The sequence below is a fragment of the Molothrus ater genome, chromosome 1, assembly GCF_012460135.2.
Source record: "Molothrus ater isolate BHLD 08-10-18 breed brown headed cowbird chromosome 1, BPBGC_Mater_1.1, whole genome shotgun sequence".
Lineage (NCBI taxonomy): Eukaryota > Metazoa > Chordata > Aves > Passeriformes > Icteridae > Molothrus > Molothrus ater.
This window is the reverse complement of record NC_050478.2, coordinates 116,539,455-116,783,247: the sequence shown is the minus strand read 5'-3', so window position 1 is coordinate 116,783,247 and position 243,793 is coordinate 116,539,455. Positions and strand designations below refer to the sequence as shown.

The 243,793-nt window shown below is 39.1% G+C and overlaps 3 protein-coding genes and 1 long non-coding RNA gene across 8 annotated transcripts; 1 reads left to right on the top strand and 3 right to left on the bottom strand.

Moving 5' to 3' along the window:
- The first annotated feature begins 445 nt into the window (after nt 1–445).
- Nucleotides 446–123,683, top strand: ASPH (aspartate beta-hydroxylase). Of its 5 annotated transcripts, none has more exons than XM_054518550.1 (27): nt 446–613; nt 17,181–17,330; nt 18,071–18,115; nt 19,377–19,445; nt 39,921–40,010; nt 41,511–41,585; nt 42,206–42,367; nt 44,013–44,072; nt 45,953–46,009; nt 46,521–46,565; nt 47,354–47,389; nt 50,569–50,607; nt 51,940–51,981; nt 53,382–53,435; nt 54,417–54,461; nt 72,854–72,895; nt 84,741–84,829; nt 87,052–87,138; nt 90,205–90,355; nt 91,387–91,523; nt 96,187–96,285; nt 96,973–97,062; nt 100,510–100,647; nt 107,065–107,200; nt 108,050–108,141; nt 112,773–112,906; nt 119,482–123,683. In XM_054518550.1, exons 1-27 carry the CDS (start codon nt 553–555, stop codon nt 119,630–119,632), a joined length of 2,376 nt encoding a protein of 791 aa, XP_054374525.1. In that variant the 5' UTR covers nt 446–552; the 3' UTR covers nt 119,633–123,683. The 5 variants fall into 5 exon arrangements, with proteins under 5 accessions (XP_054374525.1, XP_036253503.2, XP_054374527.1 ...); XM_054518551.1 differs by lacking the exon at nt 446–613 and adding an exon at nt 13,956–14,183; XM_036397610.2 differs by lacking the exon at nt 18,071–18,115.
- Nucleotides 57,329–62,762, bottom strand: LOC118695829 (eukaryotic translation initiation factor 3 subunit F-like). The gene is made up of 2 exons (XM_036397634.2): nt 62,169–62,762; nt 57,329–57,823 (listed from the first exon to the last, which is right to left on the bottom strand). The coding sequence occupies exons 1-2, from the start codon at nt 62,634–62,636 to the stop codon at nt 57,644–57,646; spliced, it is 648 nt and encodes a 215-aa protein (XP_036253527.2). The 5' UTR covers nt 62,637–62,762; the 3' UTR covers nt 57,329–57,643.
- LOC118695857 (uncharacterized) lies at nt 106,937–108,066 on the bottom strand. Its single transcript, XR_004981598.1, has 2 exons — nt 107,941–108,066; nt 106,937–107,154 (listed from the first exon to the last, which is right to left on the bottom strand). It is a non-coding gene; the product is annotated as an uncharacterized LOC118695857 (long non-coding RNA).
- Nucleotides 123,676–222,244, bottom strand: CLVS1 (clavesin 1). Its single transcript, XM_036397622.2, has 6 exons — nt 221,885–222,244; nt 211,185–211,801; nt 188,518–188,692; nt 143,285–143,395; nt 141,924–142,159; nt 123,676–124,927 (listed from the first exon to the last, which is right to left on the bottom strand). Exons 2-6 carry the CDS (start codon nt 211,571–211,573, stop codon nt 124,840–124,842), a joined length of 999 nt encoding a protein of 332 aa, XP_036253515.1. The 5' UTR covers nt 211,574–211,801; nt 221,885–222,244; the 3' UTR covers nt 123,676–124,839.
- Nucleotides 222,245–243,793: the final 21,549 nt, after the last annotated feature.

The window sequence follows — 243,793 nt, the reverse complement described above, 5'->3', positions numbered from 1 at the left end:
CATTGCCTCTTGTCCTATTATTTGGCACCGTCGAAAAGAGCCTGGCTCCGTCCTCTTACACCATTAGACGCTTATACACATCAACGATGTGTTCCCACAACCTGGGCGTTTAACTGGATGCGGAGAGCGGTTTAGGGCACAGGGCGGGATGCTTTAGGCGGTATCGCCATGTAAAGGTCGCCCCTCACCTTCCTCCCTGCCTCCCTCCCTCAGCGCCAGGGGCGCGCCCAAACCCTCGCGAGAGGCCGCCGCTCGCGCCCGCCTGTGCCACGTTCAAATGGGCCGGCGGCGGCGGGAGAGCGCGGCGGGCGCGCGCAACCGGCGGGCCGCCGCCCCGCCCCCTCACGGCACCGCCGCCAATCGGAGGCGAGCGGCGCCACGCCTCTCTGACACGATTGGCTAGAGGCGGGCTCGGGGGGCGGGGGCCGCGGAGCGCTCGGGGTCGCGCTGCCGGGGCCTAGGCGCGCTCCCGCCGCACGCAGGGCTCGAGTGGCGGCGGCGGCTCTCGACGCGCTCCCGCTCCGCCCCCTGCGCTGCCCGACGGGACGTGCGATGGCTTCCCGCAAGAGCTCCAGAGCCACCGGCGGCAGCCCCAGCCCCGGCTCCAAAAGAGGTGAGCGGCGCTGCTGCGGGAGCGAGGCAGTAGCTCTGCGGGGAAGGGGCGGGGGCTCCAGCAGCGGCCGCAGCCGGAGGGAGGGAAGGGCCCTTCCCGCGATGCGGGGCAGCCACCAGGCAAAGCGCTGGGATGCTGCGCCTTCTCCCTGCCTCTACTGCCCTTCCCTTCCCTCCTGCCGGCCCCTCTGGTTCCTCCCGCGCTGTGGGAGCTGGGGAGGGGGACGCAGGGTTGGTGGCCGTGATGTGTCCCTCGCGTTCCCGCCGTTCCCTATCCAGGGAGTTCGCGTGGAGGAGAAAGTTGTGGGCCTGGGCGGCGGGGACTACCCTCGAAACCTCCGTAGAAGGGATGAGATGAGCACGGGCAGGCCGCAGCATCTGTGGGTACCCCCGAGACCGCTTCCTCCCGGAGATGAGGTGGAACAGGGATGCCCCAATCTCAAGTCTTTCATACTCTCGTATCCAAATTGTGATGTGGAATATCTCCTCAGACTGACCCGGTTAGGTCAAAATTATTAGGTCTGTCGTAGGTGGAGCACCTAAGCTGGTGGTTTCTGTGACTATCGAGGCAAGGAGGAAGAGTCTCAGAAAAATGCAAGCAGGATGTTTTTTTAAGGCAGTGATCCCCCACCCCTCCAATAAGGAACCCCTTGACAGATCTGGCTGCTCACAGACCGCTGTGTGCGGACAGTTTATGTAGGGAAAGTTTTGTGTTCATTGGCATTTCCCAGCATAGCAGTACGCGCCTGAAAGGGGAGAAAAGTGTCTGTACTTCTGGAGTCACTCCGCAGCCATGCGCACTGTACTGGAGAAAGGAGGTTTTTTACCACACACCGAGTGTTTACGTGTCCTGGCTTCTTAGGATTCGAGTTTGGTGGGCACAGAGCTCCAGTGATAAAATGTGGTGATGACACAGAAATAATATCTGTAGTCCCTCTTTGAATGTGGCAATCATAGTGAGACCAATGTTCATTAAAGGCTGAGCCATATAGGATTAGTTTGCCTATCACATAATGAATTAAGAGGGAAAGATTTCAAATATACTTAAGCTTAAAAGAGTTTAGATATTGCAATATTTGTAGAAGTGGGATTTTTTTAAATTTTATTTTAAAATCTTTTTTTTCAATTGCTGACCTATGCTGTGCAGTGTGTGTTAATTAAATCTAGTTTTTGCTTGGACTGGACATGCTATGATCATCACCCAGTATTAAGCATGCTAAATACAGATTTTCAATTTTAATGCCTTAAAAACCTGCATCCCTGTTGTAATTTTGAATACCGAATATGGTAGTTAATATTTTAAATATCACTTTACATGTTTGTCAATATCTGAAAAATAAATTTATTGCTAAACTGAATCTCTGACTGAATAAAGAAAGCATTCCATGGGTTTTTATTTGTAGTCTGAGTAAAATTTTCTCTCTTTATATTAAAAGATGTCTTTGGGGGGGATGAAGCAGTATGGGTAATATGTTAGGCACTCTACTGACATGTAACCTCTTTAATTTGTTAGTGTACAACAAACACTCCTAGTTAGAGTCCCTTAGACAGCCATAGCAATTACAGCGTGAAGCTGATGCTGTTTTCACAGTTGCAGCTGCAGGGAGAGGTGAGGGATGGTAACTCCTGTGTGAATAAAGGAACAGCTGGAGGAGCAGAGTGCTCACAGCAGCCAGTCAGCTTTCCACAGTCAAGGGATGTGAAAGTCAGATGAGGAAATGATTTTGAGACAGCAAGTAATTGAGACTGAGAAGTATGAAAACCTCAAATCTGAGGCACTTTTTGCTTGATAGAAATATTCACTTTCACAGCAGTTCTTAAAAGAGGATGTGGCTTCTTGCCAGGGCCTTGCTCACAGCTCAAGCCACTGAGGCTAACAGCTTATTTCAAAATCTCTGCACTCAAGACAATGCCAGCATCAATAATCTGCTTTTAGGTCTCTCTATCAGAAAATATGTACAGTAAACTACAAATAGATTAAGTTCTAACTGTAGTTTATATAGGTGTTTTCAGGTACACTGTATTGTCCAAAGTGGAACTAAACATCTTTTAGAAATAAAACTCTAGGTTTTACTTTCAGAAGTCATATACTAGAAGCTCTCAAATCGGTCCTAATTTAAAAAAATCATCACTTTATTTTAGCTTTGTAGTGCTACTTATTCTTTGAAAATTACATTTACAGACTCTTATGACTATACCAATGATTTTATTTAGAGTACAGAAGTGAAAACCAGGGAAAAATTCGACAGTGTGGGGATACTTAGAGAGGGAAACGTGTTTGTTATTTGTCTTTACTGGAAAGTTTGGCTGCTTATTACTAGCTTGCAGAATCCATACTAAAGATGTGGCCTCTCAAAAGGAGGAGTATCAGTTTTAAAGACTAGACAAAGTAACAGATACTTGCTGCATTGTTACTTGAAGCATCGTTAGATGAAGGACGGTTTTGTTACAGAAACAAATGCATAACACCTGGTCATGAATCAACTCCCTCAGATTTCATGAGATGTGAAATGTGGAAATGTCTTGGACATTGGCAGGTGCCTGTGGAGAAGCCTTCCAGCAAGACTGAGGATCAGCATCCCAGCTAACTTTTGAAATAAAGATGGCTGAACAATTATGGATTACTTTGTAACCTATGCTTACCTAGACCAGATCATAGGACAGCAATCATTATGCTGCTGTGTGGGTACATTGTGTCTTACAGTATGTAAGTGAGGACTTACTTAAACGTGATTGTTATTGAAGATAGGTTGTGCAATAATTGTTTTCTTTGCATCTCTGATGTTAAGTGGGAGAGTTTTCCATTAGGCTAGGCACCATACAAACCACACATTTACAACCTAAAGCATTGTCTGTATCTACAGAGAACTGTATCTTATATTAAAAACCCCACAGTCCTGTCTCTGTTCTGAGGTCGTGTTGCCTTCAGTGTCTATGATGACAAAGAACTCTAACATTGCTTTGATAAATTTTCTTTAATCTCTACAGTGATGACTGAGAATCTTCTGACATCCTCTACTTTTCTCTGCAAGATCCCGGGAGATGGTTTTTTTCTCATTTTGCTGTTTTAACCATGTGGTTTCCTTATATGTGTGAATGCATTGCCATGTTTTTAACTCCTTTCACTCATCCTTTGGATCCTCTAGTGCCCCTTGCTGTAATTCTTTGATTTTTGGTGTTTCAACTTTTTTCAGATTTGTTTGGGGCTTTTTTTGATATGCATTCAAGGTGACCTGATGTACTTATCCAAATGTAATTTTGTGTTATTACAACTTTTTTTAGTTCACTGTATTACTTTTAGAAAGAAGTTGTGCTGTTAATTTGCAAGAATTTCCACTTTTTATCTCATCTCTGTTGTAAAGACTACTTTAGAATGTGCTTTTATCTGGGTGAGGATCTCCATTAGCACTCTAGCTAACCCAAAGAGCAGAAAAAATTCATCAACTAAACAGGTTGCGTTTTGCTACTGCAGTTCTTTTGCTGGGAACACTGAACTTCATGTCAGTGCTTCCAGTGCTTGAAGTGGGATTGCCCATCCATTCTGTGATGTCTTCAGCTACCCAGCTGTGCTATGGTATAACATCTCATTTTTTTACACTGTGGATTCTGTTTAAATATGATGCTTTTATCTATATAAAAATTTGGTCTCTCTAATTTCTGACCTCAGCTGCTGTCCAGTGTGGTTGTTTATGCTCTTTACAGTTGTGTAGTATATCATCTGATTTCTTGTATTACAATCTATCCATTATTTACTTCTTTATGTTAATTGAAACCCTTAGGAAAAAGAGTGTTAAGGTGTTGGAGGTCCTAAGTGAGATGTAAATTTGGGATGCTCTGTGGAGCTTAACAAATGTTTTGACTTGTCAAACTGTTTGCTGACCAAAAGTGTCCAAAGTCCAAGAGTTTGCTGAAGCAAAAAGACTTCTCATGATTCAGTTAGTGTGCTCCTCTGTGCTTTGATTTGGCTTTTTAAATTCAATGTCAAAGTGTTTTCTTGTAACATTTTTGGTCTTCAGAAATATACAGCAAATTGTTATTACTATGTTAGAGTTTCTGTAGGTCTATTGTGGGCAAATGAAAAATAATTTGTGTCTTAGTGGTAGAAACTTTGTATACTGTTTAAGAAATTCTGCAGTGATTTCTTTTGTAAGTTTATCCTATTGCCTAGTTTATTTGCTTGCAACTATATGAAGAGCTTGCATTTTTATCATTAATGCCAGATGTTAATAAAAATAGCAAAACCATGGAAATGTAGACATCTCTTTATAGTTCATCTGTCTGCCTTGGGTCTTATTCAGGTTGGCCTTTCTGGAAGACATTTTAAAATATTGTAAAGTGGTCTGCCAAATTAAAAAATTGTGGCAACAGTAATGGTTCAAGCATCACTAAATTGCATGGTACCTTGCAGCAGTTCTACTGGTGAAATTACTACACTTGCTGATTGTCCTCAATTCTTCTCTTTTTTTCTTCTTTTTTTCCTTTTATTTTCTAAATGTTTTGTACAAAACTGGAGGCAGTAACTCTTCAATCAAGTCAGTTTTCTAGCTCTGATTCAATGGAAGTGATATAAAAAAAGTCTTAAAATGGTTAACATAGCTATTTCTCAGCTCACTTGAGCAGATTTGCATTGAAATAGTGAATCCTCAATAGACTCTTGATTAATTTGTCTAATACTAGAGTCAAGTGAGCTCTAGAAGGACAACCCTTAAGGTTTACCTGAATGAAACTTTCTCTACACCATTAACTATTGACAGGTGCAGTAGCTGATTGCCAAAGTTACTCTGGAAGTAGAAACAATCAGTTTGAACACAGTATATGTTTTTAAGCCTTTCTGGTTTTCTCACGTTGCTAGGTATTTGTATTTACTTCTTTTACTTTTTCTCAAGGATGTATTATTTTAGGTTTTAAGATTGATACTTGAGTGTAGCAGGATGGACATAAATACAAAGCACTTGGTACATTCCTCTCAGTTCTTTTTTTCCTGAAGAGTTCTGAAACACTGGGAGAATCCTCTCCAAACTTCCAGAGATGCTACCACTTGATGAAGACACCAAAGCTCTCATGCCCCTTTTGATTCAGTGTGGGCTGAAATCTTGGGCCTGCTCTGTGTTTTCTAATGGATCTTATGTGTATGCAGGAAGTTACTGTGGGCTAAAAGAAATTATTCTCAGTGCTTCAAATATGGAGGAAGGTTGCACTTCACATCTGCAAGGATGTTTGCTTCAATGTACTTTTTGAGCATTTTGTGAAGTGTTTAAATGATAACCTTTTGAGGATAAGGCTTGTTTAAAATGCTAGGTGGAAAACCTAAAGTATCTCTGGTATCAGGGAGACAGGAAGCTGGAGGATGTTTTCTCACATTTTGGCAATTACTCTGAAAATGCACATGAGGATTCCCATCAGGGGTCATAGCTACTCAGTGCTCAGTCACCAAGGATGTATCTCATATTGGGGGAATAAGAAGTTAAATTTTTTTAACAGTTTGAGCTGCAGGTCTGTAGTCAGCTTAATCTAGTTTGAGGTTGCTCTGCAGCTTTCCTCTTTTCAATGCCCCTTCCTGGTACCTGAATTTTTGGCTGTGCAGGTGCAAGGTGAAGCACACAGGGAACTGATAAGCAGGAAGCTGATTTTTTTATTTCCCTCCCTAGACTGGCTCAATGCATGGCTTTATGGAAGGTCATCTGGGAAGAGGGAGGAGATGACAATGAGTGGGTGGGCATTAGGGGAGGGTGAGGTTAAATCCAGAGTTTTATGTTCAATGATGTAATCATGGAGCCATGGAGTGAACACTGAAAGGTGACTGGTTTGGTTGGCTATGCTGATGTAATAGCTGGATATATAAGGACTTCACTAAAGATAACAAAATTTACTAGCAGGGGAAGGCCTACATGTCAAGATTATTTCTAATTACAGAGTGCATAAAGAGGTGACATTTGAATAATGCTGTCTTTTTGAACTGAAAACCACTTGGCTGATGACCTGTATGAAAAGAAAGGGTTCGTTTTCAGCTGGAATCACTTTGAAACATATAATAAGAATTCCTGTGCTAATTTGTATGTTGAATTCTTCATTGTAGAGAACTTGAGCAATGAAGTTCTGATTTGCCCCAAGCAGTTCTTTCCTGATGAAGATCACAATCCGGTAATCTGTGTGATAGCCTGCAGCAATCTTTTCCCTAACTGCATCTGTGGGTTAGCTCTTTGCATGGAAAAGTTTTGAGCTATGCTTTGAAGTGGAACTCATAATGTTACATGTCTTGAAACATGTTGGAAATTAAGTATGCAGATAACTATGTATTGAGTTTGAACATACCGTGGTATGTGTGGTTCAACTTTGTTAGAACTTCAAAGATTAAACCAATTGCAGTTTTCTTCATGTGGAGTTGCACTCTTACTATGCATGTACTTAACCTGATGTAACAAATGCTACCAAGTTGTTTGCTTAAAGACTTTCTTTACACAACATCTAATAGCTAGAGGGAATTGTAACTACTCAGTAGTGGTTTTCTGGTTTAGCAGTTTTATTTCCTGAGGTTTTGTTTGTTAACTGACAATTAATTACTAATGCAACATATCTCACTTTCTCATTCCTCATGCTGGTGTTTTTTAAATTTAAAAATTCCTAAAGAAAGTTCATGTAGTAGTTTGTAACTGCAGTCCTGTTTCTTTCTATAGTAGCTAGAGGACACATAGTGACTAGAAGACACAGACATATCTTTTGAAGCCAGAAGGTTCTACAAGCAGCAATTTCTCTGCAACTGAGGTCTCCTAAAAACATATTTTAGTAACATATGAGATACCTAAAACCTGTTTTGTACTCCATAAGAGTTGCAGATGCATAGCACTCCATGGACAAACACCTAATTAAATTGGCTTAGTATCAGACTTGAAAACACTGATAAGTTTTTGGAATTTTAAGCATTTTGAAGTGTTCTTTCTTTCCATGAGCAGAAACCTGTGAAAAGCAGAGTTGTAGGTGCTTGCATGACAACTGGAGTTTTTCTATTTGAACTCCCTCAAAGCATGAGAAAAATTTAAAGAACTAAACCAACATAGTCTGTTTTCTTTATTTTGTGGCTTAATTAGGACTTGTTGCTAAAACAAATTGATGTGACCCACATTACAGGATAGGAAAATGGAACAAGGAAAAAATACCCTTAAATTAATGCCAGCATGTTATGTACGGCGATGAGGATTTTCAACCTTATGTAATAGAATCTTTTTTAAAGGTCACCACCAGCAAAATTTGCATGTTCTAGGCCCAAGTATTTCTTGTATTTCCTCTCTACATTTACCTTCCCTGAACTCTGCTCCGTCCTAAATGCAACCATCTATTTAATTAACCTAGTAATTATGTAGGACTGTTGGCTACATTAAATCATTCAAATGCAAGATAGGTAGATTGTATAATTTTAGATCTTATTTCCAAATGTTCTGTGGGAGAGAGCTGGTTAATCAAAATAGCAGCTATTAAAAATCCTTAAGTAATTTGTACAGTTAAAATCAGTATTTTGTCTGCTCATTGGTGTTACAGAGATTTTGTTCCTACAGCAGGAGGCAAACAAGAATTTCTTTTTAAGTATGTGATCTTAACCTTGAACCTCTTGGTTTGATGTTTGAGTCAAGGAAGTTTACAAGAGGCATGTTCTACATAGTTTTGACTTTAATTCAATGCTGTGCTTGTGTACACATAAAAACAAAACTAGAGACAATTGACAGAAGTGTTTGGGGAAAATATGGACTTTTCTGTACAAATCTATTTAGATTAGATAAATGTATAATATAACATTTTTATTCTGTCTTTACACGACTCCTGTTTTTGGATTTTTTCTTCCAGTGCTAATTGTCTAAGCTTGTTATTGTACTATCTTTAAGTTTGTGGAGAAAAGGTTTAAAAGAAAAAGTCCAGAGTATTCAGATAGTGATAGATGCACTAAATATTGATTTAAATATCTTGCTGTTGATAGTATTTATTATAAAAGTTAAGTTGTAAACAATGTTGGTTTTAGTCATTTAAGCTGTGTGCACATGTGTGTGTATTTCTTCCTTGTAATAAATGCTTCTCGAGGAACTACCCAAAAAATAGTCATCCAAATAACCAAGAACTAAAATAAAAAGCCAAAACATGGCTTGGACAAAATTTGACTAGGTTTTGGAAGTGATCGTCTTTCTATCACATTTAGAAAAGAAGCAAGTACAGATTCAGGATTTTATCTTTTGAATATACATCTCTGTCTTCTTTTCTCCTTCTCTGACTTGATCAGTTATGCTTAGATAAACAAGACTTGAGAAGAAAGTGGTTAACAGCAGCAGCTCATATGGGGCAAACAGCTGGTCTCTCCAAATCTCACTACTGAGCAGGGTGGAGCCAGCACTGCAAGTAGAGTCCACTGCTCTGCTGTATTTAGATCAAATGCTTTTGACAAGTCTCTTGAAACTGTGCAACCTCCTAGGACAGAATTTCTCACTAAATTTCTCCTTTTCTTTCATTTGTGACTGTTTTTCTCATAGAGACAAATCCATAGGGTTTTAAAAAAACCACAACCAACCAACAACCCTGAGGCTAGTCATTATTATGATGGGTTTTCTGAGTAGATTTATTTGGTATAAATTTTATTATTTTTGTTGTGTATGTCTTTGAAGAATCATGAAATGGAAAGCAATAGGATTTGTTTATTGTCAGAAAAAATGTAACTACTGAAAAAAATAAATAAATGTAAAAAACCCCACCCTGAGGATGACACTTCAGTCAGCCAGATGATAATCTTATTCTTGTTTTGGAATTTTTTTTTCTGAAGAATAAATAATTCTGACTTAGTAACACATAAGCTTGCAGCTAAAAAAACTCTTCTAAATATTGTGATGTTCCCTGTGAGTCAGAAAGCTATCTCTAGGCCTAAAAGTACTTTGAAATATAGCAGCTTGTATTCAGAAATGGACTTGTTGACCATCTCTTTATAAACTGAATATAAAACAGCTAAAAACCTATATGTGTCTCTTGTACTTGAAGCATATTTTCAGATAATAGGATCTCAGATCTGATTTTTGAGGGACTAAAATGGCTTTGATCTTATACCTTTGGGTGTACTTAAAAATGTCTTTTAGACCTACAAAGAAGTTCAAACAGTGTTCCCTAGAGGACAGAACTGAATCTGATCTTTCACATCCTAAGTGAGGAATTCAAGGAGATGTTTCAACGGAATCACTCCATCTCTTGAAGGGAGGAGCTTCCTTTCACTAGGGAAGTTCAGCAGGATGCTTATGATCCTAGAGGCTTTTTACATATTTTGTGATGCATCCCCTTTTTTTTGCCAACTATTTTTCCCCCCTTCAGTTGGCCATTCCCAGCATCTCCACAATCAGCCTGCTTTGTTGTCTAATCCTGAATTTATGACTTTTCTCTTGCTTTCAGTATTTATGTTTTTAGATTGTTTGTATAGTGGGTTATTTTACTGTGAGAAATCTTGTAGGGATTGAAAATTAAGGACATAAAGGTTTATGTTTGGATTGATGATATGTGAAATAAGGAAAAGTTCCTCAAATACTAAGATAAAAATCTGTTAAGTGTCAGCAGGAGAGCCAAAATTGCATTCAGTTAGTGAATTTTTATTTCAAATTTATGTTCTGGTCTTTGTATTTCCTTTGAAGTTAGTTCTTTTTCTGTTCCATCAGTTTCCCCATTCCTAATCAGTAAGTTTCTGATATAGATTATTAAAGTCTTCTGGCAGCCTGCCGAGGTATCTTTATAACTGTATAGTCTAGATTATACAAAGTTCAGATCAGAGATCTAGTTTTTAATGAGAAAATAGTAATTAAAAAAGCTATTTCCTCTCCTCCTAATTTCCCTTTAAGGTTGTAGTGCTGAAGAAAATTTCTTAGAAACTAAAAGGAAGAATCAATTTTAATTTGCAAAGATTTTTTATTGAAAGTGAACCTTTACCTTAAACTTTATATCTTATCTTTAAAGACCCTGCTGCCATGACTGTGCAAGAAACAAAAATTTCTGAGTATGGATGTTAGTGAAAATTTAAGGTTGGAATATTTCATAAATGATATAAGTATTTTAGTAAAAATCTCTGTTCCATCTGTAAAGTAAACACAGAGAAAATAGTTACCCTGTCACCCTTTAAAAAATTATATAGTTCATAAAAGCACAGATTTGTCCATTGAAAGTGTATTATTCTACCTGTGATGTAGAGTAACACTAAGTAAAAATTAAAGATGAAAATAATTTTGATTTTGGATTAGCACTTGGAATCATTATGGTGTGGGGACTTCTTGGAATGCAACTGTTCAATATGTGCTTATTGAGTCAATTATAAAATACATATTACAAAAAGTCGGTGTGTGTGTGTATACACTCACATGACCTGTTTCTCTGTAGTGAGAGACTGAAAAAAACCCTTGTATTTTAATATAAAGGGGAAAATAGGGGAAAATCAACAGAGAAAGCTCTGAATTTCCTGAGACACTTCAGTCAAAATTCTTGCTACAGACCCAATCCAATAAACCCCTCTGTGTAAAATCAGTTTAAAATCTGCAGATCTGCAGTTTAGATCTGAAGATCTATTAATGGATGGGGCTTGCAGCAGTTGCTTTATCATTAATCATATTGGACAAGATAATTTGGCAAAAATTTCAAGCAGTAGTAGGCTGTGCTTGTAAAATAGAGGTTGTTTTTTGTTTTTGCACTGCTACTAGTTCTGCTCTGTTGGTGATAAGATGGTTCTTGTGTACCTTATTTTAGCCTCTTAATTCTCTCCTGTATCTGCTTTTTATCACACTGCATTTTGTTTTTAAAAGCATGTGTTCTAAAGTCTCCCTTTAATCTAGCTGATTGATAGTTTTTACTTCTGAAATGTGATTTTTAGTTGTTTCTTTGAGGGTAGTGTTTTATTGCTTTTTCTTTTAGTGTGTATTTCTAGTTTCTAGTGACTACTTGCTTTTGTGCACCCGTATCTTCAAGTGATAAATCATAATTTCTTCTATATAACTTCCTAATCACCTTTGTGAAAAGGCTTAGCTTGATGATTTGAAGCCTGACATTTTGTGTTCATAATTGACTATTTTTCCTCTCTAAATTTCTTTGCTTACACTTTGGTAGTGATGTAGAGGTGAAACTAATGCTGCTAGTCTGAATTGTCAATTATGCTTTTGTAAAATTAATTAAAATACATAGGCTGCATAGTTGTAGCACAACTACCTTGAAGATAGTTTTTGAATTTTGGAATGGTTAGATTGGTTGTGGTTATTATTCTTCACCACTTAAATCAGGTGAAGAACAATAACTTTGAATGTTAGGGAAGCAATGTGAATTACTTCAAAAAGAAGCAGCAGTCTCAGCATCTGAACACAGTAGAGATGAGACATTGTAAGAAGTCTCCACTGTTGACTTTGCTGTCTCAATGTCAAATTGCATTCCAAGTAGGTACATATTCAACTTAACCTTTGTCTTTTATAAAACTAACAAAAATGATATTGTGTGGTATTTTGAGCTAACCTTGATCCATCCATCTCTTGGTCCTTTTTCCTTTTGATGAATTTGAAGAGTTTCCCCATTTTAGCTGTAGCTTCCCCTCTCAGGAAGGAAGATGTTTGTCTTTCTTGCAATCAATTAATTTTTAAAGGGCACAAGAATAAAACTCTGGGTACTCAGCCAGAGGTCAACATGTATGTGTTAGTTCAGATTTGGAGTGCGCATTTGAAATTAATTTCTTGATTCTCTCAACTCACTTTCCTTATAAGCCTTGTGCTTGTTGTCCCCGAATGGAATTTGCTCACTTAGGTCTGAGTGAAAGGTACTAAAAGGTGTGCTGAAATCATTATGGGCATTCAGCCAGGTAAGGTCTGGTTCAGAGCAATCCCCCCAAAATACCTATCAGTGGATGGCAAGGTTCCCAGCATCACTTAAATGCTTTTTCAGTGCCCTTATGGTAAGATCTGGTGTCTGCAAATGCAGGTGCAGCTGAAGTGAATTTCCTCTAGGTTGCCTATTCTGATGTGGTTTATATACTATAAAATAAATATCATTGCATGTAAAATTAATTTGAATTTTTTTTTTTTTTTTGATTTCTCCATGTTCGGTTACTTTCAATCTGTGTAAATTTCTCCATGTTCTGCTCTTAATTGCTTGTGCATCAGGTATGTTACTGAAGTGTACTAGTCAGGAGGTCTTTCTTAAAGCGTCTGATCCATTTAATGTATTCAAATGGATAGTAGATACTTTAAAGAGATACTAGTGACATAAAAAGATACCAGTGTATCTTTTAAAGTTAAAAGATACACTAGTTGTAGAATCAACCGCCTGTAGTTCCTTTTCATCCATATGAGAAGTCTTTTCATCCATATGAAAAGCTCTAGTGCTGTTTCTCAATTTTTCTCCCTTGAACTCTTGGGAATTGCATTTGCTGGATGTTAAAACCACAGGAGATATGTGTGGTTTTTCAAAGTAGTTGTAGCATTCTTCTGTTCACTCTCTCTACCTAGTAGCTGTGTTATTTAAAGAAGCATAGGGATAGGAGTGCAGAGTGGTAGATCCCAAAGCTTTTTTTTATGGTTGTAGTGAGTGAGAAATTAGGTTTTTTTCTGACTTCCACCTAAAAGAAGCTGGCTTTTGTTTGATAAGCAATGGGAAAATAATAGTTTGATAAAATTGAATATGGAAAAAAATGTTGAAAAGTGTATTAGTGGGTTTTTGGTTTTTTCTGGTCCTTAAGAAGAGGGTGTATTGGTGATTTAATTTATTTTAGCTTTAAATTGTACAGGCAGTATGCATTTTGTCAGAATTTAAGGGAGGGGTGAGTGAGATAATTTAGTGTTAACCCTTTCTGAAAAGGGTTTGCCAGAACTAAATACAATGTGTTACACTTCTGGTATGAAAATCCCTTGGCAAGAATGCATGAGGTTGGTTTCAAGTAATTCTTTTAGAAGACTCAAAACTACATTGTAGAAAGTAGTTGTCTCTTTTTTTCTTAAAATAGTTAGCAAGTTTCAAATGAGCAATCTCTGCAGGATACTCAGAGCCTGGTAGGGGAATGCCAACATGGAGAAAGTTTCTTGGATGAGGGCCAACGTAACAAATGCAAGCAGGCAAGCTTTGTGTCCAGACTTGTGTTTCAGCTTATGTGAATGGATTTAATGTCCTGAGAGATCAGGCACTGTGGCATAAATTGCAGCAGAAGTACTAGAGTACAATGTGCTTGGTTTCATTTGCTGTTGTTTTTGATGTTGGAGGATTAAGGGGAGGGGAAAGGATCAACTACCCAGGATGCTCTGTTAGGAGGAGTAAGTGAATTTCATTGTCGTCAGAACTAGATTGCCATATGAGTTCTGAAAAGCGTTTGGCTCCTGAGGATAACTGCTCTAAAAATAGATTTGGAGGAGAGGTTTCTCTTGGGTCCAGTTTCAGGTTCCAGCTGAGCTGGCTTTAGGAAACCTGTTCGCTCCTGTTGCAAGCAGGAGGATAACAGTGAGGATATTTCTTATTCTGCCTTCAGCATTAATTTTTGGATATACTGACACACTCGCTCTGTTGGTGGAAATCAAGCACTAATGTTATGGCTGACGACACAGGTATAATCCTAACCTTTTTTTTTGTGAGCAAATGGAAAATGTGTACTTGCAAATAGCAGTTATGTCTGATTTTATGATCAGCAAAATAACTGGCTTACTGTTGAATGTTTTCTTGCCAGTTTGCTGTCTAGTGTGTGTTACAGGCTGCTTCTGTTCTCTTTGATTACGTGTTCTCTGGACTAGAGGTATTCCATGAATTTATGGCCGGTGGTTAATTGTAAATAATATTTTGCCTAATAGAGCATAAATTAACATAAGACATACTGTTTTGTCTTCAAATATTTGACTTCTAAGTTATCTTTAGAGAATGTAAAATTGTAAGATGTCTTGAAGGTAAGCTAAAGTAAAAAGTTTTCATACATTTTTAGCTAGATGTGACTTATTGGGGGGGTGAGTGAGGTATAGGATTTTATAGATTTGCTGTTGAGCGGTAGACCGTGCTTTAAGACTTTCTGATGTCTGCATAAAGACATCTGGTGGTGTAAGCACAGGCTTACCAGATATGGCAAGTGACCTACTTCTGGCATGGCTGGCAGCATGTGTAGGGAAAGGGCTTGAGTTGAGAATTAACTGTTTGGAATGAGGTCTGAGCCAGCTTCAGTTCTTGCAATGTTTTGTTCTGACCCTGCATGTAGCATTATTTGTGCAGATCATAGGTAAATTTTTTTGTTACATAACCTCCATTTATATAAAAGTGTTGCGTGATCAAGCTGCCATGCTTGAGTTGTTATTCAAGAGTTTGGTAGATTATTTTGCTATAAGATAGAAAGCCCCAGAATAAAAATATGCCTTTGTGACTATTGTGAACTACATTCTTATAGCAGAATCTATTTGTGAGGAATTTGCATGAAACAATCTCTTATACTGGAAAAAATATGAATAGTTCTGCTTGATTATTTAAATAAGTTGTATTTTCTTTCATTTCTCTGTTCTTCTGATAAGTAAAGCTTCTTCCTTGGAATGCAAATAGCAGTAAATGGTAGAAAACAGTAAGGCAAATAGTGTGAAATGCAGTAAGATCCTCTTTCCTGTTTGCTCTAGAACCAAGTTGCAATCTGGAATAATTTAAACTGTTTTTAACCTAAGGATTTAATTTTAAATATATGCAAAGCTTTCATTGACTGCCCTGCTACACAGGTGTAGTGAAGCCCTGCTGTTACATACCATAATTGTTTATTTCTCAGTATCAACATTACAGTTCAAGAGTACTGTAAGTAATTTTCATAGAGTTGAGCATATTTCTGAATGCAGACGCTGCTTGTCTGTCCTTCAGGCTACCCCTACATTTCCCACAAGAGAAATGTTTCAGTGAGCTGTGTGTATAAACCCTGCACATATGTAATTAGAGGACTGTGCAGTAGCAAATGATATATGCCTGATGTGAGGCTAAGTTACCTCAGTTTCTCTCTGAATATAATTGGGCATTTATGTTTAATATAGAAAAGAAACTAAATAGTTGGTGTTTGATCTTTGAAGGGAGTAGTGTTAATAAAATAATTCTTTTTTTCATTAAAATGCTGAGCTGAATAAGAGTTGGCATGGGTCAGTGGTTTTTATATTGGTCTGAACTTTGTATAAAGCACAATGAATGTAATAAAAGAGTATTTTATTACAGCTGTAAACCTGCTGGCAAGCAGGGTCAGAGAGTACTTATATATAGTTCCTGTTACAAAAACAAGTCAGTCACCCATCTCATTACTTATCTTTCAGATACACCAATTTATTTTAAAAAACAATTGTGTTGATATTTAGTTTCTAAGAACATTTTTTTGTCTTTTTCTTTGATCAGTGTTGATAAATACATCTAACATTACTTTCAATTAGTATAAAGATAACTCCTTAGCTTATCACAATATTCATGACAAAGCTTCTTGCAATGTTCTTTACATCATGTAAGAAATAGTTTTTCTTGAATTACTGGGCCTGCATGTGGCTGAGCAGGCAAAAGTTGGTTTTTAGAACGGAATGCAGTGGAATAGATGAATGGACTTGAAACTGCAGCCAAGTGCCTGCCACCCTTTCAGTAGTAAAGTCAGGGGGCAGAAGAGCAGACCTTGAGCTTTGGAGAAGGCCACAGGCAGGCATCATTTTGTGTACATATTGATTTAGTTTTATATATGTATATGCATATCCCTCTTTCACTAAAGCAATCCTAAAACAACAGACTAAGCAATTTATGTCTTCTGTGGTGATGATGCCCATTTGAAACTTGCTACACATATGCTGGGTCAAAGTCTTTTGCAGTCATTTATTTATAGTTATGTGTATTTTTTATATATGTCTGCTTTCCATATGTGCAGTTTATAAGTGAAACCATGATTTGTGTTATGTCTTTGTGTCATCCTTTTACTTGTACGTTCCATAGGACTGAAATTCTAGAGTTGTATAGCATGGAGTGAATTTGCTTAGTACTAAGCATCAGGGAGGATGGTTTTAGTTGGCAAAGTGTTCTGAATTTGAAGTCTTACCCTTAATATAGTTCAGGTTTTAGAGTTTTCTTAGGCTATTTGAATTGTCACGTTGGTTCTGTGAGCTATTTTGACTAGTTTTGAAGCTCGATTTAGGAGAAATGCTTCTCTTGCAAAGCTTTTCTGCTGGCCATACTGGCCTCTGGTGGCAGTCTGGGAACTGCCAGGGAACAAATGCAAAGCATCTCAAAAATGTGAAGCTCTGTGTAAATAGACATCAAAGGGGAGCAAGGCAGAATTTTCAGCTAACTTGTAAGACAAATTAGATCAGGGCTTTTGGTGTTTGGTTGGTTTGAGGCTTTTGCTTAGATAATCATCAAGCTTCTCACAGTAATTCACAGTGAAATGGAGAGCAAATAAAGGTGGTAAAGTTTTAAAAAACCCAACCAACCAAAAAACTTCACAACAACAACAAAACCCACCATTGTTATTGAAATGTTTTGTATTCTGTGTAATCTTTATAATTGTATCTTCAATAATAATTTTCTAACTCTCACATCCATTTTTTCTTCTTGTTTTATTTTAACAGAGACTAAGCATGGAGGAGGCAAGAATGGAAAGAAAGAAGGCCTCTCTGGAAGCTCATTTTTCACCTGGTTTATGGTAATTGCTTTGCTGGGAGTTTGGACATCAGTAGCAGTTGTCTGGTTTGAACTTGTAGATTATGAAGAAGTTCTAGGTAAGAGTTCTAAATCTTAAGATTTTTCTAATAATGTTAATATGCATTAAATGAATGCCATTTTATATTTTTAGATAGATGATATGTTTACTGTAGTGTTTGCAAATTATCTACGCGATAAGAATAGGCAGTGTAGTTCAAAATGTATGTTTTAATGCTGAGCACTATTATAATGTTAAAATGGGGTTTTCATAAAAGGGTATGAACATCCTGTAGGATGTCTTTGTAACATGTATACTGCAGTTAATTTGAGAGGTCAGCTAAATATGCTTAAATATTTGAATTTAAGCTCTCAGAAACTCACAGCAGTGGTTGAAAGTAGGCAGTTAATGTTAGCTTTGCTCCAATGGACTGTGATGCCTGTAGGGTCAGGACAACTGATCAGTCATCCTCTCATGAGTGAGATGTTGAATGACCTCAGTTTTAAGCTTATAGCAGTGATAATTCTATCTCAATGAGACAATTTTAAGACAGTACTATTAATATAATATTTAAGGTTATAAAGTAATTTCTCAAATTTCAAGATGTATGTCCATAGGTACATCTGTTTTCCCTGATGTTGTAGGATTCAACATGCACTTTTGCACCTGGTGGCTTTACAAAATTTACACATCTGTCGGTACATGCTTTTTTTTTTTTTGATTTGGACTGATTTTTTCAGAAAAAAAATCTTCTGGTTTGAAACTTAACTGGGTCTAGTGATGCAAATAATGTTTTTTGTATTTTTACCATGCATGCAGCCAAAGCAAAGGATTTCCGTTATAACTTGTCAGAGGTCCTACAAGGTAGGATATTAGAGAAGTAAGCTTGCTTTACAGTGCCTTGGCTGAAAGTTTTGGTTTACTTTATTATGGTTTTAATTTTTCTTTAAGAATTACTCTTCTTCTGCAGTGACATGAAGCTCAGCTATTTCTCGTCTGTCTCATTCTTCATGGTTTTGAAGATGATATAATTCTTATTTCTAGGGAGTTACATTTTTGCACCAGTCTGCTGGTTTATCCATAAACAGATATGGCTCCTTTCTAATGGATTGCTTCCATACAATGGTGATGAACATATTTTTCTATTCTAGACCCAAGTCTAAATTTTTTCTTCCACAAAACTGATTTCTAATTTTCTAAGTACCATATTAAGAACTGAATTTCATTTATTTTGATAGCAAGAAAGTTCTACCTTCATTTAGAGAATGACAAGTGTAGTAAACTGTCAGACTATAAGGACACAAAGTTCTGCAAGCTCTGCAGAGTTTGATCCTGTTAAAAGTTGTGTCTGAATTTTATCAAGCCTATAATTAGATAACTTTCTACTAGTTTGGTGGTCCCAGGATACTTCAAATCTTGGACACCATGCTTCTATGCTGAAAATTCTCTTTTAATAGAAAAGGAGTTTTTCTTTTGCATATACTTAGGGCTGATAGAGCTGCAGTTTCAAAAACAAAAAGTGAGAAAACTGTTTTATTAGTCTAACATGAAAGGATAAACATCTTATTTTGTCTGCATGGAAAGTTATACAATTGTTGGTAGAATTTGTGAATGGTTTTCCTTTGTCTAGGAAGTAGGCTGCTTACTTTCTATAAACTTGGCTCTAAAAACTACATCCCTATATAGCTATCTCTTTCCCATGAATTTAGATTTGCAGGAAGCATGCAATCAGAAAACAAATGACCATTATTTTACAAATTTTTGTTTTATTATTTTCCCTCAAACATGTTGAATGTTTCTTGTGAACTTAAATTTTATTCTGAGCAAAGCATGTTAATGTCAAATATATATTACAGACTTTCTTTAACTCTACTGGCTGCAAAATCAACGCAGGAAAAAGACAAATATGTGTTTGATCTCAAGTGCAGGAAGTACAGAAAGAAATTTGAAATATTTGTAGTATTTCCCAGAAATTTAAAATGTGGTTAAGAATATTACAGCTAGATTGTTAAAAACAGATGGTCACAACCTAGCATTGACAGTCAACTATCACACATTGAAAACTGTGCTGGGCACAAATGGCCAAATCCCTAATTGTCTTTTCTTCCTCTCTTTGCACTTCTAGGAAAGCTTGGGATATATGATGCTGATGGAGATGGAGATTTTGATGTGGAAGATGCTAAAGTATTGCTAGGCAAGTACAAATAAAGGGGGAGCAATGTATATAGTTTAGTTGGCATGTTCATGTTTCGCTTTTTTATTTCTAAGTCAAAACAATATTTCTGGTTTGTTTGTTTGTTTTTTCCTAGTTTGAAAACTTAAATTGATTTCATTGTGATGGGTTTTTTCCTTAATGCAAGATGTAGGATTGGGTGTGTACCTCACAGCAATTCCTGTTCTTTTTCTTCTAATGTAGCAATGTTAGTGGAAAGCATTTAATCTTACAGAATGTTTTTGAAATTTGGTGGTTGATGCTACTCTATTGAATGTTGAAAGGTGGTTGTGATTATCAATAAAGTTATCAGATGCAGGACCTAAGATGCTTCTAGAGTGAAAACATTGTTTATGTTGACATGTTAAGCCAGGTCCATTTTAAAATTACTTTAAACGTGCCTTTGTACTTCTTAGATTACTATTTGTGTAGTGTATTTTTGTATTGTCTTTCCTCTATTCTGAATTCTTCACAAGTCTGTTCATTTTTTTGCCCTTCAGAAACAATACATGACAGTAATTTTTCTTCTCTGGCATTGAAACACTGGGTTTAGGCTTCTGTTCTTTGTAAGCTGTGAGATGTCTTTCTGCTGGCTGTGTATCTTCAAAGGGAAATTTCAATTTCTTGACATGCTTTATGGTATTGTTGTTTACTTACTCTTTTAAAGCACTGCCTTTTTCAGCTTCAATCAAGCCTTGGATAGATACTTCTTGCATACCTGATGGTAGAAATTTTAGTTAAGTTTACTTTTCTTTATATTTTCTTTAGTTGGTTTGTTCAAATTTAAACCTCTGCTGAGCGCACAAACCTGTAGAATTAAACAAATGAACAAAGCAACGAAGCCCCCAGCATAGTAACTAACACTTGGGCAGAGGACAAAATTGAATGTATCAAACTAGTCAAAGTTAGCAGTAGTTTAGGATGTTATGGTTTGCTATTTCAAATTCATACTCCGTAAAAATCACCTTGTCATAATTTTATTTTCCCTACTTTTATCTGGAGAAATAAACAAGTCTTTGGAAGGATGTGTGTTCATTTGCTTAATCCCTTCACGGTTTATAGAAATCCCATGTAATCAACTGAATCAGTTTGCAGTGGTGTGAATGTGAGAGTCACTCCAAAGAATCTCCAGCACTCTGAATAGATACAGAGCTACAGATTGGGTGTTAATTATAATTGGTGACTAAGATAATACTTGGGATAATTATAATCCTAATTTTTCTTTGTCTATTACATAGTGTATAGCAATTGGATAGCCTTTTCTTGACAGTGGTATACAGGCAGAAACATTCTGCTGCTTTGTTCCATTTCTGTTTTATGCAGCCTGATATAGCTGGGAGTTCTGCCAGTACATGAAAGTGTTTCTATTCTAAGCTTGTCTTATCATGCATTCAAACTTTGTACTTCAAGTGTGACCTTAAAAGGTCACATATAAAATTTATTTTTATTATTTTTGACAAGTTGCTTAGCAATACAATTTATTTTGATTTAAATTTGAGAATAATTTTTGCAGTATAAAAGAAATGATAAATTTTTAAGTTTTGTGACACTGAAAAAATTATGAATATAAAAAGATATTTCTTCCAAGAGCAGGCATGTTATATTATTAACTGAACTTCTCTGTAAGTTACAGTGCTTGTTTACCTTTAAAATTAAATATGAAATAAAAAATGAGCACCACAATGCAGACTGAAATTATTTCATTGATGCAGAAACTGGAAGACTGGATTCCCTCTTGAGGAATTTGTCTTCCAGAATTAAGTCATTGTAGTAAAGGAAACTGAATAGTAAGCCTACTTTCTTAATATTGAGTGCAAAGCTCCTTTTATTTGTGAGGATTTTGTTAGGAAGGCTTATTACTTTCTGGAATTTTTTTCTGGGTCAGAATGCCATAACAGCAAGTGGTTTCTCTGGTACAAAAGGAGTTATTGCAGTTTGGTGTTTAATGATAGGAATTCATATGCTTCTTTCCTCCTCTGTTCTTTAGCTATTACAGCATTCGTATTGTGTATTGAAGTTGTGATATGTACAGTGGTTTAATGTTGTCCACTTCCATAACTTTTAGTTTTCCCTACAAATTTCAAGATTTCATGTTAATTGTAAATATCTTTTAAATTTAAATTAATTTAATTAACATTTTGAGAAATGCTTCTACCAGCATGAGTTTATTTTGTATTTCAAATAATGGTTTTAATAATTTTCTGTACTACTTTGCCATATCTAAATAGAATAATTAAAATTTATTCTTTTATTTCTTGTTTGTATAAGGTATGATAGGATCTTTTTTATTTGTTGGAATCAAAGTGGGTTTCATGATTAGGTTCTCTTGAAGGATTTGTGTAATTTTCAAAAGGATGTGCGAGAAGTTTGTTCTTCCCCTCTTCCCTTACTCCCCGTTAAGAGAAGTAAAAAAAAACCAAAAAAACTCCAAACCACCTGCACCCCTCCAGTCAACCAGCCCCAAGTTGGTTGACTTCCCAGTTTTTGTCCACTTCACTCTAATTGTTCTCAGAAGGGTGTTATTCTTAGAGGGAGTGCTACACATCTGACCTTGCTTTACATCAGTACAGTGAAGCAGTGGCTTGAGTGGTATTACCAAAAAAGTGGCATGTATAGGGGTACCGATGTCTGTTGTAATAGTTACTTTGGAGCCAAGGTGTTTCTTGTACTTCTGTCCCTTTTAACAAGCAACAATATCCTTAGAAATTCTCCTTAAATGGTTGCAGTAGTTAGTACAGTTTTGGAACTGCAGCTACAGAAAACAATCCCTTTATTGTTCTTGTGCATTTAGTTCAGAGTAGTCCAGCTATGCAGAAAATGGCAAAACTCCATCCTTGTGTGTCAGCAGTCAAATGGTAATAAGCAGTAAAATTCAAGTAAGAAATCTTCTTTTCCTCTGGTTCACCTACAGAAGAAAAATATGTTTGCAGGCAGTCATGCTGAGATTGCACGTTCAAAAAATCTGTAGTGAGATAATAGGTGTTAAAAGAATGCTTTTGCACAGTTCAGCTGTTTAGGATAAGTTTCATGCTCTTTCCTATTTCTCTTGTGTTCTACTGTAGCACTTTCACATATTAAAGGTTGGCTTGTGCTCGTTTTCATAAGAAGAGATATTTACAGGAGAAGAAAAGCTTTGTCTTGTTAAATGCATGTAGGGAAGTCCTGTGCCCTACTGCTTGTGGTAACTACTTGAATGGACAAATATTTTGACTCCTTCATTCACTTGGCTTTAAGCTGTCATGTTAAGACTTCTCTTGAGATAAAGTAGCTATATCTTTTGAGTCCCTGCTCTAGTAGGGTATGGTTGCTCTGCTTTGGTCACCATTTTCAGATACTTGTTACGATGGTTTTGTGAGCTTATTAGTTTTTCCTTTGAAAAGCAGTTCTTCTTGATTATGGGGGTGAATGAAGATGAAGATGAAGAGTATTAATGAGTTGGCAGTTTTTCTGTACTCTTTGTTAGAAACCAAGATAAACATATGAAATTCTATGGTTTTTTTTCTTTAACTCAGGCTGAAGTGTTGCCTGAGGGTTTTTTTGGTTTTGTTCTTAGGTTTATTTTGTTAAATTCAAAGGCCATTATCTTCATCTTGGATAATTTTTGCAAAGAATTGTAGAGAAAAGATTTAGGTTTTGTTGATTGTGGGGTGGTTTTTTTTGACAAAGACTGTAAGACATATTCTTCCAATTTCTGTGGTTCCCTTTGGAGTCCTAGTATTTTCAAAAAAAATATGCTGCTGTACTCTGTTTTATAAAAGTAATTGCCCAAAAGTCTTATTCTAGACTTTATGTAATAACAGGGGCATCTGTACGATTCTGTACATGTGTACAAAAATGACTTCTTGAGATCTTTTGGGAGTAGTGTGTTGTTCTTTTTCTTTTGTTGGATTTTTTTTTCTGTTTTTTTTCCCCATTTTGTTTTTATATGAGATTCTGACAGACTAGAATGACAGAAGTATTAATTCTGCATTTATAACTTAGATTGTACTTTTAGGACTTTTAGATTCAAGTTTCCATTCTTATATTGAGATTTTGTTCTTCAATAAATATCCTTACTTCAGATTATGTCTTTATATCTTGTATTATCCAAATTTTGAAAACAAATTAGAATAATTGAGTACTGTGCATAAAGTTGTTTATAAAATTTAATTTTTATAGACCTAAGCCATGGAAGAAGTTGGAGAGGGATATTTATAATACCTTGATTGCCTTCTGGATTCAATCTGTCATTTTTAAACCTTTGGGCTATCCAGTGAAAAGTTAAAGAGAATGACTGGTCACTCAAGTAGAGGTTCTGGACATCCAGGTGCAAGGATGTGGAATATCATGGACTTGGAAGTTTCTTCAGAATTATCATTGATAATTTCACTATGTGCTGTAAGAAAAACGTGTTGAAATGTGTTAAATGTCTCTGCCATGAACTTCTCTATCTTGAATGTTTCATTAACCTGCATCTAATATTGCTTTGTAATCTGCATGTGCAACACGTTCACTTAATTTTACGTTTCAATAATCTGTCTTCACCTTTAGCTCACCTTTCTGCTTGTCTTTTCAAAACAAATGAAAATTTGTTCTGGTTAGAAGTGGGGGAAATTCCTCCCTCTGCAGCTTTAAAGCGTACCAGTAATTGTGTGTTGTTGTCTGGTCATTTTGTTGTGCTTTTCCTAGAATGGAAAATTTGAAATGTTATTTAGTAACAATTGTAAAACAGTGATTTTAATTTTAAAAACCCAAACAAATGTAGGCAAGACCTCCCCCAAAGCAGGAGGGGGAAAAAGCATTAGCCATGGCTTATTTGCACTTTTCAAATGCCATTTGGATCAGTAGGTCTTGTAACATAAAATAGTAACTTCCAATATTAGGGTCTTTAGCAGTGATGAGCTCACTCTTTGCTGTTCTGGCCTTCTCTACCTCAGCTCTTTACCTTGCTTTAGATTTTCTATATAACAAAACTTATACCCTGTATAGGCTACCTACTCATTTTTATCTGGTGTATCCTGTATATCCTCAGGTGTGGAAATAATTCCTGAGGATCATGTGCATCCTATAGAAATCTATCACAAAAAAAATTGGTTGAGAAACATGTTTAAAAAATGCAAAGCAAACAAACTTCAAATCCAGCAATTAGAGTCCTCACTTCTAAGCAAAATCAAAATTCTGCATGGATAAGAATGTTATCCTTAACAGTGTGCCTGTGAAGAGTTTGTTTATATACTCTTTGCTTTTAAATGTTATTCTCGGCCATCAGTTGCTAGCTCTCAAAATTGAACATAATGGTTTAAAAAATAAAGAAAACAAATTTAGTGATTTTAAAGTAGTAAAAGATTACTGATAAAGAACTGTCTAAACTAGGGTAGAAAACCTAAATATAAATCGATTTAGTTTTAGGACTAGGAAGAAAGGAAAGCAAAGCTACTGCTTTTTTTTCTCCTTTTTTTTTTAGTAAAATTCTGGCATAATATTTTGCATGTTTATTGCCCAAATTATAGTCTGTATTGGAAAGAATCAACTTTCTTAACGTCCTTCTATTTCCTAGTTAGCATTCCTGTAAAGACTTCTGTCTATGACAAGAGATGTCTTTCACAGATCCTCCTTTTACAGTTTCCTCTTTCCACCTAACTGCTGTCTCTTTTTTCCCCCTTCCCTCTCTCTCTCTTTCCTCTATTCTTGTATAGGCCTGACCAAAGATGGCAGTAATGAAAATATTGATTCCCTTGAGGAAGTCCTTAATATTTTAGCAGAGGAAAGCTCTGATTGGTTTTATGGCTTTCTCTCATTTCTCTATGATGTATTGACTCCTTTTGAAATACTAGAAGAAGAAGAGAGCGAAGCTGCAGATGATGTTGATGGTACGTCACAGAATGAAGGGGTTCAGGGAAAAAAGACTTGTGTTATTTTGGATTTACAGAACCAGTGACTGAAAGACTAATTTGATTGGCTTTCGAAAATGTCCATGAAATCATCAACCTTAATATAGCAAGAATTTATGGCATTAAGGGGAACCTCCCAAATGGACACTCTAAAGATTGAACTAAAGTTAGCCATGCAATGCTGTTTCAGTAGTTGAAAGCCTTTCAATAATTTTTCCATTTTTGTGACAGGATGGCAAGTATTATGCAGGTGTGTAAATATATGTAGAATAAAATGTGTATCTGTGGTTGTGTAGTTGGTTTCTGTATGTGCTTCATTTTGTGCATTTTGTGCACAAAACTTACAAAGCTTAAGTGTAATAATCTCTACTGTTAACACTATAACATTTGTCTTTTTAGCAAACATTAACTGAAGCATTTTGTAATAGCCTTGATGATAAAGTATTCTAGCATGAATGCATTTTGTAAATACATATTTTTATGTTAATCCTTAATATAGTCATGACAATGATAATTCTATTGTGAAATATAATTTTAATAAATAATTTATTTTGTGATTCACTGGTTTCTCAGATAGGTTATTTTTACTTGTTCAAAGAAAAGCACTAATTTATAAGTGCTTGAAAATTCTGCAGGAACATTTATTTCTAAGTTGGCTAACATCATGTATTCAGAAGCTACAGTGTCATATGGTTTATTCCCACTGATTTGTCTGTTTTCAAACTAAAACTTCAGTCATTTCTTTAATATGACAATCAAATCACAAGGGCTGTTCCAAATTTCTTTTAGTTTATAAGGTGGGCCTTCTGTGAAAGTGGGAAGCTATGATTATGTATTTCTAATGTAATACTGAATATATTAAAGACTAATTGGAAATTAGAATTTTATGTCTTCTATTCCTTGAGAAATTTAAGTATTTAATGTAGTTTTGCACATTTGAATCTTTTTCTTGTGAAACTGTTCTATGGCAGTTGTTCCAGAAATACTTTCCATGTATGTGAATTCTGTCTGCTATCATGAAGTTACTGGTATAGAAAGGGCAGTTTATAATTGTGTCCTGCAGTTTGTATCAGGTATCAAAAGCTGAAACTAAGCTGTCCTTTTAAAACATTAATAATGTACTCCAAAAAATTAATATTAAAATTGTATCAAATTGGTTTTTGTAATGCCTGCTTTGCTGAAGTTTGTATTGGTTTCCTATATGAAGATGATACCCAAGTTTAAACACTAGTAGTTGCAGGCTGAAATTTTAACATCTTTTTAAAATAAATAAAATTTCACTTACTTTGGCATGCCATTTTTAAAGCAATTTAATATGCCTGTTTGAAAAAACTTCCTCTAGATCGTGCAATTCAAGGTTCTATATAATCTTTTAAAAGTAATAAAAATGTGCTAGTGTTAAGCAAGTGAAATGTTGTGATGGGCTGATACTGCTACTCAAGTTTTATGAATTAAGTAGAGCCATGAGAGCCTTGGTCACATTTTCTTCCAAATATTTGGGTATTAGGATATAAAAAAGCTAACAAAATATAAATTTAATGGGTTTTGAAACAAGATATATGAAGTGTAAGGCAAAGAAAATAAATTAACAAACCCCTAAACATTATAAAAATAAATGCTAGTAGATCTGGAATATTACTCAGCAATTGTTAGCAAGTGCAAGAAACTTGCAGTGTCTGAGATGTAGGAAATAAGTAAGCTTGGGTTGTTTTGTTTTGTTTGAGAATTTTATTTATCTTAATTTAGAAGAAGATTTCTTCTTAATTAGAAGAAGATTTGAATTAGAAATAAGAGTTTCATCACTGTTTTGGGATAATATTACCTCTCAATGTGACTTACTAATTTGTCATATAACATTGAATTCTATTGTAGATACTTCAGTAATGGAAATAAATAGCCAAAAAGAGAAGGGAAACATCTGCTATAAGAATTCCATATAATGAAGTTTATACAAAATTTTTAAAAAATGAATTGATAAACTGGGAATATTTCAGGTGCATTTGAGGTGGATTGCTTGAACCACTAGAAGGCTAAAGGCACTGAGGTGATCAGTAAACAGAGTATTAGTTTAATGTGGGCTGCAGATATGAAAGGTGGGCCAACAGTTCTGATTTGATATCATGCAACTTCCTTGTTGGTTTTATTAAGTGTGTAGACATCTGCTCAAAAACAATTAGGTGGGAATGAAGAATTTGTCAGGGGAGAAGGGATGAGGGGTGGATGCAAAGACCTAGTGTAAGGAAATATCTTTGTCAGATACTTCCTTTCTGGAAAACAGTCCTCTCAGAAGTGTTCAGTCTTGCCTGGGGTTGTTCCTGTTGAGTTAACAATTGAACCCTCACCTGCGGTTCTCTCTGGAAGTTTGGAATAGAGGAGTTTGGTTTTCATGTATTCTCTTAATGGTTGTGTTTACAAGCAGAACTTGGCTAGTAAGGACAGTGATAAGATGTAGTTGAATGTTCAGTTATATCAGCATGGCAGGCTTTTTTGGTTTGTTTGTTCATTTGTTTTATAAAGGACATTTAAAAGCAAAAAACATTAAGCTGAGTATGATGTGCAAATAAGCAAAGAAAACTGAACAGTATCCCAATTTGCTTGTGAGTCTGCCCACTTAGTTTGAAATTAGTTGAGGAACTTGAAAACTAGATTTTTAGTTTGATTGTTCGTGACTCTAAAAATACAGTCATTACATTTTTTTAAAGTATTTTTAAAGTGTGGGTTGAAAGCTGTGGCATTTTGACTTCAATTATCTTAGAATAATTGTTTTAGAGAGCAAGGCTGCTGCTTTCTCCTGAAGTTTCTGGTTTGAGAATTTAAAACAGGAGAAAATTAGTAGCAAACAATGTTTTTTTGGAATGTGTGTTTTTTCCAGTGTGTGGAAAATATATTGTTTAAGTGATCAGAACTTGCTGGGTTTTATACCTGGCAAGGAATGAAGCTTTACTGATTTTATATTAAATTGGACATGTGGGTTTTATTAGATACCCTCATATACCTTACAATTAATTTATATTTAGTTTTCGGAATGCCAGAAATAAATATCTGTGACTAAAATTGTAGTCTTCCAGTTTGTCCAGTGCTTTTAGAAATCTGTGGGCTATTTTACTTTGTCATTTGTTGGTAAATGTTTGGTATTTTAATTGCTAGTCTTCAAACAAAATACTGCATTAACCTTTATAGCAAAGCTTTTTCTTGCTTTCTTGTGATACTAATCAAAATAAATTTATAGGGGTAAAAACTCTTAATACCCATGCATCTGAAATGGCCAAAAACTTTTGGAAGCTTTGAACCCCAGATTTCTGTGACCACCTTCAGCAGTATTTAATTTGAAGGTAAAAGAGTGTTATATGGCAGAGAGAAATCACAATGCTCATAATGTATAGAATAACTTTGAATTGAAGGGTATAAAGGGTACGGAGATTGTTTGCATATCTGTTAAAATTTTTATTGCAAAGATTTTTACCGGTATTTCCCCCCGCCCCCTTTAAAACATTTTCATTATGAGTTAGCCTCAATTGACTGACTATAGAAGAAATCAAATTTTCATGAATGTTATTGGTATATGTTGCATTTAGATGGCAGCATAGAAGAAGAGTATATTGACGCATGAGAAAGATTTTAATTTCATTTCATGGTCAGATGGGAGAGGTAAAACCCACCTGTATTGTAAATGTAATTTGGGAGCTGGGGAAAGCTGCTGTGTACAGATCAGTCATTTTGGAGAGATGTGTTGCTGAATTCCCTGTTTGGTTTCCATCAGATAAGCAGCTATCATAATGATGTCCCAGTAGCATGAAATAAATTAGGTATTGTCTTTCTCATGGTCAGTTAGGATGTGTGTCTCAAGATGAGGCTAATAAAGGCAAAATTTGCTTGTTGGTTTCTTATATCTGCTCATGCAGGATGCAGCATAAACATCCATGACTTCAGGGAACAAAAATGCTTTCTGCCATGTGTATCTGATCTGGATTTTCTTCTGACATTAGGCAGTTAAATAAGCAAGAGATATTAAAGCAACATGTGGAGAATATACTGAAGTTTGGTGTTTGGTTGTTTGAGGGGTTTTTATGCTAGTTGTATGAATTAAAATTTGCACTTGGAGAGTTACAGGCTTTGGTAAAACAAGCACTCTGAGCTCAGTTAAAGGTAAGTGGGTGTTAGCTTTCTGTCAGTAAACTAATTTTGTTTAGCAGATGACCTTGTATATCTAATATAGCATATTATAAATGCACAATCATAGTTATAATTATGTGCAGGGGGATATACAAACAATCATCTTTTCTTCTGACTTGCAGCTCTTCTGGAAAAGGAAAATAAAAAAAAAGAGAGAAAAAATGTTAATAATGATTTTGTCTTACAGATTTGTATTTCCTCTTTTAGTACTGCAACTTTAACATCTTTTGCTAATTTTTTGTGTGGCTAAGGAGGTTCTTGATGGAACATCATAAATTAAGGCAAGAGTTTGAACACCAGCCCTAGTGTTTTAAAACATGACACTTTATATTCTATTTTCCGGGCTTTGCATAAATTACAGAAGGGTAGCAAGTGCTGTGTCAGCTGCTTGGTGCTAACCTGGCCCATTTGCTTTCTGCAGTAAATGCAAAGTAGCCTCTCCCTTTTTCACATCTAAGTGGATAAACTACTTTAGTTAGCTTTATTTGTTTCCTGGTGCTGCAGGTTAAAAATATTTATGCAGGTAGAGGTTGTGGAGAAATTGACTTAGAGGAAATTTTTCACATGGCAAAGCCTTTTGTCTAGCAAGGCTATTAAAGTTTACAGGATTATTAAGTGAATAAAATAGTATTTGCACATGCCAGGTTGCTCAATATATTATTAAATATGTGAGTGCTATTTGTCAACATCTGGGAAACTGCTAAAAAATTGAGAGCTTTTTGCCTTTTTTTTTTTTGCAATGCTTATCTTTCTAAGTAAAAATAGTATTTATATATTTTTCTTCTGATGCTCAACTTCTAAATCTCTGTTCTCACTTCGTGGTTGTTTGTGGATAATGTTCTTGAATGTTTTTATGGGGAAAAATAGAAGAAATGACTGGACTTTGTTGCAGAATAAGAATGCTTTTAATATTCCTGAGCTTCAAAAGGTCAGTTAAGATAGCTGACCACCTTTAAGCACTGTATGAAAATGACCACTCTGAGAGAATTATTTAATTTATAGAATGACCATTGGAAGGAGTTATTTAAAAATATTGTAGACCTATGTTAACTTTGAACTCAACTTTTTAATTAACTAACTCAAATAATGGCCATTTCCAAACTTCCATTATACCCACGTTTGATGTTATAAATTGTATATTTTCTTCTTGCATTGCCAGCATTGGACATTTATGATGTGGGATTGAATGGAAAAAAAAAGAAGGAACTTTAAAACTAGCTCAAAACAATTGTGAAGCCGCTTGAATCGGACTTTAGAAAAGAGTCCACAAGTTCAACTACATGATTTATAGAATTCTGGACATTTGCTTGTGTGTCCCTGTGCTGTAATAGCCTAAGTCTTGGATGAATTCCATTAGGTGCCAGATTTTGTCACAAGCCCTGGACATTGCTATCTTGGAAAACCAAGTGGTTTGCACCCATCTTGCTTCAGCATAACTGGGGCTGACAAGTAAAACTTCCCTGGGCTGTAGGGATTTCCCTTTTAGGGATCATGATCGGTTGGGAATCAAGATGTAGCAGGATTTTGGTCTTGTGATTATTGCATAATACTAATGCTTTAAAATATATTATTTTACATACTTCTCTTGTGAACAGATGTATTATTATGTTAAAGTTTACATGATTTCTATAGTAATGTCATGAATTGATAATTTGCTGAGAACTTTAGTGCTATTCATTGCATAAAAGCAGAATTACTACTTATGTGAATATTTAACAAGTGGAATAACAGTAATCAGTAAACAAGCTATTTTGTAATCTTTCAACATAGTGCATATATGTTAATTTTAAAATAATTTGAAATATCTGTATGATAATTGTTGTGTATATTGATACTTGCAAAATTTTACCATTTTCTTTGTCAACATATGCTTTTAAGAGTATCTCAAAATATCCAGTAATGTTAATTCTAATATGAAAAGTGGGCAGAGGGTGTAAATTTAAATATGGCTTTATGCAACTTTTCTGAGTACCTTTTATTGTTTATATTTTCACTGATGATGTAAATGAAAGTTGGAGTCTATTTTTCCTTTTATATGAAAAAAAAAGTTAACTTATTCTTCCATACACTGCTTAGAAATAGTAAGGCCGAATAATGATTTTAGTCAAGTTAGAGCTCTGGACTTCAGCAATGGTGGTAATCTATGAGGGAGGAGCTCGAAAAGACTCATATCCCAGGTATGAATTTGTAAGGAAATTAATCTTAAGCCTGTATTTTCACTGATTAACCTTTTTTAAAACAATTTTGGCCATAATGTCAGCACTTGATATTTTGAAAACATGTAGTATAGAAGTTAGATGCAAGGTGATTACAGTGACTTTGCATTTAAATTCTTTAATTTTATAATTTCATTTTTTTAGTATAGGCTATTAGAGTATTGTTTGTTTTTTCAGATTAAATGTTTATATATGCCACAGTTTAGGTAAGTACTGTTTTCTGGAAATCTAAGCTCATGGTGCGGATGTTCAGTGTAGGTGTTTTGTATGTCTGAATGAGAAGCCTAGTGTTGAGACATAGGAATATCTCTTCTCATTTAATAAGATTATGTATGAGTTTAAAAATACATAGTTACTGTATCTTTTCAGCTTTTCTTTACTTTCTAGTTAGCTTTTAGATAGCAACTTACATGATTTTTGTGATTAAAATTGCTGTGTTTGTGGGATTTAAGTCTTAATCCACAGCATCATGATAGTGATAATCCAGTCTCTTTTAATGGTATTAAAAAGGGGAAGCTAAATGTTACTTGTAGTTTTGGAAAGGCTTCTGCCTTTATGCCTCTTGTGGTACTAGCTATAGAGTACAAGCAAGAGGCTGACTGCTCTCAGTTTGTTAGCTGCAATGGTAAAAGACTAACGGTCTTAAGGAGTTTGAAGTAATGCAGTTAAATATTTTAACTTATGAACTGGTAACTGCTTTTTAGACCTGAGAAATACCTTTGCCAAAACATTTATTTTCCTTTGGATAAAGAAACATATGTTGTAATTTACTGTAAGAAAACAGTCAGTTTATATACTGTGCAATACCTGTGTACTTGAAGGCCTTTTGAGTTAATATGTTAATAAAATACTTATAAAATTTTATAGAAGCATAAATTAGTGCATTTAAGAGGCAACTGGCAAATACGTTGCAGAGAAATCAGAGGGGGTTGTTGGTTATAATTATGTGTCAGCACTTGTCTGGAGAGAACTGAGCAATCTCCAAGTCAAGATGCTTCACAAGTAGCATCTGGTAATGTGGTACTTTTCTTTGCTTAGTCTTTCACATCAGTACTTGTGATGGTCCTGCAACTGAAGTTGCTTTATTTTTAATGAGTTAATATTTTGTATTTTTCCATAGCATTGTAGTGTGCTATGTAAAGTGAACTTTTTACATAAGATGGCAGGTTGGAAAATTTAATGTCAAGTTTATTAAATACCACAAATATGCTCATAACCTATTTCCATTTTGCAACTAATTAGGTGAGGAGCCAGGAGGGGTAGCCAAGAAAAAAACTAAACTCAAAGGTATTTTTAATGTTCTTTTTCATGCGGAACTTTATGCAGATAAGGATGTATGAAATGCATGTGCATTACAAATACCTACTGTGGGTTATAATGTTTACTAATACTAGCTATGTTGGCTAAATATTTTCTAATGGTGCAGCAAATATTGTTCTTGCAATTTCTCAGTATTTTCTTTTACTACTGATTGAAATTCAGTGGCAATGCGAGCGCTTTCCTAACTAGAAATGATATTTTGTTTGTGTGGATTTTTTTTACAACAAATGTCTTGTTTGGATTGTAAGTAGTTTATGATAACCTGATATTCTGCATGTTTTTAAGTAAGATTTTGCTCCGTATGAAATCCTCTTTGTTATCTTCCATGAATTCATGATACCATTACTATATTACAATTGGCCTTGAGTGCCTTAATTCTTCTAAGGCTGTACTTTAATGGTTTAATCTATTTTTTTTTTCCTGTGAGAATTGAAATTCAGGCAAAGTCCAATAACTTCCCCTTTAATATTATTTGCAGGATTGATTGCAACATTTTCTGAAAGCTTAGCGTGGGATAGCTTGCAACCAATTTATGCCATATATTTATTTATAATTACATTGCTGTATGAACAGGTCATATTGTTGAAGACAAAAAAAGCTAATTAGCAACAGCAAACACCAAGGTACCAGGTGTACTTCAGGTGTGTAGCTTTTTATATCTGCTCAGTTATCTCTGGGCACCATGAGGCTATGGAAACAGTCTCTATGTCACATTAACCACATACAAACTGCAAGGTGTTTTTTCCTAGCAGTATATGAAAAGTGCATGCTATTCACCATACAAACCTTCACGAGGAAAAACGTGTATTTGCTAAGGAAAGTTTGCTGCTCATTCCAGGGTGGCTTTTCTCAGCATCTTGCATCAAGTTGAAATTTTTAGCATTTGTTCCACATTGTGCTTGGTATAACTTGGTTGCAAACTGCACGTTTCAGAGACTGTAATAACTGTCACTTAGCAATTCTTTCCTGAGTTTTGGATTATTTTTCAATGTTTGATATGAGAATTAAAAAATGGCATATTTCAAATGTTTTATGTCAAAAACCATTTGGAAGGAAATATGATGTCATTCCCTTTAGACTGAACTATGTAATTGAATTGCTCACTCCACAGAAACGTTACACAGCAGCTAGAGGCAGACCTGCTTTTTTGCCTCAACAGACTGCAGTTTCTCGCAAAAGTCTGAATAAAAATACAGCTGTTTACATGTAGAAGTCATTATCACTTTCTTAATAATGTGGGAGTATTAATTTCAAAATTAAATGCAAATACTGCATACAGATTTAATGAAAAATCTCTGAATTTTATTGAATTAAAATTCCTTATTCTAGAGAATTCTATTGGTACTGACAAATATTTTCAAAACTATGGCAAAATGGAAGTAAATATTGAACATTAAACATATTGAATATAAATTTCAAGGCTTCTGTTCTTGTTTTATGACATATTATCTGTATACCCTGTCACAGCCAAATGTTAATTGAAGTAGAGAAGCACAAGTGACACAACTTCAAAAGTAAAATAAAGAAAAAAATGTTACTGATAACTGAAAAACAAAGTTGTAAGAACCAATTTACAATTATTGCTTTGATTTATTTCACTGAGTTTAGTCTAACCCAGCTAACTTTTTTGGACTTGATTTAATTCATCAAGACATTGCTGTTTCTTATTACTTGTACTTCTCAATATGTACTTCAGTTGCCTTTTTTAAGTCTTTGCTTAATATGAGGTAGCAATATCAGTAAACCATTGTATTATAAATTTGTGTAATAACGTTTGTAACTGTTACGCTCTTGTCCAAGGTTCAAAATTTATTCTGATTTTCCACGCTCACAGGCAAAAGTGGTTTTAGCATTCTGCAGAAGTTAGCAGTAAGATAATAGAGGCATGGTTTTCTCTAGATTAACACTTCATTTGGATGCAGCTGCAGTATAAGACAAGGTTATTTGCTGGCTGCATGGTGTGAGATCTTCCTAAAAGTTTAAAACTAATTTTTTTAAATTGCTTAAAGCTTAGGAGTTAACTATACAAGTTTAAATCTAACAAACATTAAATAATAATTTGATGTAAGCTTCTACATGGCTGTTCATGAGATGTGTTTTGGCCTAAGAATGGTTCTCTTATTGAACATTTCCTCTTTTTTAAATGAAAAATTAAAAAGTAAAAGAAGCTATTAAAGAATCACTCAAGAAGTTAAGGGAGAAGCAGGAATCCAAAAAGGAGGAAAATGAAGAAGAAAAAAAGAAAACCAGGAAAGGAAAAGATGCCACTGATCAAAAGGACAAGAAAGCTGTTGATATGAATAAATTAAAGAAAGATTCTGACAAGGCTAAAAGAGACAGAGGAAAGGAAAAAGGCCTAGACAAAAGTATGAAATCCAAGGAGACTACAAAAAGATCAGCCAGTGAAAAGGATGGCACCGTTCAGGTGGGGAAAAGACAAAGAAACAAAAAAGATAGTTAAAGGCAATCCAAGGAAGACAAGAAAGAAAAGAAATAAACAAGAGTTCCTGTTCTGCTAATGAGGAACAGACCTCAAGAATGTAAAATTCAGCATATTATATGAATGTAGTAAAAATGGCAATAAGAAAATAATGTTTTCTGGAAATAAGTGTGAACAAAGGCTATATATAATATTTTTTTAAAAACTGTTCAGTGTGTACTGATATTATAAACACAAAGCAGAAACATCTGCTGTGAAACTTAAGTATGTACATGTGTTAATGTGCCTGGCTACCAATGTGTATTGAAAACATTCAAATGTCAGATTGATGCCAGTTACTTCAAGTCTACTCTAAATATGGGTTTGGGGTCTTCTGATTGTTTTTTTTTCTTTCCATGTTTACTTGTATTTGCTTGATGTGGAGATGAAAGTCGAATGTTCTATATAAAATGCAAGTTTAAAAGCAATATTAACAGGCTTATCTGGACACATGTAGTGGAAACTCATAAAATATTTCTATTTCACAGAAACAACCAAGAGGTGCATTAGTGGACTGTAGTGTCCATTATTAACCCAATAAATGTAACTTATTCTCTGCCAAATTCTTTCCCTAAGGAAACTGGGTTTTTTTCCTGAAAAAACTATTTTGTACACAAATAGTCAAACCAACTTCAGAGTTGCACTTTATTGTGAGACCTTAGGGTATACTCAATCAAAATGTTCCTACATTTTGTCATTTGATCCCTAATATGTTTCTGGTTTTCTTCCATTCCCTATTTACTTATTTTATTTCTCTATATTTGTGTTGGAAATCTTGATTCATTATCACTTTTTTTATTCAACTGTGTCCTGATTTTTTTCCAAGTTTGACAGCCTTTTGGTAAGGAATACTGATGAAAATTAGGCCATCTATTTCATCATGTGATAAGTATTGTTGTATTCCAATTACATGTAAGATGTGATATGCTAGTACTACTCTATTCTGGTTGAACTTGTTTAGAGAACAGCTTGGGTATTTTGCAGCTATTATCTTCTTCAACACTTTCAAGTGCATGATGCTTCTATAAGCAAAATCTTGTGTTAGTTTGTTCTTACAGCTTCTGTATTTTCAGCATCAATGAAGGATTTATTCAGCAGTCTCATTAGAGTAAATAAAGTTGCAAAAACATTTCTGCAGAGATAATAGAGAGATTTCAGAATATTTTGAATCTATGGTTGCTGTCAAGTTTGTCTAGAAATGAATATTTTCCAAATAAATTTGAAAGCAAGTATATTGTATGGAACCGCACAATATAATTACACAGGATTCAGAACAACATTTGTAATGGAAGTTTAAGATTGTTTCTTGAGGTACTGCAGTGTAAGTTTCAGGAAAACAAAACAAAGGAGTGAAATTGAGAATGAGTATATATATGCATGTGGATGGTAATTTAAGATTGAAGTCCTGAAGGTTAATTCTCTTTTTGGTTTTGCTAAAATTTTGTGTATAACATTTGGCAATACACTTAGCTCAGCCGTTCCATACATATGTCTGCATCATGCTTTGATCCCTAGAGTTCTAAGGTGTGATAATAAGGTTAAAGATGATTTGATTTTTTTTTTTAGAGAAAATGAAACCTTCAAGCAGTTGTGAAAAATAGTTCAAATTAAAGCTGTAGAAAACAGTACAGTATCTTAAGATCCTGGCTGTGATAATTAACAGAGGTGATCTACTCTGAGGTATATTCTAAATACTTATAAATTCATGAAGGGGGACGGAAGAGATGTGCATTGTGAACATTACAATTCTTAGCAAAAAATATGAGAGAATGAAGATCTAATAAATGCACCTTCATAATGAACATTCTCTGTTAGGTTTTGGTGATGATAGATATACTTTTTACCCTTGCTCTGCTAAGTGTTAAAATGCATATTTGACCAGAGGAGCATTCAAATCACACTTCTCAAGGATGGTGGCACAATGGTATCATGCACATCACTTTTTATTTTCTCCTGTAATGTGCCTGAACTTTTAGCTGTGTGGGAGTGAAATTTCAAATGAATTGCTGTTCTGATTAACATATTGTATCTGTGACCCAAAGTTTTATGTGGTTCTGGAAAGATTGGGTTGTTTTATTTTTTCCTTTCCAAAGAAACTTTTATTTGAGCAGCACTCAGGGGTTTACAGACAGCCACAAAATAAAGTATTTTTGCTCCAGACATCTGTTGTCTTGTTGTATATCTCTATGAAGCATTGTCATTAAACTGAATGCAACAAGTCACCACATTAGCTCAAAAAATGCACCAGGCAAGTAAAAGCTAAATGCAATTTTAATAAACAGAGAAGAAAAAATAATATCTTACAAAAAGTAAATTATTTGGTATATTACCTACTTGACAAGATTGAATAGAAATCATTGTTAAGCACAATAGACGTGTATAAAAAGCTTGAAGGTTAAATTGAGAAATGTGCAAGTGAAACAAAGACACTCTTGTTGGTTCCTTCTTTCCTTTTAAGTACCCATAGTTCTTGTTTGGTGTGGAGTATTGGCTGTCTTTTGAAATGCTTTGAATTCATTTTTGTTCATGAAGCAGAGTATGTGGATCTGAACATGGGGGTGGCTTATTGAAGATACAAAAACTTATTTAAAGCAGTGTATGTGTAAAGTAACTGAACTGTGTTTGTGAAAGCAAGGTGGCTGTTTCCATGCTTATGGATTCTGGAGTGTGAGAGCAGTTAATATGACTTACTGGTTTTGTCTCCATCCTAAGATGATTGTAGAAGGAAGTAACTTCTTAATCTTGTAGCCATTAATAGTCCTGCAGGAAAAGATGAATGTCTTAATAATATTTTTTAATATTCTAAGTGGGTGGTTTTTTAATGACAGAAGAAAATTGGCCAAAAATTAAGTGTAAATTTGACATTTTTCTTTAGCTTCTCATTTTGACTCCAAAGTGGTGGACTCTTAGTTACACTACTTTTGGATGCAGCCCAACTACCCATCTTCAAATAATTGAAATTTAAATAATAAAATAAATATAAAATAATTTATTTAAATAATATTAAATAATAAGATAGACCTGATTCTGTTATCCTGTCACCATTACTTGAAATAAATACATGCTTTTCTCACAATGCATAAAATTATATCTCTACACAAATTTGGTTTGAGACATATTAGTCCAATTTGCATTGAGATATGTTTGACTCCAATAGAAATGTGGTAATTACTATTTTTAACTGTACTTACTTGAAATATATTTATCCACTTAAGAGTTGCTCTTACAAGATTGCTAGTACTACAGGAGTGTTCATTATAGTTTAGCCTCTGCTTTCTTACATTCTATCTTTTCTATTGATTTCCATATATACAGCTGTTGAAAAACTAGTTTGCTTTGGGCAGTGGTGTTTGTTGAGAAGGGAGTCTTACCTTAATTGACCTTGGATGTAGGATTATGAGCAAATGCCATTTGGAAGGGACTTTGGGAGATCCTTATTCCAACATCTTGCTCAAAACAGGGTCATTTCAGAGGAATGACCAGGTTGCTCTGGCCATTTCCCAGTGTGGTCTTTCAAACCTCCAAGGATGGGAATGCACAGCCTCTCTGCAGTCCTTTCCACTGATTTCAGTGCCCTCATAGAGGAGGGGGGTTGTGGGTGTGTTTTTTCTTATGCCCAGTCTGAACCTCTTGTAGAAGTTTTGCTTGAACCCTCTTAAAGGAGAGTTGAGAGGAGAATTAGTCTAATACCAACACATTCTTGACCATATGGTGTCTTAAGATGAGACATGATCTATCACAACTGTATCTTTATCTCCTGCCATGATGATGGTATTGATCGTTGCATTTATTGATTGCTTTCTTTTCATTGTGTTTTGATCTAGAAAGAGACTGTGATAAAGTCACAATCTTAGTGATAAAATTGCATCAGTCATACTTTTTCGATAGTCATTTAGTTGTCAAACTAATCTTAATCATGTCTTCTAAGATGTAGCACATGAATTTTAAGTAATTCTTATTATGTGCAGCTTTTTGTAAAGTTCAAATTAGTTCTTCATAGAACCTGTAAAATTTATCATATGAAGCACTTTTTGCCACTTATTTTAGGGCAGAAACAGAGAAAAATTTGCTGCCTTTTTTTTTACTGGATACTGAATAAATGTTGAGAATACCATAGTCATTTGTTCAGTTACTTTGAAATAAAAGCAAGTGCTTAAATTTCTGTCCCTTTTTACCTCCTCATTCTATGTTTGTCTTCTAAACATCTTTGTTTACTATCTGAATATGCTTTAGTCTTTTTGTATATCACTGTATATTATGACAACCCTGTAATTGTGATTGTTTGAATGCATTTTTGGAGAGTGTAACATCAGTTAATTTAATTGAAAGAACTTTCTTATGTTATAACTGAATCAGTTCAAAAAGGGCATAAAGTTAACTTTATAACTGAAAAATGCAGGCCTTAAAGAAAGATCTGTCCCAGCACAGCCAGCATCACCAGAATCTGAGGAGAATGTCCAGCCTGCTGAAAAGTCGTATGTCGAATCAGGTAAGACCTTTTGTCAATTTTAGATGAAACAAAGACATGATACTTCATTTGAACTATAGTTCTGTGTCATTAACATGCAAACTCTTTTATAGATTTTGTGTTGCTTTTTTACTGAAGTTTATTTAACAGGAATCATTGTTTATAACTTTGTATAAGTCACTGACCGTGAAAACTGTAAAATTTCATGGTTACTATTGTAGGCACATCACATCAGAATAACTTTCTGATGATGTATGGTTGTGGTTTAGATTGATTTCCAACTTATATCCAGCCAGAATAACAGCAAATTCTTCACCTTAAAAAGAAACAAAACCCTCTCAACAACCAACTTAGTAAGATAATAAAGTATTCACTTTTCTGCTAAAACTACTAATATATAATAAATACAATAAATGGAGCTCCTACTGTTAAAAAAATAATCTAGACATTTCTAAAGCCCTATTCTATTAGTGGGAGGTTTTACCATTTAGAGGGATTCAAGAATAAATATTTTACATGTCACATTTCACATGAGTGATTTTCATTAGTGTTATTCAGAGAGTACTTGTTTTTTCCATGTTATTGAAGAGGCTTGTCCTATGTGATGTTTATGTGAACCTGATGCATAAATATATAAATTTGGAGCATATGGCCAGTGGAATCTATGGAATATAGATTTTGCTTCAAAAGACTTGCATTACTTTTCTTAGGATATCAATTATAAAATATATCAAGATATGGTTTCCTGGTTGGGTGGGTTTTTTTATGTGTGTGTGGTTTTTGGTTTTGTGAGACCAGTTTTTCGTAACTGGTGCCATTTTGGATCCTTATTTGAAAATGCAGCTGTTACCTGGTTTACAGCTTTTTTGTCAGATGTGTCATTGTAGGGTTTCTCAATGTTAATTTCAGGACATTTATATGAAGACAACACTTCATACAAATTCCTATTATGTCCTGAGCTGGTGTGTTGGATGGCAATCACTTGTCCATGAAACCAGTTTGTGATTTCTCCTGGCAGTTCGTAGCAGAACAAGACCTTGATACTGTAATGTATCTATTTTCCCTGTTTATAAAGTTGACAGGACCCTACTTCTGCAACTCACATTTTGTTGTCAAATATGACTTCCTAGTGCTGCTGCCTAAATTGTAGGAAGATAATGGATGAAAGTATTAGTAAATTAATTCCTTAGAAGAGAGTTCTTGGTTTGAATAGTTACCTGATGTTGTTACTACCCCTGGAAAAATATATGTGAAAAAATGCAGTGTAGATAAATTCTTCCAATTCATCTTCAGATGGACGAATCTGATGTGATTGTTGCATACTTTCTATATTGGAAAATAAGCAAGACAAATTTGTTTTTCTAATTGTGTGAGTTGCAGAGGTTCACCAGGTCAGTCTCTAGGGAACTTTGTGAAAGGGATTAAGAACATTATGGAGCCTACTAAAAGCTGCAAGCCTTGAGTTAATGTTTAGATTTTGCCTTTTGCGCTTAACTTCACTGCAATTTATAATCCTTTTAGAGCACAAGACTGCTGACATAGAATTGGAAGAGGAGATTCAATCTGTTCTTCATGAAGCTCTCCATTCCCATCCTGGTAATGTATTAACACTTAGAAATCACTGAAGAGTTTATAAATACTGCCATAGGATAGATGAATCTCAGAGTCTGGTTTTGGTATGCACTTAAAGCACTTTTGCCTGCATAAAACATTCAAATCAGCTCATTTGTCATTTTCAAAAAAATTCAGAAAGTTCAGTCCAAATCCTAAAACTGTGTCTTCTTACCCAGACTTGTTTGGCAGTAATAGCTGAAATAATTTATTTAACAAAAGCTTTTTTTTATTTTAAACTTTTTATTTTAAAACATTTAAAACGTTTTTATTTTAAACCATTTTATTTAAAACTCTGTCTTCTTACCCAGACTTGTTTGGCAGTAATAGCTGAAATCATTTATTTAACAAAAGCTTCCTCAAAACACTGTATAGAGGGCAAGAGTGGACAGGGCAGAGTTGGCCTTTACGGTGAGCAAAGAAGGTCCTGGCAAGTTGGGTTTAATGCTGGACTGTGCAGATAAGTTTTCTGTAACTCCCCATTCCCTTTGGAGACTAGCTGGAAAGCACAAAGGGTGTACTGAGGACTGAATATTTGCTGGTAATAGAATATACCAAAGAGAATGTATTCAATTTATTCACTAACAATCTGCATTATTGATTAGGAGAGAGACATGAAGATGTAGATGAAAGTGTAAGTGACCAGTGGCAAGTAAAGGAAGAAATACATGGAGAAACTTTTGAAGCTCCTGCAACAGATGACATGCTCAGAGAATTTGAGACTGAAATTTCAGAAGCATATGAGACACCAGACTCAGTTCAGAAAGGTATCTGAATGACTAAATACATTTAAAATAAATCTATAAAAGAAACCCCAAACCAAACAAATGAAAATGTGTCTCATTAAAACCTGGACTTGTAATTTCTGCTTAAAACAGAGCCTTAGGAAGTGTCAACCACAGCATTATTTAGCAAATGCATATATTTTAAGTCAAAATGGGATATTTTATTGCTATGTGTTTTGCAATCCAGATAATTGTATATTATTAATTGCTACTCTATGGGCTTTCAACAAAATTATTCTGTGCTCCAATATGCATATCTCTTCTCAGTAGAGGCATGAATATAATCATATAGAATGGTGTTGGTTGAAAGAGGCTTTAAAGATCACCTTGTTCTAACCCTTCTGGCACAAAGGACACCTTTCTCTAGACCAGATTATTCCAAGCCCCATCTAGCCTGGCCTTGAACACTCCAGGAATGAGGCATTCTCAGCCTCTCTGGGCAACTGTTTCCTGTAGCACTGTTCCAGTGCTTCATCACCCTGACAGTGAAGAAGTTTTACTTTATATACAATCTAAACCTGCTCCCTTTCAGTTTGAAGCCAGAACCCCTTTCCTATCAATACATGTCCTTGTAAAAAAAATCCCTCTTCAGCTTCTTTGTCCCCTTAAGATACTGAAAGGCTGCAATTAGGTCATCCCAGAGTATTTTTTCCTCCAGGCTGAACCTCAGTTCTCAGCCTTTTCTCACACCTTTGCAGATGAGTTCCATGTCTAGTTTTTCATCTACCAGCACCCCCAAGTGCTTCTTGGTGTGTTCATTCCCCATCAGTAAAACCTGTATGGAGTCTGCTTCTGGACCTTTGGGTTTATTAAACTGAATTTGAAAGTTTATTAACACTGTCTTTTCTATACTTTATTCTCATTCTTCTTTCATTCAAATATGGCTCCCTAAGAGCATTAATTAAAGTCCTGCAGAGATGAATACATCATATAAAGATGCTCCTATTTTGTCATGTTGGGGCATTTACTGGATGATGAAAATTGAAGTCAAAATATTAAAGCAGTTATATGATCTAAATCCAACTAGGGGGAAATTTTTCTGAATGCTCTTTATTTGTACTGTTGAAATTTTTACCTATCTCTTAATATCTCTTGATACCTTTTGATAAAACCCATGTTATCGATGTCATATAAAAGTTTTGATGTCTGGAAGTGCACTGAGATTCTTTCTTCACAAGCAAACTCTTCAGTCTGAGTCTATTAAACCTCTTTGTTTCTGTATCTCTCTTACTCATCCCACAGCACAAGTCAAAGTAGAAGACTTTGACTAGAGGAGAAATTCAAATTCCATTTACTTTAAGTCTTTGCAATTAAGAAGGCAAAATGAATATATTCTTCTTTCCTCCAGTTTATTCAGAAATTTCTGTGGAGTGTCTTCTTTTTTTGAGAAAATGAGTATAGAGTTTATTCATATAGACACATGCTCAATATTGTATATAAATAAAATAGTAACTTTTCTTCAGTCTATGTATACATATCCTGCTGCCATTAGGGGAAATTTGCTTAGAATTACAGCTTAGAAATATTACTGTTCTTACATAATATCTGTGTTATTGTTTACTGATTGGTGTTATTGTTTACTGATTTAAAAAATGTTAAAATTTGTGCAAATGTATTTATTTCTCAGATGCTGATCCTATGGTGGAGGATATTGGAGCAGTGGAGTCTGAATCATACGAAATTCCAGGTATCATTTTGTTTTTCAGTACTTGGTAATAATGGTTTTCTGCCTCAATATAACAAATTATTTGAGAGAGAAAAATAGAAAAGGTTAGACTGGTTTAGAAATAGATCCTTTTGAATTTGGTCTTTTTCTCTCAATAACTAGTTGTTTTTGTCTTGGAGAATTTTGCTTTGAGATGACTGTATCATACTTGCTGTTGAAAATCTTTATTACAAATAACAGATGACAGGTATGGAAACTGCTTTCATTGGTGCAAAAACATTTTATTTACTATGTGTTCCTGGCTGTTATGTATTATTGGGGACTAGGTAGGCAAATGATCTGTGGTTGTACAGTCTAAAAAGAGAGATTAGATTTATTGCTTATATTGTCTTCAGACAGTCTATATTACTAAGGTTCTTCTAGAATATTTTTCTTGGCATTAGGAGCATCCAGTTTTTTGTACCTTTCCTTCAGGACTGTTTGTTCTTTGTGGCTAACTCTGCTATCAGAGAGTGAGTCAACAGCAAGGATGTAATTCCGAACTATGCTTGTTCTGTCTTTCTGCACATCCTAATTAATCTTGAAAGCTTTTTGAAATTTGGCTTGGACTAATCTGATTACCTTATAGTCATCTTGATGTTATGCTTGATACCATGTACAATGGCATTAGCTCATCTTTCCCATGATGAAGAAGCATTAAGTGGATATTAAAATTTCCCTACTGTCCGATAAGTATTTTCTTCAGGATTCTAACCATGTTTCTTTACAGTATGGACAGTCTCTTGCATTTACATTAAACATTGAATTCTACTTGTACCAGGCTTCTTATGTTTGATTCAGTGTTAGCTCTAGACTTTGCAGTTGTGTTTGGTGTCACAGATGTGACAGAAAAATAGTTGTATTTGTTTGATACAGCTAAAACTATTTCTTCCAAACTGTTTGTGGGATAACTGGTTTAGAATCCAAGCTATTATATTTCCAAAGTAAAAGGATAAGCTACTCTACCTTCACTACTGTGTTTTCTCAGATGCGTCATAGTGAGTATATTAACAACATTGAAAAGAATTGTAGTTATACAGGAAAATAACCCCCAAATTTAGCTAGGTAATGAAAGGAAGTAAATTGCTCTGAGATGACAAAAATAAAGTATGTATTGTCCATGGTCAGTTTCTGGTTCATATCCCATCTTCTATAGATCCATCACCAAGGAAGCCTCCTGCACATTAGTAAAGAAGATACTTCACAATTTGAAGATGGAGGATGTTTGCATTTTTTATTCATATAAAAATATGTCAGCATTTAAAAAATACTGACAGAGACCAATGGCTCTCATTGCTCTAGTTTTGTTGTCATCTTATCACAGGGTTTCCATACTGTTTTCTCCTATCGCAAAAGTTTCATACTTTCTTGGTGTTTCTTGTGGGCAGCTCCTCAGAGCACTATCTCTTTCTTCTTCACAAAGCAGCCAACTGACTCCAATTCCCTACTCAACCAGCCACCCCACTCTTTCATAGCACTCTTATTCTCATTGGTTACAGCTGTGGCCTGTTAAAGTCAGGCCTGTTCCTAATCTTTGATAATTGGCTCAGCTGCAACTCTTTAGGGGTAAGATTACTTTTTACACTATCTTTATTTTCTTATATTCTATCCCCCTACATAGTTTTCCTATGGAGAGTATAGCAGAAAGCTGGGAGAGAGAGTGGCCCAACACTTTCCATTAGATTGCCATGTGTCAAGTTGCAAGTGTCAGTATATAGAGTTTTAGTTTTTCACTTCTCAGCTAAGCAGCTACATTTAGCCATTGACAGACTCATTATGGATACAAATTAAAACAACGAAATAGTAAACATATTTCATATTTTTAATTTCAAGATATTTATTTGTTCATATTTAATTTACAGCCTTAGATGATTATGTTGCAGATTTGGAAGAGAGAGTAAGCGATCCAGACACTCCAGGTTTGTAAATCTTCATTACTTCAAATGATAATAAAATCACACGTTTTAAAATGTGCTACAAAGTGATGTGTCATATTGACTGTTTCTTCACAGTTTTGTTTTCAAATGGTTTTTAGATAGTTTAAAGTAGGCCTGATTTTTATGCCACTGTTACCATTACATTTGTGAGCACAGCACTCCATGAATCCAATCTACAAATACTTACATAAGTATTTTGTTCTGTCAGGAGTTTCCCAGTCTGATCAATGGATTGATTTTTCAACACATACTTATATTCCTAACTATAAGCCTAAATACAAATATGCATAAACTTATTGTTTCATGGTGTAGTTCCTGGCTGTATTTTATAATTCAGCTGTTACTTTCAAATAAGATATTGTAGTCTTAAGTCAGTATGATTGTTTCTTTCATTTTTGAGCTAAGTATGCGACCTTTTTAAGCTCTCTTGTGTTATTTAGCTGTTGCATGAATATTCAATTGGAATATAAAATATTAAATATTTCTATTTAAGGTGACTCTGAGATAATGCCAGAAGATGCTGTGGAACATTATGCAGGTACAGTCCAAAACTCTTCTTTCTTTTTATTGAAGATTCACTGAATTTTGGCCCCAAACCAAGACAATCACATACCAAAAAAAAAAAGCAAACCAAACCAACCAATCAAAGAAAACAAACCACAAACAACACACAAGACTTTGGAGCTTCTAGGTAATATTTTTTCAGAATGTAAATTAAAAATGTAGACATAATAACTTCCTAAGGAAATGATGCTAAAGCCTACATGAGTACTACATCACTGTAATGTCAGCCAAATGGGCTGAATAATATTTTGAGGGTTGAATTTCCAGGAGAATGGGTATTGGTATTTTAAATTGTATAGAAGTGATTTTGTGGATAAAAAATAATTTAAATATGCCAGAGATGTTGTTGATAGTGTGATGTCAAGAAGAAAGTAGTATCTCTAAGTTTTTTTAAAAGCAAGTAAGCCATAACAAGTAGATGCTGAAATTATTCTGTAGAAGTTAGCTGTAAATATAAATAATTTATAAATAATTCAGAATCAAAATATTTATGAATATTTATGAACCGTATAAGAAAGCCTGCTGATATTGCTTTCTTTTTTAAGTCTATCTTTTGATGCCAGAAAATCAATCAGCTCTTCTACAGGATCTGTTAGAAATCTTCACCTTTGCACTTTTATTAACTTTATTACTATATGAACTACTATAGTTTCAAATATTTTTTAACCGAATAATCTTGACACTGTATTGTATTGTTTATGTGTATTTATTGTCTTAAAATTCCATTAATTTTCCTCCTCGTTTTTCTTTCTCTTTAAACAGAGGATAGAGTGCATGAAGATTACAGTGAAGACCAAGGTATGAATGCTGCTGTATTTAGTGAAATTACAGGATCAAAATCTTTTGTTAATATGCAAGTGGAATTACTTTAAAAAGATAATTCCTATGCTGCCACATTACTTTGCAAGTTCTCAGCTAAGATTTTGGGCTGTCTGTTCAAACTCCCAGTGTTTGTAATCAGTCAATCAGTCTTTTAACACTGGTCCAAGTGTAGAGTATGCATACTCATTATATTCCCATACTGGTCCTAATGCCATAGTTTGTACATATGTGGAAGAAGAATGTTGAAGGCTTTGCCATGCCTTTTTCCTTGTGAAATCCTGCCCAGGTCAGATGTGGTTTACTGCATCTGTTTAGCTCAGTATCACCTTTTCATCTTGTCTCTGCTACTAGTTCTTTGGCAATTACCATTTTAGTTTGATTTGGTTGATGATTTGCTAATGATTGCTGAGACCAAATCAAAAAGTAAACAAGAAGAATAGTAGTCACAGCCTTGAAACAAAGGTGTGTGATTGTGATTCCCGCTGTGATATCCTTCTGGAGACTACCACACTTCAGAAGAGTTAAACATACCTTTAAGGCACTATTGTTTATTTCCCATGTTTATGTAACCTGAGCAAAGGACAGGGTTTCTTCAAAATATTTGCAACAGAAAACCTTGAGGTACATTCTTTGTTATCAGGAGGTAAATTCCAACATCCTCCTTTGGGATAGAAGTCAAAATTCCACTGAAAGACTTTCAGTGGCCCAAAGGTGTCCTTAGCCTGTGCAGAAAATAATTATTTGCCTCAGTTATGGTGCCCTTGACAAAATGCCTCAGCAGTAATCGGATAGAAAGGCAAGTGACTCTAGGTTTTTCCCAGGGCTTATTTTTTACTTGCCTTTCCAGGACATAGTTATTTTATGATCAATTCCTAATCAAGGGTCACTTCTCTTGCTTCTCACACTTTGATATGAAGAAGTGCAACTTCTAATCTTTTCTTTTCATGCTCTTTCATATGTGGTGGTAACACAAACAGAAAATGCTTCCATGCCCTTATGAAGAGACATCTATATCTCCTTTTTGACTAAGTTGATCAGGAAGGTTACAAAGTAAATTGCATCAGCTTTTTTTAAAATCAGTTCCAAAAGCATTTAATATTCTGCAATCTCTTCTGGCACCCCAACACAGTAACAGTGAATCACCGTATTTTGTGACTCACAAAATACAGTGATTCATTTACTTCAGGAGGCAGCAGTGCCTCTCTGGACTGTAATGAGAGTTTTAAATAGTATCAGATAAATCCCCCTACACTTTCTTTATTCTTGCCAGTCCTCTGATTTGGACAATAAGGAGAATAGGAACTTCCATTCTTTTTCTCAAAAAGAAATTGTAAGGTAGCATGTGACTGTCAAAAAAACTATTATTCTTGGCTATTAAATTGTCAAGCTTCTTTATGTAGTAGATTATTTCCACAGTTCAACATAATCCATGGAAAACTGCTTTCCTCTTGATAAAATTTGCCTTTTCACAACATAATTTTACCTTGCTTTCAAGTTCCACCTTGAAGGCATTCTGGTTGTGAGAGAAAGCACAATGCGTCCTTTGTACTTTTTAGAGGAATTTCATTTCAGAGCTCCAGCCTGGAGCAGTGGAGAAGAAAAAGACCAGTGAGATGAGGCTGCCTTTCTGTCACACACCATTTTTTTTCCTTCTCAGTTCAGTCTGAGTTCAGTCCATGGAGTTTCAGGGCATGTTCATGTGCTAGACACCATTTTAGCAGTTACACCTGTTTTTCATCCCTTTTGTCTCTAGGCCTATCTTTCTTGTACCTTTTGACATGGTTTTGGTTGGATTGAAAGTGAAACAGATTCACTTTGTTTTTGGAGAAGAGAGATTTTGGTTCCGTTTTTCTGAAGTGAGAGAATGCTTGGAGGCCATTGTGGAGATCTGAAATCCTTCCTCTCAAATGTGAAGATTGTGGTTTTGGCATGGGCTCCAAAACTGCAGTTGAACCCCACGAGAAGATTCACATTAAAGCCTTCAGATGCAGTTGTCTGTGAAATCAGCAGCAGTACTGCTTTGAGTCAATTTCTCTTCCCCATTTCTAACACACGCTTCCCCTCTTCTGGCAAGATCTTCTGGTGAAATAATTTCTTCAATCCTGGTGCTTTCTAGAGTTCTCAAAGCTAAAGACAGTGCAAGATGATTGCTGGCCAGAGCAGTCCAATTTCTTTTGTGACTCTGGCTTTGTGAGGCTTGGTTCTTAATTCAGATCAGGATCTGCTCTAATAGGATCGCTGTAATCACATCACTGAGGTTACTGCTAATCTTAAAAATTCTTTAGTGGAAATAAGTGCCCACAGTGGAGTGTGTAAATGATTGATCATAGCATTTGGAATACAAGAACTCAGTCATTGTACATAACTTCCAGTTTTATGAAGAGTTTCCTACATTTTCTGGCCATGAAACTAGAGAAAGAAAGCAACCTTGAGATTTTCATTAGAAAGAAAGAGTTCTGAATGTTTTTTAAGGATATTCTATAAGAACTCTTTTTCAAAGGAGTATGGGGAGAGCCACACAACAATTAGTAACATAAAACAATATCTTAAATGATACAGCGATAATATAAAGGTGGGGTTTTTTTTTTGGTTTTTTTAATGTTATGTAAATGGCCTTTTTCAGATGAGGATTAGTACCTGTTAGATGATTACATTATCCAAACTGAACAAACCTTTTTCAGTCTAAAATTCACAGTAAGTGTATATTGAAAATTCAGACAATGGATAGCATTTTGTCTATTTTCAGACATTATCTAAAATTAAATAATGAATATTCTTGATCTATTTCTTCTTCAGAATTACAAAAATTAGACTGTGCAAAGATTAAATCTATGCAAAGATTAAGAATGTAGAAGAATTGCAGCAACTGTACAGAATGATAGATTTGTTGTAATTGTTTTCAACATTTCATCTGTGTGATAGAAGGTCTTGAAATTCCAGCTATATGTACACATATGGTTTGGGGTTTTTAATGTAGAATTTCTACTACAAGCTCCAGAAAGGCTTCATATATCTATTCAGGCCCTCAAACCAGGGAAAGTTTTTTTTAATGCTTTTGCTTTTGTCATTAACAAAATAACTGTACGTTTAACCAAATTTTTAGAATACTTCGTGCATATCAACCACCCAGGAACTTTATTTTTCTTTCCTTTCAGAACCAAAACATGAAAAGCAGACTGAGACTCAAGATACAGGTATATACCTATATATATATACACAAAAAATATTTTAGGCAAATTAGCATAAAGATAATAGATTTAATCTTGCTGTTTATATGTATTGAAGCACACAATCTGTGTGTGACCTTCAGTCATGCCATTGCTAGTTATGGCAAAGGTTCATTGCAGCCTGTATCGTTATGAAGTCAGATTTTTGACTGTGAACTGAGAAACTTTGTTCTAATATGCCATCCTTGAGGATTCATCTTGAAGGTCTCAGCTGACACAGAGTCTGAGGCTTTTAGTGGACACCTGGACCACAGTAGTTCATCACAGACACTGCTTCTTGTAATGAGCCCTCCTGATAACCCTGCAACCAGTGTGGAAGATCATTCAAAATGTACAGGCTGTCAGTGCTTGCTCTGCTGTGATGCAGACCTCTTGCTGGAACTTTTGTCTAATTAGTAGAAGTAATTTCAAATTATTTGTTTGTAGTATTCTCTCTGAGTTCTGTATACTTTGTTGTCTTGAAATGCCTGCTCTTTTGAGGGTCATCTCAGACAGCTGACTGAAAAAAACCCACAATCATTTAGTTTAGAAGGAAGTCAAGAAGTTCTCTAGTGCAAATAAATGGTAACAATCTGTTTTGTCACCTTTGTTATCATAATCTTAAGAGGACAGTCAAATGAATTTAAAAAGTGCCATATTAAGAGAAAACAAAAATAAATTATTTTTTCTGTAGAATCCATTAAGTTGTTGAGTTCCTTTGTTGTGCTTCAAGAAAGAAATTAGGACTCACAAATTAATTGCATGTTTATCCAAATAAGACTTTTAAAGTTTATAGGTATGCAGGTTTTTTGGTTGGTTTTCACTGTGTCTAGGAGATGGAGTTGATGCTGCAAAGCAAGAACATGGGAGTACTTGAATGTATTTAGAAAGATGAAGAAGTGGTTTTAAAATTTCAGTTATCCTATCATAATCCAGGCAACAATTGTTGAAAAGGTACAATTGAAATAACTAGCTGATGAATAGAAGAGCTATTTAGTGAAGCAGAAAAGAATATTTAAGGTGTATTTTTTCCCCTGGAATTCATCAAAGTGTCTGCTTGTTAATGTCAGGTAAACATGTCAACCTGCTAGCTCTGTTCTTTTGTGTAGTGTGTAAGTTCCATTGCTTGAGGGCTTGACTTCATTATTGCTCCAAATTGAATGTATTCTTAGCTGTTGAGGATGGGGTGAATGAAGCCACAGGGCCAGGTATATATTTTATAATTGTGATCTTAGTGTTTTGATGAAATAGTTATGTTTGAAAAACAGATTTTAAAAAAACCAAGCTGATTATACACTTTTTTCCTTTTTATACTTATAGAGGAAATTAATGAAGATTTTGATATTGCTAAAGACCTCTCAGGTATGAAATTTTATAGCTTGAAAAAGCTTTTTTCTTCCACTTATACTTTATTAATATAATTGTAAAAAAATAACAAAACAAAAACACAGCTGAGAATAGAAGAGTGGAATAGTTTGGATTAGAAGGGATATTTAAAGATCATCTAGTTCAAATTCCCTGCCATGTCTAGGGACATCTTATTCTTAGTCAGCTTGCTCAAAACTCTGTCCAGCCTGACTTTAAACACTTCCAGGGATGGAGCATCCACTACTGCGCTGGTCAACCTGTTCCAGTGTCTCACCACACTCATCATATAAAGTCTCCTTATGTCCAATCTCTATCTCCTCTTTTTCACTTCTAAATCTGTTGTCCTGTTGCTACAGGTATGAGTAAAAAAAATCTCTCTCCATCTCTTTTACAAGATCCCTTATTGAAACCTGTGGAAAGGTCTCACTGGAGTCTTCTTTTGTCCAGGCTGAGCAGTCCCAGCCTGTCAGCCTGCCTTCCTAGGAGAGGTGCTCCAGCCCTCTGATCATCTTCATGGACCTCATCTGAACCTGTTCTAACAGGTTCATGTCTGTCTTGTACTAAAAACTCCAGAGCTGGATGCAGCACTCTGTAGGGGATCTGGGAACAGACTCCTCTTTAGATGCATCCACAGATGCAGTTGGCCTTCTGGGCTGGGGGTGCACACTTTTGGCTCATGTCCAGTGTTTTATCCACCAGAATACCTAAGTCATTCTCCACAGGGATGCTCTCAATCTCTTCTTCCCCCAGTATTCATTGATTTTGGAGGTTGCCCTGACCCTGGTCTTGTTGAACTTCATGGCATTTTTATGAAGTGCTTATTCCATTGCTCAAATTGGAGCTCTCTGGTAATTTCCCTCATGGCTACTCAGAAAGGTTATGTTGTAAATTTTTGTTTGCTGTATTGTTCTTGAAGAATTTTAAATGAGTACTGTGTTAAATGTAATTTAAAGATCTGCTCTAAGAAGTTTAAAATTTTGTTAAGAAGTTTTTCTCAAACATGATGTTGGTTGAGTCAGCTAGAGGAAAGTGATCTAAACAGTTTAGTCTGAGCACTGTGTGTAGGATTTAATGCTATATTTATTTAGGTTTTCAATTTTAACAAATGCATTATTTTATGATTAAAAGAGATAACATATTGTTTCACACAAACAACAATTGTAACTAAAATCCTTCTGGTGTGTGCAGTAGAAGTCCTACTTCTAGCAGGTAAACTTTTGGATGTGAAATGCATTTAGTACCATTTTTCCTACTCTTCAGTTAACTGAACTTGTTTTAGTTTGTAATTTAAGTATTCCTTTTTGTTTGATACTAATTAAATTGTGTGGTTGCTGGGATAAAAACAAAATTATGAATGTAACGTGAATAACTTTCAACACTTCTTTTCTATCTAGGGATAGAAAGTAAGCAAACAGAAGATGATGTGTCCATTGAACCAGAGGAATCAGGTTTGTATATTGTGTTTTCCATGCGTTTGCTACTTTAAAAAATTAATAAATGAGAATGATAAATACTATGGAATAAGATTCTATGTTGCAATAAAAATACATTAATAAGTTTTTCTACAGTTGTTTTCTTTCAAGGACAAATATGTCTGTGCTCTTGGAATCTAGCATCTTGGGCTTTTTAATGACATATTTAATGGCTTAGAAAGCACTCTTCAGTTTTAGAAGTCAGGAGTGCTTTTTTACAGAAAAACTGGTACCGATAAAAATGACCGTATTTGGTTATATGATGGAACTGAAAATATCTTTTCCATGCTCTGTTTCCCATCAGCCAGTCAGGTGTGCATACTCAGGAAAGAGGGTATATGTAAGGAATCAAGTGGAATGTATCCTAAGCTTTGAGCTCTTTATTTATGGGCTTCTCAAATCAGAGAATGTATTTCCCCTCCTCAGTTCTTCCTGTTATTTACAACCAGCATCCTGGCTATTGTGAAGTTTTTCTGGTGAGCCTGTGTCCTTCCAAGCATGTGTGCAGACTTCAGTCTGTTAGCAATAGTAGCACTAGGTGATGTGTGACATGTCTAATTTAAACATACATATAGAAATAAAAAGTAACTGAATTTTGAAGTCAAGTATTTCACACTTACAGCTAGAAAAATAATAGGTATATATGGATGTTTTCTAAGCCCATACTGTAGTAGCATGTGAAACTGATATATGTGTGCTTTTGATAGTACAGTTTCAGAAATCTGAAGTATCGTTTTTGAAACTATACAGTCCTACAATAGGCTCATTGGCCTACTTAAGTATGAGTCTTTCTCTTGGAAAAAATTAGCCAAAGAAGAAGTTTGCATCCCACTTCTGCAAAAATAGTATTACAGAGCAGTCTTAATAGGTCACTGTGGAAAAAAAATAAAAGGGGGCTTTTTGTAAGTATTTGGGAAGCAGTTGAGTTTGAATTACATTTAGATTTTTTATTTACAGAAAATCCTGTTAAAGCTGAAGATTATTCAGATGATGTTCAAGTGGGTAAGTCAATATTGGATGCTTGGTTTTTTTCCTAAAAAAGTGAAGCTGTAGCTACATGGAAATTAGTAATCAAATTACTTTGCAAAGGGATATCATTATTGTCAAAGTTGCTTCTTGGTTTAGAAGCATTAATTTTTCTGTTATACTTGATAAATGCCAATGATAGTTACTGGGTTATATAAAAGCATTCCAAATAAACTAGGTAGTTTTAATTTAGAATTTATTTTAATGATTTCAGATAGAACTGAATACTTTTGAAAGGGAAATACAACAATTTCAGGTCTCAATATGCATGTGCTTCCTCTCCAGAGCAATTATCATGGACAATGACAGTGTTACTTCTCTGTGTGTCAGTTGGATCTATTGGAATCTGACTGTGACACATTCTTTGGGCACTGATATGGAAACAGGGACTGTTTTGTCATGGCATCACATTTTTCTTGGCATAACTAATTTTAAGAACAAGAGCACTTCCAGTTTTTCCATCTGTTGCCTGACAGTAGTAGACATGGATTTTACCAAAACCATTTTTAGCACACATAAGTGGCTTCTAAATTCAAGAACTGCATATTGTTGCATTTCTTGGAGTTAACTATTGCAATTTGCTAATTTGATGGCTGTACCAAACTAGTTGTGTTGCGTGGAACACCGAGTTGTATCTCAGGGCAGTATATCAGAGAACCTGCAATCCAAGACCTCTAACAGCTGTATTTTTGTTTTGTGCTGGTTAGCCTGACTCCCTTTCTGGGTTAGTTATTCTTTGTACTATGCAGGAGCTCTTACAAGATGTAGTGCCCAGGGAGTTCTGCATTGTTGTTTTTTTCTTCCTTACAGTATTTGTAGGTTCTTAGTCATGCCAAAAATAGCCAGAGAAGTGATGAAAATCCAGGAGGCCTTTTGTGGTTGTCCAGTACAGATTGGAGGCATAGTTTAGTTCATGTTTGAGTTTGTATGCTGAACCTTAGCTGAGGTGGTTTGAAATGCTTCTATTGGTGCATAACTGTGTTGTCTGCAAGGTCTTTCCAAGCTGTTTATCACAACAGCCATGTGGTGTGTTGGAAAGTTTGAAGCCATAGCTATTATTTAATAGATGCATTAACTGAAAGTGTTTTGTTTCATAATGAACATGAAGTATTCTTAACCAAAGCTTATAATCAGTGTAGGAACAAACAGTAGTTATCTTTGACAGTATGGGCAAGAAGTTCAGCAAAGGTAATCTTCACTCAGTTTGTTATGCATTAATTTGGAACTGGAGAAGAGGAAAAGATGTTTTATCTTTGACAGTATGGGCAAGAAGTTCAGCAAAGATAATTGAAGCTGTGGCTGTTTTTAAGGGGGGCCCGGCTGAAGGGATTTAGAGAATCCAGCCACCTTCAGCTACACCGGCACTCCCCTGGCACGAAGCCAGAAGCATGTGCCGACCGTGGGTGGGGTGAGAGGAAACAGTCACCGATATTGAAGCAACCACGCCGCAGGAGTGAAGAAAAGAGACGGCCCTCCTCTGCTGGGTGAATTAACTTGGTTTAATCCAGGGTAGGGGAAGTGCAGGGTGGCCACCCAAAGGTGGCGAGCGGAGGAGGAGCCCCGGGCCCCTCCGGGGACCAGGTTTTACAGGGAAGGGGTGGGTACACAAGAAACCAATCACAGAACGAAAATTTGCATACATTGAAGACTGATGGGTGGTGTGGATCAATGGGGATAGGTCAGGGGAGGAGCCCAGGCCAACCAGCCAGTCACTCGACACCCTAGCTGGAAGATTCTGGAACTTGGGGCGGGGTGCCAGTGATTGGCAGAAGGCCTGGGGAGGGGATACAAGGACAAATAAGGGATAATGAGGGAAAATGAGGAGGGGAAAACCGTGATTGACATAACTGGGGGTTTGAGCCAGACCAACTTGCCAAGCTAGGAGAGGGGGGAACGGAACAAACCAAACACAAACCACAACATCTCCCCCTTTTTTGTTTTAAAAAGAAAAGGAAGGGAGAAAACAAACAGTCCCTTATAATCAGGCGGCAGTTGTCTCTTGTGCTGTTTTAAAGTCCAGGCTTCCACCGCTCATGCTTTCAGAGTCTGAAGTCGAGGCAGGGTCCTCCTCGACATCTGAAAGCTCCAGATGGTTTATGTTGGCCGCTGAGGCATTCAGCAGAAGTCTCTTAACCAATCCCCACATTAGGGAGCAGGCGATGACAATTATGAATATAACTAAAACAAAATATAAGACAGACCGAACTATGGACCCGGCCCATCCTGACAGTCCCCAGCCCTTGAACAGGTTCCCCAGCCAGTCCGATGTCTCACTCTTAACCTCGTGGACGAGCTCTTTCATCTTGCGTATGGAGACCCTCGCATCTTCTGCCTTGGATGACAGATTTAAACAGCACAGGCCCTCGAATTCCTCACAGCTGTGGTGGTGGAGTAGCAGGAGGAAGTCGATGGCCGCCCGATTTTGCAAGGTCGCCTTCCTAGTTGTTTCCTCGTCTGCGAGGAGGTCAGTCAAGGCAGCCGAGGTAAAATTTGCTTGCTTTGCCACCCAACACTCCAGGCGGCCCAATTCACCCAGAGACTTCGCGATCGACACCCACGGCAAAAAGAGAGTGAGCGCGACCGATTTTGGTTTGGCCCAATGTTCAATTTTGGAGTCGCAGTCTGGGTCGAAATCACGAAGATCTCTTTTGGATATTGCCAATTTAGACTGCGATCTCTTATATTTCCAATCCCTAATTTGAGTGACGTTGGGGTTAAGCAGCGTCAGCTTGCCAAACGTACAGACGCCTCCGGCCAGACGAGGGGGGATGCCAGCCCATGCCCGGTCTCCGCAAATGAAAAATGTTCCTCGGGGCAGCGCCAGCGGTTTGGTGTCCGAGGTAGATGCAAAGGGCAACCGGATGGTGAAATTGCACCATTGCGCTGCTTGGTACTCCGGGCTAGGCGGCCCGATGAAGGAGTACCTCGAGGAACCGAAAAGGGGGGAATACTGAAACCAGATACAAGCCGATGCTCTAGCGGAGCCGACTAGATGGAGCTCTGGGGGGTCGGACTGCAGGGGGGTCAATTTCCTGAGCCCGTCCCTCCAGGCGTTCTGGGCGTCTACCATGAGGGGCGGATTGTAAGTAACATTAAAGGGGTAAGGAAACTCAAAAGGAGGGAGAGGGATCCCCACTAGGCAGGACGACATCGGGTCTTCAGCAGAGCCAAGGTCCAGGCAGATGTGCTCCTGCCCCATGGCTTGAGCGAGGGTCCTCCACACGTTCGCCTTTGGCTGGGGAACTATCCAGGGGTTCGCAGGTGGTGGTAGAGTCTCGATAAGGAGGACTGTCAGGAGGGTAATGATGGTCATCGGGTCCATGCAGGCGGGAGATCAACTAAAAAGAAACAGAAATATAAATTAAGAAGGTCTGGCTTGAGAGGGGGGGGGTCAGGACCGTGGTCAATGGTGGCTCGCCCACCAGTTCCGCCGTTTCCGCCGCCAGCACGCCTCTGCTACCTGTGGGACCGGTTCCGGTTTTGCACCCCGCTTAGGGCGGTAGGGCTTGACCCACTTTGATGGAATCCATCTCGGACCTGAGGGAGTGGACACGCAAGCGTAACCCCTACCCCAGGTCACGAGATCAAATGGCCCTTCCGTTTTCCAGGTCTCCGGATCCTTAATGAGGACCGGGGGCCTGGCCCTAGGTCGCAGCTCCTCGTGCTTCCCGAAGTGTCGCACTATGGGCGGGTTGAGATTTTCAAAGGAGCAATTTAGAAAGTTGATAGTATACAACGCCCGTGCGAGACGGATGTGAGGGGACTCCACCTTCACTGCCGAATGCTGTTGCTCCAAAACCCTTTTAAGGCTCTGGTGGGTCCTCTCCACCACGGCTTGGCCTGTCGGGGAATAGGGGATGCCGGTCTTGTGTTCTATTCCCCATTGCTGTAGGAAGCTCCGCAGTTCCTTGGATTTGTAAGCTGGGCCGTTATCTGTTTTGATTACCTTAGGGATGCCCAGGACCGCGAATGCCTGAAGCATATGCTTCCTGCAATCTGCAGCCCTCTCACCTGTGTGGGCAGAGGCAAAGACAGCACTAGAGAAAGTGTCCACAGAGACATGTACAAACTTAAAGCGGCCGAATGATGGATAATGGGTTACGTCCATCTGCCACACCTCGCAGCTGGACAAACCACGGGGGTTAGCTCCGAGAGGGACAGAAGGGAGCTGGTGGGACTGGCAGTGAGGACATGTAGCCACAATGGCCTTGGCCTGTTCGCGCGTCAGATGGAACTGCCGAACCAGGCCAGGCGCATTCTGATGGAACAACTGGTGGCTGATCTTGGCTTGACTGAAGAGATCAGGGAGCGGGGCCACTTGAACAGGGGCGGCAAGGGCATCGGCTCGCCGGTTGCCCTCCGCTATGAACCCCGGCAAATCGGTGTGTGATCTCACGTGCATGACATAAAAGGGTTGCTCTCGGTGGGAGACCAATTGAACCAATTTGGAGAGCAAGTCGTACAATTTTGGGTTTGACACCTCCTGCAGCACAGCATTTTCAGCTCTGGACACTACACCTGCTACATAGGCTGAATCCGTAACTAAATTGAAAGGTCCAGGGAACCTCTCAAAGGCTCTGACGACTGCGTCCAACTCGGCAATTTGAGGTGAACCTTCAACCTCGGTGACATCGGACTCCCACTCCCGAGTTTGGGGATTCCTCCAAGTCATGACTGACTTATGGGATCTTCCAGACGCGTCAGTAAAAATGGTCATTGCCTTTAGAGGAGTTCTGCTCTGGATCGATTTTATAGATAATACGAACTCCTGATTGAATAATTTATGGGCCGGCCGATCAACACTAATTTGGCCGGAGTAGCTATCTAGAGCGAACTGCAAAGCTGCATTCGTTTGCAGGAGGCTGTCAATTACCTTTTGTTTTAGGTGGCCCGAATTTAATTTAAGAGGAATGTATATGCACGCAAGATCAACGCCTGCCAGCTCTCTGATCCTCAGCCTAGCTTTCCGGATCAACTCTGCCACCAGTTCAGCAGGCTGTGTCATTCTCTTGGACCGATGGTGGCTGAGGAACACCCACTCAATGATTAAGAGGGGGTCACTCGAGCCCCGGTCCCTGCCTTTGGTGGCGTTGTCCCACTGAAAAATCACCCCGTGGAGGTGTGGCAGTTTGCCGCAAATAATGAATTTAAATGGCAGGCCCGGATGACAGCGGTGGGCCTGCCTAGCCGAAATGAGTCTCTGGATTTTCTCTAGTGCAATCCTCGCCTCTGGGGTAAGGGTCCTGGGAGAACTTAGCTCCTCTCCCCCTCTCAATAAATTGAAAAGGGGGGCCAGGTCTTCTGTTGGTATGCCCAGCCAAGGTCTTACCCAATTCAAAGATCCACACAGCTGGTGAACATCCGCCAAGGTTTTGATAGTTGTTACAATAGCCAATTTCTGAGGAACAATGGTCCTCTTAGTAATTTCCAGGCCCAGATACTTCCAAGGCGGCACGCTTTGAATTTTTTCCTGTTGGAGCTCGAACCCTGCAGCAACCAGCGCATCGACTGTCAGGTCAAGGGCGTGGCCAAGTATGTCAGCGGTCGGGGCACACACCAGGATGTCATCCATGTAATGGTAAATGATGGCATCGTTTACCACTGCACGTATTGGGGACAGCAAGGAAGCGACGTACCATTGGCAGATCACTGGGCTGCACTTTAGGCCTTGTGGAAGGACCCGCCAATGGTAGCGCTTGCTTGGGGACTCACGGTTGATGGAAGGAACCGTGAACGCAAAACGCGGGGCATCGTCCGGGTGGAGGGGAATTTGAAAAAAGCAATCCTTTATATCAATCACAGCCAATTCCCAATTTTGTGGGAGCATCGTTGGGGAGGGCATCCCTGGTTGGAGAGGCCCCATATCTTCTATAATGTTGTTGATTTGGCGGAGGTCGTGGAGAAGCCGCCACTTGTCCTTATTGGGCTTTTTGATGACAAACACGGGAGAATTCCACGGTGACGTGGTCTCCACGATATTGCCCTTAAGTAGTTGCTCCTCAACGAGCTCCTTGAGCGCCGCCAATTTCTGTTTATTAAGCGGCCACTGCACTACCTGGACTGGCTTATCTGATTTCCAATTGAGCTTCCAGGTAGGGCGCTCATCAGTGACCGCCGCCCGAAAAACCTGGGGAGCCGCTGGAAGGTCAATTCGGGCTCCCCACTGGGCTAGGAGGTCTCTCCCCCACAGGGGCTCCGTATAATCTAAAACGAATGGGCGTATAGAAGCCAATTGCCCATCAGGCCCCGTAATTTGCACGATGCTCTTAGATTGTCTGGCCAATTGTAAACCCCCAACACCACGGACGTGTCCAGGCGCGGTTTGCAACTCCCAATGCGACGGCCACTCCCGAGAAGGAATGACCGTGACATCCGCCCCAGTGTCCAAAAGGCCTTTTAGCTGTTTGCCTTCCCCCCCTTTTGTAATATAACAATTGAGGCAAGGTCTTTCGTGCCCCAAAACCTGGGCCCATGCGATGGTCGGCGTGGTGTTTTCTGATGTTTGATATAAATCCCAGGTTATTTCAGGCACTGGGATTGCCTGAGCTACAATCTGCCCTTTAGGCAAAAAGATGGGGGGCTGGACACAGTGCAGGCCGACGGCGAACACCCCCGGGTCCGATGGTAAGAGGCCCGGGATAATGTTCACCGTCGGTGGCGTGTGCTTAGTATCACCGACCACAACATACTTGCAGCGAATCCGTCCCCAGTTACCTGGGCACTCCGGGTTGACAGCAACGAGTTGAAGGTCGGAGGTCCTCAGGTGGAGAGCCTCCGAGAGCCGCAACCTATAGGGTGCAAAAGCAGAAGCGGTCGTTAGCACAGGTCTTGTTTGAATTGGTAAAACAGAAGTCAAGTCCGGTAAGTATTGGTCACATTTAGTTGGCGGCGGTCCCTGATCTCCCTTCCCCCTACGCGATGATGATAAATGGCCCGCCTGATTTTTGTCAGCGCGCAGGGGGGCACTGCGCTCCGATTTTAGTTTTTTGGGGGGTTGGCCCCCAACTGTCCCTGCTCCCTTTTAAATTTGTAAAATTCTGCCCGTAGGGGGCAGTCCGGCATCCAATGTCCAGTCCTCCCACACAAATGGCAAGGTGCGGAGGACTTCGACGAAACAGCTGCTGCAACACCCTGCTCGGTGGAGGGCTCTTCTGCCGCGGCGACCCGGGGAGGTTGAATCCTCCTCTTTTCGCTGTCCCTGGTGGTCAGTAGCGGGACCTTACGCGCGCACACTTCCAACATATCAGCCATCTGCGGTGCCGGGTGGAGGGGCAGGCTGAGGATGGCATCCCTGCATGCCTGGTTGGCATTTGAGGACGCCACCTCCCGCAAGATGGTGCTTCTAGCTCCTTCGTCCGACACCTGATGTTCAATGGCCTTCCTCAACTTCTCCACGAAGTCAAGGAAGGCCTCGTCTGGACCCTGAAAGATTCTAGAAAAGGCAGTTGGGGGCGCGCCCCCCGGCAGCAACAAAAAGGCTTTTTCTGCGGCAGCTGCCGACGCTTTAAGAGCCTCCCGGGGAAGGGTACTCGCCTGGGAGTACCCATCTTCCCAGTCCCCGGTCCCCAGGAGCTGGTCGATGGCCAAAGGGCGACCTGTGAAATCAACTCCCGATTGGGGTTGACTCCACAGGCTTGGGAGGGCTTCAGTCACCCCCCTCCTCCAGGCGGCTTCCCACATTACCCGCTCGGATGGATTCAGCAGGCAAGTGAAAAGCCGCCGGACATCGAAGGGGGTGATCTCTGCTTCGGAGAGTGTTGCTTCCAAAACTCCCCGGAAGTATTCACTCTCCCGGCCGTACTCCTTTTGGGCTTTGACCAGCTCCTTAATTTGTGAATGACTTAATGGGACCCATTGGCGACGCACTCCCCCACCCGCTTCTGGCTGGTAAACAACCGGAGCCGCCGATGGTACCATGGCCGGCTCCGGTTCCCGGCCTTTGGCCCCCCCCCCCCCGGGCCCCGAACCGTGGGAACCGGAGGGAGGGGCGTGGGAACCGGAAGAAGGGGAGGAGGGGGCGTGGCGGGAGACTGGGCGGCCCGATGACGAGGGGCCGTCCCCGGAGGCGGGAGCAGGAGGCGGGGCACAGTGGCAAGCGGTGGGCGGGGAAAGGGGCGGGATTGTGGGAGGAACGATGGGAGGAGCTATCATGGGAAAGGGAGGCGGGGAAACGAGATGGGAGGGGTCAGATAGAGGGTGGAGCTGGGGGGAGGTCGGGAGGGAAGGGGCGGGGAAAGGGGAGTGGCCGAGAGGCAGGAAGGGGTTGGAACTTGGAAGAAAAGGATTCTGGGATGATGGGGGTTTTCCCGCCATCTCGACCATGCGGTCGCCTCCATTTTGGGCCACGCCGCGGCCATCTTGTGAAACCAGAGGCGACCCGGGGCAAACTGGGGATTCAACGAACTGGGGTACATAACTCTGGGGTTTGGGGACAGGAGCAGGGGAGGCAGGACAAGTCGAGGAGCCCCCGAGAGTTTGGCCAGAACTCTCGGGGCGGGGGGACCGGGTATTCTGGAGAGGGCCAGGGGATGATGGAACTCCCTGCGCCTGGCTGGTCTGGGGGGGTGCCCCCTTCAGAATCCCGGTTTTAAGTTTGGGCGTACGGGAAGGGGTATTCGGGACAGAGGGTGAGGAAACCGAACTGGGGCAACGTTTTACTCGAACTGTGGCCTGTTCTGAGCTCCCTTCTTCTTTTAATATTTTTCTAATTTGGGCAACAAGCCTGGCCAATTGTATGAGGGAAGCGTCGCCTGGCCTGAACAACTCCGAGAGTCGAGTTTTAACCCTCCGCCAAAAGGCCGGATTTTTGATCAGGTCAGGCGAAACCTCCGGGAACTCAGAAGAGACCCATTTTATTAATTTTCCAACAACAGGTTTTTCATAAACAATTCCCCCCCCAACAAGGATTCCCTCAACTTGGATAATAAGTCTCTTTTGGGCAGTGGACAGCTTAGCACCCATAGCTAGTAGAGACTTCCCACGAAGTCAAATGTCCACTACTAAGAACTTCGAGCCCAATCTGCCACGCAAAAGGAAAAACGAAAACTAAAAGGTGACCACCCACCGGCCCCTGCCTGTAAAATCAAGGGAGGGCGGCAGAACACCCTGGGGACTGGGGAGGACGACAGGGAGAGCGGCGAAACACTCACGTGTCCGGTGGGCGATCAAAGGAAAGCGCGGCGAAGCGGGTCCTGCGGCCGGACGGCTCGGGGTGCTCGAGGTCCCGTCCGGTCCCCGGGGAGCGCTGCCTCAGAGGGCCTGCTCACCTCGGGGTGCTGCTGCGTCCAAAGGACGGAGTCCAAAATCCGTAGGGTCCTTGCGAAGATTGTAAGTCCAGGCTCTACTGGTCCCGAATCCGGCCGACCAGGAGCAGGCAATCGATGCAGAGGGGCCCCGCGTGGGCGCCAGCAACTGAAGCTGTGGCTGTTTTTAAGGGGGGCCCGGCTGAAGGGATTTAGAGAATCCAGCCACCTTCAGCTACACCGGCACTCCCCTGGCACGAAGCCAGAAGCATGTGCCGACCGTGGGTGGGGTGAGAGGAAACAGTCACCGATATTGAAGCAACCACGCCGCAGGAGTGAAGAAAAGAGACGGCCCTCCTCTGCTGGGTGAATTAACTTGGTTTAATCCAGGGTAGGGGAAGTGCAGGGTGGCCACCCAAAGGTGGCGAGCGGAGGAGGAGCCCCGGGCCCCTCCGGGGACCAGGTTTTACAGGGAAGGGGTGGGTACACAAGAAACCAATCACAGAACGAAAATTTGCATACATTGAAGACTGATGGGTGGTGTGGATCAATGGGGATAGGTCAGGGGAGGAGCCCAGGCCAACCAGCCAGTCACTCGACACCCTAGCTGGAAGATTCTGGAACTTGGGGCGGGGTGCCAGTGATTGGCAGAAGGCCTGGGGAGGGGATACAAGGACAAATAAGGGATAATGAGGGAAAATGAGGAGGGGAAAACCGTGATTGACATAACTGGGGGTTTGAGCCAGACCAACTTGCCAAGCTAGGAGAGGGGGGAACGGAACAAACCAAACACAAACCACAACAATAATCTTCACTCAGTTTGTTATGCATTAATTTGGAACTGGAGAAGAGGAAAAGATGTTTTCTCTCAGAAGAGGTTGCTGTTTAAAGTTAAAATAACAAAAAGACCCTTAAGAAGTATTACAAAATTTCAACAGTAGATAATTCCTCCACACAATGTCAGTTGAGGATATTGAGATGATTTCTTGAATTAAAGATACTATTTTAAAATTCAATTCAGCATAGAAGTGCCAAGTTGAAATCTTGGGGTTTTGGATCATATTTCTATCAATTTTTTGTATTGTAATTTATGGCTCAGTCTTGCAGCTGTAAGTTAATTTTTCTACCTTCACAAAAAAAAAAAACAACTTAGGTGTTTTATATAGTGGTGATGGATTTCAAAATAGGCCATTGAATCATAGCATCATTTAGATTGGAAAAGACCCTTAACCCTTTAGACCTAAAACTGGCAAGTCCACCACTAAACCATGTCCCAAGCGTCATATCTACACATCTTTTAAATGCCTCCAGGCTGGGGACTCTACCTCTTCCTTGGGCAGCCTGTTCCAATGTTTGACCACCCTTTTGGGGAAGAAATTTTTCCTCACACCCAATCCAAACCTCTCCTGGTGCAAGTCAATGCTGCTTTCTCAAACTATCTCTTGCTACTTGACAGAAGAGACTGACCCTCACCTGGCTACAACCTCTTTTCAGACATTTATGGAGAGCAGTAAGGTTCCTCCTGAGCCTTCTTGACTCCAGGCTAAACAACGCCAGCTCCCTCAGCTTATGACACTTTGCTCCAGACCCACCCCCAGCTCTGTCCTTCTCTGGACAAGCTGCAGCACCTCAGTGTCCTTCTTGCAGTGTGGGGCCCAAAACTGAGCACAGGATTTGAGATACAGCCTCCCCAGTGCCAAGCGGAGGGCAATGATCACTCCTCTAATTGCAGATGTATTTGCAAATAAGATGGTAGAATTGAACCTAGTTATCCACTCTCCTTTTGTCGTATTGTGATACTGAGAGACTCCTTGCCATTTTCAAACACTGCTAGAATGAGAAATAGCTTGTTCTACTTGGAAATTGAAGGCATTTCTGAATAAATCTTTTAGATGTATTCTTTTTTTTACCTGTGGTTGTTTTCAAAATTAGTGCAACACACCATTTAAATCACAAAATTATCTTGACATATATCCTGGCACAGCTTTTGGAAACACATAATAGCAGCAGCACTCGAAGGAAGGAATTATTTTCTTCTTCCCTTCATAGGGAAAAAGTAAGAGAATCAATCAAAATGTGTTTTAAAGATAGTTATTACAGTTATTAAAGACACAAGTAATTATTAGATGTAGTACAATGTTCATGATCATTTGTTTAGGAGGTAGAAAATGAAAATAATTTGATCAGCACAAATTCTGAGCACTGCACTAAGTTAGGAATCCTTATGATTTGTGTAGTTGTCTGGGAGCCTCTCTGAAGGCAGAAGAACCAGTATTTATAACTTTTCCTAAAAATCTTATTGTTTCAACACATAAAGTTCAAGTAGCATTTTGGGAAACTGACAAAAGAAACATAGGACATAAACTACTGACAACGAATAAAATTCTATTAAATTATTAGTTCTTCTGCTATTAAGTATATTTACCTGGGTTTTTTTTTTTAATTTGAATATTTCATTTTGAAAGCAACATCTCTCTCAAATTTTCCTCTCAGATTATGACTTTCACGTTTCCTGGTTTTCTCTTATATCTTCTTTGTGATGGAGGATTCAGTATGGGAGATTTTGTTGTCAGGAGACTTTCTTCTTTGTTTGTGATTTTATTTCATCAGTTGTTCAAAGCTAATATTTCCTGTTCTTTAAGCAGTAGCAAACATAACTTCAGGTAGTGTAAAAGAAATTCAGGAATGTCACTATGCATTCCTTATTCTTTAGTAGTTTAAATTATGCAACTGCATTTGAATCATGGTGGCACCAGTTTGTATCAAGTTTGGAGTAGTTTGGTTTTTAGCTAAAACATAAGAACTTAGTTTTTTGGAAAGAAAGCAGGAGATAGCTCAGAGATTGAATTTAGCTATTAGGAACATTCTGATATCACCAGGGAAAACACTGGGTGTGGGATTTGAATATGCTGGAGTGCAAGTCAAAAGTTTTTTGCTGACTTCAGGGCACACAAGAAAGTTCATACTAGTCAAGTACATCCTTAGGTACCTGTAAGTCCGGTTTTCCAATTCTCTGAGTTTACTTTTGAAATTATTGCCAGTATTCTCTTCCAGATGTAGGATACTTCTGCTGTTATAATCTGCACTTTTATAAACCAATGGACTTTATAAACTAATGGTTTGATAAACTAGCTTGAAGTATTACTGATTTGGATTTTCTGGCTAATCATGCTTTACACTGGCACATAAATTGCAATGGTTGTGATAGAGTGGTACTTGCTGGACACATATTTTAGGGACACATTGCAGGTTTGGGGGATACCATTACTCTCTATATTTGCTTGTATGTGTTTAGATTTAAAATATCTAAGTGTTGCTCCACTCCTCCCCTTTGCCTTGTATCCTTGCCATTTTTAAAACTCTACATTTATTTTACCAACTGCTGAAACCCCTTATATGTAGGGAAGTTTCCACTTTAGAACCTTGACCCTTCCTCATTCCCTGGCTCCTCTTTTCTGGTTGCCTTTGACTTTAACAAATAAAACCCAAAGTGAAACCAACACTAAAAACCAAACCAAAACCAAAATCAAAATATTTAAATGGATTTCTGGCCTGGCCTAGATATTCTTTACAAGGTAAATAAAGTGCCATATGGTGATAAAAAAATTACTGCCTGGAAAAATACTTAAAAGTTTGTTTCCCACCTTATACAGCAACTTTGTAAATATTCAATAAAATAGCTCTTAGAAATGATAGCTTTTTCATATTAACTAGTCTGATACAAAGTTGCATTTTTTAGCATTTAAGATTTTTTTGTTGTTGTTTTAGAGGAAGTTGTGTTTTGGTTGGTCCTTTAATATAGATTTCCCCTTATTTTTTCAGATACTTAAAGCTTCAAAAGAAAAGTCCCTACATCAGGAGGACCAGTCCTAACCATACGCTACAAAAGGGGAGCAGATGGTTGAAATAGACCTTATGATGTAATTACCAAGCAGTTCAGGGTTTGGGGAATGAACACTAAGATGTTGTAAATGGGTTTTAGCCAACTGTCATTTTAGTAAGCATTTTTAACACTTGGATGTTTAGTTTACATTCCTGTCTGATATTTTTTTTCCCTTGGTCAAGTTTAGTGAAGTCATTATTTTTCTTCTGTGTTTGTGACAAAGTTACAGCTTAGAGCTGCATTTCATGTACTGTTTAAGCAACTGGTAATATTCTATTTATAACATAGCAGCAGGTACATTTTTTTCAGATTTTAATATATATCTTTTGTTGTGGATTCATACAGTATGTGCAGAGCAGTTTGGTCAAATGAAACATATGATGTTATGAATTTTTAAATGTTTCATAACTGCTGATATAGAATACAGCCTAATTGCATTTTATTAAAGAACACTAATCAGGCACACACTATGCTGTGAAGTTTGACATATATCTTTTTGCACTGATGTTATGTCAAAAGTTAACGACATGAATTTCAGGTGATTTTTAAAATACCCTAACAAGGTATAAAATGTGTGTTTAATTCATACTAGTAAAAGGCCAGATTACAAAATTAGAGTTTTCAAAAACCTGTTATGCATGAATTAGCACTTTTTATTTATGCTCATCTGAATTTTTCAAGCAAAAATTTCTCGAGACTACTAGATGCTAGCCTGACCGAGAGTCAGTGGAGATTGCAACAAGACTGAGTTGCTGGAATCAGGTTGAATTCAGTTAAATTATTCCATTTTGGTTCACCTACCAATATAATGATCTCAAAAGCTGGCTTTAATAAGCTTTATATTCAGTAAATTATTTTAAAAGTCAAATTTGCATAAATACTTGATTTGCAAATTTTATTTTAAAAAAGTACTTGGAAATTCAACCTTAAAAAAAATATGATGTCAGAATTTAAGACCTACTGTTATGAATGCTCTTAAAAATGGTACATCTGAAATTTAGGTACTGTGAGTGATTTAGAATTTTAATATAACAGGTGTGCTTTTTACCTGTTCTGTGCTGCTGTTCCACAATTACAAAGACATATTTTATTCTTTGATATTTTGCATGTGTTCCTTTTTGGCTCAGGAATAATTGCTGTGATTTTAGGAAGTTGCCAAGCCTGTTACAGGACCTTAGGAGAAGTAAAGTAAGATAAATTTATAAAAAGAAAAACCAATTTGGTAACCCTAACAGCTGGTTGCCTTTTGGTTTACAGGAAGACTTTCAATTTCTGTAACACCGTTTTGAAGTCAGGGTTTTAGATGCTTACATTTGTAGTGAAAGGGGCATCATATATGCTTGCCCTTGTTTTGGGCTTGGGATGTCAGTAAGACTCCATATGTTACATCTGATCAACAAATACACATGTCCCAAAGTGGTATCTTTAGACTTTTCAGGAAAGCAATAATACTCTTAGACTGTGATGTGTTTTGGGATGGGATATTCTAGTAAAATTACCTGTGATTGTGAATTGCAGAGCAATAATTTTTACAAAGCCATATTTTGTGAGATATCTTGGGAATTATTTTAGAATGGTGAATGGAGGACTTTTTATATAACAGTGGCAGCCTATTTGTAGAATTATGGGACTGTGAGAGTATATTACGCTGTGATTGAATTTTAGTATTTTGTAACTGGGTATGTGATTTTACGTGCTTCATGTTTACAAAAAAATGCCAAGCTAAGCAAGGTCAAGTGGACTATTAAGAATATGTATATTTAAACCATTTTAATGTTTGGCTGCAATAAAACACAGAAGAATATCTTTGTCGTTCTAGTGTCATTATTTATTCCCAAATGTATTAAATATTAGCTATAGGGATAAATATTTGACTCAGCCACTGATTAGTATTTTTTTAATTGTGAATTTGAATATTAAAAAATATATTTGAAAGTATTGTTTACAAGGGGCAAGTAGCAAGTAAAATAAATTAATTTTATTTCTGGCTGCTGTTATGTGAAGGAAATAGACAGTATGCTAAGGTCTGTGTCTTCTATAATTGTGTTGTGATTGTCTTTTTGGAGTATTGACATTCTGCAACCAGCTAGGCCTGAATTTTTTCCATGAAACATCATTTCTGTTTGTAACTTATAATGGATGAGATAGCATTTCTTAACAAACACAAATGTCTGGGAAAAGTGATATATCTGTTTTGCATACAGAATATTATGGTTATGGTCCATAGTTTAAACCAGAAATCTGATAAGGTCCATGCACTTCTGTGAAAGCAAAATTCTTCCTTGACTTTTTCAGTTTTCAGACACCTCCATAGCTTTAATGGTCTGGTATTGCTGAATAGTAGTTTAAGAAAAAGTCAGAAGATTACCTTTTCCTTAATATTTTCACATTGCTACCTACTTGTTATATGTCAGTGAATCTATGAAATCTTGGATTCAGTTCCTTTTTTTTTGAAATCACAGGAAGAAATAGCAGTAAGCAAAGAGTAGAATACTAAAGTTGTATTTTAATACTGCCAATTTACTACAGTTTAAGTGACTTTGTAACATTCTCTGTAATTGAAAAAGTACCATATCATTGCACTTCTTTCTAGGAAGTAAGGAAAATGGCTAAGATTTCATATAGTAAAGATACTGAAAAATGTGATGATTTAATCGAACATCATTTGTAATTTTACATGTTTCAAAAATTACATATCTGTAAATAAATTGTGTTGGGCATTTATAGTGTTGATTGAGATTCCTGTAAAATCTACAAGGTCTGAAACACATTTTTAATTGTGACTTGGGTTGTTCTCATATGCAGTCAAACATTTAGTTGTAATATGAAAAATAAATTTATTCTTCCTGGTAGAAACCTGCTTGGGAGTCCCTGGTGCCTTCGTTATATACTGATAGCACTCCTAGCCTGCAGAGATTAGCTAAAACTGTTTTGTCAGTGATTTTCAGCTTTGAATTATTTTGCTGGATATGAAGACATTGCATAAAGGATGAGAGTGGGTTGAAAAGCTAAGTTTTTTTTGTTTGTTTGCTTGAGCTACAGTTGGTTTAAGTTGATGAAAAAATAGTCTCAAGATTTATTATCATATCCCTGTCTTTGAGAGAGCACATTTTTAAGCCTTTGTCAAAAATAGCATAATTAAAACCTTTTGCACCATTGAAATATGCTAGGGATCAGTGTGGAAGGAACAAAGCAATATGTGCTGAATATGATGCTGAAGTGAATTCTTACTGAAGTGTGAATTCTTAGCTTCAGAGCTAACAAGATCAAGTTGTGATGAATTTCAAAAGCAGCTACATAGGAGGAAAAGTGGGAGTATTTAAAGATCATTGGAGAGGCTTTGGTGAAGTCAATGGCAACTAATCTAGCAGAATACAGGTTGAAAATAGTCTGAGATTTTAGAGAACTGATTCTAGTGCATAAATAGCTATAGAGGGCTGTAGGTTATGTTGCATGAGTCTCAGGAATAAAGATATGTGAAGCCAGACAAGAAGTGGGAGATAGGAGCAGGCTTTAGAGTGATGAGGTCATATACATTTTTCTTGCTGTAATGGCAAAGAAGTTGCAGAAGTAACATGAATGTCCAAGATTGGACAAGGTGTGGAAGCAGGTTATCCAGTGACCTAGAATGAGGTAGAGAGAACAGGTCAGGTGAAAATCTCAAGTGTTGCCGATAAAGGAGAGGATACGTGGAAAATGGGTGGGTAACTAGCATGATGTGTCATGGTAATGGGAGGTGGTAAAAATAGAAATATGAGTATATGAACTGGTTTGTGTGAAAACTGTAAAACTAAACTATTATTTCATCTGGGGCTGCATTGTTGCTCTTTTTAAAATGTAGTGTTTTGGATGACATATAACAATTTTATTGATTGTATGATATGTGCCAAAAAATACAGAGGCCAGGGTTTTAGGAAGTACTGCACAATGCTTTCATTGATATACTGCTACAGTAATAATTGTTCCTAGTATGTAATTGATCCTATAGATCTTTTGTCATTCCTTACAATTTAATTGACAATCTAGATCTCATGATGTAATTGAAGAGGTGAATGACTTTCAGCATGACCATATTTATTTAATTTACCGTATAATCAAGTTAATGCTCATTCTGCCTTGTACTGAATATAAATTAGAGTTATAGTGTCCCTACATTCAGGAATAGCAGTTGTCAGCCTATAGTAAAGGGTGAAATTAGAGTGTTAAAAAATTTGCTTTCATGTGTGTGCATAATCCAGTTTCTTCACTAAAAAATGCAATGTTTTTCTGCATTTTAAAATGTCATATTCACACTATAATGCTTCTGAGCAGTCAGTTTAAAAAGCAGTAAAGACTGAGTATTCAGAGAAGGTGTCTCTAAATGACTTGGAAATTAAAGAAAATGTTTTTTATATATGTAAGAATACCTCAAAATTAACCACTATATGTTAAAGAGGATAGTAACTAGCTAAAAAGGCAACAGACCTCCCTATTTAGTGTTCTCTAAGTTTATCAGGAGGAAACACTGGAAGCTTATTGGGAAAAAATGGAAATGGAAACAGAATAACAGTGTTAGAATTGTGAGGCAAGATGCTTTTTATGCTGTAGAGTAGGGCACGATCAAAAAGTGGTTTTGGGGGGGGGGGGGGGGAAGATCTTTCTGTATCTACCACCTTCATGGTACACATACATGATTTTTGTCCAGGATTTAGTTTGCCTTTGCTACAGGCTGTCCTGATGCTTAGTTAACATCTACCTCTGCAGTCAGATGTTTGCAAAACACCTGTTACATTGTTTTAGAAGTTGAAAAAAGACAAAAGCTTCCAAGTGCCCAAGTCACTTCTAAAAATGAGACTTAAGTACCTGATTGATTTGGTTTTTCACATTTTAACCAAATGTATTGTGTATTAAGTTAGTGTTTCCAGTATCTTTTAATTAGTAAACAGATTTTGTTTCTTGCAAAATAGCTTGCATTGTAAGTGTATATCAACAAAATCTATTAAATATCTAGAGGAGAAATTCTGTGAAATGTTTTGTGATGGAAGCAATATTGTCATATTTGAAGCATCTGCAGGGAAAGACCTTTTAGGTAACTATAGTTCAGAAAATGATCTATGGTTATTTTAAAAAATAAAAATGAAACAAAAAATTCCTGTTGACTCAATTATGTTTTGAGTATAAATTGTAATTTTCTTGTATCTCTTTCCTATCATAAAATGTTAGCATAAATTTATTTCAATGCAATTATATTTTTAATGTTCTAGGGAAAAGTGAAAAAGAAACTGAACAAGACAAAACAGAAAAAGGTAAGTCTGAAAGTAACATTCTGTTCTGAATTCAAAGCCATGCTTTCTGGGAGGATTGATTTAAATCACACTAAAGACTAGTGAAGCTTTGCTTCAGTACATCTCATGTAGATAAACTGGAGTTGAATAAACATCCAGAGAGCATGTACTTTTATAGGTGACCGCTTGATTTTTTCCAAGGCAGTTGGCACCAAAGTATGCCAATCAATCTTACCTGGTTGCAGAATGGAATGATAGAATTGTTTAGCTTAGAAAAGACCTTTAAAGTAATTGAGTCCAACTCATAACCTAACACTGAACCATGTCCCTAAGTAACACATCTTTTAAATGCTACCAGGACAGCCTGGCAACCTTTCTGGTGAAAAAATTTTTCCTCATGTCCACTCTAAACCTATCCTGGAGCAACTTGAGGCCATGGCCTCTTGTTCTGTCCCTTGTTACCTGTGGAAAGAGACCAACCTCCACCTCACCACACTTACTCCAATCTCCTTTCAGGATGCTGTAGAGAGCAATAAGGTCCTTCCTGAGCCTTCTTTTCTCCAGGTTAAACACCCCTAAACACTCCCAGCTGCCTCATCAGATTTGTGCTCCGGACCCTTCACCAGCTCCGTTGCCCTTCTCTAGACATATGCCAGGACCTCAATGTCTTTCTTTTAGTGAGGGGCTCAAAACTGACCCCAGGATTTGGGTGCAACCTCACCAGTGCTGAGTAGAGGGGGATGATCAGTGCCCTGCTCCTGCTGGCCACACTAATGCTGATACAGGCCAGGATGCCATTGGCCTTCTTGGCCACCTGGGAACAGACTGGCTCATCAGCTGCTGTAGACCATTGCCCCCGGCTGCTTTTCTGAAGGGCAGCTTTCCAGCCACTCTGCCCCAAGCCTGTAGCATTGCACTGAGTCATGGGATGGTTGTGACAACTCCTGCAGTTTCAGGCCTAGAATGTTCAGTGTCATACTCCTAGATTAGTATTCTGGAGGTCAGAGTTCCACCAAGCCCTTTGTACCTCTGAGGGCCAAGAGGCAATGTGAGCTACCTGGCCCCTGGGGCTGGGGTCAGCACTGCCAGCTATGCTAAGTGTGAAGAGACAAATGACATGGTCATGGTTTGACACTGGCACACAAGCCAGTGCCCCCATGAGAATACCCTCTCCCTGGTTTCTGCTGTGAGATGTGACCAGGAGTAAGCAAAGCAGGCTCCCACTTAGGGAAAAAAATTTATTAACTAAACTACAAGGGAAAGGAAAAAAAAAAGAAACACACAAGGAAAAGGAAAACTTCACAAATACATCTCCTCCTCCTCCCCACCAAATTCCCAATACAATGCATCCCCCAAATCATCGACTCTCGGTCTGGCACCACCCTTCAGAATACTCAATCCTCAGTTCATCAAGAGGAGGAGGAGTCCTTCTTGTGCCAATGGTGACCTCTTCCTTTCATGTCCAGCGCTCTCACCACTGAACATGGACCAGAGCTGCTTCTAGGGTCGACTTTTAAGGATGCTTCGTCCCACTCCAAAAAGGCACAGTCTCAACTTTGGGACATTTGTCCCCCCCATATTTTTCACCCCCTGGGGCTGAGGGGTACCAACACTGAACCCTCTTGGTTCTGAGGCCATTGCCTCCCCCTAGAATGCAGTCTCTGTATCACAGGGAACATGGTTCTGTCCATGGCTATACAAAAAGAGTCCAGCAAAAGCCACTCTATCATCTCTTCCCACTAAGATTCTTCTCTACTCTTCCAACATCTCTCACTTGCCCAGACCTCCCTCACACTTGCCCATTTCCTTCTTCATCATCCACCCTATCTCTCTTCTAGGAAAGGTCAATGTTCTGTAAAGTCTCATTCTCCAAAAAGAAAAAAGCTCCTACAAGCAGCCGGCTGCACCCCCCCCCCCTTCTTCTCCGTCCCAGCCGTGCTGCCGGCACAGGCCCATGTTTATCCAGTTTCAAAGTTACAGTCCCAGGCAGCGGCTCGCTCTCTCTGTCTCTCTCTCTCTTTCTCTCTCTCTCTGTGTCTCTCAGGGGGGGCTGCCCGATGGCTCCCGGTGTCTCTCTCTCTCTCTCTCTCTTCCACCCTTCCACCCCGGGGCTCAGGCCTACCTCTCTCGGACACATGGCTTTCCCCTCCCCCTGCCCAGCCAGCAGCTGGGCCAGGGGAGAGACCCAAACTCTTTCCCGCTGGAACCCAAGAGAGCCTCCCAGAGGAGAGCTCTGCTTTTAACCCCGTGTTCTCAGAGGCAGATCCAATGTCCCAATGGCCACATTAGGTGCCAATATTAAAATCTGAGCACCAATTGACCTGACCACAGTATTCCAGAAAACATATTTCCTGTCAAACCACCACAGACATGCAAATCAGTCCTTGTTGAGACCATGATTGCATAGCCTGTCTTAGGTTAGGTAGGAAGGTGCAGAGACAGATTAGATGGAAAAGAAGTGAGGTTTTGCTGAAGAGCACTGTGAATCTGCTCTCCCTGCAGTGACATTTGTTCTGGCCCCATGCGTTCCATGTCACTGCACAAAGCTTGCAAAACCTCCTTCACTGGGATCATGGCTGGTTGCTGGCAATGCCCAGAAACCTCAGGGCCTGTGCCAAAGGATTCAGTAGCTCTACTCCTTTTTCATTCTGTTTCCATTTTCTTTTTGGCTGTTATTTTATATTTGAATATTTAGAAATGCTGCTTTTCCAATATTTTGATATGGTTTATTTGGTTTGGATTTGTATATTTGTAGTTTAAACATAAGTTTCTAGGACTGGCAAATTTCAGACTTTTAAGTATTTTAAATATGTCACATGTAAGCGTAACATATAAAAAGTAAAAAAACCAACCAAAACAACTTGGAAAGCTTGGCAATTATGCCTACACTTCCATTTATTGGCAGGGAGTATCTTACTGCAATGTATTTACCTACTTGACAGTAGGAAAAAAATCACCATTATGTGCTGCTTTTACTGACCTGTTAGAAAAGTATAATAAAATCATGTACAAGAGCCATCCAGTTTGGGAAAAAAGCAGTCATAGGTAAAAATGCCAGCTTGTGTAAGAGACGTACTAATATGCAACATTACTCGTCAGAGCCTGTACTAAGAGCTTTACATTCTGAAAGTATGACAGAGTGGAGCAACTTCCCTTTTTTACCCTAGGTGCTTTGTGGTTTTGTTTCTTTTTAAACATCAACTAAATAAATGTCACTGCAGATTACAGAATTTCTCTAAAGTAGGAAAAGGATAGTTTTTTTTTTCCAGGTTAAATTGCTGGAATTTTTCATCCTACCAGGAAAAACAACCCTGCATTTTAATGAACTTTGTTTATGGGTACACTGCTTGTATGATTTTCATACAAGCTGAATTTTGTTGAACTTTTTTGATAGTTTAAACTGGTTTAGTTTCCATTTTCAATAAAAGTGGTTAGGTATAGATGTCCTAGTCACAGGAAGTGGTATAAGGTTCTATTCACTTTGTTTATTTTAAATTACCCTAATAAAATGCAGCAATAAATTGATGAGAGATGGATTATAAAATATACTGTACTGTGACTGGTATATGTAGGAAACTTGGAAATCTAAGGAGCTGGGAATTGGAAACTTCATATTTGGCTTGTGTTTAGGGTTTGGTTCTGATTCTGAGAGTACATTCTGATGTGCAAGTCTGCATTTGTTTTGTGGTATTTGAACATACATGCTCTGAAGAGCTTCTGTGCAGAAAGTATTTATAGCTTTGAGTAGCTCTTGCAACATAAATATTTTTTCCTACTGCAGCCTTGAAAGTACTTGGTTAGCAAAGTGTCCTCCTAAGAATTATGTAAATTTTAGTATTCAACAGTAATTCATCAAGTTTATTAAAAGTCTTACTGAAAATTCTTTGATATTAACAAAACCCCTCTCTGGAAAGTTCTCTAAAGAAATAAAAATGAAAATAAACTTATTTCTACTATACAGTTGCTTCAAAGTTTCTCTGTTATATTTAATTGAGGTGGATTCTTCATCTTCTCCATAAGAATGTAATTAGACTTTAAACAAGTAATTGAAATACAATGGGTATTCCAGGTGAATATGAGAAGTAATTCTTTAAAAGGTTTCACAGGTAGTACAATGCAGCACATATATGCCACATCCATAAGTTGTCTTTCCATCTGAGGTGGTTTTAGTTGATTTGATCACACAGACTACAAAAAAATTAACTAAGAAGCCTAATTTTTCAAATTTGATTTATATTGGACATATATTAAATATTTATATTGATGAACAGATATAAAAAATGAAAAAATAATTTTCAGCTATGGACATGTTTGTTTCATATAGTGAAATTCAGCATAGGTGCTATTATTATATGTAATAATTTTTCCTTTTCAAAACTGACAAAACATGACAGTAGAAAGGAATGCTGTTTGGTTGGAACACTCAGCTGCATTGCATTTGGAACAGAAGTACATTAAAAGTACATTAAGCCAGGCTTAGGACAATATCATTCCACACGTGGCCCTGCCCCTTGGTGTCATTTTGATAACAGGTCAGTATTCACCACTGTTCACTCTAGGCATTTACCTTTGAAGATATGTAGGATTCCACTGTGATACTAGTAGAGGTCTAATCTGGGGAGATTAAAGCGCTGTTCTTCTGACTAAATGTAGGGCTTTGCTGCAGGGGTTTGCCCTAAATTCCATTGGGAACAGAGCTCTGTTGTCTGGAGAAAGGGCTTACACGGTTAGGTCACCTCCAGCATTGTCTCCTGGAGTTAGGTGGGCTGAGTTCCACCCTTTCGAGCCCTGCTTATAACAGTATACATATTACCTATTGATTTGCAAATTTGATACAATTAAATATTTGTGAGCTGTGTGCAGAATGACCAACGCAGAAGTGTAGTTGTCAAAGTCCAAAACTGCTGCATAATGCTATTCTGAGCTAAATGTACAGGACATTAGAATGTTACAGTGTATTTTTAATAGAAAGTCAATGCAGAAATTTCTTTCTGGTTTTGTCAGAGGATTGCTTAAGTCTAGCCTTTGAGTGAATCCAAAAGTCTTAATGGTGAAAGAGAGGTGAATGATGGAAATACATGCCAAAACCAAAATTATCATTCTGCTGTTGTTTCTTATGATCAACATCTAACCAACCAACCAACCAACAATAATTTCATATAGAAAGCCCTGTAGAATACTTTTTACTGCAAGGGAAATTGTTCTGGAATAACTGCAGTTTAAGATTTATTATAGTAATTAGATTCCAGCTTTATTAGTCTCTAAAATGCCTCAGTTTTTATTGTCTGATTACTTCCCCAGATAAGTTGATTATAGTGGTTTTGCCTGTTCTACCAATAGAGTTTAGAAAGATCTTTTAATTATTCTAGTGCTCCTGGCTTTAAATTGTGTAGCTGCAGTTTACTTGGTTTTATACCTTCTAAGTTATCATTTCTAGAAGCCCATAATACAAGTAGATAACTTACACTCTCTGTATCTCACCTAATGAGCTTCCCAAACAACAGGACAATGACAGGAGTTTTTCACCATCATCAAATTCTCATTCAAGTGTCCAGTGAGATGCAGCACAATTTCCAAAACTAATTTGGGTAATGATATGGGGCTGGTATCAGGAGGGAGGACAATTACTTGAGAAAATTTTGAATTCCAAGTAAAAGTCTACTAATATATATATATGTTCTTCAGAACATAATTGAAACTTTGAACTGGGAAGGTGTAGGGTTGATAGTGGGTAGCAAAGGGAATTAGTAAAACAGAAGGTCATGAAATTTGTTGGAAAACAACTACAGACCATCATCATCAATATCTACTTGTCATTGACCCACATTCAGAAGTTGCTATTCACAAGTTGCCAAGAGCATTATTATTGAATTTGTATCCCAGCAGGGATGGGAGGGTGTTTGGAAAACAAAGCCTATGACCCCCTCTAGAAATTGCTTCCTTAGTTTTTCAAAGTTTAAGACAGAGAACTGACAGGAGGAGCCTTTGCTGCAAGTGACTGATGAGACTGTATCATATGAAGGGGTTTTTATTTCAGATCAGCTTTAGAGATGGCATAACATAAGGAGACATAACTGTATAGTTATAGTCTCTACAATTAAATAATTATAATGTCTATTAAAACTTCATTTAAGACTCAAATCATAAAATTATAGAACAGTTTGGGTTGGAAAGGACCTTTAAAAGGCCATTTTGTCCAACCCCTGTATCGAGGTCATTCAATTTTCTGGCTAGCAGTAAGCACAACATACAGTCTGTGGAGTAGGATTGTTCCAGTGTACTTTTCAAATCAGTAACTGGGGACCATGTGTCCTCAAGGTGGCTGTAAAGACCAGCCTTTATCTTGAATCACTTATATCTAACAGAGTAATTAAAACTGGAGTCCTAACTCCTCTCTGTTTTGCATGTGAGTAATAGCAGATGTGATATCAAGGAAGCCACCAGGAATGCTCCCTTAACATCATAGTGACAATGTGAATGAATCAATAAGTGAATAAAAAAATCTAATTACAAGAACCAAACCACATTTATGAGGTGGTTTGTTAGATAGTGAATAGTGTCTTTCCATCCTCAGGTTTTCTCCCCCAAGTCCACAGAGGGATTGTAATGTTGTTGTCTCACCATTTCTGAGGACCTAGAAATTTCATTAAAGACAAGATTAACAAGAAATACTTATGCTAATATGTAATATGGACTCTCACAGAGCAGGCCCCTCTCAATTGACTGTAATTCTCACAGCATTAGTTTCCAAAGACTGAAGCAAGAGTGTTTATCCTGTGTGGAAGGCAACCTTTCCCCCAAAACCCCAAGTCAGTCCAGCCAGGCTGTCACTCATTGCTCTCAGTGAACAGACCAGGTTCAAAATGTCAGCTCCAGCGCTGGAGGTAAGCCTGCCCCCACCACACCACTATTCTTAGGCTCTGAATATAAGAAAGGGAGCAGAAAGCCTAGGAAGGGAATCATTAGTACTGAGAGCAAGAGGGAGGAGGAGAAAAGGGCAGCAAGTGGAAAACTGCCTAAGGTGGTCCTAGTTGTGATTTCCTCCTGGTCATGGTTGCACATCAGCTAACAAGCTCTCTGTTTGAGGTGTCCTTCCTGGCATGTCCATTGGGACAGAATAAAATCATAGAATTGTGGAATATCTGCTCCAAATATTTTACAAAGCACAAGAGTGAGAGATGATTTGTATTAAGTGTATGGAAGTGCATACTGGTTTTTAGATACAAACACTAATTGTTCTGGAAGTGTTAATAGCAGCATGATGTTATCTCCTAGTCACTTTGCTCAGGAAGAAAACTGTACATGCATCCTTTGATCAGACGCTCAGAGTATGGCAGCAAGGACAAAACAATTCATGCTATGTGTTGTGGTAAAGATACCCTATCTTTTAAATTATCTTCTCAGGAAACAACAATTTGAAGCCTTTACAGTGTAGAAAATACCTTCACCCACTTAAATTTGCTATCTGTTAAAATGCCAGGTGTGTGGCGTCTCTCTAGGGTAAAAGATGTGTGTTAATTGTGAAAGCATCATGATAGCATGATAGCATTCAATATTTTTTGTCCAGTTCTGGCTAATGTTAACTGTTTTGATGTACCAGACTGATATCTTATCAGGCAGGTTATCAGTGTTTTCTCTCTTAGGAGAATGAGATTTTCCTTAGCCTGGATGATGGTGTTATATTTCAGATGAAAAGATGAAATGGAGAGATTTCACACACACAGCCATTTCCACTTGTCTGGAAGCTAGAGAGGATTCATTTGCTTCATTATAGAAGTAGTTTTATTAGTTATTTGTGACATTTCTGAGTTTTTTCTCTATTGCTTTGGACTTAGGGTCATATGTAATCAATTTTTTTGTCATGTACTAGTTATCTTTTTTTGTTTTCCTTGTTTCTATGTAACTGCCTTAACATAATTGTCTACATGGTGTTTTATACCAATTTCCAACCTTGGATTCTGCTCAGTTACACAAGAATTTGCAGACATTTGATCATGTGAGGACATTTGTCTAGAAATTCTAGAAAGTTTTAATTCCTTTATTATTATATCTTTAGCAGCTTTTTACATTAAAAGTTATCAAGTATCAAGAAATGTAATTTTGTGTATAAATCAACAGTTTGCAAAATTGTTTTTCTGATGCTGTTTAGATGCTTTCTTAAGGTAAAAAGATCTGCTTCAAATGAAGATTTACAGAACTTGATTTTTTGAATGTTATTAGTATTTCCTTTTTTACAGAAAAAGCTAATAAGAGCAGTGGGAATTGAGATTGCTTTCTATCACAAGACAGTGTTTTTAATCACTTATGGCTTTTCTGGAATTATAGCGCTGAGGTGAAATTTTGCATTGTGAAAATTTTTGGAGCTTCAATATTCCATTGCTGGCATTGAGCTAGGAGGAATCTCAGCTACTGAGATGATTGGCACAGTGAGCTCCTGTGAGGGTTTCTTTGGTTGTCAAATGAGGGAGTGAAAGTTACTTGTGTAGGTACAGTGTTGGCACTAAAGCACATTGACTTATAATAATACATTATAGAAATTGTAGAACATATGACTAAGTGGGACCCTAAAGCTTACTTTGTCTCTTTGGTTGACTGAAGGCCTTATTAACTGTGTGCATTGTTCTTGGCAGATGCTTACACATCTTGTTAATTCAAATAAACAGAATTTTCAGTAATTAGAATTCCACAATTGCCCTCAGCAACCTGTTCTACTGTGCTTTCTCAGAGATAGTAGCTCCAGATGTTCAAGCCAAATTTTCTGTTATAGCCATTTTAAGCCTTCTCTTCCTTATCCTAACTATGATGATACAGAAAATAAATTATTCTTTTCATCTCTGTAGCTGTGTTTTACAGAGTAGTGTGTACCTGTCTTCTCATAGCAAACTCTTTATTACTGCCTTTTTATGCTTTGTTTCTATTGTCGCTCCCCTCCCCAGTCAGTTAAAGGCAAAATATTTTGAAACCAGTCTTCAAGTGTGATTCAATTCTGTTTATTAATTTGTTTACTTTTCCTTAATTTTGATGTGATTCTCTTGTGGTCTGAAGAGTATCTAGCAATGTGTTCATTATTATTCAGAAGGAATTTCTCTGTCCCTTGTAGAAGTAAGACTGTCACTGCTTTTGGTGATGACAAGGTGCTTTTCAACATAAAACCAAAATATGCCTGGTATTTTAGTTTTCATTTACCAAAACAGTTATATGGAATATTTTATCAAATTTCATTGGATTATATATACAGTTTACTGTACATTTAATGTAATACATTGTAATACATTGCTACTTCTATTTTTTTTTTATTCTGTATCCTGTTAAATGAGATATGAGATTGCTTGTCATCACTGGTACTTGTTTGTCTTGTCTCCAGCAAAAGAACTAACATACAGTTTCTTGTGAGACTTCAGTTTCCACTGAACTGTTTCCTGAATCCTATGACAGCAGTCGTAGGATTCAGGATCCTATGACAGCAGTCCTAGATAGAATGCCTATTCTCCAAGGCTATTATTGAAAATCCTCAGTAGTATTCTTGAAACTCCAGGATTATTACCATTAGGTAAAAGGATTATTACTATTTTAATGCTCAACCTGATTTGGACCACAAACCGACCAAGCAGTTGTGTGATCATGCACGACTTCAGTGTCATGGTGAAATTTGTCATTGAAGAAAAATTACATATATTTTCCTCTGAAAACAGATAAGTTAACTTCTTTGTATCATTGAGTTTAATATATTGGGTCACATCTGCTAAAGGATTATTGCACTAGAAGGAGGCGATGGATAATTTATTAAAATACCCCTGCAGGGAGATAGCAGGCTATCTGCTTAATATAGAGGAATGCTTGATGGTTACACTGAAAGCTCCCTGGTGAATCCTTTAACATAGAATAGAATGGGGGATGAAAATGATTGCTCGTTATATAATGTTTACTGTGTTATATTGGTGCCTAGCAGATGAATAATATTTATGTTAACAACTCCTTTCCAGCTTTTTATATTGATCTCCTGCTGGTCTAGGGCTGATATATAATTGTACTGAAAATAGGAAGATAGTACTTTTTTTTTTTAATGGAGGGTGGTAAATAGGTTCTTCCAACATATCACCCAAGTTGGATATGAAAAGGAAGATATTGTATATTTGTGCCACAGACTTGTAAGATTTTAATTTACTTTTTTAATTTACTTTTTTTTTCTGAGCTCTTTCTCATGTCCTTGTAAACTTAAATGAAGTGTAGAGAGTGTCCCACAGGCAGTGGGAGTTTCCTGGTGGGTGGGAAAGCTTCTTTCCTTTGCCTCAAAGGAACCTCACTGTTGCCATGCTTACTGAGTTTCAGAAAGACCAAATGACTGTCTTTCCATGAATGCTCAAAGCTAAAAAGCTGACTAATAGCTGTCCTGCCTCACTGAAATACAGTTCCTGTGTAGCTGGCCGACCTTAAATAAAGATTTTCATTCATGCCGTAAGTACTGAGAACTCACATTTTAGTTGCTGTTTATGTTACTTAGAGAACAGAAAATAAACCAAGTGTTTTGGTGGCAATATCCCATTGGAAGCTCCCCAGATATTGTACCCAGAGGAACTGACAGGCCTCAGTTTTCTTGCTAACAGCAAAGGACAGTTTCACATGGCAGCTAAGAGCAAAATGGACCTAAAAAGTCCTCAAGGTCACTTGCTTTCATTGGTTCCTTGGGTTGATGTTTCTGGGTTCTTCCACTGCTGCTGTTAAGCAAGCCAGGCCTTAGAAATAGCAATGGTTTCTTGAAAAACTGAGCTGGCATATTTCTTAGAAAGAAAAAAACAAACACAAAACCCAAGAAACTTTTTGCATGTTATGGGTTGTTCTTTTCAGGCCCAATGACATTATGTGAGAAACTTCTCACCACACCTGTCAGTCACTATGGACTGAGGGTTTGGAGTGGAGGGATCCTCACACTTGTAATAAGAGCTGTTTGTATGAATTTCACTGCATTTTACCTGGAAGAGAGTTGGTGCTGTGCTCCTTAACCATTACTATCATTAAATGCATGAAAAGGCAGTGAAGACATTGCTTTCCTATGAAATGGAGGATAATAAATAAAACAGAAAAAGACTGGCATCAGTGACAGATTATTATACTTGGTGATCTGCACAGTAAAGTTCTTCCTTATGGTCAGGTGGAACTTCCATGCATCAGTTTCCGCCTGTTGCCTCTTGTCCTATTGTTTGGCAGCACTGAGAAGACCCTGACTCCATCCTCTTGTCATCTACTTTTAAGATATTTATATACATTGATGAGGTCCCCTCTCAGTCATTTCTTCTCAAGGCTGAACAGGCCCAACTCCCTCAGCCTTTCCTCATAAAAGAGACATTCTAGTCCCTTATCATCCATCTTTATTGCCCTCCACTGGACCCACTCCAGGAGTTCCATGTCTCTCTTGTCCTGAGGAGCCCAGAACTGCACACAGCACTCCAGATGCAGCCTCAGTAATTGCTCTAGGCAAAGCAGATAGTCACAACTTTTAGAAATGACTAGTGTGCTCTGATGATCATGTTTTTCATGATACCATATAAATGTAGGAAAATAACAGTTCCCTTTGCTCTTCCACCTCAGTTGAACCATTTGGGAAAAAAGGATTCTTGACTGTAATGTGATGAAAAATGCTTTATTCTAAACTTAACTGCCAAGTTACTCAATTTGAATGACTGAAGTTTGCTTTTCCATATAGGAGTTTGTGACTGTAATAAGTAAGAAATCAGTTTCTTTTCAGTGTAATTTGAAACTGCCTTACTTGAAAATGATGCACTTTGCCACACAGTCCCTAGCTAAGTGTTACTCCAGGCAATTGAAATACGAAAAAAGTAATGAACTGTCTGTTTGTTAAATCTTCTAGCTAAAAAGAAGAAGAAGCCAAAGCTCTTAAACAAGTTTGATAAGACCATTAAAGCTGAACTAGATGCTGCAGAAAAACTACGTAAAAAAGTAAGTTTTGAATATTTCATTCGGGACTGTACACAGTGGATAAAAATCAATAAATTAAATACTTGTAAAAAGGGAGAATTAATTTTAGATTACTTTTTTGAAATTAACTTTTTGAAATAGTCAGTGTATATTTGTCCTTCAAGTTTAATTTCTGCTGGATAGTTTGTCTAAAATTTTTTAAAGTTGTAAGTGAATGTCTGTTCACATGTGTTTGTTAACCTTGAAGATACGTAGAATAGTCATTGAATTTCTGCTGAAATGGATCACATCAAACAGGTCAGTTCTGTCCTATCACTCTTGTCCAGTTGACTACTGAAGTCAAGTGCTGCCAGATAACTCTGTGTCTGTTATCAGTGATCTCTCAGTGAGAGTTCTGATGCCTCATGAGCATTAGGTGCAGATCACTGGAGTAGGTGCTGTTTCTGTTGAGATTCTGAGTCCTGGGAGTGCCTAGGCTGCTGTACAGCTGCTTAGAGGATGAAACAGATGTTCCTGCTTCTCACCAGGGGCAGCAGGACCTTAACATCAATCATTCAGTTTGGATAGTTCTGAATTTAATAATTTGACCATGAAAAAGAAACAAAAAGCCCCCCAAGCTCTTCAGTCATCTCCCCCTTATAGCTTCCAATTTTATACTTTCATTTGAATATTTCAGAAAATAATACCTTTGCAGAGATGTCTCTTTTCCAGATAGGAGATTAAGTTAAAAAGTGAAGCAAGATTGTGGCTGTTAAAAATGAGGAACTTCAAGTCTTTTGAATGTATTTCTTGTTAAAACTCTGATAGATAGCAGATTAAGCAGTGAAGCAAGATTGTGGCTGTTAAAAATGAGGAACTTCAAGTCTTTTGAATGTCTTTCTTGTTAAAACTCTGATAAATAGGAGATTAAGTAGTGAAGCAAGATTGTGGCTGTTAAAAATGAGGAACTTCAAGTCTTTTGAATGTATTTCTTGTTAAAACTCTGATATGTCTCACAGAGAGTCCTAGAACATAAAGAAAATCTGCAACTCTTTGCTGTACCCTAGATTTGAGGTGGATGAGCAGTGAGATATAATATTTTCAGTACAGTAAAATAAAAGCCAATTTGGTCATTGCAGGTGCAGGATTATATTTGATTTTCAGGACAAACTGTGCAGTTTTGACTTTATCTTGCCATCTATGCAGCCCCAGAGTTCTGGTAGACTGGAGGGCTCTTGCATAGGGAGCACTAACCTCTGGCTGCCACTGCTGCTGTTCCTCACTAGAAACCTTCTTTACATGTTAGAATACAAAAACAAAACAAATTTTCATGCTTCTTGTTACTTAAGCAATTGGTTAATCAGAAATAGGCATAATAGACACATTTGATGAATCTGTAGGGTCAGGAGGTTGACTCTCTTTTCCTGCTGTATTTCTTGATAAGTTACAGACAGTCATACATGTCATGTAGGGATCAGAATAAATTTAGGAGCAAATCAGGCATGTATAATATTTGAAGATAGCACAGTAGTTGTGTATAATTCATACACATATAACTCATATTTATAAAGCTGTAAAGAGGTGGAAGTGGCAGCAAGATCTATTGCCAAATGTTGCCAAGCAATGCTAGTACCTATTTGACAGTGGGGCTGGTTCTTCTCAACATCCATCTGAACTTGCTACTCAGTGTCCATCATGGGATCATCATCATCCATCATGAGAATACCACAGTTACATTTGGAATTGTGTGACATGTCCTGAGGGACGTTGTCATGCAAAAACTTGGGGGAAACAGCCATACATTGTGGTTGAGTCTACAGTATTTCCCTTAGAAGAACTGTACTTACGATGCTGTTCATCATGAGAGGTATGCAGAGGGAAAATTTCCACCTGTCTCCAGAATTTTCTTCCCGTTCTCTATTATTTCTGGTCTGGAATTTGTTATTAGCAGTAGGGTCTTTACTTTTGTATACAGACAGGTTATTTTCATCTCAGCATTTTGTCCAGCAAACAAGGAAAAGTGGGTAAAGTATGAAAAACCAAGTTATTAATTTTCACCATGAAAATTAGATTATATTGTTTCATTAAATAATGACAATTCCTCTTAAAAAGGCAATCCCAACAAAAGTATGAGTGAAAGCTGTTGATTCAGTCTGCATTGTTTTGTGTTTGTTCTTTAATTGTAAAACTAATGTGTTATTGGGTCTTGCATCCTTCAGCATTTTTATTAGATAGAATTGCTAATAAATATCTCTGCTTTTCAGGGAAAAGTTGAAGAAGCTCTAAGGGCCTTTGAAGCATTAGTGAATCAATATCCACAAAGTCCTCGAGCAAGATACGGGAAAGCACAGGTACTTAAAAAAAAAAAGATGGGTGTTGAAAAAAGCTAAAATAATCATTTTGTTTTACCAATAGAGCTATAAACACCAGTTGAAACTAATTTTTAAATTTATGCTGGTTTTCTAGGTAAAAAGAATCATGTGATCTGTCATATGTATCTCTTCAGTCAACTGTCCTTCCCCAATTGCTTTGGCAGCTTTTGTGGAACTTCAGTGGGAAGTACTGTAAATAACAAAAAAAAATAAGGTACATCCTGTAGATCTCAGGAGAACTGTCAGGTGAATGGCAAGAGATAAATACCAACTAATGCCCAGTGCAGGAACTACAGGCAGAACCTACCTGTTACATACTATTTGCTGTAGCTGGGAAATCAACACATCTGTCAGCCTGGGATAAATGCTGCTTTTTGCTCTAGTGGGAATAGAGAAGAGGATTTGGAGTTTTTAGAGAGAGAGAGTTAAAGGATAAAGAACACAAATTCTCAGGCAGTGAGGCTTAATTAGCTTTACTTGTAGAGTGAGTTATGTTTCAGGTGTTTCCCTTCAAAAAAAAACTTAAAGAACCCAACCAAAACCCAGAAGGCACCAGAAAATAATCTCTGCATTTATAATACTTTTAGGCTGTGTTGAGATGTCTCAAAATTGAATAATAAAAGGATAATCCTGCTGCACTAGGAATAATAAAAACTCCTTGAACTCATGTTAATCAGGATAAAAAAGTGAAGCCCTCACTGCAGGAAGGACTGGTGCTGTTAGACAATTGATGAGGACCTTGGAGTCACAACCAGTTTCCACTTGGTTAATAAAAGTCATGATAAAACCAAAGCTGTGATTATCCAAAAATCTATCACACAAGCACTTGATACAGAGCAGACCAAATGCTTCAGTGCTCTCTGTGGTGACAGTTTGCTGAACTCTTTGCCTCTTTACAGTAGGAGACCACTTTGTTCATACACATGATGACTCCTCTCTGTTAAGTTACACTTTTAATATTTACCAATTTATACAAATCTACTCATTATATCTAGTAGAATATGCTTCCTGCCTCTTGAATGGCTTTAGGGAGAAGGGCAGATCACTGCAGCCAGTTGTGAAATTTATTCTCATTCAGAATTCCCATCTCAGTGACCCAACTTCATTTGTCCATTTACAGCAATTTGTAGTTGCCTACTGCTACTTTAGTAATCCATGAAAGGTCAATACAGACCAAGATCTGAAGAAATAATTAGGTGCATTTCCTGGGAGTGTGTAAAAGCAATGATAAATTCATTTTTGTAGCCTTTGAAGGTTCATACTAGTCATTTTACTGAACAGTCATATTAATATTATCAATGGCAATTTTATTGAACCCAGTATGTTTAAGTTTAAGCTGTTTGAAGGAATAGGAAAACCATTCAGACAGATGAATTATTCTTAACATTTGCATTGTAGCACAGTATTATTTTTAAATAGGGATTCATACCAACAAAATCAATTTAAATTTGCTATTTCTCATCATTAACTAAAACTGCAAAGGGTAAGGTTAAAGGCCTTGAAAGTTGAAGCTGAAGAAGGTCAAGAATTCACCACAAAAGTGTAGTTTTCCTTTTCTTTGAAGTATGAACCAGCACTACATGCTAATTTTGTAGATTCAGTTTTTTAAAAGACATGAGGATTGATTTTTCTGGATCCTTTAATGGTTTAAAAGGCAACTGTTTTCAAAAATACCTGCAAAATATTTCATTGTTGGTGTGTTTTTCAGAAATATGAGCAATTCTTTATTTGCTGTCTGAATTACACGTGAGCCAGATAAAATGATACTCCACAGAATTCTTTGACATCTTTACAGCTGAAAAGAACAATGGATAGGTTTTTAACCTCTTTATATTATTTATACTGGTGGAGTTATGCAGATTTTATGCTGAAAATTTTTGCTTCTTTGTTATATATCTGTAATATTCTTTGCCCTGCAATTCCTTTGAGAAAAGGAGAAATAAATTTCCTAGTGAATGTACATCAGAAAAAGTAAGTTATTGCTTAAAACTGATTTCTGAAGTTGTCTCTGAAAGCTGCTTGATGAACTGTTTGGCTGAATAGCCATATTTTTTGGTATTTCCAATACTAAGTTTTAAAACCACTCAAGGAAAAAATTAAAGGACAGAAGTGCAAAAAGATTTCAGATACTTGTTATAACATATAGAGATAACACAGTTGAAGGAATTTCATTTAATGTGTGCATCTTTGATGCAACAGTGAATTTAAATAGACCAACAACAGCTTCTGCGCCATCATGCTTGTGATACATCCTCTGTGGCTCTTGTCTTAAAAACAAATATAAGCCAATAAATTTAGAAATATTTGAGAAGAATGCATCAAACACGTGAAAATGCATGTATTTATATAACCAATTCAAAGTAAGGCTTTAAAAATTCTGCATTTGAGACATAGTCTTTTTCAGCTATGGAAGCAAAGTATGAACGTGCCTTACCACAGGTGAGATCAGTTACAGCTTCTGTTAGATCACTGAAACTGTAATTTCACTGTAGAGAGCTCATATATCCTTTGGTCTGCTTCTGAATTTGATGAACAAATTTAAGTTTTGAAGGAGTTGTAGGGTACATGTTCTATCAAAGTATGCAAGGCAAAAGGCAATTCCTAATTCATTTTGCAATAAAGAGTGTAAATAAATGGGTCAGAACAGATAAAAATGTTTGTGGGTGTGTTTAACCTGTGTATTGCTTTCAAAGTAAGGCTTAGTATACAAATAGTCCATAGGGAAAATTTTGCAGTTCTTCTATGTTATTAAAACAGATTGCTTCATCTGCTTTTGAAAGCAGAAGTTATGAATTCTACAAATATCAAACAAAAATCTGTATTAATGTATGTTTTAGGTGCAAATTTTCTCATCCTTCTCCTTTCAAATAGTTTATAGGTAACTGTTATATTGCACTAAAAGATTTAATGGTAATTCTATTGTGCTTTCCCATAAAGCAGAATCCATATTCTAACAAATGCATAGTTTGCCTGGTAAGAAAATAGTTGGTTTTAAGCCTTATGGATTATTACAAGTTCTAATAATGATTTTGTTGTTCTTTCTAGTCTGAAGATGACTTAGCTGAGAAAATGAGGAGCAATGAGATGCTGCAACAAGCTATCAATACCTATGATGAGGTGGTTAGTCTGCCAAATGTCCCTTCAGACCTGATAAAACTGAGCTTGAAGCGAGAAGCAGACAGGCAACAGTTCCTTGGTAAGTTTTGAGGATGGTATAAAAATTACAGAAGTTGTCTGCGCAAGGATTTCAAGACACCACTAAGGATTTTAAGATGACAATTCCATTGAATTTTTGTTTGGACTTGTCTTCCTAGTATCTTAAATGAAAACCATTTTTACATTATTTAATTTTTTTCTAGGTAACTAGTGTCTATAATTGAGGATAATAGTACCTATTGAAAGCTGCAGCAGGTGCTCTGAGAAGCTATGATGATAGGTAGTCAAAAATTTTTGTTGACAGACAAAAAAGAAACTTTTCTTTTTCTACAGAAGCTGAAGAAAATCAAGAGGAAATTACTGGCATAAGCAGAGTAAATACACTCAGAATAAACTTTCACTAAACATAGAGAAGAATGGAGTTGAACATGGGGAGAACAGCCCTAAGATTAGGTTTAGATTCTACTTTTAGATCTCAATTCTGTGATGTATGAGAGGTGATTATTAGAATATGAGGCAAAATCAAGAGTTCTGTTCCCATGGGTTGGATTTTTAATATCAAGATATTTAGTTCTTGCTTTTCTTTAGCAAGACCTTATTTAGGAATCCAAGGAACATACTTAATTTTAAGCACATAAAGCATGATAAACTTCATAACAGAAGTAGAGTAGAACTATTACTTAACACTATAAATCAATAGAATTTATTTAAATAAGGTGAAGTTTTTTACTATATGTTTACTTAGTTTTTTTCCAGTGCTTTGCTATCTGTGTATGATAGAGCAACCAAAGCTTAAATTATGTTATTTCTGCACTGTGAAGGGTCCTCCACAAGAGGCTGCCATAACACTGTGTGATTGCAGTGATTCTCTGAGATATTCCTGCTACACCCACAGTGACAGCCAGGCAGCTGAATGTGCTCCTTTCTGCTCAAGTTTTTCCAGGTTCTCCTTGATTGTCAGTGAAAGTGAACCACTTGCCTCTGATTTGTGTTTCCTTAGATGTTGTGTAAACATCTTGCAACTGTTCCTTATATCTGCACTGGTAATTAAGTCTTGTTCAATCAAATCAGGTCGCATGAGGGGTTCCCTGGTTACTCTACAGAAATTAGTGCAGCTGTTTCCCAGTGAGACTTCATTCAAGAATGACCTTGGTGTTGGTTACCTCTTGATAGGAGATAACAGCAATGCTAAGAAAGTGTATGAAGAGGTGAGTTTCCATTCCAGCCAAGGAAAATTACTATTTACATTCCTATGTTCATTTGAAAGATTGATTGATTCTAACTTTTTTAGTTGTTAAACATGTCACGTGAGAGATTTTTGAAGGGTTAATACAGATATAAGTTTTTTTCTAATGCGGTTATCCTCTAATTTTAATTTATATTTTCTGATACTGTCATACTAACTTTTTTCTCATTGACAGAGGAATGCAGGTTATTTCCATATGCTTAATAATAAAAATCTTCTATCTTCTGGTAATCAGGTCTGGAATATATTGACAACACATCTAGGTGTGTTGTATATAACATCTAATACGGAATGCATACTATAAAAATGATAACCAATCTTCAAGACAAGGGAAGGAGAAGTAAGCCAGCTTATTTACAGGAAGAGCATTTCTAACCATGTAATCAAGTAGTTCAGTTCTCACAAATCTATTTTACCTTAGTTTTTTCATCTTTTTATAAGTAGCTTAAAATCTGCTTTCCTTTCATGTTTGTAGTGTGGACAATTCACTGGATTTATATTTCTGTCTTGTACTGTGGTTATCTGGCTGGGGGAACTTCACTGCCAGGAAAGGCCACTCTGCTCCTGTGATCTAGAAACCCTGTTAACATCTGGAAACTGTCTGACAGATGTGGAGCCTGACATCATTGGTAGAGCACAAATCATCACACCTGACCAGGAATGGTCCTGTTGATGTTGGCACGCTCATGGTGCTTGTGTAGGGCAGGCTTGCTAATTGTCTGGTTATGGAGGCTGGAAAGGGATCAGCAGGATTAGTGCCACCTCCTGAGAATAAAGGCTCATTTTCCATCCCCCACATCTGGGGGTCCGAAGAGATTCTCATCTCTGATTGCTTCTCAAAGAGAAGGATGATGTTCAACCACATGGTGCGAAGCAGAAGCCAAACACTAGGAATACCATTTTTTTTCCTCAAGCTCCTCTGATAGTCTCAGATGTTGCCAGAATAATGTTTGCTTTGCTACTTTGGTTACTTTTTAGGTCCTTCCATAAAACATTTCGGTCCAATAATTTTTGGCTTGCTGTCAAAATTTCTCAGAGGATTGGAAATATTGGCTTTTTAATGGTAGAATTTATTAAACAAACCTGCTTGTCAAGCTGCAAGGAATTTGAGAAAACAAAACCATACTCCTTTTGGGCAAGATTTTCCCGTGCAATTATTCAGTGTTTTTGTTGCAAACAACATAATTGTTAGAATTTCTCAATAATCACAGGGATTTTTATACATGGAGGAAGGTCATGAATTTGCTATATAATTACTTTGATACTGAATTTTATATACTTCAGAAGAAATACATAGGGCTCTGATTAAGAATAGATATGCAACTGGTGTGCTTTTAACATACTGTTTTCCATTCTTCTTTATCCAGTGTAATTACTCTGTTCTGCAGTTCACTAACACTGAAATAGAATAGAGCATAGTGATGTTCTGTCATTGTAAAAGGAGGATAAATATGTTTTTAAGGATTTGGATTAATTTTTAAAAAATCATGGTGGGTTTGTCTGTATTTTAGGTATTACTCAGGCTGAATTCCAACACAATAATGTATTTTTTTTTGTTGTAATTCAGGATAAGTTTACACTAAGGATTTTAAGAAATAGTACCCAAAGAAACAGGGAGAATCTCATGTGTACCTGCTTTGGTTCTTGGTCCTACTGAAGGCTTCTTGGATGACTTTGGGCAGATTGCTTAGGGGCTACATGGCCTGCTCTGGGATCACAGTACATGCCATTTCAGACCAGACTAACCCAAGCTTCCATAATCTCCAAGGAATTGAATAGAAGCCCAGGGAATCCTAGAAGATGAAAACTTTCTGCTATGCTTTGCATTTAATAGCCAGTTTACTTATTTGCCAGTCAAGTCTTATTTTTCTTTCCAAATTTGTTACATCTTAGCAGCTTATTTTAAAAGTCTTTAATATATGTTTCTTCTTTTAGCTACAGAAGCAATGTGTATAAACACTGAACCTCAGACCAAGAGAATTTTTTGCTTCCAACTGTAGTGTGGTATAGTATAACTTGCCCAAAATACACTTTTCTAGTTTGTGTTTGCCAGAATTTTTTGCTGAACCACAGATAGAAAATGGTGTCCAGCTGGAGAGGATCTCAGTTTTGCCTCTAATATTAAATAATTTTCTTTTGAATTCACTTAGGGACATGGAAACATTATGTTAAGGATAATCCTAGTAGAATTCAGAACTATTTCTATTTTCAAAGAAAACATAACTTTAAAAGTAGTCCTGGTAGAATTAGAGCTATTTTTGGCTCAAACATCCACAGATTACAAAAAAAAAAAAAAACACACAGCAAAAGAGAACATTGTAGGACTGGTTACTCAGCTAATATCTCTTTTTCTGCCTCCATGCTGCGCCATGTGTGCATAGTTCAGTGCAGCATTATAGAGACAGGCATAAGCCAGCTCTGATTGAGCTATCTCAGGTACCAAAACCAGAATATCCACATTAACACACTACTCTGCCATGGCTAATTAGTCTCTGATAGCCCCAGAGGTTAATTTCTATATTCATGATTAATATTTAATGGGCTATGAGCAGTTTAGTAAAACTTATTTCTAAACATAATTAATATTGCACGCAGCAACAGCAACAGAGTAATACAATTTACATTAAATACTTCCAGTGTAATTTCTGCTGATTGTATCTCTTTGCTTCTCTTTAGGGGCTCTGAATGTAGATCATTCCTTAATGCAACTCGGCATAGTTTAAATGAACCGTAATACAGAAAATTCTATTCTGTCTTAATTAATCAGATAGCTTTGTCCTATAGTTAAAGAAACTGTAACGAAATTATGTGGCTAATAAATATTTCTGTCAGTCATTTCATTTCACCCTGCAGGTACAGATTCTTGGATCAAAATAATTATACACAGAATCCTGTAGTCAAAGGCATAAGATGCAGAAGGTGGTAGTGTAGTCTTATACTAGGGATCAAGCTCATCCTTACTGTGGTACTTTTCCTAATAATGTCTCATACCATGGACTTCCAATAGATTCTCAAATTGTTTGTTCCTTCATAATAAGCATTTTCTGTGAAATGAAGTAAAATGTTGCTATTTTTAACTCATAACATTTTGTACCTTTGTGGCTGTGATTTTTGGTTTTGCTTGGATGTAGTTGGTGTGTTTAAGATTTGAGAAAAGAGAGAAATTGGTCCAGAAAACTTCTTATGATTTTGCTTGTAATTATTTTGATTGAAAAATTATGTCAGACAGTAACTGGAAAAGGCAGAGGGAAATAACTATAATGTATGCAGGCATTTTATCCACAGCATAAGTTTAGTAGCTTCAAAAATGGATTTAGGCAAGAGAAATTGCTCATCTGTCTGTTGTTTTGCAATTAGCAGCTGTCTAGACATTCAGTGAATATCAGCCTCTGTAATTCCACTGCCTGCCAGGCTCCTGTGATGATCCTCACATGCTGGGGGTCTATCCTGATAAGACTGTCCACCCTTATTTTAAGGAAAAAAGAGATGTAAAAATAGATTAACTTAACCATGTAATTGATATTGCATAGAGCTACAAATTATATTGAATATAATGACATCACAGAAATGCAGAGCTGGAAAGTAGATCAAGACATTCTCTCTAATTTTTGCCCTCGGCTGAGGCAGACCAAATGCACTTAAATTATCTGACTGGTGTTGGGGGTGCATATTTCAGAATTCAGGTTGGCAGCTTCACACTTCCTTCCCCTGAAACACTGCCCCGTACACTGATCCTTCCCTACATCTGTCCCTGTACTCACAAATCCTTCTCTTCCACAGTCCCCATGAAATATCCATCTCTGGACATTTTCCCATGAGTTTCCCTTTTCTGCAAAATTAAACCAGTTTGTAAACTCAGATATGATCTGAATCTTGTTGGTTCAAAATCTTTTAGCTGAATTTAGCATGCTTGGTCTTAGTCAAAGAGTGCAGCCCACAACTACACAAGAATAATTTATCCATCACCTTCTAGTGTGAAAGCACATTGAGTCACTACTGCAGTACTCTTTTTATTACCTTCTTCTCATGGCCAGAAAAGTGCACCCTGTTCCAGAGAGTGCTCCAGTCCACCACTGTGCTGGGAGTGCCCTTGGTGTTCCAGGGTTTGCACATCCCCATATCACGATGCTGGCATTACATTGCAGCTTCTTTCTGAATTGTAGTTGTTATGCTTCATGTATTTATTCCTGCAAAAACTTGTTTGCCACCACTGGAAATCTATCTAATTTAAAACTATTTCAGGTATGTTTCTGCTGCAGATTTTTTCAAGAGTAGCTGCTTTCCTTCTGATTAGTCCAACCTGGTATATGTAACTTAACTGTTGGTAGTGGGTTTAATTCTGTCATGAAACATGCTATAACTCAAGAGAGAAGTGTAGAAAAGGACAAGTGAAAAATAAAGCAATTTCTGTTGAAATAATTTTACTTCTGAGACTTCAAAGTTTGGTTTGTCTGGAGAAAGCACAAAAGTGAATGAGGAAAAGAAAGCACAGACAAGCCAAGGGTTTACCTGAGAATCTGTAATGGAAGAAAATACAATTGCATTACTAAATAGTATTATGTAGACAGGTTTGTTAATTTGCATAGATTCATACAGGTGTATTTAATTCATTTTCTCTCAAACAGGTTCTAAGTCTGGCTCCAAATGATGGCTTTGCCAAAGTACATTATGGCTTCATCCTGAAGGCAGAAAACAAGATAGCAGAGAGCATACCTTATCTACAGGTACTTTTTCACCCACAGTAAATGTTTTACCAGCAAACAGTAGAATTGGAATGTATAAAATGTGTCAGACTAGAAATGTGCTAATTACAAATCACTGCTTAAGTTATTTGTTGGAGTTATACTGGTGTATCACTACCTATGAACTGGAACAAATTGTACATTGAAAATCATCAATTCTTAAACAACAAGTATTTGTTTTATTAATGGTTAACCTGAAGTACAGAGCTCTGAGCCTCAAATTCTTTGAGGTTGGTAGTATGCTGCAAATCTAGGGTTCTTGAAAGATCCAGAGAAGCCTTACGTATACTTCTGAGTGTTTGGGAAGAAATACTACAAAATAAAACCTTAATCCAGCTGTATAAAATGCTTGTGTACATATTTATAGGGTTAGGGGCAAGTATCCATCTCTGAATATGCCTCTGTCTTGGAGGGATTGAAGGGAGAGGCTGGGGAATTTGGAAAACTGGTAAAGTTTCTCAGTGACTTTCTACTGACATATTGTGGTCATTCAGCTTAAATTCCAGGTTACCATGGTGGTTACATTTGTACCTAATTTCATAGCCTGTCTCTTGCACAGGATTGACAGACTATTTACAGCAATCAAATGAATTCTTTTAGAACTCCTATTGAGGTTTACTTACATCTTTCATTTCTATTTATTTATTTATTTATTTATGTAATTTTTAGGAAGGACTGGAGTCTGGTGACCCTGGCACAGATGATGGACGTTTTTATTTTCACCTGGGTGACGCATTACAGAGAATGGGAGACAAAGAGGTACATGTTTAACCTGTTCTTGCTTTAAAATCTAAATCTCTGAGTGGCTGCAGACTCCAGGAAAGCATTTAATGATGGGCTTAATGTTGCAAACAAGAGTAGTTTGATTGCAACAACAATCCAGCATGTGTGAGTAGAAGTCAAGATGATCAACAGCAAAAAATCAGTTGTAGGCATTACAATACAATGTGTTAGCATCCCTTGCTTTAGATTTTACTGAAAATGTTGAAGCTGGCATAGGGCAGTTTGAAACAAGGGGCTAAAAATTTACAAAAATTTTAAATGTCTCTAGAAACTGTTCTATATATCACCTTTCAACACAGATTTTAATGAGAGTTAAAATAATCAGTTACATGTATATTACTATATAAAAGTTCTTGTATAACACTATTTTGTAAATCTTCCTTTCTTTCCAAGGAAAAAACACCAATGAGGTTGAGATAAAAGAGGATCATGAGAGGACTGAATGTGTGGGCTGAGTTCTGAAATTTTTTCCGTAACTAAATTAGCAAATCTATCAGGAAAACAGAAATTTGTCCTATGTATCTGTTGAGAGGCCAAAAAAAGCAAACATATGATGCTGGAAGCCATAAGAGTTTCTCTTTTGTTTATTTGAAATCAAATTACACTTAAAAGTGAAATTTAAGTGTATGACTTTCCACTACAGTCATGGAAGGATAGCAAAGGATCTTTTTTGAAGACTCTGATTAGTCATGGACTTTAATATGGGCATGAATTTAAAAACAACAGCAAAAAAAAAAATCCAATTCCTTGGTGGGAAATATGAAGAGAATAAGCAAAAAAATATGCGTAGAAATAGCCATGAAAATCACTGCTTTTTAATTACTTAACTAGTAATGTGTGCAATATCAATACCTAAAAAACTGTAAAAATAGCTGACCCCTTTAGTGCTGTGGCCCAGTCAGTAGGTGGTTCTCCAGTATGAACTGCAGACAAGTGGGCTGTGGTGAAGCCACTGTATGTGACCTTTCTCAAGTCTAGTTCATCAGTTTACTTTTTTTTTAATAATTCCTGGAACTTTTATTACAATACTTTATACATACAGTAGATCTAGAATGTAATATCTGAATTTTAAGCTAGATTGCCTTCCCTCAATACACTTCCAATGACATTTTTTTTAATTGTTCATTTATAAGTGAGAATTAGTTTACTTCATTTTACTTAAAAACACATGCACACACAGAGTCTGCTTTCACACTCTATCTGACTCTGTCTCCTTCTCTCAAATCCCTGTACATTTGGGATTTGAGACATTCTGAGTTGAGTTGCTGAGCCTAGAACATCCCATTGCCATTTGTTTAATACCATGCAGGTGTAATTAATGTACAGCATCTCTAACCCCAGGATAATTATATGTTAATGTTTATGGAGTTAATGGCCAAATCTGCTGTAGGAAAAGTTTAATTAATGACAAATGAACTTCTTGGGATAGAGGAGACTTCTAAATTTATCAGTGGAAAGTCCATTGTTCAGCTAAATTTTCCTCACTGACCTTGCTAGACTTGCTGAATTTCAAGATTTAATCAAGGAAACAGATCAATATTTAAGTTAGATGTGAAATTGCTATCACTGAAGGTTTGTTGAAGGGAGATATTCATCTATTAGAGCTAAATTAGGAATTATAAATGTGGCCTTGGGAAATGTTTGGGGAACAGTATTGATTTTGCCCTTTCCAACTATAATTTGATAAAATGCCATATTGGCTTAAGAAAAGAGAAATTAAAACCGTTGAAGTTGTTATACCACAAAGCACTCTTCACACAGAATGTATAAACTGAGTGCATCTCAAACAATTTCTGTCCTGGAAAGGAGAGCTACACTGTTGTAGCTGTCCATGTTCCCCTGCCAAGACCTGCATGAGAAAAGAAATTTTTGACTGAGTCTTGGGAATGGAAAGGATGAGTGAGGCAGCCTGACCCTATTCCATCTTGGTAAAGGCAATTTCCATAGCACAATCCTTCTAATAAATAAAAATTAATTGTATTACACATCATAATTAGAGCTGATGTATCTTAAACAACAGCAACATTCATACTCATCACTCAGAGGCTGAAACAAATAATTCATTCCCCTTATCACTTGGGCTAACTCCAGACACTGCAATTGAGTGCAGGCAGTCAGCATGAACCATCTATTGATATCTCACTGGTATTTCAACTTTGGGGAACAAATGTTATAAATCCTAATGACATTTCAGACAGTTAACCAAAATAACATCAACATTTAAAGATATATTGTGTATTACCTTTGTGTGTTACCTTATTTTTTTTGACCCATGCACAATTTTACTGAGCTTCTCTAGGGAGGAAAAGATGACAGTTTATACATGATCTGCTGTTATTCTGTTCACCCACACTACTTTTGTGTACTTCAAATAAATACTGTAGGGCAAAATGTATTGGCACACTTTGCTCCATACTTTGGGTGACTTATAAAGATCAGAGTACCACATTTTTCAAAAACCTGAAGAAAATTTACAAAATCTACTCTCAACAAGGACTTTCACCAGTTTCTGTTCAAGGCATAGATTGCTGCCTGCCTCAGTCCCTCAGCTCTGGAATTATTGTTCTCATATTTCCCTACTTAGCTGTCCTGAGTTTTTTTTAGTTTTTGGTAGGTTTTTTTTGGTTTTTTTGGGTTGTTTTTTTTGGGGGGAGGGGGAGGGTTGTTGTTTATTTTTTTGTTTATTGGAGGATTTTTTTAAGTTATGTTGTCTGAAATATTGCAGCTGTAGCAGCAATGCTGGACAGGAAGGAGGCAGCTCTGCGTAACTTTCTCTGCATGTGGTTTCTCACAGTACTACAAATGCTGGATCTTTTTCTCCAAGAATCTAATTTTCTTTTTTTGCTGCTATGCAGGGGTAAAATAAGTTGTGTAAAGGGAGAGTAAAGACAAGGAAAGGTCCAATAATAACTTCAGCAGGTTTCTGTCATGGGATCAGTTAGGGTGTGGCAAAAAACATTTGAAGAAACTCGTGTGCATTTAAGTATTAGACAATTAACACTTCAAGTCATCATTGTTTTCATCATCACAGCATCTCCACTGGCAGCAGAACACAGTCATCTTTCACTTGTAGGTAGAGGATTGAAACAGAAAATTAAATTGACCAAGATGAGAAACAATTGGATATTCCAAGTCCAAGGACAGGGCATGAATTACAAGCCCATATTTGATGTGAATGGTTGTGAGAAGATTATCCTGTTTTGTTAATGTTGCACTGGACTCTCTTGGCCAGCTGATCTATTTTGTTATTTGGGACTTTTTGTTTGTGGGGTTTTTTTCCTTAAAGTATTCATTAGTACATTTTATTGAAAGAATAACCCCAGCATCTGAAGAGACAGTTTGCTACCTTGCCAGGAAGTGTTACTTTTTTCCTGTAGGAGCTTGGCTGAAATGAATTTGGTTGTTTACACTGCAATGTTCTAGGCATACAAGTGGTATGAACTTGGATACCAAAGAGGTCACTTTGCATCAGTTTGGCAGCGTTCCCTCTACAATGTCAAGGGACTGAAAGCTCAGCCTTGGTGGACAGCAAGGGAAACTGGGTATACAGAACTGGTGAAGGTAAGGCTTCAGTATACTTTTGTTTTTATTAAAATTACAGCTATAATTTCATTTATTAAGCAGAGAAAATGCTAATCAATAAGGTCAGAACTACTGACTGTGAATTCCAGACAGCACTCTCAGACTGAGCACAAGAATTAAATAAGATACTATAAAATAAGCTTAGACAAATTTGAGAATGGGACAGGATGGCTGAAATTATTAATAAATACAAAATTTGCATGGTAGACAAATGTAACATCTCAAGTGGAAAATGACAGCACAATTTGGTAATGTCTGGAATACCCATTGTGAATTTTTAATTAGTCAGGAAAGGCTGTGCTTTTGTGCCCTTGTGTCATATTTAGTGATTTTAGGGGCTTTTAATTGCATGAGAGAAACAAGTGTAGATTCCCAGTGATGGATTTAACAAAAGATAATAATACAGAATTTAAATTCTTTAAAAGGTTTTTTGTTTATTTAATGCAAGGCAAGTAGTGTGGTTATTGTTTATAACAATAGCTTTTATTTCCAAAATCGCATTGATTTTTATTAATTTACTACCTTTCTAATAATAATTCCTAAAAAGTTAGGAAGAGCCTTTTTAGGCTCTTTTTAGGAGTTTTAGGAAGAGCCTTATTGGTGTGTGGTTTAGAGAAACCATTATGGATAAATGATTTAAACCCAAAAACGTATATTTGTAAGGAACAAATTCCTTCAGAATGCTTGTTTCTTTATACTTAGTTACATAGCATTCAAAAAAAAAAACACCATGGAAGGATGGTTATTTAAAAAAAATAAAAATAGTTTAAAAAGGAAGATTGCTCTTTGTTATGGTTTTGATGGCAACAAAAATAAGGCTAGACATTTAGATTAAAGTGTGATTCTCCACTGCGATCTCAGCCACACCAAAAAGCAGTGAGCTTTATGGGCTAGCACATGAAATGTGCTCATATTGAACTAATTCTTGAGGTATGTGGGGAATGGATGCTTCTTGCTATAAAAGATATGGAGAAACTGGGAACTTAATATGTTTCTGTCAAACAAAAAGGAAATATGCATATTATTTGACTGATGTTTCAGAGCTACATGCAGTGTTGTTTTACAGTTCCTTACATGTAAACCTTTCAAATTCCTAGGTCACAGAAGGTAATGATCCATTCACCCTTGGCATGAGTCAGCTTTGAAGGGCTTTGAAGGGTGAAATCAGTTGATATTATAAAATGGCCAGAGCTTCACCTTGAAGGTTTTTTTCAGGTGAATCAGGCCATATATGAAGGCCTTGGTCTGGATCAGCATCTTGAGTGGCTTCTAGAAGAGCTGCTCAGAAAACCAGCAGGATAAAAATTCACCCCGACCTCCACAGTACAACTGCCTCTCTGGAATTCAAGAATACCTTTTCATTCCAATCATTTGGTAGTACATGTTTTAGCTGTTTTATTAGCAATATGTCAGTGAATCTAAATTTAATTGTTACTGGTAAATTACTTGTACAGGTACTATAATTTGGCAGCAGTAAGATCTTTAAAACGGCACTCACAGTTTAAAGTATAAAGCCAAAATGTAGTTATATGCATCAGGACAAATATTTGTATTGTTGTTTTTTTTGTAGGCTCGAGAAAATACTTGAAGTTTTGAAAGAAAGCAGGTTCAATTCTAATTACATGCAATGCTGTAAGCAAGCAAGCAAGACTAGAGGTAGTATTCTTCAGGAAGCAGCAAAAAACTATTGATGACATTAGTTTTCTAATTTCTGAAGTACTCCAACTTCTGTACATGGTTTAGTTAAAAAAAATTATTTCCCCTTCTCACAAAGTAGAAACCAATCAACAGTTAGTTCCTACTGCTTCATTTCATTACATTCCTCTTCTGTCTGTGTGGGAAATGTGGGAAATGCTTCCAAATCACCATGATACAATTCAATATGGATATATACTGTATACATTGATATATGCTGTACACACTGATATATACTGTAGACAGCACTGGAGGCCCTGACCTTCTCTCTGACTTTCACTGCTTGTTAAATGGGAATGAACTATTTTCAATTGCTTGGTGTCTTAATAATGCTAACTGAGCATTTATCTGGGGCTGGGGCAGTAGTAAGGCTGAACTCCCTCTGGTTCATTCCATTAACCAGCACAGCTGTGGTCAGTGGCATCTTACAGCACAGTCCTGGTTTGATTTTCTTATGAAGGGCCATCTAGTTTCTTAGACCTAGAGATGGAGATGTGAATTTTGACACTGTCTTGCTTCTTCCCTAGAAAGCCCTAAAGAGAAAATTATCTTTTTGCAGTATTCTCAGTTAAATAATTTCCTTCTGAGGGGAATTCAGCTTAACTAGCTGTAATCATACAGATTGAGACATACTGTCCATGCTAGTGGCTTTGTTTGCAAGTGAAAAAAAAGGGTATTTCCACAGGATGATTCATTTTTACAATGCTAAATAACTGTGTAAACATGGCATGTCTCCTTTTCTGGTGTTAACTGTCCTACTGCTTTACTTAAAAAATGGGTCCTGATGCTTAATTTCCTGATGAGTAAGGTTGAAAAAAGACAATCTCCTACTTTATCTCTTATAAAATTACGTGCTTGCTTGGATGTCTTAAGGAAGAGGGTTTTGGGTTAGATTTTTTTTGTGGGGGGAGGCAGGGAAGACTGAGAATATCTCAGTAACACTTATCAGAACATTGTAGACCTTAATTAGTGGAACTGTGCTGAAGGGAAGTGGAGTTTTGGATCTCTCTGCAGCCCACTGAGGCTTAATGTTTTTCCTTCAAAGACTGGGGAGAGGCACCTGATTTCTCAGGGAGAAGAAAATGTAAACCTTTATATTAGGAAGGGTGTGGTGAGTGATTTATGTAGAGATGTTCTACTAATGTTTCTGATTTACAGGCATTTTAGGCCTTTGGATCTGGGAATTCAAGAAACTGTCTTCCTCTTTTGACCTCAGTTGAAAGGAAACCTTACTTTCATCTTTGAAAGCCCATCCTTTTCCCTTGGAATGCTTAGCTTTTCCTCAGCCAGTCTTACTGAGTCATTGCATCTTTCTCCAGTACCTTCTGCAGAACCTCATTAATAGCATTATTCTATTCTGGTGCTCATTTAAAAAAATAATAAAAGAGATACAATGGTGTTGGATCCTAGAGACTTTCCACTGGTCTGAAATGATTATGTAGGCAATCACTTAATTAACTTTGTCCTTTCTGCATGTTGTGTCCTTTGACATTTGGAAAGGTCCCAGATAATGCTTTGCCAATAATTTACTACAAGTTACTGATGATTAAAGTAGATCTTGTATTGTTGCTTTTCTCTGATGTCTTAGATTTTATTATATAAATTTTCAAGTGCATCAAGAAAAGTGTAGAAAGACAATGAAAGTATTGGCAACAAAACATATCTTTATAGTTTTCCATAGGTTGACAGCTGTGCCTTAATGGTTTAGGTAATAGTAGCTAAACATTCATAGCTAAGGGAGAAATTAAATTAAAATATGTATTTAAAGTGTGGTTGGATGCTTTAAGGGGAGCCTTGTGTTGGAAAGAGCAAAGATGATGCATACAAGTGCTGATGTTTAAGCTCTGTGAGTGATTGTATGGGTGCAAGGAATCTATTTTGAACAGTTTAAAACACTGCCCCTTGCTTGGAGGTTACCAGCATTACCCAGTGGAGATGTGGTAACTGATGGTGAATGCTTTCCTATTCTGTTTCAGGAACAAAGTGAAGTACATTAAACTCTTTGCCACGATCTTATTTTATAGTTCAGTGAATTAAAATGGATGTGTGGTCAGTAGTTATGCCTCACAGGAGGGGTAGCCACCTCTTAATCTCTTCCTGTGTCATTTATAACCATGCTTTGAAAGGGTTTGACAGAACAGAGTAAGGATATTTTCAATGTAATAGTCTCACATAAAAACCTCCCATATTAAACAATCCCTATTTAAATAAAATCTACATTATTGCCAGATGTACAGCAACTGTAAACTTCAATTGTTATTAGAAACTGTATTTAAAAAGCCATATGGAGGTTTATGGGAATCAGCTGCTAGCAAACAAGTACATATGCTCCCAGTGCTTGTTGACTCCTGATTTTTCAGTTGTATTCAGGATACTGCACCAAATATAATATTAATGTTTTGCTCTAACCTGGAGCTTGAATCTTTGCATATCATGGAGGCATAAGTACATTTAACATTTTTCCTGCAGATACCAACTCTTAGATCAGGAGCTGTCAGTCCAAGTCCTGGACTTAAACATGCTTGAATGTTTTCTCATGTTCTTACTGTTCAAGATATCCCTGAGAGTCTGTAGTATCAGGGAGACCAAGGCTGGGTAGTGTTTGAACTCCCCATTTTATTTCTCCCAAGACTTGTCTGTTGGTCATTATAAAGCACTGTCTGTGTTTTACAGATGGGGGTCTGTGTTTTCAGGACAGAAACCCTATTGATATGTGAGCAATTTATGTCTACAACCATTAAGGATTTAGCATCCTCATTGAGGATTTTAACATCTCAAAATTGCTGAGATGTATTCAAATAAATTTGTATCTAACATGTTGGGGAGGGAGCCTTTAAACACAAGGACAAACACTCACCTTTATAGGTTAACCTTCAACCTCTGGCACTTGACAGAGAGCAGAGGTGACAGAGCAGCTGCTGCCTACAATGCCTTGGACCACCAGTGCTCTTCATGTGTTCTTACCTTTTTTCAGCTGAGGAAGTAGGAGGAGTTTGAGGAAGCACAGAAGAACTTGGAATATCTTTGAACCTTTTCCAGCTTTGTTGCTCTATATCACTTTAAATTGAGGCTGCTGTGAGTGTAGGTTATTCTTTTCTTTTTCTTCTCCAGCCAGTGCAAAACCAGGTTCTCAAGCTGGCATTTCCTTTTGTAGATAGGATAGTGCTGAATAAGTAGCGGCACTGTTCTCACATACATCTCTGATTAGGTGGAAATTTTCAATCTTTTTTTGTACCCTACATTTTGGAAAAGTCAGTTTTCCAAAGATATTTCATAAAAAAAAAATACCAAACAACTCTAAAACAAGTCTTTGCAATTTTACTTAATGCTAGCTGTTAAATGAGTGTTATAGAAACCATCAGTGAGGGAGAATAACATGAATACACTAGGAAAAATAAGTGTTCTTCTCCATTTTTTGATAGCTGAGAGAAAAAAAACAATTTGTTATGATAGAAATTACTGTAATAACAGAATTGAAATAGATATTTTCATACATTTTAGCCTAGCTAAAATTGTTCTAGTGGGAGAAAATAGCTGTATTATAGATAACGTGTTCTAGGCAAAGTTTGCTTTGTTGAGCCATTTATGATCTAGCAATACAAACCAATTTTGTCAGAACAACTTTTCCTTTAAGTAAAAAAAACTCAAGTGGAAAATGTAACTCTTTATTTTACATGAGGATGGCTAATAAACATATGAAGTTTATAGCTAGGGGGCTCTAGCTATATCACCTTTTACTCATCATATAAGGAGGTAGTGTGGGAACATACCATAGCTTATTTCAGTGTGAAATGGATTGAAAATGTCTTACAGAAATGCATTGTTCAAGAGCACAAAGGAGTAATGAAAACTATTCACCCAAAATAAGGTTTAGTGAAAAAAGTAAGCTGCTGGGAAATTGAAGTTACTTTTATCCAGATCCATTGTTATACTGTGGGTTTTCCATTTATATTGCTATAACATTAAAATTACTTATTATTGGTAGAATAAAAGGTTTTCTAAGCTATCTGATTTCTCTAAATATAATGTCCTAAGGCAGCAGAGAACAGAAATTTTAATTCTGCTATTTTGTGGGTTTGTATGTATGAAGTGTCAGGCAGCTCACACATTCTCAATCATTGTGTCCATAAATGATCACCTGGCATTTCAAGTTGTATATGACTTTTGCAATAGCATCAACCTATGCAAGTGAATTTCAGCAAGACTTTTTGAAGGCTTTCAATCATAAACTTCAACTCAATTGGTGTGTTTAAATTTGGCCTCTTTGGCCTGTAATATTCTGCCTACACCTGGAGTTCCAGGTTATGTAAGTGCTTTAACAGTTGCAGGAATGAATCCAGGGTCACATGCACAGCATTTAGGAAGATCAATATATTTAGCTTGCAATACAAAATGATCACTTAAAGAGCCCTTAGGCTCATCAAAAAGCAAGTCAAAGTTAGGCCTGGTCTGCAAAGAAGCTGGCTATTGTTGAAATCTTACAATCCCAATGTAATTGAATCTGAAGAGTGTGAAAGTTATTTTTCCTGCCTTAACATGTCAGAAGGGAACAGAATTTAAAGCAACTTGATAATAATGGCAAACACTTTCTTTTACTGCTTTTAAATATATAAAAAAGCTAATAATGGCAGGAAGAAATAAGAATGGTACTAAAGCCAAACACAGTAATTTCTCAGTGCAGTAACAGGTCTCTCACAACAGTCCTTAGAGAAAAACTGGAAGCTCATTCGGGATGAGGGTCTTGCTGTGATGGATAAGAAACGAAACCTCTTCCTGCCTGAAGATGAGAACCTACGGGAAAAAGGAGACTGGAGCCAGTTTACCTTATGGCAACAAGGTAAAACATTCTGTATTTCTTCTCTCTCCTCAATTTGATCATCTCAGATTAACATAGTTTAGTAAGAAGTATCAACACAACTTTTTCTAAAACTGTTTTTGTGATCAGTATGTACAGAGGAAGGGAATTGATAGAACAGTGTTTGGGATCCCTGTGACCATGAGCAGGAGTTCTTCATTCTAAACCATGTTGTCTCCAAATACCTCTAAGGCTGCCTTGAGTATGGTAACTGCTCAATGAGTGCACTCCTCTTCTGGCATAATGCATAGTACAGGGTAAGCCTGAGGGAAGATGGGGACCTGGGAGAAGGCACATCCTCACTTCTGGGTTGCCAGCTAGGGGAGCTCTGTCATTCAGAAACAGTGTGAGCAAAAGAATATGACTTTAATATGCCTGCTGCCCTGCCCCTGAGCTGTGCACTGGGAGGCCAAACTCTTGGAATGACCTTAAATTCTTATAAAACTCCACATATGAAAGAGTATTGTAAAATAAAATATTAAAAGCAAATTTATATCAAAATATAATCTGGTGTTTAAATTTTATGATACTGGGGGAATTTTAAATCTTTTTTTTTCCTATGCATCCACACTAGTGATTATACATTTAAAATAACACTTTTTAAATGGTAGAAAGCCTGGTGTTCACAAATAATGTAAAAGTAAAATGTGTAGGCTGCTATGAAATTACAACTTGGAGTTACTTAGCTTGCATAGTCCTAAAATGAGAACAGTAATATTTACCTGTCTCTCAGTGTCAGGTCTTTGGCAGCTTTGTTGCTCTTCTGCAAAGCAGAAAATGTAAATGATCATTCATTGCTCTTACCAATGCTCTATCCATTATTTTCACTAGGAAGAAAAAATGAGAATGCTTGTAAAAGTGTTCCGAAAACATGTGCTTTATTGGAAAGATTCCCAGAAGCTACTGGCTGCAGAAGAGGGCAGGTACCTGGCAAACTTCTTCATTTTTGCAAATTCATAATGGTGGGAGCAGGTGATTTTGAGGACTAGAGGGACATGTATAGAGGAATGCACAATTTTGGTATATTTAATGATGCCTCAAGCACGCAATAAACTTAACAATAAAAATATTTTAACTGTCAACAAACACCAGGTGAAATATGTTAGCTGAAGCCTTTCTGTGGACTCTTTAGTTGAGCCATTTTACCTTGTGTTTCCTGGGAGCTCATGGTAGGTAAGTAGTTATTTGCCATGGGTCAACCAATAAGTAAAGCCTTACTAAGCCTCAGCCTGAAGTGACCTGATCTGACCCATAGCCTAACCTCCTTTGAGCAGGAGGTTGGATTAGGTCCTTTCTAACCTGAGCTTTATTTTCTGATCTGAACCTAACTTCACATGACTAATTTAGGGAGCCACATTCTCACTGTGATAAATTTCACCTGTCTACCCCAACCTGGCTGCATTAGCTGGAGGGAGGATCACCTTGTGGAAGCCAAATAGTGCTGCCAGATGCTTCTTTCCTAAAGGTGAAGGAAAGAAATTTTACATCCATGAGTGTGGGTGCCAACAGCATTTGTTTCACGTGCCTACAATGACTATTCAGTTATCAGTAAACCTCACTTAATCATGCAGTAGACCTGTATAGGTCAATGCACATGCATTGGTTTTGTAGGATATAAGTTTCATTTTTTTCCAAGTTACTACATTTTGTCTACAACAACTATGTGAGAATATCCTTCACATGGCAAAATTAAGGATGCAAAAGTTGAAAAGCACAATGCTAATGTAGCCCTAATTCAGACCCTTGAGTGTATGTGTTCATTTTTTTGACCAGTCCCTTGCTTTTGATGTGCAGAACTGCACTGGGTGGCTACTGCTGTGGGAATGAACAAAGCTGTTGTTCCATGGATTGGTTGCAAAGGCAGGTTATAGTGAATATAACTGATTAGAAGTTATCACACTCAATGTGGCTATGAGAAAATTGCTCTCAGTCACATCCAGAGCCAGTGGATCTGTCCCTGAGAGCAGATTCTCTCGGAGAGCTACTGTTTTGTTCGTAATTTCTTGGTGCCCTACATGTTATCTCCATTATATGATTTGCAGAGATGTTGTATATTTACAGCTGTAGCTGTAGTCACATGTTTTGAACATATAAATGTAAAATAATCTGAAAAGTCATGCTTTTTTTTAGAAGTCTAACAAAGTTTTGCATCCACTATTATGAGATGCCTAGGGCAATTTTAGTTTTATGCCAGCCATGACTCAGATGTTACTGCTAAAATAAACTTAAAATATCAGCTGATTCCTAGTCACATATGGAAGCACCACTAAGCAATGGGAACAAACACAATCAGGAAATAAGGAATTCTGTGGTGAATAGACTATTTGGGTGCTTTGGTCACCTCATGCAGTGACAAGATAAATGAAATGTATCAGTGCTGCTAAGACACTGTCTAGAACAGTAGGAAGTGATCAAAATTGTAACATTCTTCTTAAAAATAGCAGTAAACTAAAAGTATCACAGCTAGTTTTAATTCTGAACATTTCTTACATTGCAGCCATAGTACAACTCATTGGTAGTTTAGAACAATTTACCTCTAGCACTTGAGCATTTGAGCAGGCAAATATAATTCACAGACATATCCAGACTGATCTGCATGGGCAGATCATGTACATGACAGCAATCAATGTTCAGTGCTGGCATATTGGCATTACAGAAATTGTTTAGCTCAGATATTAGTAAGCATCCTGCATCACCAGTTGTTTGCATTGTGTCAGGGTCTAACACATCACAGGTAGCAGAGTTGGGTGGGAGGATCTGTGTTCACCACAGCCACTGGAGCTCATCACTTGCTGTCATAAGAAATTGCCAGTAAGCTGAAACCTCAGCTTAGAGGCACAAAAAAAAACCCCTCAGAAAAGAGGCATACGCTGTCTTCTGCTGGTTTTGTTAACAGTTGAAGAGCATGTAACACCTTAATCTGCAAGATTTACCAAAACTACTCTGTCCCAGCCAAATGTGCAGATTTCTCACTTGAAAAGGTGCTTCTCATCACTGTAATGCATTATTCATGCTTCCTGTGCCCTGAGTTGTCATAGAATGAATCAAAAAGGTCGAGATGAAAAGGGACCTGTGGAGATTACCCTTGCTTAAAGTATGATGAATTAGAGCATGTTGCTGTGTCCAGCCAGGGTTTGAATGCCCCTGAGGATTGACACTCTACAGCCTCTCTGGGCAACCTGTTCCTGTGTACAGTAAAAAAAGTGTTTCCTTATGCTTAAATGGCATTTGCTGTGTTTCAATCTGTGTCCATTGCCTCTTTGCCTTTCCCTGGATGCCATTGAGAAGAGCCTGCCTCTGCTTTCTTCACTCCTCTCATCAGGTATTTAAATGCATCGATAAGATCCTTCCTTGAACCTTATGTTCTCCAGGCTGAACAGTCCCAACTACCCCAACAGTCCCCCTTGTATGTTAGATTCTCCCATCCCTTAATCCCCTTTATACCCTTCACCTGCTCCAGTGTGTCCATGTTTTCCCTCACAGTAGGTAGCACAGAACTGTCCAACATTTAAGACATCTCATGAGCTCTTAGGGGAAGGATAACCTCCTTTAGTGGGCTGCCAGAGCTCTCCATAATGCAGCCCTGGAAGCTGTTGGTGGCTTTGCTGCAATGCTGGCTCCTGTTTAATTTGGGCACTGTGAGACCCTTTGAGGGCCCCCCTCTGAGGACCCCACAGTCTCTTTCTAGAAAGTTGCTTTCCAGACAGTTGTCCATCAGCCTGTATTGGTGCATGCCTCCCTAGTGCAGAATTTTATGCTGCCTTTTGTCAAATATTTTAAGATTAAGTGTTTCCTCCTTTCTCCATCCTGCCAAAGTCTTTATGAAAGGCAGGAAAAAAAAAAAAAGTAGTGTATTGGCCATTCCTATTCAATTTTCTATCATCTGCAAACTTACTGAGGGGGATGCACTCTGTCCCATCTTCTGAGTCACTGTGAAGATCTTAAACAGTGCTGGACTCAATACTGAGCCCTGGGATGCACCTCTGATGAGTGGGCCTTCAGCTGGACTTTGTGTCTCTGATCATAACTTGTTGAGCCTGGCTTAAATGCCAGGTTTCAATCCTCTTCACTGGGAACTTATCTAGACTCTATTTCCTCACTTTGTTGATTAGGATGTTTATGGCAGACTGTTCAAATACTTAGTGTTGAGATAAACAATATCCACCAAGCTAGAAACCTCACCACAGAAAGCTGGTAAAGTACAGAATCCCCTTCATAAACCCATACTGGCTACACCCAGGTATTCTTTTCCTTCATGTGTTTGAAAATTGTTTCCAGGATTTCTTGTTCCATCACCTTTGGCTGAGGTGAGGCTGACTAGACAGTAGCTCTTCAGACCATCCTACTTGTCCTCTTGAAGATAGCAACATTTCCTTTCTACCAGGGGACCTCTGCTGGTAGCAGTGACCTTTCAAAGACTGCATGGATTATGTATGGATTCACATCATCCATTTCCCTCAGGCCTCATGGATGGATCCCATCAGGACCCATGAGCCAGATTGCTGGGTTTGTTTAAATGTTCCCTAACCTGATCCACAGAAGATCAATCATCAGTGCTCCAGTGTTCTGTTTCACTGGTCTCAGGTGCCTGCAACTCCTGAAAGTCAATCAGACCAACAAAGATTGAGGCAAAGAAGACATGTAGTGCCTCAGCCTTTTCCATGTCCTTTGTCATCAGATATTCTGTCATGTTTAGTAGGTGGGCATGTTTTCTATAGACTTCCTTTTATTGCTGAGATATTTGTAGGAATCTCTCCTGTTACCCTTCAGTTCTATCTCCAGATTCAGCACCAGGAGAGCTTTGACTTTCCCAGCCTCATCCCTGCCCTTGCAGAGAGTGTCTCTACAGTCTTCCTGGGTAACCTGACCCTGCTTCCACTTCCTGTATGCTTCCTTTTTGTGTTTTGTTTTTTTCTGGTTGCCTTGCTTCCTGCACATAGGAATTATTGAGTTTGGACAAGGTGCTACTTAAAAATCAGCCAGCTGTCCTAGACCCTCTTCTCTCATGGGATTTTTCCCAGCAGATCCCTGAGCAAGACCAAATCTGCTCTCCTGAACTGTGGGTAGTAATTCTGCTTTTTTACTTTCTCCATCCTCTCGTGATCTTGAGCTCCACCTTCTCAGGCTTGCTACAGCCAAGGCTGACAGTGACCTCCACAGAAATGTCATCTGACGGGGGCTGGCCAGTCTGATGAACACAGACTTGTGTCTCCTATTGTCCATCCTTTTAAATCTCTTCATAGGAAAAAAGGTGTTTTTCTGACTGTAGGAATAAGATAATTATTTTCAGCCTGAAATGTGAATACTGGTTATTTTAAGTAAAAATTAAAACTGTGTACTTTCACACACAAACGGTTTCACACACACACCACAAGACATATGTTTTGTAGTATTAAATGCCTTTAGGATATGAGAACTGCTGCTGAAACTCAAACAAAAGATGGCATTACACTTTTCACCCATCACCAAGGATGAGACTAAATGAAGTCCTGACTCTCTGCAGCATGGTTGTGAAGTGAAATGTGTTAAAAAATGTGCCTTTCTCTTCTTGCAGATCAAATATTCTATCATGCACCCAGGGACTCATGTCTGGCCCCACACAGGGCCCACCAATTGTCGGCTGAGGATGCATTTGGGCTTGGTGATCCCTAAGGAAGGCTGCAGAATACGGTGTGCCCAAGAGCACAGGTATGGTTCCAATATTGGGGGTTTTTTTTAGTGTTTTGGGAGGAAGGGCCTTGCTTGCTTGCTTGGTTGTTTTTTTGGGGTTTTTTTTCCCACTTTCCTCAAGGCTGAAGAAGGGATGGGACTGCATGTAGTTAAAAAAAAAGTAAAAAAGGGAGTGTTTTGATGACCAGGATGTGTAATATATCTCATTAAACAGGCAATTCGCACTCTGACTCATGGTAAAAACTTATAAATATCAATTCTGAAACAGTGTCAGGGGAACCTTTTGAGACAAACCTGTTCTTCCTTGCTATGGCATGGAAATAATGGTGGGTTTGGTCAATGGGGTCTCTGTTTACTTTAACAATGCCAACCTACAGAGTTGGCTTTACAATGCTGCCAACAGAGTTCCCGTAGTTATTTTGATTTTGGAGAGACATAGAATTAGTTGCTGCTTTGGCAGAAGCTGACTAAGATACAACTACATTTTCACTGCTGTGACAGAATACCATGGTACTTCCAGAAGAAGCCTCCTTTTCAGTTTGTATTATTTGTTATAATTCAGTTAAAATATTCCAATTGAAGTTGATCTCAGGATGAAGACATCTGTGAAGTTTTAGGCCCAATGAATTACTCAGGTGGCAATTTTATTTTAAAGTGTACTTCAAGGGAAGTTTCTTACCCATGAGGGAAAAATTGTACTGAATTTCAAGTCAGTTTTATCTCTGTTTGCTCAGTCCAAATGAAATTAAATGCAATAGCTTATACATTTACAATCAGGGCATATGCTCCCCTTAGAAAGCTGGGAAAATGCTAAGTTTTTTGTATTATATTATTAAACACAGAAAGAAAAATGTAGTGTTAACTTTATTGCTTATTGCTTGCAGGCTAAATTTGTCTGGACTTAAGAGAAGTATTAATATCTTTACATATATTTTGATTAATATATTAATTAATATAATAGTTTAATTAATATCTGATTCTTAATATCTGTACATATATTTTGAAAGATTGTGCAGCTTCTGAAGGCTACAAGTGCTAATTTTGAGTTATTGTCAATGTAATAATATAATTAGTGGTAGAAATATAATTAATTTGATATTGAGAAAGGAAATGCTACTCCTGTCTGCATGACTGCAATACATAGCAAAGGAGGTTTTTTTAATAACATTTGAAAACAACCACAACCGGAAATCTTTGGAATTTTTGAGGATAGAACTATCCAGCTGTTAGCAACAAAAAGTGTTGTTGCTATACTCTCCTGCCAACATGTAGCTTATAGTCAGTGTTACAACCTACACTACCTACATCTAGAAAGTGACAGACATTTTTTTCCAGCATCCAGTCCAATATCCAAATCAAGTTGGGTGGAGGGGGAGGTAGCTAATTGCCCTAGAAGACTGATATAGAGGCATGGAGTCTTTTCACTTTAGGACATTAATGTGAGTTCAGATTGGTGGTGACTGCAAGGCATTACCATTTCATGGCTGTTTAGTAACTAGTGTGAACAAAATAGTGGTTTTGCTCTGCTGCCAAGAGAGCAGGTGTCCACAGCTCACCACCTGTTATAAGGCTGCCACCCTTCTTTGTCTTAACCTGGACAGAAGGGATAATCCTGTGGAGAAAGAATTTAGCAACCTCCTTGGTAGACACACTCCCTCAAAGTCAAGAGCAGAAAAATGCCTGTTGCTGCAGACAGAACGTAGAGCATGTCAGTGTCCAGGTTCCAGAACCTGGGTCAGTCTTATGCATCAGACATATTCATTTAACACATAAAGCACTCAAGAGCTGACTACAACTTCTGCTGAAATGTGTTAAGATCAATTGCTTACAGCAAGAGCTGTACACTCAGAAACAAGGGCGAGATTTTCCCTGGAAGCACTCAAAGTGTGTCAGCTGCTGGCAGTGAAAGGGCTTTTACATATCCTTCCCCTGTGGCAGAGGGGGTGTCTGAACTACTGGCAGAGGGAATGGTGCCAGGAGGAAGACTTAGCTTGAGCAATTTCCATTCCTTTCCCTGTGGTGCTTCAGAGCAGTGGTAAACTGGTGGTTTCCAGTAGGAGAGCTGGCTGGGAGAGGAAGATTACCATCATGGCTTTTCTGGCCTCCTGTGCCACTGCTGGGTCTGTGAGAGAGAGAACAGAAACAATGAGAATTTCATGCTTGGTTACCTCTGTGCCACCCTCTCGGGGGTCTCTGTGGTCATGATGACCCTGAGATGTGTTAGAGAGTCTCTTTTCCCAGCCCAGCAGCCGAGAAGGAGTCAAGATTCTTCTGTTCTTATTCTCAAGGTTGTTTATTATTTGTTATCTATAACATTCTTTCTCTGACCCACTGAGGTCTGTCTGGCAGGTTGGGTTGAGGCACACCGACTGCCCTCGGGGCAGTGTTATCTTTTATACTAAAAACTACGTGTACATTATTTACAATAATTTTCCAATACCTATCACATATGTAGTTTGTCTCTACCCTAAACCAATCCAAAAGTGCCACCATCACAGCAGAAGATGGAGGCCAAGAAGAAGAAGGAGAAATGCAGGACATGCCCAGATTCCTCCATCTTGCCTCCTGAACCCCCATTCTAAAATCCCCAAAATTCTACATTTCACCCTGTGATAAACTCACTAACATTCTATTCAAACTCTTGTGGCTGGTAGATCTTCATACAAAGTTGGTAATTGTTTTTTCCAATGGCTGAAATCAAAGGCACAGGTGTTTTTAACTCCATGCCTGTCAGGGTCTTGAGTCCTCCAGGGCAGCCAGAGGAATTTCCTGGGTTCTGACACTGTGACTGTGTTCACAGGGGTCTTGAGATGAGGGAAGAGACAAGGATCTGACTCCATGTTTCAGAAGGCTTGATTTATTATCTTATGATATACATTATATTAAAACTATAGTAAAAGAATAGAAGAAAGGATTTCATCAGAAGGCTAGCTAAGAATAGAATAAGAAGGAATGATAACAAAGGCTTGTGGCTTGGACTCTCTGTCTGAGCCAGCTCACTGTGATTGGCCATTAATTAGAAACAACTCTATGAGACCAGTCACAGATCCACCTGTTGCATTCCACAGCAGCAGATAACCATTGTTTACATTTTGTTCCTGAGGCTTCTCAGCTTCTCAGGAGGAAAAATCCTAAGGAAAGGATTTTTCATAAAATATGTCTGTGACACAACACCACCCAGCATGGTTGTTTAGAGTGTTACAATGGAACTCATCCTTTGATGGACAGGCAAATCAGCACTGTCTAGTGCTGTTTTACTCCTTCATTTACAGATGAGCTTTTTGCATCTGTTTGGAGTTGGTGTATCTTGCAGTTGAGGGCCTCAAAGATGATCAGAGGGATGAAACACTCTTCTATGAGGAAAGGCTGAGAGAGCTGGGGTTGTTTGGCTTTGAGAAGAAAAGGGTCCAGAGAGACCTCATGATAGCCTTTAAGTACTTGAAGGGAGCTTTTAGGAAAGATTGGGACAGTTTGTATCAGATAGATTGCAACAAGACAAGGGGTAGTGCTTTTAAACTTAAAGAGGGTCGGTTTAGATTATATATAAGGGAGAAGTGTTTTATAGAGATGGTGGTGAGACAAGGGAACAGGTCACCCGTAGGAATTATAGATGTTCCATCCCTGGAAACATTCAAGATCAGGCTGGACAGGGCTTTGAGCAGCCTGATGAAGACGTTACTGCTCATTGCAGGTTTTGCCTTTAAAGGTTCTTTCAACCCAAACTATTACGATTCTATGTTTCTTGTTCTGTATAGCATTGATAATTTTAGGTCACTTGGCCATTTTTAAGTCCCAGCTCTGTAAAGTGCAGGGTACAATGCACAAAAGTTGTAGGTAAATAATATCCAATTATCATAATCCAACATTGCTATCAAGGAAGGTAACCTTATCTTGAAATGAAGGTGAAGCTAGAGCCATTGTGCAGAAGCCAGTCTGAGATCTCACCTTTAACAGGTGACACTAGAGCTGATATGGAGAATTATCTGGAAACTACCCCAAAGTGGCTCAGCACCAGACCCGAACAATATGGTCCCTGTGTTACCACTGAGAAGTGTTTCTCACACCATCAGGCTTCTAGAAAATATTTATTTGCATGCTAATGGTGGGGTTTGTAGCCTTTTCAAAAGGGGCTAATAGTCCCGTCAGCTTTATGACTTTTTCTTTGTTGTGCAAAACAGCCGATCCCATTATGATGCAAATTATAGATCCCGGGTTTTAACCTTTGAAGCTACTTCATCTGGGTGCCTGGGTTTTTATTGTCCTTAACTGAGTTGCACTTTCAGGCTATTTAGAGCAGTTCTTTTCAGGCTTGATTTAATTAAAAAAAAAAAAAAAAAAAAAAGAAAAAAAAAAACAGAAAAAAAAAAAAACCCTAAACCAACGGAAAACCCAGCTACTCCCCCAACAAGAAAAACAAGACCAGGTATCAATTGCTCCAAACAAAGCAAAGCCAAATCCCCCAACCCTCCCCACCAAACACCCCTGGTGCCACCTCCCAGAAAAACCCTACTCAAATCCACCCAAAATCAACCTTCCCAAAAAAACTCCAAAAAACCCCAGAAGAAAACCCCCCCCAAAAAAACCAACCCCAAAACACCAAACCAAACTAATAATACAACCCAAAGTCTGCTTGAATTTTTTTACCACATTTAGCATTGCAAATGGTTTACTGCCATGGACTTTAATAAAACCAACGTAACTTTAGTGCAGTACCAGTAACTCAGGGTCTGTGACATACAACATTTTCATTACCAGATAACTGATGTGGTAGCAAAAAACTCCACATGTTCATATCTGAAACCTGCAAAAGGCTGTTTATCTGGGCCTTTAAGGCATGTGCAAGTCAGTGTGAAATTTTTTTTACTATGTTATGCTCTCTGGTTTCTCTACTCTTGTTGAAATTATGTTTAGCTGATTATTTCAATTGATCTATTTCAATTTCTTTTCAGAACATTACAGCACAGCCCCATAAATTTTGATGGTTACTTTTTCCTTTTGCTGAATTAAAAATATGGAGATGAATTGGAAGTATGAACCTGGTTTTCACCCTGTTTTTGAAAAAGAAAATTGTTTTCTCAGTAAATGAATACAGCAGAATGAGCTTAAGCAATGCATTTCCATCTTGGATGGCAAGGCCTTTGTTTCTTTACTATTTTTACTGTTCATAGTGCTTCCTTCCCTCTGAGGGCATCCATCCTCTTGGATTGCTTCAGCTCCTGAGGGGTCCTGTTAAAACAATTGAATGTGTGTTCATGGTAGAGTGACTTTAGGAAGGAATGTTCCTTTGACTCTTGCTACCTTGACTGGTATTCATCCAGTCTCACCTGGAGGTTTATAATCAGGTGTTCAACTTCTCTTCAAAATTATGAATCCAGGTCTCAGCAGGCTGGAGAAGCTGCCAGCTGAAATGTGATGAAGTTCAATAAATGCAAAAGCAAAGCCCTGCAGCTGAAAACAGATAAACACCTGGCAGCTGCAGTGGCTGGGTGATGACTGCCTAGAAAACAGCTTTGCAGAAAAGGGCTTAAGGGTCCTAGGGGCCAAGTTGAACATGACTTATAATCTTCTTTTGTATTGATGAAGTCTAGCTGTGTACTGGACTGTGTTAGTAAATTTGTAGGAAACAATTTGAGCAGTACAATTTTTTCCTCTCTCTTCTGCATTCAAGACACCACCTCCGGAGTACAGTGTCCAGTTTGGGATATTTTAGTACAAAAAAAGTCATTGATAAACTAGGAGGACTCCAGTGGAGGATGGATAAGATAAGATGATTAGGAGGAGAAACTCAACAAACTGGTTTGGAGTCTGGAAACCAGAAGGCCATAGAGTAGCCTAGTTACTTCTTAACTACTGAGGGGTGACTGTGAGGAAGACGGAGCCAGACTCTTTTCAGAGAGGTGCAGTTGTAGAATGAGAGGCAATGAACACAAGTGACAGTGAAGGAACTTTCATCTAGGTAAAAGGGAGTTTTCACAATAAGATGGTAGAGTGCTCATGGTTGCAGATATCTCAGGCTCTTCACGAGTGGATTTTTAATATTTCATCTAACCTCAAAGTTGGATCTGACTGCAGTGAGTCCTTCTATGAACAGAGCCTTGGACTACACGACCTTCCAAAGGCATTGTTCTGATTTTTAGAAAGAGCAAATTGATTTAAAATAATTTATTTTTTAACTGTATGACCATGTTACTAGTCATTCCCTCAGTTTCCATCACTTATGTACATCACTGATGTGTCTGATTAGAAATGAAGAAAAGTGGATTATCACACCAGTACTATACTCACTCAAGTATTTAAAAGTATAATAAATAACATACACCATAGATGTCTGAATGTGTTTGTGAGCATAACTGTGCAGAATGAGGGGGAAGGATCCCTCAATAATATAAAGGTCCATTAGACTAATCTTTCTGTAGTTTCTTTAAAGCTCCCATACTCCAGTCTCTCTGGATTAGGCAGTGAAATCTTGACTATGAAATCTGTACTGTTTAAATCTTTCTCACATGTCAAAGAGCATCTTCAGAGCTGATCTGTAGCTTACCTGCTCCATGGCCCTTCAAGTACACTAAAGTATGTTCTTTTTTGTTTTGCAGAGACTGGGAAGAAGGGAAGGTTCTTATTTTTGATGACTCCTTTGAACATGAAGTATGGCAGGATGCTGAAAGTTACCGCCTGATATTCATTGTGGATGTGTGGCACCCTGAGTTAACAGCTCAACAGAGGCGTACTCTTCCTGCTATTTAGGGGCTTTCTTCTGATGTGTGGAGCAGAGGAGTATTAACTCCTTTGGAGTATGAAAATAGGATTAATTTATCCAGCATACAAAGTATACAAGCATTTTAAGGGTAAGGAAAGATAAGAATGACATTCTACAATCAGAGTGGCCTTGGTTTAAAAGCAGAAAGAAGCCATGTTTTGTTTCATACTGATACAGCACTGATGTGTATTGTTTTTCTGGCTGCAAGTCTGAAAACACAAGTTTTGTCAGCCAAAAAGCAATAGATCTGGATTTTCAAGCTGAGGAATGTGCAGATGTTTTTGCCATGCCTGTATTTTCTTTACAAAACCAGTCAGTCAGTCACCTGCTTGACTGTGTTTAAGCACATGATTTATGATTTTATATCTAGGGAATATTTCCTGGCCTTCTGTCTGGGAAGCAACATGTAAGATATTTGCAAACATATGCACACAACTGACTTTGAAAATCAATATGCAGGTATGATGTTAGCTGCTTTAGGCATAGAACATGTCCCTATGTTATCACTGTAGATAATGTGAATGGATTATGTGTGTTTTGTACTTTTTCTACCTGAGTAACTGTATTTTTCTAGCTTAATTATGAACAAATCTCCTTTAATTAACCACTATTTTTTTAAAAGGTGATATATATACAAATGTGTCTCTAGCTATCAGCAGAAGGAAAACACTATATATGAACAAATTTAATTTTTGCCAAGTGTGGCCTTCTTTTGCCTTCCTGGAAATGTAAACAGAAACTTGCATAATAGCTGCCTAGTGAAACTTTGTTCTTCTAAAACAGAATAGTTCTTAGTTAGCAGGTGACCTTCAGTTTGATAATGTGATTTTGGAAAATGCTGAGCAAATCTGACATTTTGAAGTACTTGACCATTCTTAGGATTATATGGTGAGCTGCTGTTTCTCCTATCATTACAAAAGCTTCTGGTGTGATATCCTTTCTCTACCCACCAAGGGTCTGGGGCCCCTCCTTCCAGGGGCTCTTCCTTGGCTGCCCTTGGGTGATCATTCAGCAGAAAAAAAAAAAATGTATGAAGAATTTCTTGTGCTTTGGGCAGAAGGCCAAGGTCCAACTTGGCTTCCTGCTGGAATGCAGAGCAGACAAAGACCTTCAAGTTATTACCTTGTATTAACTTCCACTGCCAGCATCCTGCAGAGTGCTAGAATGATCCTATAATTGACCTCATGCCGTTTTCCTTGTCTTGAAATGCGTGACATAATGCTGAAGTAGTCTGATCCCGGTACTGTTTACAGTGTACTCTGTGTTTACCATACAGAATTCACTATATGATAAAAAGGCCTATTTTCAAGAAAGAAAACTAGTTAGATGTTTAAGCAGATGGCAGATCTTTTAGGTCTGTACTGTTTAATGGAAGCTGGGAGTGTACAGGACCCTTCACTTTTAACTTCTAAGAACACTAACAGGAGAGAGAGAGCAGAGATTGCACTGCTGATGTTTGTGGCTGGCTTTATCTCAGCCACAGCACCAGCTGGGTGTGGACAGGGGTGCTAGGATGCTCTGGGCATCATTACTGAGGGTTGTGAGTGACAAACACTAAGCAAGGAGGCACTAAGATTACTTATTCTCTGCAGCTTTGACTTTCTCATCCAAAAGACATGGAACAGTTTTTATTTGTGTAGTACTCAGTGGTTTATTACTGCAGAGTCTACATCATGGCATTGGAGTATCGTGACCTGAATGTCACATTTGCTGAAGCAAACTGCAGATAAGAGCTTTGCATTCCCATAAACTAAATGCTTTTCAGATTCTTGTATTTTACTAGGTCATTAAATCTTCTAATGCCATATAACACATGGTGACTGCACCATAAATTAGTGTGTACAGTTTCTGGAAGTGTGCACTTTAATTTCCTTTTTTGAATATTAAACTGATAAACCCTGTCTATTCAAAAGTCACTTTTAGACAGCTAAGATAATTAGGTTTTAACGTGTTGTCCATATCAAAAATAATGAAACTATACACAATGTACCAGAAAGTAACAGTTCTCAGTTAATAATAATGAAAAACTTTAAAGATTTATAAGTTTCCCATAATATAAAAATGCATTTGGAGATCATTTGGAGAATCATGCAAAACTGGAAATAAGGTACTTTTTGTGGGGGATAAAAGAGTAAAATATTTTTTAAATATCCCATTAGCTGTCAAGTCAGAACCTATATTTTATATCTTTTTGAAGTGATCAAGCAGTACAAATTATAAGATAATTCTCTAAAATAAAGACTGTGTGTGTAAAGAAAAAAATCAAGAACTTCTTAAACAAAATTGATGATTTAGGAATATTTTTATTAATGTTGAATTTTAGTTTCTATTGCTCAGAGTAAATGCTAAAGGAGTGGTAAAAGCTTTAGAGCTTTATTTATGAAAATCCATGCCGTCCTTCAGATTGTTTCATTGTTCCTTTTTTAGGCTCCTACTTTATCTTGTCCAATTGCAATTGGCAAATAGATAAAATTGGCAAATAGATAAAAGTAATGTCCCCAAGATGTGTGTGTGCCAGAGCAGCACTGTTTATTAGATTGTGTAGTGATACATTAGCCATTTAAAAAATCTTAAGTGCCTCAAATAAGACAAGGTGTTCCTGCAAAACTGAAGGGAATCTATTCTATGCCCACCTGTAAGGGAGCAGAGAGTGGATAATTTTGTTAGGTACAGTTACTGGATTAGCTCTGTATGTGGGGAGGATATATAGAGCAGAAATTCTGCAGTGAATTACTGGCATATTGTTTTAGGTGTTCCTGTTTGCCAAGTGGTATTCTGTCTTGGAAAAGCTTTTCAACATTGGAAATGCCAAGGGAGGAAGTGAAGTGTTTTTTTCAATGGAAATCCACTGCAATTTGCATTTTTTTTTGTTAGATTTATTTACAGAAGGAAATGGCAGACAAGGGCAATATAGTTTGTAACACAGTATGTACTCATGACCATGCTCCTCCCTGAGTGTTGTTACCTTGCTTGCACAGAATCTGTGTAAGAGCCTACAGTTAAATGCAGGCTTCATACAGGTTATATACAAGGCATCATATGTATTTATTCGTATCACAGTTAAAGGAAGTAAATCATTTATCCTTTGTGAGGTTTGATCCTCAAGGACTAGATTTCAGTGGTATTTGCACTTCTTGGGCAGGTCAAGACCCACTTTAATAAATAGTGATTGTAATAGATCATCACAAAGATTCAATGGCAGTGGGGGTAAGTGTATTAACAAAGAAAAATTGTAAACCAAAGTAATTCTTCCTCAATGCTGCAGTATAATAGCAAATGTCTTTTTTGTCTCTTTTGGTTTTTGCTTTCTGCTTTAAGCACATTCTCTTTGACAAATCCAAATGCCTTTTAGTCTCTGTGAGCCCAGGGAAGAGAAAGGAGCTGCTACCAGGCCTTGACATCCTGGTTTCCTGTAATAGGTGGTGATGATGTCAGGTAGGGGGGGGAATGGAAGAAACCCCAAAGATAAATGGGCTCAGTCATATTATTTTTTTAATGTTCCTGCAAGCTTCTGCTTCTTTTTCTCACTCCTGTGTTGCCTTGCTGGGACCATCCACAGCCTTAAAAGCTGGCTCTCTGTCATGGAGGCCAGGCTTTGTGTCAATGACATGTTGCTGCAGTAAGAGATTAGTCTGAGCGAGGTTATTCTGTACAAAAACTAGGGGGTAAATCCCAGGTGTGTTGATAGGATCTGGCAGGATGTCCTTTCTGCCCTGTGCAGCCATAAAATGTTATTGTAGATAAAGGCAGTATTTTGTTAGTCCATCCTTTAGGGCTGGCCATGTCCACTTGAACTGTATCATCACTTCAGCCTAACACTTGAGAATTCAGTGGGTGTTCCAGTGCACATTAAAAACCCTTGTGCCCATTATCATCTCATTTTCTATGTATGGTTTACACTGCTACCTTTGATATATTATTGCCAGCTGCTTGTTCTAGTGAATTGTCAATGTATGGCAATCTAATTGAAGATTTAAAGTGTGTACAGTGATTGTAACAGTTTTAAGAAATAAAGTCACTGCACATGCAATTTTATAATGATTGTTCTTTTATTTCTTTAATCCGGTTTCCATTTCAATGAAGGGATAGTATTCTCTTTGCAGCTAGAGCAAACAGAGATAAAACAAACTGATCTTTGGCATTTCAGTTCTTCTATTCTTCAACATTTCCTTCTAGCAGATACTTGTACTGGATAATTAATTCTAAGTTTTCCTTTTTCATTATAAGCATGGCCCACATCTGCAATCAGCATACCTTTCTGGCTACACTTTTCCCTGACTGCAGGAGGGGAGGGGGTAAATGGTTCTGCAGAGCTTTCATTTGCTGTTGTGACCTAAAGGAAACAATCTGGATTGAACCAATAATCACTGCTGAATTTGTCCAGTGTGTCTCCCTGGAACCAGCCCCTTCACACGTGCACACACATGCACACGCACATGTCTTATAGGCTCCTAAGTTGCCTGTGGAAATTTGAATCATCATTAAAATCAAGTAATTGCATTTCAAATTGTGTGTGTCTGCTGCTCACACAACTCATTCCACTTAGCTGGCAGTTTTAGAAGGGCTTCAAAAGTTGAGAACAATTTTTGCTAGATACTGAAATGTAACCCCTGTATAAGCTGCATGGATGAGGCAGTCACAACGTGTCATGTTGAATGGCATTATGCTGGCACTGGGGTTCTTTTTTAAATGCAAAATCCTTCTGTAAAACTGAAGTGCTCTATAGATGCTGATGATTTTTCCCTCTAACTCAGATTACACTTGCTGATTACAGAGTAAAGTTTAAATTTGAGATGCTTTTCTTTAAAACTCCTGCAACCTTCACTTCTATAAAATGAACATCCCTGATGGAGTCTTCAGAAACACTATGAACACACCCTGGTTTCTTTAAACAGAGAATGCAGTCCCACCATTTCCAATATTTTAATGTCACAAGTCAAAGAGAAAAAAAAAAACAGAAATCCAATTCTTTGTGTATGGACAGACTACTGTGTCAGTAGAAGTTTCTCAGTTCTTGTTCAGCACCAGCCCTGGGGACAGCTGGCTGGTGACACTTGTTACTGGTCAGGAAACACGAAGGACTTGTCATCAAGCGAAACACGTGTGTGCGTGCGTGTGTCTGTGTGTGGTGTGCTCCGTGGGGTTCTGCCGTGGTGGAGGTCTGCTCATGGATCTCCCTGGGGCTCCTGAGAGCTCAGTCCAGAGCCAGCAGTGGCTGGGTGTTCTCACTCTCCCCCTGGTCTTCGTGTTTCAGTGTGCCGGCTTCCACCACAGACTGGGACCTGAATGCAGAAAAACACACATGATAGTAATGGCTGCTGCTGATTCACTCACCTCCCTGGGGTCCCCGTGCTTCTTTTTATGATCTTTGCTTTAGTCCATTCTCATCTTTATGGCTTTTTAATTCTTTTCTGTGGAAAGAATAAGGAATTCGGGAAACGCTCCTTTAAATACAAGCAGGGAAGGGAGTCGTTGAAGATCTCAAATGCTTTCAAAATATTTAGTGCTTACCTACTATCCCTAGTGCTGAACATGCTCAAGAGCTTCCAGGGCAGAGCTTTCATGAGGTACCCAAGACCAATAAAGAAGATGAGGTTAATATGATGATGAGGGAGCTTCTGGTGTGCCCAGTCCTGCAGTTTATCTCCCTGCCTACACCTTTGAAGTATAACTTTATTTAAAATTCATTTCTGTCTCCAAGGTGGGAAGCATATTTTATACTTTGTTATTAATGGATTAAAAAAATCCCAACATGGGAAAAATGAGTAAGCATTAGAGAAAGAGGAGCATCATGATTTCTTGCAGTAACAAAAGATGAATGGGATCAAAATTGTGGGAAAATTCAAGACTATTTAATTTTCTGAGGTCTGTGTGCTGTAATGTTTGCTTGCTGAGCTATGAAAGGAGGAGCTAATTAATTTATCCTTATATATGGAGATTTGTTATCCTCCATTTTCTCTGTTTTGGGCTAGGAGTTGCCTCCCAATTTGGAGGAGACAATGAGCAAGATCTCTGAGTGAATCTGGTACTTTTAGAAAGAGAACTTTTTCACAAGTGATGATAGAGTCATCCACACCAGGCATTCACATAGTGCATAGTATTGTTATAGAGAGCCAGTTTTCTCATGGTTAGCTTTTAGAATTAGGAGTAGCTGTCATTCCATACATGATGCATTTGTAGTTCCCAATTGTTCGTTTATGCTTTAGCTATTTTGTGAGATTAGATGTCACCTCTCTTTTGATAAGAATCCTTAATAAATTACATCCTTTGGTACTGCAGGACTGAATATCGTGACTGTGAATAACTTGTATGATAATTACTCCTATTCTTATGCCTGGAGCTTTCATTAAAGCATAATAAAAAATTTTCATTTAAAAAAAATCTCCAAAGAAAGATAACAAAACTGGGTGCTCAATGGGAAGACTTCATGCCATAATTTTCAAAGAAATTATGTTTGCCCAAATGTTTTCACTGCGTATTTTTTACAGATATGTGACATGAATAGTGATTTATGGTTGCATTTTAATATAGAAAAGCAACTGATTTGGGAGATTATGCTAAATGGCAATTTACATATTTCTACTATGAGGCAGCAAAAAATAATCATGTGGCTTTCAAACTGTTATGGAATGGATTGAAATCACAACATCATCAGGTTTTTATTTTCTTTTTGACTACCAGATAAGATTATTATTAAATAGTACCTGATTAATACTCATCACCAGTGTATTGTTTCTGTCTGACCCACTGCCCTTCAATGGATATAAAAAGTTGTGTGTCCTTTGCAGCATTTCCCAGCAGCAAGCTGAAAGTTTCTGCTCTAAGTCAACTGTGAAAAATCTGAAAATTTTTCCTTTTGTCATCACTGCTGATCATCTCTGCTTTCATCTTATTACACACTCAAAAATTCTTGCATTCTGTAACAGCAAGATACAGGTTTCCCCACCACAATGGTACTTGGATGCACACCACCTTGGGAGCAACATAATCCCAAATTCTGTTTTCAGGTCCTATGCTGTTTCTTTTTACACAGAAACAAAACATCCAGAGCATTGAGTAAATGTGTTGTAACCCACCTGACCTCCAAAGTCCGAAAGCCAAATTATTCAAAAGCCCTTCTGAATAATGTGGGGAGGGATCTAACTGAGATTTTTGTATCTACTAAGCTCTGCAGCAACAATTTATTTTCTGTTTCTGGTAAAAGCTGCTATCCTAAAATAAGCAATTCTGATATCTATCTGTAGGGCACAGTCATGGTTTGAACAATCATTGCTATTTTCTAAGACACTACAAAAAAAGAATTTGTGTTCGGATTTCCATTTTCCAAATATGTCAGGGGTTTCTTTGCTGAAAAGTGTTTCCAGTTTTATTTTTAACTTACTTTTTATGTAGAAAATCAAAAAATCAGTCAATTCTGAAAAAGGTTCCAAAATATTTTTTTTTTCACATTCTTCAGTTATGGTAAGTATTAAAAATGTAGATGGTCGGGTTTTGACGATATGAATCTATGCAGCTCACAATCTAATGTAATACCTTAGCATGAGATATATATTTCACTGGCCTAACACATCCTGAGTGTATTCTATAGCTTTACTTTATTTAATGACAGAGAAAAGATGATTTGTAGTAGGTCACGCTGCAGAAAGCATTTTCAGCTGAGCAGTAACTGTAGAATCACAGAATCACAGAATATGTTGAGTTGGAAAGGACCCATCAGGATCATCAAGTTCAACTTCTGATCCTAGACAGGACCATCCCCAAGAGTCACACCATGTGCCTGAGAGCATTGTCCAAATGCTTCTTGAACTCTGTCTGGCTGGTGCTGTGACCACTTCCTTGGGGAGCCTGTTCCAGTGCCCAATCACTCTCTGGGTGAAAAATCTTCTGATATCCAAAATATCCTGACTCATCTTCATGCCCTTTCCTGAGGTGCTGTGACTGGTTAGGAGAGTAAAGATATCACTACCTTCTCTTCCACTTCCCCTCATAAGGATGCTGCAGACCACAATGAGGTCTCCCCATCTCTTCCAGGATAAAAAACCAAGTGACCTCAGCTGGTCCTCATGTGGCTTCCTGTCCTGTCCCTTCACCATCTCATTCCTCCTTTGGACACTCTAAAATAGCTTAATAGCTTTATATTGTGGTACCCAAAACTGTACACAGCACTTGAGATGAGGCTGCCCCAGTGCAGAGTGGAGCAGGACAATCCCTCCCTTGCCTGGCTGGTGATGCTGTGCCTGATGCCCCCCAGGACTTGCTTGGCCATCCTGGCTGCCAGGGCACTGCTGACTCATGTTCAGCTTGCCATCAACCAGGAGCCCAGGTCCTTTTCCACAGCACTTGTCTCCAAGCTCTTGTTCCCCACACTATTCACATAACCAGGGCTGCCCCATGCCAGGTGCAGAATCCTTGTTGAACTCCATATGGTTGGTGATTGCCCATCTCTCTAATTTGTCAACATCTCTCTGCCCAGCCACCTTGCCTTCAAGGCAGTCAGCAGCTCCTCCCATTTACTGTTGTAAGTATTCCTTCAAGTCCTGCATCCACCTCGTTCAGGAAGCTATTGAAGAGCACAGGGCTGAGGATGGAGCCCTGCAGAACCCCACAAGTGGCAGGCTGCCAGTCTGATGTCACCCCATTCACTGTAACTCTTTGTGCCTGACCCGTGAGCCAGTTGCTCACCCATCACATGGTGTGTTTATCCAGCTGAGTATTGGATATTTTGTCAAGAAGGACACTGTGATAGACAGCATAAAAATCTTTGCTGAATTCCAAAAAGATTTCATTAACTAGCTTTCCTAGATCAACTAGGTGGGTTACTCTGTGGTAGAAGAAAATCTTGTTTGACACGCAAGACTTTTTCCTCATCACCACGCTGAATGTGACCAATGACTGCATTATCCTCCAGGTGGTTTTAAGTACTGCCCAGAATATTTTTTTCTGTGATTCTACTGGGCACTGAAGGGAGACTAACAGGCCTGTAGTTTCCTCCTTCTTGCCCTCCTCGAAAACCGGGACATTTGCCAGCTTTCAGTCAGCTGAGACTTCTTCAGATCGCCAAGGCCACTCAAAAATCATCTAGAGAGGCATTGCAGTGACATCAGATAACTCTTTGAGGATTCTCAGATGAATCCCATCATCCCCCATGGATTAGCAGGGATCCAGCTGGAGCAGCAGGTCCTGCACAAGTTCAGGGTCAGCTGGGAGTTGATCATTCTCACAGTCATGGTCCTTCATCTCTGGGTGCTGAGATTCCCTGTATTTTTTGGCTATAGAAATTAATATAAGACAAATACTATTTGGAAGAAGCACCCTATTTATTGGTTTCAACTGGTTTCATTTGTGTATCTACTACACATGTTTAGTTCAAGGAAAGCAGTCACATTCCAGGTATGTGCAAATTTACACACTATTTAGGGGGGGGTCTGTTTACTGTCTCTAGCACTGAGCCTAGGACTAATAGCACCCCAAGAATGTTTATTTCTCTGCCATTTATAGTACAGAGTGACCATAGATGTCTGATGATGAGACGAATCAAAACACAAGTGACTTATTTTAAAATTACTGCTCCCTGTTATAGCTGCATTAACATTTTGTTCAGAGGACTTTACAACCACATTTCACATTTTTGAGATAACCTGTTCATGGTTCTTGAAAAGGTGTGTATGTATCTAATTGCACCTTAACCTATTGAAAAATAAATTGCAGTAAGACCCCAAAGTACCTTTGCCCTGACTAGTCTTTGTAAATTGCATCTTTGCATTCAAAGCACCCTCTTGCACAACAATTTAAGCCATTTTGATTTAAAATGATAAATGAGCAGTTCAAAACTTCCCTTGTTTGGCATGCAGGGGTCAGGCTTTGGCCCTGTCAATGCAGTGGACACTGTTCTGGTGGTGTCCCATGGCCAGCAGAAGTTGTTCATGGCACCAGACAAAGGCATTTCTATTTTGCTCTCTTCCCATATCAATATGTTGTGATGGGGTGGAGTAGTAGAACATAAAGGAATCATCTCAGTGATACTCAATGACAAAGGAGCAACAGACATAGATGGAAATACAGGAACTTGCATTTTTTACTGCAGAATGTTTAAACACTGAAACAAATTGTTCAGAGAGGTTGTGGAGTCTTCATGCTTAGAGGTATTCAAAATCAAGATGGACACAATCCTGGACAACTGCTCTAGCTGACCCTGCACTGAGCAGGGGATTGGGTAGAAGATCTCCAGAGGCTTCTTCTTCAACCTTTTTGTGATTCTGTGCCCACAGAAATACCAACTTTTCTGAACCATCCCAATTCATCTTTCTCTATCCTGACAGGGCAATTATTTCCTTTACAAGTAAATTATGCCTTTGGGGTGTCAGCCTTCACAGTTTGGATGACATTCAGCTGCTAAACATAGATATCTATGGCCATTTAAGGCACCATAGGGTATCCAAAACTAGTGATTAGATAACTGAAGGTTATGGCTCTTGGTTTTATAAAAGACTTGTAGAGGATTCATGTCCTCCTGGAGTAACAGATGGAGGCCAAGAGGCCATCATAGTGCCTAAAACCATTTAATTATACTTTGCAGGATGAATGCAGCTACTTTGTCATGTTCAAGAAATGTCCAAGTCATTTTGACCTGAGCCAGATATGAACTAATCATCTAAGCAGGAAACAGAAATAGCACTGGCCTTCTCCTGTCAATACATTTTAGTCGCTTGTGTTTTGATTCATCTCATTATCAGACATCTGTGGTCACTCTGTGCTGTAAATGACAGAGAAATAAACATTCTTGGGGTGCTATTCATCTGATTTGTTCTAAACATATGGTATAAACACATGATTCATGGGTTACCTGCATTTGAGTCCCTGCTCTGATGCGTTCTCATCTGTTAAAACCAGGCAGAACAGATTTCATGACTTATGAGGCAATGTTTCCTACATATCACAGCCACAACTGCCTCACACCTTCATTATTCACCTTCACTATATTACCTTCAGTACTCACTAGAAATGTGACACTTGTCCTGTGTGTTCTGCAGCTCTGGAATTATCAATGATTATATGTAAATTCAAAACCTTCTGGTTTCCTTCCTTTCTCAGCTAAAAATTCTGAGTAACGAGTTTGAAAGATACTTGGCTGTGGAGAATGTGGTTGACTTAAATTTTAACACAAGTAGACAATTGTTTGTATCACATAGATAGGGTCACTGCCCTCAGCTGGCAGACACTGTGCCTGTCTTTCCTTAACATGATCCCTGTGGGAGACTTAGCTCCTGTAAGAGTACGGGATCACAGTGGTGATCTGAAGTAATTAAAAGACAAGTCAATGCCCATAGACTTTACTAACCTAGATTCCAAGGCTAGGTAACCTTTCTTAGGAGAACAAAATGAAAATGGAAAGAGGAATGAATTCTCAGTCTCACTTCTGAACCCTAGGTACCATTTGAGTGTGGTCCATTTAAAGCGTCAATCAAACCCCCCATGGTTGTTTTACTGTTCAGCAAGAATATTTGGAAGTCTGGAAAATCAACAATACCCAGCTGTTTCTCCAGCAGGCTGGCCATATATTTCAAATGACAGCACTGCATAGGTATGTACATCAATGTCTAAGAGAACAGATGGCTTTATGTGTGTGGCCACTTTTATGCAACTCTCTCCAATTCAGTCAAAAACCATGTAAGAAGACTGGATGCAGACTTCCTAGCTGTGCTGTTTTCAGAAGGCTCTTCTCAGAGTAAAGCTGCAGTCAACCAGCTCACAGGAATTGATGCTTGTTGGGTATCAGGTTTGTTTCCCATGAAAAACACAGTACAAAATCCTGGGCTGAGCCAACAGCAAGTGCCAGTGTATCACAGCATGTTTGTCTTTAGAGATATCCTCCAATTCTCTGATCCCTCATTTTATGCTCTTCTTCACAGGAATGCTGATGTGCTGCAGCCCACAGGAGTGAGGATGTCTTTGTGCTGGGCTTCCTTTCAGGGGGTTTGTGAAGGAAAGAGGAGGATGGAATGTCTTATTCCCTAAATTCAGGAGGCTTCAAGCTCTCAGAGTGACACACTGCAGATCACATTGAGTAACCCTGTTTTCTACCTCTCACCTCCCATCTGCTCATTTCACTTAAATTCCATTCAGATTTCACCAGTACCTTAGGGCTGTTCATCTCCCAGTTATTCATTCCCTTTACAGAACATATTTTTTTATATCATACTCATAAACATTTCTGCTGACAAGGTCTGAGGGACATTTTTCTCTCTGCCTTTCTCCCTCCATCAGACTGTACAGAGGGGTGCAGCACCTCAGAGTGTGTTCTGCAACACACCTCACTCCACTGTATGGCTTCACTGCGTGGGAAAAACAAGGATTTCTCCTTGGTATCACAGAAACAGTGCAGATGTACAGGTGTAAAGCAATTGGGGCAAAAGGTACCCTTTTGTTATTGAAGTTGCTTGGAAAGGAAATGCTCCCCAGGTGGTGTGGGCAGATTTGGCAAGCCCTGCTCAGCAGTGCATAATCCCAGTGCAGCAGCCACGGCGTGGGGTTCTGTGCCCAGGCTCACAAGTACTGCTCAAATCTCTTGCCAAACCAATTTTACAGCTTCTACACTGGTGTTGGCTCACAGCTGTGCATTAAGACAGCAGAGTATTGTGTCACAGAGACCTTCCCAGAGGACCAGCTTTGGTACACCAATCTCAGCACTGCAAAGAGATGCAGCAACATCAATGTCTAGGGGCCCAGGTGGGCTGGCAATGATCCACTGGCATGATGAGTCAGGGGCAAGAGCAGTGTGAAAACTCTGCCATCATCTTTCTGATAAGGCTCAACCCTCAGGACAGTGCTGTCAAGCTGCTGCACTTCCCAAATGGAAGCTGACTTTGTGGCCACTCTGGCAGCAGTGACCATCCTTCTCCCTGGTGGTGAGCACACCCTAGTGAGAGTAGCTGCCTCACTAAAGAGGCAACTGCTGCAGAGTGAACTCCAGTAAAAAAACCCTGATCCTCCCTGCACCCACCAGTTCTTGCCATGCCCCTTTGTAGCTGAGAGCTGGCCACAGCTGCTTCTCTCCACACAAACCATGAGCACAGCTCACTGCAGGGTGTGCACGAAGAGGGATAGGGATGACACTGCACCACATTTGGCTCTAACCACAGCCTGGCTGTCTGAGCACCCAGCCCTGACCCATCCCTTAGCCCACGCTGCTCTCCAAGGATGCGGTGCGTGTCCTTTGGCACTTGCTGTAAAAACAGGTTTGTGACTGGCTATGAGAAGTTCTCAGCTTATTACAGACACTCTGAATTATATAAACATACAGAAATGCTTAAGTGTGTGACAGCACATACAGTCTCATGCCTTCAGGCCACTGAGACCCAGATGGAACCAGAGCGTATGCAGGGCAAACACAGCCAGACTCCTCTGGCAGGGCCTCAGAAATGAGGACAGGAGTTGGTCTGTGCCATCAGCCTTGGAATTAGGGTGCACATCTCAGTCTTCTTTCATCAGTGTGGATTTGCCCAATATCTCCTTCTCCTAAGTGTTCTGAACTTCTGTGTCAAGATCTTGCCTCAGTCTGGGGCAGGGGAAGGGCATGGGTGGGAGCTTTTCCTGACCATTTCCTTTCTCTGCCGTAGACTGAGTTTCCCACATGCTTTTTTTTCTCAATGAAGGAATAGCAGCACCTGCTTCAGTGAGGATTTCCTGGAAGACCCTAAGTCCTCTGGAATCCAATATGTCACCTATCACATGGTAAGCCTAGTCACAGGATCAAACAAAGACAACCCTGCAGCAGCAAACACCAAATTACACCAGATTCAGCAGAGCTATTATGAAGTGTGCAGCATTTGATATCTAAAAAAAGAAATTCAGACCATGTAATGAAAAAATATCTTCTCACACTTTATGAATATTCACACATGAACACACATGCACTTGTCGTGACCACTCACGCTTTTCCTGCTTATCCCCATTTCCTTGCCCACCAAGCTCTCTGTCAAGCTCAACAGCCTCCTTTTTCCAGACAATCCAGTGCTTTACTCCTGCCTCATCTTTCACTCTGCCATTTTTAGCTCCCATTCCAGTGACTCCAGTTCTCAGCATCTCAACTAGATCTGCCACTGTGTCATAGTCTCTTCACTGCTGGGTGGCAATACCAGGGAGGACAGAGCAAAAGAGCAAAGGGGATGAGTCTTTCTACTTCCCCATCATACATCAAAAGTTCCCTGTCCTTCAGAGGAACAGCACTACAGCATGAAAGCAGCCCTGCAGATGTACTATTTAGAGTGGAAAGTCAAGCACCACCATAGCATGAAAAACTAAAATGTAGGTTGTGGGAGCAGCAGTCCCTTGGCCAGGTGTGTGTGGGTGTTCAGACCTGTGCCTTGCACCCTGGCCCCAGGAGCACACTCTGTTCTTTCTCAGAGGGCTCTTTCTTCCCTCAGTGCTCAGCATACACAGTGCTGCGCTAGTAAGTGGCTTTTTATTCTGCTTTCTTGTGGTGATTCAGCGCGTGCCTCTGTGACACATTTGCTGCACATTAGTCCCAAGCTGCTCTGAAGATAGCCTTTTTTAATTCCCTCCTGAGCTTTTCTGTGGAGTTATCAATGCAGTACTTGTGTGCCTCCTAAATGCTCATTCATTTACTGCCATAGCATGACTGTGAGAGTGGGTTTTCTTTCGATTTTCATTTTGCATGTGGAGAGCTGAAACACAGTGAGATTAGGGTACAAGTATTCCTCCAATGGGGTGCCCAGTGCTGAAGGGTCTGATTTTGCACATCCCTCAGCCTTAAGTGGCAGAGTGTGTCACTTGTTCAAAGCACATGTCCCATGGATTTCTGTTGCAGGCAGCTGCTGAGTACTTCTGGAAATTAGACCCCACAGTCTATAACTTGGCATGTTGAAAACAAGCAATGTGCAATCTCACAGTCTGTGTGAAGTTTGGCTTAAGCTACTTGCCAGGCTGACACAGGGGCTCAGGGGGAGAGAAGAGAGCAGGATCTGCTTCTCAAGGGTTGTACCCAACAGACTGAACCTGGTCTCCATCAGCCATTTGTTGCCCACCAAGTGTGTGTCCTAGTCATCTGCTTCCACTCCTTTCTGCCCACCTCATCTTTCAGTCTGCCTTGTGGCTCCCATCCCAGTGACCCAAGTCTCCAGTACACAGATGGGTTCACTACTAAATCCTCTTCTCTCCAATTCTCCTGCCAACAGCAGGGAGGATGAAGCCCTGCAAGCAAAAGGTGTCAGTCTTCCAGATCCTGGCTCCATGCCATGGATTGGCCTAGTGCAGAGACAATTGTGATCACAAGTAAAAGTTGTAATTACAAAAACCCTCTACACCCCACGGCCTAGGCAGGAGATGCACATTGTGGGCATTGAACCATCAACACAAGCTGAACAAGTTTATTTATGTTGGGAGGCCAAGCTAAAGCATGAGGCAACAATCTGTGGGGCCATTAAATGCTAAAATTAAATATGTTTCTACAGGGCATGTGTGAATTGCCCTTTCAAAGGCTTGTAACTCAGCCAGATGTAAGCAGATTTTTCACAGGACAGCAAAAGACATGAGCAGTGTAAAACCATTTGTTTTATTAAGTGTCATGTCTCTAATCTAAACTACTAAACTTTTGGCAAATTTATAGCCAGTTGAAGACATAATTTACAACACAGTATTTTAGTCAGCCTGAACAGCACTGGTTCTGCCATTCTCACCTCTAGCCTGTGTTTGTGCACCCATGCACTGGGAATTGAGTACTGCAAACAGATGAATTGAAGCCCACACTGCCAATGCCCCCAGAGAGCAACAGATTTCCTGCCTTATCCCAGGGTATCTCCAGTACCAAGCTACCCATCCCTCCTGTCCTTGGTTCAGCTGTGGCTGTGCAACTCACTTGGCTTCTCTCACTACAAGTTCCTGAGGATATTCTGCAACATCTCCCCTGTAGCCTCCCAAGGACCTGCTGATGTGCCAGATCCAGCGGCTGCTTTCCACTTCTTTCTGATGTATTCACTGGATTCTCTTTAAAAGCTATAAACTTTAAACAGAATATATAACTTTAAACTCTGTATTACTAGATAATGCGTACATTACACAATATGCATGTCCCTGGGACACCTTCTTTACTACCAATCCATTCATCATCTGTCTATGGCGGAAGCATTTCTGCAGAAGCATTCAGAAATTCTCCTGTGTTTGAAATAATTTATAATAGAATAGTGAATGTAAGCCTTATGTTATAGGTCTTGTGAATGATAGAGTTATTTTATCACAAATTTTTCCCTTTTGCCCCAACACAAGTAGAAATGCACCCCAGCTACAAGCAGAGCAGCCCAGCTGCCATCCATGGGCAGTGGGAAGTGTTCACACATTTTCATACTGATTTTTATTTGCTGGTATTTTACTACTTCTGCAGTAAATTGGTGCTGACTGTGAACTGGCATAAAACATGACCCATAAAAGCGGAAACATATGGCCAAGGAACATTAAGGTCACACTAAGGATAACAACTAGAAAGGTCTGCCTTGCAGAGCCCAGCTGGGCATATGGAGAAACAAGTCTGAATAAATAAAAACCTTACATAAGTCACCCCCATGAATGGCCCCTTTTGGTTCTAAAACTGTTCCAGTCGGCATTAGGGCGGACCAGTTGTAAAATCCTTTCTGGAAGCAGGATCCCATTTCTGAGAAACAGCAATTAGTTTCAGCAGTGAGTTCATTTGAATATATCAGGGCTTTTGAAAACACACACATCAGGAGGCAATAATGGCTAAACCCTCATCTGTATTTTAAAATCCTTTCACTCTAATCTGGGACATAAAAATCCACATGCTGTAACTCAGCATCATGCATTCCAACAGACTTTTTTCACTGCATTTTCAAAATGCATAATATGGGGGCTTTTGATGAGCCACTAGTCAGGCCATTGAGTCTTTCGGTGCTCAAGTCCTTTAGGAAACAGCCTCAAGTTTACCAGGAAAGGTTTAAATTAGATATTAGGAAAAAATTTCTTTACTGAAAGGATTGTAAACATTGGAACAGGCTTCCCAGAGAAGTGGTAGAGACACCATTCCCTGGAGGTATTTAAAAGATGTATAGATGTGGTGCTTAGGCACAAGGCTTAATGGTGGACTTGGATTAACTTGGACCTGGTGATCGTAAAGATTTTTCCCAACCTAAATTATTCTACAGTTCTATGATTCTTTAAGTTTTTATTTTACATAGAAAAACATAATGCACAGATTGTACATGTTCATAATTAGTATACTTGGCTCTACTTTGAAAGTTTTACCCTAACTCTGAATTTACAGAGTCTCTGATAAACTTTACTCTGTGTTAGTAATGCTCTTGCAACCCATGTTATCCTAAGAATAATTTTAACCCCAAATTTGAATAAAGTTTTCGTTATTTATATTTTGATTAAATAACTTTGATTAAACAAGACAGGTTGCTTAGCCAGAATATATATGTAGTGGTTAGGTAAAATTTTCTTCTCTGCAAGGCAATTTTAAATTATCAAACCTGTTTGCTCTGGCAGCAGGTTAAAAGCCTGTGCTCTTTTGATGCCTGGGAGGGCAGAGAAGGAACATTCAGCTCCCAGGCTGTGCTTGGTGCCTGTGCAGGGAACAAGCAAAGGCAGAGAACAGTCTTCATCACTTGGACTGAAGAGCAAGTTCAAACGTCAAGAAGTGACCCAGATGCAGCTGAGGAAGGGCAGTTCTTGTAAAGAAAAGTGAGTCAAAGAGAGGGAACATGCTGCTGCAGCTTACTTGTTGCTGCTGGACCCCAGTGTAAGAGCAAGGGTGACACTGGAGAATAAAGGAAACTTCAAAGAACAGACATCTTTCACATCTTCCCCATCCCACGGAATCCATCCCTTTACCTGGGGATGCTCATCCACTGCTTTTAGGTACCCAAATAGCTACAGACATGGATCTCCTACTGTTGGGAGAATGGGGCCAAAAAATTGTGCCCTATTGGCACAGTGATGTGCTGGGAGCAGTCTCTGATTCTTTAACTGCTAGGCTTAACCATCCACCGTAACTATTTGTTAAACTGTACACCAAGATAAAACCTCCTGCTGCTCCTAAAAACAACACTTCATCAACAAAAGCCAGCATGAACGCCTCAGGCAAATGCTTTGCTTTTGTGTGAGCTCCCTGTTGACTCAAGGCCCCTTTCTGACCATCAGAGATCACAGAAGACTTGGCCATAGCTGAAAGGGAGGTCATATTCTTCCCTGTGCTCCAAATTTTACATGACTCTGAAATCCCAAAACTCTTGAGTGACAGGATTCCGGGATAGATCCAGATCCTTCAGAAGAGGGCCTGTTGCCATTGCTGCTCTCAGGACTGTCTAATGGATGCAGTCAGGCTCTCAAATTAAACTAAGTTTGCTGTATTAATGCTGGGTTGCATGTTTACTACCTTGCACATTTCAGACTTCACTGAGCTGAATCTTAACAAACATACATTCTGAATGGATTTTTATTATTGTTGCTCCCCCTCCCCTCCCCCCCAGTAATTAAGACTCATTATGTGGAGTCATCAGCTGTTCTTCTTTGTTTCCCATCTGTTCATAGTGTACTTGGGATCCCAGACAATACTGCAGATGGGAATGCCATTTCCACTGGTTTGGTTTTGCTCCAGTGGGACTTCATGTGGCCACTGGTGGAAAAATTGCAATGGTTTTGATTAAAGATTTTCCATATTGTAGACTCTTGTCAAATCTCAAAATTTTCAAGATTATGTCATTGACTAGAGTCAGTGGCAGCCTTTCTCTGAGAGGATTTTCACTCCTTTCCCCATCTACAACATCTCCATTCTCTGAAGTCAACAAGGACTCTTTTTTGAGAACAAATCTTGTGCAAGTCACAGGGAAAACCACCCCTGCCTGTGACTGGGAAGAAGATAACGTTCTGGTTCCGTTGCTGTTAAATAGAGCAGAAACTGGAATCTAATGAGACTTTGCTATGCAAGTTTAATCTCCTGTAGCCCCTCCACATTAGTCTTTCACTCCTGTATCAGTCCGACTGTCATACTGGCACACTGTTTCTGGCCTCTGATTTGCAGCCAAGGTACACTTTGATCAACTTATACCCATTTGATCCCATGCCTAATGCCTAAATTGTCCTTTTTCTCAAATACTTGTTCTCTCTCCCCAGATTTTATTCCCTTCAAATCCATTTCAACCTTTTCTCTCTGAAGCTAAACAATCCACTGTCTTCTATAGCTTCTTGCTGGAAAAATATGCTCTGCTTTCTTCATCCTGCCCAGAGTTCTCAGGTGAACCTGTTTCAATTTACACGTCCCTGCCATGGTGACAGGAGCCAAAGCACTGCTGTCAGTCCTAAAGCCGACCTACAGGCAGGTACCTGCTCCAGCTTCAGCCCCTCTCACTGCTGCTCACTGCCTCATTTTTTCCTGGCCTGCATTTGGAGATTTATTTTATATCTCAGTTTGGTTTCAGGAACATCTTGAAAATGGCCTCCTTCCCCCCCCGCATTCATTTGCTAATGTGGGTTACATGGCTACTACATTATTTTGGTCAATGATTCTCTGATTCCATTTCCTGGCAATTTTCTTCCAGATCTATAATTCATACCTTGATTTCTCAGCCTCTCTGCTACTAAAATTGACAGACACTATTTTTGGAGAAGGTGTCAAGGGTGAGCTTCTCTCCAGGTGTAGAGAATGGAGGCATTTCGTTTCACGGGGACACATCTCTGTGGTCACAGTGTAAGGCTCTCAGCTCTTATAGCTGCACTGAACTCAAAGGTGCTTTAACACTCCTCAGGTCCAGTGGCATCCTTTAGCAAGGATGGGCTTGTGTGGCTTTACAGCAAGTGGCCACAGAGCCAGGAGGGGCTGCAGCTCTGCATCCCATCACACAGCAGGACAGTGCCACAGCTGGGAACAGCCACTGCAATTTCAGCCCCCAAGGTAAAGCCAAGTCTCATAAGCACTGATGTCTGGGCAGTCAGAGAGGAAAGGTCCTGTTATTGTTCAGGCTTTTCAGCCTTAAATTGTAGAAACCTAAGAAGGCTCAGTCTTTGCATATTTGCCCCTTTCAGTGGAACATGGTTGCTAAAGAAAAAGTCACTGACCTTTACCTTTATTTTTTGTTAAACCAATCATTTCATCAGAAAAACCACAAAATTAACATGTTACCTAAGAGTGTATGCCAGGGCAGGAGGCCCAGAGGAGATATTTTCAATAAAAACTAGAAATTGTTTTCATGAGAGAAAGAAATGATAGAACAATTGTGAGGGAGTTACATTTAAGATGAAGAATAATGTCAGAAGGTCACCTATGCCTAGTGCAAACCTCTCTGGAGTATCCAGAAATCTCAGTCATAGCCTGAGTTTCACATTGTGTTAGAGACAAATGAACCTAAAGAGGCAAGGAGGGGAAATATATAAAGACAGGTAATGCTGGTAGAAGTCTGGAGACCTTTTAAGATGCCCTAGATTTAAATCTGATTAAAAAAAAAATCTAATAAAGCATACAATCATGCTTTCTAAACATAGGCTTTTACCTGTGATTGGGCCAAACCATAATTTCAGGAGAAGAAGAATCAAAGCAAATACTCATAGGAGAAAATCTGTTGAAGCTGTGAACTTTTCACCTTTAACAGCAAGTAGTGACCACGGGGTGCAAGATCAGATGGTTGACTTAACCGGAATTAGGCTAAAAGTTAGATCTAGTCTGCCCAGAGGCAACATGACAAATTAGATTCATCCCCTCCCTGTATTTGTATTAGTGCACTTTTTTATTAGTGAACAGATTATAAAAGAAGGCTTTGCCTCAAGGCAGGGTTTTCTGGCACTGAACTAATTTTCAAGCTGAGGTTCTCCCCTGAGGGCACAATAAGACCCTCCCTTCTTTGCAGCCAAGGATCAGATCCTCGGCAAAGATTTACCTGTGAACAGCTCTTAACATATTTGGAGCTTTAAAAACCAGCAGATTTCTTTCTATAAAGCTACGTAAATGGAGATATTGTTTATTAATAAAAAAAAATCAGTAATTTTCTAAAATAATTCAGCGTGTTTCACTGACAATATTTATTAAAAATAAATTGGTTTCAACTCGGCTCTCTGGGGCAGGCTTTGTAAACTCGTGCTGGCTTCCAGCCTCAGTTGGTGGTCAGGAGTGAGAACTGCTGACAATGCAGGTGGCCACCCCTCTTCATGACAAAGATGCAGGCTCATAGCCTGAAAGTCTTGTGGCCCTGTGAGCTCTTGCAGTCAGTCATGAGTGTTAGTGTTTCCAGCACGAGGCCTCACTTTGCAGACACAGCTGCGTGGCATCCCTCTGACCTGGAAGGGAGCTGTGAATCAAGAATGCATTTCTTTTTCCTCTGAAGATGAAAGACTTTCAAAATTAATTGCATGACATTATGGCCTGTCTGTGTTGTCAGCTTTGATTTTGCTGTGACAAAATGATGGCCGCTCCCTGTCACGGAGAGTGACGCCGTGCCTGTGAGCACGGCACTCATCAAGTGGCAGCAGCGAGGAAAGCATCACTGCGATCTGCAGGGAAAGCAGTTTCATGGAGGGGATGCCAGGGGGGAGGCAAGTGGAGATGTTACACTCACACAGGGGAGCCTACATGGCCATGGCTCACTGCAGCTGGTGCTGGCTGAGCCATACCACCCACAGCTCTGTGCCAGGTATCCGACTTCCTGACCCCATCCCCACAATCAGTCCAGCTACTGAGGGTAACACGCTCCAGAGGTGTCATTTTGAGCATTCAGAGCTGAATGCACAATCACTAGAACTAAAATCAGAGCATTTAAAGAGCAGCTCTGCAACTGCTTTTGCAGGGCTTTGCAGAGCAAGTGGGAGCAGAAGCAGAGGGAGAAGACCAACTCCTTTTCCCTTTAGAGGGCAGTGGTGCTCATCATACAAAAGCTGCTTTTTCAAAGAGGTAAATCCCTCATGGATAACAAACGGGTCAGCAGCAGCAGAGCAGCAGCAAGGAATTGGGACCAGTGCTGAAGTGCACTGGGTGCACTGCACCGTGCAGGACAGCATCTCACCCTGATGTACTTCCTGTAATGCTCTGTGCAGGGGCTCATTAATTTCCCCTCATTTTCATGCACAGTAATCAGACAAGTAATTACGGTTCCACTGTGGCTTCCTTTCTCCCACCACACCACGAGCACAGCCCAGAGTGAAGCGCTCCTCACCATCAACGTTTGCCAAATTACTGCCTCCCTTCGAGCCAGATGAGCGCTTCCTGTGAGATTTAACCTGTTCAGGGAGCCAAAAAGAGCTGATTTTGAGGGCAGTACCAACCTTTTCATGGGCTTGGGCGAGGCCTCCCTCTCCAGGTTGGAGGAGGCGTGCTTCACGTGCATGGCATTGTAGGAGGTGTGGGTGTACTCGTTCTCATCGCTGTAGTCAGGACCCAGCAGCGTTCGAGCCCACGTCCCCATGTCGTAGGGAGGCAGAGTCCCCCCAAACTCAGAGGGCAGGCATTCGGGGTGTATTAGCTGGTGGAGGCTGTTCAGGTTGTTCCCGTGAAGAAAGATCTTTAACAAATAAAAAAGAAAGTTCAAAGTCATCACCCACTCCTTACTTCATTAAGTACAATCATAGCAGCACTAATGGTGTGTGGAGCATCATTAGTTGAAACTGCAGTTTCAGGTGGGAATTTCAAAAGCTCTCAGGGCTTACTCAGTTGGCAGAAGAGGGGGGATTAACTTCAGGGTGGGCAGCTGAAGAATTAGGCTGGTACTACTAACATTTCTGATTCGCTTGCTTTTGGCAGTTAACAATTTCAGTTTCTTAAGTACCAGATCAGGAGAAGCAGAAGTCAGGAATTATGACTGATTATTGCTACTGTAAGAGGATAGAGGCTTACATGAAGAGCAGTGAGAAGAAAAGGGTGACAGTGGAGCTTACTAAAAGCAGGCATAAAGAAGTCTTCAGCATCTGAGAGGGCCTCTAGCCCTGCACCCCAGGACAGACATTTCCAGGGAGGTATCAGGCTGTGTCACCACTCGGTGCTGCTTCAGCAACACTTGGTTCTCTAATCCCTCTTTGCTTTCAGGTGGGTCCTACCCTTTTCCTGCCTAGTCAGACCCAGCTCAGGGTGGACTCTGGGGTCTCCTGAGGGATTATTCAGCGGTTGTCTGGCAGACTGCAGAGAACAACTGGCTAGGATGACTGCAGACCCACCAATTCACTTGGGTTTCAGTGGAGAGGATCTGCCTCTTCTGCAGTGTGAGCAAACAGCCTTCAGGCATGGGTACCTTTGGTGGAAGCAAGTGAGTTAGCATCATGTGAAAACAGTCACCCTGCTGGAGGAATGTAATATGATTTTTTACTCCTATAAAAATAGTTGAACTGAATTTTCCCTCGCTTGCAAGCAACTTCAGCCAGGCCTGATAGTCCCTCCACATTGCCAGTTCTATCCCTGAGCATGTCCCAGTAAAATGTATCCATGCTTTGTTGGTGATAACAAATTTCTGGTCCCTGGCCGAGTTATTGATTCAATCCAGACCCATTCCAAACTCTAATTTTTAATAACAACAGCAATTCTCTTATACCATATGGAAAATGGAGGAAAAAAAAAACTAGAAAAGAAAACAGGCAGCTACTTGGAAAATCCAGGTCTACAGGTTCCTCCCCATCCCCCACCCCCATCTAGTTACCCTTTTCCTTGTCTTGTCTTTGAGGAATGGTTTGATTAGCGTGTACAGGGCATGGATGTACCAGGGCTGATTGACAAAATGGACTCCTCCAAAACGTGCAGGAAAGCTGTCCTATAGAGAGAAAGAAAGGAAGGCAGTTAAGAGATGCAGTGCTTTACTCCGGCAGTCAATTGGATGAAAGTCGGAGGAAAAATCTGTCTCTTTCCATCTGCAAATGAGCGCGGGGAGGGGGCAGGAGGAAAATGGAGAAACAAAAAAGATGCCTGTAAGCGTTTGTATCAGTTTCCTCTGCGGACAGAGGCAGTCCCTTCGCCCCTCCACACACTGGCACATCAATTGCCGAGGAGATGCTGAAGATTTAAAGTCGGGTCTCCAGCCGCTTCTCACGAACATTTTTTAACTCCGTCAGGGCATCTGACTCGGCCGGCCTGGGAAGTGAGAGGGGGTTGACGAGGGGAAGCTTTCTAATTTCTCATTGTACAGCGCAAGGCAAGCCCCCGGTTCCCACGCACAGCGCTGCTCAGAGCTCACCTTTTCACCCTTCGGCCTCCCTGCCTCCCCCTGCTAAAATCATCATTACAATGGCTGACCTTTCGGGGTGAGCAAGCAGCGTGTTACAGGGAGGAGGATGGGTGGGAAATGCTGATAAGTGAAGGTGTGGGGAGAGCGCACCATGGCAGCACCATGGAAACTGCGGGAGCCGCTGCCCGGCGCGGCACGAACAGCCCGGGCATCATTGACATGCAGCGAGCGTCCCGCTGGAGAGGCGCTCGCACAGCATCCTACAGCATCCTCCGCCAGCTCGCCACGCCCAGCAGAGGAGGAGGCGGCGGCTGGCCGGTCTTTACAGGCTATTGTACATTGCGAGGGGTGTTTTGTACCTACGAGCTTATCCAACAAACGCCAGTCAAGGAAGAGCCTAGGATTTTTTTTTTTTTTTTTCGGCGTGGCATAAATAATGGGACGACCGCTGCGGCTGTGTGCAAATACGCTTCCAAGGGGAGGAGAGCAGCCTGTCTCTCCGCTGTGAAGGGAATTCTGATGAAGCCGTCCTCATCTTGTGTGTGCTCCTAACCCCTACAGCTCAGCATGAAAAGCAGAGTATAATCAGGTCTCCTCCTTCAGGGCTTTGGCTCTGGGACCCAGGCAGGTTCCTTCCCCGCACAATTAGCACAGGGTGTCCTGGGGCTTTCTCTCGCCTTCCTCCCGAGCATCAGAGATTGAGCACAGCTGGTGAGAATACAGGGTGGATTTGTGAGATGATATGAAAAAATCCCCTTATACACCTGCTCTGCAGAGCTTCTGTGCTGTTTCAAGGTCAATTTTTCCCCCAGATTTAGCAATATGTATACATACAGCCCCTCCTGGAACCCAGGGCACATCATCAGGACTCTCCACACTCTTTAGCTGTGGTTTGCCCTGGCTGACATCTAAAACCATACTAGAGTAATGTTTGTGAGCAGCCTCAGGTATTAAGTGATATCTTTTTCTTTTGCTATACAGTGAAATAAGCCACTTCCACCTCAGACAGGTCAGTAGATCTGAAATCATTACAAATCTGCATATTGGATATACTGTGAAGGACTATGGGGTAATCAGGCCATCACAGAGGAAGACAAGCAGTGTAACATTACAGGTGATCCCATTTTAAATTCCAGTAAATGATGAATTGAGCTTTTGAGACCCCATCTGGTCTGGGGTCCTTAGCCCATGAAAGATGTCAGCTTGCTAGAGTGAGTCCAGAGGAGGGCCAAAAAGATGATCAGAGGAATAGGAACCTTTTTTTGTAGGAACCTTTCCTACAAAAACAGGCTGAGAGAGCTGGGGTTGTCCACTCTGGGGAAGGGAAGGCTCTGGGGAGACCTATTGCAGCCTTCCAGTACCTTAGGGAGGCTGCAAGGAGGGAGAGGGACTTCTTATCTGGGCAGATAGTTACAGGACAAGGTTTTAAATTAAAAGAAGGCTGGTTTAGATTAGATGTCAGAAAGCAATTCTTTTCTGAGAGGGTGCTGAGGAATTGGAACAGAGAAATTGTGGATGTTCCATCCCTGAAAGTGATAAAGGCCAGGTTTAATGGATTCTGAGCAATGTGATTTTATGAGTGGCATTCCTGCCATGGCAGAGGGATTGGAACTAGATGACTTTTAAGATCCTTTCCAGCCCTATGATTCTGTTCAGTGATTCTATGATTCCATGATTCTCTTTAGGGATGACATATGTCCTGTTGGGGTGTGCATTTTCAATAAAGAAGAGTGTGTTTCCACTGCATTTCATGGGAGTTTAGGATGCAGATCTGACTGAGATAAAGTGCTGCAGTGCTGCATGTTGCAGTGACTTCAACTGACTGCTGAGAAATTGCTGCAGAGTCTGAGCCCACCTAGCAAAACACATGGACTGACAGAAGTGTGAAGCCCAAAGTGATTTTCTACCATGTGATAACCTAAAATTGTGTTTTATAGTAGACCAGAGCCATAAAATGCCCATCTCATGCAAAATTCACAAATTCAGTTGCCTTCCTCACACATGGGAATGAAGCTTTTAAGATTTGGAGCTTTTCACAGATTATTCTAAAAAAAAACAAAACAAACCTAAGACAAACTGGAAAGTTCCATATTTGCCTTTCTTTCTTTCTTTCTTTCTTTCTTTCTTTCTTTCTTTCTTTCTTTCTTTCTTTCTTTCTTTCTTTCTTTCTTTCTTTCTTTCTTTCTTTCTTTCTTTCTTTCTTTCTTTCTTTCTTTCTTTCTTTCTTTCTTTCTTTCTTTCTTTCTTTCTTTCTTTCTTTCTTTCTTTCTTTCTTTCTTTCTTTCTTTCTTTCTTTCTTATTAATTCTATACTTTTCAAGCTGGCTGCTATCCCACAAGTTGTATCTATAAGGAAGAAGTTTCCTACACCTTTGCTCTTTGGAAGTAAATTGTCACAGTTGTTCCCAGGCTGTACTGTAGCAGCTAATGTCGGTGTAGAAAATCCAATCTGAGTCTGAACCACAAGAAAGTAAAGAAATGAAAGATTGGAAGCAGGGGAATAACTTTAAAACACAGAGATTTATAGTGACCTGAAAAAGAAAAAATTTTTGCCTTCCTGCTGGAATGTACAAATTATATTAATCATTTCTAGTGAGAAACATCAGTCAGTCTTCATTTTCAAGGGGGAACATGTATTTTTTAGGACCTGTTGAGTAGCTTTAACAATACCCAGAAAGGCCCAAATACTGAGAATTATAGGAACCAGCCAGAGGTTTAAGCTAGCAGTCTGCCTCTAGAAAAAAAAAGGAGCAGGATGCACTTTCTTATATGGAAAATTAATTTTATGTCCACCCAACGTAGATTGTTGAGTCTATAAGCTAGCTTCTATCTCACACACCTGTGTTATAGGAAAACCCTTAATAGAACAATTTTATTTAAAGGCAATTGCTTTCTTTTAATTTTGAAGGTACACAAAAAAGTGCACAAAGATCCTTGAAAAGGAAGCATGACAGACAAACAAAAAAAAAACTAACCGAAGAAGATTTTATTATGTGTGTGTAACTTTCTTCTGAACTTTGTTCCCTGCCCTATTAAGCACATTAAGTTCAATTTGACCTTCATCCCTCAGTCCACCTGCTTTTGTAAGCCTGTCAATTAGAACAAGGACAAAGACTTTTTTTTTTTTTTAAAGGGAAAAAAAAAAACCAAACCCAAAGAAATTCGATATGGGAATCATCCAGAACTGTTTAGAACTGCAACATACTAATTTTGTAGAAGTCCCTAATTAGAGCAGAGCTGTCTTGGAAAGAAAAGCTCCTGTCTGGAGGTCTGCCTTGTGCAGTTCCAGGAAGATGTATGAGACATTTCCCACACCCCACTTAGTGTCTCTGCTGCTTTCCCTGGGGCAAGGTGAAAGTAGCTGAAATTGATTTTCTGCTGGAGAGCTTTTGCTTTTAGGAATTCTCTTTTGATTTCTCATGTCTTGTGATTCCTTGGGAAGGTCTATTTTATAATGAGGTACATTTTTGGAGTCCACTGTGAAATGGACTCTGGGATCATGGAGCCTTTTCTTAACCTGATTCCTTCTCAAAAATACCCCATCCTGAGGATATACTGGGTTTTATTCCAGTGTTATAAATCAAACATAGCACACATGAATTGTTCTAATTATTTTTGGGCATTACTGTCTTCTCCTCTGAAAACAAGGCTAGACGCATTAGCATGTTGCTCAGCAATGAAATTACAGAGTTGATAAATGCATCCAATCCCATCCTAACCAAGCTAACCTGCTCTTTAGCAATAGCAGGGAATCACAGAATGGGTCAGGCTGGAAAGGACCACAGCCATCAGGCCCAAATTCCCTGCTCAAGCAGGGTCATCCCAGAGCACATGGCACAGGACTGTGTCCAGATGATCCTTGAGTATCTCCAGTGAGGGAGACTCCACAACTCCTCTGGGCAATCTGTTCCAGTTCTCACCCTGGAGCACAGGAAAGTTCTTCCTCATGTTTAGGTGGAACTTCCCATGCATCAGTTCTTACCCATTCCCTCTTGCCCTATTGCACTTGCTGGGGAGGCATCTGCCCCTTCATCAGTCATTGATGAATAAGTTAAACAGAACCTTGTGGGACACCACTAGTGACAGAACCCCAACTTGACCCTGTGATACTGATTGTGGCCCTCTGGGATCTGCCTTTGAGCAGATCCACCTCACTGTACACTCATCCAATCCACACTTCAGTGAAAGAACTTCAGATATCTTCTTGGACAGCTGGCTCACTCCACAGTCAGATCAGGCCTTTTTCACTGAGACTTAAATTGATCTAAAATAAGGAATATATCTATCAAGGTGCTGCAGTGGCACCTTCCCAGAGCAACACAGGCAAACTGAGAGGGAGAAAATAGTCCAAACATAGAGTTTGAGTTGATTTAATGAAACTGGGGCCATTGATGGGCCTATTCTTTTGCCTGATTTGTTTTTGTTTTGCCTTATATATTTTCTTCTTTGCTGTTTTCAGTTATTCTCCTCTTTATCATGCCTAAAGAGAAAGTAATGAACACAGTGGAGTTGCAACAGACCCCCCCAAACCTATGCAGGCTTCAATACATCTTTCATTTCAGATAGAAGAAGGGTCTCCAAGCTTGCAGGTCAGAGCAAAATGTTATGGGGATCATCATTTCCCGTCTCTGCTCAGACCTCCTGTGCAGAAAAATTCTTGAACTGAGCCTGGAACTGAAAACCTTTGGTCCATAATATTCCATTTAATAGCTTAGGAGGGGTGCTTGGAAGCTATGAGGTTGATTAGAGACAATTGTTCTTTCTTTCTGCCTGTTCTTGCCATGAAAACACCTATTTCTTTTGGCATGAGTATGCATCAGAAACCTTTTACTATGATGTTGTTTGGAACTGCCTGGAAGCTAAAAATCAACATGATTTTCCAGCAGCTCCTCATGCCAAGTGTGTTGGGAACGCAAAGCCATCTTTGGAATATGAAAAATAGGAATGAATCCAGCCTGATTCTCAAGGTCATTCCTTTCAAACTACATGAATTGACATCATATACCAAAGACCTGAGCTCAAAATCCATATTACAGCATATTTCTAGGTTACAGAATGTCTGAATTTTGAGAAATAAGCATTTTTAAAGTGCTTTCATAACCTTTGCCCTTTCTAATCAGAAAACCAAGCACACACCCCAATGAACTTCTATCTCAACTATACTTGACAGTTTACTACAAATCCAAATACAATTCCCCTGGAAAGAAAATAATTGCCCCCAGATTCAGGAAGATATCAGCCATAAACAAAACTGTTTAAAGTGAAATGTCATGTAAACTGAGGATAAAAACAGCATCTTCAGGCCTGTCCTCTTACATAATCTGTTCCCAAGGTGGATTAAAGCTCCCAATGATGGTATTAATAGTTCAGGAAGATTTTATTAATACTTCAGGGATAGTTTCTCTATGGAGAATTTCCATGAGTGTGTGATTTTAATGAATTGGCACAAGAAGGGAAGGAGGATTTCTACTCTTCAGCTCTTCAGCTTCAGATCCAAATTCAGCCTCTGAAAGTGTGACAGTGCTTGAAAGTCACTGTTCCCTGATTTTATGACTTTGTCAGATGTTGGATAGGCTGTGTCCATCAAAAACCTGCTCCTGAGCATGTTCAAATGAATTCCATGTGATGCCCTTGGTATGGACAGAGTGGGTTGTTGAACAGGGCATGCTAGGCAAGAAGGCAAAGTGTCCTTCCATTGCTACAATTTCAGCTTCTAATTTTAATGCAGCTCCTAAGAGATGGATGTTTAGTTTGGCAGGAGGCAGTGGGAGGCAGGACCAGGGCCACTGGGACTGGGCTGCTCCTGCACCTCTGCAGGTGTTCCCTGGGGCTGCAGGAGCTGGGGCTGCTCTCCCTCACCTTCTGCAGTGCCTCCACTGATCCCAGGCAAGTTTCCAATCTCCACCCCAACAAGTTGCTTGTCTTTCTCTTATCTCTTTTTTGCTCCCCTGTGTTTTTGAAGAGATGGGAATGCAAAATTAATGTTGCCGGTGGCAATAATCGCAAATCGCTTGCTTCTACCTTGGCATGCCCTCAGAGTACATGGGGCTTGAAAATAGCTGCAGAGCAGGGGAAAAACAGTAAAAAGAAAGACATTAGGGCTAGCAGTATGGCATTCTAACCTGCTTGAATACAACCATAAAAAGAACTCTTGCAATCGTGAAGAATTCATTGATTTTGGGTAAGCTGTGACTGTAATTGCTCCCACCAAAATGCTCTCTTTTCTTTGAAGCACTAATAGCAAAGGACTGGAGCAAAATCATGGGAAATTGTGAGTTCTTGGTTTATTTTTACATCTCATACCCACATATGTAGATGAAGATGCTCTGAAGTACTTCTGTCAGAGAACCAGAACTGCAAAATGAACACTGGGATACATTCTCCAAGGCATTTTTTCATAATGTTTGCTATCTCTCCTGCTACATTCAGTAACTTTAAAAATTCAGTCATTTGCAGTGGGTTTCTCCCAGTCATTATTGCACACTAGTGAGGTCCTACAGAGCATCTGTTCATGGGTATTGGCAGATGGCACCAATAAATCAGGTTATAGAACACAGATTTGCTCAGTAAACTTTGATTTGTCCTGATAGAATCATGCTGTCATGTCATCTGGTCTAACAAAATAAGTTGTAACCTTGGGGCAAAAGGGGAATTTCTTCACTACCTTTTTGCAAGAAACCCTTTTCTGAACCAGCTCAGAATAATTTAGGAACAGAAAATTTTCTAGAAGCAGTAACTCTGTTGGATTGACACCATGTCCTGGCGCTACTTTTTTGCTTGGCATGTACCCCTCTTTTATACACTAAAGGTAGAGAGTAAGGCTCCCCTCGGAAACAACAAAAAAAAAAATAGATAAATAAATTATATTAATAGAGAAACAGCAGGTTCATTCAGGGGCTTGGTTGAGGGGGTTTATAGGGAAGAGAGGAATTCAAAATGTGCTCAAAAAGTAAAACCCAGGGCACTGAGACACTAATTTGGAAGTAGCTCATGCATGTGTGCAACTGGGGTGCTGCAGACTGCTCTAGATTAGGTCATATTAGGTAAGGCCAGATCAGGAGCTTCTGGTGGAACAAGAAGAGTGGCAGTCACCCACTAAGCTAAGCAGGGGTAGTTTGCGTCACAGGCAGCTTAGGAAGGGACATGAATTAGCTAGAGGCTATTTTTCAGAGTTAGTTTAGGAAGTTGGTATGATCTTTGCAGCCAGCTCCAGCAAACCAGGCTGCATTGTCTCCAGTGTTCTGATTTTTGGTGTAAACTGTAGCTCAGAAACCTGTTTATATTCAGCTTTCCTAAGGCAGGGTAACTGCAAGCTGAGTTGCTTCTATTCCTGTATCTCACTGAATGTGAACGTCTGAAATTAGTTGTGGGGGAAGGAAAAAGCAGCAGGAAGATCATCAAAGCTGAAAGCAGTTGTGGGCTTAATTAGAAATGGCAAAACGTGCTGGGCACAGAGCAAGCCTGGCCTGGAGACCTGCTGGGCGAGCACAGCTCAGCAGGGATGTGTCACACACCAAGCCCTGGGCTGAGTGTGACCCCTGAGCTTTGGCTGCTCATTCCAAATCATCATGGCAATAAAGTCCCTGTGCAAGATTTGGGTTACTGAGAGAAGTGACCTCCCTCCAGTCCCTTCTCCCTGACACCAGGAGATAAAGTGGTGTGTTTCATCTCCACTTGAGCTGTTGGTGGGCGTTTGTGGGTGTGAGCTGCTCTCAGTTTTGGGGTTGTGGTAAATAAGTAGGTGTCGTATTTTGAGCTAAAATTTTAGCTTTTATTTTAATAAGATTTTAATGCAGGGCATTCTGAAGTGAAATGCCCACCAGCAGAATGAGCACCTCCACCAAAGAAAGTAACAGTCAAGCATTAAGACAGCTTTAACCAAGGAGCATCCTAATTCCCTAGCCCCTGGAAAAGAAACTACTCAAGAGCACTGGGGTTGAAAGTTTGGCATTGAAAACTTGACCCAAAAAACGTTCTATTTTTAATATATACTTTTTGAAAAAGAATAGAGAGAATAAGGGTTTTTTGAAAGTAATTTTTTAGAGTTAAGCTTTAAACCAAATTAATTAGTACCATTAACCACTATAGTAAAGAACACCACTGTTTTCTTTATCTTATCTTATTTGGAGCTCTCTCTCCAGAGATAGTTTTATTTCCATAGACAGACCTTGCACTGATCCTGAAGGGCAGTAGATCTGTAGGACACTATGATTGAAAGCACAGGGAGTGAAGGAGTTTGAGCAAAGAAGGTGGCACTGAGGCAAATTCAGCAGCATTTAAAACGGGTCTTGAAAAGAGTGAGTTGAGTGCATGCAAAGTCAGTAATGAAAAGCATAACAAACAGCATTTATGCCTTATTTCTTGTCCAGTACTGAGATTTTAAACAAAAAACCCTGTATGGGTTTTTTGTACCCTGTCTCTTTAGATATGCATTGTTATGCTGAGATTCTCTACACTGTCTTTGTAACACATTTATTCTAATTTTTTTTCACACTGTCACTTGCATGTATGCATATATATATACACACATACACATGTATACATGCACAGACATGTGGACATATATTTGTATTTACACTTGCTCTCTATTGAAATAGTTGGGCCTGAGAAAAGGGCAATGAAGGCCAAACTGCCATGGTGAGGACAAAAGCCCACAGCATTAGTTAAAGCAGCCAAAGAAAAGCAATTAAAAAGGTCTTGTGGCACTTGCATTGCTTCTCAGGAGACCTATTGACTTTGCAGAGAAGCTTTTCATCTTTGCCTATGGAAGCACCAAGGTATTAAACAGAACTCCTAAAGTCACATTACACTTGTGTTGTGATTGAAAGCTGATGATGGAGGAAAGGAGATTTTGTTATTTATAGTGCTAGGCAACCTATTTGCTGCTGAACAGAAGTCTGACCTAGCCTGGCTTGAACAATGCATGGAATCATCTTAAAAGCAGCATGGAAAGGAGATTATAAACCATCATTGTGGTGAGATTATAACCTAGCATGGTCAGAAGAAAATGATCAAACAATTTTCTTATTGGCAATTGTTGACGGACTGAAACAAAGTATTGGATGGAAATCATTCATTTTCCAGTAAATATCCTTGCATCTAGCAGTAAGTTAAAATAATCCTTTGTGTTGACTCCTCCGTAGAAGTCCTTGTAGGTATCACAGGCTCTTAGCACTCATTTTCTCAGAGCTATCTGTTAAACAAGAGCTAGATTCCTGTCTTATTACACTAAGAATTTTGTATTTTACTCTAATTTGTTTGAGATGGAAGCCTCATTTTAAAATTCAAGGTTTCCCTTCATCTAGCACTTGCACAACCCCTTTTTAAAACAAGTTTTTTGGTCCCTGTCAGCTTTGATAAATGTCCCATAGTGATAAGTGTCCCATGGTGAAGACATATTTTCCATTTGTATTGTCTTTCAACAGGAGTGTGTGAATATGTTTCTATGTGTATGAAAGCAAACCCCATGAGCTACTTTGTTTTAAAGGGAGTCAAAAATGCCAAATGCCTGCACACTGGGGGAGACCCAGCTCTTGGTGGGTGCAATATGAAACAGCTCACACTGCCTCAGATTAACACCTGATAGCAGCATCACCTTTTGCCTCATATACAGCCTCTTATTCTTCAGACCAAGAGAAGCCTAAGGAAAAAAAACCCACCCTCTAATTTTTTGCGTGATTCAGTCTCTGTCCTTGTCCAGTCTCCAAGTGAGATTGCTTTGCTGTCTTATCCTTTCATGCTGAAGGGAAAATGGTTTTGTGTACAAAGTCCCACATAGTCATCACACTGATTTAACAGAAGCAGACCAATGTGTCAGTTCTGCAATAAAACATAATCTCTTTGTGTCTGCCCTTTTGTGATCTCTTTCTCTCTATTTTTTTTAATAACAGAGCAGTGCCTTGGTAATGAGAAACCTGACCATAATTTAATGTCCTTGGAATAAGTTTTGATAATAAAAAAATACGAGTCATGTTAAAAATACATGTGGAAAGATATAAAGATACATTGTGGAAAATATATTTTTAGGAAAGCTATTTTTACAATATCAGACTGCAATTCAAGTTTCATGACATTTTCAACAACATGCATTTAAGAAACACGTCATGAAGACCATTTTCTTAGTGAAGAGCCTTGTGCTGTGCTGTACAAAGAATTGATATTTTTCACTGATATTTTCCCTTGTGGTTACAAAAGCAGGCATTGCTAATAGCACCAACAACAGCTAAGATTGTCTGATTATCTGACTTGTTGCAACTTTGCTGTAGTTACACATTTTGGGCCCAAAAATTTCAACAGAGAGCCAGACATATTTTTATGGGAAGAGTGTTGGAAGCTGGGGGTGGGATGACAGTTTCTCCATGGGCTTAGAGAGAAAAAATACTGTCTTCTGCACTTCAAAGTATTTCTATGATTATTGGAGGGTGGAGATTTAAATCTCAGAGCTTTTGGAGCATGGACCCAACCTTTCACAAAAGGTTTTCCTGGCACACGTGGATTTAATGACACAGAGATAATTTGCAACTCTGTGTATGTGTGTATCCAAACTCAGTCAAGGAATTGTGGAGGCTTTTTCATAGGCCAATTAGTCACGGCCTCTTGCCTTAAAAGCTATGATCAGTCAAAATTCTTGGAGTTCATTAGCTATGTTCCCCCAACAGAGAGGGAGGCTGCAGCCCTAGCCCACAGGTGGGAGGTTGAGCTCTCTCTGCAGTGGTTTCTCCCAGAGATGTCATAAAGCACTCAGGTGTCGTCAGGGCCCCCGAAGCTGCACTTTGATACTCAGATTTTTCCTTTCCTAAGTGCGTGACTTTGCCATTTCGATGTTCTTTTTGTGCTGTGTTCACCACCTAAAGCAATGCTAGGCAGCAGTCAGTGCAGCTCATTGCATAATCACTCAGAATCAGGGCTTTTGTCAGTTTGGCAGCATTAAATGTCACCTAAACTTTGTAGTCTTTGCTACACGAAATACATGCTTATACTCTCTGCAATGGCTCTTTCATTTCCTCAACACATCCTCCCTTCAGTTCACACTTTTTATTCCTCACTACCTGGCTTTACTGCCACCTTAACTCTGACTACAAAACAGCTTTAAAAGAGAGCATTAGAAAAATGGTGATGTCTGTGTAGGTGCAAAAAAATTTCTGATGTCTGTGTAGGTGCAAGAAAAGCAGAGCATTAACGAGTGCAGTTCCTCAGTCTTTCCAGTATCATTAGCCAAGCATGGATATCAAACTGTGAATGTAGTACCAGGTCACTGTTCAGCCCTTTGGCATCCTGTATGTCATCTGCTCCCACTACAGACCCTAACAGAAGCAGTCTGAGACTTACCAGTGAAGATTACTGCCTGAGTAGTGCTTGCCCTGCCTTCGCTATAAAGTTATTCTAAATTGTGTTTTCAGGCACCACAGCATCATGCAAGCTCATGATTCCTCGCTCTCTGGTTCTACTCCTTAAAAATTTGCTCTGATTATTTTTTTCAGGGCCAAGAGCAGGGAAAAAGTTTCTTTGAATTTGCTAAAACTACAGTTCACAGGAAGGTGTGACCCCATTTCTCAGCCACCTCAGATTAAAAAGCTATACAAATTTTCATTCTCCTCTTTCTTTTCATATTGAGTTAAAGTCACACATTAAGTACTGCTACATGAAATTTTAAATGAATTAAGCTTTTTTCCATGCAGAGACTGGGGTATCCTCTGTCCTATCTCTGGAGGTCATTAAATTTGCAAGGTAGGTACTGGAGAGCCTATCTGTACCTTCTTTTTTGAAGGCTTCCCATCAAGAACTCTTCTCACATAATTCTAGGCAGCAGCATGTCCTCCTTATTAAACTCTGAACATGGAGTGCCAGTGCAAATTTGCAAATTACTTGGTGTCATTGCAAGATTTCTGGCACAGTGGCATGTATTGTCCCTCTAGCAAATGGCAGAGATTTTGTTTGGAGTGGTAGTGCTTAGCTGTAATTTCAAAGTTTGCCCTGCTTTAAGCTATGAGTGGGATCTGATCTTCCTTCCAGACTTACTTACCCCATGATTCTGTGGTATTTCATATGTTAAGATACATGTGCATGTCAAGTTGTCAGACTGTTCTGCCCTGTCATGTTCCACACTTACTATTGACTGATCACTGCTTACTCAGGGCTTCAGGTTACAGCTTCCATTTAAAGCTGAAGCTTTTATCATCTTTATAATATGCCATAGAATTTATTATAGAAATAGGCAGGAAGGTAAGGTTTATTTATTATCTGCTTTGCTGCAAAACCCATATTATGAGCATAAATGACAGCAATAAACAAAAGAAAATAACCTGTTCAGACCAGAAGAAAATCTATACCACTAACTCCCTGCATTGAACAGTTGTTCCAAGAATGAAGGATTTCCTTGTTATTAGGAATGTGCCAGGTGAAGAGAAGTTATCAGAAAAGCTGCATTCCCTATTACCTGCTACAGAGTGTTGCACATGTGCAATGCATATTAATCCCACTTATGTCCATCAACTCAATTAAAACCTCCCCATTATTGAAATCTATAACTGGCAGAGAAAGGCACTCAAGCTTAGTAAAGAGTGTTCATTATGCTGTTCACTGGACAGCTCTCCAGTAGTGCTAGGTTATTTCTGGAAGGAAGTAAAATATTTTAGCTGAATATCCAGAAATTTGAAAAACATTTGGAGATTCCAACCAAGGCCAATGTTTGTCTGCAAGTGTTAGTGAGAAGCTAATAGTATTACTGGATGCTTTGCAGATGCTTCATCTGGGTGCTTTGTTTTTGTTTTTGCTTTTTTTTTTTTTGACAATGACACACTTTTATCATATGTATACTGTAATGTACATGTTCAGTACATCTTTGCACAAAAAACTGAAGGTAAGTTCCACTGACAACACACTTACTGTGCAGAGGTTACATTAATATATTTCCCCACTTCTGTCAGGACCTGTTGGGAAAAATTGGTTCACCACTTTTTGGTAACTGGTACCATCAGCTTCAAAATTTTAAGATAAAAAGTTAACAAGCATTTTTTTCCCCCCAAATTGTCTCCTCTAGGTACTGTGTTGTTTCAGTTTTTTGGTTGCATCTTAGATGCACTGTGTTATACAGCCTGGGAGATCTCTTAAATACGTTCTGCTATTTGAACTGATTGAATTGTGAATGGGTTCAGACTACAAAAATCTGCTCAGTGTGAAATCCACTGCTGCATACAGCAAATTCCTCACTCAAGATGATTATTGAACAACTGATTTTCTCAATAATAAACAGAAAGAAAATCTCCCAACAGAAAAACAGAGAAGTTAAATGATTTGTCAAAATCAAAACTCTTTCAGACCACTGAAGGTAGTTGAAGTAGTTTGCCCAGCACTTCAGTCTGTATCCATAAAACAGGAGTGCCAGTGTTAAGGTAGCTCAGTTTCTGAGAGAGAAGTTGTAAAGGAACTTGATTGGTGAAATTATTTTGGGAAAAGAAGGTTTATTATGAAAGATTATAAAAGCGATTTAAGCATTACAGTCAAGATAAAGGGAAACCTGAGATGTTTGTTTTCAAACAAACAATTCAATATAGTAAAAATAAAAATTTGGCTGTGATTTATAGAAAGGTAAAAAAGTTTAAAAAATTTTAGAATTCAGTTTGTGATAAAATCACAGATTCTGGGAAAAATTATTCAAAGAAATGCATACTGAAATACCCAGAATCTACTTAGAACAAAGCATTTGAAGGACCTGCCTGAAATTTGAGAAGGTTAAATGCTGCTTTGGTGTTGTGAACATGAAAATACCCCCACAATTTTTCTGCAAATGAGACTGAGGCAGGAAAGCCTAACACCAGCAGTGTGGGAATCCACAATCCCACGATGGAGAAACACAGGGTGGACAAACAACCCACACAAGATAATATCTGCAGTTTGTGAAAGGATCACAGTGCCTACAGGCATTTAAAAGCATCAACAGAGGAAAAGCACCTGTAGAGGAAGAAACACCCTTCTTCCTCATAGCAGCCAGGGAAATCAGCACAGCATCACAGAATCATGGAATATGTTGAGTTGGAAAGGACCCACAAGGATCATCAAAATCCAGCTCCTGACCCTTCACAGCACCATCCCCAAGAGTCACATCAGAGAGTGGGACTGAGAGCATTGTCCAAATGCTCTTGAACTCTGCCAGGCTTGGGGCTGTGACCGCTTCCCTGGGGAGCCTGTTCCAGTGCCCAACCACCCTCTGGAAAAAAAACCCAACCTTTTCATAATATCCAGCCTTAACCTCCCTGGACACACCTGCAGGCCATTCCCTTGGATCCTGTCACTGGTTACCATAGAGAAGAGATCAGTCCTTTCCCTCCTCTTCCCTGTCCACAGAACACAACTGATTTTCCATGATATTTAGGTGCACCAGAGACACCAGTATCAGCAAAGACTATTCACTTTTGGTAGGAGAGAAACGCTGGTCATATAGAGGTTAACTTTTATTATATAACAAATTTGTGCCACTGAATGTTTGGACAAGGAATAATATTAACATTTAGGGAAAAGTAAAAATTTCTAATAGTACCAGAAGTAAAAAAATGCTTATTATTGAGCTAAAAGGATGCCAGTTCTGGATCTCAGATACTGAATTCATGCAATGGACAGACAATTGTTGGCAGCAACTAAAAAGGAACCTAAGGATGCTTTTGGGAAATAAAGGAACTCTCAACAGAGTATGAAATAGAGATGATAGGGTCAAGGTGGTCCACAGCTCATCTACCCAGGAAAGTTTCTCTTGCCATAATTTGGGCTACAATAAGAGAAGCCTATTGCTCTAGGGAGGAAAGTATAATGAAGAAGAGCAAGTGAATGCATTGTGCTTACAGATCATGCAGAAAGCAAGCAAATCATTGAAATATTTCATTTGCATACGAATGACCTGAAAATGGCATCTATCACAATGTCTCTAATGAGGAACTGAAAAGGCAGTAACACTCTGGGAGGTGACCTTATGAAACTGAGGCATCCATATATGCATGATCATATTCTCTTCATAAAATTATTTCCTTGGAATGCCATTGGGTCGCACTTGGAGCCACAAGGCTTTTTCTTGGAAATTCAAAATATTTGACAGTGTAAACAGTACTTTACACACAGTAAGTTACACACAAATGATGGGGGGAAAGTGTAAAAAAAATCCCATCTGGAGGCCTCAAGTAACTCAGAAATGCTGACATAAACTAAACAAATTAAGATGCAAAGTGTAAAGATATATTCCAGTGGAACTCCCTGGGAATGTCTCCCCCAGCAGACTCCTCACATGAGGGGGCCAAAAGGAAATTTGCACCTATCAAGCTGCCTGCAGGACCAGCTTGAGAGAACTTCTAAGACACACACAGGAAGGGTAGGTCACAACCCAGTCTGAATTTAATGTGAAATTACCATGGCACCAATGATGCACTGGAGGTCACATGAACTCTGAAGACAAGATGCCTGTGCTCAGTCCGGCAGCTGTCAGAGTCACTTTGGTCTCACAGGTATCTTGAGACAGATAGAGCAAAGCAGCAAGTCCAGCATGGTTTGAGGAATGTGATGAAGGTGGGAAGCAGTCATGGCAATGTGCAGTGAACTTGTCCTGGGTGCAAGCCACACTGCTGCAGCAGATGGACACAAGCGGAGGAGGAATGGGTTTCCTCATGTGAGACAGCTGAGCTCAAGGACCTGGGACAGCAGGAATGAGGGACCTGGCTGTGGCAGAAATGACAGCAGTGGATATTAAAACTGAGATCCAAGGATCTGTGTGATGCTACAGCACACATTAGAGTTAATTGGGCATGGATAGAGGATGGTCTTTGGGATTCTGAATTACTTTAGAAATCACTGATGGCGTGGTGAGAAAGGGGAGTTGGGGGAAAATAGCAAACTTGCAGGAGGATGTTAAAATGTCAATAAATGGCAATAAATGATTACTGGTTCCTTTCCTATTTCCATCAATCCAGAAAGGATCGGTTTATAGCCCCCTCTGTTGCTGTGCTCACAATGTGGAGTGGAAATGTGAAAGAGCATTTTCTTTGTATTTCTTTTAAAAGTGGCAGGAGCAGCCTCTTTTCTCTTTCAGGAGGGATAAGGATAAGGTCTCCCACAACTGCTTACAGAAGCCACATCAGTAGGAAGCAAAAGTAAGGAAAAGAATATAAGAAGGAGGCAGTAAATGTGTTCTCCCCAATGGCATTTTCACAACAGAATAATTTCTCTGGCTTCAGATCCCCTGATCATAACAGCAAACCATCTGCTTGTGGAAAGAGGACACTTCAAGAAAGGATGTTTGGTCTCATCATCCTGTCACATCATAGCTCTGCAGGGTTTCTTTTATTCTAGTAAAGAGGTTTTCATTTTTAATCCTGTTTCTGCACTCTTCAAAGAAACATTTAGACGTTGTTTTCATAGTTTAATCTGACAATTCTAAAAAGCATCATGAGACAAATAATTGAGCATCCTACAGAAGTATAAAGCTAGTAGTACCAGCAATTGCAGTAACAATAAGCACAACTGCAGTTAAAACATAATGGAATCAGGTACCCCAAAAGACAGTTTAAAGCATGCATAGACTCTTTAGAATAGGAATATCAGCCATGTTTAACACCAGTGACAACCAAGGATATGCACAACACTGGTATTTACAGGGGTGCAGGACTCAGCTCCCTGTTGCAGATCCAACTCCTCTCCAGGATGCAGTCCAAATTATGGCCCTGTGTGGGCTAATTTCATAGGGCCAGCTCCTCCCTGTGTGATTGGATTTGTCCTATGCTCATGGATGCATACACTTGCATGTTGCACAGTCCTTCATTTTCTCTCTGACCCTCTCTCTTGCCTCCTCTGGCCCTCTTCTCTCTGAGCTGGCAGTGTAATGGAAACCAGCTAGAGGCAGAGGTGCAGGCTGATGGGACACTTGTTTCATTTCTCTGATTTTTGCTGCCTTTTCCTACTCCTCCAAGAAAATCCCTCTCTAGTAGATAAGGAGTATTTGTTTCTGCTATTCTCCAAAGCTTGTTATAAGTTTCAGACTGCAAACAAGGACCTGATACTAATTTTCATGTGCCTTTTTGGTCCCTTCCCCCCCCACCCCTTGTTGTCATTCCTTCACACTTCCTATCATTAATAGTCCTCTTCTGGCTCAGCTAAGTTTGTTGAAACAAAATCTGTGATGATATATTTCAGTCTGCATTCTGTATTTCATTTGATTGACTTCACGTGTGTTTTTAGAGCTGTAGGTCAAAAGCTCCATTGCCCCCACTGCTTTACAAAGCATTCTTCTAAATAAATAGCACATACCACAGACATGCCTGATCATTCCAGCAAAATATGAAGCTATCCACACCAGCTGGAAGCCGAAGAAAACAGCACCTGCCTGCACACAGCAAATCTGTGTAAATCTAGAGGCAAAATGAAAAGCCTCACCTCTGCTCAGACATGGGAAAATTTACTGTGAACTGAGGCTCAACATGAGAAAACAAGCATTTCTGAAAAAGCAGGAGAGGTTACAGTCCCATCAGTGCTCATAACCTCCTTGAAGCTGCTGGTTACTATCCCTTGTGGAACCTGGTCCTCTGAGGGTCTCTATAACGTTACATATTATCCTTTCACCTGAGGATAGCTTAGGTGAACCTGATATTTCTGTCCTGCCCCATCAAAAAGTATTTATGATCCACAGCTGTGGAAAACTGCAAGATGAGGGCTGGATACTAATATGTGCCCAACTCTGGGAGTCCTCCAAGTGTACACTCATGAGGTTTGAGTTCCTCAAATCAATCTCTGCAGAATTGTGCTGGGTTAAAAATACATATACCATCACTTTTCACCTCCCCCAATTAAAACATGGTAACATCTAAATTCTTTTTAATTTCTATCTGTTCAATCACATGTTTATTCTCTAAGTGTTTATAAGAAAATATCCTCTCTTGTGCTTGAGTATTTTAGAAGCCAGGTAACTGAATAAAATATTAACACCTAGCACTTGCTGATTTTACACACGGAAGTATGGACAGTGCTTTCTCTATTTAGAAGAGGACCTGAATATAAAACTTGTCAGTGCATGAAGCAGTGAAATTTGCTGTGTATGACTTTTTTTCCCTGCCTGATGAGTGTCTTGGCTTTATGACAGATTTTAATGTCAGTGGAAACTGTAGCTCCAAAGCACAGTCCCAGCTCCAGTGTCTTCAGGTTACAGATTTGTTTGTCAAAATAGCAAAGTTCTGAATGGCTCTGACTCCAGTGAGTATAATTAGGAACTTCTCCATCTAATTCTACTTTCCATCTGGTTTTACATATTAAACTTTGCTTCAACCTTGTACTGGTTTTGCTTATTTTCTAGTATATAATACAAGTCAAGCACGTTTTGGTGGAACTGGCAGCAAAACAGGAGGGAAGATTTGAGCCATGACTTTTTGCCATGCTGTTCAGCACTGTGTTGTGACTCCAGACATGCTGACAAATGCAGCAAGCAGGACTCCACCATCAGGTGGGTTTCAATGGTGAGCCAGGGGGCTGGAGAGGTGGCAGATATGCCTTTGAATTTTAAACATATTGCAGTGGCTCTGCAAGTGCAAGTGCAAGAGCTTCACATGCCCTCCCCTAAAGAACCTGATATGTCTTTTCATACTTTGTGGTATCAGACTTTGAGGAAACACCTGCAATATTAAGGCAGTGTATTTTAAAAGGTATCTTCATTGTCATGGGTTTGGAATGATGAAATAATCTGACATTTAAATGTAACTAACACTGAATGCTGATTGTGTGATATCTTGAAGGACTGTGTTCACTGATAGATGCCCACAAGGGAGAGCTGACAGGTCACCTTAATGTGAGACCACCAGAGGGAATATTCATCAAGCAAAATGAAAGGGATCAAACATGTCTGGCTGAAGAGTCCCCTGATGGCTTGACACCTCGGACATTTTCATGAGAATCTGCTCACCTTCTGCTTTACTTTTCATTAAATCAAAGTGTATATTGAAAACCCTGCCTTGTCATCTTTACAAGTCATCTCCATGGTCTCAGTGGTCTCCTGTGAGGCATGTTCTTGGAAAATTCTCAGGCTACCTTCCTCTCTAAGATTACCTTCTAACTTCTTCCCTTGCGCTCCCTTCTTTGCTCTTCAAAAGACATATGGCTCTGGCAACATTTAAAGGTGGGCTTGCACAGGTGATCAATGACCCAGGTGTCCTTGGGTTTGGTGCATGAATGTTACCTGGCCTTTTTGTTGTCATGGAAAGCAGGAAATACAAGATCAGGAAATTTCATAACTCACACAATTAGATCGGAACATTGCTTCCTTCTCTTCCGTCCTTTGACTTTACTTGCTTGTGTTAATGACTGCTGACACCAGTGTGATCTCTGATTGCCTTTCATTTGCCTCTGAGTAATTAACAGGACAAACGCTCAGGACCTCAACACTTTGTTGCTCAAATTCAATTTTTGAAAAAAAAAACTTGCATAAAAGAAGAGGAAGGTCCTTGCTGAGCCAAATCCAGCAAATTCAACACCCTATTCTGGCAGTGGCTAAACGATGTAGTACAAAACCAGGATAAAATCTGGTATATTCACAGAGTACTCTCAGTGTTCAGTTAAGAGCTTCCTGTGCTTGCTTTTTTCCTGAAAGATCTTTTTTTGTCTCAAATGATGTCTCTTCTCTAATGACAATCAGGTCGGTCATAACTCTCCAATCTATGGATGGAAAAGAAAAATAATTAACTAAAGTGATGGAGATTTTGAAGATGTTTTATACCTTAGGAGTCCATAGAGGCTGTCTGGGAATAAATGGCAAGGTTTAGCTTTCTTAATCAAAACATTTCTTACTAAAACAGAAGGGACCCAGTCATCTGCAATGCTCTCCTGGGTATGTTATGAAAAAGGGAAGGGGACACCATCATGATTTCCTTTTCTCTGGTTTTGCCTTTTCAGCATATTTTAGTATTGCCACAGTCAATAGCTAATCACTTGTTTCTCTGAAGTACTCTTTTGGGACTCTTTGGATCTTGTAGAAGGATTTTCCACTGGAAAAAATAACAAAATGCATTTCTGTGAGGGTGGCCAAGATTATTACTGTCCTGAGACCATGAATCAGGATCCCAAATTTTGTAATACAAAGTTCTTTCAGTTTCTTCTCCTTCATGTCTCAAGTCAGGTACCATCCTGTGGGTAACACCATGTGTGCTCAAGGAATATTTCAGTGCTAGCCAGGAAAATTTTACATGCACTCCTCAGACACTAGTGAATCCTGTAAGAGCTATGCACTCCCATGAAGTGCTTAAACAACAAGGTATAAAAACTTATTTAAAAAAATTCAGGATCTTTATGATCACATTGGTTATTTTGCTTATATAGTAGACAATTTTGCAAGTCATCCTTGGAGCTGACAGCTGCTGAGCAGATTTCATGGTGTGACAATGACATCAGGACACAATGGTAGCAGATCTCCTTGGACTACCTGACAACCTGACCTGGCTCAGCACTCTGGTGTTGAACATTTGCAATACAAACTGTGACTTTTCAAAACACTTGCTTGTTTTCATTAGGTTGATATTTCCTTTTTAGATTCACTTCTGAGCCTGAGGCATGTGGGCTTTCTAAGGTGAAAAAGGGTTGAACAAAAGCAGATTCAGATTTTTTTTAGCTTTTTTTCATGATTAATTGTAAAAAAAAATTCAAGGAAAGAGAAAACAGCATTCCACTTCACCTGGAAGCACTTGCCATTTGAAAGCTCAGCACTTGCCATTCTGTGATAATCTGCTGCAGTATTTCTGCACCTCCTGATATTGGTAAGTGTTTAGGAGAACTCAGTGTAAAGTAAAAGGGTTGAAAAGGGTATTAAAGCTGTCTCCGTTTACCAAAATATGAAATATTTAGGAATTCCTTACATTTTTTTATACTAATATACCTAGAATGGTAGAGGAAATATTGACTCTGTAAGATCATGAGGACTACAGTAATTTCTAGAAGGTAGAATACATCCCTTATTCCAGTGCTCTTTATTTTTGTAGCTATCTTTACTCCTGGGAATGCAATAAAGTGTACTTTCTAAAAATTCCACTAAAACCACTCTTGCATTTGCAGCTATTCAACACACTTTCTGTACAGTTTCAAAACAGGTGAAGATAGAAACAAGCAGTTGTTAAAAAAATCTATTCTTGTAAATCAGAATGTCTCATCCATAAAACCTTTTGGTTTAGGAAAAAAATCAACAACCCACAACACCCATAAAGCTTAATTCAGCCTCTTGGTAGAAGCAATCCACTGAATCCTCCCAGAATGCTGGAGGATTGCAGTGCTTGGTTGAGAGAAGCAACGTGGTGCAGTCTGCCCTGCTTACATAGGGCACATGCACATTCTTCCCCCATTAGAACTGAATATCCTCACCATAGGTCAGTGCTCTGTCTCAGGACTTCTCTCTGTTTCCTGATCCACAGGGAGCACTTCAATCCTCCTCTCCCTTGGCCCTGGCAATACCATCTATTCTGCAAAGTAAACAATCTCCAGACTAGGAAACCACAGGAAGCCCTCTATAACACTTAAGCATTCTTACGTGACCATTTAACCCTTTAGACAGGCAAACAATAAATTGTTTTGCAGACCACATGACCAAATTGAAGCTCTGCATCCCTCAGTGAAGGACATCAACTCTTCCACCCAGTGCTATCTAGTTTTTCACACTGCAAGGGGATAAAATTTGGTACCAATTTGTTTCAGGCAGTAACAGCTGGACCACAATGAGAAAAAAGCACTTATTTTGGAAGATAGTGTTTCTAGCAACATCAAGCATTTGCTGTCTGAGTCAAAAGTTGTTCAGGAAAGTTACACAGCTACACTGACATGAGAACATATTTTAAATAACACATATACACACAGCTCAAGGGGCTTTCTTAGCTCAGGTGGTTGTCACCAGAGAAATTATCCAATTTTCAGACTGGCACTAGCGAGTGGGGCGAGAGAGCATCTGTCTGCTTCAGCTGTAGAGACAAGACCCATGTGGTCAGAATTTGTTAAGAAAGTGGTTTATTCACTGAAGAAACAAAAGATTGACTGAAATTACTTGTATTTATCTGATGAAGCATCTTGCCAAAAAAAGGGTGAGGGAAAAATCAAGCAAATGCACAAACTGAATTATTTCCAAGTTTTCTTTTGATGTGTAACTTCAGTGTGATATGAAAAGGGAGAAAGAAACATTCAAAAATGACATGAAGCCTTTTGCAAGTCAAAGAATGAACTAGATATTTTCTGTTTTGTTTTGACCCACAACAATTGCTCTTCCAACTGTAATAGTGGGACAATGACTTAGAAAATCAATTTGTTCATCTCTAGTCATTAAGTGTGTAATGAAGCATTCTGTGTGGTTTGTGGCCACAATGAATAAACAACTTATTCAATGTCATTAACATTTTTGGTCTGTGAACTCATGAACACCCGATAGTACTCTTTGTTGTGCAGATCATGTGAGCTGTCATCAGTATAAATCACTGTCAAAATTCAAGATAATATTTTACTTTTATTGAGCATTATAAGTACTTCTTTATGGCAGAATCTGAACAAAACAGTCTGCGAATGTCATCTAATGATATACATGTCTTTTTGGCCAGTGGAATATTTGTTGAATTGTGCTGAACTGTCCATTAAACTAATGAGAAAAAAACAGGTATAACCAGGTGTAGCAGGAAAAAATGTCTGCATCATCCTGCCATGTGGTTTTGCTGCATTATGTAGATGTCTCTCATATCAAGCTGTTGCAGGTATCCTATTGTCACCCTCAGGATGAATTTTAATTAAGCATTGTACTGAATAGTTTAATTATTAAACTTACAGCACGCATTTTACATGGAAAAGGTGATATGTACAGCATGAAATTATAATTTGATTTCCAGATCACCTTCTCCATAATAGCACAGAGGGACTTGGATTGCACCCACAATCCATCTAGTCTGGTATTCTGTGATAAGCTCTCTCAGTTACTGATTTTAGTTATGGTACTGAAAATATAGTTATTATTCACAACTCTATAGCTGGTATATATTCAAAATCTGTCCAGACACCAGAAACCCTGAGCCCGATTTAGGCATATGACTTGAATACATGTTAGAGGGTAAGTGCTGGTCCTGCTGCTTAACATAGAGGAGCTGCAGGCTGTGAAGTTCTAGTGCTAAGCAGACATGTCTGACTGAAAACCTGAAAATTGGGAAGCAATCCTGTTCTTGTTTCCCTCATTTGTCTCAGAGCCCTATAGCATGGGTTGGTCTAAAGTTGGAGTTGTTCCTGACTGGATGCTTTTTTTATATTATCCAGTAGTCTTAACACAGCTTTACTTGTTATCTGGAAAAACTAACTTTGAAATGTACTGATATTCTTAAATTGGTCTAATGTTTTAAATGCTTGAAGTTGCCTGGTTGAACTGACTTGAACAATCTCATAATCTCATTGGCAAATAACCTTGATTGGAAATAAATTCAAATCTCCTCTTAAAAATCCATCATTCCCTGTTGATATGAGAAATCACCTGCCCAGACATGAACAGATAAGGGATAAACTTTTGCTTTAGTAACAATATTAACACACAACTTTGAATTAATCAGGCTGGTTATTATCACTTGAAAATTGCACCATCCCCTGTTGAGTTCAATTTCTGATATAATGAATACATATCTAAGCATCTTCATTTTCTTTCTTGTCACGGCTGTTTTGCTTTAAACTATTTTGCCTGGGACATTTAATATATTCAAAATAATTTTACAATCTCTGTTTCACTTAAGACACAAAGATCTAAAAACCCAGAGAAAAAATACAACAGAGGTATTACCTAGGCACATTATTTGAAGAGATGTAATTTATAAATCAACATGCTCAAGGACAATTCAATGGCAAAGATTTTCTTCAAACCTCACTAGGACAGGGATTACACATGCCTGGGATGTTAAAATATACTTGATATTCAGAAAAATAATTTGACTTGTAAAAGGGAAGGAAATGAGTCAACAAGTCTAAGAGTACCAGAATCATCCCTACACCTCATCACAGAGTGCATCCCTTGACTACACGTGGCCTAATTTATTAATTCCACATGATGCTGTGTGGATGTGCCACACCACACCTGAAGCAGCACTCTTTCCTTCACATCAGGCTCATTTAGCTCACAACTAGGTCTTAAGTTGAGTATCTTTTGTCCCTTCTCTTGCAGCATAGATAAGCTGTATTGGGTACCTTGCCTGACTCAGTCTCCAGTTCTAAATGACCTGTTTGTCTTTCCCAGCATCTGAAGTTCCTTAGGCTGTGTCCTGAACAGGCATAGGAAGACCTCCTGATGGGAGAAGTTCTGAGTGCTTTCACTCTGCATCATTATTTTCTGAATTAGTAGGTATAGTTTGCTCTGTGTCAGTTCAGTCACCTTCATGCTAGAATAATGGGGATTTTAATTACATGATGTTAAACCTCTCTCTCTGATGTTGCCATGTATTGGAAGGCTCATCATCAATTCAGCAGTCGATTGAGGAAACCTTGGATAATGAGAGTTTATTAACCCAGGTTAATGAGCCCCAGGCAAAAATGAGGGATTTTGCCCAGCTGAAGAGGAGCACTGAACACAAACAAGGCTACATGAGCAGAACTCAGCCCTCTTGAGATCTGCCCAGGAAACACAGAGCATTTGGTAGAAATACCAGCAACTGGATGCTGAAAGCGGGACATCTGTGTTCTTGGGAGCTACATTTTTTAATCATGTTCTCCAGACCTCTGAGGAGAGGCAGTTATTCCAGCAAGTGCACTGGCAAACAGGGAGGAGAATGGCTCAGAGGAGCAGCAAGCAGGATGAGTGTCTCTCAAGAAGTCCCTTAGGCTTTTCCCTCAGGGTGTCCCTGAGGGGGCTCCTTCTGTTGTCCACCCTGGAACTGACAACATCTGTGCTCCCTCTTAGTCCTTGGATCTCATATCCTGTCCTAGGTGCAGAGAGGTGCAAAAAATCTGTGCAACAAACAACAAGCTACCTTCCTTCTCTGGGAGATAATCTTCTGATAAAACAATGTCCCTCACCCATAAATTCACATAGGTTCTGTGGAATGACTTACCAGGGATAGGGAAAAGGGAGAACTCCCATGACATCTGGAACCACTATCAGCTGTACAACTTTAGCCTCTCATGCACATCTCCTGCCCTGCTCTTCTACCCTGACCAGGCACCAATAGGTAAGGAGGTGAGAAACAAAGCATCATTGCAACAGGAAGAGCATTTATTTAATTACAGCTACTCACGCTCAGTTCATAAAGAAGTATGGAATTTTTTAAATTTGTTTCGGTTTTTTTCTGCACTTTTTTGAATGGTTGTATATGCAGCTGAAATAACAATAATATTATTTCAGAAGTTGTTTATTTATTTGCAAGTTGTCATAAATGTCAATCACAGCTAGAAAGAAAGACAGACATTAGCCAACAGAGGAAAAATGCATGAACCTCTGTGATGTGAAATACTACTCTTTCCTGTAATAAATGCATTAACCATTGAAAACATAAATGAGTATCTGCAGTTCAAAAAGATGGTACCAACAGATTCCTGGATTCACATTTTTGTGTCCAGTCCCTTTACTGTGAAGTCTGAGAATAGCAAATAATTCAAAATTACTTACAAGGCTGAAATCTTTGGTTTTGAAGTCAGCAAAAGATTTGCCCTTGTTGTCAGTTCTGGGAATTTGTGTACGTGTTACATTTACTTGTCAGCTCTTGCTGTTGGCAAAATTCAAATGGATACAAATTCTTTAAGGTAGTGGATGGAAGACAAAATGGCCCTAGAGAAAAAGGCTCTTGATTTTATGAACTTAAGAAAAAGGAAGTTTCTATTTCATATTTTTGCATCTATTGCAAAATATAACTCATGAATGAAAGTATCTTACCACCTTCCCTGTAGGGAATCTTATCAATATTCAAAGAAGGAAAAAAGGACTGCCTAAAATATCAAATGCTATGAAATACCTGCAACTTTTGAAATTAAAATAGCTGGTAAATGGCTGAATGAATTGTATATGGCCTAAAGAAAATCAGGTGCATGTTATTCTTATTATTCTTAGTCTCAATATATGTAAAATTTTAAAACTGTGATTCAATGAAAATAATGGCAGCTATGCCAAAAATGTGTCTGAGACATATTTGAATAAGTTTATTGTAAAGTCAGCTGTAAAACTTCCACTGTGCTGCTCCATTGAGCCACCATTATGTATGCGCATATGTATGGATATATGTTTGTATTTATAAAAATATCTGAACAGACTGGTGTTTGTTCCTCAATTACTGCTGTCAGGAAGGTGGCTACTGCTGAACAGTGCCATTTCATGAGCTGTGTAGGAGTGTTTAGAAAGGCACAGGGAATTTATACTAGACTTACAGCCCAGAACTTCTGCAGCCCAGAACATGACTGCAAAAGGGGTCTTGCTTTTCACCCCTCACACTCTTAATCCGAATGGTAGAAAAAATAATTGCTTTCTCATGCTATAAGTCATAACAAAAGCTTTACAAACCCGTGTGGCAACCATCTTTTCTATAGTCTGGGGTATGTGTGTATGTTGTAGAATAATTTCCTAGCTCTCTGTGAAAGACCCCAGCAGTCAAGTACTTCTGTGAGGGAGGGGGAGGGAGGGGGACTTTGTAGGTTTGAATTGGAGGATATAAGGAGCAAAATAAATAGAGTAACACAAGGAGTATTTTTTAAGTCTAGATTAAAATATCCACACGTCTTCAAATTTTCTGATGAACTTTAAGAAATGTACCTGCACTGTAGTATTGACAATTCAATTTATAAAATCCAAAGGTAGAGAAAGAGCTAAGGGTATTGATTAAACTGTGAACAAGTATACCATTTCTATTTTTATGGCTGTAGCTACAATAAACATACGGCAGATTAAAGTTTTAACCTGTTTGTTACCAGCACCCAGAGAAGGCTCCAGATCAGGAGCTGAGAAAAACTAATAATTTAGGAATACAGAAGCATGTGCAGCCAATCATTAGGGTTTTTGAGATTTCAAAGCAGAAATCCTTCCAATCTCAGTAAGCAAAAGAGAGAATACAAAGGAATACCAGTTCCCTAGTGTCTACATTGTGTTAAGAGGCTTATGAATTTGTGGGCTCTTTGGGAGGCTGACTGGTGGAGAGGAGGTACTGTGGCAGAGAGGCATGCTCACTTCTGTCACGCTCAGAACTTGTTCTGGAGCTGACACTGCTTTCAACTCCAATTAGCTTACTCAAAATCATAGCCCTGACCTTTTTTCAAAGAACTGTTATGTATGAATACACACAAACTGTGCTAGAAAAAAATGATGATTCAGTGAAATACGGTCCTGTGAGCTTTTGGTACTAGAAAGACACTCCCAGGAGTGATGGAGGCCAGCTGGTGCTGAGCACTGTTGCCAGAAGAAGATCTGGGGAGTGAGAAAATCCCCCCTGACTGTTCATAAGGATGCTAGCTACTTAAAATACTGATGGCATTTTCCTTCAGATGTAGTGTTAAGATCCTTCCGGCTTCACATGCTAATTGAGAGAGTGATAAAGGGAGGGTAACCTCCACACCCCCCTCCTGTTTTAAACAACTCTCTTTTCTATATTTAGGGCCATCAGCAAGGTCTAGATATAGACTTTGTGCAATATTATGAAATATTAAAGTTGACTAAATGCTTAATTGCACTTGCAGGTTCCTTGTAGACCACCTGACAGGCACTAGTGGCCCTGGTGATATGAAAAAGGAAGGTTCCTTTGCCAAAGGATGTGATGTGTGTTTCCCATTTCAAACCAGGATCACTGCAAGAACACCTGAGTCATGTGCCATAGATATCCTGCACAACCTGTTAAACTTTGCTTATCCCTTTTGGCCTAACAACCTTGGAGACCCCTTACCCATTCCACTGAACCACAGCCCACAGCCCTTATCACTCCAAAGTTTCAGTTCCTGTTTTTTTCTAATTCCACGTATCCATCTTGGACCAGAGTTTCACATAAGTTCTTGGTGCACAGCAGACCGCCCATCTCCTTTGACCCAAAAAGCTATCTAGAGCAGCACCTAACTCTGGGTCTCCTCAGTTCTTCCAACCTTCTGCTCCAAACCTCCTTCTGCCTAAACCCCTCAGCTTCCCTGCTCTTCCCTCCCAGACTGCCATTGCCATTCCTCACCATTCCATGGTCAGGAACCCCAAACGCTGGTCTCCTGGCAGTGATTGCTGCTCAGCTCTCCATCCTTGGACCCCTCACCTCTGCTTGAACCATCTGCCAACACCTGCACCCACCACAATGAACTTCCATGGGACTTAGAGCCCACCTTCCTCCACTACAGCACCTCTTCTCTTTCCACGCCCACAGAGGGAATGACCCAACTTCTGCATCTCACAGGGAGAGCCTAAATACAGGTTGCAGTTTCCAGAAATATACTTTAAAACGATGCAAAGAATAAAAAGTAAGATCTGTTTTAGGAAAACCAGATGTATTTAGACACTCTATTTCCTTACTTTTACTCTACAATTAGATCTGGAACTTCATTTTTTATAGGATTTGGAAAATAAAACTGGAGAAAATGCACATGTATTTTTTCCTTCCCCTCCACTCCCTGCCTGTAACAACAAAGAAAGCATTTTTAGGTTTATTTTCCTCTCTTTAGTCCTGTGTTTGTGAAGAAGGTGGGGGAGGTGAAAGGCAACTAAGACTCAAAGAATTAGAGGTTACTTGTTCTTCTTTGTAAATAATTGCCATGCCATTGACTGAGTGCCCCGAAGCCCAGCTGCCTGCTGACAGACTGCCATGTCAGCAAAAATCTCTCTCTTGTTTTGCAGGAGGCTTTAAAGTCATGATGGGTGGAACACAAGGCAGAGTACAAAAACTCACTACCAGTTCTTGATAGCACACAGTTCCTTTTCAAATTAAAACTTTTTTTCCTTTCCACTTATACCAGGGGTGCTACCTCGGTGATGCTTGTTTATCCATTCTGCCTTTCTCATGGAGGATGCAGAGTTCTCACTCAACCATTTTTTTCTTCCGATTGAGATCTATCATTGCAATCAGAATGCAGCTTATTTCACCACTTTATTAAACCTATTTTCACTTTTGGAAAAGACATTTTGTTCCCCTCTATTTATAGCACATTAAAACACTGTACAAGATACAGTTATGGATCAGCACCTTATTAATCCATTTTTTTGGTGATAAAATAGCTGTGTGAGGAGGTACAAGGACCTAGGTGCCTCATTTAGACCTTTTCCTTTTCAAAAACTCCTTGTTCTGGTATAGGAACTAATGTGCTTCCTTTTAAGCTGTACATGCTAATTTTCCTCCTAGCCTCACATTTCTGCCAGTGTTAAAGACTGGGACAAAAAATCCAGGGTACAACAGAGCTTACAGCACTAGAAGTACACCATGCATTTGAAAAGCTATGGAGTGAAACTGAACCAGTAGAAGATCTTGTTTTCCCTCCATGTAGAGCTTTACATGCTAGAATAAAGCAAGATGGAAACCTGATCTGGACTCTGAGTTCAGCAAAGGTCTGAACTGAAATATCAGCAAGTGGTGGCTGAAAACTGCCTAGTAAATCCAGCTAGGGGTAGCACACAACTTCAAGTAAGCCTGAAAGCCTTCACTAGCATAGCTCAGGTGGTGGAGGATCTACTGCACTCCTAGACAAGATGCTGTAGTGGCTGACAGCACACATCACTCTTTTCTGGTCAGAACTGGTCTTTCAACAGGAAGAGGAAGGGCTCTCTAATATCACTAGAACAACTTTCTGAATGTATGGTCTCCAAATAAAACTTTGCCCATTTTTCAATGGACAAGATGAGCTGTTTTTCCATCTAAATCAGCAATAGTGTGAGGCTCTTCCCTGTTCAATTATCCCCATTCCATGGAAGTTCAGAAGGTGCGCAAGTGGCAGTAAGATCAAGCTTGATATTTTGGTCTGATTCTTCAGTGCTAGTGTGAACAAATGACAACATAGCACTTCATGCTCAAGATAAGCATGTTCCTCTGATGTAAAGAGGGAGAAAATTATGTCCTAAATATTAACCTTTCAGTCTGAGAGAAAAAAACACCCCTCATTGTCACTGCAAAAGTAAGCATTGAGGGTCTTTGTACATCTTGTACACCAAAGAGAGTCCTTTTGACTACATCCAAAGCAGGATGTCTTTTGTAATGAGCTACTTTAGCTGAAAATAAACAGCATTTCCAATTAGAAAAGACCCTGATGTGAATTTGGTGATGAGGCAAGTGATGGAGCTGATCAGAAAACCTTGCTTAGGGCAATGGAAGCTTTGTGTTATTTGGCTGAGAGAGGTTGTGCCTCTCCATCCACCTCTCCCCCTCCTCCATCCAACCAAACCACCATCCCATTCCCATCACAACCATATCCAATGCAGCTGTCTCTTCTGTGAGGCCAGCAACAGCAGCCAGCTCACAAGTGTGCCCTGCAAGGGAGGGAGGATGTATATAAAACATATTCTGTGGAGACATAGAATCAGCACTGGCAATGAACTCTGTGATTTTCAATGATTCTCTTAAAGCTGAGCATTAAGTTCCTGTGATAGTGCATGAAAGCCTGGCTTTTATTCAAATGGGGAGAAATTTTTTCCAGCATTCATGCAGCCAACAAAATCTTGAAGGCATTAACTGCGAGCACCTCAAAGACTTAAAATCTAGACTGCAAATGCAAAGTAAGGGTTTTAAATTTTTTTTGCTCTTCTATATCTGTTTAAAGAAAAAAATCCATGGAGTTAAGGAGATAAAAGAGATGAGGAGTGTGGGGTTTTTGGATGTTTTCAGAGTGAGACAGTAAGCGTATTATGAAGCAGCTTTGACTGGCAGTCTCTTGCCCACCTGGAGGAGAGGACCTGCTGTGAGCTTTCCATGCACTCCTCAAAGAAAGCCAGGTAGAAAGCAGCAGTAGCACGAGGGGTCTGGATGAAACTCTCTCCCCTTTGATTCCTGTGGTTTGTGCAGAACTCATGCAAAGCTGAAAAGCACTGGGGAAAACTGTGTGGTTTTCTGCCAGAGCACAGCTCCAGCTGGGGAATTCAGGGGTCTTTTGCTGTTCCTGGTCTTTGGTCAGAGGAGTAATAGTGCTGCAGTCCACCTTTCATCTCATGGTCACAGTCTCTGGTTTCCCTGACACCAGGACACCAGGGGTGTGTGTGGGACTGCTCAGGAGAATGGAGAAAAAGGCTCTGTGGTTCTCCCCTCCCTGCTCCTCCCATCAGCAGTGCTCACTCCAGCATTACCAAAGGATAAATAGACCTTCAGCTCAGCAGCTCCTGCCCCCACCCACCAGGCCTTCACTCTGTCCTCTGCAAAAGAGTCACAGTGCCTCTTAGGAGCAGCGATGGATCAGTGGGGATCACTGAATACTCCATGCTTTTGATCCACCAAACTCTGCAATGGTCATGCTTAGATAAGCACCGGGAGAAACACTGTCAGTTTTCCACTGAATTTCAGAATTTACTACATTTTTACTAGTATCTTGTTTGCTTGAATATGTTTATTTTTATCCCTCAGGCAAATATTTCTGCCTCCTGTGAACCTTTCATGTAAATCAACAGAGGCATTTGGCAAGCTATATCAAAACTGCAGCTTTACATATCGCTGAAGCGGAAAATAAATGGCAATAATTACTGATGTCTCCAAGTACAGATTTGTTTCCAAATGAAATGTGTAACTTTGAGAGGGTGGGCAGTATGTATCTAATGATTTCCTGTTAGCTTACATAGCATTGGCTCAGACATTTTTATTTCATTCCAGGATTAGTTTTTTGTCTCTTTTGGGGGAGATCAGGGAGAGATAGTGGCTGTTTGTTTGCTCATTTAAACCACATTGAACAGAATCAGATCTTCAGTTAGCTGATAAACCACTTCCCAACAGGAAGCTTATGTTTGATGAGTTGCTGTGGAGCTAATTTGCATCACTCTGACACTGAACAAAAAAACCTGCCGAACTAACCAACCAAAAAATCCCCCAAAACTCAACTAAAAAAAAGAGAGATGGCATTAACTGCTCTGCTTCACAAAATGTCCCACCATGTCAACACTCCAGCTTGTGAAGCTCTGCTGTGCTTTAATGATTGGAGAAATGCAAGGGAAAAGTCAGCTCATGACTGAGAGTACAAAAAGGTAGATAAAAAGAAAATGACAAATAATTTTCAAGTTGATGGTTTGCTGCATTTTATCATGTTCAAACAGCATTTTGAATCTTTTAAAGGATGCAAGATCTGCTTCACATGCAACAACAGCTGAATGGCAAAGAAATCAGAAGGGATGAAAGTCTTCACCTATGTCACATCTTCCAAATCTGTCCCTACTGAGGTGGCAGGTTTCTCAAAAGGATGTAATCTACACAGAAATCAACAGATGTTTCATTGTTAGTGAAATGTTCCTGCCAAGAGTTATTTCACATCTTCTTTTAGAGCGCCAACCAGCCCAGATCAAAGAGGCCTGCCTTGAAAACACAGCATCAAGGGTCTGGGGAAAGGTGGCATGGGCTTGGCTCTCTGGGCTTGGACACCACCTCCCAGATGTACAAATATCCAAAACAAAGGAGAACAATTATTCTTGCCTGTGGTTATCGCAATCAGCTTTGTTTTGCTGGTGACATAATTAAGCATTCACTGCACTGAATTCCTTGATTGCTTGCCCCTGTCTATGCCAGAGGCATGGATATTTACTGACCAGTCCAGGGCAATTTGAGCAGACCCAGACCTGAGGTACTGCTCTGAGGGGAAAGTGCAGCCTGACAGCAAATTGCTCAGAAGTGCCTTTAATTCATGTATTTATTTTCAACAATGTGAGTGTCCAATAAAACGCTGCTGCTGACAGCTAATTTCTGAAAATCATGTTCTGATGTTATTACAGAATTTGTACTATGTAAAACTTCCAATTAAAAAAAAATCATCAAAGATTACTAATTTGCAAAGTGTCCTTTAAGCATGCAAGCTTATTTCCTGACTTTTTCTTTCGTTCTCTCTAAACCTGGTATCTTACAGATGTACTTTCTGCACAGGCTTCAAAGAAAAGGAATGCATTACTACAAAGGGTTGGGTTTTTTCTTTTTTTTCCCTCTGTATACACAAAGCTGGGCAATTCTTAGAGGTAGATACCAAATAAATTTACTCAAGCTAATAAAAATGTTCACTTATTTTGTTAGTTTAACAAATATTCTTCAGCTAATTTGCCTAGAATATCTTTGCAAAATAAATGAGCTCAAAGGAGTGCAAGCAGTCAAAATAAAATAGTTTAAACATTTGAATTAATTTTACCACAGACAGCAGGAATTTACTGGTAAAGTTATTTATACATTCTCAGGCAATACTGTTCAGGTGTAACATCTCTGGAATAAAGACAAATCTGAGTTCTTTTCATTGTCTTTTAAAACAGTTCAAATGGAATGTATTTGCCTTCCTCACTCAACAAACTGGGTAAAAAGTCTAGCTCTTTAAATGCTGTTGTTCCAGTTTCAGAGTAGAGAGGTTATAAAACAGGGGTGCTTCATTAAAATACCATGGCTGGCACCTCTCAGAGGCACAGGAAAGGAATATTCACTGAGTAAGTAACACATTATAAATTATAATTGAGATTCAATTCTCCCAGGGAGAAGAGAAGGTAACTTGTCATTTGAAGTGTTGTGAGTTTCTGAGAGTGGACCAGGAGTTTAGAGGGTATAATGATATCATTAAGAAATGCCCTTGCAAAGCAAGCAAAATTATACTGTGCTGTTTCTTGAAAACCACAGGAACTCTTTATTGTTCTGTCAGCAGCAGTTCAAAGAGCTATGTGACCCCATTAACATTCATTCAGGCATGTATAACAAATTGGAGGGGGGAAATTTCTTGAATAGTTAATTATATTTTGTGTGTTTGAATACCTAACACTGTTAGCCATAAGATCTCAGCACCATAGAATACACACCTTGCACACCTGGTTTACCTCACAGCTTTATTTTTCTTTTAATATTTAGAGGAGAAAGTACTATCAAAGGTAGAGAAATAGCTGTGAGGTTGGAAAGTGGAAAAAGTAGATAATGGCTAGCTGATTTGATGGCTGTGGTTGAACTCCTCTAGCATTCACAGTCCTTCTTCCATGAGCAGCAAATATTAGAGGATGATGAGAAAATCCTTTGAACACACATATCCATGTCAGATAGGAATATGTGGGGTGATACACTCTAAACATAAGCTAGAATCTTGCAGGGAAACCGAGCTATCTCACTTTTGATAAGACACAGCTCTTGTGGCCAAAGTATGTATGCATTTATTTATTTATTCATTTATTTATTTATGTGTGAAAAGTTGTCCCAGAAGCTCTTCCACACCCAGTGGCAAATGACTACAGTCTCCACACTGTAGTGATCATGGATTCAGTTTAAGCAAAGACAGTGGCCAGCAGCAGAAACTGAAGTTTGCCTGGTTTGTTTCGAATGCGAAAATTAATCTTTGTTTTATTTTAAGAGAGAGTGGTTGGTAGATATTGTCTCCAATGCTAACAGGAAGCCCAGTTACGGTGATTAATTAAGTCAGAAGCTTTATCTGTACCAATTAATTAATTTCAGTTCCACTGCAGATTCAGGAATCCTTATCTCTTTAGGACTGTCTCCTTGCAGCTTCCCTTGCACTTGGAAATGAGATTGATAAATTATGTGATAAAGGCAAGGACCATCACAAGGAGTTTAATGCTGTCTGTGTTATACTGAGGAGATGTTGTTTCCTCAGAATTTAATTCAGGTTGTCTGTATTTCTAAGGGACACCAAACAAAGTTTGGATTGGCAGTGGGACTCTTCAGGAAACTTCTGTGTGAAGTTGGACTAGGACCCTTTGTAGCAACTGCAGGTGTCCATTTACATAAACATTCCCACCAAGCCACAGGAAATCATTTCTTCCAGACACTGGGCATATATGCTACTGAGCACACTTACTAATTCAAAGATGATAAATTCTAAATTCTCTTGGAAAATAGAAGAATAAAATTTATCTTACCCTATAAGCCTAGGCAAGCTTGCATTCTATTTTCAGTTCATTGAAATTTCTGCTGTTTTCCTCTGTAATTCTTATACAGCCATCAAGTTCTTTGCTCATCACATATATATTCATACTTCTGCCTTTCTTCTGAAAAACTGTCAATCTAATGACCTTCCAAATGTATCTGCTATTTGAAGAATATTTGCATTGGAATTATACTTGTGTTAGCTATGTTGTTTCTTTGTTGCATTTTTATTGCATGTAGATTGGAGTTGGTCAGAAAGCCTCCTCTGAAATGGAAATTATTTTTATTACCCTTTGGCCTTGCTTTAAATTGATTCCACTGCAAACAGTTTTTAACAGTGGGAGTGTGCTCAGACTGAAAATCAGAATTTACATTCAAATGGTCCAATAGTCTAATATGTCTACCAGAAAGGGACGAAAAACACATCCTGAACTAATAATAGGAAGTTTTGAATTACAGGGAAGTAGAACTATTGGATGAATTCCCACTGAAATACTTTTTTTCCTCAGAAAATGTCCATTTGCTGAAACCACAGCTTAGTGGGGCAAGGGACAGGGATGAGGGGAGAAGGAAATAGGTTGAATATTTCTCTTGCTGTTTTCAACATTCCTTGGAAGACTGTGGTGTTTGAGGTTGACATTTTTACATCAAGAAGCTCCTGCTATTCAGGAATGCTTGTTTAATTTTAAGATTCCACACAGTTAAGAAGAGACATAAAAATATTTGAGGACAAAATGGAGTTCTTCAAGATCACCAGGCAAATGTCCTTGTTGATGTACAGAATTTCCAAAAAGTGCTCAGACATTGAGGGAAATTTTGTGCAAGCTTAAAAATCTCTCTTGAAGTGGAAAATCACTTTCTGCCATGATTTAATAGGGATGGAATTACAGCCTCCATCAAGACAATGGTAAAAGTTCTATTTGCATCAGCTGGGACTTCACCTCAAACTTACTGAAAGCACTGTAGTCTCTTTTGACCATGTTGATCATACACATATTTGCCATACAAATATGTATGACCATACAAATATACATGCCATAAAAGATTTGAGGAATTCTTAAGTTCCTTTGTTGAGGAGGAGATAATATTACATGAGGATTTAAAGAAAATTGTTATGTGTGCAGAAAAGTCCTAGTTTTCTGCACATAAGTCAAACAACAAGTAGGCAAATGTTTCTAAAAATCATTGCCTTTCTGCAGAATTTTAAAATATTTCTGACAGCAGCTTTTTTTGTTAAAAACTTGCACCAGAAATTACCTTGCTTAGAGGAGCAGAATGAACACAGAGTCCTGCCAAGAGCCCTCCCCTGCACCTGTGTGAGCTGAGCTGCTGGGTGCTCCACAGCAGAGGTCAGGGACCCACAGGCAGTTCCACTGATGCAGCACGTCCTTGAAGGCATGTGCTAAAGACAGGGCTGTGAGCCAGGGGTGTCAAGGGACAGCTGATCTTATCCTGCCACAGCTGCCTTCCCTGGAGATAGGAATTGCAGTGCTGCAGTCATTAGTGAAGGCTCCAGCATGAGTCTTCTCCTAGAGAGAGCCAAGTCCTTGTCTACCTGTGCTCAGGGGATAATCCATGCCACTGTGTACAGTCATATCAGAGTGATGACTCCTCCTGCTCTCCCTCCATCTCCCTGTACACATGTACCTCCATTGCCACCCCACGACTCAGATAAAATAGCACCTATTTCACCTCTGTTGTTAAACAGCTCTCACTGAACTGTCACTATTCCTGTCTATTTCTAATCTAGTCCTGTATATGCAATCTCCTTTCTATTTTTGCATAATCACTGTGTATATTTGTCACAGCAAGAAATTATCTGTAAGTAAATACTCTCTTCAGGAAGCATTCACTTGTTTCCCATGCTAAAAAGGAGAAAGCTTTTGGAGTTGTAAAAAAAAGTTAAACATATTACAGATGCATCATTCCTGAAATTTTATGAAATTATGAAGGACAGGGATAATGTAATTTAATGCAAGTACATTAGACCAGGTTCATATTTTATGACAGAAAGAAACATTCAACATAAAACATGATCTATTTATGCCTATGTTGGTGGGAAGGTCTGAGCATGACTGGTGTTAGCTCTAGGCTGCTTTTTTACTGTCTACCACTAAGAAACAGCTACTTTCTGTTCAAGGCAGACTTACTGCAATGAACTTTCACATTTCCTTGCTGGGACTGAAAGACTATTTTCTTTCTTTCTAATGCTTATCAGCAACTTGGTGAGATCTTTATTAAAATGTAATAACTGACATTAAAAAAGACTTTCCATTTAACATATGCAGCTTGTCTTTTACTTGGAGCCAAAAGCCCCAAAGCATCCAACTGATAAACATGGCAGGGCTGATCAATTCTACTAAGCAGTTAATTCCAGTTTTCAAGTGAAAAATGTGAGTCTGCAGCCTGCTATCCTTTGCTTTTTCCTTGTTCCAGTCAGCTCCCTAGAGATGATAGACACACAATGAGCATAGGCCTTCTCTTGGAGAGAGCAAAGTCTGTTTATCTACCTTTTTTTAATATAAAATGAGTCAATCCCTCTTCTCATCTCCTTTAATTTCAAAGGCTCCCTCACTGGCAGCTCAGAGAGTACTCACTCTACATATCACAACAGCTGCTGGAGACAGATAGCATGAGCATTTCTGGAATGATTCAAACTGACCTTCTTTCAATGGAAACTAAATGCTCATCATTAGCTGTGGCTTCATGTTCCAACACAGGTCTCTTATGTGAAGCACATTCTAATACTGAAGGAAAAGGTAGCAAGGTAAACAGATTTGGGAACTTTTGAGGCAGCCTTTAATGAAAAAAAATAAATGGTATGCTTTTTATGTGTACATATTGCAAATTATTTCATTCAAATACTTGTGTATATATGCAGTCTGATGTCTCACATGAGTAGAGGATAGAGGACTTGAAACCAAGAAAGTTTTTTTGCTACATATGTTTAGGAAACAGAATATCCAATTGCATCTTAAAGCATCTAATAAATTCTGATCTTTAGGCACTTTCCAGTTGCTGAAGATCATTAGAATTTGAAGTTGTCTTATTTTAGGAACAGTTCAATTATTCTTACTGGGAGGAGGTCTCTATTTCCTTCACAGACCAGACTTGTAGGCCCCCTCTGTAGTTTAGCCCATGTTTATATAGCTCATATTGTCTCTATGGAAATAAGCTTGAGTTCCTAGCAGATCTTCTGGAGTTACTAACAGGCACTCTTCTTTAGGAAGCTGCAACATGCCTTTGGACACATGAACACTTGTGATTACAACACAGGAACATCCTGCTTTTATATTCTGAGGAAATCACTTGTCCTCTGGTAGGATACTACTAAAGGTACAGTTAGGACCCAGCCTAGGATATCCCCTTTTCTTCAATTTCCATATCCTGGGGAAGATAACGACAAGGCTTTTGCAAAAATCCAAAATCTAAGTATTTCCCTAATTTTTTACTAGTCTTTAAATTCTGGACATAAATTTGCAAAAAATGTCTGCCTTTAGGTAGGTTTCTTTCTAACAGGGGAAGGGAAAGAGAGACAGATGCTCAGCTGCCACAGATCATCGTTTCTCTGCAGATGTGCACAGAACCACAGCCAGTTACACTGTTCCAGCAACTGGCCTCAGCTCTCTGCTCACTTTTGTCTACATGAAAAGCTGAGGAGAAGCCAAACAATAGAATGAACAACTTTTGAATCTGCAGTCAGTCTCCAAGAGATAAACTGTTGAATCTACACTTAGGGTCTTTTATATGAGGTGCTAAGGTTTTTTTGGCTTGTCCCTGTGCAAGCCAGTGGATACATGAGCCTGTATATGGTTTTCTCTGCATAGCTTCTGTCACCGAGGATTTTATCTGTTCTGACTTCAGCAGGCAATGATAAAGCTCTGTCTTTCTATTAATATGACCTGTTATAAGTACCAGTGGAGACATAGTAGCATCATAGGATATTTATAGCACAGGCAGACTTAACCTTACACTACAGATTTCTACAGAAAGGCTGAGTGTTTATCAGCTTTTTACAATGAGAATTCTCATTCACTCTAAATTTTCAAGTATCAGCAATATTATGTTCAAAAACTCTGTGGAAAGAAGAGTCTTATCTTATACTCAGTATGCCAGGCATCTTATACCCTACATCCTTCACATGACTCATTAAGAGTTCTACTGGAAGTGCTTATTCAGACAAAGAGATCACATTTACCTCGGTTTCAGAGTACAAAGGTGTTGAAGCATGGAAAGAAGAGTTCCTTGCTCCAGTCTGGAGACTCCACCCCAGTCTGGGCTGGTGAAGGAGACATCAACTTTTCAGGGCAGAGGGCTTGGTGAATTCTCCAAACACTCAAGGACTGCCTCAATTCTGTTCAGATGCCCAGTTTGACCATAATAAGTATTAAATTATGCCCATTAAGCCAGGCCATGATGCTCTGAAATACTGTTCCATTGCCTCCACTTGAATTCAATCTTCAAAAAGCAAGAAATACTAACAATTAAGGCAGAAATCAAATGCTTCTTACCACTCATAATGAAATAGATTATTAAGCATTTTGATTCCCAGATTAAAATTATTGAAACAAACATACTTCCAGATAATTTTGGAAATCTGTTCCACTGTAATAATGCTATTCTGAAATACAGTATACTTCCAGGAAAAAAAAATGGTTCTGACTTGAAAACTTTTATCAGCTCTAAAGACTTAAATTTTTCAGTAAGATTTGGAAAAAAAGCCATACAAAAATATTATACCTTCAGCATAATATTGGACTGTGTTTTTTCCTTTAAGATCTACATTCTTCTTCACTTTTGAGCATATTTTTATATAATAGTTCTTCCTTCTGAAGCACAAAATGAAAAATATTTTGTTGTATAAGATTATGCCAAAAGACATGTAATTTGCTGCTATAATTGAACTGACATTAGGTTTCTTGATCCTACAAAATTACAGTAGGAGGAAATAAAAAATAATACTTTTAAAATCTATTGCTTATGTTAAATATCAAAAAGCTTCATATGGTTCTTAACAGGCTGAGTTTTTCATAAACTGGCATCTCATTCTAGATTTCGAAGTGGAATAATCTCCAAACAAACCTGTTAGCTTGATTTTCTGATTTCATCTAAACATTAATGCTATTCTGTAGCATTAGCAAATGTACCTTTGACAATTTTCTAAGAGAATCTTATACAATTTTCCCTTCTTTGAAGATTTTTTTCAAAGATTTTTATCTGTACCACTATCTGATCAAAGTGTTCTAAAGCCAAGCATCATTGATTTCCTTTCCTTTTCCCCTCCTCACAGAAATGCTAGCTTCAAATTTTGGCTGGATTATGATAAAGTGAAGATAAATTAAAGAAATTTAATTGTTCTCCTAATGTCCTTTGTTGGTCAAATCTTCTGTCAAGTTATTGCCAATGAAACTCAGGAGACAAATTCCTGCTTACAGATCTCAGCTGTTCCCTCCTGTTACTGCTGTTCAATGCAATGATTGTGAAATTTCAATCAAAGCCCTGTTGAACCCTAAGGACTACTCCTGCAATGATTCATCATTGTCACAAAGTAGGAATATGGTTTATTTCTTAAGAGTCACTGCAATCACATTTGAGGACACCTATGTATGACACAAATCTCAGAGAAAGAAAGAATACAGCCAGGAAATAACCATTCATCCTATTTCTTGTTTCACTACCTTGAGACAGCCTTGGGGAAAGTTACCTGTTAGGTAAGGCAGTATTAGGTACTCTGGAGTGCAAACCTGATCTTCAGGTCAGTTTTGAATCCAGTTTGCTGATTTGTGTCATAAGCCACCCAGCTGGGTCTTGCTAGACCATAGCCTTCTGTCTTGTCTTTCATCAAAGAAATAGCAGGCAAGGTCAAACATTCTGCTGTTTTGAAGGTTTTGGAAGATTTCTGGATGCTATTGAGAAGTTATTGCACTTTAATTCAGAGTACTGGCTGGGGGAAACTCTAAATTGCTCTGTGCATGCACATACGTGAACTGCAGTACAGAGCTCTGGTGTTGGATAAGGCAGGAACAAAGACAGTTTCTTTATGCTCATTGGTAGACCATGAAATCAAAAGTCCTGTCTGGAGGCCAACCAACTGCATCCTCAGAGCAGAAACCACCCAGCCTTACAGTAAAAAATGGTTTCACTGGACATGAAGGCTGTGTTCACTGCAACACTTCAGCCTTGCTTTCCAGGATTATTGGGGTCTCTGAATGCAGTGGTCAGTAGCAAACATCCTGTGTACTGAGAAGTGGCCATTTCTTACATGCTTCACCTGCATCACTACCTTAACATGGGTTTCTGACCTTTGCTGTTGGACTCTGATGCTTCTTCTCTGTTATGCAAAGTGCCAGAAGATCAGTCTTTGATTAACTTAAGCCACAATTAAATTTTGTCTACAATCATAAGATAATTATAAAGTCAGCATGGCACACAAAGAACTGTGACTTCACAAATGAAGAAAACAGGAAAAAACATGCTGTGAAGGAGGAAAGCTGTTCATATTAAAAGAATGAAGATTAGAAGTGAAAACTCAGAAAGTTATTGGCAAAATAGATGTATTTTAGACACATCTCTTTCCCCACCTTTCCATACACATGAAAATATTGTCCTTTATGTGTTAAAATTCAAGAGATCTGTAAGATCTAGGAAGGAGTACAGCATAAGCTCAAAGCATTCAGTGACAATTGTCTTGTGCTAAAACAGCAGAGCTTGTTAATCAGAGATGGCTTAGGCACTACAACGACATTTGTCCCCACACTGCTGTGACATTATGAGAATTGCTATACTATAAAAATACTTATTTAACATCTGAACTACTGTTGTTTGAAGTGGAGGCATAAGGGCATTTTTAGGTCATTAAATAACGTAAGTAACTGAGATACAATGAACTCTCTTGTGTGATGCAATATAGAGAAATCCATACAGAACAAGGAGTAGTATTGAGCAAAATGCGCATTCAGCAATGTGGTGATGTAACTCCTACTTCATCTTTCTAAGTATTTACAGATTTTACAGTGTTTGAAACTGAGCAGCCTGAATAATATTCATTTCTGCAGCCAAGTGCATTAGATTTTACTAGTGTTTGTTTTACTACTCAAGATGAATTAATATATGCACCTGTGTAATACTTGTAATACTTGTCTGCACTTTAGTTGTAATGCATTGTAGCAGTAATTTGAGAAAAAAATTAATTGAAGGCAAATGCAAAAACATGGAATTGCGAAAAGATTAATTAGCTGAAAGCAACTTGAATGTAAGAAAAAACTCAAATGCACAAATTATTAAATACCATTTTTAAAGTAATTTGATATGTCAGAATATGATGGTCTGAAACAATGAATGACAGTTTTAAAAACTATAGGAAAATTGTTCCTCTATGGCATTAAAATTGGCATTACATAGGGAGAGGCTGAAAGTTCCTGGCACAAATAGCAACATATGGGTTCAGCTCCAGGAGAAATTGTAAGAGAGAATTATTTTCTTTCCATCCACTTAGACTTAGACAGGACTTAATATAACCCAAAATCTCTTCATAGAAAGCAGGACTGAGATAGCCACGTAATCTGCCTGTCTGAGGATTTGTACTTGTACAGCGCCTTAGCTATGAGAAAAAAACAAGAAACTAAAACAATCTGCTTTTATTTCTGGACATCATCATCTCATGGGATCATGACGTTTTTATTTTCAGTGACCTCCAATGCAGTGACTCTTTTTCTAAAGTATGTAGGTATCTTCTGCATTTCAACTACATTTCACACAAATTTTACACTAGGATGGCACTAGTTCTTCTACAATAATAATAGAACAAAGTCTCAATGAGGGGACTTCAACAACAATGGTGAGAGCCAAAAACCCTCCCAAATTAAAAAGCCCCCAATATCATTGTATGCTAAATATGTGCTTTATAAGCATGAATGTCTTGCTTCTAAAACTGGTAAAAAGAATGCAGCATTCACAACTCCTACTACTCCTACTACTCACAAAGCCAGTGGTTAGCTAAGTATAGGACATGTTATCCCAATTTGTACTTTCAGAGAGAGCCATATTTTTACTAATCTTGGAGAAGACTACAGTAACTCAGCTTCAAATAGGAAACAAAATGCACTTGCATACTCAAGCAAGGCAGCCTCCTTCAATTGCACAGCACAGGATGTCAGGCTAATGACAGAATTATAAGATCAACTTTAGTACTTCCAGGCTTCAGTACTTCTAGTATTGCTGCTGACAAATGCAAACAAACTGGAAGCACAAAACCTGGCGGTGCCATGGCCAGAAATTGGATGGGATGAAGGCTGGATTGGCTTCGTACTGAATAGATGGAAAAGCTAAATTTGGACATGCACAAGGATGCTTTGCTAGAATTTGATTTACTTATGAATGTCACTTGGCTTTATCTTCCTTCTGACTAGAAGTTTTTTTGAAGCACAGAATGTTCTGTATGAAGTGATAGTATCTGCAGGATACTGTATCTGCAGGAGAAGATAAGGTATTGAGCTAAGGACTAATTGCACAGCTTGACTTTCTAATTTGTTAGAATAGATGAAAATTCCTCACAAAGGGGAACACAGGCTTAAAACTGCTGGCAGATTTTTCTACCTAATTTGTGAATAATAAAACAAAGCAGACACAATCATGATCTAGTTGTAGATAATTTGCTAGTCAAAAAAATAGTTGAACAAATTGTTCCTTCTGGAATGTAAGTTAAAATAAAAATGCACACACCAGAGAGAATTTTTCTTGAGGTTTTTATGACAACAGGATATCTGGTAAGTACTCAGCAAGAAAAAACCAATTACTTATCTCTCCTTTTATATATGTAGCAGCATGAAAGCATGGTCCTTAAGCAAGATGGTATAAGATTGAAGTCATCCCTGCTTTGAGCAGGGAGTCAGACAAAGTGATCTCCAGCTCTCCTTCCAACTTAAATAGCCCTTGGATTCTATCAAATGCCCTCAAATAGTAAGGTTATGTAAAAAGTCCTTATCAGGTCTAACACCAGAGATGGGCTCGGACTTTAGTGGAAGGGGCTGAAGTCCTCTCTGACCACCATAGGTTATCCTCATCATCAGGTTGCCCCATCCTCAGGTTGTCCCATCCTCAGGCTGTCCCATCAGTCCCCAGCTGCCTTGTCCTCACCTCCTACCCAACCCCGTGACAGCACACGGTTTTAGCTTGCTCCTATTTATCTGCAAGCACCAAGTGGAAGTGCAGCCCCTCAAGAATCTGAACCATAAAGCAACAGGATCCTGTGTGACAAATGAAGGCAGTCAGAATGAGGCCACAACAGGGAGCCTGTCCTCCCTCTTCCTCATTTCTGTCCTATTCAAACACATCCTCATGAGCACAGCAGCTCTCTTCCATCTGCTGAGGGAGCTGCTCTCATCTCCTGTTACCCCCCCTCTGCACACACATGTGCTTGCATGTGGACTGCACACTCCAGAAAGCAGACACTGCTGGATTCTAATCCCCTTGAATTCTCTCATGGATTAAACCTCAAATCTCTAACTCTCCTTCTTAATGCTGTGGTAAGTAACACACGTCCTGGCTACATTGATTTACAACTGAAATAAAAATGAAAGACAGACAAAATGAGATGTCTGAAAATCGATCTATGCAGCAAGTGGATGGAACATTAAAGCATTCTGGATTATTTTCTCCCCCCTTCACTTTGCCCAGGGCCTGATGAAGCAAAAATCACTGTCTGCAGCAATAAAAGTTGCAGGTACATGTGTTACCCTCCACCTACCTGTAACCCTTCAATGGCCAGTTTGAGGATAGATGGTGTAAGCTTGGAGGCTTGCTTGAAGGAGAAGTTACTCCAATCTATAATTAGAATGAAGCCATTTATCTGAAGCTCCTGATCTTCAATGAGCACTTCCAAGGAAAGCAGAATAGCCCGAAGGATATCTATGAAGGAGTTCCTAAAGCAAAAGCAGGGGGAAAAAATCAATGGTTGCAGTTGTCTTCAAACCTCAAGATTCTCAGTTTTGTTATGGGTGGGGCATGAGTGAAGGATAGGGATTTATTCTGGTAGAATCCTGAAAAAGAGTAGTTTCAGAGGTGTCTTTAAAGAGTTCCTGCTCCAAAACTGCTTGCTGTGATAAATCCTGCTCACTGATGGTTAAAATAAACAGTGCATGAGATCTCCTCAATTTTACTAGTAGTCCTTTCAATAGATTTTAGCTAAGCTACATTGGGAAACTATTTTTCTGTGATAAAATGAAATAAATTCAAGCTATCAATTTAAATCCTTGCTTGTTTGGATATACTTTACCAGTTTGTTCCCTTTCTTCTTACCAGTTTTTTGTTTCCTTTATTTTCAGAAAAGGAAATAAATCAGTACAATACTAATATAAAAGGTATCATACAACTAGGTTCTGTGCCTTCCTGCTTGAGTATAAGGAATGATCCAAGGCTTTACACAATACAGTTTGACAGTTACCTTATTTTTGCAAACCAAATGCAACATGAAAAATGGCTACGTATGCTCAAAATGAGAGCTCTTTATTAATTATCAGCTACAGTAGGCTGGCCACAAGGCTTCCCTCAGCTCTGGGAGAATAATTAAAAACCTTGGAGGGCCTGAAGCATTTAACAAGTAAAAGAGAAGAAAGTGCTGAAATGTTTTCTTTAATGTGAAAGTCTGCTCTGGGAAGCCTGGGCTGCTCACCCCTTCCATTTTCTCACTACTTCCATTTCCTCACTACTTCCATTTCACAAAAGCAAGACTTGGACACTTTAATGACTAGTCCATACTTATACCCCAGCAAGCTGAATTAGGTACTCTCCTCATCTGTCCTTCTCATTAAGATTATTTACAAACAATACATTCCATTAGAGAGTAACAAGTAAGGAAAGCTTCACAAAGTGCAGCATAACCTTGTGTAAAATGAAATTGTGATATACTGCTAGTGCAATCTGTTTTACCTTAGCATTATTCTCAAGTTTTCATGAGACCTGAGGTCTTTTACAGGGAAGGTTCATACCATCTTCTCCCATGGAGATTTTAATTTATTTCTTTTCTGCTGTTTTCATCAATTTAAAACAAATCCCCTCAAACCTTCAAGAGCATCGTTTCAAATTCTGCCTGAGAGAAACAAATGTATGTGCAGTCAAAACAAATTTCTCTACCATTGGCCTCTACCCCTGAATGGCATCAACACAAGTTAAATTTCTATTAAAAGTAAATGGTGAATTGTTCTCTGATTCTTTCTCTTTTCTCTCAATAGCTTTTGAGTGGACATGTACATTCCTTCTATAAAGACCTGATCCCTTGTAAAAGCTGCTTCTGCACTCTGCCTTTCTGCAAAAGTTAGAAGTTTCTTTTAGTATAATTATTGGGGCAATAAATTGAGCTTATTGAGCTTAAAGACACATAATATTGTTCTTGCTGCATACCAAGTCACCCTCCCTCATTTACAGTTACAAGACAACCTTGACCTTTTCAAACCTATTGGGGAAGCTCTACTAAACAGCTAAAAGGAGGAGTATTTCCTTAGCAATATCAGGTGAAGGCATACTGATTGGATTGGCAATTGGCATGTATTTTAAGTCTAAATTTATTTTGAAAAACTGTGATATACTACATACTGCTTAACTGAAATGGTGATGACTTTCAAGCAGCAGCATCAGATGACCACATTTGGTGGAAAAAAACAAATATACCCTGCTCTAGGGTGACTTTATGATGCTTATATCCCCAGTCATCTCTTCTGTTTATGCTAGATATTAAGTTGTGTGCCATTAAGACTGGTTAAGAAAGCAAAGTGGGGGAAAAGAAGCATGGAGTTTGTTTTCAGAAACTGCACTCACTCTTCCACATTCCTGCTTCTGGACTGTGTTGTCTGCAGCATGGATGGACAGCGGGACAGAGCTCTACTTTTCTTTTTTAGTTAGTTTTTAGTTAGCTGAGGCAATGAAGTTCCCTAGACTGTGGCTTTTCTTTTTCTTGGAACTGTTCAAACCTGCCCTGGACTGAAAACCCAGAAGAACACCTGGAGCTCACACCTGTGGCCCACCAGTGCTGGAGGGACTGATAAGAGACTGAGAGAGCTGAGCTACAGACACAAAATGACTTTCTGAATTTGCCATCTCTTCTGTAATGCACTCAAATTCTAAATGACAATGGAAATATTTCAGTGCAAAATCTTCCCCTTGGACTTTGTGCTGAGGAATTCCAGTCTTTTTCTTTGAGTGTCTTTTGTTTGAGTGTCTACATAAATTGCCAATTTATCAAACAATTACTCACCTGTACTTTCCTGTACTTTCAGTAGAAATTATTTACCTGGGAGATATGGCACTCAATTTTCTTAGTTTGCAACTAATCTGGCTGTCCCTGAGTACATCCCTCCTCTCTCTATGTATTTGCAATATAGGAAATAACTCAGAGTGAGCACAAAGACGTTTTTCTGATGAGTACAGGGAGACATAAAAGCAGCACACAAGTCCTCCAGGTGGGTTGTTTGCAGACACACTGTTCCATGAATGCAGAGCCTGGATAGAAATCAGACAGAGTGCCACTTGAGTCTCAAGCCCTCTGCTCTTGAGTCTTGGGGCTTTAAGACAAATCATTCAGCTGTGTGACTGATTTGCATCCAAATAATTCTCTATGCATGAACACAGAACCACTTTTTACTAGTCCATCACTTTTGTTCCGTTGCTTAATGTTCCCTTCCCCTTCTCCAATGCCCCTCCTCACCAGTTTAACCCTCTCACACAGAAAAAAAAGTGAAATAAATGACAACTACACAAAGGGAAATCTATAAGGTCCTGTAAGGATTCAGCATGACGCCTACTGAAGTGAGCCACTAATGAGTTACAAAAGATTTGCACAAGCCCCAGAAAGAGAAAAAGGAGGAGGGAGAGAGTGTACCTATCTGCCTTGGCTGAATAGAAAGGTACCACAAAAGAGACTCTTCAAATACCCCTTGGAAAATGGGAAGTTAGCCCAACATAAGCTAGTGGTAAGGAACAATAATGTAACACAAAAATGAAGATGGTTTAGCTGAGGGATTTGGTGGGGAGATTAGCCAAAGGCATAACATGAAAATAAATAAGAAGAAATTACTTAATTATAAGAGGTGTAAGCAGGCTGTGAGAGAACCAGAAGGCTCAGTGGAGTACCAGGGTGCAGTGGGAACAATTAAAGGGGATAAAGACATTGCAAGGAAATTAAATGCTCTATTTGCATGTATCTGCCACCAGTCATTTTGAGGAGATCCGTGGATAACAAAGCTGAGGGACTGTTGGAAAATAAGGGGGCAACTAAGACATACTGAAAGAGATACATTTTGGAGAAGACAGCATCAGTAAAGGCTTTTGACATTACTCCTTCTGAAAAACTAAGCACAGGCTCTGTTTTAGGCATGCTAGTGAAATTAATTGGATTATTCAGATAGTTAAAAGTACAAATGTACAGAAGTACTGGCAGCTGAAGCCATTAAGATTGTCTGGTAGTAAGCAAAAACAAACTGTCACTACAAGTCCTGACTGTCCCCTGAGATGGCAAACTAAAAACTTTGGATGAGCGCCACTGTCTTGGCAGTTGCAGATAATTCAGCTTAATATCCCTAAGTTAATATGCAGTAAGAGCCTCTCTCCTCTAATACTGAGAAGGTGGCCAAAGCTCCATAACATTTGGCAAGCTGCAAACATGGCATAGATACAAATCAAGTAAGAGACCACATCTTGCTTTGTTCCCTCCATACACAAAGAAATCACCAAGAGAAAAAAAATGCCTATTTAGCTTCTAAATGGGGAGAGCTGACACTGCCCTGCAGAGAGGATTCCCAGTGAGAGTAAAACACAGAAGAGGAAGCAGAAAAAAAGGTCCAGAAATACATCTTCAGGTTGCCCCAAATTATTTGAGCTACTCCAAGTTCAAGAAGCTGGTTGCATCTCAAATTCTGTGTTTAGTTTTGGGTCTCTCACTACAAGAAGGACACTGAGGTGTGGAGCAGGTCTGTAGAAGGACAATGGCTCTGGTGAAGTGTCTGGACCACAAGTCTTGTGAGGAGTGGCTGAGCAAGCTGAAGGTGTTTAGCCTGGAGAAAAGGAGGCTCATGAGAGGTCTCACCACTCTCTACAACTACCTGAAAAAGGTGTCAGGGTGAGGGCCAGTCTCTTCTCTCAAGTGACAGAACAAGAGGAAATGGCTTTAATTTGTTCCAGGAGAGGTTTAGATTGGATATTAGGAAAAGCTCTTTCATTGATAGGGTTGCCCTGGAGACATATGAAGCCATGTAGATGTGGCACTAAGGGGCATGGTTACTAAACCATGCCCCTTAGTGCCACATCTACAAGGCTAGGTGGACCTGGCAGAGCTGGGTTAACAGTAGGACTCAATGATCTTAAAGGACTTTTTCAGCTTAAATGATTCCATGATTCTATGAAAAGCTTAGAAAGGGAGACATGAACAACACAGCAGATCCATGCAGGTGGAAGGCACATTTTTAATTGTTCCCAAACACAGCTGAGGTATGTTATCCATGAAATATGAATAAAACAAGGCCCCTGGAATCCAGTCAACAGTGGGCTTTGAAAAGGTGTTCATAAATCATACAAAGTCATTTATTTCATCAGATTAAATTCTCCTTTCTGCTCATGAAGTATTGATAAGAAAGCCCCAAACTTCCATTGTTGTATTCTTAGAAAACATCTGTGTTTTTTAATGTGCATATTTATTTTAGAAAATTAAACCTCACCCCTACTGAAATCAGTACCAGAAATTATTAACACACAGACCTTGAGGATTCACGTCTTCAAATTCATGATCCTGAGTAACTACCCTGCCTCTCTGGCATCAGAGGGAAATGGCAGTCACTCTAGCTGCTGCAAAACCTGATCTTCACAGCTTATCACTTTCGATGAGGAAAGGTCTCTCATGTGCACAATTCAGGGCAGCCCTTGGCTAAAGAATTATCAGGAAAAATAAGTTCAGGATGAAGAATCACAAGTGAACACGGTGACTCACTTGATTAATCCTGCTCTAGAGAGGATGAACAGTCAAACAGAGGAGCTCACAGCTGAGTCATGCACTGAAGAGGACTTGTCTCCCCTGTCCGAGGTCTGAATAGCACACATATGTGCAGGAATTAGCAAGGCTTGCCTGCAATTCAAGGAAATGAGTTGCTCGAGCAGCAAATGCTCACAAAGAATATTTTGGCCTGCTGTAGGTAACTTTCTTCATAGAATAATTCAAAGCCACATAAACTTGTTAGCTGCAAGAAATATGAATAATTTACTGACATACAAACTGGAAAAATTATTACACAAAAATATAAGGGCAATTTTCTTATTTTGTGGGGTACCATACCCTTCTTTGTCATGCCCAAGCTAATTTTTTTTTTCCTCTGTCAAAACAGAATGCATGTACAGGAAACTCCTACTGAGTAAAACACGGGTTACATCAAGTTAATGTCAGAGCTCCAAATTAATTCTTCTGTCGCATCCAGCGTAGCTATCTTTGGTTGTTCCAGTATGTCAGCTTCAAACAAGCATCTCCCCTGTTTTGTAATGAAAAGAGAGCAAGTTTTTCCCCACAGCATCTGTGTCATTCTATAAATAAAATTTACAAGTGACTTTACATCCAGGACAACAGATAGATGGTGTACTGTTTTTTTCTTCAGAAGTGCTTAGTCCAGCAATGCATTGGATGTTGGAAAGAATAGCATAGACTAAGCTGAGACCTGAACTGTATTTCACATTTCTAATGTTAGAAATGCATGGCTTAGCTTATAACTGAATGAAGGCCATTCACACACAGATATCTGGCTAGATTTGAATTCCTGCTTAGAATGAGCTGGAAGCCTCTGCCACAGCCAAGTGAAGAGGAAATGTACAAGCCTGAGAAAAAAAATGGCATCTTTTTTTTTTCTTTTTATCATGCAAAAATTGCCTCTCAGTGACTTCCTTGAAGATATAAAAATTTTCCCTTGTTATGTTTCTGCTAGAGGTTTTTGTACATAAAATTATTATGAGTTGGTTTTTTTTGCTGTCAGTTTCCACTTCAGTTGGACTCCATAGCAACCAGTAGCCCACGAATTACACATTCTGCATTCAAGTCTGTGCTATGAACCTCCTCCCACATGCAGTCATTCATATTGCAGGCACCCTTACCAAATGAATACTTGGTCCCTGATGTTAATGTGACTGAGCAAGGACCACATGTAATTTGGCTGATGAACAGGGACCTTCACAGACCCTGGGTTTTGGGAGGGATACTTCTGGTGGTGGGGCTCTTCAGACAATTGATAGAACCAGCTTCCACCCAAGGGAAGCTGGCATCTGTTCTTCCCTTTGCCTCAGCCCACAGAAGTGTCACACCATTTAGCAGGGGATGAGTCCAAGATAAAGCAAAGAATTTTTACACTCCCAAGACTTTAAAAAAATCCCTCCCAGAGCTCTCCAGAAACTTGATCCCAAACAGAGCAGGAAACTGATTGCAACCTATCACAGTACAAGTTCTTTGACTGCTCCTAAGGAGTTCTTGTGGATGCAGCAGGGCTTGGCTGGCCTCCCAAGAGCAGTGTACAACTCTCCTCAGCAGCCTGCTGCTGACAGAAAAGGCCAGAATTCAATCTCAAGTGCAGTAGAACTGTTCCTCTGGCTGTGGGTTTGGTTTATTCTTTTAGGAATTAAGTATTTCTGAGATCCACATTGGTGATTTTCTCACCTTTTTAGCACCCAGGGCCATGCCATGCTCGCACACTGTGTAAATTTCTCTGTTGAGAAGGAATAAATGACAATCTCAGGCAGTGTGTTGTGATATTGTGGAAATTATTAAACGCCCTAAGTGCAACCAATAAATCAGTTTGACAGAGCCACTGCTATAATTTGCCTGGCTATTCCCAAAGGCAGTGTCCCCTGTGAGGAGCATGGGGGAGAGGCAAAGAGTTCATTCCAGCATGAGCAGAGCCAGGGAGTCTTCGGTGGTTTCAGGTTAGTGGCCGCACTATTGGGAATTTAGGAGATGACTCCTGGTAACACACAGATCAGGATCCCATTTAGGAGGTAGTTTTTAATCTCCTATGGTGATCTCACCAGTGTTGTGATGGTTTCCTCAAAGCACAGCTGTAGTAATAATGAACAAAATGAATGGCTGGCACATGAATGGCTATGGCCAGAATCATTAGGATTGATGACCTCTGTTGTTTATTTTACTCTGTGTGATTGCATAGCCTTTTCTTATTCCCTCTTGCATCCTTGCATCACACTAAGCTATTTGCTCAATTTCTTGCACCATTGCATTTCACAAGTTAATTTTTCATTACTGAAAGGGAAGGGATTTTCTTTTGAACATTATGAAGCTACTGCTTAATGGCTGAAAGCAATTATACAGCTCCTTTGCTTTGTTGTTGGAAGGTACAAATGGCACCACTGATTCAGTTTCCCTGGAATCATGTTTTCTCTGTGTGATTCCACCATGTCTTCTCCAGTTATATCTCCTCTGCATCTTCAACATCTTCCCATCTGAAATAGCCCTGAATCTTTTGTTCTCTCCTGATGTAATCACCTCTCTTGTTCATAACACTAATGAATTCCTTTCATTGCCTTTTCTTTTGCTTTGGTCAGATAGTTGTATTTTTTTACATCCCTTTCTTTTTGAAATAATACAGGATAAAGTGAAATTCATATTCAAGGTGAGTTTGGAATATCATCATGGATAAAAGAAATCATTATATTTTCCTATTTCTTCACCATCTTATTCTTAATGCAGCCTAACAATTAACTTTTCTGACCACCACTGCACAATAAGCACACTTCTTAATTATGGTGTCCATAATGACATAATGCTTTTCTTAAAAGGTTAAAAGTAATTGAAAATCCAGACAAAAGCGCACGTAGTTAAGAAAGGGTGAAGGATCTCATATCAGGTGTGGCCACATATTAAAATCCAACATGTTCTTTGACTTCTTTGCACAATAAGGCTGCTTTTCCAGGTCATTCTAGAGTTTTCCACAATGTTTGCTATTCCTCACTAACCTACTTGACTTTTCATTTATTTTTTCTCACACCACCATTCACCCCACTTGTCTGCCAAAAGATTACTACTGGGTGATATGATAACATAATTTTGCCACTTGCAAATCCTACTTTTTGTCTAAAGTATCAGGACCCCTTTTATTTGCAAAATGAAACTTCAGCTGTATTAAAAAAAATAATAATAAAAAGTTTACAGGAAGATCTTTTATTAGCTAACCAAATGGCATATTTTCATATTTTACATTAAAGAATTCCAAGAAAATTGTCTAATTGTCCCTTTGCTTGCAAAGAGAAACTCTTACAGCAGACTTCAATGATGACTAGATCAAGTAGCAAAGTTAAAATCAAATAACTGCTCACCAATGCACATATTTTGAGAGTGCTGTGTTCAGAATGGCAAAAGTCATATTATTGTTTGTGGACATTCAAACAGCACCTGGTTACTCATCCCAGAAAGCCTCAAAAAATGTATCTCTTGAGATACATTTGGGGTAAGAGGTTACCAGGACATGAGAAGAAGCAGCAGAAAGTAGAAATGCAAATATACATTAGTAAGCACCTAAACTGGCTGTTAAATGAGAGAATATACTTGGCTTATGCCTGGACTTAAATCCAGGCAGTGAACGTAGCAGATATTAGAAATATGTACAAAACTCATGTCAATCACAATAAGATTTATAATTTGTTTTAGTTAGAGCCCTCCAAGGCACATAAAAGACAGACACGAAAATATTCTAATCATTTCTTATAAATAAATGAAAAATTGTGTCAAGTATTATATATCATAGAGGTTTCCCACTGGAACAATAAGCAACTTTGATATAGCTGACAAGATGGAGGAACTTGATATTATTGATGTAGAAATAATCACTGGGGAGCTCAAAACAGATGCAATAAACATTCATAAGACAGCAGTCTAGAAAAAATTACCTGCATGTCTCTACAGAAACAATGTTGAAAACTTGTTATGATGATTCAAGTGAACAGGAGAGAAGGACCAGGAAAAAAAATGAAACTGTGTAGATTTATGCAATAAAGACTGATAAAAGTATATAGAATCATGATGCTGCCAGCCACAAAGAAACCACTTTGCACAGTTATACTGAAAAGGATATACAGTGCCATGAAGCTCAAGAAAAATGAGCATTTTCACCCTAGCTCCTTTTGAGTGGATCATATTTCACACAATTTCATTGAAGAAAGTGAAGGAATGAATAGCAAAAAACATTCCCCCTTAAAAGGCAGATTTATTTTTTCTCCCCAGAAAGAGCAAATAAACCACTTCTGTAGAAGACTGCAGATTTTATAGAAACTTTAGCAAGGCAAAAATAGGTTATGATCCAATCAGCAATGAAGATTCTGGTGATATGTCACCAGTGAAATTTAGAAAAAGGTATGTCTTTTTACTCACATTCTCCACATTTGCCCCAGCTTTCATTGGGCATCCCACCTCCTGTGTGGACAGCAGCTGGCAGAAGGTGCTCTGGGAGGTCTGGATTCCACAGGCACATGACTCCCCAATATGTCAATCAACAAAACATGATAACTGAATGAATTTTATAAGTAACTGGTAGAAAATGAAAATTATGGAATGACATCATCAGTTGCAACCATGTTGCAGTAGAAACCTTAGGCATGTAATTCTGTGTGTTGCATAAATGACCACCACTGTAACATCTCTGGCAAGTGCAGCAATTGCTCTTTTTGAAGGGGAATTACTAAATACAGAAACCAAATATCATCAGTGCTGTTCCATGTGGTGTTACAAGCCTTTCACCAAGGGTATTTTTGTGTGGATGGCAGCAATGGAGCAAACCCAGAGCCTAACAAAAGCTTTTTTTCTGTGGATTTTACTACCACTTAGCAGAATTAGTTGGGTTTGATGAAATAAAAAATGTTGAGATCCTGAGATGGCTGCAACCACCTGATGCTGTGAAATTGAGGAATGTGAGTATTCCTGGGATGTGCAAGGTTCCTTTGAAAAAATAGTCCTTTGTAATGGATTGGAGTTTTGGGGGTGGTTTTTTGGCCTTCAAATTGCAAATTACAGTTTCCTGGCAGAACTGAAGGTCAAAGGGAAAAGATGTGAGCCTAGCATTACTCCCCTGAAATTTTTCCAAAGCAGCAACCTGAACAAATTAATGTCACTGGCCCAGCTCATTTAGAAATACAGCAGTGCTGAGACTGGCCTTCTCAAAACAGATGAAACAATTACAGAATAAAAATCTTAAAGTTCAGGCTGCAAACTGAAAATTAGAAACTGCCAGGGTTGCAGTTGTTTTCAAAATGCCTTTTGTGCAGGATCAGTGGGCAAAATAAGCTAGAATCAATTTTTAAAGGATGATTTTAGATAATCATAAAAGGGAAAATTAAACTTATTTTAAAACTCTAAGACCAATATTCATAATTTTTGAGTACTTCAATTCATGCGAATGCAGAGGCTTAGTACATTATTTCTCCATTGTTAAAAAAAAAAAAAAGGATTAAAAGATCTGTCAATCTACCTGAAGAAATTAATCAATGCTTTACTTATAGTTCAGTATCTGGATTTGAAACCTTGAATTTCTGAAATAAGCTCTGCCATTTGACTAAGGTTTCTAATTCTATGATCTAGCATCATTAAGGATTTTTCTTGAATGGGATAGGGTAGACCTTGGTGTAACATGCTAACAGCAATAGTGGGTAGCAAGTGCTTAAGCTGAGATCCCAAAGGCAACAGAAATAGAGCTGTGGAGCCTTGCATTGGGTGTATGGTAGTGGAGAAAAGAAGCCCAGGCTGGCATCCTTACTCCCCTGAAGCCAGTACAGTTTTATGGCACGTGCCAGCAGCTCCCAGCAGGGTACAGATGAGGGTTGCAGGTGCAGTGTAGTCCCTTGCCTTGGAATAATAATACTACATAATTAGTTTGGGGAGACCATCAAGTTTTCTTAGGAATTTCCAGAGAGAAGTAATCTAAGTGGTTCATAAACTATTAAAGTGAGTTGAGCTGAAAAGATAATTACATATGAATTTCAATGTTAGGGATTCTGAAATAAAAGTTTCACTAATTTCTTATTAAAGTAGTTACCAGCAACCTCGTAAATTAGTCTGACCTCTAAACAACAGAGTATATTTATATGTGTGGAGATTTAGTCTCTTCTTTCTGGCAACTGCTGTTTCTAGTTTGCTGTTCTGTGGGGAAAGGGTTGCATTTTAAGTTTCTAACCAACTGGAAACTGTAAAATGACAATGAATTAATACTCTTCTATTTCTGTTTGTAGTTCTTTTTATTATGAAGCTAAAATAATTAATTTAAAATAAGTTTTTCACACCTCTAATAAGAACTTTCACATAGTCAATACAGAGAATACTGAAGAAATGTGATTAGTTGAAGTCACGACTCTGTACTGCTAATTCAATTATAAATAATTGTTATATAAATAATTGTTAATGAATTATTAACAATTATTTATTATTGCAAGAATTAAGTTCAGGACATACTAGGAAAAAAATCAGTGCTTTTGAACTCAATGCACAGTGATGTCCTGCCTGACCCTGTGCTGGTATTTGAAGAAAGCAGCTCTGGAATGAGATAGCTGGAGCAACCAGGACTTTTACTGCAAACACAAGCACTGAAATAAAGATACAAGACAGCAGGAAGGCCCTGTTTTGTCAAAAGGCAGCCAGAAAGAGGCAGAAAAAGAATCAGCAGAAATTGCCACAGCAAACATAGTTACATGGCCCTGAGAAAGACTTAAGAAAAACTTGATATTAGGAACAAATGTGTAAATCTTGAACAAATAAATCACTGCTTGCTTTTACTTCCTCTTGTTTATGGAAAGCATGTAAAAAAATTTTACATGTTTATATTTGTGCTAGCTTTTTTTCAAAGAATACCTAATTTTTTCATCTTTTCCTTTCCTTAAAAAAAAAACCGAAACAAAAAAATCAACCAACCTACCAAAAAAAGAAACAAACCAGCAAATCTTTAATTCTTTTTTTAATCTTTAAACTTTTAACCTTTTTTTTAAGTTGCAAAGTCTGCTTTTCAGGAGACGTCATCAGAGATGTTTTCACGGTATCATGGGATGATTTTTTAAAATTTCCGTGTTTCTTAATACTACACTGATTATCCTTTTTTTGTAGGTTATTGTCTCACAGTTTAGACTATATTGAAAGGGGAAAATCAGGTAGGGACAGTCCATTTTATAGATCTCTGCACAGCCTTAGGACACATTTATTACAACAGCAGAATTAATTTTCATAAATGTAACTGTAGTGCATACTTCTCTTTATTCTAGACAATATTTTGACTTCACCAAAGGATTACTAAAAAGGCCTAATGCAGTATCAAAGAATAACTACAAGTGATCAGGTCTTTGCAAAATTATTCTAATTATGTTGCAGCTAGTTTCCTTCCACAAAAACACATTTCAGACTCTTTGGGATATTTCATCTTGATCTGGCAGAACCCTTGACCACTCCATTCCCTTGCATTAGTCTGACTTAGCTTTGGTTAATATTTTTTGACAGTGTTTAATGGCCAAGTAAATGCAGTGCTTTCGTTTCTGCATGAGAAGTATACTGAGTCATGAGATACTTAAGCAAGTGTCTGAAGCAAAACATATCAGTAGTCTCATTGCTGATGAGGAGCCCACAGAAAGCCACAGTTGCCTGTATCTTAGTCATTGCAAACTGTTTTCTAATATTTGGAAATCGAATTCTGTTTAGGATTTGGCAAAATTTTTCTTTTATTCTATGTATCCATTGTTTACCACCACATTTTGTTAAGGTAAATTGTTATATATAGGAATAATTGAATCCCACCTTTTATTATCTTCAATTTCTATAACATTGTCATATTTTTCAGACTTCTTGTTGCACTATTCTTCTGACTCAGCTCAGACTTGGCTCTTGTGCTTGTACTTAGGTTACAGGACGGTTGAGGTGGGTAAAGGTGAGTAACTCCTGCTGTCCTGCTGACAACATTCCTGTAATACAGCCCAGACTCTTTGCTTCCCCAGTGATATCACTTTGCTGTACATAATTTCATTTGTAGTCCATTCTTTATCCTTAAATCCCTTTGTGCCCAGTCAATATTAGTTACCCATGAACACCTGATTTAAGAAATCAAGAGGTGAGAAAATCCCAGTAGAGACAAACCTGTCAGCCAGGATAAAACAAATAATGGCAGGTGTGCCTGGTGTCTCACAAGTCTCCTTGGCTTTTAACCTGGAGCCTACATCTGCTAAGCCTCTTTCTGAAGTAAATCCCAAAATGACCCTGAAGTACTTTTAAATAATTCGTATAAAATATTCTCTGAAAGATAGTGAATGTGCATGTACCTGCGTATACATTTCAGCGAGAATAACAATAAGATGCTGGAAAAAGAAAAGGCACTCATTGGCAGCACAGCATACACAAATTGCCATTTCCCCTAGACTTGCAAAACTCTTTTATTCAAATAGAATTGAAGGCTTTATCAGAATAAAAGTGAATTTAAATTGCAGGAGCCAGCTAGAAGTGGCTTACATGTAAATGAGAATCTAAGAAATTGAAAGATTTCCCACCATCTCTCCCTAGGTCAGAGTTTATTCCTCCTCTTTTTCTACTTAGTTTTCAAATGAATATTGCAGTAGATTTGGAAGCAGGATTTTTCATTGGTCTCTTTCTCTTTCACTATAAATCACATTTCCTCTTTTGTACCTATACAACAGCCAGGTAGGATTAACCCTGGGAAAGCAAGGCAATGCACACTTATGGAGAAACATCACAAAGTGGGAACAGCTTAGAGGAGCAGAGCTCCAAGATAACAGGAGAAGACTAAGATGACTTAGACAGGGTTATCACCCCTAGGTGTAGATTCTCCTGGTTAGAAATACCCATACAAAAGGAATCCTTGTGTGCTATCACATAGCCTAGCACTCTGAAGTCGTGTAGGCAGCACACATACTCTGTAGATTGATCTGTGTATATCTAAAATATGCAACTGGCATCTCTTGGATTTGCTGTGAAAGGAAGCCAGGAGGAAGGAAACAGTGAAATGTTTGGCCCTGGCAAGGGGAACAAACGTTTCTGATCACACCATAGCAGTGGCCTTGTGTTGTTTCTCCTTTTTTTCACCTAGGTTACATCATCCATAGCTGAATTTATGGAATTGAGTTCCTCTACTGGCATGTTATAAAACCAGAGAAGCTGAGATTGCAACTTTGGGGAAAGGAGCACAGGGACTATCTGTAGGAAAGAAGGAGGAAGATGTGGGGATAACTTGTAGCTAGAACACAATGAAGAAAAACATACTGGTTTAAAATGGTTTAAAAAAAAGTCTTCCTGCTTCATTAATTCATACCATCAGGTCTTGGTGCAGTATGTGAGAATATGTGTGTTTTAAAGTACACTTGAGAGTGGTTCTATGGGATCAGATCAAAAGGTCTCCTGCCAGGAATAGGAGGTTTGATACACAGCAGGTTGGCAAGGATAAAATAGAGACCATACTAATCTTACACTGAAAATCAAATATTTTTTCTTATGTATGTCGATATGGCAGTCACTAGCTTAACACTTTCAATCAAATATTCAATTTTGGTCCCTAAAGATGTATTATGGGATATTACATAAATACTCCATATAACCTTCTCAAATAGGTTGTTATTGAACCTCTAGCACCATAACTTTACATGGTGCTGTGATTTATATTGCATGTGTAAAAGAAAACTGGCACCACATGTGGTAATGCATGCACAGACAAGTGCCATCCTCTGCAATGGAATAGTGGAAAAGAGATATCATCTCTCTATAAAGAAAAACGTATTTGCATATTACCTTTCTCCTTAAAATGAATTTTTACTAGCTATAGTTTGCCCAGCATGGACAGTTTTCATAAGCAGTTACATAGGAAATTGTGTCAGCAGGAGGCTAACTGGCTTGCTTTGCCCTCTGTCCCTGCAACAAATAGGACCCTCAAGGAAGTTTCCAGAGCTGAGATTATCATGGTCTGTGAACAAGGGATAGTTGTTCTTTGCTGCTTTTGTGGTTGCTGCATTTATTAAAAACAAAAACTGTGAGAGTGCAATCAGAATTTAAGACCAAAATTTCCTCTTTCTTAAGAAATTATTCCATTTTCTCATTTTTAGGAATCAAATCTCCATCCATGACATATTAATTATGATGCTCCAACTTTTTTATTGTTTTAACCATGACAAAAGAGGCAAAACACAAAAGACCTTTAACAATTCAATTTTTTTATCTGATTTATTGGAATGACTTTACTCCTCCATCCTTCCACCTGCCCTCTATTCTATCTGCTTAGTTAAATTTGCCCGTGGCAGCTGGGTGCTTGTACCACCTAATTTCCCACATCACTGAGAGCTTCCCCTGGTCATGGCACTCTCACCAGCACAACCACAGGACCAGCCATGTCTCCCTCATCCTCCACCCTCATCATGGCCAAGAAATGCCCTGCAGCAGGGTGAATGTGGTGACAGGGTGGAATTTACCCCAGTGTGCTGTTCAGGTATTTCACAGAATTAAGCAGCCACCACAACATTCACATCCTGACCAAACTCGTGCTCTCTGCTGCAGCTCCTGTGGGATCACCTGATCTGCTAACAGCACCAATTCCTAAGCATCCCTTGCGCTGTTCTGAGGGTGCTGGACTAGGAGGATGCTCAGCACTTGACAGAGTGAAAAAAGCAGATATTTCAATGTAAAATGCAATTCGTACAGGGCTCAGAGTTCAGAGAAAAGAGTCTAAAATAAATCATGGCCTGGGGAAATAATATATCAAGGAAGTATTAAAATTTTAAAATTTCAAATGTATTTAAGGATTCCAGCTCAGTATTTCTATTCTTTTCTGATGCTTCTATTGCATGTAGCTTATTAAATAGCTGGCCAGAGAATTAATATTTTTTTTCCTTCCCTGACTCGTTTCAGTCTGTTCCTGCTGCAATGCCTGAATTTGCCTTGGCTGCTTTTAGTTAGATTGTCAAATTAGAAACTGATCAGAATATTAGATATTTAGAAAATTTGATTTGAGGAGTGCTGTGACAAAAAACTGTTTTGGTCTCTTCCTACAAAGCTTCACCTCAAAAAGCTGCTATTTATAAGAGCATTCATTCATGGTTTCCAGCAGTTTCCAAAGTTCAAAAGGGCAAAGAACCATGTGGGATGTCACATTGCTTGGCTTCCTTCTATTCTGTGGATGTAGCTCTGTTGTGGTGCTCCTTTGCAGATCCCATCTGTGAGGATGACATATATAGCCCACGTAGGACTTCGGGTCGTTCTTTTAGGGACAAGTGCAATCACAACTGTATGCAGTTTCTCTTTTCTTACACCAAGACATAAACCCTTATGCAAAAATTGAGTCTGAGAAGAAAAGCAGGGGATGTGTATGTGTGCCTATGTGTTTCCTGTGTATGTGTGTTTGTATATTTTTCTTTATCAGCTGTCTTTCTTCCCACTTTATAAAGCATGAGAATTGGATTGGCTTCTTTTCACCACAGGAGGAAGGTGACACAGAGCCACTTTCCAGTCTGCCCTACATTTTCCTGTGTTATTCTGGGGGAGAGCTCCTGTAACTGTGTTGCTCACCCCCAGGCACTGTCCTTCGCAGCTCTTCAGTCAGCCCTCAGCCCAACACCATCCAGTCACCTCTTCCCTCTAAAATGTGTTTGATTGCCAATCCCTCTCCGTGGATTTGGTTTTTCTTTTCAGTCAGGCTTCTCTCATTCTTCAACATATGCTTCATAACTTTCCCAGCTGTTGTTTTTCTTTCTCTTTTTTCAGAAATTTTCTTTGTCTTCTTGGATTCCCTTTGCAGCACAACACAGGATTCTCATTTTTGTATGTCATCCTGCTGTCATTCAGATGGGCTACAATTGCCTTCCCAAATATGGCTTCCGTAATAAATGGTACTAACTGAATTAAGTTGCCGCCTGCAAGCAAATTAAAACATTTCAAGACAGAGCTTCTTCTTTTCTTCCTTGTCCAACATTTAATTTACACATCTGTTACTTTTCTAAATGAGTATTATGCTTCTGCTATGCTGCCTTCCCATACTATCCTGAATTCTGCTACCATTTCGGATCAGCTCAGTAATGTACTATGAATTTTTATTTTTTGCAGCATGCTTCTAAGCTTTTTATTGGTCAATGCAATGCTTGAACCACAATGCCAATCTGCATTGCTGTAAGCAACTCCCAACACAGAATCACTAGCTCCTAACCAAACCCAAAGATTTGATGTGCAAAAATCATTATGGTGTCAGGGCTGGCTGCACTTCAGCTGTAATCTCTCATGATAAACAGACATGAGGCTGAGTTACTGCCACAGTTCGCCTGTGACTATAAATCAGTCCCAACAGATGTTTGTTACCTCATATTCTATTAAGCATCTGAGACAATGCTTGAAATATATTAGAACAATCAACACTCGAGATATTCTTTTATACCAACAGGATCTGATGATGATGATAATATCCTTGTAATTACACCACTTTGAGCATTCTCAGGAAGGACATAATTGGGTTTTATTATGATCCTTTAAAATATTTATAGCTGTTGGTTTACCTCTGTGTCAGAATATTTCCTTTCCCTTTAGTCTCAGTACATTGTCCTACAGAATGGTAAGTATCTGGTATTTGAGATTCCCTGGGTAATAAAAGACAGTTTATGGCTAGCAGTTGACTTGGTATGTTGTAAACAAAGCAGCAGGTTTTCTCTGTCTGACTCACAGAATTTTTGGAACTATGTGACAGCTTCTAAGGCACAGACATGAAGACAGAAATTAATTACCATCTTACTGAAAAAAAACTATGAAAAACATTCTGCTCCCAACCCCAAGCCCTATTTGCAGAGTATTGTGATTAGAGTCCTTCCTCTGGCTCTCTACACAAAAATAAATTTTATGTTGGCTAAAAAACCTTGAAAGAAACACTTTTGCTTGGAAGATTAATGAGCACCTTCTGCTGAATTACTTCTTCACCCAAAGCTCCATCTCCTTGGAGTATGAGCAGCTTGTATAAGAAGACAGTAGCAGACATAGGAACAGCTGTGGGAGTTACTGAAGGCTTTCCTCAATCCAACAGATGAGAAGACCCTCTTACCTAACTTCTTTAAAAGTTTCAGATTCACTACAGGTGGATCAGAGGGGTGAGGGCTTAGATTTGGTGAGAGTGAGGAAACAAAAAAGTGTGAGAAAGAGTATTTGTTTTCCAGCACATGGAACATTTTTTTTACATTAAATCCTTGTTCAGGTCTCATCAAAACTGTGTGTATGTATTTGTTCATTTTACAAACTGGAATTTTTTATCATACAAATTATTCAATCAAAAACTTTCATTACATGATCAGTTTGACATCCTTATCTGTCTTTATTGCTGCACAAATTTGCATTCGAAATAATGTGCTCTGTAAGAAGTGGTGTAAGTAAAGTCTTTGTGAGTTTCAGGTGGGTCCACACCTTGAGTTCTAATCAGAGTGAAAAATGTCCTTCCCCTCTACTAGTTTACAGTAATATAACTCAACAGGTTTTTTCTCCCTCGTTATGGAACTTATCTGATCTCTTTCTTTTCTATTCATCTCTCATGTTCATTTATTCAATACTGAATAAGTGAAAATGAAGGAATTGAATATGTGATTAACTTTAACTAAGAGATCCAAATTATACTATGCAGGACCTAGAGAGAAAGTGATGACATCATCTCTAAGAAATCTGCCTGAGCAATGGAGAGAAATCAAACCTATGCAGAATATGCTAAATTAGTCTAACTCTGGAACTGTGATAAATCTCAGCTAGGATTTGGCAATAAGAATCCCTTGTGGCTTTTTCCCTGTCATCAAAGAGGTTTTGGTCAAAACAATCATCATTATATTTTTGAATGATGTGGAAACAAAAATAAAATTCTTGCCAGTGAACTTTGCAGATGCCACAAGCCTCTTGAAATGCTAACTGGGAAGCAGGACTTGTTTAGCTCTGCACAAGAGCGTGAATCACATGCGAGACTGTGCCCACATTATGGATGAGAATGTATGACACATTTACCAGTGGCATTTGTATTTTAGGAAACTGACTTGAAGGCAAATTTGAGCTGAACATGAGCTCAAAATGGGATAGAGTAGTTAAGAACAGAGTGACAATCTTGTATCTAAAAGGAGGAAACTACTGAGCAGATGAGATAGGGTTATCACTTGGTGAATTATTAGTGAAAATTTTTATTTAGTTCATTCACCTGCACCTTAACAACAACACTTAAATGACAGGAACAGTCCATAAAAGAATGATGAAGAGTATTTTAAACCTGGAAAATCTCCCCAGTTCTGAGAGATAGGAAGTTAAAACTGTTTAAGCTTAAATGTGTTGTGATACATTAATCTAGTGGATTGCTTTGCAGAACATTATCTTTGCTGTGCTGGCTGCTCAGAGGTGTGTTCTTTACCTTGTGGACAGCACACAGGTTTGGCTTTTTTTCCTTGAGGACAAAGGTGTTAGCTGTTTTACTTTCTCCGTGGCTGAAGGTGAACACAAGAACCTCTGCTGCAGAGTCACTAATGCAGTATCTTCTTGCCTGACAGTGACTTACCCTACAGTGCCACCTCCCCAGTGAACTCAAAAATATGTTAAATGTGATGTGGTCGGGACACAAAAATACAACCATGGGAAACTGTCATATTTTTGTGGTGCATTTAAACTAACATGGTCTAGCAGCTGGAAGCTGAAGCTGGAGATACTGAGACTGGAAATTAAAACCTTGTTTGCTAGAAATGTCAGGTCTATCCGTTGCATTCTGGTGGCTGAAATTACAAATGTTTCTAGAAGCTTACATACAAATTCTATCTCTGATATGGGAAGTACCTTAGAAACATCTTGGATCTGATTTGTCCAAGCAGTCATATTGCACAAATAATGACATTTCCTGTTTAAAATCAAGATATTTATAGGCACAGAAAGTTCCAAGGTTGGCCTCTTTGACATGTGCAAGCAGCAACCCTATTCCCAGACACATAAATGGTAAGGATGTCTGGACTGAAAATCAACTTATGGACTATAGCTATTCTCATTTTAATAGACCCCTTAAAAATTATTATTTCTTTATAAACAACCCTTCATAAATTAGATATTGATCATAAAGAAAGAGAAGGCAAAGCCAGTGGCAAATGAGATTAAAGTAAGGAAGGGCAGGCTGAAGGGTCGGCTCTTATTCTTGCATCATGGCCGATTCCATTAGCGTTCAGCTGAAATGTGAGCTTGTGAACATCTTGCAATCACTCAGAAGACATGTCTGCAGAAAGGTTGCCCAAGATACATTTATGTAAGATGTGCACCATGCCTTTTTGAGCTTCTTTGTAAAACTTGTGTTTCTACTGGTCAATAACCTGCTCCCATGCTGCTTAATAGGGCATTGCACTCACCATTTCCTCTCCTTAACAGCTTTTCCTCTTGTTGATGTCTCTAGACAGCAAAAAAGGAGGAGGATATCCATTTACTTACAGCCCAAATCCTGTCTCAAATCCCTGTTGCAGCTGGAGTGCCACAAAAGCCCACAGAAAAAACACTTCTTGTCATCTGAATCCACAGAAGATATGAGGTTCAGTGGCTGAACTGAGGTAAAATTTGCACATGATTTTTAATGTCACTGAAGGTTCTTAGGAAAGTACATCCTATGGTATTTGCCTCAGCTTTTCTTCCTTGAAAGTTAAAATTATATTTTCAAAAATATGCAGAATTGCTTTGGTTTTTGCACACACAGACACAGACACACACACACACACACAGACACACACACACACACACACAGACCCACACACACACACACACACACATGGATGCATATTGAAGGTCTTGGAGAAAATATGAGCCAAAACCTGGCCAGAGTCATTATTCTGTCAAAATTTCATTGCAGGAGACTTAGACACCAGCACCCTCATCTTTCCAAGAGCCGGACCTGATGTACAAGGTTAATCACAAAGATTCATTTTGTAGAAGGATCAGAAACCCAAAGCTGGCTCTATGTAATACCTAAATCCCTTAATGCAACCAGCAGTTCCACTGTACTTCTGTCCTCTAAAGCTGATGCTTTCTACTAATTCCAGATACCTTGTGCATTCATCTTTCTTTTCAGGCCAATTGCTAACAGAAGGGTTCTGTGGTTTCTGAAAGAAAGGCAAACTTGCAGTTCAGAAAGACAGGAGATAAACTGCTGGCCTGTTTGTAGGTAATAGGACTTTTATTACTGCCCTCAGTTCACCTTTTAACCAAACATGTTCGATTATGCAAAGTTACACTTCTGAATAATTTTCTGTTCATTTATTTACATGCGAATGAAAATCAGAAACACTTCTGAACTCTGCTTTTTACATGGTGATGAAAGGTTTTCCCAGAAAACAAAATAGCATGAAAAATTGCAGGCATATGTGTATTGTTCTCTAATAATTTATATGCTGTAAAATCAAAGCTCAAACCTACTGACTCCTAAGGATAAGACTTTTTCATCAAAGACTTTAGACCATGGCAAGACAAAATCCTGCCTGGAAATCATCAGAACTGATGGTACTTAAACCTGAATCCGAATTTTTTTCTTTCATATGATGTTTATCATGATCCAACAGAACACATGGTAAACCTACAGGTGATTACACTTCTCCATCTCACCATGAAGTCAGGGATAATGGAATGGAATAATTTACAAAGATGAGGACAATGTGAACATGATATTCCTGGACTAGCCCCTTTTCTCTGTACCACTTCAAACAGGTAATGAAAGCTGACTAATCGCATTAATTTAAAGACATTATTTTATAATAATTGTTAGGATATATCTTTGTTAATGCCACTCTGTAAATAAATGGCCTGAACAGAAAATATGCTTTGTGTGACTCTCCCATTTATCAGACTAACAACACAGAGCCACCAGAGTGTGTAGAAATCTCAATGCAGTTTGAGGAAATAGAGCAGAGGCTGCAATTCCCAAAATGGTTCAAACAAACAAACAAACAAACAAACATGCAATCTGTTAGAAAGTCTGAAGATAGAATAAATATTGTCAGTTTCCTCTGCACCAGGAGAGCTACAAGAATCTCCATATGTTTTGAGATGCTTTCTGTCAATCTGTTTGGTTGGTCTGTGATACAGCTGAAGTAATTGTATGACAGACATTAATGCACGTATAGCAAAATTACATTATCTGGATAAAATTTGGAAATATTTCTTTAAAAAAATCCAGACATGAGCTACTTATATCACACACTGATATAGCCTTAACTGTCAATGGCCCTGTGTCCTAAGAATGAGGACTGACAGGTGATAAGGTGAGATGGAAGTTATAGCGTAATGGAGATATGGTTACAAAATATTTTGCTGAAAATGGCCTTGCTGCTTCAAAGATGGCCACAAAAATTCCATTAGGAGTTGAGTGTGAGTGTGTGTAAAAAGATAAGGACACTATCTACATTTACCTACTCTGATCCCAGTTGGCTGCAAAAAGCAGAAGAATCTTCCTGCCGCAGTGGTCGCGATTTTCCAGCACGCCCGGAAACCCGTCTGTCAGAGCCCGTTTGATTCCTGGGTCATCAGCCTTGAAGTTTTTGAACATATCCAGATTTAATTGGCGGTATTGGAAGTACTGAGCCAGCAGTCTGAAGGCCTCCGTTTGGTGAAACTTTCTGGCTCGGAGAAATCTCAAGATGAAGGCATCATCTGTACGTAAAAACCCAATGTCAGGCCTTGTGATGATCATGTCCCTGACTTGCTGGATATCCTGGTGCAAAATGTCTGGGTTTTCATTCAGTTCCAGGCGGGCTTTCTCTATAGTCTCTGGACTAAGTCCAGCTTGTAAATGGGTCATCTCTGCAAAAACCTCTTTTCCAAATCCTTAACTTCAGATATTTTAGTAGAAGTGCTGGTCCCATTCAATTGATGGTCTGCTGTGAGCGTGAGCCATTCAGATGCTTTTGGCTATCAAACTGATATTTAACAAGTAAAAGCAAAGGGCTTTCTTATTCTTGCAGAGTAACAGGCAGTTCACATGTACTATAATCCATCCAAAGGAAAGTGTTGTTTATTCCACCACTTACTAAAAGAAAAAGAAAATATATAAAAGAAAGATTAAATGTGTATATAAAGCTTGTAGGAATGCATTTCTGAATTTATTTAGCCATAAAATTTCTTTGTGTAGGAGGATAGAAGTCACATAAATTCATAATGGGTGCATTTAAGATAAGGCAGTCACTAACATCTTGAATGTATGTTTTCAGTCTTTCAGAAAAGCAATCTGATTTATTGACAATTAATACTAAGCTGTATCAACTTGCTATTAGAATACACTTCTCAAAGCTGTCTTACAGAAGTGTGGAAATTGCAGCATCCCTAACTTCAAGCCAAGGATGACAGCAGCAAAAATAATAGTATTTTTTTCCACCATTAACAGGAGCAGCATTTCAGCTCCATAATTAGACAGATTTACCAGCATCATACTAAGCAGAGCACCTGTTTGATTTGGCTTTATCACCTGTACTATCAGCTTGTAGCTCTCCTTGAATAAGACCATGAGCTGTCTGTAAAGCTGATTTTTAAAAAACCCAAAACTCTACCAATACCAGGGATAATTTCTACTTTTTAGAAATCCACTGGAAATATTTCCATTGAGACTCAATATGTCTTCATGGGAAACTTCCCACAAATAAGGTTCTTGATGTATCCAGTCTGGCAGGATTGGTGTTTTAGTTGAAAAGAGATGTATTTTATTCAAAATTCTTTTTCAGTATATTGTAGCTTTCCTGAATACCTAGTTCTGAATTTCATTTTGATTTTGGTACTTTACCTAGAATTTGTTTTTACAAGTGTTAGAAGAAAATCTGCTTAAGCTGTTATGTATGAGCAAAATGGTACAGTGAATCTCTCACATTTCAGTGACATAATTAGCAGGAGGCTGTCATCGAAGTCTGTGTAGCTACACTTGTGTGAAATAAGATCAAGGTCTGTTCCAATGTGATATATGTGTGAGGAAAGATCAAGATCCATACAGTTTTTCAGCCATCACAGAAACAGACAAGCAAACCACCCCCCCCCCCCTCCCCAGCTTAACAGATCTCTCTTCCTAATTTCTGAAATAGAAAAATGGGTTTTAAAAATTTAAAGGGAATCCCTCAGTAAAAGATATACTTTTTGTATTTGAAGAAAGCTGTTTGGAAAGTTATGAATTATTTATAGCAAAACAACCATTTCATTCAGCTACTCCCCTGGGTTCAGCATTCTCAGATCAAACAAAGGGGAGAACAGCAGCCAAAGCATTTCTTGGTCCCGGATTTGCTCAAAGTTATGTTGCAGGACCTAGAAGTCAATGAGCTCAAGGGATGCTTCAGTTCCCTGCTTTGTGACCTTGCATGTTATTGATAAAAAAATACATTTTAGATGCCACAGCTGCAGCCCCAGGATGAAATCCCAAAATTTAAATACAGAATGCTTCTGCATATTTGCTTAAAGGACATTTGTGGTGGGAGATAAGCTTTTCATTTAACACCAAACAAATTGGACTTTTTGTGGGTGACACAAAGGAGAGTTTATTAAGCATCCTCTTTCTGTATTCACTGTGGAGCTGGAGTTGAAAAGAGCTACCTGCAGAGCAGAATATCTGATGATTGATCAGCCTGGGAAAACTCGAGGAAAGGCCAGGCTGGGAGAAAAGAGGGCTTTGAAAAGGCACTATGGAGTGCAAATGATTCCAGAAAACAAGTCCCCAGATTTTGAGGGGGATTGCAGGATATTCAATTCTTAAAGAAATTAGAGCTGTAATAAAGGTGGATTCCTTATATAAAAATTAAGCAACACTTATCTTTACTCTTGCTTTTATTAGACCAAATTGGAGTAATTCCAATGGTATCAACCAAATTACACTGATGTAAAATTACAGTAGGCCATAGAGAAACCAGGCTAATATTTTGTGACTGAGATCTCAAATTAATGGTGATATCAGCATTTTCTTGCATAAATCATGGGTTTATTCACAACTGCCTCCTTGAGCTATATAGGAAAGCTAGGGGTATTTAGGGTGACACTGTTTTTAGGGGACTGTGATGCCAGGATTGGTCCCTCTCTAGTTTCAACAGCAAGTGTAGAGTATGGAAACTCTTTGCTCCCAAGGGTGTTAAGCAGAGATCTGGAAGCAAGAAGCTTGTCTGGAGTCTGCATTAGCTCTGGCTTAGGACCTAGTATGAATTACAACACCTTTAGCATTCCTGTGGCTTAGAATCACAAAACTGTGGAATCACAGAATGTCTTTGTTTGGAGAGGATCTTTGAAGGTCAGCTGGTCCAACCTCCCTGTTGTGGGCAGGGACATCTTTCACTGGATCAAGTTTTTCAAAGTTCCTTTCCACCTGGCCTTGAACACTTCCAATGTTTGAGCATTCACAACTTCTCTGAGAAACTCGTTTCAGAGATTCACCACCCTCATCATAAAAAAAAATAATTCTTCTTTATATCCAATCTGAATCTGTCCTCTCTCAGTTTAAAAATGTTAGCCCTTGCCCTGCTACTACAGGCCCTAGTAAAAAGTCTGTGATCATCTTTCTTGTAGTCCCCCTTTAGGTACTGGGCAGCTGCTGTAAGGTCTGCCTGGAACCTTCTCTTCTTCAAGCTGAACTACCCCAACTCTCTCAGCCTTCATAAGAGAGTTGCTCCAGCTCTCTCATCATTTTTTAGCCCTTCTCTGGATCTGTTCTAAAGCATCCAAGGATTAGTAGCAGACAACAATTGCACACATGCACACACAATTCCCAGTGGTTCATCCATCTTCTAGGAGTTTATAGGAGTAAAACTGTCCCTTCCTCTGCTGCTTTCCTGTCTCCCACCTCCACCAAGATGCTTCTTTGGCAATAAGGCAAATTCTTAAAAGGTCAAATGCTGCCTGCTCCAGAAGGAAGGATATTCCTCTGCTCCAAGGAAATAAAGTCTGGCCTTTTTTATTGGTTCCCCAAGTATATAATGTCAAAAAATATTCTGCTTATTTTTATTAAAGCTTCCTACTGTTTTTAATTAATTTAAATGTTCAGGATTATCCCAAGGTGAGGGAGATACAGTTCTTTCTTGTCAGATGTTGTTGCCAAAAAACAACTTGCCAATACTCATTCTATCAGAAGATCCATTTTTAAATGCATTTCAGAGTTTTCTGATAGTGAGCTGAGCTATAGCCATGGATTACAGTTATCTATAGATTATCCTGACTGTCACCTGGAGCAGACCGCACTAAAATACTTTATTGGTGGGAAGTTATATATTGCAAAATAACCTAAAATGTGTATGAACAATTTTGTCACTCTCAGAATCGTAGGGAAATCATGAAGTTAGCAATCCACACTAGCACCATTGCCTTCAAGGAGCCTGATATTCCTAATATACATCAGTGAATGATTTGGTTCTCCCACTGCTAACCTTGACAATAAATTTAGTGCTCCATAACTACCCAGTTTAACTGTCACTGCACTTTCTCAAATGGTTCTGATTTATTCTGATTCCCAAGATATAACAGAAGCTTCATCTCCATTTTCACCTCCTCCCACACATGGCAATTTCTCCTTCTCTTCCAGTGTTGTGTACAGCTCTGATCCATCTGTCAATTTTTTAGATGTTTACATCTTTGTTCAGTTTGGTGCAGGGTTGTTTTTTCTTCCAAAGATGTTACTGGCCTTCTTTCCCTATTTTGAATATTGTTGCTGTGTATTGGCACATTAAAATGGGTTATAGTCTCAACAGCTGTTTTCCTATCTTGTGATTCTTTGTTCCCAGGGGACTATTTGCTCTTCTAATGTCTTTTCACAGCCACTTATAATAAATCATCCCTCTAAAGGAAGAAAATTCAGCCTTAAATGAAAAAAAAAAAATTACAGAGTTTTGAAACACGACATACCAAATTCAAAACAAGGAGGGAAATTTCCACCAAAAATTGTGGTGTCACATACAATTTTGGCTGATTAATTTTCAGTCCCAGCAAGGGAATGACAAGGGACAGTGAGTGTTCAGCATGAGTAATATACTGCAAGTGGGATACAATTTTCAGAGAAGCAGCTCATATTTTTTGCATAATCCTCAAAAGGAAAAGTTAATAATAAATTGGTAGTAATATTTACTATACAAACTAAAATGAAAATAATACTCTTCCAGTATACAAAGCACTTTTCATTCAAAGATTTTAACATGCCTTACTGCTCTCTCTTCAGAGACAGTTTCTGGGTCAGCATTCAATCCCTGTTTGCACTGCATGCCCTGGAAAATCGGTCAAAACCTGCCTGCAGTGATGATGGCAATTGTCTGGATCATTTTGTTCCTGCCCACTTACCAGCCCCTGCAACACCACTTGCTTCTTTAAACACCTCATGTCCGTTTGGCCCTTCCTCATCCAATTCAGTTCCAGAAAGATTTTAGCTGTCTCTCAATCTACCAAATGTTTTCCATCCAGTCTAATGCTATCTGCCATGTGAAATTTCATTACCACAATTTTCAAATTGAGAAGGCACTAACATTTCATTCTCACCTGGCATTAAGAGGCATCACTGCTAAGTTTTGGTTCATTATATAATTCCTAACTCCTAGCATTTATACAGATATTAGCTGCTGAAATCATGCCAGAGAGGAAGGGAGTGGGCAGAGAGGGAGGGAAAATGGTAATATAGAATGATTTTATCTCAGAGTGTGGGTGTCATCTCATTAAATTTCTTTTCGAAAAATATTTTGATGTTAATTCTGGAAAATCTCTAAGGGCTATGTTCTGCTTAGCAGGGGTTGCTCCATAAGGACAGGCGAGGATGAATCCATACCTGTACCAATAGGAATGGCTCCTATGGCCCTTTGTGGCCTTGTGGTGCCTTAGTAGAAACCTGCACTGGAAGTGGAGTAGTCAGACCTAGAAAGGAATCTATCCCAGTTCCATGAAGCAATTTCAAAAGAGCAATGAGCAAAACTGACTCTCATCCTTGGCTGTGAAACCCTGACATCTTCCACAGATTGTGGGGAGAAGCACAGCCCTGAGTGATGTGCCTGAGATCCCAGAGGACACATTTCCCAGAGCTGGGAACAGATCATATCCCTCCTGAGCCATAAGCCTACATGTTAACATCCAGGGAATCTTTCCTCATCATCCCCTGGACCCTTTGTCAGACTTTCTCTTATATTTTCATGTCTCCCTTTAATGAGGGTCCCAAAAGAGGACCCAATACTCCAACTGTGGTCTCACCACTACTTCTCTGTAGTCTTTCCCAAGGGACCAGATTCTCCCAGTGAACATTAATGAGTTAAATATTGTAAGTCTTTCTGCTCCAAGTACTGGTGCTCCTGTAAACCTTCACTAGGGATTTGTTCCTTCTTGTCATGATGAAAATAGTGAATGTTTGTGACTGTAACAGCTGTGTGGGGAATTTGATGGTTTCTCACATTTTCCCAGGGTAGAATCTCTCAGCTCAGGTACAAAAACTAACATTTCCTTCAGTTCAGTAAAAACAACACATCATGCATTCCTACTCATTCTACAATCTTTTTTCTAGTTCGAGTTACTTACAGATTGCCCTCAGGCTACATCTAAATGTCCAGTGGTGCCAATTTAGCCATGGCACAGCACAAAACATGGCAGAAACTCAACTGATCTTCTCTGCTCTCTGCACAGTATGTAGGGCAGGCATGTCTGCAGCACCAATGAAGCTGTCCTGCTATTCTTGCAAGCTGCTAGGCAGGAGGAGAGACAGGCAAGGTTGTCTAGCAAATGTAAAATTAAAAAACTGCCATATTGTCTTTTGACCTAAAGTGTGCAAAACTTATTAATTACCTGAATATTAAGGAACTGGACCACATGCCAAGGAGGGGAACTTATACAATACAGAAGTAAAAAAGTTAAATATAACAGGCTTAACCTCAAGAGTTTGGTTAAATTTTTTCTTCAAATCTCAGTTTTTAAGTTGCAAGTATTCACCAATCACAGATAATCTGCAAATCCCTATGGGAACGTATGGCCTGACCTGTGGCATGCCAAAGAAGCAGCAGTTTATGAGGAACTTCCATGTCTGTCACAGTGCAAGCATCACCAAGCAAAAGCACCCTGGCCACTATGGGACAGAGGTCAGCTCTTCCAATAATACAGAAACATCATGCAGCAGAAATTAACAGCATGCAAAGCATGAATTCTGACCCCCAAGCCTCATAAAGAAGCTATATGTAGAAATCTAACAGCACACAATCATAGCATTGGTGTCCAAAAATGCCTAAATGCTGTAGGAGTTATGTTACAACATCTGCATGAAGATATACAGAAGAAAGAACAAAACATATTAACAAGATATTCAGTGCAGCATGTTTAATAGCATGAAGTTCATCTAATTTTGCAGTTCTTTTACTCCATGCTTTGGAAAATTATGTTCTTTCAAAAAATATGAAATGCAATGGTGATATATTACTGTTGACTTCTGTCTGCTTTATATATTATGCCAGAGAAATGCCTCCTCATTGTGGGAGGAGAGGGAAAGGGAAGGGAAGGGAAAGGGGAAAAGGGAAAGGGGAAAGGGGAAAGGGGAAAGGGGAAAGGGGAAAGGGGAAAGGGGAAAGGGGAAAGGGGAAAGGGGAAAGGGGAAAGGGGAAAGGGGAAAGGGGAAAGGGGAAAGGGGAAAGGGGAAAGGGGAAGGGATTTCTGCCCCCAGGAATCAATGCAGTCCATCTGGGTTTTTTTCTCTCATTTCTACTAAGTCTGAGCACAAACACAAAGCACATAGAAATTTCTCTCAAACTTGTAGAAATGAAGCTTAATAAAACTTTATAATACTGTGTGGGTTTGTTTTCTCAGTGGAGCAACATATCATATTTAAAGGGGTTTATTTCTCTAAATATTACTGAAGAAATAAAAACAAATAAAGCAAACCAAAATTCCAGTAAAGTGTTCAGAAATTCTCAAATTAAATCAATGAAGCAACATTAGATCAAGAGGGAAAGGAATTACCACTCTTCTGATAAAAACCATGTGAACTTCTGTTCAGTTTTTCCACTATGTAAGAGACTAAGGTTGCTTCCTTTTTTCTTGTTTTGTTTAACTAGTAACACCCAATTGTCACATCTTGTTTGTGTCTATGCCAGAGAGACGCTACAGTACAAGGCTGTGAGAGAAAATAAAACTCACTTTCTAAGCAATAGCACAATGGCTTCAATAATTGCATGCTTAAGTTAACAACTGCGTGAGTTTACATCTTTTTAAAGGAAGTATTCTCCATCCTTTTATGAGGCTGAGCATTACTATTTCAACTGACATGGGCCTTTTTTTGGAAGATGAGGAGGCTGCTGTTACATATTTCAGTGAAATGACGTCTGTGTTCAAGGCACATAGAGTTTAAGGAATCACGACCCAGTGCTATGGCGTGGATTCTGCAGTTCCTCCACTGCTGAATTCAGCTGCACTGCTTACTCTACTACTCAGCACATCTCAGTGCTACTCAGAACATCCTGTCTCTGCAACAGATTTTAAGCCATAAATTGTGATATAATAAATTAAGAAGGTTTTCTTGAAAATTTGGCAGTATCTTTCATTGTTTTATGTTTTCCTTACAAAAGTCTATTTTTTAGAAAATACTCAATCGTTTTTAGAGGTAGATGAGTCAACAGAATTCTTAAAATCATCAGCACAGGTCCATGACAGCACAAGCTGGCCCTGTAAACTTCAAGGTAGGATACAGACTGCAAATGAGGAAAAGCTCTACAAGGTTATCTGACTTATTATAGGAAAATTAAACCAGTACCTTTGCTATGCAGTGCATGGCATAATATTGTTACATAATATCTCGTGCAAATGTCGGCATTGTATTAACTTTTAGTACCGGAGATAATCTATGTTATCATCTGATTACTCAGACAGCACATGAAAGCAGACTTTCTGTAATTTAATTTTTTCTTCCAAATATAATCCTGTCACTATTTAGTGATGGACAAGAAGTAGCCATCTGCCCCTTAACTTAATTATTTACAGAGCTTGTTAAAATTGAGGAATCAGCATTTTGAAAAGGGGAAACTCCCTTTCTCCTATGACCTTCCTCACCCTCTCAGGATTAAACCATTGCAAACAGAATTAAAGTCAGGCCAGTAGCATGCATGGGGTTTCTCCAGCTGTTATTTTCTTTGCATTTATTTTCTGTATGAACACCCTCACTTCTTGCAGAGACCAAAACTTAATTCTTGACTTCCTGCAGCAAAGGACCCACACGCTAGATGTGATTCACTTCACTTCTTCCCTGCACCCATCACTGTTTACCACCAGGAAAGCAATACCATTGACTGACCTGGCACGTCCCCCCCTCCCTTTAAACTCTCCTCTCTCTTTGGAATGAGAGCAACTGGTCAAAACAGGCATCAATGTGCTGAGGAGCAAACAGGTATCTGCTGCTCTTTGACAAGCTCCTCTATGTCAACTCCTGGCTGTAGCTCTCACTTCATTTACTTAGCTCCCAGTTTTAGCCCTTTCCTCTGCACGCCTCTCGTCTCTCCTGGGTCTCAAATTGGATCTGGACTTTCCCTTCCAACCTGTGCTCTTTTCCTTCCTTGCCCAGCGCCTGGGCTGCTGAGCTGATTTTTACAGTGCCATGCCCCCTTGCAGGAAGGATTGAGGCTGGTGATGGAGAAAGAAGACAGGAGGGGAAGAAAGGGCAGGAAATTGAGGAGTGTGGGGAAACAGGGGCAGGGAGGAAAGGAGACAAGGGAGTGGGGCAGGGAGGAGAGCAGCCAGGGAAGGCAGAATGGAGGAAGGCAGAGAGAAGAGAAACAGAGAGACTGGAGGAAGAAGAGGCAGGATATATAGGAGGCAGGAAGCAGTAAGCAGGGCAAGGAGAGGCAAGGGAGACAGGTGAAACAGAGGAAGGAGGGGAAGGGAAATAGAAGCAGCAGGGCAAAGAAGAGAGGCAGGGAACAGATAAGGAGACAGGGAGGGAGCAGGTCAAGTAAGAGGCAGAGGAGGCAGAGAGTAGGGAGACAGGGCAGGCATGAGGCAAGCAGTGGAGGCAGGGAACATAGAGACAGGCAAGGCAGCAAGCAGCAGAAAGAGGCAGTCAGGGCAAAGAGCAGGCAGGCAGCAGGCACGCAGATGCAGGAGAGGTCGGTTGGCAGACAGAAGAGGTATGTTGGGAGGCAAGAGTTAGGGCAGTCAGGGAGCTGGACAGGCAGGTCAGCAGCCAGAGCTGGCAGGAGGCAGGGAACAGGAGGAACAGGACAGGCAGCAGGCTGGGTAGGCAGTAAGAAGGAGGCAGCAGGCTGGGCAGGCAAGGAGTAGGGCAGGCAGCAGGCAGAGAGCTTGGCTGGAAGGAGGAAGGAGACAGGAAGGAATAGGGGTGGCAGGAGACAGGGAGCAGGACAGAGAAGAGGCAGAGCAGGTGGGGGGGAGCAGGGTAATAAGAAAGAGGCAGGGGAGAGCAGGGCAGGCAGGAGGGGGCAGGAGGGAGCAGGGCAGGGAGCCGGGCAGGCAGGCAGGGAGCAGGGCAGGCAGGAAGGGAGCAGGCAGGAAGGCAGGCAGGGAGCAGGGCAGGGAGCCGGGCAGGGAGCAGGGCAGGGAGCAGGGCAGGGAGCCGGGCAGGCAGGGCAGGGAGCCGGGCAGGCAGGGCAGGGAGCAGGGCAGGCAGGCAGGGAGCAGGGCAGACAGGCAGGGAGCAGGGCAGGGAGCAGGGCAGACAGGCAGGGAGCAGGGCAGGGAGCAGGGCAGGCAGGCAGGGAGCAGGGCAGGGAGCAGGGCAGGGAGCAGGGCAGGGAGCCGGGCAGGCAGGAAGGGAGCCGGGCAGGCAGGCAGGGAGCAGGGCAGGCAGGCAGGAGCAGGGCAGTCAGGCAGGGAGCAGGGCAGGCGGGCAGGGAGCAGGGCAGGCAGGCAGGGAGCAGGGCAGGCAGGCAGGGAGCAGGGCAGGGAGCCGGGCAGGCAGGCAGGGAGCAGGGCAGGGAGCCGGGCAGGCAGGCAGGGAGCAGGGCAGGCAGGCAGGGAGCAGGGCAGGCAGGCAGGGAGCAGGCAGGCAGGAGCCGAGGCCGGGCGGGAGCGGCCGGGGCCGGAGCTGTCCGCCCCGCGGTGCTGAAACGCCGCATCCCGGGCCCGGCGGGGCGGGGGGAGCGCCGAGAGCCGCCCTGCGCAACCCGAGAGAAGGCGAATCCGAATATCCAAATACCTGCACAGCGCCGGCAGCTGCCCTGGGGCGGCGGGGGGCTGCGTGGGGTGGGCTTTTTCCCCCTGTAGATGTCCTTGCTGCTGAGCTGTGTGGGCGAGAAAGATCTCCTGGCTCCCGGGTTCCGGCTCAGATCTCTCTAGAAAACTGAATGAGCGAGAGCCAGCTCCACGGGGCTGAGATTTTTTTTTTTTTTTTTTTTTTTTTTTTTTTTTTGGTAGGAGGCGTGTGCGCCAAAGCCTGGGTCCTTCCACTGCCGTCCCCCTGGGTCCTGCCGCCCGCCCGCTGCCTCCCGGCGCTCCCGGCACCCCGGGATGCGGGCTGGGAGCTCCGCGCCGCCGCGGGAGGGGTGGGAAGGGGCCGCTGGCGGCCGGGAGGGCTCAGCTCGGCGGGCTCCCACCCAGCGGCATTGGCTCCACCGCCTGTTTTCTAGCATCGCCTCTTCCCCAGCGAAAGTCGGGCAGAGCACAGCCTCCTGCGGCATTTACAGCAGCCGTGGAAAGGTGATCTTAATGGGCCGTGTGCTGTCCGTGGGCTGCCGTAATGAACATGGCAGCCTGGGTTTAGAAGAGAAGTTTGTCTGGGTCAGACTGCAGGGACTGTCATCAACAGCACCCACAGCAAACGTTTAGTGAAGAATGTAAAAAACAGGACAAGCTTCACCCCTGAACTCTCTCAGCCCCTCTTCCAACTACTTCAGGTTCAGAAATTTTCCCAGCAATGTAGTGCCTGAGTTTTCAGGATGAATTTGTCCTCCTTGAATTCTCACAGTGTCTCCTAGAATACTTTTACATTTCTAGAATGTCCTTCCATAATGCCCTTTGATTAGGCCATCTACCTCCTTCACAAACTTCTATTAGAGGAATGTGTAAGCTTTAGCTGGTGGTGTGGAAAGAACAGGAGAAAGGAACTTCTGTTATTAAATTAAGTTCTAAAATCACTTTCTGTTCAAGCTGCATAAGACCTGTATTAAACTGTACTTGGAAGACTTTGGGTGATGCAATGACCAAAATTCACACCCATCTGTTCCTACCAATATCAAAATAATATTAAATGTACTAGCAAAGTAAATTTCTTCTTTTGTTATGCCTGTGCATTGTGGAGTATAATTCCTGGGAATTGGTGGATTAAAGTCAACTGATTTTCTTGGTCTCTGCTTTGGACATGTTTCCTGCGTCAGTTACTGAAGGATCTTGTGCAGAGAAGAACTACGTGGTAAATTATAAAGATAAAATTCTGCATAGGAAATGGCTAAATAGAGTAGGATTCTTCAGCATGGGAAAAAAAAAAAGGAGAGGACTAAGTGTAGACGAAATAGCAGTGTGGGGTTTTTTCATCATTCATAGTATTTCTTAATAAAGAGCAGTGTGAGGAAGATAAACCTGAACAATATCTCAGTATCATTTCCAGTTTTAGGAGTAGGAGAAATGAAACCCACTAGAGTCTAGCTTTGATTCAAACAAAAGGACATACTTCTTCACAAAATATTGAGTGAAACTGTGGAATTCATTTCCACAGGAATTCACACTTCAGAAAATTGTAGGACATATCTGTGGAAGAAAAATCCATTAAGACCCTTCAAACATGAAGTCATAGCCTCTGGCTCAAGAAGACCCTGTTCCACAAATTACTGAAGGCTGGAGTAATATTTGGGAAAGGGTGATTATATCTCTGCCCTGCTCTTATTCTTTACCTTAACCATCCAGTGATGCTCACTGCTGGAGGTAGACACTGGGCTAGATGCACCTTTGATCTGACCCAGTACTGGCTCGTCTTATATTCTTACATACAAAGTAAACTTTGAGAATGTGAACACAATTGGATTCCTTTCAGCTTTGCTTTCCCTTAAAAGGGGAAGATGCAGTGGTTTTGCTCTTTTTCAAAGAGTATACATCCAGAATCACTTGCTTTTTAGAGGAAACACACCCATATTAATAAGCAAAGGCAAAAAGAATCTGTAGGGATGTTGATTTGTGCTTTTAGGATGATTTCCATGCAGAACCATTAATTTAGCCCACAGCATGTGTAAAACTGGAATATGAGATTTTAGCATCCTATGACCCAACCACATTGACTAGAAGAGAAGAAGCAGAAGCTCAAAGGCCAAGAGCTCAAAACTCTCACAAGAGCATTTGTCCCAGCCCTTGATGAAAAAGCGTTTCTAGCCCCAGGGAAGTTAATACTCAGTTAGTAAGTAGTCTCATTAGATCATTATTTTCTGCATAGAGATCAGTTTGGAGATAAAAGAATAAGAACTCTGTTTTCATAATCCTGTTCTAAGCTTCCACTCTTGCACGTATGATAAAGATTAATGTACTAGCTACTGTAACTATGCTGAACTTCCCTGGGAATTGTTAATAATATTAAGTGGAATGAACATGACTCTATAAACCAACTGCCTTAGGCAGTCAAATGAGTTGACAAATTGGATGTATGCTTAATATTTGGGGATTTAATATTTTTATTCAGTTTAATTGATGTGTTTTTTCCCTCCCTTACTGTTGCTGTTAAGTGACCAGTGCCTGCTGAGGCCCTGGATGATTGACATGTACCACAATGCTATGATAGAAGCAGATCTCTAAACATATTACAGCAGGGCCTTATATTGATCCCAGTGCAAATATTCTTAGGTTTCTTTCTCATCACCACTTTATCACTTCTTCATCACTTTCTTTGTACAAAATCTACTCTGTACTCTGAGACCATGCTCCAGGTCATATCATTCTTTGCATTGTCCCAGTCATTACACCTCATCTGACATTACAATCTCAGGAAAAAAAAAAACAGTGTTGAAGGTATAAAACTTTGAGTTTCATAAAGGTATGCCTGGGACATTAGGAACTCCCTTGCTGGTGTGCTCAGACTGGAGCTGCAGCCCTTTCTCATTTACAGTAGAATATACACAGCTAAGGGGAGAAAAATATGCTGGTTATCACCGTTTGTCACTGAAGGCATCAGAACTGACTGCACACATGGAGGAAATAGATCAGTTTTGAAGGGGAGGATATTTTATGCAGCCTTTTCTGAAAGTAAAACAGAACTTTGATATGAAATTTATTCTAAACTGACTTTCCCTACTGCCACACATACTGATACACTGTTAAAAGAAAAAAGAAAACCAAAAAACAGGGAGGTAACAAACTTGAAAAGGAAATGTATATTTTCACCACCAGTCAAAAGGATCCAAGTACCTTTCTTAACCAAGGAAACCATGGAAGGTCAGAGTAGCTGATTGCTCCATAGTCTAGGCATGATAAATAGTCTCTACTCTATTTGCAGTAAAATATTCTGTCTTAACTCAGTTTGGAGATAAAAGAATCCTGCAGCATTTTTGATTCCCAAGATGTGTCATGAAACTAGGGGCTAGTCTGAACATTTATGCATCTCTGATATTACTGATATTACTCTCTCATTCATACAAAGCCCAAAACCATTGAAACATTTTAATTCATCACTGTAAGGAATGAATTTTTTAACCCTAAAAAAAATATTCCAAATAAGTGGAAATCTGGTTTCACTCTGCCTTAAGACTGAAGCAGAGATATATATCTTTGTATCACAGACACATATTGATCTTCAGCATTTTGTGGGGTTAGTGTATGTATATGTATATTCCTTAAGCAGGGATGCTGGACCAATTAACCCCACTAGCTGTCTCTTCCAACCTTACTCATTCTGTGATTTTCTGATATAAGAAGGAGAATAGATCCTTGATGCAATTCAGAATATACCTGGTGTCATTTACTTTCTCTATGTGATTTCTCCAATATTTAGAATGCTTTTTACCTCTTGTAAACAGGGAATTAGAGAAATAATAGAGTATTGGATGTTCTTGTAGCTTTAAATTTTCTTTTGCAAACAATTTGCTGCAAGTTTCTAAAATTAACAGTCAATTTTAATAAGTAATTGGGAGTTCATTCTTTTTCTCTAATCTACAATTACCATCTGGTTTTATTTCCTTTGAAAGTAACCGTACTGAAAGCCCCAGTAGGTTAAAAAATAATAATGCTAAAACTGCCTAGACCCAGTACATCATTATTCTTAAGGGACAAGTAACTCTTAGATCACAGTTCAGAGGGATTCATGTTTTAAATCCTCCCAGGTTTCCTGAACCTTTAAAATATTTAAAAATTTATATCCAAGAATGCAAAACATATGCAAATTGATTGTTCATATTATTTATTTAATGAGAAGGGTCCAATTTTGCCATTTTTAGTCTTGATGTAGAGAATTCACTGTTTTGCTGAGTTCACATGCAATCACCACTTCTGCCACTCTCAGAATAACATTTAAGTGGGACATGAGCAAAGCTTTGGCCTCGAGCGTGTAGAAGGGTAAAGATGAAATGTTCCCAGCTCCGTGGGAATTACAGGAGCTGGTGATAAGATCCAACACAGACCTGGAGGCCAGCAGCAGAATTCAAGTAAAGTCAAGCTCTCAGAACGGCAATCCAGAACTTTCCCCCTCAGTTCTTGCCTGTCTCTGAACCAGTCTAAACCCCATAGATGGCTTATTTTGGATTGTAAAGTTCACAGTGTAGACCTAGGCTGAGTAGCTTGGATCTAAAGATCAATCAGCATTTGAAAAACTACAGATATCTCTCTGACATTTTGGTGTTGGAAACGTTGACTTTAGGCCCAGATGTGCTGTTAAAGTAAGGAGCAGATTTGGCCTCATGTCTTCAGTCGTTTTAACTTGGCAGCACTGAGTGTGCTGACTTCAGTGAGATAACTGTGATTTAAATCACCTGGGGACCTGCTTCTATTGAGTGCAGTTACTTACAAAGTCAGTGCTTCTCTGTCTAAACAATAAGGCAGTGTCTTGCTAAAAAACTAAGCGTCCTTTTGCAGAGAGAAATAAATTGTGAGTTTTCAGGTTTTGCATAGCTACGACATAAATTATATGACCTTTAAAGAATAGCACAGCAAAACTTTGCCATACTGTCTAAGATGAATATCAGAAATAATGTCCTTCCTGATGCAGGGGTAAGGCAGCCTAAGGTAGGCTGGTAGGGCAAAAAAAGTGTACAAGGAGGTAAGTAGTCCAAAAAGTAGATGAGTTCCTCAAGGTATAGGATGACTGTTAAAGAATTGATTCAGAAAAGTCCTCTTGGGAAAAACCCTGCTGATAACTGCTGCCTTGCTGCATTGGGATCAGTTTGCACATAAGCAACACTCCAGTCTGATTTGTAGCATACTGGTCTCATATATGATTTGTTAAGAGCTTGAAATATGTCAGCTGTTTAATGTCAATTCTCCAGTGTGTTAACTTCAGGGTTCCTTAGCTTCCCAAAGTCTGTTGTATATTTCCCTTTCTGTATAATAGTTGCAACTTGCTCCTATGCATTTGGCCAAAGTAGCTTTAACAGTGGGCTCAAAGTGTGAGAATGGAACATGTGAAGTGATAAAAGATGATTTGAAGGTTGGTAGTTGGATTGAAATAGTTAGAGATCAGGCAAATAACAGGACACTCATCTGATTTCTTAGTTTGTTATGTGATGATTTATTTCTGAAATGGTTTTAAATTAATGGTGTACATAAACACATGCAGCTTTGGATGGCAATAACATAAATCAGCAGCAGTAATAATGACTGTGAGTTCTTGCATGTGTAAACAAGCATATGTGCAATATAAATTCTATTATCTCAATGCTACTGAGGATATAGAATAATCTCACATTTGTGGCCGAGTAAAAGCATAAATTTTTGCTGGAGATATAAACAGATGGAGGACACAATGCTGCACTGGATAGCTGAAGTCTGTTGAAAACTGAAGAATGTGAATGTATTTGTATACATGTACAAAAATAGAGACAAGAATTATGGCTGCAATCCTGAGCAGATATAAATCAACACCATTTCACTGACTGTGGTGGAGGTGTGCTAACTAGCCAGCACAGGAGTAAATCTCTGTATATAAAACAACTGTTACACCCATCAGCAGTCTGATGTTTTACATTACTACTTCATCCAGGAGCATAAAGGATGTATCAATCTGCTGAAGCCACTCCACAGAACCATTGTACTCTTCCTGGGATTCAGCACTGGAATCAGGGTGTAAACAGCACCAATCTCATCTTACAAACACTGGGTATGCTTTAATGTCATCGAGAAGCCCTGCTACAATCCATTTGGAATTTATATCCAACAGTGGGGCATACAGCAATCATGTACTTTTTAACAGGAGGGAGGTATTTTGCTTGTCATAGCTGGTGAGCCCCGAGGGAGGTGAGGCTCCTGCCATCCTGGTTCCCAATATATGCTGATTCAGTCATTAAAATGTGCATTCATCTTCCTTCTCCCAAGACCTAGCTGTGCACAGCAGGTTTAACTAAATTGCCAATAAGAAAGCCTCTTAAATCATCTGCCCTGACTGGCAGCCTCACAAGCAGATGCAGCAACTGATCCTGAGGCAAACGGAGTCTGTTCAGCAGCAGCTTTGCACTTCTGTGTGCACCAGCTAGGTTGGTTTTTTTTTTTTTAATCATTAATGGGCGAGTCCCCTGAAGACAGCTGGGAAGGGAAAGGTGAGACTATCAGAAAATCCTCATTTCCTTTTCCGATGTGGTACCCTCTCTGCAGCTGTAGGACAAAAGGAACAGCCCCTTCTCTTCAGTGCCCCTATCTTCAGGGTGTAGAGAACTATTAATCAGCTTGTTCTCATGCAGCAAGGACCTGCAGGAGGGCTGGCTGGAGAAGTGCCAAGGACTGTCACTTCACTCATCCTGAGAAATCTCCTCCCTTCAGCCAAGATTTTAATGGCTGTGGGACATGCCTGTCTGTGTATGTGCATGTATGCATGTAGAAGAGAGGAAATGTATTCTCTTGTCACTCTTCCATCTCTCACATACACTGCTGCAAATACCTATTTTTTCCTCTGTGTACACATGAAAAGTGGTTTCAGCAACTGTTTGCAAAAGTGCTGGAAAGACCTGGTTCTGGCAGGAAGCCCTCACTGTCAGGCATTGTTGGAGTCTATCACAGCTGCCAGATCATCTCTGGAGAGGCATAAAATCCCAGAAACTCTTTAATCAGGTGTTCAAGCTCAGTTATTGCCTAACTAGCTGGGCACGGTTAGCCTTGCTTCTCCTTCAGTAAAAGGTCAAGTTTTAACTGTGGGCTGTGATTTTCCAGAGGGGACTGTGTCTGGCCCTCCTCGATACAGGGCTTACCATCAATCCCATGAAGGCATGCTGCTGCTTGCTCCACACTAATGCTAAGGTTAAATTATTGGTCTGTCACTCTTCCTAGGATGTGGTGCCTGCACTGGACAAAAGCCGAGAAACCATCATTAAATTGGATTGGCTCTCTCCATGTGCCGGACATCTCGTTGCAGAGGAAAGGCTGTCCAAGTCCTGCTGCTGAATGTTAAGTGCCACAGACCTGCAGCAGCCTTCAGGAGGTGTCAAATACCCTGAATGGGTGAATAACCAGGTGGTGGGTGAATAACCATATGATGGAGTGGCTCAACATGGGTATTTGTGTGTGACACAGTTGCAGTCTCTCTCCTCTCACATGTATTTTTTCCTGTGGAACTGCAGTAAAATGTGAAGCAGTAGCAAGTATCTACTTGTCTTAAATTGTGCTGAAAACCATGTGCTTTTCAGCACCTCTGAAAAGCTATAGACAAGTGTAAAACCTGAGGAAAAAATTGAGAAGCATGTAGTACTCAAAATACATTTAAAAAAAAAATCCCTCCTTGAATTCCAAACTAATCCCCTTAATCACATAAGCTTATGAGATCTGGAAAACACGAAAAGGAAAAAAAGAAATTAAATGTCTTCCAAAGGGGTACTCAAGATGGAAGGACTTTGCTAGCAGATTTATACATTGCCAGACAGTAACTTGTCTCTAGCGAGATCAGAAGGAAGACAGGTACTTTAGATTTCCAAAGAAATCACTCCACTCTAAGCCACTGAGAGGGAGGCATCTGGTTAAAAAAACGAGCCCAAGGGAGACTTCCTGAAGAACATTTGTCAGTATAATTGGTGTCCTAGTGATGAAAGCATCAATAGTTGATGGTAGTTAGTGGAAAAATTATTTTATCTTTTTTGCACCATCTTTAGTGTAAAAAAGACTCTGTTTGCAGAAAAAAATTTCCATGCACTTGGTACTAGCACCCTATGTATGTTTGCTGACTTTTCTTCCTATAGGCAAACGTTCATCACATAAAATGGCAGATCAGAGATTCACAGAATCAGTCAGGTTGGAAAAGACCTCTGAGATCATCGAGTCCAACCTGTGACTGAACACCAGCACATCAACTAGGCCATGGCACAGAGTGACACATCCAGTTTTTCCTTAAACACCTCCAGGGATAGTTATTCCACCACTGCCCTGGGTAGCCCATTCCAATGCCTAGTCACCCCTTCTGTGAAGAAATTCTTCCTGATGTCCAATGTGAACCTCCCTGCTTGAGACTATGCCCTGTCCTCCTGTCACTAGATCCCTGGGAGAAGAGGCTGAGCCCTACCTGGCTACAACCTCTTATCAAGGTTGTAGAGAGTGATAAGGTCTCCCATCAGCCTCCTTTTGTCCAGGGTAAACAATCCCAGCTCCCTCAGTTGCTCCTCATCAGACTTGTGCTCCAGACCCTTCATCAGCTCTGTTGCCCCTCTCTGGACATGCTCTCATGTCTCAATGTCTTTCTTGTAGTGAAGGGCCCAGAACTGGGCATAGCACTTGAGCTGTGGCCTCACCAGTGAGGAGCACAGAGGGGAGATCCTTTATAGATCACTGTAAAGGGTGTAGAAACTACAAGACAGATTCAGTAATTTCAGTTTGTTTTCTATGATGAATGTTCTGTGACAAGTTTTCTTTAAAAAAATCAGTCACAAAAAGCTTGAATTAAATATGTATTTTTTCCTATAAAGTAGTGATAACTTCTCAAAAATTAGCATATTCTCTAACAAGTAGTAGATTTAAACCAATAAGTTGGCAATTTTATGTTCCAGAATAAATCAAAGATTAAAAGCTTTTTCTGGGACCATTTAGGTAAAGAATATGAATAGAGGATGGTAAGGAATTTGAACTCAATTTTAAAACAAATTTGTTTTCCTCCTTCAGTTCACAGCTAAGTCTCTCTTTTCTGTTGGTTACAAAGCTCTCTTTCTTGTCATCCTATGCTTATTTGATTTTCTCCCTCTTTGTTGTTTTTTTTTTTCCTTAACATTGCTTTTCTAGGGGACAGGACAGCTACAAATGCCAGTGTTTCTTTATACAGAGCGATGAAGTTTCCAGCTAATTTTACTTTTCTAGGCCAAGAAAGCTATCTCAGGGAGGACACACCTCTGTTGCACCATGGACTTGTACTGTCTTGGGCCTACCAATCCATCAAGCAAGGCACAGCACTGTACAGGGAACCAGTCCAGACCCATGGGCATGATAGGGACATTGATGTAGCTATATTCTCTTTGCACTCACAGAGAAAAAATTCCTGTCTCCAGCACTAAGAAAATCCCAATAGCTGATTTGACATCTATTTCCCATTTGAAATTTTTCAAATAAAGAAAATAGGTGATATTTCACATGGTTTTTGATTAATGTCTTGCACATTATGCTATACCAGGAAATTTTCCAGCTGTGGCACTTGCTTTTTTCATGACCACACTATACTGGTGGCTCATAATCCCCCTGTAACCAACAAGTGCCCAAGGGCCTCCCTCCTTCTCTGTCATTTTCCTATGAAACTCCCAATTTGCAGAAGTTCATGTTATAAGCTCATTAAGTGTATGACTTTGCACATTATGCAATTAAATTTCATCCCATTTCTAATACTCTACTCTCAAGGTCATTTAGTTTTTCTTGTACAATATTACATTCTCCCTCTCTGTTGAGCTTTGTGTCATCACCAAGCTTCATTAGTACATGCCAACTTCTTATCAGGGTCATTAATGAAGATGTTAAAAAATCAATCCCAAATGTTTAAGGATTTCCACTAGTGGCAGTTTTTTTTTTTCAAGACTAATTATTGTTTCTTTTCTTTTGCTGATTCTGAACTCATATTTCTGTTAGGTGTTGGTAGCTAGCTACAATTCAGGTAGATGAGAGTTAGTCTTTGATTTAGTGGGTTTTTTCATGTATTTTTGTCCTGTATTTTACACAGATTTAGTCATCTTTGGTATCAAAAGGTAAAATAATCATCTTATCAAACTATCACTATCACTACTAAATCCATATTATATATTGTCCTGGTTTCTACCTAATTTCCTGGTTTTGAATATTCTCCACATCAATATTTGTGCTTATCTTACATCTAATTCAGGTTAAATTCTTGATTCTGGATTATTTGCCTCTCCCTATTGTATATATGGTAGTGTGTTTGGTGTTTTCTAGTCAGATGATGCTACTTCATACCCCATTAAAAATTCACTCTTTTTTCACATTTCAGTGTGTAAATCACCTTGTTTCTCAAAGGAACATATTAAGCATTCTTACACCCAGATGTGGTCATCTCTGTGTCTGTGCATTCCTGCCCATTAGCCATTTGCCCTCTGCATTCATCCCATCAGTGTCATATTTCTTACTGAAAAATGAGGCAAATTATTAGCTTGGATTTGAAGTCTTATCATTATTATGTTTCATATTTTGCCTGTACTCATTATGCAAAGGACTCACTTCATTATTTATTTGCATTATGAGATTTTCACTACTTATTTTAATTTGATTTGCAAAATCTAACCTTGTTTTTCTTATCCATTTGCATTCTACAGCTTTATTGTTTAGAACAAGCATGGATTACAGTCCTTTCCCAACTCCAAATGATGTACAGTTCTTCCCTCTACTGTTACTTCTAGTGCACTTTCTCCATCAGCTTTTATTAATAATCCTCAGTGAGACCACTGGTTTGTGGCACCTCAGTAATGCAGCTGGAACTACAAAGGTGTATGAACTGCTGCCAGCTCTCAGAAACTACTGGAGCTGCCCTCAGTTCCCTCTGGATCCACCAACCTGTGGCTTCCAGAGGGGGGCAGAGTGAGCAAGAATTTCTGGGAAAGGATAGGATGGTATGAAGTGTGGGCTCATTATAATCAGACAAAACCTCTTCAAATGTACACTGGAATGTCTGAGGTTTGTTACATCTACCCAGAAATAACATTTTCTCTTCGCTGCTGTTGGTATTAAGATATTTAACAGAGGCACATCATCACAGGCCATGAGAACATGTTATGTACAAAGGCTACTACGCAAGCATTTGGAAATGCTGGGAGAACCCGTTGGCGTGACACGTTCCAAGGAACAAAATCAAAACACTGGTTTATATTCAAGGCTCTGAGGGGTGGCAGAGCATATGCCATGAACATATAAAGTTGCCACCTCTCAGCAGATAAACCCTAACATATAGGATATGAATATACTCACCAATTTAGCTTGTTTCCTTTGGCTTTAAAGCTCAATGGAAGAGCAGCACCTCAAAGATGAAGTGCTCTGAGAACCCACAACTGACTGGTCATTCCAAATTCCTGTTAACTTGCCATAGCCTGATGGAAGGCATGAGTCCTCAGTGTAGTTTCTGATAATTCAGTGCCAGTTGTTACTGCTTATAATAGTAAAAGGAGAATCTTGAAGTACTGACACCCCAGTTGTGGGATTCAGAGGGTCTGCTAAATGACAGTGAATAAAATTGTTACTCTGATTTCTTTACATTTCCTTCTCTGTAGACTGAGAATAGGAATGCTAGCCTATAGCATCTAGGTCCTAATTCTTTAATGGGGATTTCTGAATCATTAAAAAATTGTAAGGAAAGGTCAATATATTATAATGGTAAATAAGCTACACATTTTGAGGATTCAAGTATTTTTTTTTTGAAATCCAGTGTTTTAATTCTTAAATAACAGTTTATCTTAAGCAAATGCTTCTGTGTCTTATAATAGTAAGAAGTGACACTACAAAACAACAGTTTGAGACAGAGCCAAGATAATTTCTACTCCTTCAAACTGGAACGAGAATTTCTCAGCCTTGAAGCATGACAGCTATTCAGGAGTCGATTTTTCTGGCTTTGAAATCTGAGTTGTACTTAGCTATGGGATCTGACAAGTTTCTGCTGCCTTATATCATCCCTGCTCACCTGACAGCACAGAAGAAGGTGTCTCACACTAATCTTGTCAAGCTGAAACTCCACTGAGAGGACAGTGATGAATGTCAGTTTGAGTCTATTGAGCTTGTGGTGGGTGGGCAATGGATAAAGGTTAGATAAATAAAGCAGCAAGGATTATAAGATGAAATATAGTTCTTCATTCTAGTTTATTGCATATAGTCTGATTCTTTGTGTAGTCAAAATGAGGTTTTCTTGACCAAACAGTGATCTTTCCTAAATCAGCTGTCCCTACAAGCCCATGTCCCGGTGAGGTTTTTGTCTACTTGAATTACCAGCCCTGGTAGAGAGTTCCATACCTCTACTAGGAAGAGTATGGTTTTGGGAAAATAATAACCACTCTGCAAGAAAACAATCATCCTTTGACTTATATATCCCCACACCACGCTGACTGCTCAAGTGAGTAATCTCCAGCTATGCACGAAGGCTCAGTGTATCACTCCTTAGGCGAACAAATTTCAACAACAAGATGAGCACAGTGAGTGATTCTTAAACACTTCTAATGCTGCCAAGCCAAATAAAAATTCCTTCCGAACAAGGCTGCTCATTGATGCCCCTCCAAAGGTATTTTCATAATGTCTTCAATTAGGTTGTGGATCAATACAGTTGTACTCTGTGGGAATATTTTAGTTCATCACATGGTGCAATTATCCATGACCACAGACACAAAACCAGCAATCACTGGCCAACTGAACATGTGTTAATTGGAAGCGTGAATGCTCTAAAACAACCAACAACACCAGTTCCTTACATAATCACAGCTTTTGTATTTCCTTCTTGTTGTGGATACCTCTTTGTTGTGGATGCAGCTAGGGTGAGGGTTTTATTCTCTACTTCCCTATTCCCAAACTTTCCAGTTTCTCTACTTCCAGGGACATTGCTCAATGCCACATGGTACAAGACACAGCCTTTCCACTAGATCTCATCAGTCACTCAGTAAAGGGCAGTGCCACAGCCCTTTACTAGGTTTCAACTCCCTCTTCTTGTCTGTACTCACTCTTCCTTGTAAAAAAAAAAAAAAAGTGGGAGGAGGTTGTTTCATTAAAGCAGCCTATTAAAGCAGCCTGGTAAATTTTTTCACAGTGTTATTTTTGTTAAGCATGTATAGCAATTCAAGTCTGTATTAAATAATAATTATGTATCTTTCAAAAAATAAACCCTGGTGTGTTTCAAAGCAAGGAGAAAGGCATCCCATCTGCACAAAAGAAATTCAGTTAGACACAACCTCAAAAATCTGCTTGAGATTGAAAATGAGAAGAAAAGTAAGTTCAGAAAATGCTTTCAATATGAGAGATAACTGCTTTTTACTGCTACATTTATTGCGAAAAGAGGAGGTAGTCAAGCCAGCTGATCTGTCAGAAAGATGATCAGTCACAGATGACAGAATCTGGCTAGATAGGGTGGATCTGCCACTTTTCTAGTGTGGAATGTGTCTGAGGGATTTTAGACATTAAATCTGCTGAAACACCCACTGAAAGGCATACCCTGTTAACCTGAACTGTTCTTACCATGTAACGAAGGTTTGGTTAAGGACCTATGGGCCCGAGATGCTCTCCTCTCCAGCTTTTGGCTCTGGATCGCTGATCTCTCTGCAGAACCTCCCCTGGAGTCAGAGTTCTATTCCCCTCTTCCTGCAGGAGGCAATCTGACTAACTTAAGGAGTCTAATTGACTCCAAAGTCAACTCCCTCACTAATAAGAAAAATCATGAAGAAAGCTGGAAGAAATATTCTGCCCACCAAGCTTTCCCTTGGGAGCTGGGGCTCTGTAGTTTGGCCACATCTCTTCTTCATTACAGCTCTGTGAGTCCAGCCCAAATACATCCTTGGTCCTGACCCCGACCCTGATCCTGGCAGACTGACTTGACTTTCCATCTGGATCTTGAACCAGCCTAACTATAGTGGGTTAGCAGGGCTGTCCCTGGGCTAATGCTGAGCCTCATCACTGTCCCTGGACCTGATCCTGACCCAGCCTGGCTAAACTTCCTGACTTCTTGTGGGGGAGGTCACAGACCCTGCTTGTCTTGTTGCCACCCTCTGCTCCTGCCCTTGCAGAGCAGCTTGTCCTTGCTGCTCCCTGACATCTGGAAAGCATAAACCCACATTCCTTTTTACAGAAAATAGATCTTTAAAAGAAACTTTGTGGCTCTAAATATATACCAAAGCATCCCAGAAGTCACAATCTAAGGCTCTGTGGTTGAATCATGAGAACACCAATGCAGCAGAATATCAAAGACTCATAAAAGCATTTTCTGGGAAGGACCTCTTGAGAAGTCTAGTCCAGTGTCCTGTTAAAAGTGTTAAGATCATGTCGAATCAGCTGTAGCTTTGTCTATCTCAGTTTTTGAAATATCCAAGAACAAAGAGTCTCTGTACAACCTGTTTCAGCAGTGCATTACCCTCTTTCTTCTCTTAAACTTCACCTCCCAAGGTGCAATTTCTGGTCATTTATGGTTGTAATCAGCACAATACTTGAATTTCTCAAGTTCCCCTGAAATCCTTTAAGTCCCTTATTTATAGAATCACTAAAGTCCTTCTAGTACAAAAGTCTGAGTTATCCTTGGGGCGATGTCAATGCTCTCTTTCATTCTGGTCACTTCACTGTTTGTTTGGTGTTTGTTTTTTGGTTTCTTGGTGTTTTTTGTTTTTTTTTAGTTTTAGAAAGATTCAAAGGTTCATAATTTCTTTTAAAATACAAATGGACAATGAGATCCCTGCTGTACATTTATACCTTTCCAGCAGGCTGCTGAGAGGGTGGACTGCATATAGCAGGCTAGGATTTTACAACACTTGGAAAGGTCCATCATACTGGGTTCCTGCTGGAGTCCTGGGCTTGCAAGAGAGACAGGCACAGCCCTGGCCACAACACCTGGTGGAATTGCCTTTGATGGATCTAACCATCAACCCACTCATGGGTTTTGTTTAAAAGATACTCAGTTGTTCCCATCCAGAGCAGATTCCAGGACAAATCTAGTCTGCACGCTGTGCTCCTGGTCAGGGAAGCGGGACCCCGGAGTGAAACAATGAGTAATCCAAGCTGACGGGCCAGCGACCTGCTGACCCTGAGATAAAGAGCTCATTATTGTGCTGTTAACACAGGGAAAAGAGGGATCCAAATCTTCTTAAGTATTTCCACTAGATGGACAGTTTGTCAGGGAGCAAGACATCTTGATTGACATTTCTTGGTGAGTGAAAAGGTTGCATTGGCCAAGTGTCACTTTTATTTCAGTCATGTGACACTTAAGGCGTACTTTACCAATTTGGCATTGCTGTATTTTGCTCAAATGCTCTGTTAAGTATTTAGTAAAAGAAATATCATAATGCTGCTTATTCTTTTGGAGTCAAATGGAATTGGAGAACTGCAGAGTTTACTCTTGATGAGGAGTTACTACAGCCTGATATGGATGCTTTGGAGCACAGGAAAAAAAATGACAGGGAAAAACAGCAGAAGTGCTCCCTTTCAGTATTTCCTGTGTAAGAATTCTGAATAGAGCCCTCCATACCACTTTCTTTCTGAAAACTTGGTGACAGATTTCCTGTGTAATGCAGAGATGGTTTTTGCTGATGTTGTAGGACCTCATCAACACATCTGAAGAATGTGGTGAGGGACTCTCCAGTCAGTTATCAAGCTAATAACTATTCTTTCAGGAAGGGACTCCATTTCTTTGGAGAATTCCAGAACAACTGCTCTGAGAGGCCTAGGGGCAATTCTTCTCTAAGTTGTGGCAGCACTAAATAGCAAACCAACACTGAACACCAAACAGCAAGTGATGCAGCTGAGGAAAAGGGAAAAGAAAAAGCACAGAAACATAGTTGGGTGTTTCAGACTATGACAGTCAGACTGTTGCCAAGAGTGAAAAAATGTTAAAAAGCTTATATAATAGACATTTACAACTAATATTATCACTGGATTTCCCAAATGTAGGCTGTGTTCCTTTCAGGCAAGCACATTCAGTTTCTACCTTATTTTTGCCCTCAATGAATCATAAATACTGACTCAGAGAGACGGGAAGTGCTTGATAGCTATTTCTCTTCCGCATTTGGAATAAAGCAGGCACACATTCCTGTCCCTTAGGATATGCTGGATAAAGGACATCTGTGACAAGGAAGGATAAGAAATCTGTTAAAGAAGCCCAGAAAATATAAATTAAAGTGGAAGTTGGTGAAGATCTTCCTGAGCATGCTAATGGTTAAGCAACTTGAAGAATATAGTGTACAAAAGACAGAAGGATGATTGGGTCAAATCCTCATATTTGAAAGGGGCTTGAAGACTTCAGCATTTATTATCAGTTAGCTTAACATTACCAGCATGGAAAACAAGGAATTTCATCTGAAGCAATGTACCATAGAACTTAATTTATAACTCCCCCCAAACAAGCCCTCCCACCCAAAAGCCCCCAATCTTAAACCTTTGAAAAGACCACAGCATAAAAACTTAGAAGATTTTTGGGTTTTTTTCTGAGAACAAAATAAAATAAAACAAAAAGAGGTTCATTGGTTGAAAAAGTCTCTCTGTTGACTATCTCAAAGCATGGATTCAATGCCATATTACATCTTGGCTAAAACTTCACACCTTAAGAATGAGGTTCTCTCTTATGATGTGATGCATCACTACTCTCCACGTCTCTAGGAGACTTTGAATGGATCTGCCCTTCCTGTCTGACCTTGAGGAAAGTATAATGATGAATAAAAACACCTTTAACCATAACAAATGCCTTTCTATTCTATCCAGAAAAGGTGAGGAAAAATTAAGGCACAGCTATGCAGATTATTGCAAAAGACTGCTGCTCAGCTCAGCTCAGCTTAAGTGTCTCTCTACACTGACGTTTGGCTTGCAGTTATATGTATTTGAATCTCCTACCTGCATTTATCTAACAAGCCTTTTGTTCATGTGTCATAGAGCTAGAATCTTGCCACAGGATTATCTTACTTTATTGCTGTAGTGCCCAGTACCGCAGATAAAGCTTCTTATAAATTATAAATTCACATAAATAAAGCAGCTTAATTAAGCCTCCAAAACGGAGACCAGAAATCACCTGTAGATTTTATGGACTCTTAAGAAGCAGTGATGGTTTTGAAAGTTGGGTGGCAACTCTCCAGGCACTGTCTTATTTTAGAAGTCCGAATGGAGAAAATGTGAGACTTCAGACAGGGACTGCTCAGCAATGTGCCCTCACAACTCACATTAAAAACAGTGGCTGAATTCTGCATTTCTCAAACATCTGGGGAATCATTTAACACACACCCTTTAAGGACTCTTAAAATCCAGTGTAATGAGGGACATGCAGGGATGGGCTGATACAGCCTCTAGATGTATTTCTGGAAGAACATGCATATAAAAAAATGTGAGGAAGATTTGACAGTGTGTTCACAAAGGTAACAGCAGGTTCTGAAATTAAACGAGGCAATAAGCTTTCAGCTCAGAAATCTCCTGTGAGCTACTGTAAAACAGCCACAGCACCAGGCAGTGTGATATCTTCTGATCAAATGAACTGTAGGACATGAGCTCAGAAAAAAACTGGATCAGATAAGCAGCCTGCTCCAGGCTGCTCCCCTCTGTGACAAAAATATGTGCTTCATCCCGTGACTTTCCTGCATTGTCTGCCACAAAAGGCTTTTCTTTGTTAAGAACAGAAAACACCATACAGCAATGCGCCACTCCGCACCTGATGATGCCTGTCCAACATTCTTATCCTCAGCAGCCAAAGAGAAGCTGCATCTGCCTGTGTCTGCAGTGTATAATTGTTGAAAGCATTTTAGATGCTTTCAAATTTTGGGTTGGCTAAACCCAGCTGTAGGCATGAGGTAATTCTCCATGTGAATGCAGAATATTCAAACAAATACACCTTAGCATGTGTGAAACCATGATGGAAAGGCATGCACAGTAGCTACAAAAATAAACACAATGATTAGACAAAACCACTCTACCTCTTTCTTAAATACAGGAAAATCAAACCTAAGGAGACCTGACTGATTCCACAGGTTAAATCTTAGGAAGCAGACTAGAAATTTCTATCTTATATTAAACACATAAATATGTTAGAACCCTCTTAACTGCTTTAGGCCTATTCTTTCCAATTTCTTCCATGTTAAGTGTCACCAGTAAATTCCAAGCATGAGCAGCTTGCTGACACTTTGATTAATACCAAACTGACTATAATAGTCACAACTATATCTTCACACAGTTATAGCCATTTCAAAATAGTCAAATAACCAGCCAGTATGGCATGTTATATGCTGCTAGTTCAATATGGCACAAACCTGCAGAGCCCTCAGCAGAGCACTGAGCAGGGTTGTGTACCGCATTGTACGCAGAGCCAGGCATCAGCTGAGACACTAAAAGCAGTGGACACACTTAAGCTGAGATAAAGTACAACCCTTAGAATGCTGCTTGTCACTCCTCAGTCACTGTAAATGTAACCAAACAGAAAATACTATCAATCTTTTAGCGGCTACAATAAGGAATGTGTTGGCATGTTGTGCTAAAATACCCTTGTGCCGGGCTGTTTTCAACACAGTGTGTTATTACTGGTAGCCTTACAACCAGGGACAGGTGGGAAAAGAAAATATTTACCACAAGCTGCTCCAAAGAACTTCCTAATTGCTTTCAACAGCAGTGAAGACCCTGTTCCCTGGTTTTCAGAGTGGCTGCTATGGACAGATCTCCACAGGAGACCACACAAACCCCTAGGTCACAGTACCTTGCACCAAAGATACAAGAAGAACTGGATATAGAAATGGGGTTCAAAAAAACCCTTTTTTTTTACATTCTTTAATCTGCTTATGTTGAGAGACATCAGTTTTCTTCATATCTATAAGATTTACTTGCTAGAGCTTGATTTCTTGCAAGCATTAATCCAAATTGATTTAATTATGGGAGCTCTTTGGGATAATGGAAATAATTTCAAAGCAAAACAGATGCAAGCAAAGGATGTTTGTAGTCAGGTGGGGGTTGATCTCGTTCTCCAGGCAGCAACTGACAAAAAAGAGGACACAGTCTTAAGCCGTGCCATGGGAAATGTAGATTGGATATTTGGAAAAAGATTTATGGAAAGAGTGATAAAGTACTGGAATGGTCTGCCCAGGGAGATGGTGGAGTCACCATCCCTGGATGTGTTTAAAAAAAGACTGGATGTGGCACTGGATGCCATGGTTTAGTTGAGGTGTTGGGGCATGGGTTGGACTCAATGATCTTAAAGGTCTCTTCCAACCTAGTCATTCTGTGTGACTGTGTGTGTGAAGTAAATGAGGAAAGAGGAACCTGAATACTTCAGGTCGATTCCATTCTGTTTTGTTCCCATTTTACACTAGATCACAAATCTGCGGTGAATGGCAACTGAAAGGTGAAGACATCTGTTTCATTTTCTCATATTGATTATTTGCAGAATCTTTATATTAAAAGACAAAGAGAGACATATTAATTTATGTTACCACAGCAAAATTTATCTTTCGTTATAGAAATTATTCTCTCATTAATTATTAGGGAAATACCACTTTTACGGTTAGGTTATTAGAAACAGTAATTGAGTATGCTTCGTGTCATAAATTTAGTACATTGTAAATCAGCAGTCATCTATATTAACATTTAAAAGAATCATTCATACTTAGTAATAACCCAGAAGGTGCAGGACAGGTTCAGTGAATTGATGGAGAAGTGGCAATAGCTGATACTTGAAGCAAAGGCCACTTATCCCACTCAGCCAATAATCCCCAGGAAGAGCACTGTGCCAAGGTTTGAAAAAATAGAAGAAGGGTTTTGCTTTTGGGTGAGTGAATCTTGCATCTTGAACACATTGAAGAACAGATGCATGCTGTCACATAAAGATGTGTAAATTTTTCATGTTTTTACATTTGTATGCTATTGGATAGAGCTGGCTGAATACTAGCTGATGTTTAAGGCACCTACCTTCTAAATTCAAAGATTTCCACCATTTTGGAAAGCAGAATACATGTTTGCTTGTAGCTTACAAAGCACTGGAATGAGAATCAATTATGAGTTTTTATCCAGAGTTCATTTGTGACACCCTGCAAATCAGTTCTGTGAGTTCATTGCTAAACACCTACAGAATGAGGATCAATAAATGCAGAAAGAGAAATTTAACAAATCTTGGTCATTACGCTAATTAGCAAAGACAGTTACAAAGGATTTTACAATCTGTAAAAATTAAATATAGAGTAAATAACTAGATAGGATGAAAACAGAGAAATTCAGTTTCAATGAATACGGTTAGCTCAACTAATACAGTTACGCCAAAGCTCTGTGGAAATCAGTGGTAGTTTTTAGAACAGTACATATGAATTCAGATTTATAGCAAATATCATATTCCCCTGATGAATTTAGTCTCAAAAAGCTCCTAGAAAATGCAGAAAAGGTCTGTGGTAGGATAGTGTGAAGGTTAAAGCTATGAAGAGGACCAGGCACAAATTAAAAGGGAAAGATACAACTGAGAGAGGCAATGTCCTGAATGTATGAAACAACAAAACAAGAAAAAAACAGGCATTTGAACATAGTTTGGCCTATAGACTATGACAAGGAAAAGAAATATCCATGCTGAAATGCAACAGACATAAAATAGTACAAGTACGGTATTTTCTACCAATTAATCTGTGTGGATTGTTGTCACAGGTCTCCACTGAAGGAAAACAGAGTAGTAAATTCCTGAAAAGAGGAGCATCTGCAGCTCAGCCTGAGATGACCATGGAATAAGAACTATGAATCCTCATGTGTTGCAGTCTCAAGCCAGGACCAGCTGGGTCTCAGAGAAAAGTTCTTCTTTTGTGGCCCAATAAGAGAGAAGTTCTACGGTTGAAGGGCAGATGTTACAGAAGGACTGCTGCTTTGTAATGGCATCACAGCTTTTGTCACTGGTTTTACACATCTGGAGGATAGGATTTGGTATTTACTGAGAAATGTAGTATTAAAATGCCAGCATGAATGTTACACCTTTTTAGTGCAAGTGATTCATATTCCTCTAAATCACTAAAGCTATGAGAATATGTTTAGCTTTTTATTGATTGCAGGAAGTGAAAAAACTGAATGGCACTGAGGACCTTGCATTGAAATCAAGTTAGCTATGTATTGCAAATTACATTGTGTTTTTTATCTGTTAATCCAAAAGTAAAAGCTATTTTAAAACAGATTGTTGCTTAGTGGTTAAAACCAAGATGAGGTCTTAGTTATTCTAAATTATATTCTCAGCTCTGAGTCAGAAATCTTGTGTGGATTCAGACAAGTTATTTAATTTCTATGCATTTAAACTTCCTCATACCTGAAAAATGGATCTGCCAAATGAAGATGCTGCTGAATCATTAAGTGCATTCTGTGTTCCAGACATGAAAACTTTATGGAAATGCAAAGTGTTATTACTGAGCTTTGTTTTGAAGTTGACAAATGAGTCAGATTCCTCTAGCTGTCACCCCACATAAAACAAATGTAATTATATAGTAACATCATAGCTGGGAACATTTATGTGAGTGAAATTCTAGAGTTGCCGTCTGGTATCCCAGATACAGCTTGGCATACTTACATAGGTGTACAGTGGGAATTAGGGTAGACTGTTCCCTTAAGATCTATGTTTGTTTGGGGTTTATTCTGCCTGTCTCTCTCTTAATGTCTCGCTCAGGTAATCTCCCAGCAGTTCCCAGGTCACAGGGCTAGTCACAGTTTTCACATTGAAAAAGCATCAAAACAAGGTATTTCCCCTGCATTGCATGAAGCAGTGCCATGGATCTCAGGTGAACTCAGGACAGGAGCTGCATTCCTGAGCTACCCTCCCTTTCCTATCAGTAGACAATGCAGTTCCTTAATAGTGAGGGATATT

Excerpts from the sequence above, each read along its gene's own strand:
- ASPH (XM_054518550.1), top strand. The coding sequence starts at position 553 with ATGGCTTCCCGCAAGAGCTCCAGAGCCACCGGCGGCAGCCCCAGCCCC. Across the intron at positions 50,608-51,939 it reads GACTGAGACTCAAGATACAG|AGGAAATTAATGAAGATTTT; the intron begins GTATATACCTAT and ends TTATACTTATAG. Across the intron at positions 97,063-100,509 it reads AGAGAATGGGAGACAAAGAG|GCATACAAGTGGTATGAACT; the intron begins GTACATGTTTAA and ends GCAATGTTCTAG.
- LOC118695829 (XM_036397634.2), bottom strand. The coding sequence starts at position 62,636 with ATGATAGCTCCTCCCATCGTTCCTCCCACAATCCCGCCCCTTTCCCCG. Across the intron at positions 57,824-62,168 it reads TGCTGAATCCATCCGAGCGG|TTGATCTCCCGCCTGCATGG; the intron begins GTAATGTGGGAA and ends GTTTCTTTTTAG.
- CLVS1 (XM_036397622.2), bottom strand. The coding sequence starts at position 211,573 with ATGACCCATTTACAAGCTGGACTTAGTCCAGAGACTATAGAGAAAGCC. Across the intron at positions 188,693-211,184 it reads GCCAACTGGGATCAGAGTAG|GAACTCCTTCATAGATATCC; the intron begins GTAAATGTAGAT and ends CTTTTGCTTTAG. Across the intron at positions 143,396-188,517 it reads TGGCCATTGAAGGGTTACAG|GACAGCTTTCCTGCACGTTT; the intron begins GTAGGTGGAGGG and ends TTCTCTCTATAG.